This window comes from Aedes aegypti, chromosome 3, assembly GCF_002204515.2.
Source record: "Aedes aegypti strain LVP_AGWG chromosome 3, AaegL5.0 Primary Assembly, whole genome shotgun sequence".
Taxonomy (NCBI): domain Eukaryota; kingdom Metazoa; phylum Arthropoda; class Insecta; order Diptera; family Culicidae; genus Aedes; species Aedes aegypti.
Window position 1 is genome coordinate 348587361 of NC_035109.1, and position 288358 is coordinate 348875718.

The following is a 288358-nucleotide window of genomic DNA, read 5'->3' on the forward strand; positions in this document are numbered from 1 at the left end:
GATTTTCGGTTATCCTCCATCGTAACTCTAGGGAAAATAAGTGCGAGCGAAAAAAGATTTTCACGTGAGGAAGTGAAAAGCATTCTCCTCACGTGCGAAAAATCGTAGATTTCGCATCATTGATACGATAATTCAGAACCCTGGCTATCAATGTTACTTGGGTTTAGGGCAAGATCATAAGTTATGAGAGGAATATACTGCCGTGAATCGCAAGTCAGTCCCATCTGCATTTTCGTCAATATTGAGTTGAGTTCAGTTTTCAACATCTGTTCCAATCCTCTTTCAGCTGCACTAATAAAATAATATGATTTGTTCGGAAACATTAGGAAAAAAACAGCATCTCAAATTGTCCCATAATGAAAAGTAATCGCATATCAGTCTCACTACAGACTTTCGCACCGTGGAACACAAAAATGTAACTTGTTTCGATTATCTTTATATTTTTCTCGGAAAGATATCGTTGTGAAAAGCAAGTTGTGGAAGTTTCATTAAGACTAGAACATATTCAGATCCCCTGGAATTTTTTGAATATTCGTATGGAAAACGAGTTTGAAAACTTCACAGCCCATTTTCTCAATGCCTTCTTTTTACAGATGGGACTGACTTGCGATTCACGGCAGTCTGGGTACCTATAATTTTCAACCCCTCAAGTAACACTTTTTGTATGGGATACTCAGTGTTAATTATTTTTTGCTTCCAAAACTGGAAACAGCTTCCATCATGGTGAAGGTACTCAGAAACGCATCCTGGGGGTTTTACTGTGAAAATTGTAGATCGAAGGTCTATTCTTCATCTTAAACATAAGAAAGAAACCTGAAAAGTAGTATGGTAGGTATGAATGTACACGAAGTATCTTCCTTTCTATGGTACGTATCGTCATTTTCCCTCAAAATGGAAGGTACAGCAATCCCTCCATCTACGCGCATACCACCCACTAATCTCTTACCGCATTTTTGGAGTTGTTTTATACTCCAATTTTCTTGCTTGAGGGTTCCTCTCCTCTTCCAGCGTTACTTTATTTGTAAATGGCGCCTAAGAGTATTCATAGGGTTATTTATTGATGTCCAGTTATTTTTATTTTCAAAATCTACGCTGAAAATTGAAGCAGAAATTATAGAGCACTGGAACGATGTATTAAAACGTATTAGAGATTTACCTTTACGTTACCGACCTCCAACATGGCATTTTCAAATAACTGCCATTTCGTCAATTTCCATCCGATTTTTTTGAAACCACCGTCAGTTTACTTTAAAAAGTTTCAGTTATTTGTTTTAAATGGACAATGCTGCATTCGGAACCATACCGGAAATATTCCGGGTTGTACTGGGGTTACAAGGGTGCCAAATGTGATTATTTTTTTATTTATTGAATTAACAACACTGAAGTTTTATATAAAACGTGAGATAATGATCGATTGTTATAATTTCAACATAATTTTCATAAGTGGACGGTTCCGGAACATCGTAGCCGGTTTCGCCAGGTCCAGTTTGGCGACATTTCCGTTTCATGTCAAAACATACCGTGCAACGTCTCAATCTTCTTGAATTCAAAATAACATGTGAATCAACGAAGAATAAACCAAATATCAATAGATTTGGCACCCCAGAGCACCTGACACAGATTCCGCCAGGGCCTATTTGAGGACATTTCCGTTTTATGTTCAAAACATACCGTGCCACGTCTCAATCTTCAGCAATTCGAAAGAACATGTCAATAAAGACAGAACTAATCAAATATCAATAGATTTGGCCTGACACAAGTTCCGCCTGGGCCTCTTTGAGGACATTTCCGTTTTATGTCCAAAACATAGCGTGCGACGTCTCTATCTTCATGAGTTCGAGGGAATTTGTCAATAAACGGAGAAACAATTCATTATCAACTGATTTGGCCACTCCAGAGCAATACAATTTGAATTGAGGCGAATGAACTGGCTAACTAGGTTTCAAGCTACAAAACTAAAAAAAATGCTTGAAGAATTTGTAAGTAAAACCCTTGCGGATAGTGAGCATGAGCTAAAGCACAGATGATCACTTCGTAGTTGCACTCCGTGATTGACCAGAACAGTCGAAATTGCACAGATTTAATGAATGGGGTTTGGGATTAGCGAACCATTCTCAAAGAGCACGAATCGAGAGTTCAAAGACGAAATATACCTCTGCATCTCCACAGTTGTCTTGGAAAGGACATTGGGTTAATGGGAAAATGTGGTGATAATGACGATGTGGTTATCATGGTTATCACGGTATAATTCGATTAGGCGTTGCATGCCAAACGAGTGTGTTTCCGGTCCCAATGCTCGCTTCCGCTGGAGCAAGCGATACAATCGATGGGCCGAACATTTATGACTGGATTACACCACTTTTTCTTCGCACTGCGCGAACCGGACACGGAGTGTTTGATCCTTCGACCCTGACGCTTACTCCTGCGGGGGAGGGCGATGAGGGCAGGATCAAACATGTCGCGCGTCGGTCGAGTAATGGAATGAAAAAGCGCCGCGGTTCGTTAGTAGTGTTTCGTCTATTGATCCCGTCGCTTGCTCTTGTGTGGGCGAGCGATTAGCACTTATTCGGCGTACAGTGCGATTATCGAATTAAATCGCGAATCCGATTATATCATGGATCGCATCACCAACCGTTGGTGACTCCCAGATCTTTATCTTATCCCACTAACCCAATATCCTTTCCATGACAACTGTGGAGATGCAGAGGTATACACGGTCTCTAGTAACAATGGTTGTCTAACTAACATTCCTTCCCTTCCCCGATGACCGTAAGAACGTTGCCGGTGCCGTTATTGACTTTTAAAATTTGAGCTCTCGATTTGTGCACATTGAAGAATGGTAAGCTAAACCCAAGCCCCATTCATTAATTCCCTGTGCAACTTCTGGCTTCTAGCTTCTTGCTCTGCTTTCTAGAAAATATTTACACGTGGGTACGGGAGTGATCAACTTCTCCCCACTGATCAACCACATCCCGAATTACGGTACTTTTATTAATTAAAACGAGAAACTTTGCGAACAGTTATCATGGTTCTCTTTAATTTGAATCCTAATTTAAAAATACAAAATTTATTCCAAAACAGACACATGAGGATTTTGCAAAAATGTATCATTTTGGTATTTCATTTGTCCCGTTTATATTCTTACACGTTTTGGTTAGCCTAGCTTTAGGTCACCTGCGACGCATGAATATTATTTTAGTTAACATGATTACATAATGTTTCGACCAATTTCAAAAATCTGTCTTTTAGCGCACAGAACTGGTATGAGATTTCACTGAACAGTCGTGTTTAAAGTAAGTTCTAGTAGTGAAAGTTGTACTCCGAAGCACTTAAGCTTTCATTTCAATTTCTAAAGATATATTTCAATTGAATATGAAAATGTGAGGTGAAGCGTAGTAAAGAATTAGTTCCAAGTGCTGAGATTCACTTTAATGAAGATAATAAAGTAATAAAAGTCATGCTGTGTTTAATGTTGAAGAACGATTTGGTGAAGCTTCTCGTTAAACGTCGGTTCTCTAACATAACCGAGAACAAAATCCTATTGCACTATTTGTGTCTTAACAGGAATTAATTATTCCGTGAAACAAGCAATTGTCAATCAGCTTATCGGCACACTATCGATAACCGTAAAAAATCACCATTTCTATATGCGTATTGCCCCTTATCAGCTACCATACCGTTTTCCATCGGCCCAAAGCCAACAGATAACCGATTCAGGAAAATATATTGGCTCAGACACATTTCTCTGCCGACCGTGTGTGCCATTTTCGCACAACCCACCAATAAAGTCGGAATCATAAATTCAGCTTCACAAGCGAGGACGTCGATCCTTATTGCTAGTTACAAGTTTGCAATCAGTGGAAAAAAGATGAATTCGGGACAAGGTACTTAGGTCCTGTGGAATCATTTTATCGTGAAGAATCCTGCAAGGATATAGAAAACACCCACAATGGCATTCCAAATTAGTGAATCGGCGTTCCAGTATTTGTCATCGAACAACATCACTGCAGCAAACTTTCAGGATTTGGATGCCAGTCCGAGGGACCAGTTGATTGGATATTGGGAAAATTCGCTTAAGAATCTTAGCACGGAACAGAGGACGGTTTTTACGGTGCTGGTTATTCTGGTGATGGTACTGGCCATATTCGGCAATGTGGTGACGTTTATTACCAATATTCGGAGGTAGGGTAGATTTTTTTTATGGCGGATTGGTGAAGAATCTAATGTTTAATTTCACAATAGGGAACAACGGCATTTGTTTCGCGTGTGTCTACTCTCCCTGGCGTTGAGCGATATACTTTTCGTAACAATTACGTCAATAGTGTATTTGTCGCAGTTTAATACTGAATACAATTCATTGTGGGTAAGTATCAATATGTTTCTTTTGAGTTTTTTTCAATGTTCTCACTCCGTACAAATGTGTTCCCAAGTAGGTGATATATTCGCACTCAACTTTATTTTATCTCTCTGAATTCTTTAATCAATTAAGGCGACATGATTAACGTGCAGGTTATGACTAGAAGGTCTAGCTCGGGATTTCCTGGGACAAAAATACCAGGATTACCCGAGATCTTAAAAATCCAGGATCCTGGTATATATTGCGAAAATCCCAAGAATTCCAGAAACATCAAGTTAAACATAATAAGACAGAAAATTGTTTTAGGAATCGTAATTAATGAATAATTTTGTAAGGGCTGTTTTCTTTCCATTTCTTTAACAAGAAAATTTCACTGGACATGTTAATCTAGACTAGAAATGATGGATGTCATTTGAATTCTAACCTCCATGAGTTAATATTGTAGGGACTAATTAATCGAGTTACAGATTACACACACTTCAGAAATGTGTTTGTAGGGATCAGAACAGTGAGCCAGGAAGTGTGGTTGAAAATCCCGTATGGTCACATTAGTTCATATCAAGTTGAGTAACATAGATTCATGAAGTTATTACTGTAGTTCCCTAAAGTAGCGTTTATTTTCTTGTTGGAGATGGGATCATGTAATAAAAAAAAAAATGTTGATGAAACGAGAGGCACTAAATGGATAGAGGAATATTCTCAAACATATATGGTGCAGAGCTACTTGGGCACTTCCATGATTCACTTTGGCATGGGGGGCTTTTATCGGCAGAATTATCTGAAACTTTGCAAAAAGAAGCGTTCCAATACGACGCATATTGTGGCAAAATATATGCTTTGTAGGTTCCAAAAAACCCCACTGCCGAAGTGAATCAAAAATGCCAAGAATAGGATGTGGCTCCCTATCACAAAATTTTCATGAGAGTATTTAAAAAATTGTTTACAATATGTCTAATGAAAATTCTTATGAAAGAAGAATGTCTTGTAATTCAGTTCATAAACAAAGTGCGGAATGGATTTTTTTTTATTTTGAAGTAATCGGGCTCATATTTTGCAACAATTTGATCCGTGAAGTGCATCTTACTGCCAAGTTTCATACAATTCGCCCGATAGCAGCGCATGTGTCAGTGATCATGGGTGTACCTAGTTACCTAATGCTTGAAAATTTGTTTGGTAGTTATAAATACGGAAGAAATCATCTGAAAACAAAGTTCAAAATTCCACTCAATATAAAATAAAGACCTACATTAGCGCTTTCATGATTCACTACAGCATAGGTTTTTGTTTTCTTGGCAGAATTGTCTGAAATTTTGCAATAAGTCAAAAATCAAAATCACATATTAGAAAACAAAATTCTTTTTCAAAAATGTTGAAATACGGCTTATATCCTATATGTTCTTTAATGTATCAAAATTTCAAACTTCAGTTAAGCTTCGACAAGCTTTATACTTGTTTTTAGGGAAATCCCGGGATTTAAAAAATAAAAATCCTGGTTCGGATTTTTTAAGTCTGGGAAACAAAACATAAATTACGTAACGCTCTTGGGGAGTAGGCTCAAGCGTTACGGCTCATACAAAAATTTTAAATTTTTCATACAAAAAGCGTAACGTAATAAATAGACGCTGCCTTAAAAACGGCTAGAAACGACTTCGAACTGCTAAAAACGAGTTAAAACGGCTTAAAATGACTAAACCCAGCTTAAAATAGCTTAAAATTAATGAGCATTGCTTACAACGGCGCAAAAAGGTAACAACGACTAAAAATGGCTTAAAATGGCTAAAAGTTGCTAAAAATGGCTTATAACGGCGTAAAACTGCATAAAATAGCTTAAAACGATGTAAAATGGCTTAAAATAGCTTAAAATGGTCTGCAATGTGTTGAGGTGGCTTTAAATGGGTGAAAATTGTTTAAAATGGCTAAAAATAGTTTAAAATGATAATAAATCTTCGAGCTGTTTAGTAGAATACCTATAAGTAGATGAAAAAACCGAATTTGGACTATACCATTTAATTCCACTAGAGTTTGTATCCTTTGGCAGATACGCGTATTTCGACCACAACTGTAAGGCCGTCTTCAGTGTCGTGTTTCCACTAGAGTTTGTATCCTTTGATAGATACGCGTATTTCGACCTCAAGTGTAAGGCCATTTAATTCCACTAGAGTTTGTATCCTTTGACAGATACGCGTATTTCGACCTCACAGTTGAGGTCGAAATACGCGTATGTGTCAAAGGATACAAACTCTAATGGAATTAAATGGTATAGTACTAAATTCAGTTTAAAATGGCTGAAAACGGATTGATACGTCAGAAACGGTTTAAAACGGCTCAAAACAGCATATATGCCACATATGAGGACCACGTGATTATTGAGCTGGAATCGAATTCAGGTAAACTTCAGCATTCATGAGTCCTCTCGTGGTGTAGGGGTAACGCTTTCTATCTAGTGAACAGGGACCCAGTAAACACAAACTCGTATACAATAGCGCATAAGAGTACAAATGTGGAGGCGATATACGTACATGCGCCATAAGGCTGAATGCAAGATGTACGTATATCGCCTCCACATTTGTACTCTTATATCTCATCATAAACGATGGTGTGTTTACTGGGGAGTCGTGAGCTCTATTGCAAAACATATATAATGTTTAGTTTTTCGATTACCTTAAAATGGCTTAAGGACATATCCCCATGAGTACCAAAATGGCCTCTAATATGGCACCGTACTTCCCCCTTGCTTTCCGCTCCCTCCTCCCACACTTCTTACAGTGTTTTGGAGAGCGATCACAAAAAATGATTATTTTAAGTTACTACCTTATTGTAGAGCGGTGGTTTCTTAACTGAAAGCAATCCATAATATGTTTTTCACAAATCACCAGTTTTTGAATGCAAATACGTAGTTATTGCTGTGATTTGTGTTGTAAAATACCACGCACTTCCGAATCACTTCTTCTTCACGCACCGAGATATTGTTTGCTGGCTTTTCGGTGCCCGTTCTAAAACTCACTTGTAATCGTATTTCTACTCACCGTAGCAATTCAAAAATCTAATGCGATACTTGAAACACTTTGATTATTCACGCACAATGCTCCTGGGAGCAATAAATCACTTATATTAGTCAATTTGTGCTCGAAAACAGCACCGGAACGCGAATTCACTGAGCCAACATTGTTTATGATTCGGATTCGCCGCTCTCACTGATATTAAGTGATACCAGTTTTTATGTTTGCAATTAGAATGGTTTGGATATTCATACACTTGCTACAACCACGTATTTTACAATTTCATAATACTCAAAAGGTGTACAATGTCACAAGTGTTGCAAAACATTTTTATGCGTGAGTAAAACAATGTACAACGCAATTTAACAGCAAAAATGAATATAAGATATTATGCAGTACAATTGACTGTAGAATTCAAATGCATACTGATGGCAACTTTCTCCGTCCGTGAGAAGCGAGAGAAGAGAAAAGAAAACTGCCAAAAAATAGTAAACAACACACGCATGGTGTGAAAAATGCTTATAATTTTGGTCAAAAAACATGTTTTCACTACCAATTGAAATAAATTGTGATTTTGAGTTTTTATGAAGTTGTTGATGAATTCATATCGACAATAATACCATTGTATGAAACGTGTGCAAGTAACACTACCTACATGGTTTTGTTGGTGGAGGTATACATGAAACATGATGATTTATTTTTGGCCGACGCACATAACATTGTGCTCCGCCTTGTTGGGTGGCTCGAGAGGGTGCTTTAGCGGGTGGCTCGAGTGGGTGGCAACATTATGTTTACGAGCTCAATGAACCTTCACCTTAAAAAGCTTAGACGGCTTGATATGACATAAAATGGCTTAAAGTGGGTTAAAACTGCTTGAAGCGTCTTTAAGCTGCTGAAAAGGTTTAAAACGGTTAAAAAAATGCTTTAAATGGTTTTAAACCACGTTAAATAAAAAAGTTTTTTTTTCGGATTTCTTGAAGATGAATAATCGCCTCCAAAATATCTTATAGAAAATAAGGTTTTAAAAACATGTTTGAATCGACATAGCATATTGTCTGTTTGAAATGTCCACATTTTGTATTGATTAAGACAAAGGACATAAAGTGCTACGAACGGTTTAAAACAGCTAGAAAAGACCTTAAACTGTTAAAAACGAGTTAAAACGGCTTTAAACTGTATAAAAAGATTTGAAATGGCTAAAACCTACTTAAAATAGCTTAAAACGGATGAACAAGCCTAAAACAGCTCAAGACTACTTGAAATGGTTTAAGATGGATAAAATTGCATGAAATGTTTTGAAAATCTGACTGTGGTCTCATTAATTTCTTAGATATGATTGCCTCAATCCAATGGCTGTGATAGTAATAGCTAGCTTATTAATGTGACTTCCTTGTAAACTCGAACAAAAACAAATTCGACAAACAAGCTGAATTTCTGCTTACGGGCGCATATTACCCCGTGTTCTATTGTAGTGTTGAAGGAAATATAGTCAGAACAAAAATACAATACAACGAGATGAAGACAATATTATGTCAGTTTTTGGTTTTAACGATTGCGAATGAGTGTGGAACTATCAAGGGCAAATTGAAAGATATCGGCAGATACAGACTGTATAACCAAGATACATATACAAAGTAATCTACCCACGAACGGAGCCTGGGATTGAACAAATGACTCCGTGAAATATACATTCTATTGCAAGAAATTTTATATACATTTTTCAAGCTGATCCAAGTTCGTCACATGTGAATCTATTTTCTAAAATATAATTTATCTCAAATTAATTCATAGCACTTTCAGTAGACGAATTCCATGTCAAATCGGTCAGTCACAGAATTCGACCATCTTCGATTTGCAGAAAATTTTACACATGATTTTGGTATGATACAATAAATGTTATCCATAGAAAATAGACTCGAGAATAACTTTTGAAAATGGCCAAACCATTTTTGCATGAAACTTATATGAAAATCTCTAACTTCAAAACTATTGATTTTAGAGTAAAATTGTTGTGTGAGGAAGTTGTAGTGAACCGTTTGGCCTACAAAAAAAAAATACACACTAAAAAATATTTTATGTTTTTCCATGAAAAATTCAAACATAATAATTAAATTTTAAATTACACAAATTTTCCCATTTATAATATTTTTTAAATTTTTACCATAGACTCTTGATAGCAAGCAGATGTTTGGGACAAAGTTACATGATGGAGAAATTTTTAATAAAAAAAAGTTCTTCTAAGAACAACGTTTGGTTGATTTTCAAAATTATGTTTTTTTTGTCAAAATAAATACGTTCTGATGATACAATAAGATTTTTGAAATGATTCTAAACCAAAATGATTACAAGGATAATTTCTCTAGGAGCAGCCATTTTCGAATTATTCCGAGTTTAATGAAATTAAATACAATTAATTAATATTAAAATACTTAAACAGGCCATTTTCATTAGTTATTCGCGATTCTCCGTCAATAATAATACGTTTTCGAGAGTAAAGACCATATTTCTTTTCACTTTACTTATTTTCCTTGATGAAGAATCGCGAAAAGCTAATAAAAATGGCCAATTCCAATAATTAAATTATATTTTTGCACTAAACTCGATATAATTGGTAAATGGCTACTTTTAAGAAATTCTCCATACAATCATTATGGTTCACAATAATTTCAAGATTATTATTGTTATCATCAGAACGTATTTATTTTGACAAAAAAAAAATTGAAAATCGGCCAAAAGTTGTTCTTAGAAAAACTATTTTATTAAAAATTTCACCATCATGAAAATTTGTCCCAAACATCTGTTTGCTATCAAGATTCTATGGTGACAATTTAAAAAATATTAAAAATAGGATTTTTGAGTAATTTAAAATTTAAATTTTATTTTTGATTTTTTGATGAAAATAAACAAAATATTTTTTCAGCGTGTATTTTTTTCTTCTAGTCCAAACGGTTCACTATAACTCATTCATACAACATTTTTCTCTACTATCAACAGTTTCGGAGTTAGAAGTTTTCAAATAAGTTGCATGCAATAAGTTATAGGCCATTTTCAAAAGTTATTATTGAGGCAAAGTGATCAATTTTTCTATGGAAAACACTTATTCTACCATACCAAAAACAAAAAAATTGAAGATTATGTTTTTGAATAATGGCCACTTATGCTATTTTGGTTTTACATGGCCCATTAGGGTGGAGCTTGTTTCCAAAAATCTTCCGTAGGCAGGATTTACAAAGTGGAAAATGATCATCGGTCCCAAAATAACATCCTGTGAAAAAATGAGAATTTTCGGTGAAGGTTTATAGGTGGCGCAAAGGGCGTAAGTGCAATTTTCCCATTCTAGTGAACTTCGGGTTTACGGCATTCGGGGTGATGGGATTCGGGGTAATGGGGTAGAATCGAATTCTCCCCAGCTAATCATATGCTTATTCGGGTTCATAGTAATCAGTCAGTGTAACCTATACAAGGGCCAAAAATCGCATGTATAAATATATTTCGTCAAATATCATCTAAAGGAGTAGAAATATCGCAATTTTGAGGCGAATTTTTGCACTTAAAGGTCCTAAAATCACCAAAACAAGCTGAAAAGCATACCAAATTTTTTCAAAGTTCACTAGAATGGGAAAATTGCACTTACGCCCTTTGCGCCACCTCTAAACCTTCACCAAAAAATCTCATTTTTTCACAGGATGATATTTTGGGACCGGTGGTCATTTTCCACTTTGTAAATCCTGACTACGGAAGATTTTTGGAAATAAGCCCCACCCTAATGGCCCATACACACATATAGTACAGATGAAGCTTTCAAAACAATATTGCTAAAATGCAAGTGTTGAAAAATGTGTGAAACATAAATTATTTTTAATACTACGCATAATCCTGCGCTGGAGAAATCTGCTTCAATCGTGAGAGTGAGCGAGAATTCAGAATCTTGATAGAAAGCATGGAAGCTTTTTAGGCTTCATGTAGTTCACTTTGACATCATCTGAAACTCGACAGTTAAATGCACTTACATACAGCGCTTATAGTAACATAAAAATGGCTCAGAGCTTTGACAATTTTACTGCCTATAATTTTATGTATTTTTTATGGTTTTCGATTTCACAGACCCTCGGAGAGCTAATGTGCACGTTTGCCCCCTTCTTCCAAACGATGGCCGTGCTGGTGGATAGTATCACTTTGGTGGCGATCGCTCTGGACCGGTACATGGCTGTGGTGCGACTGACCAAGGGAGCTTGGGAACCCAGCGGCGTATTGTGCGTGGCCTGTGCCGTTCTGATATGGGGCCTTGCAGCCGGAGTATCCAGCCCAATGCTAACCTTGTACCAGATCTACCACGTTATCGTACTCATAGCCGATAGAACCCATTCAGACGTGATTACGGGTTACTTTTTAGCAGAAATATGCGCCACCGATAAGAGCAAAAATGGATACTACTTTGGAATTGTGTTCACTGTGATCTTTCTACCGCTGTTATTATCATTCCTTTGGCTCAACTCTATCATCGCTAAAGAAATCTGGATTCGAAGGAACCCACTTGACAATCGCAGCAAAGTGCATAAGAAATCCAAAACTGGCATGTTCACCGACAGCACAGGGGAACGCAAAACCACCTCAACCAACATCAGCTCGAGCAATGCTTCGGATCGTCGTCCTCCTTCATTTCCGGTACGTCACACCGCTTACTCCGTCTCTAAGTGTGTGTGCTCCAATTGCGTAGATCAACACTCGCCCCCACAGGTGCCTCCCCCACCACCTCCCACAGCTCCCAGCACCAGCCCGGCGTCCAACAATCGGAAAAAGCGCCAGCTGCGCATGTTCAAAGCCATCGTGTTTATCATGTCGGTGTTTTTCCTGTGTCGATTGCCGACCTGGATATTCCTGCTGATAAAGCTGCACGGCACTGCCAACACAAACACCTTCTGGATGCTGCACTACATTTTTGGGATAATGGCCATGCTGAACTGCGTGCTGAATCCGCTGATCTACACCTTCCTGGGGGAGACGATCAAGGTGACGGTGTTTCTCAAAACGATGTGCGAACGCTTTTGGGTGGATCCTTGCCGCCGAGGAGCTCAACGGGTGAGGACCAAGTTCTCTGAGCATGTACACAGTGGCAAAGGGGAAGTTACACTGCGGGTGGGGAAGAAGCGACCGCATCAACAGCAAAAGCAACGTGACGGAATGTTTAGTGGAGATTGAGGGTAACGATGGAGGTTAGTGTGAAAATGTAATGTGTATGTTGTTTGCAACAATTTTTGAAAATATAAATGTGAATTTGTTTTGTGCAGCTTTTGTGTTAGTAGTTATTTCTGAGTATTTTGAAAGAAACTTCCCATTCTATCGAAATATTCCATGTGATGTTTTTGGCTGAAATAAAACAAAAAGAGGAAGACGTTCTTCTCAGCTAGTAACCTGTATCACATGCATTATTTTAAATTTTTATTGAGTGTCTTCTTCTTTCTGGCGTTAAGTCCCCACCGGAACAGAGCCTGATTTTAGCTAAGTGTTCTTGTGAACACATTCACAATTATTATCATAGAGCTTTCTTTGCAAATTAATCATTTTTATATCGTGTGGTTGGTATGAAAATACTCTATACCCTGGGAAGCCGAGAAAAAAATTCAACCCGAAAAGATCCTCAACCACATTCGAACCTATGACCCTCAGCTTGGTCTTGCTGAATAGCTGCACATTTTTCACTATGGCTATATGGGCCCCTGAAAAGTATCTAATGCCTGTTTAAACAAGAGAATTAAATTTATGTTTTTTTATGATGATGTTAGAAAACTAACTTTTTTATGTTTAAGTTAGTTCGAAACTAAATCCTTTTTGAACCTGAACCTTTGTAGGTTCATGCAGTTAACCCAAATTTGAGTTAAAAGAACTCATTTTTTGGGTAGTCTGATTTCTCCGTATATCCGACATTTCGGAAGAGACACGGAAAACAAAATACACCAAAACAAAACAAAAACACAAAAATAAACAAATTTGAGTTTAAGCCAAAGGGTGTGACTAAAGTGTCCATCCCGGGACATACCGGGACAAAAATTCCTGGGATTTAAAGAATTTTGGGATTTCCCGTTTCCCGGGATATAAATTATACCATCTCTGGAATCCCGGGATTCCCGTGGTGACTGAAAAAATGTATAAAAACCGCTAAATTTACAAGCAAAACAATGACATACTTTCTCAGAATCAAATTTTATTCGAAAAAAACCTGAACTTCGTAATTTTCAAAACACCGTCAGCTGGTTTAAGCCGCAATGGACATGACGAGCATAGTTTCGTAAACTTTATTCGATAAAATAAAAAAACAAAATCATGAGTAAATGTTTTCATAAAAAAGCTAAATTACCAAAAAAGGAAAATTTTTTTCATTAGTCTCCTTATTATATTCATTATTTTTACGGCATTGGCCGTTTCCATAACCCTAGACTGATAAAACTAATCTGAAAGTAATCAAAATTCCTAATTACCTTGATCCACTACAGTACCTTCAATGGTTCAATCGTTCTCTTAGAAAGTGATGATGATGATGATTTTTCAAATTTTCTGGATAAAATTGTATTAATATTATTATGTTAAAATTTTATCATTCTTTCATTTATAATAGAGAATTTGTTAACTTTCCCAACATACCCGTACCTAATTATGAAGGATGAATTTTCTTTATTAGAGAGAATTTCAGCCCTTGGCTGGTTCGTCTCTGTACCTAATTATTCAAGGTAAGTTTTGATATTTATTAAGTAAGCAGAACTTTATAAGAATAAATTCGCTGTAATTAATTTATATATTTCAACTGTTTTTCTTGAAAAACAATCTCTATTTTAAATTAAAATTCCAATTTAATATGTAAAAACATTGTAAAATGGAAATTTTACTTCCATTTCAACAAAAATACAAGTTTTAATAAAAATCCCGGGATCCCGGGGTTTTCCCGGGACAAGCATCAATGTTTGTCCCAAATCCCGGGACAAGCAAAATGGCCGGGGAATGGACACTCTAGGTGTGACAAAATCTAAAAAAAAAAAAAGTTTTTTTGACTTAAACCAATGGAAAACATTAGAAAAATGAGTAAACATGTGTTTTTGTGAGTATCATCGTACCTGCCACACGATATCGAATGCAGAAATGACAACTCTGGCATAGAAAGCTCTCAGTGAATAACTGTGGAAGTGCTAATTGAACACTGAGCTGAGAAGCAGGCTCTGTCCCGGTGAGGTCGTAATGCCAAGAAGAAGAGTATTCAAAGTACGTGAATCAATACAAGAGCGTTTTGATTACCTATTTGTAAGAAACAAATTCAGTTATTCTTACTTGGGGAAATGAAGCGTTAAAACGTCGAGATTCTATTTCTTAACTGACTAATATATTTTAACGGGTGTTTATAGTTGATCTATGAATTATTACTCTTTTGTTTATAAAGAAGATATTGCTTGGAAAATTAAGTGTTGCAAGTCACCCCGCAATGGAACTATTAAAAAAAGTACTTTAATTTAAAAGTTGTTACAAAAATTACCTAAAATATAATGCGCTGTGTTTTCAAGCCATGCCTTTGAACGTTCATCAAGTATCAGTTTTCATGCCATTTAAAAGAATTATTTTTGACATATAAAAATAATGTGTTGCAAGTCATCCCGTTTGACGGGATGCTATTTTTGTCTCGCAAAATTCACAGTTTCAAATTCACGTTGAACTTTTTTCGGGTATGATAGAATCGAAATACCTTTGAACATATTTTGAATTGAATGCGCCAGCTGATAGCGCAACTAATTGAGTTAAAACATTAAGATGGCCTTTTTCTTACCTTAAGGCGCTGTTTAATCAAGGTGGTGCCCAATTGAATTTTATAACTTTTTTGTTTTAGTCTATTCTACATCCTTGCGATCCCTCGTGGGATCGACCTCAGAATCACCTTCAAAGCGTCCCTAACAATTCATGCACGAATTATGTCACACCTCAAGGGGGGGAGGGGTCAAGTCAAGTGTGACAAGCCTTACAAAATTTTCGGAGGATTCATACAAAAAGTGTGATTTATCACAAGGGGAAAGGGGATCGAAAATGTTGAAATTTAGCGTGACATAATTTGTGTACCATCCCTAAGCCATAAAATTACCATATTAATATATTAACTACAAACGGACCCAAATTGGAAGTTATTAGACTTAGCGTGTTCTAACAGTCCACGGGTTAGATGTAAGAAGATCTTCAAACCCTTCACGGGCCGTTGAAAATGTACAATTCGCCTGCACATATGTAGCAGTAATAGCAGGGAACACCTAGCATGTGCTAGAGATGTTCAATACAAAATTAATTTCGATTTGTTTTGATAAAATCGTTAAAACAATTATCTCTGAAAGAAGAAACAGCTGATCTGTTTTGTTACAAATTTTGTATGAAAACTTTAAAAACAGTTTTTAAATAGCCACACCCATGGCCACACCTAACTGAACGCTCTCTTTTTCCCGATGTGTTAATTCATGTACGGTTCATTATAAACTTACACACAATGTTGTAATTATAATTCATCTATGACATCATTTGACAAAAATAAAAAGTTTGTCTAAAAATATTTTATTGCCTTCTTTTTATTTTTCTTCTTCTTCTTCTTCTTCGTCTTATTATTCATATTATGTCCTCAATGTGACAGAGCCTGCTTATCAGCTTAGTATTCTATGAGCACTTCCACAGTTATTAACTGAGAGCTTTGTTTGCCAAAGTTGCTATTTTTGCATTCGTGTATCGTACGCCAGGCATAGGTGTAAATGGCCATCAGACTTGAAGGAAGACACAGTCCCTTCTCATTACAGGACCAACATAACTTTACAATGATTGTTTCGATAATAGTTATGAACTGAATATAGTGGCGTACTTCCATGCAGACGTGTAGCACAACTTCAAAAGTGTCTCAAATCGAATTATCAACCTTATGTACAGTTGTGTTCATAGTAATAGTTTTGAAAGCCAATTTTCATACAAATGCTCAATATTGGCATGTTGTAACTTTGTTTCCCTATGAGTAATCGGCATGAAGTTTTGGCAGAGAACTATAAATATCCTCAATTTCATTATCACTTAAAAGTTATTTCATTAGTATTTGAAAATTACCCCATATCATTACCAAGCTATACATCATCGATATTTCGTCATCGATTTAGAAGTAAAAATTAACTATTTTTCTCACAAGTAAAGTCTCGTCTGCTAACCTGATAGAGAGAAGAGACAGCTTAGATTGCGAGTTTCTAAAATTCAAAGGAATCGGTCATCAACTGTCACTGGAAAACCCGCACATTCGAAGGGTAGAGCGTGCAAAGCCGTCAAAATTCAAGTAAAAGTAATTAAAATTTCTAGGTGTTTTTTGATGATTCCACATTTAAAAAATGCGTATTTCGATTCGATCGACAATTTCCTAGGAAATCGAAACATCAACAAAGCTGTTGCGGTTTAGTTTAGGCTCTTTGTTCGACAAGTTGATACTGATCGCTCTAGGATGCATGTAGCTACCCAACTAGAGGCACATAACAAAAATATAATAAATTTTTATCAGATTATGACATGCATATCTCGTTATGATATAATTTGTTAGGCTCCGTTATTCAAAGAAAATATTAAAACAAAAAAATACGTAATATGGTTTATTTATTTAATATATTTCTATTTGTTTATTCTTAACATTTTATAATAATATTTAATACTCACATATGGGGGAGTATGAAAGAAAAGTCTCTTGGGTTTCTTAAACCATCCAAGCGGTAACGAACTGTTATTATCTTAATCTAATAATTGACTAAATTGCAAGTGATTGAAAATTGACTTGTTGTGCTATAATTCAATTTCAAATTGTTTGATTTTATATAAAAATATACATTCTTTAGTCTATTGCTTCAAATATAGTTTTGTTAGAATTTTCATATAATTGATCAAAACACTCGTAACTGAATGTGTTATCCCGTTTATCAGACCGTACTATAGTTTTGATACTTTGTATCAAAAATTATAATTAAGTTTGATATGTTCTTGATAGTTATACAACATATTTTGTTATATGTATGTCACAATTCATACAACTTTTTGGTATGTTTTAGTTATTTTAACAACATCCTGCATCAAGTTTGTAACAACCTATGTTCGATAAAATCTTTATATCATTATAACATACGCTGATATAATTTTGATATGTACCCATAGTCGGGTAGCGACGACAACAACGGCATTATTCAATCATCTCTGAATGCGAGACAAACCGGGATTCTTCATTCAAGTACAGTCCGCAATTTATCCGACTTATGCACACACTGTCGACGATTACCCGCGCGCACGCACAGTGTGAAATTTATTTCTTGGTACTGAGATTCTCGAAAAGCATTATTTAGCCGTGATAAGTGATTGCATGCAAATGACTGACCAAAATCTGAATCAATCGCATCCAATCACCAGTAATGTCGCTCTTCACGGTGGAAAATTCTAGTGACTTTCAAAATTTAATTGTCATCCTGAAAAGGACGATTGGGGCTAGTCACCGTTGAGCGAACTGGGTTTTCATTCCATTGTTAGACAGAAACACACCAAAAGATTACCGAAGACGATTAAATGTGATTTTCTAGGGAAAATAAGACATGCCTCGATATTTACCCATTTTTCATAAGTTTAGTCATGGACATCAAAAGATTTCATTATTGGAGTCGGTTTATAGAAAGATTTCCAATCGGTTGGTACAAAAGTCTTGAAAATCTATCCGGGCTTTAGTAAGTTATTAACAGTCAAAATCTAACCACTTTTCGTGACGTGAGAGATCTCCGTTTTTCGAAATTGTACCCCAGTATGTTACCGTAAGACGTTATCTAACGTCAAAAATCCACGTGCTCGGCTAGGTTTTTTTCATAATTTAACCCATAATTAATCCATCTTTACCACGCGTAATGAGTTAATAAATTTAACAATCACTTACCCATCGTACAATGCGATTATCGATTTAAAATGAGAATTCAGTTAGGTTGAATATATCATGGATCGCATCACCAACCATAGGTGACTCCCAGATCCTTACCTTATCCCACAAACCCAATATCCTTTCCATGACAACTGTGGAGATGCAGAAGATTCTTCGGTCTCTAGTAACATTTGTTGTCTAACTAACATTTCTACCCTTCCCGATGACCATAAGGACGATATAAACTTTAGAACTTTGAGCTCTCGAGTAAGTTAATCCCAAGCCCCATTCATTGAATCTCTGTGGTGCAACTTCGATTGCTCTGGTCAATCACGGAGTAACAACTATAAATTGAACGGTCATCTATGCTTATACCCAATTAAAGAAGAAACTACGCTGTTATAGGAAAAAAGAAGATGGCTAATCAAAGGACCACGGCGGACCATATGGTAAAGTGAGAATTTCTTAAGGTGATTATAAAGCGAAGCCAATCTTTTAATTTTGAAGAGCACAAGACTTGAGAATCAAACAGCACTCGGCGTTGAAAATTTATCCGATTGGTTACCACCCGCAAGCAAGAAATTTGATAGATTTTCAACGCAAACGGTCGTCCGATTCTTCAGACTTGTGCACTTGTAAATTCAAAGATTGGCTTCGCTTTCTAATCACCTTAATCTGACCAGAATTTCAAAATCAGATCACGTGGTTTGTAAACAACTCCAAAAGAAGGGTTAAGATAGTTATTCATGCTAACTTTCCAAAAATCTGGTCAAAACGCTCATAAACTTGAAATACAATCAGAAAAACTCGATGCATATAGTTTTATGAGCATCCCCACATTTGCTCCAAGTTGGGTGACTTTTACATTCTCTCCCCCACAATCAACTCTCAGCCGGAGCGTGCTCGTGCGTCACCTCACCATAGCAGCACATGGTTGAGATAAAAGCTCCAACTGAACAGCGAGAGTTCAGCACCGGCTCCCGCGCGCTGCCGCCAATATTCCAACCGTTGGTTGTGATTGTCCAGCGCTCCCCGTAGTCGCCAAATGAAACTGGTTAGCTTTTGGAATCGAACTCGGGCAGACCCTTGCGAAGAGAAGACTCTTTTCGTTTTCGCTTCTTGGGCTCGATTTCGCGGTCGCAGCGATCAGTTGAGTGTTGACCGCGGATCCAAGCGGACGACGTCTCTCCCGTTCCGTCTCTCGATCAGTAACAGACCCATCATAAGTTGCAACAACGTGTTGATCGTGCGCGTGCGAGCTTTAGCTTTTATTCATTTCACTCTCGAAAGTTGTGCTGTGCTGGAGATAGTGTGCTATTTTCGGCTTTCTGTGTCGTGTAGGTATGTGGATTAACATGTCGTTACATCTATCGTGTAGCTGTTATCAAAGCCAGAAGATTTTGGCGAGAAGACAGCTGTTAAAAGATGATGAAGGAGTGTGTAATCAAAACTTGATCTACAACCTCTCGGTAGTTGAGCGATAGAGCTATACGCAAAGGAGATCACTGGTGCTCGAAAGCGGACTAGGTTAATGGTTCGGTCTAGTTTTTGAAGTTGATAAGGCCTGCCGTTAACGCCAATTTTTATCTGAATGGTATATTTGTGTCAACGGCTGATACAGGTCGTTGAATCGCCATTACGGGAGCTTCGACCTCCTTGATTAGGGTATGGGAGACTGTGTTTGTTGCTCCTGTCGTTGTCTAGTGATAATTATGAGGTTTCAGAGCGATTCCTGGTGCCGTTCAAGAAGTTTTTGCAGTTGTGTTGAAGTGTGCGAACAAAGAAAACTGGCTCGCCTCATCTTGCCAGCGTGTCTTGAGTGATTATCTCTAAGTGTCGATTCACGAGTGGTGCCAATGATCTTTCCTCAGTCGGTCTGATATAATCTGTCCAAGTGCGTAACCACTCTTCAACGGTTCCATACTACTTGACGCAACAGGTATAAAAAGGTATCCGCTCCGGAGAAGGGAGTGATTCGATTTTCCCACAACGAAATGTGAATTAATCCAGCGGATAATTGGATATGCACAAAAAGGCGTGAGAGTGCACAACAGCTTTGCAAAGGAAAATGAAAATTAACAACTTCGCATGATCGGAAAGAAAAGGAAAATATAAAAACCGTGTTGCAACAACTGCTCGCCGTCCAAGGTAAACCGGCATCCGCCAAGAAGAAGTCGAAGAAGATCAAAAGTGAATGATGGAAAACGGTTTCCAATAGGCTCGTATGTACGAAAAATGCTTTTTATCATCAAAACCCCGTGCAAGTGTAGTGTGTGCGAAACGAAATCCTAAGTAGAGAGTTGAATAACTAAACGAGCTTATCGAAGCCGAGAGTTTGGTGAAAGAAAACAACAACAACAACGGTCAAAAGCAGGCGAAACATAAGAAAAATGAAGCAGGAATTTCTCCACCATTTCTCCGCGGACCGCACAATGGGTGGCGATCGTTTTGTATAAACGGTTATTCCATTTATCGTCATTTCGAACAGTGTTGAGCTAGATAAAGCTATTGTTGAGACCTGCGAAATATTAATTCGTATCAAACAAAAAACACAACATTGACCGAAATAAAAGTGCTTCAGCCCAGTTGATCTTGTAGTGAAGTGTTATGTCTGGCAGTGCAGCAGTTTATAACGCTACTATTGTTGAATGCTAATTGACGATATCATCTGGCTTTTACCGAGCCATTCTTCGCATTTTTTTCTATTTCGAAAGAACTGACTTCAATGGAGTTGCTGTGAAGTGTTTAGCTAAATAGTGTGTCACGAGTGGTGATTCTTGTATCGGTTGAACTAACGGGTCAATGTGGAGCCTTCAGGTGGTTAACAAAAAAGATGTTGATGATCCTGCTTCTGTTTTGCATGACAGACAGCTTTTGAACTAGTTTCGACAAGGTGTTATCGAATGTGCAAAAAAAAAACAAACAGCAGAATGATTATCGATTTAGTTTTCATTGCAATGAATTGCGTGGCTGTTTTCATGCAGAGGTTTTAATAATTTGGTAAAGAATCTTTTTCCAGTAAATCCTATCGACGTTATAAGATTTGCTAGGAGTCCAGATTATAGTTCATGAATGTGTGCAGAAACCCTAGAAGTGTGTAGATGTCTCTAGAAAATATATTTGCGATCTTAAGGCGAAACATGTAGGAATTTAAGCAAGGCTGTCACAATGACCGCCTTGTGTCCCTACTCACGATTTGAAAGAAGCGTACGAAGTCAATTTTCTTATTTTAAACTTTTTGCTAGTACGCAATGCCAAACTAGATATCACACTGACGTTTTATGCTTCTTTTGCGTGATTTTTATTTCAGCGCATTATTGTATTCTAGGCTGTTTCACATTTTCACATTTCACTTGGTGGATGTTTTCTGAGGAGCTGCTAATTACGGTGATTCTAAATTCAGGAAAAAAGGGTTTAAAAATTCAACTTTCATACCTTTCTTACCATCCTCACGATAGGCCCAACTCTAGAAACAGTTTTGACAAAATTCCTGAAGAAACTTTTCAAACTAAGAAAACATATCTTAAGAAATTTCTTATTCTTCGTGCAATATTGATATGCGATATTTCATTCCAGTCATTCATGGCAAAATGTTGTTTCCGCATACGTCAATCATCTGAACGCAAATCCTTCGAATATTCCTTTTCTTAGAATGACCCATTTCGGGACATCTTATATTCACTATTATTTTTTGATTGGCGGTTCTTCCGAGTTCCACCGGCATTTTTGGCAATATGTGTTAAGCCGAAAATGACCAAATATTTTACTCTTATGATTGCTTATTATTCTGTCTAGTTTTTGACCCTGGCACTGAATTCGAAGTACAGACATTCGGAGAAAAAAAAAACACAATTAACCAAATTCAAGGAAGAAGTAGATCTAGTGAGGTGCAATATCTCGAAATCCAAAGATGGACGTCACAATGACGAATTGTGTCCCTACTCTCGATTATCGAGGCACTAGATAAAATAAGAATTGCACTGTTGTATGTCGCTTCCTTCGCAAGATTAGTGTTTTTTTATATTTCAATACAATGCTGAAATTAGATTCCAAACTATTTCAACTTAAAGCGAAGTATGCACTTCAACAGAAAAGTAATCGCCTATCTCGATGCGTGGGAAATTTCTTGCAAGAAATGCTCATGAAAAGCAGTTTTCTTTGATCACAGTACGCAGTCGAAAAGAAATGTCATTTCAAATGGAGCTCGCTGTACAAAATTTCTTGACCATTTCTTCCGCAGAAATTTTTACTTTTCTTGAGCAAAACAGCATACTTAGCTTAAGAGAATAAGACAACCATTATATAACTCCAAACATTTTTAAATACTGAGATGTTCCATTTACTCAAATGCACCATACCTTATTTGGTAGGTGATTTTTTCGATTTATATTGACCTCGTTGTTATTCAGCATCAAATATTTATAATTAAAAAAATATTTTCATTATTCCTATCCCTGTAATATTTCGTTTTAAAGCCTAAGTTTGAAGACATAGTTTTCCGATCTGCGTGTGCGGCAAAGTGAAACTATTTATAAATATCAAATTGTGATTGGTCGAATTGAATACCACCGGTTCAAAATTATTTCTGGTTGGCAAAATTGATGACTTTCCAGAGCTAGAGTACTTACATACTTGTCAAACTATATTCGAATGCAAAAATAATCAGTTGACATAGGCTCTTAGCTAATAACTGTAGAAATGCTCCTCGAACAGCTGAGAAGCAGACTTTGTCCCAGTTGAGTCGTAACGCCGTCAAGAAGAACAACATGTTTGGTCCATAGCAGTTTGGAGATGTCTTTTGACGACGGAAACAGAAGGAGTCGAGAATGTCCATGGTTAGCGTGACATAATTTGTGCTAAGCATCAATAAAAGACAATACCAATTGTATACAAATGTACTGATAAAGTTTGTAAAAAAAGAAAGATTTTATTTTCCGGGTAATGGTTTTTCAGGGTAATGGTACATTCCGGCAAGTGGTCTGCCGGTTAACTGCTTTCCGGCTGATGGTATAGAATCACAATTTACTCCTTCTTCAACCAATAGCTGCATAGATTGAACATTACTAACACTAGACAACAGCTTCTTCTGGATTCGAATCCTTACCTCGTCACACTCATAATACGTCTAAATGAATAACGTACCGCTACGAAGCCCTCTACGCTTTCTGGAAGATAAAATCCTGTGCAAAAGTTTAAATTCTTTCCCAAAACAATATAGAATGGTTATTAAGGTGGTTCAAAGATCGTTTTTCCTCCACACCACTCATTCTATTCTATACGAATTCTGAGTTACCTCCCAAAATTTGAGCTCAATTGGATGAAAACTGAGACTGCACAAGCCCTTCAAAGTTTGTATGGGAATTACTATGGGAAAAGCAAGTAATTCATTCAATCGGTAGATACATTAGTCAGCTACAATTTTACCTAAACCGTTTTCAAATCGGAAGTCTCAGTAATTAGTTATTGGCAAAGCTGTTAGATGGTCAAGGTAATCCGAAAGGCAAACAGTTTAGCTCGAAATTTTGCCACTAGGTGGCGGTAGTGGACATGTTGAATGAAAAATTTTAAGCTTGTTTTGTATTGTGATCCTATTGAAATAGCAAATTCGAGTCTTCGACAAAGCTGTTCAGACAGCCAAGGAAATCCGGACGCTACTGAGTTCCAAAGTTGCTAAGAAAGCCTACTTCTAATCTGGTTCTTCAACACTTTGTCGAGATATGGAACATCAAGTTATGGAGGGTTGACTGTTATTAAATATCATGATTTAATAAGATAGAATGTCCATAATGTTGTTCAGATAGTCTTTGGCATTTGGAAGTGGAAGAGATTAAGATCATATTCAAATGTATCAGGTCTGATGCATTTTTTAAGGATTCGGGAATGTTTTACTCGCACATGAGAGTAATTCATGCCATGTCAGAAACTCTTCATACCCAAGTGATTCAGGATTGATTGTCTTTATATTCAAATGATTCATGTTGATTTACCCGAGGGTTAGAGTCCACGGCTACAAAGCAAAGCCATGCTGAAAGTGTCTGGGTTCGATTCCCGGTCGGTCCAGATTCTGTTCGTAATTGAAATTTCCTTGACTTCCCTGGGCATAGAGTATAATCATACCTGTCACCAGTGTTGATAGACTCACACTCAAATCTCAATCAACACGCTCTCCCGTGAGAGCAAACTAATTAGAGATCTGCTTCGCAAATCTCACGCTCAAATCAACTCAAACCGTAAAAAAATGATTCAGTCGCAATACCCGTCAAAAAGTCGTGAAATCCGAATGTTGTTGTTTATGTTAGAACGGATTACTGTAATTTTACCATGCTAACTAGAAATTATTGCCGTGTGTGAGTAAGCTATGGATATACGGGACAATGAGTCAAAAAGGTGATCCAACTCATCCATGATTTTTTGACTGCTGAGTTGCGTGATTGAGAACATACGCATGAAAAATCTCAAGCGTGAGTTATGAGATATTGAGTTTTTCACAACACTGCCTGCCACACGATATACGAAAAAAATCTCTCAGTTGATAACTGTGGAAGTGCTCATAAGAACACTAAGCTGAGAAGCAGGCTCTGTCCCAGTGAGGACGTCAATGCCAAGAAGAAGATGTTGATTCACCCATACCCTAGTGATTAATGTCTGATCCTCTTTATATTCATGTGTTTCAGGTTCGATTCACTTCATAATTAAGTAATTCAGGTTTTATTTTCTCTATATTCAATAAATCATGTCAAGTTCAAGTGACTCATGACCAGGGCCGTGCATTTTCGAAAGCATTTTGTGAAACACGAAGGCATAGTTGTGTCGTATCGATGGTGACGAACAACTGCATCGCTTCGTGTTTCGTTCCACACTCAGCAACCAACAAGAAAATGAAATGAAAGAGTACGATTTTCGTTTTATTTGATTTTATTGAAATCCATCAAAATTTTAGAAAATGGATTTTACCTACTTTTTGCAGTAGTAATATATGTAACTTGTTAGGTAATAGATTAAGATAGAAAAACTATGCGGGCCACCAGGTCGTTCATTTGAATTTATCAGCTCCTAAAGAATGGGGCGAAACAGTAAAGTTTCAATTTGAAGGCAAGCTGGAGTCAGTCATTTGAGGATTGAAAATGCGTTTAAATTAAATGAAAATATACGGCCCTGCTTATGACTGATTCACTTCATATTCTAGTGATTCAGGTTTGGTTCATATACAAGTGATTGACATCAGATTCACCTAATTTTCAAGTGATTTAGGATTGCTTCACTTCATATTCAAATGATTTATTTCCAAATGATTCAATTCGCTCCGGATTCAAGTGATTCATACATGATTCACTTGATATTCAACTGTTTCAGGTTGGATTCACTTAAAGTTCCATTGATTTCAAGTGATTCATGTCTGTTTCATTTATTTACAAGTGTTTCAAGCTTGATTCACTTTATGTTAAAGTGATTCATACCTTATTCACTTCACATTCAAGTGATTCAGGATTGAATAACTTCATATTCAAGTGATTTAAGATTGATTAACTTCATATTTCAATGATTCATGTCGGATTCACTGCAAAGTCAAGTCGTTCAGATCGGATTCACTTTATATTCAAATTGTTCAGGTCTGATTCACCTAAAATTTAGGTAATTTAGTTTTGGTTTACTGCATTATCCACTTAATCAGGTATGATTCACTTCATGTTCAAGCAGTTTACGGCTGATTCACTTCATTTTCAAATGAGTCATGCCTAATTCACTTTATATTCAAGTGTTCCACGTACGATTGACTGCATTTTCTAGAGATTCAGAGCTGATTTATTTCACATTTGAGGACATCATTACTGATTCACTCCATCTTTGAGCGATTCAGGTCTTATCCATTCATTTACAAGTGATTCATGTCTGATTTACCTTATACTCAAGTGTTTAAAATTTGATTTAATTTATATTATAGTTTTTCTGGTCTGGTTTGCTTCACAAAGTTGTTCAATTTCAGAAGTCACACAAATTTGCAGAACACACCAACTTTCCACGACTGACCGTTTTCGAATTAAATTAAAAAGTCTCTCGATTACTTACTTTTGTCTTTGAACAACCCTCTGAAACTCTATGTAAAATGACTGCAATGTAATAATTCCCTTAAGGCAAAACTTCAAGTTATTTGTAGTTCGTCATCCAAATTTCAGCCACTTCAGACTACTAGAAGCTGAGATACAGCACCCCAAACTTGGGCATATTGAAATCCTTAGTTTTATTTGCTTACTAGTGGCACCGATTGGATTTTTAAAAGGGTCTGCATTCCGGATGTCCAAGACAACAACAACTTTCCCGAAGACACAAGCTTTTTATCTCTTGTGGATCACAAGATAGAAAATGCCTAAAATGCTCACTAGTCACCTAACGGCAGAATTGCGAACCACACTATTTGCTTTCCGAATGTTCTTGACCTGTTGAACAACATTTCCGAAAACTCGAAATCTCTATCTCATGTAGATCACAAGATAGAACTTGCTTAAAGTGCATGATTGAACATGCTCACTACCCGAGCAAAGTCCAACATCAAAATGAAAGCAAGTCGAAAACATATTCTGTTTTCAGCATCAAATTGATATCATAATTTGATATGTGATTTGTCATTGAAATATTCGATATCATGTTTTGTTTTCGTTCTGCTATCATTTTAACTTTTTGGGAATATTTTCATTTCATTTAATTATAAATCTATTCGTGTTACATGTATAAACACTATGTTAATATAAAAATGAAGCATTTATTTTCTCGCAAACTCGTTTCAATATCAATCGAAAATATGTACATCTAAATGAGTTCTCAATTTGCCCTCCATGATAGCAGAAACAGTTTTCAACTTGCTGTAACTGACAGCAAACATAGTTTTCAATTTGATTTCATGGGAACATTTTTCTGCTCTCAGTTTTGATATTTTAACCGTTAAAACGACCAAAATGACAGCTAACTGAGTTATCAAAATTCACGACATCACAACATCAAAATTAGTTTCCAATATGATCTCAAGCTTTGCTCGGGTAGCGCCACCTAGCGGTAAAATTGCGAACCAAACTGTCTGTCTTCCGAATATCCTTGACCTTCTGAACAATTTTGCCAAAGACACGAACTTTCTAACTCATGTAGATCGCAAAATAGAACATGCTTAAAATGTTCAATTTTATATGCTCACTAGCGCCACCTAGCAGCAAAATTGCGAACCAAACTGTTTGTCTTCCGGATGTCCTTGATCTGCTGAACAACTATGCTGAAGGTTGGTTCTTCGCATATCATAAGGATCTCGAGATGTAGCAATGTAAATTTACCTATTTTGAGGTGATGCTAAACTTTTTGGAAGCTGATTAAATTTTCAACTGAGTGTTGCAATACTTATTTTAGTGAGTCCATATTCAGTAGTGTATGTTTTACTTTTGAAGAGTCCCAAACTTTTGTAGTATATTTATTGGAATATATTATTAAAAACTTGAATACTGAATTTCTGGTGCGTTCGTAATTGCTGAATAAATTTATGAATTAGTTTCTAGAGAAATTCATAAAATAGGACAGAACGAATATCTCTGACGCATTATTTTAAATAATTTTCGGTTAAAATTCCGGAGAAATCGTTGACAAAAAAAAGTTTGCTGAAATGTCTTCAAAATGTGGATCGTAAATCCTTCCTGGCGGAAACAGACAATGTGAGTTTGAATGTTTAATTTACTAGCAATATACAAGAGACTGCAACAAACCGGAAGTCTTTTCGATAAGGAACTAAAAAATTATACTAAGGGAAACTGGAAATCGGTTTTCCCTCAGAGTGAACGGGCAACTCCGATAATTTTTCCGATAAATGAAAGATAATTTTTCAAACGGGCTGTGATGTTGTTCAAATAATGTTTAGACCAACGCATTATTTTTTCACCCCACGAAAAACTGAATTTCAGTTTCCCTAGGTATTACTTGTTATTTATAAACGGATAGACAATCTTGCAGTGTTTTTTTTTTTATTTATAAGGGCATCTTCATAGCACTAACGAAAGAATTTAATCGAAAACAACGCAGCTTATTGTCAAAAATGTAGATGCATTTTTTCATGTATTTTGTCGATTTTCTCCATAAATATTTCAAGTTCGTTAAGCCCCTTAGAGTTGATGGAGTCCGCTGACACTTTCACGATAGCTTTTGAATAAATTTGGGTGTATAAGATTTTTAGGGGCCTTCCTTAGCCGAGTAGTTGGAGTCCGCGGCTACAAAGCATAGCCATGCGAAGGTGTCTGCTAAATGATTTTTCCTTACATACATTTAAATTTTGTTAAGCAAAAATTTTGTAATAAATCGAATCTTTTCGTAACATAAATTTTCCCAAATTCCCAAGGCATAGAGCATCTTCGTACTTGCCACACGATATACACATGCAAAAATGGTTAAGTGGCAAAGAAATTTCTCAGTTAATAACTGTGAAAGTGCTCATAAGAACATTAAGCAGAGAAGCAGGCTCTATCCCAGTTGAAATGTAACTTCAGAAAGAAGAAGAAGTTTTGAACGGGGTCTAAATAGCCGCAGTGGTACACGCCCAGCTACCCACCAAGACCATATCAGGATAAAATCCCGCCTGTTCTTCATTGGATGGATTTTTTCTTGACTCTCCAGGATACATCTTCTTGCGTAAATGATCCATTAGCAAGGAAAGCGCTAAGTAAATAATGATGAATGTGTTCATAGACAAATAAGCTGAACATCAGACTTTATTCTACCTAACGCCAGAAAACAAAGAATTAATAAATTTTATTGTACCAAAATCATATGAATCTCGTTTTACGGCGTATTTTGAACACTACACATGTTTCAGCAAGATTTTCTTCAATAGCGCTCGAGCCAAGTGAGCTATTAAAAGTCTCAATAATCTATACCGTTCAAAAGCAATGATTACCTCATTTAAAATATTCCCATTCCGAGCAGCCAACGACTGGCTAGACAATGTGTGAAATCAGACAAACGGTACCTTATTCCGTTAACCCTGGGTAACTGCAGCCAATCCCAAATTTATCGGCCCATCAATCGCCGGCATCATGCAACATCACTGCCCGGAAGCGTACAAATACGTATCCAACAGAGCCATCACCGACCATTTAATTTCAAACGACCGTGTCTAATGAACATATTCCACCATGTCATCCCATCAGCAGCCAAAACCCACTCTCTGATGATGGGCTGGCTGACTCAATGATGTTTGTTGTGACTAGGTATACACTCCTGTGCAAAAGTATGAAGTCCCTCCCTAAATAACATACAAAGTTGTTTCGTCCATACCTCTGTGATTACACGACTTATTCGAAAGGCGATGAGTTAATCTTAATTCGTAGGTATTTTGATTATTCTCAGAATTGAGAAAATGTTTAATTCAATGCGACATTACATCCGCCATAGAGAGTTTCAATTAGATGTGTAATCACAGAGACATGGACAACACACTTTTGTATATTTTTAGGGGGTGAACCCAAACTTTTGCACGGGAGTGTAATTTAAAAAAAGTCAAACTATTGAAATTGATCGAAAAATGGTAGAGATAAAAACGAAAATGAGTTGTAGTTGACGTTGACCCCAAGCTTTTGCACGATGACTTGAATGATTGTTTCATTGATTTTGAATAGTCTTCAGAATTTTCCGCCAAAAATTTGACGAGTGCTCTTCATAGAATGTAACATTACGGTTCTAATGACGCATCAATTGGTTGATCATCAACTCCCCATCAAAATTTTAAATGGCGTTTTTTTTGCATTTTGCGCAAACTGTGCTTATTGTTTTAAATTTTATTCAGCAAGCGGTTTCATTTGAAGTACGAATACCAGTTGAAATATTAACAACCTATCGATGATTATAAAAGCTACAGTCTGACGGACACTCCCGATAGGTAAATAGATGCCTGCTAAACCTGAGAGCAATCAACAGACGGCCTCGATCAAGCTGCCATCGGCCCCATTTGTAGTCTCGTAATTATGCATATTCACCTACTCTCAGCCCCAAAACGGAACGCTAAAACGCTCTTAAAATCAACGTCTTTGGCCCAAAGAAATTCGCGCATACATTTCGCCCACTTTTGCCACTTGTGTCACTCCCCCTCCACCACTGCCACAGCAATGGAATGAAAGAGAAATGTATCCAGTCTCCCCCAATAATCCCCGACAGCCCCAATCGATAATGATGATCACACAATGACGATGATGGCGGCGCGATGACGTCGCCGTGTCCGACGCCTTTGCTTGCGCATACCGCCCCAATAGCGAGCGGGGCTGAGTGGAGTATGGAGTACTTTCACTTTAACGCGTGATTTTCTGCCAAGTCCCAGCTTGGAGTTCCCCAAATAATACAGTTTACATGCATGTAGGTGTAAGGTAGGGTGCCCCAAAATTTCACTTTGTTGGAAACCTTGGGGCTCAACCTCCGAATGGTAGCTAAGGATGTTGCAAACAAAAATTGTGCATGGGGAAACTATGAGAAATCACGTTCAGAACATTTTTGAAATAGTTTTCTAACAAAGTAAAATTTTGAGACACCCTAGTGTGTAGCTATGTAGCGAATAAATATCCGACGTGTGGCATACATGCGCCAAACAGGGGAGGCTCGTCCGCATGATCACCGTCGATCGTCGTTTGGTTGGTCGTGGCGTTTTGATTTAAATTGCGATAAATTTAAGCATCAGATGCTTGCGCACATGTAATAGCCGTGTAAATCCTGCGGTAGTCGTCGTCGTCGGAGATGGTGTTTGATTGCATGATGCACACACTTGCTTTTGGGTAGTGCAAGCAAATTGTTGTAGCTGCCCACTACCGCAGTTACGACGTCAGCTATGCATTTTTCCTCCACCGCCACTTTGGTGCGCTGATTCACTTTTGTCCAGGGAGGTAAATTGCAGTTTTGTAGCACAGAGATGCAAGAGACACAGCGGGGGTTTTCACACTTGGAGTATGGAGTGCATATTGCGAAGAGGTGTTCAACCTTTCGCAAAGAGCTCTGGTGTCCTAACGATTAGGCATGCTAAGTGGTGTTGTTCACATACAAATAACAGTGTTTGGGTGTTATGTAATTACATGGAAACTTCTGTGAAATATTTACATGAGTACGTACAATTGAGATGCACAATACTTTTTTGATAATCTAGTGAATTTTACTAATTTTACCACTCCTTATAACACAGCGTAACAAAAATGACATTTTTGCGTGTCTCAAGAATCAAATTATGTATCTCTAGTAGATTTGGGGTTGCTGAATCTGATGCCATTGTCAGAAATGTTCCAGCAAGTCACAATTATACATAAAATTTAAACAATGATTTTTCAAAAAATATTATGATCTAATCTACCAAGTATGCAAAATACGACTTTAACTTTCATTTCAGATGAAATTTTATTGAAATTGCACGATTAAATTGAGGTTAAATCAATTTTTTCAACATGATTGCAGTCTTCACACGAAGTTCTTCGTTTCTCTTATATGGCAAAATACAACACTTTTCTAAACCAACAAAAAAAAAAATTTTGAGCATCGGAAGTATGATGAACATTGATGATAAGTATTGTTATACACATGAAGTTTGAGTTCTGAGGCAAATTAAGCAAGTAAATTGCCATACAAGCTGGGTAACTTGCATGCAAGTTGGTTAAAATAGTCAAATTTAGCATTTTCAACAGCCAATATCTCAAAAACTAGACGTGCTATGATATTTCTGTAAATGGCAATGGATTCAGCAACCCTTAATTAAGTAAATAGCGGTATTTTGGTACTTGAGACAAAATCGTGTTCCGCAGTGTAACTGAATTGTCCTTCAGTTCAATGAGCACTTGCACAGCTATAACTTGAGAGCTTTTTTTTTGCCAAAGATGCATTTTTTCGCATTTGTATATTGTGTGGCAGGTACGATGATATTCTATGCCCAGAGAAGTCAATGAAATTTCCATTACGAAAAGATCCTGGACCGATCGGGAATCCAACCCAAACACCTTCAGTATGGCTTTGGTTTGTAGCCGCGAACTCTAACCATTCGACCAAGGCAAGACCATTTCAAATTTTAACGGTGAATTAGACTAATTTCAAAAGCCATTTCAATGAAGACAATAACAATAATGGTGAGTAAGACAGGTAGTACATGTACTTCGCACAAAAAAAAAAACATTCTAAAGATTTGTCCTACACATAATTTAACAAAAAAATAAAACAGGATCAGCAGAAAGCATGAAAAATAAATTAACCTATTTATCATCTGTACATACACTACCTGTCATAAATACGGACTCGCTTGAAAAAGTATTGCAACACTCAGCTGAACATTGAATCATCCTGGAAAGTTTAGCATCACCTGAAAAAAGGAACATTCATGATGCTATATCTCGTGATGCTGATGATCTATAATGGTGCGGTCTTCAGCAAAATTGTTCAACAGATCAAGGACATTCGAAAAGCAAATAGTTTGGTTCGCAATTTTGCCGCTAGATGGCACTAGTGAGCATGTAAAGTTGAGCATTTTAAGCATGTTCTATCTCGTGATCCATATTAGATAGAAAGTTCGAGTCTTCGGAAAAGTTATTTAGAATGTCAAGGACATCCGGAAAACAGGTGATTTGGGTCAAACCTTAGTCACTAGGCAGCGCTAGTGTGCAGATAAAAATGAGCATCTATCTCATCATCCAGATAAGATAGAAATTCGAGTTTTTGACAAACTTTATCATACGTTCAAGGACATCCGAATTGCAAACAGTTTGGCTCTAAATTTTGCTGCTAGGTGGCGCTAATGAGCATGTCGAATTGAGCATCCTCAACTAGTTTTATCTTCTGATCCAAATAAGATAGAAAGATCGAAGTCAAGGGCATCCGGAAAACAGATTGATTTATATGCAACTGCATACAAGTCCTATCTCATAATTTTAATAAGGAAGAATATTCAAGTTTTTAACAAAATTGTTACAAGGACAAGGTAATCCGAAAGGCAAATGGTTTAGCTCGAAATTTTGTCACTAGGTGGCGGGAGTAAGCATGTTGAATGAAGAATTTCAAGCAACTTCTGTATTGTGTTCCTAATGAAATAGCAAGTTCAAGTCTTCGACAAAACTGTTCAGACAGTCAACGAATTCCGGACGTCACTGACGTTGCTGAGTTCCAAATCGCCATGAAACCCATCTTTTATTCTGGTTCTTCAAGACTTTGTCGAGATATTGAACATCAAGTTACGGAGGGTTGACTGTCATTAAACCTCACGATTTAATAAGATAGAATGTCCATAATGTTGTTCAGATAGCCTTTGGCATTTGGAAGAGGAAGTGATTAAGATCAGAATCATATCATATTCAAGTGATTCAGGTCTGATCCATTGCATATTCAAGTGTTTTAGATATGATGCATCTTTTAAGAATTTGGGTATGTTTTACTTCATGTGCGAGTGATTTATGCTTGAAGCTCATCATATTCAAATTATCCAAGTCAAAAACACTTTATTATATTATATTCAAGTGATTCATGATTGATTGTCATTATATTCAAGTGATTTATGTTGATTCACTCCATACCCTCCATACCTCTATATACTGTCTGATCCTTTTTATTCTCATGTGATTCAGATTTGATTCACTTCATAATCTCTTTATAATTCAGGTTTGATTTTTTCCATATCAAATCAATCATGTCAGATTCACTCCAAGTTCAAGTCGCTCATGACTGATTCACTTCATATTCAAGGGTTGATTCACTTCTTATTCAAATAATTCATTTACAAGTTATTCAATTCGCTCCGTATTCAAGTGATTCATACCATGTTCACTTCATTTTAAACTGTTTCAGGTGATATTCACTTAAGGTTCAATAGATTTTTTTCTAACGATGCTTAGAACAATTTCTCGAGAATTTGCTCCAGGAAATGCTTGAGAACTCCAATAATTTTCTCAGGTATTGCTTTGATTTTGTTTTTTCAAAACTATCCTAGAATTTCATCCAGATACTTTATTACTAATTCTTGAACCGAATTCTCCAGTTGTTAGTCTACTATATCTTGCAAAGATTTCTACAGAATTTCTCCCGAGGAAATCCACAAAGGTTTGTTTCAAGCCGTTTGGAAAAAAATAGCTTAAGTTTTTTTTTTCATGGAATCCTGCAAGAATTCCTCCGCCTGTTCATGTGGATTCCTTGAATAATTCAAACACGTTCCTTCCCTGAAATCCAGAATTCTTCAATTTCTATTAATTTTTCCATCATTTCGTTCACTCCTGCAGTTTTACCAAACAATTTCCATAAAATATTCAATAGCTTATTTAAGTTTTCACACCAGTTTATACAACAGCTTTTATTCTAATAATTCCGTCGATCATTCATTTCTACAAATTTCTATAAAGATTCTTTCCAATGTTTTTCGAGAAATTTATTTTGAGAATCATGCAGAATACTATCTCTAGAAACGATTGAGTTCGATTATATTGCCAAATTATCCAGGATATCTTCTAAAATTTCCTCATGGGAATAAAATCCACGAGTTATTTCTGAGATCCTTATTCATTAAGGGTGACTTTAAATCTTACCCCAGTTTATTCAGAGGTTACTCTAGGATTTTCTTCAAAAATACCACACGGATTTATTTTTCAGTAAAGCTTCCTTGGAGACATTCCTCAAATCCCTAGTTGAAATCTTATATAGTAATATCTGAACACTTAGGCAAATACCTGCATAAACTTCTGATGAAAATTAGAAAAAAAAGTCTTAGATCTTGAAAAATTGGTTTGCTCTGATGATATGAAGAATCAAACCCTTACTTCTGACTCCTATTAGTTTTTTGTTTTATTTCTTAATTCCTGTTTGGTCTCTTTCGGCCTCTTTTTGGTCCCTTCTTGTTTTTTTTTGCAAGGGGCTTCAATCTTCTATTTTCAAGGCACTTAGTCACTAAATAAATTTAAATAATTTCTTAGTTTCACTGCGCACAACATTTTTGCCAACGCTTGTTCTATTCATGGTTTCGGATGTAGACGCGCCTCTGACAAAAATCAAACAAACCCAAACTTTCTATAATACACAAAACTTAAAAGCAACCTCAGACGCTAGAAGTAATAATTGATCGAATAAACCATATTTAAATTTAAGTGTGCTGAAAAGTGTAAGTTCCGAAAAAAATAAAATTTTACTACATAAATAGACTTACTAAAACTTAAATATCAATTGTTTTAAGAAACTATGAAGGGTTTTGGTTTAGCTTATTTTTCGATAAGCTCAAAAAAATGAATTCCTTCGGAAACAACATAACTTAACCAATTTTACTCAAATCACAACAATAACTCTATAATTGCATGCCAATGTAAGGTTTTTCAATAGAAGAGACACAATTTTAACAATTTTATTAATATAAATAAATTCTTAGTTTAAAGTATATTGTCCCAATCGCACAAGTCTGGTCCCACAAACTGCTGTATGTCACTTTATTTATTTTACTCAGGAGGAGATTCTCTAATAACGGACACCTACATAAACTTCAAAATTCATAGCTTCAAAAGTATTGATTATGTACTGCCGAGCAAAAGTTTGCGGTCGTCCCATAAAATCATATAAAAGTGTTTTGTCTGTATAATTGTGAACACAATTTCTATTGAAACTCTCTAAGGTGAAGATGCATCGAAGCCGAACCTTGAATTTTCAAGAGCACAAATCTAGAGAATCTGTCTGTATGCAAGTGAGCAAGGCAAATTAGTTGTTTGGCTGTGTATGCTGAAAGTGCAGAGCTGCGAAAAACTGTGTTTGCATGTGTGCCGTGGCGCGCAAAGCAAGGTACGTGTCAAGCGTTATCATAGAGCAGAGAAACGAACGAAAGGGACGAATGATCTTCGGGTTAAAGTCCCTCACAAACAGCACCAACAACAACAACGAGCGAAGGAGAATAGGGGAAAAGAATCGGCTCGTTCTTTTTCCGGGTCACTTTTTGTCTCTCACTTTTGTCTTTTTGTCCGTACTAGTCAAATGAACCGACTCTCGCCAAAACAGAGCCACGGATCACTCGTTGTTTTGAGTGATCCGGATCTTTTGAATGGCTCCATTTTTTTGCCCTTCTGTAGTACTGATGGCTACGGCTAGGAAGTTCTACAATATTGAAGGATAAACATGAATGAGAAATAATAAAACATCAAATACCAATTTCATAAAAAAAAATGTTTCACTTAGCTGAAATGGTTTCCGTTCAGTTTTACAAAACAATTGATTTTAAGATGGAACAGCTTGGAATCTAAATTGAATGTTAAGCCGAAATTTTATGAGCAAAAAATCTCATGAAGCAAGCAACAAGCAACAGTTCAATAATTATTTCCGCTTTGTACACTAGTAAAACGACGTTCATGATTTTCGAATTCTACAATCATGAACGTCGTTTTACTATTTCTTCAGCTCAGTGTTTTGAAAACGTGAGTAAAAGTACCAATTGGCCATTTTGACTGTTTAAGAAAGAATCAAATAAAAAAGAGTTTAAACCATATTTTTAGAATAAAAATAAATGCCTGCTGGCTGTTATATATACCTTTTGGTCCTTATCGCCAGTTGTATTTCTCAACTATTTGATTCATACTGATCCTGGACTTTGTTGGTAGTCAAACTTGACCTCGAAACAACATTTAAATGTCACGAACTTCACCATTGTAACACACAAGTGCAACGACGCGAATCGCGAAACAAGACAAAACTAAACAAATTTAGCCTAATTGGGTCAATTATGGAAAATATCATCCACAGCATAAAGCATGCAAGCGACTACCAATGCGTGGCAAAACGAGCAAAATCATAACAATCATGGTAAATAACATGCTGTGACTGATACGCACTAAGTCTCTGACGCATGCACTTCCTGACAATTTGCGCTGTCGCTGGTTAACGATTACAATCCGAGGTCACGCAGGGCAGTCAACCACAGCCAGATATGTACACAGTTCAAGAATAACCAGTTGTTCCATGAAGAAGTTGGAAACATGACACAATTTTCACAAATTGCGCATTCTAAAAGGCATAGCTTCTTTACTGTTGGCTCAGAAGAGAATTCATGCCCAGACGACTCATTCCTTTGTAGGCCCTTGGAACCAAGTACCTCGGACTTGAAGTCTATTTTTGCAAGCTTTCATTGTGATAAGAAGCGCACAGTTGATTAGAGAGTAAACATTTCATTCGTCTCAAAGTAGATCAGTGTCTTGAATGCTTGATATTTAACACGAGCAAATGTTTGTAACGAAGTCAACAAAAAACAGGGTCGTAGGCGACGACAACAAGTCAAGATTATGCGCATTTCTCCAATCGCGCAATCACTTACTCTTGACTGGAAGGCTCAACTGAAACGTTTAGATACACGGACGTCTCATGTAAGCAGGGTGGCCAGGCCTATCGATTTGATTCACAGGCCTGAGTCAATAAACTACCGGTATTCCAATTTTTCTACTAAGAACCACCAATTTACCGATTTTTTTGGGCTGTCCTTAGCCGAGCGGTTATAGTCCGTGACTACAAAGCAAAGCCATGCTGAACATGTCTGGGTTCGATTCCCGGTTGGACAAGGATGTTTTCGTAAAGCAAATTTCCTTGGCTTCCCTGGGCATAAAGTATCGTCGTACCTTCCACACGATATACGAATGCGAAAATGGCAACTTTGCAAAGAAAGCTCCCAGTTATAATAACTGTGGAAGTGTGCATTGAACACTAAGCTGAGAAGCAAGCTCTTTCCCAGTACAACTTGGCCACCTTGCTTGTAAGGTCTTGTCCCGCCATTGACGTTGCCTTTCAGACATTTCAAGTATAATATATGCATCATTTTATCCACTCGAAAAAGTGTTATGAAATGCAAACTAAATTTCTCCGAAGTCTGTGAGTTTTCAGCTGCTTTCTTCGGAGGTTTATGCAACCGGTATCTGCATTGGTCCAAACTATCTGTTGACCTTTTTTCGCCCAATCCAATGAATCACTGCGCGGCATTGTTGAGGCTGCGAGGATCCGAATGCGTCATTATGACAATGAGATCGGTTGATCGCAAATCTCGACAGACGAGACGACAGACAGCACACATTTCACTTTCGCTTTTGCTACACTCCACGGGGTTCCACATATCAGCGTAAACTACTGGGGGGAGCTATGTGTAAAATGCTCCTTGGGGGTAAAACGCGCCACCGCAATATAAATCGATGTCTCTATAAAATTTAAGAGACGTCTCATGGAATAAAAAATAACACACACAAAAATCATAAAATCAACACAATTTTGCCAACCTTGAGATGGCGCATTATACAACGCTGTTTTAAGAATTAGTACCGTAATCCGGGGTATCATTGATCAGCGGGGTAACATTGATCGGAATGACTCATCTCGAAATAAGTTGGTATCATCATTTATTAATGAAACATTAATAAAGCATGAATGTTGCTTCTCTTTCTTATATTTATGAGCTATTGAAAATTAAGATTTTTGCAAAAATTGCGTTAACTTTATGCGTAAATTTGTCAAGTTTTCGAACCAATGATTTCAATGGTTAAGGATGACACTACCGAAGATTCATGCCTCACATAGGTTCTGCAAGCGATATGAGCAAGGAAAATACGGTTCTCACTAAAAATGGCATCGCCAAAAACGATTCCGCTGTCAAAACTTTTATAAGTATGTTCAATTAGGCAGCATTAATGAATTACTGTTAAGAATGTAGAATTCCCTAAGGAAATTGCCTACCTTTAGGCGTATTCCGCTGTTCGAGGTGTTTTTAATTTTAAAATAACTCAAAAAGTAAAAGAGATGTAAGCGTTTGGACATCATATTCGGCTTCAGGGGCCATTATTTAAGTAAGTAACGACATTTTCAATATTACCGAACGTTGTTTACATGGATGGTCAATGTTACCCCATATCAGCTAAATGCAAAAATCACATAACACATTTTTGTAAACATGCTTAAATCATTCAAAAAACAAAATACAGTATATAGTCACGAGATATGGGTGGCAGTACTTGTTTTAAAAATATAAAACTCAGAACATTTGCATTTTTGAATTAAATATTTAAGAAATATTCCAAAATCTGATCAATGTTACCCCGGATTACGGTAACTATAATTTGATTTATCTTATGTTTAACTTCTAAGATATGATTTACTCAATCCAGTGAATGTTTTCAGTGATTGCGAGTATACCTGTAAATCCAATATGAATAACGTTTTTGACGAAATTCACAGTTAAAACTGGGTTTTTCCTCAGGGGGGCGCATATTACCCACTCATCCTTTACAACCGAATCGAATCTCGAGCACCTCTAGATATCAGATCACACAGGACAGCAACTTCATTGTCACGGACGGCATTCTGTCGTTTTTTTTTCTTCTTTAATATGGTTGAAATGTAACCGACCCCGGCAATGGCGGAAACGTGTCTTAAGGTAAATGTCGTTGTTTTGCTCCGTTGCAGAAAACTAAAGGGGGAAGCAACGCACACCGCCGACGAATGAGGTGAGCACCAGAATAAGTAATACCGGAGAGTTAGAAAAACCTGAACAAAGCACAACATCGTCAACGAAGAAAACGAACCGCCGATCCCCGCCGAACGGAATGATTCCAACCAAGGACAGCGAGTAATAGGATTTGAAGAGTTCATACATTATCGGCGGTTGGCGGTGGGTGGCTTCTGGAAATAATTTATCAGGTGAGTAAATTTAGATTTAAGTGTTGACATTGAAACAAGAATGAGGAACTATTTTCATATAAATAAATGCAGTTAAGATGGACTAAATATTCTTACCTGCCTTCGATTTTTCGTTGGACCCGTTAGCAAATGCTAGCAGTGGTAATCCTTCTTGGACATTGTCTTGAAAAAAAAATCTCTTAGAGACCTTTTCTTCTTTAGTTTATTAACTGAATATGGTTGCAACCACGAACAAAACGAAGCGTTAATCTAAATTCACAACTTCCTTCAAAAAAAAAAATGGGGCTTAAAACCGTCACTAAACGTGGCAAGAATGGAAGAAAGGACGTTTCTCCGGAATGCGCGGTTTATTCCAATGGTTAAATGGCTAACGTTGATAATTGCATCGAAATGAGCAATGCTCTGGACAACTTTTCTGAACATCAAATAGAAGCAGTCAAGGTTCTTTGATGTAAGTGAGGAAACAAAGCGTGATGCCAATCGTGCTCAGTTGTTCCAAATTTTGGGGATTTTGGCAGGAGATGTTGAACTCAATTAGGGGAATCAAGGTTTCCTTACAAATCGCAAAGAAAAGAGACTGTCACGTTTTGCCGGAAACTCTTAAAGATCGCGAACATCTTCTTAAACATCTTGAAGAGAAGAAGTACATTTTTTTTACCTATGATGACAAAACTGAACGTTTGTTCAAAGTCGTCTTGAAAAGTAAATATAAGTCATCTGAAGAGCTCAAAAACATAATAAATGATTTTCCCCAGTCCAAGTAATCATTATGAAAAAGAGAATCCGATCTAGCATGCTTCGGAAAGGGCTATCTCAACAATATTATTTAGTTCACTTTAACAAAACTGATTTTAATAATATTAAAGCTTTAGATAAAGCAAGACTTATGTTAGATGTTCGTGTGACATGGGAACATTTCCAGAAAACTGTAGGAAATTTTCAGAACCCCACTCAGTGCCGTCGGTGCCAAAAGTGGGGTCACGGCACGAAACATTGCCGCATGGATGCTAAATTCATGATTTGGAGGTTCTTCTCACGCTAAAGACGCCTGTCCTGTGAAGGATGATATCACAAAGTATGTATGCGCAAATTGCGGGGGCCCTCATAAGTCTATCTTTTGGGCTTGCCCTTCGCGTTGGAGAGTCGTCGAGGCTCATGCCAGGCAGATGAACGGTAATGTCCGTTACGATAACGGTCGTTTCCGGAATTTGCCTGGTAGAGTATCGAACAATGCTCATTTTTCAGCTAACGATCGCATGATTAATTATTATACCCATCAGGAAGATCATAAACATGCTCATTCACAATCTAATTTTAATCCGTCGGGTAGCCGTTCGAGTCTTTTAATTTCGAATGTATCTACCCAAGGAAAAGCAGTTAATTTGAACTCCTCCCCTTTACATACTATGAGTACCCGTTCTAATTGTTTCAAATCAAATGGAAGAAACCCTGCCGCCACAGGAAAGTTCTACTCTGCCGTTTCGTCTATCGAAAATTCTAACGGAAAATCTTCAAATGTACCCATTTCAAGTGATATATCTGCCTCTGATTTTAATTTTCGAACTGAACAATTGAATCAAATTCTTGATGCAATGTTTAAAGCCACCACTATGACTGAAGCAGCCCAAGTTGGTGTGAAATTTACCAATCAAATTGTTATGGGATTACGTTTTTCTAATGGATCCAATAAAAAATAATTTAAATATTTGAAATTGGAATGCTCGTTCTTTTAATGGTAAATGGGACAAGCTGTTTAATTTTCTTACAGCTAATAACGTGCATATAGCAGTTATTACTGAAACTAATTCAAAACTTGGATCCATATTAAAAAAGATCCTAACTTTTTTGTAAGTCGTAATGATCGAAGTTATGGGGCATGTGGGGGAGTTGCAGTCATCATTCATAGGCGTATAAAACATCAACTGTTTTCGTCATTTGAAACTAAAGTTTTTGAAACTATAGGTGTTTCGGTCGAGCTTGGTAAATATACTTTCATAGCTGCCTATTTGCCTTTTCAATGCTATGGACAGCAAGTTAATTTGCTCCAAACTGACGAAAATTGATTCGTAATAAGCCATTTTTTTTGTTATTAGTGACTTTAATGCCAACCATCGGTCATGGAATAATTCACAAAAAAAATCCAATGGCAGAATTTTCATCTTCTAGAGACCCATCAACGATTGATTTTTTCTTAACCGACTGTAGTCACCTTTTAAACAACTGATTACTTACGCTGATATTGATTCTGACCATGCCCCTGTTACATTTCCAATATCCCATGAAGCGAATCTTAATCCTATCAGCTCCGCATTCAATTATTTTCGAGCCGACTGGAATTAATATGAAACATATATTGATAGCAATCTTGATGTTCACATTTACATCTACAAACAAAACTTGATATTGAAAATGTTCTTGAAACTTTAACAAATTCTATTGTTGAAGCCAAAGGCATTGCAATTTCAAAATTTGAATCCGTGATTATAGACGATGATCTTAAACTCTTGATCCGTATTTAAAACGTGAGGAGAAGGCAAATTCAACGCACTCGCGATCCGGCAACAAAAATTATATGGCAGGATCTGCAGAAAGAAATTGAAAAACGATTTTCACAATTGAGAAACAAAAATTTTGAAAATAAAATTTCTCGATTGGACCCTGACTCTAAGCCCTTTTGAAAATTATCTGAAATTTTGAAAAAAAAAAATCCTCAGAAGCCAGTTCCGGCATTGAAAGAGGAAAACAAATCATTACTAACTAATTGCGAAAAAGCTCACAAACTTGCAATGCAGTTTGAAAGCACGCACAATTTTAATTTAGGATTTACTAGTTCAATAGAAAATCAAGTTACTCAGGATTTTGAAAACATTCTCAATCAAGAGAACGTTTCCAAAAATTCCTGGAAGACTGATTTGAAAGAAGAGAGAACTATTATTAAAAAAAATCAAAATATGAAAGCTCCTGGCGATGATGAAATTTTCTACATCCTCATCAAGAAACTTCCAGAAAGTAGTTTGTCATTCGTAGTTGATATATTTAACAAATGTTTTTAATTGACACATTTTCCTGACAAATGGAAAAATGCTAAGGTTGTTCCAATTTTAAAACCAGACAAAAATCCTGTAGAAGCTTCTAGCTATCATCCAATCAGTTTGCTTTCCTCCATCAGTAAACATTTTAAGAAGGTAATTTTGAACAAAATGGTGGTCCATATCAACGAAAATTCAAATTTTGCCAATGAACAGTTCGGATTCCGCCATGGACATTCGACACTCATCATCTTTTACGTGTACCAACTTTGATCCGTTCCAACAAATCTGAAGGCTATCCAACGTTATCTGTAACATTGTACACCTCAACTTAATTATCAGAACTCCGAGTCTGAAACACTTCTTGTAAGAGCTGGTGTTCCTCAAGGCAGCATTTTGGGACCAATATTGTGCAATATTTTCACATCTGACTTACCTGAATTGCCTCAAGGATATATAAAATCCTTGTTTGCGGCCACACATATCTCCCGCAAAAGTACGAGGCCTGCGTGTGATCTGTTGTAGATTGCAAAAAAGTTTGGATATTTTTTCTTCACTTGCAAAAATAAAAGATTTCTCCTAATGCTTCCAAAATTCAACTAATAATATTCCCACATAAATCAAAAGTTCTTTATTTGAAACCTTCATGTAGATATTTTGTCACCTTGAGAGGGGTTCCAAAAAATTGGTCAGATGAAGGTAAGTATCTAGTATGAAGTTAAGTGCTAGATAAGAATTTGACTTTCAAAAATCACATTGAGAGCATTCAAGCCAAATGTTACAAATATATAATATGTCTTTATCCCCTTATTTTGTGAAAATCGAAACTATGTCTTAAGAATAAGCTTTTGATCTTCAAACGAATTTTCAGGCCAGCCATGTTTTATGTTGTACCAATATGAACTATCTATTGTAATACCAGGAAAAAAGGATTCAAAATAATATTTTGAAAATGATTTTGAGGCTCCCTCTCTAGAACAGTCCTAATAAATTATAAGGAATATCCAATATTGATATATTGGAACAAATGTCGAATAAAATTATTGATAATTCTTAACAAAAATCGTTACAACTTTCTATTGCCACGATAAATGCGTTTAGGCCAAGTTAGGTTAATTTAAAAAATTCACAAAAGAATGAATTATTTCACATGGTTTTGGAAACGCTATAGACAATGACTAAACATATGATCACAAATGACACAAAGTTTATTCTTGAAATTCTCCTTCTGAAAATTCTGTTTCAGACGAAAGTCACACCTTTCTCCACCCACATTTCTCCATCCTTATCGTGTCTACCGGTTCGCAGTGTTCGCCTAGGTCAGTAACAAGTTGAACGGACAGTTTGGCATCTTTTTCTAAATAGGACAGCGCGCTTTCGCTTGACGAAGTCGCGTCACCTCACCCGTAAGCGATAATTTCTTCCAACAACGCAAAAACGTAGTCATTGTATTGTCATCCAACCCAAGGGAGAACATATGGCCCATAAATATGGGTCAGGCATTATCCATTTATTGCAAAGACGCGTTGCGCTTCGGAGGCAGAGATATGGCCCCCAATATAAAAGTTGAATCAACTTTCCCTTTCAATAGAGCCACATAGATCTACCAGTCGTTGGCCACGTGTCAATATATGTTCTTCCGTTGCACAGCAGTTCCAGACTATATAGTTATAACCATCAAGCCGCCAAGTGCCAAACCGGTATCGGAATGGAGAGCAGATTCCTGCAGGCGGCTAGTATGAGGCTAGTCAATGGATAGCTACTCGTAGCCGTCAGTTCAGCAGCGAGAATAAGTCGTCGAGGTGAAAGAACTTTGCGGTCACGTGAAAGTTGACGCCAGCCAGAACACAACGCGGATGCCTTGGAAAGAATCGAAAGTTTGTTTGGCGGGAGCAAAGGTGAAACTGAGAAGACGGAAAAAAGACACATAAATCACCGAAGTCGTGAAAGCACGTGGCCCAGCGATGGAAGGGAGTGGGACGTGGGAGATGAACTTCGACGAACTTTTCTGTTTACTAGTTCTTCCGTTTTGGAATCCGAAGAGCTTTGAGTTGATGAATGATGCCATAGAGCAGGCAATGAACTTACTTAGCCGCAGGTGTAGATTTTTGTTTACACAATCGAGTCGAGTGTTTGAATGAGCACTAAATCGATTTAGTATAACGGTTCGAAGGGATGCTTAGCACATTTGGTCTCAGGGTTGACAACAAGGTGTGAGATGTTCGTTACATAAAACGATGAAATCATCAATAATCGATGATGTGTGTTGATGGAATCGTAAACATATCAGAAAGCCAAGTCGGTAAATCTACGACACTAACAGAATGTACACTAAAACTTCGTTTTACGATGTCTTTTTGAACGTAAATTCAAATAACGTAACTATTCTCCGAAGTTAATCTTTTGTTTTTACATTTGTTTTTTGTTTTAAATTGTTTTGCACTTCAAACTGTTCGAATTTGGGCTGAAAATAAACAAATCATCCTTTTTGTCAGATTGCAAAAATACCAACCATTTGTGGTCCATGACATGCCAAAGTCTTTGTTGACGATTTAATTTTCAAGCTGGCGCGGTGAAAGTTTTGCCGACCGGATTCATCAGCTACCAGGCTCTCGGGCCGGTAATTATCGAAAGGTTAAAGCATTTGTCAAGTTGCATATATGCTTGACCTAGTCCGATTGCACAACGCAGTCAAAACAGCCAATCAACCAATCACCGTTATGCAACCGGGTCCAATTTCCTGTTTGTGAGAGCACAAAGCTGGTCGATCGTCTGACCGCCTATCAATGGCACGTGAGTGGTTTAATGTTTGATTAGGCCGAGAGTTGAGTTTAAACAAGCAATCAATCGATGAAAATCGAACGAAGTGTAGCTAATTCTGCTAACTCAGCTGACTTATTCTTATCAGCATAAAATACCATATGATTCCACAACTTTTCCAAGCAAAACTGATTTTTTTTTGTTGGTATTATAAATATCTCCTATACGTATCCCTTTCATAGTATGAGAGCTTTTTTTTTTTGTCTTTGGAAAGTGTGTACCATGAATCGTAAAGAAAATATTACATTCGAATACTTGTAAAAAATAAATTTCTAGCAAAGTAAAGATTTTCGAATCAACTTGCAGCACATCAAGTAATGTTTTTTTTTTAATTTTCTTTATCTTAGCTATTTTTTAGTTGGCCTTGGTTTTCTAGGTCAGCCACAAACTCCATGGGAAACAATAATGATATTCTGTCAAGTTTTGAGTTCAACGGTCGTTCAAATTTATACAAGAGTTCCTTTGAGTACCTATAGGATTTTGAATCTACAAGCGGCTTTGAGGTGAACCGGCCGTTGGAAGCCTCTTTAATAAAGACAAATAATAATAATAATAATAATAATAATCTACAAGCCTGACCAGTGATCCTCCGAAGGATTATGAACAAGATCAATACTCATGCGGATTCTAGTTTACCAAGATTTTAGTAGAACGACTGTTTAAGGTTATCCAAAATCTACTTCGAATACAGGTCATTAGATACGTAACGAGTGACCTTCCAGAACATTGCGTACAAAGAAAATATCTGAACAGGCTGATATAGTTTCTACGAAGGTGTAGGATTTAGGTTATTATTAAAAGCTTTCTTTGCCAAAAATACCATTTTCACATTCGTAAATCGTGTGACAGACACTAAATACTCTATGCCCAGGGAAGCCAAAAAAATTCAGATAACGAAAATGTCATTGATCGACTGGAAATCAAAACCAGACACCTTCTGCATGTCATTGCTTTGTAGCCGCAAACTTCACCACTAGGCTAAAGAGGGCCTCATATGGCCTGAATTTAGGTTTGTAACTGTGAAATTTTATCCTAACAAAAACTGCATATTGCATTCGACCTAACTTATGTAAAATATAACGGAATTGGCTGGCTCCCAATTGGCGGAGAACGGGCCGACCTTCTAATACAGCAGCTAGTAAGATCATAGATACTTAGCCAAAGTAAAGTAAGGTTAAAAAATACACTACACGTTAATGCTTCCAGTGGACGGTTTGCCCTTTGAAGGAAGCATTAGACAACGGACTAGCATGCAACGCCCAGTGGCACATTCGAAATACATTCCTGACGAAAAGTTTCCCGGATTTAAGCGGAAATCGAACCCACACTCCTTGACTCGATGCAGTCAAATGCTTGGTAACACAAACCGCACGGCCACGAAGCTCAAGGTTAGGTTTTCGATAAAACTTAAGGGTGATCCTTTCGGTTTACTCAAATTGGACCCCTCGTACGCCAGCTTGCAAACAGTTAGCGAAAAAGCCCATTTTTTGACAAATCTTGGGTATTTCTTCACGTGGTATGTCACATATTTTCCTCGGAACACATAGCAAACTTGGTGACATCACCCAAGTAACATTAGTAGCTGAACAATAGTTTATTAAACTGAAATAAGCTTAAGAGTGATTTGTTCAGCTCTAGTTCAGCAAAAATGTTTGTTGGGCAAAAACAAAAAAAAATATATATAAAAATAATAAAATATATAAATATATAAAAGATTATAGCTTTCATTTAAAGTTAAAAAAAATTTGGTGACCATTTTGAATTTGGCTGCCATCTTCATTTTGTTGGAAAAATCGTTTTTTCACCATTAGCACACCGCTCGTTTTGAATTCTGAGATTGCGTAAGATAGTCTACAAAAACTAGGTGAGCAATGGTATTTACGGTATTTACGTATATGGCGAGTGCAATCAATGCAAACATTATTTTTTGTACAACAAAGAAACAAGTATTCAATCGTTGGTGTTTTATTCGAGTCAAGTGAAGAATAAGAGTATCATTTTGAGTGATAAAATCTGGCGGTCTTCTTTGATTTTGACGCCATCTTGATTTTAAGTAGTAGAATGAATTTTTCACCTTGATAGCACTCAACATGTCGAATTTCGAGGCTACCAAGAAAAACAAGGTTACGTATATTCTTCTTATTTTTATTCTTCATTTTCCTGACGTAGGAACGTAGGAACGTAGCTACCAGAATCGAGCCTGCAACTCAGCTTTATTAGTTATAAATATAGGGTCTAAAAAGGGATTTTCTTAGGTATATCGTTTGTTTCTTTAGATTATATTGCGCATTTCTTTCACCACTGGACTATTGCTGAAGTTTTTACAAGTGCGGAAACGTTGATAAAAGTGCGCAATTGCATCAAATCGGGTAGGTATCTTCAGGGGACTTATTCTTCGTAAATCAAAGAATATGTGCTCTGAAAACACCGACAGGATTATATGCAATCCCGCACTTTTATTCACACTTTCGCACTTATAAGGCCGCACTTCGCAGTCCAGTATTGAAAAAAATACACAATATCTAATAGCATAATATAGCAGCAAACCCGATATTGAATAAACTTTAAACATCAGCAGATGAATTACTCACCTTTGTAGACGTATATCTTAAACTTTCCTTCATAAAAACTGTGAACATTTCATGTTGAAATTAAAAGGGGGATTCGGGCTCAGCGAAGTAGAAAAATATGTTAGGATCACTCGCAGAAGGACGAACTTCGTAGACGTATTTCTTAAACCTTCCCTTCTAAAAATTTCAATTTTTTATGCCGAACGTAAAAAAGGCAAATCAAAATTGCCACCTAAATAGTTTTTTTATGGAGCACAGTAGTTTAAATTTAACTCATACTTAATATTTTACATGTTTTGATTATGACGAATTTTTTTTTTGTTTTGTTTTTCATACATTGAGGAGTTATTCCGGTGGTCTCCTGGGTCAGTTCGGGTAAAAATTCGATAAAATTTCATATTCTGAACATGATTAAACATAGTAAGTGGTGTATAAACACCTCAAATTTAACAGAAAACTGAAACTATGTATCGTGGGGTAATATTGTAATATCGTGAGGCAACCAATTGCAGTCAATGTCACGTTATGGTTCTCCGGAAGATCCGCAACATCCGTAAGAGTTGGGATTTTTTTTTCAAAAAACTTGCAGTGGTGAGCTTTTAATTAGTATACCGTCGTTGCCTCGGTATGATCTCGAATGACCATTTCTTGGTCCTCCGGAAGATCCGGAACATCCGTAAGAGTGGACGTATCCTGAAAGTAGATCTAGAGAACTGGGAGTACTTTCAAACAACTTGTAGTGATGAGCTTCAAATTAGTATACCATCGTTGGCTCGGTATGATTTCGTATGGCAATTTTTTGGCCCTCCGTAAGATCCGGGAAATCCGTAAGAATGAACACATCCAGAAGTTGACATAGAGAGCCGGATTTTTTTTTTCAACAGCTTACAGTGAAGAACTTCAAATTAGTATACCACCGCTGCCTAAGTATGATCTCGAATGGACATTTCTTGGTCCTTCGGCAGATCCGGAACATCCGTAAGCGCAAACGTATTCTGAAAGTTGACCTTAGGAGCTGTTTTTTTTTTTAACGACGCACGCTACCGTGCTGCATCAATACCCGGACACCTAAGCAGTTACAAACGTTTGAACCCTATTTAAAATATAATTTATTGCGGTTCAATTAATATTTCATTGTTTTACAAACAATGTCATACAAGATCATTATGGAAGTAATTAATAATCCTTTAAAAAATACGGTTTTATTGTGAAAATCGTCAAAATAGTTGGGCATGTCTTGTTTTCAAATCCGGACATCTGAAGCGGATCTTGTCTTTAAATCCGGACACTCTTGAATCGAAAGACAGACAAGTCAAATGCTCATGAATTATTTATGAACATTTCACAAAAACCCGGATAGTTTCTTCTTTCAGCACTAAATACACATTTGCACCATATTCCTTGGTTGGCGAGTCACTGGAATGTTCAATTCTTATTCAGGGTACAGTTATATTCAAATGAATTCACTTATGATTGATGAAAAAATCACTATTTACTTATAAATGAAACACATCATTACAAGTCAAACGTTGAAGCTGGGTTTTACCGAAAGAACTTTCGTGGTGAAAAAATGATTGTCATATGTGTTACTACCGATGACGCCCACGCGTCTATGACATGGACGTCCTCACGTCCCGGGCTAGCTCATCTGTAGATTTCCACACAGGGTCGGCACACGTGCTTAGAGATACTCACCATAACGAACCTAACGTTCTCAACCTGAAACAACTTTCTTTCAGTGCACGCGCAAAACTATGGCAAAATTGAAATTTATACACCAAACCAACGAACTTTATTCAAACTACTAAATATTCCAATTTTTTGACTAAAGGGCTCTCACGCCATACTCTTTACGGCTACTGTAGTTGATGCATTCGACGCCAATCTATGGCGCCACGTGCCACGTGACTGCTTTGTTGCTGGATCGCTTCACCCTTGCTAGAGCTCGTTGTATCGTTCCGCGGGTACTGTTCGGTTCACTACACACACTCGATCCGGATCTCTAAACCAAAAGACCACCAAGACCAGAATTTCCGATGTGGCCACTAAAGCACTTCCACTCTTAAGCGAACTAATTTAAACATCACTGGGTGATAAAATCGCTACCAGATGATCTAGACTAGCACTTTTGGTTGGCACTTTCACTTTCTAGAGGCACTGATGCACTACGCTTCCCAGGATACAAGAGAGCGGTCTGTGGAAATGGGCTGCTTATTAGAGATGGTCGGGTTTCGCATTTTTCAAACCCGAACCCGACCCGTACCCGACTTATTTTATTTCTTCAAACCCGGACCCGACCCGAACCCGAGGCAACAATTGAAAAGCAAACCCGGACCCGACCCGAACCCGAGAAATTGTTGCTGTGTAATCCCGAACCCGACCCGGAACCCGAAAAAAAAATTGTAAGAAAAACCCGAATAAAACCCGAGTTTGAAAAGATCGTAAATTCATCGTTTCTGATGCGTATGGAAGCTTTTCGGTTGTTACTCTGTTCACAATTCTCACCAAACCCGACCTAAACCCGACTCAAACCCGACTTTTTGTAAGCCCGAACCCGACCCGTACCCGATAATTTTGTAGCCTTCAAACCCGACCCGAACCCGAACCCGAAATATTTCAAATTTTCAAACCCGAACCCGACCCGAACCCGTCGGGTTCGGGTTCGGGTCGGGTTTCGGGTTTGAAAACCCGAGACCCGACCATCTCTACTGCTTATATAGCCCCTAGGAAGATTTCTGGAGTCGTGACGTGAACAAAGTCCTTCGAACATCTAGCCGTTTTATCTAGAGCAGTCGGGTCTATTTGCATGAAAGTTTCGAATCGCCCTATCTGCAACTCCCAATCCACTACTTCGTTCTATTACCTTATAATTAGGGTATAGGTATATTGTTGACATAAAACTACCTTTAAATACATTCCAATAATAATAATCCAATAAACAAAACTGACACTAAAATAAAGATATTTAGGTTGAAACATTTTTCAAATGTTACGTATGTCACAAGTGCTCGAAGATTAACAAAGTCTTTAACAACTTCAAACAAATCCCCAATGAGTACTATTTAAGTATCAACATCACTAGGACTTCAACTCTATACTATTTACTTCGTTTTATTTTTTCGGGATTCATCGTCAATCTGTTTATTGATTTCTTGGTTGCATTCGACTCAGTAAAAACACAAATTGAAGCTGATTAAGCTGACAAATACAATCAAGAGTATGAATTGTAGACGAGGAGCCTATTTTGTTTTTGTTAAATTACATAGAATGAAAAGAGGTGAGTTTCCGAATTACTGCTCAATATTGCGTTTTGTCGCATATACTCCTTGATTTTGCAGACGATTACTTTATTGGAAGCGATCGCAGTGCAGTAAAACAGGGTTTCACTATTTTAAAGATCGACAACTAGGATAAGCTTGTAAAGCCATTTACTCTTCCCAAACGTATATGGTTGCAGGTTCAAAAGTGTTGGTGCTGAAGCAGTGCTTGATGTAGATGAATTTGTTGAAGAGCCATATATTACTTGTGATATATGATGATAATGTTGCCCCCTTTTACGGATTACGTAACCAGCTAAGGGACCCGCAACTTCCAAAGGAAAACGACATTTATACACTGTTTCTTGATAAAGGCTTATAGATCCATTATTTCGTTGAAAAATTCGCCAAAACATCTCGTGATCCTTTATCGTAAAAAACTGAAAAGTGTTTCGAAAACTAAATCAGTTTTCAATTATATCTCCTATGATTGTAAACCAAATTGTCCACTTATTCAATGCTATAATTAAAACATGTTATTTTCCATCAGCATGGAAAGAAGCTAAAATTATTCCTGTGAAGAAGAAGTCCTGATTAAATACTGTTGAAAATTTACGCCCTATAAGTATACTTTGTGCACTTTCTAAAGTTTTTGAAAAAATTATCAAAAATCAACTTTGCAGCTATATTAATGATAATAATCTACTTTCGTGCTTTCAATCTGGTTACCGAACTAAACATAGCACAAAAACAGCCATGCTTAAGGTGTTTGATGACATCGGGATTATTTTAGACAACGGCAAACCTGTTTTACTTATTCTGCTGGATTTTTCGAAGGCCTTCGACAGAGTTTCACACAATATTATGTGTAGAAAGCTTCAGTCAAATTATGGTTTTTCGCTTAATGCTGTTAATCTCATTAAATCATACCTACACAATAGATTCCAAACAGTATTTAATAATGGCGAATTCTCCAGTTTGTTGCATGTGGCTTCAGGTGTACCTCAAGGGTCTATCTTAGGACCAATATTATTCTCTTTGTACATTAATGACCTTTCTTAAATCGTAAAGCATAGTTGTATACACATTTTTGCAGATGATGTACAAATATATATTGAACATTCTGAGGCAGCTGGTTGGAAAATCAATGGAGATCTCAACGCAATATTCAAATGGGCCACTAAGAATAAACTCATGTTGAATCCAAACAAATCCAACGCTATGTTTATCAACACTGGAAATTTCAATTCTGTGAAACCGGAAATCAAGCTCAACAATGTTGTTCTTAACTATGTTGAATGTGCTATGAGCCTTGGTTTCAACATTCAATCAAACTTTGAATGGGATACTTTTGTTATGTATCAGTGTGGTAAAATATATGGTAAATTACGAAATCTTCAGTTAACTGCAGCAATCCTGAATACGGATATTAAACTTAAGCTCTTCAAGAGTTTAATTTTGCCTCACTTCGTTACATGTGATCTATGGCTTATGCAATCTTCGTCTCGTACTATTCAAAAAATGCGTGTAGCTCTCAATTCATGCGTAAGATTTGTCTATGGATTGAATAGACTTTCACATGTATCTCATTTACAGGTAAACCTGCTTGGATGCTCTTTTGACAATTTTTCCAAATTAAGATGTTGTCATTTCATGTTTAATCTTGTCAACAATAAAACTCCAGGTTATTTATACGACAAATAGTCTGCTTTTCGAGGAAGTCGATCAAGAAAATTTGCAATTCAACGTCATCGCACTGCCAAGTATGGTGGAACTTTTTTCGTGAGAGGTGTTGCCTTCTAGAATTCACTCCCTAATGATCTCACTATTATTCAATCTAGAGGACTGGCAAGCTTTAGAAGGAAGATTTTTGAGCATTTTAATCGTAGTAGTAATTAGTTTTTAATTGTCTGTTTATACTTAAATATCCAATTCAATCCAGTTTCAAGTCAAACTAAACGCTAATTCCACCATGATAAATCATGTAACATAAAAGATGTGTGTCTTAAGTTACGAATTTCAATAAATAATAATAATAATAATAATAATAATGCAAAGAGAGCAACGATGAATGCAAGCATGCCTAAGTAAAACATCATTGTCAATTTGCCTTCTTGGCTCTAATTTGAGAACAGGAACGAACAAAATAGAGCAACCATTCATTATAGATTTGAAACAAACGGTTGATACTAGCTCTAATTGACTATGAAACTATTTACATGGCTTGTCTTATAATTATTAATGTGCTACATTTATTCTTGTTTATTTGTGAAACGAATGTCGAAAATGTAGTGATTCTTTATCTTACAGCACCAAAAATGCGACGAAAATTAAATCAGTTTTCTGCAAAGAGAGCGTCGATGAAGAGAAATCGATCTAAGCAAATAAGCCCTTATGAAGAATCAATGTCGATATCATTGGTACACACTTTTAAAAAACGGAGCACCAAGTGCTCCGCGGAGCACGGTATGAAAACCGCTGATCTACTCTCTACGTTGAAACTTTAAGCACAAGTTTAATTAATCATGGTTTGGAATTAATAATTCATATTAAACTATTACACTGCGGAACATGTTTTGTATCGAGCATAAAAATAACACTTAAGTTAGAGATGCATCGAAGCCAAACCTCAAATTTGAGCTGAAAACTTAATCGATTGGTCACCACCAGCAAGTGACCAATCGATTTAGTTTTCAGCTTAAACGGACGTCTGGTTCTCCAGATTTGTGTTCTTAAAAATTTCAGGTCTTGCTTCGAATCATTTTCACCTTAATTTAGAGATGTTGAGTCCATGTTCGTTTTCAAAAATATCAGAGTAAATATATCTAGCATTTTGAGATATTGGCTGATGAAAATGCATTATTTAACGATTTCAGTCAATTTGCATGCTAGTTTACCAACTTATATGACGATTTATTTGCCGAATTCACCACAAAATTGCCTACATCTTTCTGTGTTGAAAATTACTTATCAACAAAGTTCAAAAAACTTTCGATTCTCAAAAGAAATTTTTTGATGATTAAAAATGTATTGTACCTTGCCATATATAATGAACATAGAATTTTGAATGGAATTCTGCAGCAATTTTAAAAAAATAGACATTGAAATGGAAGATATCACAAAAAATTTTGATAAATCATAGTTTAAATTTCACGTGAATATTATTAAAACAAGTATTTATTAAATTTTGGCGACCTCTAGCTCAAAATTGTGACGTGCTGAAACATGTCTGAAAGCAGCGTCAAATTTAGCAAATCAAAATTTACTAAATACACATGATTTTATCGTTGACACACGCAAAAAGGATATCTTTGTTAGGCTGTGTTGTCAGACAAGATACCGCACTGTTGGCATCCTAGCAAAAACAACTGTTTTAAATGTTAATATTTATGAACCGCATATGTCAGTTCTCCCACGCACATAAATCAGTCCAATCAAAACCCCTAGCATTAATTTTTCCGCAATCTTACCCCTCAGTTATCAGTACAAAGCCCCCGACAAATCGATATACGCACCGAACGAAGGTTGTTTATGCGATTAATAAACAATTTCACGGAACGCTCCTCCTATTTGAGCCATCGCTCGTGTTTACAACCGCGCTACCTACCGAAGTAATGCGACGTCTTTGTAGTCTGAGTATGAAGAAATGCATTGAGGAAGCACCCGGCATGCAGTTATAGCATAGCCAAACAAAGCGGCAGTTATAAACGCTATTTAAGACACGAACCTCCCATTAGTAATAGTGGAATGCCGTTGTTGTTGGTTTGGTGCACCCGCCCACGCTGTGCTGCTAACGACTTCGATTAGGTGTAAAGCTATTTCTTCATTTATCAAGCTGATTTTTGTACGATTTTTTTTTCGATTCGTTCGACTATGAATACTTTGATGATTGTAGCCTAAGCTTTTGGTACAATCGAAGACAAGGTTGGTTAAGGCATAACGATTAACCTTGTTTGAAGCTTCGCACTTATCGTGTGGCAAATCGTTAATCTATGTGAATTTATTTAATTAAGTCAATTTATAAACATTGTGAGTCTATGTCAAATCATCAAGGTCAATATTAAATGATTGTAGACGCCAAAAGCCTCAAATTGGACACGTCTCCTTTAAGTGTTTTTCCAAATCAAAATCAGAAGAACCGACTGTGCCATTTCGGCCAAATTTGGTCTGTTGGTGTCGGTCACTCTTCACGTTCCATGCGGAGCCCAGCGTATCCAGTCTGTTTCACAATTCGCAGACTTAAGCCGAGCAGCACTAGTTGCCACACCAATTGCAATCCTTGAGTACCGTAATTTGGGGTCAAATTGATCATTGGGGCGAGTTTGATCAGGTCCAAACAGCATTTCCTTCCAAGAATGCTGAATGTTTCGTTGGCATCACAGTCTTCCAGTGATTCTAGGTCAAACCATCGAGTTATAACATGATTACCTTTATTTTTATATTTTAAATTATTGTATTTAATTTTATTACATAACAATCATTTTATTGAATCATATAACATGGGTGATATTGGGAGGATGCATCAGGGCATCAATGAAGTTACAGCTGGACAATGGAGTGGAGTGCCAGCCGGAGTCAAGGGTTGAAGTAACCGTAACATCCTTGTAGATGGGTTCTTCTATCCCAACAGTTGTAATGGATTTGATGCGCCCTTCTTATAACAAACCATCCCGTGGATAACTTGACAGGTATTGCAAATTTCATTATATTTTCTGTTGGATCATATTATTGGAAGGAGATTCGTGGGTTTCGCGTAAGTGTTTCTGCTTACGGGTCCGCCACACCCCATTTTGGCCCTTTATACAATGGTATGTTGAATTCAGATTGATAATGAAAATTTAGTGCACTGTTAAGTGGAACCGCATGCAGAGCAAGACTCAAGCTAGGATGGTGGCTACCTACATACATACATACATCACAGTCTTCCAGTGTTCTATAGTTTATAGTTGCTAATGATAGTTTTAAGCTATTTTATTTTAAAAAGGCTAGTTTTTGAGTTGAAATTGAGAGATTTTGGATTTCGGACTTTAGAAATTGGGAATTTCATGGAGGTCGGTCTTGCTGTGAAGTTGGACACTAGCTAGCTGTAGTTCTTGCTAGATGACTCTGCTGTTATCCAAAGTTTATTTTTAAAATAAAATAGTCAGATACACGAGCTTACATTTTTACTTTGACATCATTTTCTGATTCACTTATGATCAAAATTTAGTATATAAGGGAATGTTTTATTCTTAAACCTGTTTTGTTATCAATTTGGAACTCGTTTGCCAATTCCATTTTCTAATATTCAAGTCAATTTTATCAAATGTTAAATGTTATTTCATAAAAAGTCAAACACGTAAACTGATAGAGATCAACAAAGTACTGATCTTGTCGAAATTAGTTTGTCAGTATCTTAACCTTTCGGTCGTCGCGCGAATTTTTGTAACGCGAGTAGTCGCGCGTTGTACTTTGTACAACACCCTTGGTAGCTCAAGGGCGATCATTATTTGAGCCATGAAATTCGGGATTTTGCCGCTAGGCGGCGCTAGTGAGCATAAAACTTTTGTTTCGCAGATCTCAGGATCCTGACCAATTAGAAAGATGGCGTCTTCGGCAAAGTTATTCGGTAACTCAAGGACTATAATTGTTTGAGCTAATTGATTCAAAATGTCGCCACCAGGCAGCGCTAGTGAGTATAAACTATTTGTTTCGCAAGTATCTCAGGAGCCTGATCACTTAGAAAGAAGGCGTCTTCGGCAGAGTTGTTCAGTAGCTCAAATTCTTTCTTTGTTTAATCCTTATAGTTCGATATTTTGTAAAATAATGATAATCCCTGAGCTTCTGAACAACTTTGCCGAAGGTGCCTGTCTAAAAAGTCAAGATCCTGCAGTATGCGTAAAACAAAAATTTCATGCTCACTTGCGCCGCCTGGTGGCAAAAAATCCTATTTTTTGGTTCAAATAATGATAGCCCTTGAGCCACTGAACTACTTTGCCGAAGACACTATCTTTCTAAGTGGTCAGGTTCCTGAGATATCTGCAAACAAATTTTCATGCTCACTAGTGCCGCCTAGTGGCAACATTTTGAATTAACTAGCTTGAACAATGATAGTCCTTAACATACTTAACAACTGTGCCGAAGACACCATCTTTCTAAATGGACTGGCTCCTGAGATATATGCAAAACAAAAGTAAAACTTCCATGCCCTCTAGTGCCACCTAGCGGTCAAATTCCGAATTAAATGAGGTACCATCAGATAGCGCTTCAACTTCAGAACAACTTTACTAAAGACCCCAAGTTTCTATATTATCTGGATTTTGAGATATAACAATGTGAAACTGTGGTTTCCTTGAACCGTATATAGTGCGTTCATTATTATGCGTCTTCCATGTACATTTGTTGATTTTACCGTATTATGAACGGCCATACTGTAAATAAAAACGGTCGAGAATTGTTCTTAAGAAGATTCTTGAGGAATACATTTTGGTTTGGTGTAGATAGATATCTTTGTTGCAAAATGATAGCATATAAATCACAACTGTTGTACAAAGTACAACAGCGCGACAGCCCGAAGGTTAATTACTTAGGAAAAATTCGACAAAAAGTTGTAAAACAAAGATCAATTTGCCCCCGGCTTACGGTACTAAACTGCACCGGGCGGTGGTGGCGAGGCGTCGCGACGTGGAACTCTTGGCGCATCGAAGCGTGCTGCGCATAAATTTCACACGAGCGAAACTAACTGGTGTGTGTTGGCGAACACTCACCGCGGCCTGTGGCCAAGGGAAATGAGAAGTAAAAGTATGAATAATCGATGTTGCAAGCGGTTTTTACTTTTCGATGTAATAATGTCTTGCGACGACGCTGGCGACGTTTAGCCCTGATGTAAAGTCACGAAGAAACGTTGATAAGATGGGTGGATACCTTGGATAGTGACTCCTTTTCGAGACGCAGTTTTAAAAATTGCATGTCAATCAGCGTTGTAGCGTAGAGAAAAGGACGGAGAGACAAAAACCAAAAAGACAGATGGAAAAAAATCCAGACAGATAATAGATGGACAGATTATCCGTCAAGGAGACAGACTAAATGGTAACATGTACACTCCCGTGCATAAGTTTGGGTTCACCCTCGCATAAAAACATACAAAAATGTTCAGACCATATCTCTGTGATGAACACACTGAAAAATCATATCTAATTTCTTCAGCATTGGATCGACCAAAATTTTAAATCAAAGTGTCATTAGAATCGTAATCTTATATTCTTTGCAGAACACTTACGATTTTTGCGATAAAATCTGAAAGCTATTCAAAATTGATAAATCAGTCATTCAAGTCATCGTGCAAAAGTTTGGGTTCATCCCTCAGTATGGTGTATCGTGCAAAAGTTTGGGTTCACCTGAACTTACTTAAAACATGAACAATTTGTGAAATCCCAAACCAATCATGTACGCGCCATTATTTGCATTTGAAAAAGGTATGAATTATTAAAATCGGTTAGAAAATGGTAGTTCAAAGAGGATTTATTTCTTCAGCAACATCCTTCATGTTGGTTTGTAAAATAAGTTATCACTATGGGGTGATAAGCTTGTACGTACATTACAGCACTAACGTGTTTGGAACATTTTATAAAATTTCTCCATAGTAATTCCCATAAAAACCTATATCGTCTTTGGGTCACCTATAAATCACCACCTAGAAAGCTGAAAATTTCACAGACCATCATTTTTATGGTAAGGATGGTATAAAAAATATGGGAGATTGGATTTTCAAACATTTTTAAAACTTGAATCGCCCTAGTGTACATAGTTCCTTCATATTTTGAAAATATTCATGCATTTGCCATTTAAAATGTTGGTTTTGAACTACTGATTATTTTTTTTCTATATGATGCTTGTATGAAGCTAACAGCTTGATTCATACCCCCTCTACTGATAATTCAACATTAAATTCACCCATTAACGCTCAAGGTACATCACAATTGGATTTAAGCTCCCTTTTTTATTCTTAAATGTATTCCTATATATTAAACCTTATTTCACCGAAACTGCCATGTCTATGGTAGGGTTCAGAATCTATATCTAGTTGTATCAAATACAATTTCATGGTAGTTGACCATTAGAGTAAGGTGGGGCAAAAGTTCGACCTGAGTGGTATAATCAATATTTATAGATAAACTATACTGCCCATAACTGCATATTTGTAACATTCGACAAAAGTGGGTATTGAGTAAATGGACTTCCAAGTGTATATATATGGCAGTATGGGAAGAAACTACAATTTCTAAAAATTACCAAGAACTCAAAAATGCTTCTATAAGGCTGAAATTTTGTACAGCTAATCTTGCATACTAGTCGAATAGTCAGAAAATAATTCTGATAAAAAATTTCATTGCTACTTAATTACGAGACTCATTTATAACTTCAATGTGTCTGTTATGCGATTACAATTACCAGTGTGACAAAACAACTTGGTATTGTTTTCGAATTTTCTAGAACAATCTCACAGATTTTAGTAAGTTTATCGAAAGTATTTATAATTTGATGACTCTCTACGGTATTAACTCGATATTGACAAAAATGTCGAATGTGACAAATATGCAGTTATGAGCAGTATAACTCTTAAAAGAAATGAATACCGTACAGTGTACCTTCAACGTATTGTCTACAATGTTGCCTAACAAACTTGTGTCGAAATGTTTACCCATTTTTAGTTATAGCAGTTTCGAAAAGTTTGAGTAAAGTGAGGCGCGAAACTTCGCTGACTAAAATACAAAATATCAATATTTTTGAGCCCAAAACACCATTGGTTCATCGTAAAATTATGCTTGCATAAAAATACACACTAAATTTTGGTCATATATTTGCCCGAAATAAAGTTAATCGTAAGATAGGGTAATTGGAGGCAAAACGCGCCGTCTAAGGAAGGTAGCATTTTAGCTATGAAGTACATTATTATCATTATCCCATGGACAAACATGTTTTCTATCAAATAGTAGAAACCCTGAGCCTATGCATGCTATAAAACGTTTGACTTTTACTGTGCACCCTGTTTTCAAGTTTCCCGTGAGAGAGAGAGGAGACAGTACCAACACACGGCGCACAGTAAAAGTCAAAAGAACAAAAGTATTTATGGCACGTACAGAGGCTCATACTCACGTTGTACTTCCTTCTAACAATTGTGACAGATACTGTTGAAATAACTAACTACACAAAAACAACCAGGCTGTCATTCCAATCGCAGGCTACTGACTGATATTGCTACCACGTCAGCAGTTCTCTTTTATTCAATGTTTGGGTATATATTATATTTTCATTCGCTTATCTAACTTACAATAAGTTTACCTTCAGACATCTTCACTACAGGGTGTGTGATGTACCTGCTCTTCAACACTCCTCCTCATTACACAACCTCCAAATCGCATACTGCCACCAAGCTCTTCCTGTCCTCTAAGCTCCTTCTGACATCAAGCTCCTTCTGACATCAAGCTCCTCCAAGCTGCTGAACTCCTCCTAGGTCAGCTGCACCATGATTGTCTTGGTCAACTACACCATAATCCAAGCTCCTTGTTGCTACCGAGTTCCTCCGGCTCTTCCAAACTCGTCCTTCGATCAGCCAGCGTCTGCACCAACCTTGTTCTCAGCATCTTGCCCTCTGACTCTAGGACACCTCGTCCAAGCTACCTCCCGTTCAGAGTTTACCTCCCATCCAGGCTCTACCTCCTCAGCGAGATTTTATCTCCTCATCCAGTTGTCCTGATCCCTTATTGGAGTCACCTCAGCGTCCTCCAGGCATTCCTGGGCCCATAACCTGTTGGAAACAAAACTGCCAGTGAATCAATTGTCATCAAAATAGACGAAAAACAATCAACAAAGCAAGCTTGCTCACAACTGTTTATCTCAACTTTTGAGGGATAGGGGAACTGTGGGTTAAATGAACCCCCCCCCCCCCCCTGTTGAAATGAACAGGTTTGTGTTTTACGGTAATTATGTCGTAAATCTATGCAAAACATAGCACTATCCTTAATCCAACTTTAGGACGATCTAGAACTGTCAAAAGCTGGAAAAGTAAACAAATGCAAAGTATGCCTCTCCGTTTTCTCATATGATGTAAGTTTTCACTCGTGGAATTTATGGTTTTTGTGACTGAAACCATAAAAAATTGACTGTGAGCTGCGTACTATACCATATCTTTCAAGTATAAGCATAAGCATAAGCATAGATGACCGTACAATTCGTAGTTGCTACTCCGTGATTGACCAGAACAATCGAAGTTGCATTGAGATTTAATGAATGGGGCTTGGGATTAGCTTACCATTCTGTAATGTGCACAAATCAAGAGCTCAAAATTTAAAAGTCAATAACGGCGCTGGTCACGTCCTTACGGTCATCGGGGAAGGGAAGGAATGTTAGTTAGACAACTATTGGTTTTAGAGACCGAAGAATCTTCTGCATCTTCACGGTTGTCATGGAAAGGGTTAGTGGGATAAGGTAGAGATCTGGGAGTCACCAATGTTTGGGGATGCGATCCATGATATAATCATGCCTAACCGGATTCGCGATATTATTCGATATTCGCATGTACGTCAAACAAGTGTTCATCACTCGCCCCGCAAGAGCAAGCGAAGCGATCAATAGATCAAACACTACTAACGATCCGCGGCGCTTTTTCATTTCCCTACGCGAACGACGCGCGGCATGTTCGATCCTACCCTCTTCGCCCGCCCCCGCAGGAGCAAGCAACCAGGTGGAAGGATCAAACACTACTCACTATACCATATCTTTCAAGTATTTATAATAAGTAGACGGAAATTGAAAATATTTTTATCTTCTAAATGTTCAAAACAAATGATTTAAAGATGTCTATTCCTTGGGGGCAAAATGAACCATTCCATTCGAGATGGGGGTAATATAAACACCGGGGCAGGGCGAATACTACCGGATTTTATTTCTGATGTTTAGAGTTTACTGGAGAAAAAAAACAGACATGGATAGCCATCTGAAAGGCCGAGGCTAAACGTTCCATAGATTCTGGAATGTCTGTGAGATCTGCATTGATCATGTACCAAATTCCGAGAATCATACCATAACCCATTCAATTTGATTGGTTCATTTTACCCCTCAGCATCTGGTTATTTTACCTCCTTTATATGTTCATTCTACCCCTAAGTGTATGTCCATTTTACCCCCGTTACATGTTCATTTTACCCACATGTTTGTAACATTGACTCTGTGGAAATAAGTTTTCGAAATTACAATAATGCAGATAAAATTCTATTTCCATCACAATATTTCAACTTGTTTCATTGCATAAACATTCTTCTTCAATTGTGAGCAATTTTGAAAGAATCTGACACGTTCATAAGCAAGAAAACATGAAAATTGCTTAGGGTGTTCATTTTATCCTCAATTCCCCTACAATAAAAAGCAAAATTGTCATGACAATCACAGGGCGAAACATTGTTTGCGATTCATCAGTTATTTTAAACACAATACCCAATTTGTTTTAGGGATGCTGTTCGATAATGTGTCAATGTTTACCAAAACGGAGAAAGTTCTCGAAAATTGCAATGCGAATCCCAGAAAATCGCTGCGCCCGTGGTGATCGATCATTGTCGTACTTGTCGTATACCTGCTTTACCGACTGGGTAATTTTAAACGTCTTTTCGCACATTTCACTGTGCAGTGTTATTCTTCTATATACTTTCTGTCAAATCCAATTCCGTTATATTGATGTGTGCATTTGAAATGCAAATATCAAATGCGGGAACACCAAACGCGGTAAGATTTTCCACAAGAAATGCGATGTCAAAGATACATTTTGCTTGCTAGGTCGGCGGTGATTTAGAATATCGTTGCTAGGTGTTCTTTGATTGTTTTGTGGTATCGCATTTGGAGCATGTTTAGTCAAGTTGTGCAGCTCAAATGCAAACAGCAATACACGCTTTTATTTACATTCTGTGTTTCTCCTGATTCAACAGTGTTTGCTTGGTTTGCTCAGTTTTTCGCGTTCTTCGTATACCGTTAGGCTATTTACTACAGTACTCTGCTCAAAATTGGTGATAAACTGATGTTGCGGAATAAATTGGTTGCAACAAGAATAGGAGATAACAATGTCTTTGTTGCTGCGTGTTGGGTGTCAATTGATTCACTGAAAACTACACAACGCAACAAGGCTGCCGTTTCAAACGCAGGCTATTGACTGATATTGCTACCACGTCAGCACCCCTCTTTTATTAGTTTGCATACATATTACAACTTCATCTAACTTACAATATGGGACTGCACTGTTTTGATTATGTATGAAATTTTGACATTTACTGGCCTTGTTGTTTACTATTTTCATGGTAGAGTGAAATAGCGAGCATGATTTTTGTGCAGAAATGCATATGATTACCTGGTTGTGCTACTTTTTCCCGAATGTCGATTCTCCGAATGTCTTTTCCCCGAATGTCAGTTCCCCGAATATCTCATTTCCCCGAATAGCCCACTTCCCCCCAAAAATTTTTGGCACTCATAATTGTCATATCCTTATACATTTCAGTGGGGTGAACGTCTGATATGCACCCTTCTATATTTGATTGGTGGTTCCAGGGCCGTATTTACGGGGGGGGAGCACAAAATACTTCTTAATTAAGCATTATTAAATACTTGAGAATTATTATAGAAACGGATAAAATGGTGCCATGTTTTTGAATGACATCCAAAGATTGGTTAACTTGAGGATTCTAATTTAAAATTTGAGGATATTTTTTTGGTTTCAAATCTAAATGATTCTTAGGCTGTTCTATAGTGTGCAGCACATTTGACCTATTGTTTTGTATCTGACAGTTTCAGTTTTTGTTGATTTCTGGGTTTGTTTAGTACTCTTTTACATAAATATGGAAATGAAAAAATAGTGTTGGACCACTGCGGTGAACACATTTCTAGAATTTTAAGGCAAAAATAAAACATCAAAAAGCAAGGAAATCCAACATTAGTTTGATATATTTTAAATAAGTTATATTAATTTGCTACTGAGGGGTCTAAAGTAAATGAAAGTGACATTCTGGTCGATTTTAAGTTTGGTGCACTGTAATATTGAACTGTTTTCAAGCTTTCCAATTGTATTTTCAATCTAAAAATATCATATTTTGGAGAAGATTGGCTCGTTGTTTTAGCTCTCACACAATTTGTACGGAGTAAAATATTGCTGAAAAAGTTAAAACTCTTTTTGCTCAAAAGAAGGTGTTTGTCACTTAGACCCATTGATCCCAACTTGCGCTTCTGAGGGTTCAAAGCTAACTTCTGGTAATTAAAATCATATATATAAACTTCGTACGGGCCAAGATTTTTACAGTAAACTAACAACAGAATAATGAAAACAATGTGGCAAGCTTCAAGAAAATTAATAAAAATAAAAAAAAATCTGCATTTTCAACAGCCAATATCTCAAAAAATAGACATGCTATGATATTTTTTCGAAAGCGTCAATAAATTAGCAATCCTAAATTAGGTAAAGAGTGGTATTTTGGTTCTTGAGACAAAACCGTGTGCCGTAGTGTTATCTGAACCATCATAGTAAAAATTTAAAGATTGGAATAAATAATTAAAACATACATTTAATATTAACCAAGGACCGTATTATATGCTGGACTTCAAGAACCTGAATGCTCATTCAACATGACTGTAGAAAAGGACGGAAGTCACAATGCCTAGTAATTTCGCTTTCTCGCCGAGCATCCCGTCATGAGAAAAAAAAATCTATGCCATTTCCCATACGAGCCTCCGCTGATCAAGCATTCCACCGCAACAATATATGTCACTAATGATTGCTAATGACGCGATCACCTTCCGAGCACATCGCGCAGGCTGGAAAGTATACTTATCTTTCTTCCCTTCGAGTCACTAAAATGAGAGAGGAAATTGTTGATGTTGACCCTCCTTCGTCTGTCCCACCGGCCGTTCAAAAAAAAGGCGATCGTCGCCATCGATCTGGGTCTCGTTGACCCACTTGGCTGTGGACAGGTTTTTCGTGCGAAAAAAAATGGTGACAAACATAGGATCGAGATGTTATGCTTCCAGATAGCGTTGATTGAATAACTGCCTAAACATTTAAATTAAAGTTAGGTTAGTGAGTAATAAGAGTTAATTGAACTACTTTCAAACCAAAACCACCTCGTTATGCAATATAATGGAGATTTCATTATCCATGCACATTAGGGTGCGGCTTAAATCTCGAAAGATCTCAAAACCCAAATATCGTATGCTTCGGAGTTCAAATCACATACTTAGTGAAGTTTTAAAGTTTTAAATTAACGAAAGACTGAATTTGGCACTATACCATTTAATTCCGCTAGAGTTTGAATCCTTTGACAGATACTCGTATTTCGACCTCAAATGTAAGGCCGTCGTCAGGGTCGTGTACTAGACTCGAGTAGAACACGACACTGAAGACGGCCTTACAGTTGAGGTCAAAATATGCGAATCTGTCAAAGGATCCAAACTCTAGCGGATTTAAATGGTATTGTATTAAATTTGGGTTTTATTTTAATTATAGGTATGCCACTAAATGGCTCGAAGAATAATACTTTGATAATAAAAATAGATAGACAAAAACATTAAGAGGTGGCGCAAGCGAGTTGAAGATGAGTTTTTAAGTCGTAAAAAGTGACCATCATAAAAGTAAAAGTTAAACCACAAACATATAGAATAAAATGCGATCAACATCATAGTCACGAGAATATTTATGCCCAATGCTAAAATCACTATGTTTGGTCGATGGCACTACATGTGGCGGTAGTGTGTAAACGTCAAACACTAACAAAAACGATGAGTGTGCAGCGGGTGTTGGATTGGCCACTTACTTTTGAAAAATAAGCCGCACCCTAGAGTACATCTTAAGTCCAATTAGTCATTACGCGCGTGCTTCCCGAGATAATTGCCAAGAATTCAACGGTTTTGTTTTGTAAAATCTTAGCAAAGCTCAATGAAATTGTTGTCACAGTTGGGCTGGCCTCCTCGACAGCTAACAAAGCAACTATCAGCATGACGACAACACGCGACTTGACCGGCACTCGGTTGACAATGGAATTGTTCACAATCTCTCACTGGGAGTGCAATAAATAATGACGTCTTTTCTCTATATGCTTGTTTATAGTTACTCACCTGATGCATAGGAAACGGATTGAAAACTATTTGCTTTTGCCTCATATTCACTGGTATCAATCATATGTAATTGCTGACGCCATCTTTTTCTGCAAGTAGAATGAATAATAACCATGTAGGAATGTTCTAAGTCCATTTGTCTGTGGCACAGTCCGTTTATCAGTTACATCCAAATCTGCCTTGAATGACACACTTCGAAAACATTATGCAAGCTCCGATGTAGCGAAAAAAAAATGTCACAAGCTAAGAAATCGAAACGATCTAAAATCGGCGAGCGCGTGGCGGCTCAATTGGCTAAGCACTTTCAAGCGAACAGAGAGGTGTGCAAGAAACCGTCCCATCAACTGGCGAGACCGGTTAAGGCACATTAAGGTCAACCCTACATTTATCTCGTCTGCTATCAGTTTAGTGGAAAACCACTTTTCCCGTTTCTCGTAAACCTTCGCAATTATTCCCCGGCACGTTCCCCCGAGTTGACATTCAGCGACAATGATTGTTTGATCGATTAATAGGAGCAAGCTGACTTCCGCGATTTTGCCACTTTCTTCGGAACTCTCGCTGCTGATGCATCACATTCCGTAGATAGTGATCAATCTGATAGAGCTGGTTTGATTCAACAAGGGCATAATCAGACTGTGGCTCTGTTACGGTATTCTTGCGCTTCCTGATTTGTGACGATGATCATCATCTTTCTCCATTTTTAGCGATCAAGTTTGTTGGGTTTCACTTTCAAGCTTACCGAGCCTCTGAGCTCTGCTCACTCACACAACATGCGCGCACATATGATGATGGGTAACTGAAGTAAGTTTCCTGTTTTCTTTATTCCAGACTCTAGCTGTGGACGGGGTTGGTGTCGCAGCAGCCGTCGAACGCCCATCAATCAAGTACCAGCACACACTCGAGGTCGTCCTGTTTCGCTACACATGCTTCCAACCGATTCGGAGACACCATGAGTCAGTACTACTTCCCGATCTTTCTGGTGTTTCTGCTGGAACTCTTTCGACTCTCTCAATGTAAGATATTAACCTTTATTCGTATCCTTTATCTGACTTATAACATTCAATCTGTTTAATTATAGCTCATCCATTTGTGTTCACTGCATCCAGTGGTCAACGGAAAGCACAAGTCGAATGGCACCAGCCGGACGATGATTGGAACATTCAAACCGTACCACGAAGCGTACATCCACTGCTCGAAAATCAACACAACACGCATCGGTTACCTCCCACCAGCTACCACGTGATAGATTCTGAAAACCACGATGATAAGGTTCTGAAACGACTTATGGAAATTAAGGAGAATGCCACCGCTCGAACGCTGTTCTCCTACAATAAAGAAGAATCGCATCTACCACCACTCCTCACTAAAACGATCAAGTACTTCAACCTACAACAGGTGGCCTTCGAGCTGGAGACCAGTGTTATGTCCCAGGTGTCTTGTACAGCTTGCAAAGCTGGCGCTGGACTACTACAGCACTACATCCGCACTGGCAAGAGCAAAGAAGAGATCATCAAAACCATCTACCAGTACTGCGTGAACCTCAAAATCCAGTCTCCTCGGGTATGCGAAGGTGTTAGTCAACTGTTTGGCGTCGAAGTCATCTACGTTCTGAAGCGTGTCACCATTGGCCCGGATGAAATCTGTAGTTTCATCATAGGAGACGCTTGTGAAGATATCTACAATCCATACCACGAATGGGAAGTAGACTTTCCACCTGTTCCCAAACCAGAAATTCGTGAAGTACCACTACCGCAAGAAGGCGCTCCAGTGTTCAAAGTTCTGCACCTCTCGGATACCCACTTTGATCCGTACTACGCCGAGGGCTCCAACGCAGACTGCAATGAACCACTGTGCTGCCGACTGACAAACGGTCGTCCTACCACTCCAAATGGGGCTGCTGGAAAGTGGGGTGACTACCGGAAGTGCGACACACCTCAACGGACTGTCGATCACATGTTGAGTCACATTGCCGAAACCCATTCGGATATCGATTTCATCATCTGGACCGGTGATCTACCGCCACATGACGTCTGGAACCAGACCAAGGAGGAAAACTTGAAGGTGCTCAAAGAAACAGTCAAGCAGATGTCAGAGAAATTCCCCGGAATTCCGATTTTCCCCGCACTAGGTAACCACGAAAGTGCCCCGGTCAACAGTTTTCCTCCGCCGTACGTTCAACAGGTGGACAGCTCGATCTCCTGGCTATACGACGAACTGGATATTCAGTGGCGACGGTGGCTACCGGCTAGCGTTTCGCACACGGTTCGTCGGGGTGCCTTCTACTCCGTACTAGTTCGCCCCGGTTATCGAATCATCTCGATGAACATGAACTACTGCAACAACAAGAACTGGTGGCTGTTGCTCAACTCGACAGATCCCGCCACCGAGTTATCGTGGTTCATCTACGAACTGCAGAGTGCGGAGTTTGCCAACGAAAAGGTTCACGTGATTGGACACATTCCACCGGGTCATTCGGATTGTTTGAAAGTTTGGAGTAGGAACTACTACAAGATAGTGTCCCGATACGAGAACACGATCGTGGCGCAATTCTTCGGTCATACACACTTCGACGAGTTCGAGGTGTTCTACGATCCACACGACTTAAGTAAGTATATGCACAGACGGTGGTTGAAAGGAGTGAATTTATTGTTTCGAATTTACAGGTCGAGCCACAAGCATAGCGTACATTGGACCTTCAGTGACCCCCTACTACGATCTGAACCCTGGCTATCGAATCTATTACATCGATGGGGATCACGATCATACCACACGGGTAAGACTATCGTTTTACACACCAAAAGGAAAAAATGTTACGTAAATTATATCCATTTCTTACAGCTAGTGGTAGACCACGAATCGTGGATTATGAACCTCAAGGAAGCCAACCTGTACGACTATCCTATTTGGTACAAACTGTATTCTACGCGGGCAGCGTACACCATGCGTAGTCTGCGGCCCGTTGATTGGGACATATTGATCAACAACATGACTGATAACAAAGAACTATTCGATCTTTATTACAAGTAAGTAGACTCTCACTAATCTTCTGCGAATTCACTCAAACAACCATGCGTATTTGCAGACACTACTGGAAAAACTCGCCCGTTCGGCCGGAGTGTGACTTCGAATGCCGCAAGCGGATATTGTGCGACGCCAAGAGCGGGCGCAGTCACGATCGCAAGTACTTCTGTGAAGGTGTGGAGGCTAAGATTGATGAAAACAACAAAGGCTGGAAAGACTGGCTGCTCAGTTCGATTTCCTCTTCGTACGTAGCATATAAAAATTTATTCTAGAAAGAATTATGTTTCGCAACGAAGATTTTCTTTTTCTTACATCTCACGCATACACTCACGTGCATACTAACGCAAATTTAACCGCTAAATTTGTACATGATCAATCACACACCCATACCAATTCATAATTTCAGCTTACAATTGGTGGCGGTTGGAAGTTTCACTTAACGCTAGACATAGTCGCGCCTAATCACATGTGTAAATATCTCCTGTCTCCATTTCAAACGTATTTTGTGTTATCAAATTGGCTTTTGGTTTTGGAAAACGATCTAAATTCATGGTGATGGTTTGATATTTACAGCGGAAGTCACGACCGCAATGATAACAACAGCGATGATCGCGATCGTCAAGGTGATAATGGGAAGGTTGATGCCGACTCCGCTTACCACCAGCAACTGGTTGCAAAAGCATTGGAAGATAACCTATCCAATCCGAGCGTTCAATTGGCCAAAGGGTGAACATGACCGTCATTAACTCAAATTGAATATGTTTAAGCTTATTTGTAATGTAAATACAGAAACTGCTAAATGTCAATAAAATATCTAACCTCAAACTGTCTCAAGCAAGCCTTTAGTCTGTATCTGCTAGGTTATGGCCAATTAAGCAAGGGCGTGGTAAATATGGCAGTTTCCAAGCCATCAAACCAGACATGAACTAACGATCTTATATTGTAGATTATCCTATGCCCTTTCGGGCTTGACGAGGATCTTCTGGCGCAAGCGATGATCCAATACTACATTTCGGAGAATAGCAGCACACCCACAAACCGATTATCGACAACTACTAAACCGATAGGAAGACGCCAGCATTACCTCCTTATTGATATTAGACCAAGAAGTGATTGTGCACCTCTCACAATAGAATCTTGACGCAATCAACATTCGACCTTGCGATCGAAAATCAACGCGACGAGAAAACAAACAGAGAATCGATAATAACAACAATACAGCATGCCATTGATAGAAAGAAAACAAAAGTGTTCATCGAGTCTCGAACGTAAACTTCGGAAGGGAGTCAGACTACATATATACAAGGATTGTGATAAGCGTAATGAAAACCGAACGACAGTTACTGTTGAACAAATCCCTTGGAACCAGTGTTTTAAACGTACGACAATACAAGTCAACTCAAGCAATGCATCTATCCAGTATGATTGTACATAAATCATCTACATTTTACCAAAATAAATTATTTATATTATAAATGTGACGATTAGTGTAAAATGTATTTGCCCGAAGTCCAACCCTCGATTACTGCTCCAGCCACGTTTCACAAATTGATTCTTGTAGACGATCTACCGGTGACACTCTTGCGACCAGTACAAATGATTCGTGTGGAAGCAACAGGATGTCATTTGTTGCAACAGCTCCCCTGAAATAGAGGCATTGCGTGCATAAGAATACACCTCATCAATGTTATATTATTTGTCAACTTACCCACGGATATGATGTGAATTGACACCCACTACTTCGAAACTCAACTTGGACGGCAAATGACTGGCTAGCGCAATTCCGTCGATCACCTCGATCGAGCTGCCCAGGTTCACCAACGTAATGTACGTATTGTAGTTTTGCAGTTCTCGCACGATTGCAAACACATTTTCTTTCACTGCTCTGGCCTTGACCGATCCATGTTGAAACGTTTTACTCTCCCGCAGCCGCATCATTGCTTTGTACACTTTCAGATGACTCTTCTCCAAACCATTTTCAATCTTAACGTTGACTGAACGATAGTCCGGTCCCACAGGCAGCCACGTTGTACTTCCATTGGTAAACCCAGCCAACGTCGAATCATCCCACTGGAACGGCGTTCGACACGGGTCCCTTGACTTCTCTGCATACAAACTTTCTCCAGCGTTACAGGCCGCAGGATCTTTTGTTTCTTCCCAAGAAATCTGCACATCGGTCATGCCGATTTCTTCGCCCTGGTACGTTACCGTAGCTCCCGGGAGACTCAGAATGATCATATTCATAGCGTCGATGCGCTCCTTACCAAATCGCGTGCCAACTCTCGGGCGATCATGATTTCCCATCTGTTCAAACGTATTCACTGTTCAGAACTAGTTGCTGACATAGTCACTTTTCATCTCAGATAATACTCACCACCCAGTTCGCTGCATGTCTCGCTGGAACAATATCCATCCACGACTGAACCACATTCACAAAGTCCTCAGCCTTCGAGTCAATCTTCAAATCATTGATCATCCCAAAATTGAAGGGCATGTGTGACCCCAAACGACCTCCGGCACTGACGTAGTACTTTCTTAGCTCTTGCAGGCTTGTATACCCTTCCGTCATAAGAACCCTCGTCTCACCGCCATGATCCTTCTGATAATTATCCACCAACTCTCTCCATTGATACACCATATCTAGAGTCTCTGGTTGGTTCTGCGTGTATATGTGTTCCAAGAAGTCGAAATCGTCCGGATCATTCGTTAATCCACTGCGGGGTTCATCTGGAAATGAGCCATTTGTTGGCAGGACCTCGTACAAAAACGGCACAGCGTCAACCCTAAACCCATCCACTCCTTTGTCCAACCAAAAAGTCAATACATCTTTCATCTCCTGTACCACCGTTGGATTTCGGTAGTTCAGATCCGGCTGCTCAACCGTAAACTGATGCAGATAGTATTGCTGCCTTTTCTCACTCCATTGCCATGCGCTCTTCCTAAACGCCTGCAACCAATTCGACGGAGGCAACTTTCGTCCACCCTGAGGATTCTCCACTCCATCATGCCACACATAGTAATCTTCATAGCCCGAAACACGATCCTCCGATTTAACGAACCACTCGTGCTTATCACTGGAGTGATTCGGTACAAAGTCCATAATCACCTTCAACCCCACTCGTTTCGCTTCCTTCACCAGATTCTCGAAATCCGCCATTGTTCCGTACTCCGGTTGAATTTCACGGTAGTCCGAGATGTCGTAACCGAAATCAACCATCGGTGACGTGTTAATCGGGGACATCCAGAACGCCCGAACGCCAATCTCCTTCAGATAGGACAACTTAGAAGTTATCCCGTTCAGGTCACCGATCCCATCGCCGTCGCTATCCTTGAACGAACGCGGATAGATTTGATAGAATCCCGCCTTTTCCCACCAGTCCAAGGTTCTAAGATCTACGCACGATACGACTGCTAGGGTTAGTAGCAGTATTCCTGGGACCACACGCAGCGTTAATACCATTTCGAAGTATGTTATTACGAAAACTGTCGGCCGGAGTGCAACGAGGAAGCTTTTATTTTATAGCTGACCAGAGTAGTACGATAAGAATCCACTTGAGGGGGCATTAGATATTTGACGATATCGATAAGACCTTTGCTAAACTTTTATAAGTGTGAATGAGGAACTACAGGAACTGATAGATGGTCAGCTGCTTGTAATCTGTTTGAATTAAGTGTTCTATAAGACGACGTTGGAAATTTACCGTGAATGAACGAAGATTAGAGTAGAATTGTTGGTTTTATGAATTCGTGACATGCTTCAACATTTACAAAGTGTTACTTCATTTTTCGTTGGACCCGTTAGCGAAAACTAGCGGTGGTAATCCTTCTAGGACAAAACCTCTTAGGGAAGAAATCTCTTAGAAGGTCTCGTCTTCTTTCGTTTATTCAATAAATATTAGACTGATGCAAGTTTTGATGATTTGTTCCCCTATGCCTAAACGGTGTTAATTATGATGAAAATCATTCTCCCAAAATTTGAAGTGATTTGGATGAAATTTGGTTATGTGCGCGCCATTTAAAGTTTATATGGAAATTACTATGGAAAAGGCAAACTTTTTGTGTACAACTCACTAACTGCTTGCCATAATAATCTATGGAAAAGTGAATATTAAGTATTTCTTCTCATGTGAAATATTTCCAGTTACAACTTTGCCAAAGACCACATTTTGATAGGACGTAAGGATAATTTGTAATTATTGATAACAAAGTCTGAATCATACTGAGATGATCATTCAAATACTTTCACTTTTTTGCTGTAGAACATAGTAGCCTGGTTTACTTTGATCTATTATTCCCGCCAGGAGCACCACTGTTGCCTGCCCTGCCGAACAGTTGATGAAGCATGCTGGATGCAAACCCACTTTATGATGATGAATAACAATTTATTCTGACATCCAATCAAAATGTGGTCTTCGGCAAAGTTGTAGCTGAAAGGATTTCACATGAGAAGAGTTTGTTTATTTTTCCATAAAATATTATGATGTAGAGATAGAGGATTGAGCACAAAAGGTTTGCGTTTCCCATAGTAATACCCATATAAACTTCAAAAGGCGTGTGCACAGTCAAATTTTTTGCGAATCATTTCAAACTCTGGGAGGATGCTATTTACAATAATAATAATCGTATAGTATAAGGAAGCCAAAATTTTAAAATTTGCATCGCTCTACTAAACATGGTTGCAACAACGAACAACAGGAAGGGTGAATCAATGAATTCACAACATCCTTCCGAAAAAGTGGGGCTTAAAACTTTCACTAAACGTAGCAAGTATGGAAGAAAGGTCGTTTCTCTGGAATGCGCGCTTTCTTCTAAAGGTGAAATGGGTAATGTTGATAATTGCTTCGAAATGAGCAATCAGCTCGATGCTCCAGAAAAATTTTCCGAACACCAAATCGAAGCAGTCTAGCCCAGGATCTTTGAATCAAGTGAGGATGCAAATACAGTCATCTCTCCCTTACTCGATATTGAAGGGACCATCGAGTTAGGGAGCGCTCGAGTTACAGAACACAAAACCAGTGCAACTGCCATCCAAGGAACCATTGAGTTAGCCATGAAAACCAACTTTTAATATGGTTTTCTAACTCGTTATCGAGGTACAGAATATCGAGTGAGGGAGAGTTAACTGTAGTGCCGCCTATCGTTGTAAGTTGTTCCGAATTTGGGGGGTTTAGGCAGGAGATCTTGAACTGCATTAGGGGAATCAAAGTTTCTTTTAACTTCGAATGGATTTACCCAAGGACAATCCGATGCCGATACCGTAACAGGTAATTCAAACTGCTCCCCTTTTCATACTAAGAGTAGCGGTTCAAATTGTTTCAAATCAAATGGAAGAACCCTGCCACCGCAAGAAACTTCTATTTCACCTCTTCGTCTACCAAAAATCCTAACGGAAAATCATCAAACAATGTACCTACCTACTTCAAGTAATATGTCTCCCTCTGATTTTAATTTTCTAACTGAACAATTGAATCAATTGATTGATGCAATGTTCAAAACCACCACTATGACTGCATGACTGCTTGGTGTAAATTTTACTAAACAAATTGTAATTGGATTACGTTTCTCTAATGGATCCAAATAATAATTTAACTTTTTCAAATTGCAATTCTCGTTCTTAGAATTTTAAAGAGGACGAGCTGTATAATTTTCTTACAGCTCATAACATACATATAGCAGTTGAAACCTGGATCCAAACTCAAAAGCAGGACTGCATTGACAGGTGGGGGGGGGGTCGAGTGGGCCATGGCCACATTTTAGGGCCCATCACAAATCTCGACAAAATATTTATAGTTAAACTTTCACGAATAATTAGAATCAATGCAATATGTAGTACAATATTTGGAAATAAACTCTAATATGTAAAATGGATCATTAAAATACCCAAAACGGCCGCTATGAAAAGCATAGATAGCGCCATCGTAGTCTTGTGTCACCTTGTGTGTTTGAATGCTGTCACAATGTCAAATCCCATATATGGTGGCGCCGCTTTTTTATGCGGTGAGTGCCAAAAGAGTTACAATCAATGATCCATTACTTTTAGATGAACCAGCCAAGGGCTGAAAATCTCCCTAATAAAGATAAAGATCCATTACTGGAACAAAATATTATGGGATTTTGTTGACTTTACGAGAAACAAGAAGATCAAGAAAGATTCAAAAACGATTTGGATAAACAAAAGGAGTGCCATCCTTTCGCTTAAATTCTTAACGATTTTCTAACATGACTTTTCCAAGTTCAACGAAAGCTTTCTTAACGAAGTTTAAGATTAGGTTCGAATGCAATTAATATATCTGCAGATCAAGTAATAGGACTTAATTATTTAACTATTTATTTTGAGATTTTTTCTATCGATCGCATTGCAGACCTGATAGCGCTTCTTCTTCTTTCTGGCGTAACGTCCCAACTGGAACAAAGCCTGCTTCTCAGCTTAGTGTTCTTACGAGCACTTCCACAGTTATTAACTGAGAGCTTTCTTTGCAATAATGTTCGATATTTCTGGGAACGCTTTTTTTATCCAATCTAAAAACACTTAAAAAAATATGGAAATCCAGAATGGGTTTCAACTTATTTTTCAATGATGCAATATATTTAAACCTTCAGGGCGGTTTAAATCCGACGCCATCTCTGATATTTCTTCAATTTTTTAAAGTGGTTATTCAAGTGTTATTCGTCTTCGGCATCAAACGGTTTTGTCGTTGGAACCCGATTTTTGTCAGCTAAATTTTTCAAAATCGTATCTAAAATGATTTGTGCCATTAGAAATGATAAGAATGAGTGCAACCGAAACTTCAAAATGGGTACTGTAGATTATTTTCTGTGAAAACTGGATGCCAATAAAAGAAATATTAGCTTCCTAACCTCAAAGTTCTCACACAAAAAAATCATTGTATGAAATATTCGATATTGGCAAAAAATTCTAAAACTTCTCAGATACATGTTTTGTACATCTAAAATATGTTGTGTATTAAATGTTATCTGTGACTTACCATCCAGCCTTGTGAAAATCTCAAATAACAACCATTCTAAAAAACTAACATGATATTAAAAAACCTGAATGCATAACACAAACATTTTGTGTTTGACAATTATCAAGTGTTGTTCATCATAATTTTAAAATGACCACGATTAGATATACATCGATCTACGGTAAAAATTCCTGGAATTGATCAAGTTTGGAATTCATTAATTTTCAGATCCAAAGGTTATGCGTAATTATTTTCAAATGATCCCGTGTTAGCCTTTTCGCCCCCTTTCTGGATTTTTTGCACCCCGAATTCTGTTTTACAAATTTTCGCCCCCTTGAGCCTGAAAATCGCCCCCAGGGGGCGAATTCGCCCTTTTTGGGAATCACTAGTCTAAAACATACTGAAGAGAAGTGTTCCAGTGTTTCCAGTATGCACTTAGTGCCCGACGAGGTCGCCAAGTTTCTCAAAAAGTGCTCAGTAATATTGTTATTGTTTACCACTTCATAAAGAATAATTGGCTTCAAGGCTTTTTTCAAATAAAAGAATCATTCCAACTTTACAAAAAAAAAAAAATTGGCATTGTGATCGAATAAGTTTTGAAAATAGTATCAATAAAATCCCATATTTACGTTGTTATCAAGATTTTCCTACAAGTTTTACCGATTTTAGAGATTAGACAATTTTGGTAATATTCAATAACAAACAAACTATACCCCTTAACTTTTACAATGCAGTTTCACTGCACGGAATAAACCAAAAGTATATTAGAATATATTACAGCATAAACAGAATGCGTTCAGTACCCTGGAAAAAGTTGAAAAGATAATCCCTTAATAACCCACTTATTTTCAAAAAGAGACTTTTTCCAAAAAGTTACCAAATGTCGAAATCTAGATAAAAATTTTAAAAGATTTTGTCTGCGTTGTGATCTTAATTAAATATACTTTTCTTCTAAGTAACTCACATATTTTTCTTAATATTGTTTCATAGTTTTGTAGGTATAAATGCATATAAAATTCGAACAACAATGTTTTGAAACGTTTTCAACATTTAGACTTCACAATACTTTATTTTAAAAGACATCACCTATCACATAATGCAGCTCACAATCCTCCGAACAATTGGGGCTTGCAGATGACTGATATTATATCGACTTTCGACTTGTTTGTGACTTGTCAAACTTGATGGAGAAGTTCAATCCCTTACACCCCACGAGTCCTTAACACCCCATTTTACGGTATATTTTTAGGTTTAGTTAGTTTTTCTTTTTCTCTTATAAACAGGTGAGATAACCTCACCAGTAAAAGTTCAGATTTGCTTCGGCAAATGAAATGTAATATGTTGTTAACAAAATGTTAATAAATGCCTTTTTTAGTTTTACCAAATTAGGATGAACAACACAAAATCCTATATATAAGAATGTAATGTTTGGAATGATACTAATAAAAAACTGAAAAAAGTTATTGATCCTTCCGCATTAGCTATTAGTACGCTATGGCAAATTTATTCAGAGCCAAACAAATGTTGGACATGGCAACGATTTTGTCTGTTTTGAATCCGATGTTTGTCTGTTGGTTTATGCCTCGCCAAATTTGTTAAAGCGTGTACTGAAAGCTTGCTCAAATGCGGGAGCAGTGTTTATACGAGTCCCGACTGTATTCAACATAAAAAGCTCAACCTGCTCGAATTTTCCTCTTACGGTTGCAGCAGCAGTCAGTGTGGTGAAACCGTTACCTCCCAAGTCGGCTGTCACATTCGTACACATCGAGCAGATTCGATAGTTGTGTTTGTGAAACCTTTTGACGGCCGCTCTCTCACATCGCCGTGTTTTGGTTCATCGATGTGTGAATGAAAATTGCTGACACGTTCGTTCAATTCTACTCAAAAGTGAGTCGAATTCGATTCACATCGGAACAAAGTAGAACCTGCTCAGAGTTGAATAACTATATTTTCACTCTCTTAAGAGTAATGTTTAATTTTGTCATAAAGGGAGTAGAAAGTGAGTAACTTAAGATTAAAAAACCGATGCATACAAATTTTTCGTGTCAGTGTTGCGCACTTCACCCCAAATTGGATTATCACAAAAATTGTAGAGTTCAGAAAAAGCGTGATAAAAGTGCACGTTTGCATCGGATCATCTCAACGTATTCGGTGCGCTTGTTTCTTGAAGTACAAGTAATAAGTGCACTGAAGACAGCATCCTGATTCGACGCTGCTGAGTAATACAGTTAACTCTCCCTAACTCGATATTCCATATCTCGATATCGAGTTAGAGAACCATAGTAAAAATAGGTTTTCATGGATAACTCGATGGTCCCTTGGATCGAAGTTGCACTGGTTTTGTGTTCTGTAAGTCGATACCTCCCTAACTCGATGGTCCCTTCAATATCGAGTTATGGAGAGTTAACTGTATCATGCTTTTATCGTAGATGAAAAGCCAAACAAGTAAAGATATTAGCGCATTTGCCCAAATTTTACCTCATTTTCAATGCGAGATAATTTTACGGTGTTTCATCAAACGCGATTCGATTTCCGGAACGATTCGCTGTGTGGTATTTGGGGCAAATACGCTTTGTGAAAACTTAACTGCCGCTCGGTGTATCATATCCAGCAGACCAGACAAAAATAAAAGTAATAATAATTGTCGTTTTCAACAAAATTTAATCCAAAATATCACTTGCACTTGAACCCATTTTGACCAGCATCCGACTATCATTTTTGCTCGCTGTGCATGATAGAGAGACCCATTCCTGTTGGTGTACGTGTGAGCGATTCAAAAACCGAGAGAAAAGAGAGTCGTTACCCGACGAAAAAGAAGAGGAGGTAACGAACGAAACCTTATTTCGAGCAGTTTCATCGTCCGACCCGACTTGACTGACTAGGCGTGGGTTTTTTCTTCAGATCTGTACTTGAACGCGGCGGCGGTGGTGTGTCATTACTTTTGCTTGTGCTCGTCGGAAATCTTATCGAAGCCGAATCGAAAATTCTGGTGAAATTTTGTCCGCTTTCGGAAGGAAGTAAACAGTGCGTTTGGTTTCTGTTTTGTTGTGGTAAAATTTCGTGTAGATCTCCGTTTTTTTACGGTGAAAATATTGATTTCCATCGGAAGCGCGGTGGCAGACAGGAAAATACGGGAACCTAAACGGTCAAGAAGAAGAAACCCGGCAGTGTATTTTTGTGTGGCGGCCCCCCGGTTTCGAAACGACCACAGAAAGAGTCGTGTGTGTCTCTAACTTGCGGTTGTGTTTGTGCAGGGAAGAAAACAGTGTTTCACCCGAGGATTTGAAATGTCTCAGAAAACGAAGAGATCCGGCGTTTCGACGCCCATCCCGGTGACGGCCAGCACTCCGGTCCAGGGAACTACTCCCGGAATTGGAGCGCGCCCTTCGAGCCCTCTGAGCCCAACCCGGCTCACCCGGATGCAGGAGAAGGTGGATCTGATGAACCTGAATGACCGTCTGGCTTGCTATATCGACCGGGTGCGTTTCCTGGAGCAGGAGAATTCCCGCCTAACGATGGAAGTACGCAGCTCACAGGAAACCGTCACCCGGGAAGTGTCCAACATCAAGCAGATGTACGACCACGAGCTGAACGATGCTCGCAAGCTGCTGGATGAAACGGCCCGCGAAAAGGCCAAGCTTGAAATCGATGCCAAGCGGATATGGGAGGAGAACGAGGACCTCAAGAAGAGGTAAGTGTTGTTCCGGGTGATCTTTTGTAGGGATTCATGGGATGGGTAAATAGACGGCAAAGGCGAGTCCACAGGTGGAGATTTCTTTTTTCGGACAGGTGACGTCATGCACTTTTACTTACCCCTTCGTCAGCTTTGCTTCTATTTACTCTACCTACAGTTACAGTGACCCAAATTTATATTCGTACAGGGAAATATTTTCAAAAAAGGTTGATAAACAACCTGCCAAATTTGATCTAATGATTTATCGAATTTCAATTTCTTTCTACTGTTCTTTTTCACTCCATTATTTGAATCTATTGTGGCATTACCCATAGTGTATAGTCTCGTGTCTCATGAGTCCATTTCCAAAAGCATAGATATATGTACAGTTATTGTTTATATTTTGATTCCCGGAAATACGTGGAAAAGTTGAATATGAATAAAAAGTCTCGCTATTCACATCCTTTATAGAGACTAACATCTCAATGAAAGCGAATCCCTATTCAAACATAATCAATTTGACCTTGTATAAAGTTTTAAACTAATCGTCAAAACTAAACATACAAATACAAAAATACGAAATTAATTTCTGATCGGTTGTACAGATACACATATCAAAATTCTAAAATAGCTATACAAGGTGTCGACTACCTGGGAAGTCAGGGAATGTCAGGGATTTCAATTATCGATCAGGCTCAATCAGCAATACTATAGTTAATAATCGTGATGTTTGCATTCAATACGATACATAAAAAGAAAAATGGGTAATTAATCTTTCAAAATAGCAGTACACCATTGAGAAAATGCTCTAATGCATAATGGAGTAAACTATATACTCTACTGTTTCCTCAGAATTTAAATTTTCTAAAATAAAAAGCATCAACAGTGCTCTTCGAACAACTTCTTCTAAGTTGGTGGCTCACTCCACCAAATCATGTAAAACTTTACAAGTTTGCTCAAAATATTCAAATAAAACTGGTTAAGCTATGTGTATAGAAAAACTAATAAGGATTCTCGTATTTAAGTGAAGATGTATTAAAGCCGTATCTCAAAATTTAAAGACCATAAATAAGATGAATCAAACAATCATTAATTAAAAAAAATAAACAAGATAGATTGATTACTCGCTGGTGGTGATCAATCGATCAATTTGTCATCTCTGAACACTGTTTAGTTTTCTAGATTTGTGCTCCTGATCATAGTACATGGAAAAGTTCACTCTTATTATATATGATGTAAAAATGCAGCATGAGAAGCATGAGAAAATAAATGAAAAATCTTAAATTGCGTAGAAAATACGAGTGTTTTTGACATGAGATTGTGTTTGAAAACAGTTTATACAGATAATACTCTGCCCATACTCGCATAACAGTCCCATATTATATGGGATTTCATATATAAATGGGACTGTTATGCGAGTATGGGCAGTACTGTCTTACTTTAGGATTTTTGTCATGAGCTTTCTTTTAGATAAGCCCTGTTTTTTAGAATATACCCAGAAAATTCTCCATAAATGTCTTTTAGAATTCTTCGATCTTTTTAATTCCAGAACATTATTGAAAAGCAGAAATTTCAGGAATGTTCTTTGAAATAATCTGCTCGATAATCTATTGACATTTTATGAGATTACTTGGAGACAATCATTAAAGAATTCTTAGAGGAGATCCTCGGACCATTGCTGCAGGCACGACAAATTCCAGAGGAACATCAAAAAACTTACTATTTGCGCATTTTTGAATCCCTGAATGCATTCCGTTAAGATGATTATAAAACGAATCATCATCAAGTCTAAGGAACCAATCAGCGCTCTGAGCTGAAAATTTGATTGTTTGATCATCACCAAAATGCAACCAATTCATCAAATTTTCAACGCAAACGGTCAAGTTCTCTAGATCTGTGAACTAAATTCCTCGGAGAGAAAACCTAGGCGTAATTCATCAGAATACTAAAATATCAACTAAAAGAATTTACCTGTAACAAATCATCATGAAGAATTATTGAAAATATTCCAAGAAAAAATGAAAACATTTTGCGAAACAATTTATGTGATTCCTGGAAAACATCTTTAGAAGTATTCCTGAAATACAAAGCTATTTGTGGAAAAATTCAAAACTGAAAGAAATTCTCTAACAATTTTAAGAGAATCCTGGAGGTGAGGAGCTTCTAGAAGAGTTCATAGAGAAGTATTGGAAAAGTTTGTTGAACTATTTCAAGAGAAAACTATGTGGAATTCCTTGAAGCAATTCTCCAAGAAAGTCCTTTGGCAATGGGTAGAAATTTACTTGGAAAAAGAAATATCTAAATTTCAGGATAACTAGCTTCCACTAAAAAGCATGGTGGATGATCATAATCAAGGTATATTTCTGAATACCTTGATCATAATAGTGTTTTAATGAAAAAACAATGGTCTATGTATTGTGCATTCGGATAAAAATCGAAGAGAGAGCTTCGATCAATTTCTCTTCATTACCAACGAACTTAAGGTAACATACGATGAACTCACTGTGACATCCATAAACATTTTTTTTTTTCAAACTATCGTTGAAAAGAAAATCTATTGATCTATCGGATCATTTGCTTGCTAAAACAAGCATGTTGATGCACTTTCAGCTCATCTATGTGTGATAAAACTGTATTCATATCCCAAAACTATAATATTCATCCTATTTTATGAAAAGCAAGCAGTTGCACATTAAGCACCCCCAATACATTTTCAATCGGAAGGATTTTGGCGAGCTCGAACTGACAATTCTTCCGTTGTGGTGAAATTACTTCCTCCGACGTGATGTCGGACTGTTTGCAAAAAACAGCCGAGATAAAAGTCGAGCCAACAGAGCAATGACAGTTTATTCGCTTGAAACTTCGCCTCAGAAGTTCAATCGGCGAACTCAAGACAGGGTGTCTACTACCTGTTAAAACCTGGAATTATCAGGGAATTGTATTCAACCTGGAAAAAACATGGAATTCTCAGGGAAATTATTTTGAGGTAGTAATTCAAGACAGAATATGTTCACGACAAAGGGTTTTTGCGTCATAACTCAGAGCTACCATTATTTGCCAGAAAACTCTTCATTCGAAAAAAATTCGGCGGCGCCGCTCTGAAAATACTATATGAGCTGTTCAGTGAGGATCCTTTCAAGTATCATATTTTATCAGCTTACCAAAACATGATGATGTTTTTAATGTCTCTATTTTTATTTAGTAAAGGATTAACATATCTAGGGCTGTTAGCAGGTTTTTTAGATAAAATTTTTATGGAAGTCTCTGAAAAGCCTCTATTTTTGATAAAAGGTGTCTGAAGCCTCTATTTTAATCAAAATAGTCTCCAAATTGTTTTTCCCTTGTCTTGCTTGCAGATAATTAGGATGCAAAATTTCTTCTCATATTCCTCGAGAACAGTTTCAGAAATTATCCTTGTGATTGCTCCAGAGGTTTTATCAAGAATTCTTCAAGAAATTCCTTCAGCAATTTTTCATAGGATTCTTGCCGGAATTCCTCCAGAATAACTTTGAACAAAGTCTATCCCAGGACTTCTTCTAGATATTTTTTCACTGAGTTTTCAACCGAGTTCCACAGACGTTAATCCAAGAAATATTCGAAGTTTGCCACAGAATTTCTTTCAAGAAAATTCGACAAGAATTTCAACGCCATTTTATCTACGATTATTCCAAAGAATAGCTCCAAAAGTTCATCGAGGGGTTACTCGAGTAAATCTATTAAGAACATTACAAATAATTCCTTAAATTCGATCTGTCAATATTAAGTTCTTTTAGATTTTTTTTAGAAATTTCTCCAGCGTTTTGCCCAAGGAGTTTTGGAGTTCATCCAAACGTTTTTTGATCAATTTCTCAAAAAATCCCCATGGAATATTGAAAAGTTCAATAAGGTTCCACACCAGCATTTTTTATGAGATCCTACGATTACAGTAATAATTATTCCTGCACATTTTTTTTAGGAATTTCGTCCTGTTTTTCCAGGAGTTCCTTCACAGTATCCCGCGAGATATGATTTTTTTTCTTTTATATTTTTCAATTATCTTAATAATAATTTAGCAATAATCTTGGAAACCTTCTAAGAGTTCTTCAAGAGTGAGTCTTGCTGAAAATCCTCTTTCATCAATGGTGACTTAAGAAATTATAAAAGTAACTGAACTGAAGGTACCCTGAAATTTGCTTCAGGAATACGTAACGAATTTTTCTGAACAATTTCTCAGCTTACTGGAGAATTTCATTCAATTTCTTTGAAGAAAACTTGCTTACACTTGCTTACTTGCTAATACATCGATAAACTTAGTATTTATTTTAAAATATTGCCACAAATCCAAATAAAGTTCAAATAAACCCGAAAATTGTCTTACGTAATTATTGGACCGCCCCATATCAACTTGATGTGGAAACATTGCCCTGTACGAATACGAATTTGAGTCACTGTAGCTCTGCAGCATTTGTGATGAAATTTCTACAACACACAGTCACACGTCTCAAGACAGTCCCCAATCCGGTGTATGTTTGTGTTTGAATTAATTTATTAGAAGCAGAAGAAGCAAACAAAACGCCGTGAGGAATGTGCGAGGCGTGAAGAAAAATCTTTGAAAGATAGGCACAAATCGCAGCTCGCCGGACGGGGACATTGTCGTTATGGTTGTTGAATCGAAAAAAAAAATCCAAAATGCAAACAAACGGTGATGTCACCCGCGCCTTAACCCGGTGGAAGGCAGAAACCGACCGGGCAGGCGGTCTGTGACGTTCGCCTTGAACGGGGTTGCGAGTTCTGATGACTAGCGAGAATGACGCAAGCAGGTCAGGAAAATGAGATTGACAAGTAGGATTATCGTGTTTATCAGGTGCCCATGTTCATTGAATCTTCGGACTGCATTTTGATCTGGTGGAACTGATAAAGACAATATTTCGTTTCAAACTTTCAAAACACAATCACAGAGATCCCTCCAAAAGTTCCTCCCACAAGTCTACCAGTGATTTATACAGCATTCCATCCAGTGATTTTGCAAGGAATTTTAAAAAGTACCGTAAAACGCGGTAACTTTGATAGTTTTTTCGAAGAAAACTTGAATATTTATGCATGCTGTTTCAAAGAATTTTAACATATATTTTTAAAACAAGTACTGGTATCCTAACTATCGATTCCAGTTGATAGATTTCCAAAAGATTTATTCTTAATGGATATACAATTTTTCATATAATCGAAAGTCGGTTTTCTGTTTTGGGGTAACTTTGATAATGGAGCATCACTCGAACAAAATTGAATGGATTACAGAACATTTGTAGGGCGTTGCATATCTTTAGGCGTTTAACGCTATATGGAAATTTCTGACTTAGATTACAAAAATGGTCCCAGTTTGTAAAAATAGTATTCGCTTTCAAGTATAAGTGACGAATTCATTATGACTTCATCAAATAGTGATCGTAGAACAGATTGTTTGAGAGCATTTCAAAATTGCTAAAATCTCATAAATTTTCCATATTTGCATATAAATCCTCAAATGTACTTGATTCCAACGGAAATAGCTTTAACATGAAGTGTCATACTAATACTCTTTACTTTTGCATTCGTTTTGCTTAACAGATTAACAGAAACTTTGTTATTTCGTTTAGTATGTTGAGAGCCTCGCATTATCAAAGTTACCCGCATTATCAAAGTTACCCCGTTTTACGGTAATCAAACAGAATTTTTGTTAGGAAATCCTTGATCAGTCCAACGATGATACTTCTATATGCATTGTTGTAAAAATTCCCCCTGGGATTTTTCCAAGATTTCCTCCACAGATTCTTGCGGTATTTATCCTTTGATATTCTCCATATGATTCTTATAGGAGTTTTTACCAGAGAAACCTATGCAGATTTTAAGTAATTCTTCCAGAAATTTTCATAGTGATTCCATCTAAAATTCCACTGGATTCACCCAGGAATCGTTCTAGAAATTCCCCAAGAGATTAATTCGAGAAATCCTCCAAGAATTTTTCATCTATTCTTTCTGTAATTAGTCTTATGAAATCATCCAGGACTTTCTACAGATTTTTTTTTTCAAAAAAAGTCTCAATACACTTGTCATGAAAATCCCCTTGTAATTTCGTACAGAGATTTATCTAGCATTTTCATCCATTTCATTCAAAAAGCTTATATGAGGTTTCCAACTGGGAAATATCTGGAATATATTTTTTTAAATACCATCAAATGATAGTATTCTGGAACTCCTGTGAACCTCAAACCAACCTCCAGAATATTATCGTTTGATATTTTCTAAATAATTATTTCAGCTCTATATTAAGATATATATATTAATCCTCCTAGACTTCAATAATCGGGAGGATTCTTCAGGGATCCTAGCAGGAGTTCATCAGCTATTTTTCGAGATATTCTATCAGAGATTACTCATAAGAACATTTCCCTCCCCTTGGTTATGCGACCTTGCCGCGATGGGAGGGCATAATCCATTAGCCCATATGATGGAAACCAAAGGCGTAACCTGTAGTGGTGGTATCACATTTTGGCACTTTTTGCTTAAAGCCGCGTCATAATTCATATGGCATAGACGCAATAGTATCTCGGATGTGATCCAACGGACATTCTGCGTCATTGATAGAATTGATGCCCATTTCAAATAATTAATCTATTCGAAGTGGACATTAATACTATTGGTGACGTTCAGTTTGCCTTTTGCTAACCAGAATGATCCGTAGCCACTCTTACTATTAGCTAGCTAGATACATCGTTATCATATACGACGTAGGGAATACATAGGAACTCTTAGGAAAATGACTAGTAGATTCACTGAGTAGAAATAAGTGGCGATAATCTTATTTTAATATGGTTTTTACATTGCCATAATAAGAAATACCTCTTTTGTAACAGCGGTATAAATAATCTAATTCCAGCTTCATTTTCGCAAAATTTGCAAGTAGAAAGTAGGCGTTGTGAAGCATTGCATTTGCCACCGAAAAGTGAATCTTGTAGAAGACTGTAATAGAAGCCTAAGGTAACTTTACTCTTCAATATTCACTATAAAAATGACTATGGAAACTAAGACGCTGAGATCGATCATTAGGGTACACTTGCTAGTTTCGAAAAATTGTTGAACAGACAAGGAAAGCGACTTTTTTCTTTAAGGATATATGAACGTAATGACCAATAAATACTTTTAACAACAAAAATGAAATTAACTAGAACTACTACTAAACAGCCTAATTTTGTTAAGACTTGACGACACTTGACATTTAAGACTCTAATCTTACGTAAAAGACAATAGTAATCAGAATAGCACTTGTATGACAAATTATTCAAAACCATTTCGACTAGACAGTATTAGTAATGCACTACTATTTCAAACAAATTCTAATGGAGCTGCTGATTTTCATAATGCTTCCTTTTCTCAGAAGCAAGGGAATATGGGTACTTTTCAAAAACTACCACGTCACAATACTAATAAAAAACAGTGTTCATGTGGGCGCCATTGCCTAGTCCGTCTGAGTATTGGTCCTGGTAGAGGGGAAACTTGGCAAAAGCCAGACCGAGGGTTCAGCCTTGACAAGTTAAGCTGTCAGGCAGCTCCAACTGAATACCACAAAAAAAAAAAAAAAAAAAAAAAAAAAAAAAAAAAAAAAAAAAAAAAAAAAAAAAAAAAAAAAAAAAAAGAGATTACTCATAAGAACATTACGCTGTTCTTAAAAGTTCTAAAAAGAAGAAGATTGTCTCAATTTTGTGCTTGCAATAGGATATACGAATGCCTAAATGTTAAATGCCGCAAAGAAAGCTTTCAGATAATAACTGTGGAAGTGCTGATAGCAACAAGTTTGTAGCAGGCTCTGTTTAAATTGCGAAGTAATGCCAGAAAACGGAAGCAGATATTTGGAAGAACGGAAGTGCACGAATAAATGATACACATGTGTTTAAGAAAGCTTTCGACAATAATAATAAAATGCCCCGAAATAATTCAACGATAAGAATAAAATACCTCAAGCAAAAATCAATTTGAAAAAAGATAAATAATAAATAAAATTATTTTTGATCAAAATATAAAATACTTTTGTATAAGACACTTTCTCCGAAAGGCAACATGGATGAATTTTTGAGTAATTTAGTCTATCCAGAATTATAGATGATAAGATCAAAAGATTACTATGCTTGTTGATTACAAAATTAATTTGCATCAGCAAATTTATTGGCGTTGGTGATCTTGAAAATGATAGGATAATTGCTTCATCAAGTGCATTGCTGAACGAGTGAGTGCAGTAATAATTTGAATTTGCTTCCCTATACGCATGCTTGCATTCATTTCTCGTGGCTGTTACCTTACATCGACAACTAACCGGTAGATTCCCAAGCTTGCACACAACCATTCATGCTCAGATCCCTCCACAAGTTGCAACCATTGACGCTCGTAATCTCGTGCTGGATCGGATGATATCATACCTCCTAACCTTCACAACACGTTGTTTACGATGTTGGCTGATGTTTAACTTAACAATTCCGTAGGAACCTTTCAAACCTCGCACACCGTCCGTTAGTTTGCACAATGCCCAAATGTTGTCTCCAAAGCCAAAAGTCCGTATCAACTTCACTGCCATTAACGATCGTTTGGGACTGGAGGTGAAGTGAAGCGAACCGTTTACAGAGAACGGTTCGAACGTGACGCGATCTGATGTCATCTGGATATTTTCAGCCATTGATCTTATCCACAAACGGTGGATTTCACAAACGCCTAGCTTTCGATTGTGACGTCATGCTGTGGTCAACATCAGTTAGCTAGATCGGTGACGATGTTTGTTGAATTTTTATTCAATAATGAGAAATCATTTTGGGGTAATCGCTCCCTTCAGTGAAGAATACGTCACTCGAAAAGGCACTTAAATAAAGATGAATAATAATAATAATAATAATAATAGTAATCGCTCCAACATTAATCAATGACTATGCGATAATTATTATAGATTCTTGTAGATTGGAATGGAAGAAGTAGGTACTTAAAATTTATTAAACGATTAACGAAAATGACATATAACTTGATATTATCAGCACATTATGGCCGTTTTTTCTTAATTGTTTCACTATACCCAATCTAATATATGGAAAATAAACTAGTAACTCTTTTGCAGCATCTTTCTATTTTATTGTAACTCTGGAAACTGTTGAGGCCATTACTTACACCAATAAGAGTAACTTTTAAAAGGAGAAAAATATTCATGAACTAGAGGAGGTTCAAATTTTTGACTGATTCAAAATCCAAATATTTCAGAAATTATCCAGTGGTAAAACAAATGCATTCCTACTAGCTGTGAATCAATCCACGTTCTTCAATACCATCATAGCCTCCAAAGCCATTCCGCTCATCGAGTGAAAACACGCGAACACAAGATTTTATCACCTCAGGTAGCGCCATTATCGGTTGAGGCTTTGCTTTTTATAACGTTTGAAGGGGTGGGAAATTGCACTTCCAAGGCTAAACCCTGCGCCTCTATACCATTTCTCTTCTTACCTTTCGCGGTATGATATTGTGGATGACCTCATTCGAAGGAATCGTCCGTCCCAAGTAGGTATGTGTAGTTACACATTGTATACGTTATTCAAATTCATCTGAACACGACGCTGATTAATAGCGGTCTGATAACAAACGCATCACGGTGTTTTTCTCACAAACCCGACTTGACTAAGCGCTAGGCCATGGCAATCGCCAATACTCAGGGTGGCCACCGAACCGGGAAAACCGGGAAAAGCGGGAAAAAGACGGGAATTTGAATTCATCGGGAAAAAGACGGGAAAAACCGGGAATGTGAGACGATCACCGGGAAAATAATTTCGAACGAAGATCCTTAAGGTGATTGTAAAACGAAGCCACACCTCAAATTTTCAAGAGCTCAATACTTGAGAACCAAACAGCGCTCCGCCTTGAAAATTTATCCCATTAGTCACCACCAGCAAGCAAGTAATTTGATTGATTTTCAACGCGAACTGTTGACAAATTCTCCAGTCTTGTGCACTTGAAAATTCAAAGTTTGGCTTCGTTTTATACTCATAAGCTCTGAATCTACAAAATCACCACAATTAGTCGTAGAAAGTTGTTACGATTGATGATAGTGCCGTTAAGCATGTGTAATTATGCACAAACAACTTTTAAACAATAATTATTCAATTTCTTGTAGAAACAATCTACTTTGATACACTATAACACTTTACTCATTGGTTTCGAAGTTTCGAAATATTTTATGATTTATTCATCTTACTATTGACTTGAAGTTTTGAATCTGAGTTTCAAGACTTCTGACAGCTTAAACACTCAAAACTTTCTTTAGTTGCTTCAAATAAATAAAAAAATCCAAATGTTCTCGAAAACTTGAAAACATGTTTTGTTGATTTTCATTCATTCATTCGTTGTCTAATTGACCAAAAGTTGTATAAATAAGGTGTGATACATTATTCAAACCGTTGGCTTTGTTTGATTTATTTCATCCTTACCTTGAACTTATTTGCTCTAGTAAACTCTTCATTTATATGAAGATAAAACAAATTATTGTAAATTGAAATACTTTTATATATTGTAGGAAGATGCACAAAAGGGGCATATCTATATAAATGAAAATGGAATGGTGTTTTTATGTCATGAGTTGGCTTGAGAACAAGACGATCGATTTGAACAATTCTTTCACTTTTGTTTTCCTCAAGGGCTCCGACGTGTTTTTGTGGAATAATATTTCTCAAAATCCTCCGAGAAAAATGAGAAAACGAATAATATAAATTTGACACAAATTTAGGGTTTTTTTTGAACGCTTGCTGTACGGCCTACTGCACAATACAACGTTTGCCGGGACAACTAGTTGTTGGTAAACATGGGCTTGGAAGCTTTTAAAACAAATCCCTGTCAAAGTGAATTTAAAGTGCCAAGAATAGAATAGCACAATTGAGCTAAATGAGGGTATAAGTGCCAGAAGCCTAGTTTTGAGAAAATAGACTTATAAAAATTTTCAGTAATTTTTCATTCTATATTAATTGTGTAGAAGCCAAAAACCAGCCAATTTTCTACGAATAATATTATTTTTCAGATTAGTCGTAAAAATCTCCTTAAAATGCCATTGAAAAGCTTGAAGTAGATTTCTATATTCTCCTCAAAAACTGACCCCGTTTATGTTTGGGCCCCTTAATAAAAAAAAACCGGGAAAATATTGAAATTTGTACCGGGAAAACCGGGAAAAAAGCGGGAATTTCAAAATGAATATTTGGTGGCCACCCTGCAATACCTTAGTGTGGAAGCCTCTTGTTTCAGCCATAAACAAATTTAACATTCATTCAACCGTTTCATGCTACTCTCCAGTTGACTGCGTAACGCATCTTTAATCAAATTGATTATGGCGGGCGATTCTTTTCCCCCTTCATGCTCAACGATAGTGTTTTCTGGCACGCGTTTCCAGCACGGAAATCAATTCCGGAGCAGCTTCTCAATCAGAAGCATTGATTCATGTTGGTGGAATATGCTGGTTTTAGCTGGTTTAGGTAGTTAAAATAGGGCCATTAATGCCATATGCCGACTGTCGTCATCACAAACTGCTTTCCGCGGATAAACTTGCTATCGACCACCACATGGCCACATGCGGACACCGTGGAGGGTCTTTCTATCACGATACACTCGTCCTATATGGGACATGGGTGGAGGGAATGGTGCAACATGATCGTTCCTGAACGTGTGCGATGTGCATATTATTCTAATCTTAGTTGACTGTATAAGTATTTCGCAAACGTGCTAAATGTTTTTGAGCGATGGTGTTGTAGAGGGTTATCCATAAACTATGTGGTTCTGTTTTACAATGCTGGTGGCCAGTCATTGTAAACTTTCTGTTCTAGGTGAGCTAGCTGCAAAGCCGTTTTTTGGGCAAATATACCTTTTGAAGAGCGTTGATATGGTTCCAAGTTTATAATTCTTAGAACAAAATCATCGTCAAAAAGTTATTATTCAGTGTTTAGCAGAATGTATTTGATCTAAAGAGATTTCGAATGTTTCTGGACGGTTTCACTTACTAATACAATACAATACAATACATACAATATTTTTACTTATTATCAGTATCATTTCTCATCAATTTGAACAACACATGACCTCTCATGAAAAAAAAAATGAACTAGTTAATTTCACACTGCATAGTTGAGTAAATTGAAGGACTTTCCTGAGCCGAATGGTTGGAGTACGCGGCTACAAAGCAATGTCATGCTGAAGGTGTCTGGGTTTGATTTTCGGTCGGTCCAGGATCTTTTCGTAATGGAAATTTCCTTGACTTCCCTGGGCATAGAGTATCATCGTATCTGCCACACGATATTCAAATGCGAAAATGGCAACATTTACAAAGAAAGTTCTCAGTTAATAACTGTGGAAGTGCTCATAAGGACACTAAGCTGAGAAGCAGGCTCTGTCCCATGTCCCTCTGTCCCCCCGCGCAAGATCTTTGACGGATTTCTGCCAAAATCTAAGCGAGATCCCATAGTAAAACATTCATGATGATATGCCCCATTCCTATTTCAAAATAACCTAGCTACAAAATCATTTTCTTTGGTTTGCATTTTTTTAAGGGGACTGGGTTTACTATTCTTTTTGAAGGATTTCGTTTAATAATCTTTCTGAGGAACAAAAACATTATCGAAAACTAATTTTCCAGTGTTCTTAATCTCGTTTTAATTGTCCAAGTCCAAGGCTGCATAGTTGAGTACTTTATTTGGTAAGATCTTTGACGAAAGCCTAGAATAATCGTATGAACACTCCTGGGTATATACAGATCAGTTACTTTTATGAATACCGTTAATTTGTTAGACAACATAGATGGCTGGTATCTTTGGCACAGTTGTGAAAGACCGCAAGGGCAGTCTAATGACAGGTTTTTTTTAATTCGGATTTCTCCCACTAGGTTGCTCTGTCAGCATCAGGCATTGCAAAATTCGCTCTCATTTGATTTTGAAACACGATCAAAGCAAGCGAAGAAAAGCATCCCATCTGATGCGGTCCATGATCGACAATGTATCGCAAGTTGTAACAAGTCTGATAAATAGGAGCAGCGAACGAGAGCTTCAAAGTGAGAGCGATGATAAAATCCATTTTTTCGCTTGTTTACCGTTGGGGGTAGGTGGTTTACTTTACTGACACGATCAACAATTCCCGATCTTTCGATAGCAATAGTGTCCCCCAGGTTTGGAGCTTGTTTAGAGGGGTTTGCACTACTGTCCTCCCGATCTGATCAAAGTTGTAGCAGTAGCTTAGCTTAGCTTAGCTTAGACTGACTACACATATCAATGGTTGCTATTCCGTGATTGACCGAAGTCAGTGAAAATGCACAAAGAATCAACTAGAAGTTCGGCTGGGATTGGCCATAATCTTCTTCAGTGTGCATAATTCAGTGCCTCTATTTATACAGGGTCAATAACGGCGCCGGCCACGTCCTTGCAGTCAAGTGGGATTGGGGGAAGGAATGTTAGTATGTAACCTTTGCTATTTGGAGACCGTGTTTGCCTCTGCATCTCCACAAAGGTTACTGGGAGGGATGTTTGTTAATGGGAAGGATCGTTGGGTCACAGGATTCACTTTGATAAGCGATTAGACCATAATAAATAATTATTTGTGAGATATAAACATGCTTATATGTAAATATAATATTTTCATTTGATATAAACAATATCTATGTAGAGAAAAATTATGCCGACACTTGAGGTGACGAACCTTTCAAAGTTTGTTGAATAAAGTGAACCTTTCGGAAGTCTACACTTGAAGTGTCGAACAATTCAAAGTTTTATTTTTGATTACAAAAATATAGGTAAAAAGAAGAAGGTGTATTGAATAAAACAAATTTAGATATAAATAATTTATGAATCAGAGTTTATGTCGACACTCACAGTGACGAACCATTCATATTTTTTTGAAACATCATATTTACATCTCACCGTTGTAACGATTAACGGTGAAGTCATACATATTTTATAGAATAGGAACAGTAGCATGAAACGAGCTCACCAATTGATCCGTCATCATTGAGCAGCAACAATCCTCTTTCAGCTTCAGTCCTTCAGTCCAGCACTGCCCAGGAGCAAGCGTCAATGTTGGAAGATCATAACGAACTAATCGAAAGCGGCACTTTTTCACTTTACTCGATCGACGCGCGACATGTTTGATCCTGCCCTCATCGCCGGCCCGCGCAGGTGCAAGCGTCAAGGTCGGAAGATCAAACACAACTCTCTGATCAAAGTTGTAGCAGTATACGATAAACAGTCTATCAAAATGTGTTGCATATTTTGATAGTTACAGGGAGTGATACGTGATAGATTCTCTCAATTTTCTCAGGATTCAATCCCTGGTCAGCATTAAATATTTCAATTGATTGGGCTGTTTTGTCAGCAACACTTGTTGGCATCACCACGCTCGTCTAATACTACAATAAGCGTGGTTTGCAAATCAGAGTTTCCTGAACAATTATATAATGGATCCTGGAATCCAGTGTGGTTTCTGGGAATCCGGTGTGAGTGCTGGGAAATTTGTGTGGATCCTGGGATTGCATACTGGTTTTTCCGTCTAGTTCCTAGGATTTCAGTGTGGATCTTAGAATTCTAGTGTAAATTGTGTTACTGCATTGTGGATCTCAGGCTTCTGATGTGGATATTCTGATTCCACTAGGTTTGGTGTATTTTTGTGTTGATCCTCGGACTGTTGTTCACGGACGGGGTTGGTGGTCTAATGGCTACCGCTTCTGCTTCATAAGCAGAAGGTCATGGGTTCAATCCCAGGCCCGTCCCTTTTCTCGTACATTGTAGTTGTATCTTTCACTTGCTTCTATCTACTACTCTTAATATATCACAGTTGATGTATCTATCATAGTTCATAGCATTTGCTAGAACCCGAGACGGACAGAAATAAACCGTTTCCCTACGCTTCCATTTGTTCATCATTATAGCATGCCTTCCTTTACGCCTGATACATAGGCAGTCTGCTAACCAAACCAGCAAGCCTCTCTGCCATAAAAATTATCGCTCCCTTTCACCCTTCCCGCATGAACTGGCGTTGACGCAGTGGTATATACGGTCAACCGTGGGAGCCTGTTCAATGCATCATCAATTCCTTCCCCTTCCCCTCATTGGTCTGCATTCTGACGTGGCAGGCACCATTGTTGTCTAAAAATAGAAGATCACCAGCACTTATACACTGAGGGTGTCTGTTAATCCCAAGCAGTCATCTGGTTGGTTCATCGTGTAAGTGCAGCTGATCTGGCGATACTGGAGTAGCAACCATGGGCGACCAATCAAGCTCAAGCTCAAGCGTCCTCGGACTGTTGTTCAGATCATATGGTTTCAGTGTGGATCTTGTTATTCCATTGTGCATATTGGCATTCCAGTGCGAATCCTGATATTCCAGTTTAGATCCTGGAATTGTAACGTGGGTCGTGGAGTTCTAATGTAAAACCTGAGATTTCAGTGAGAATCTTGAGAAACCAGTGTGGACCTTGGGATTTCAGTACATAGATATTATAGTGTGGGTCTTGTGACTTCAGTGTGAATCGCGGGATTGGAACATGGGTCCTTAGTATCATCCTGAGATTTCAGTGTGGATCGTAGGACTTCAGTGTAGTTAATGGATTACCTTTGGGGATTTTGGAATTCACTGTGGATCCTAGGAATGCAGTGTGGATGTTGAGATACCAGTTTGAGTTTCCAGTGTGGATCCTTGGATCAAAGTATAGATTATGCTTTTCCAGTGCGGATTTTGGGATTCCAGTGAGAATTCTAGCATTCCAGTGACAATTGTTAAATGGGAACCCAAGGATTCCTGTGAGAATCCTGGGTTTTCAATAGCAATACTGTGGGAATCCTGTGGGAGTTATGTTGAAAAAATGTGCAGATGTTGTTGAAATACTGTGGAAATAGTGAGCAAAAGGTATGAAACTACATTGGGAATCTTACGGGAATTCTGGGATTCTTGTGAATGCCCTGTGGAAATCTTATGCAAATGATGAGAGGATCCCGTGTGAGTTAGGAGAAAACCTGAGAGAGTTATATGGCAAACAATAATTATTTCTTAGAGAATCCCGTAAAAATACTTTGGGAATCAAGGAAAAATCCAAAAAGAGTCATGTGAGAATTCTCATGGAACTTTGTGCGAAATCTTTAGTAATTCCAGAGCAGACAATCGTCAGATTCGTCACAGTGCGGTGACGAAATAAAAAAAGACATCGTCATCCAGTGTAATAACTCTGGCAGATCGTCGTCTCGTCATCGACGAAAGAATGACGACGAACTTCAACAAGCAATTTTTTTTCATTCCGCTTGCTACCCTTACTCACAAGAAGAAGGTGTTTACTGTACACATTCCGAAAAAATCATGCGATTTTACGTCTTTTGGATGCACATAAAAGAAGCGAGCCAAATGACGTGAATTTGTTTCACATTTTAAATACGGTGGTGTCTGATTCGAGAAATGTCAATCATAGCGGCATCGTTTTCATGTCCTCCATCATGTAAAATTACATTTTTCTTTCAATACATCTTTCAGAATTCATTTTTACGTCATTTCATCACTTACATCATGTGTCATTCAGTCATAATGTGAATTACGTCCGCAGTGATTTTCATTATTTTTAAGAGTGCATATTCGCTTGCTTCGCACCAACCAACGAATGTCATAGCATAATTGCTTGTATAGGCAAATGAACCCGCTCTCCTCATGATTCTACAATAGCTCTGATGGTAAGCTCGTGGAGTTGACGATTCAGAGATCGTTTGTTCGATTCCAGACGTTTTGCTGTTTTGTTTTATTAAAAAAAATGCTTAATCTGTCGAAGACACGATTCATATTTTTAGTCGGCTCAGTGCTCCCGAACGAAGATTCGCCCATAACGAAGGAATCGTATTTGTTCATCTAGACGCCGAGCCTATGTGACTGGATCTCTGCGGCAAATCGTCATCTGACTCTGGTTGAGTGTCAATGACGATGCTTCTTTTAGTTTCGTCACTGACTTTTTTCCATTTGACGGTCACGAATGTCTAGTAATTCTTTAGGAATTGTGTTAAAATACTGTGGTAATTATGAACCTTATAGGAATCCCGTGTGTTTTTTATGAGGATTCTGGGAAAATGCCTATGGGAAGAAATTCTGTGGAAATCCGTTGGATATTCTTCGATAATCTTGTTAGAATTCCTTAGTAAACGTCAAGTTGGTGTGGTAGCATGGTTAGCGTGCACGCATCGCTAACGTGCAAAAAATCGTAGATTTTGCATCATTGATACGAAAATTCTGAACCTTGATTAGGGATTATTCTTGGACTTTCTTTATAAAATCCTTGCGGTTTCAATTTTTTTTTTAAATTTTTTTTAAGAATTTCCTTGACATTTCCCTGAAGCTTGATAATTTTTTGGAAAAAAAATATTTGAAGACTTCCTTGGGAAATTTTCATAAAAAAATTGGAGGACTTGTTCTAAACAGACATGTTGCAGAAAGTCATATGGAAATCAATGAAAGAATCAACGGATAAGTTTCTGAAGAACTTGGAACTTCCAAGTTCTCCAGAAACTTATCAATCTTTGGAGGGATTCTTAATCCTTAGAAAAGATTGAATACATGAAGGTATTCTAAAATAAAATTCCTGGGAGAATGAATCACCAAATTATTCTTGTCAATTTTACTATTAAACGAATACTCTGGTGACTCCATTGTCATCTATTGTTCACACCAATTGATCAGTATTTAAGAACTGTATAACTTCTTTTAGAATTAAGACCGTTCACTTTTAACACAACTTTTTTTTCGGACAGCGCTACACAACTTTTGGATTTCACTTCCACGAGTGGAATGGATATTTTTCCGTGTCATTTGATAATGTTTTTTTTATAAAGCACTGTTCGATCAATAAACAAGATTGGAACTGAAGCGTTTGCTATAAATGAAAACATATTAGTAACTTCCGTTGAAATTTTGTTCTTGTACCAGCCAATTTACAATAACGTAAGCCGCATTGAATTATCGGAGATGATCATAAAATAAACAAGTATGAAATCATAAGAAACTCTTCTAGGTAATCATACGCATTGATCATTAGCTTCCGTAAAACAATCAAACGGATTACGATTTTTGTAACAATTCCATACGAAAATGTATGAATTACGAGAATCGATATTAATAATTAATAATTAGTAATTATTACTCATCATTCACAATAGATATTCATAAGCGTTCGTATGACAAACATGTATTATCGGCGCGGTAAAAAGAAGTTGAAATTTTCTCCGAAGTTGAAATTTTTTCAGTATGTATGGAAGTTACTTAGTTTCGAAAGTGGTGTATTCGATTCGCATCCGGATGCGCTCTAATGCGCCCTACTTCCGAGAAAGCGTATCTTGCATTGAAACCAAAAAAAAATCGACGGATTTCATTTTCTAATGGTTGACCGAACTTGCAATAACACTTGCTAAAATGAGTCGCATGCATTACATTTAATTTCTAATGCAATAAAGATATAAGAAACATCTTATGAGACCCACAAGAAAAATTTGAACGCAATTTTCGAGCGTTCATAGTATGAATGGGTATAACTGTATTAGATACTCCAATAAAGAATCGTTAATTGATATTTACGATTTATCTGTATTTCTTTAGGGCCTTCCTTCACAAGAATCGCTCTATGAATTTGGGAAAATAAAGAATTTATAAGATCTTTAATAATAACGATTAGAATTACTTGTGAAAATCGGACGTTTTGTGTTTCATAAGAATCCTTTGACAAAGAGATACCCAGCCTCAGTGTAGGAATTAGGACTACAGTGCTTTAAATGTATATGTCTTTTGTATATATTATGTATGTTACAATTGCGCAAATGAATAGTAGACATGGAACTTGTTGCGAAGCTACATGAAATATATATTTCGGCCTAGAATACCATTACAAATAGAAAACAGCGAGAATGAAACTCAAGTACGAAAGGATCCATTACTAGCAATGAAATCCTATTGCATTTTTTCATCCAATCTTTCTGATAACAAACTATAATAATTCTTACATAGATCAGTCACACAAACCGCGTGTTTGACTAAGTCAGCTTCCTCGGAAACTATTTCTTACCCCCTTCGTCGTTGCGAAGCCATGCCAACACATTCAAGCATCAACCGGCCGGCATTTTACTGCGAGCCTTAGCCATCTACAAGTTATTTATTGCATATAAGTATACTACATTGATACACACCACTGTCCATTTTCGCGAATCGCGAACCACTTCAAGTGACGATCCTCGGGTGCCATACCCCTGAAAGACGATCCACAGTGGAAGACGACGCACAAATGGAGTTAGAAATACGCATGTCTACGTGCGTATAAACACCTATCACTTTCGATGCCGAAGAAAGCGAAGACAAAATGCGCGCGCATTTTCAAACAATTTTGAACTCCCAACGGCCGTATGTTTGACTCGCGTCGATTGTTGGGCAAGGCAGTGACTTGCTCAATATGATTTAAGAGTCATGTTCGTACCTTCGCTGTGGTGAAGCGAGGAATTCAAATATGATTTTCTCTGTGCGTTGGATCTGTTCTCGCTTTGACGGACAGCACAATCGATTTTGTGAAAAGGGTGACCTAAAAATAAGACAAAACTGGCAATTATCAGCACTGGCTTCTCGCGTTCCGCCAAATCTAGGCTAAGTTCGACGAACTTGAAGAATTGCTAAATTGGATTTGAGTCGAAGATGAGGCTATATTTCGAATGTTGAGGGGTCATCAGTTTTCTTATTCGATACTTCGCCTACAACGACGAATTCCCCTAGCCCAAAATGCACTCTACTGCATGGAATATTGAATTGAGCAAGTTTCTCCCACATAAACAAGTTTTACGACTTTGCGGAGGGAGAAGGGAACCCACACAAGTCAGTAACAAACACCACCAAGGTTTAAAAGTTGAAAAGATTTAATCTCCCGCTTTGCTGCACACGTGCTTGTTTTCCCGTATAAGCGGCAAACTGTGTGCACTCAGTATATGTAATTCCAACTCGACCCTAGCGTGAAAGAAAAATAGTGTTGATCATGAATCAGTGACCCCATGGTGCCGTCGTCGTCATCGATCGTGTTCCCCTTTCAAACATTTTCACGAAACGAGGTGTTCCCTCGCTCGTCTTCCGCTCAGAATACTATACACAAGAGGGGAATACTAATGCATTGCTTATGATGTCATTCGCTGCCATTCTCCCGCCGATTCAGCAGCGATCAATGGATTTCTTTACACATAACGCGCGAATGTTTTCAGTTAGAAACGCTCTCGTGATGACTCGTCGTCGGTTGATGTGTGATGGCGAGGAGAACAAAAAAAAAATCGCACGACGATAGTTGTCTGCCAGTAGTGCTTGGACCGCAAAATGATTTGATCATGATAATATGCGGAGTCCGTGACATTATGCCTTGCTGTGAACTTGAAAAAATTAGCGTAGAAACAGTGCGATCAAATTTCATATATGTACGCATAACATAAATGAATTCGCTGTTGTTCTGATCCTACATATTTGGAACATAGAAATGTTTCAGGATTTTAAAAAATTCTTGATGTTTTTATGTCTTTCTCTCGTTAAGGCTAAGTAGCCCGTCATTCGTTTTTCAAAGTGATAAAACTCAGTCTTGATAGTTTATATTAACTTGAAAAAGTATCACTGTAGTAGGCGCTAATATGCATAAAGTATGCTGATACTTTTTTAGCTGTGTCAGTGCAAATCCAACTGATTTTCTTTAAATTCGAAATCGTGAGATGAATTAGCAACAATCATCAACGACGCGTACAAATTTCAATGATGGCCTTCTTCGCCTTAAGTCCCAACTGTGGCAGAACCTGCTTCTCAGCTATGCGTTCTCATGAGCACGTTAACAGTTATTAACTGAGAACTTTTTTGCCAATAGACCATTTTTGCATGTGTATATCGTGTGGCAGGTACGAAGATGTTCTATGCCCTGGGAAGTCGAGAAAATTTCTTTTACGGAAAGATCCTCGACCGGTGGGATTCGAACCCAGAACTCTCAAAAGCTTGTGGTCTGACTTCGATTTATCTTGAAATGTAAATTTTTGGCATCACTGCATCCAATTGACCGTTAGTAATTTGCATTTCTTCGGACCAGCTCTTCTGTTTATATTGTGGATGATTTGGCATTCTAAATTGGATGATGCGCACACCAGTTCATGCAAATTTCTTCGTTCGATCAGTCCAAGTCTGCTTTGGACGATAGAAATATTAACAGAATGGTCACATAGGGTATTTTATGTATTTTGAACAGAGCATCACGCGTATATGATGTGGCCACTTTCAATTGATAATGACACAATCAATGGCCAAAATATATACGCGTAACGGTCTGTTCAAAATACTTTGATCACCCTACACTACAGTCAAGATTCTCGAGAAGTAGATCTCCTCCCCAACAAATCTATATAAATAAAAATGGAGTGGTGTTTGTATGTCACGAAATGGCTTTAGAATGGATAGGCTGATTGACGTAAAATTTTCACAGTTGCACTTGACAAGGGATGCAACGTGATAGTGCTATGAACAAGTTTGGGAAAGTCCCCGTAATAATCAGAAAAACGAGAGAAGACTAATGTGTTATTTTGTATGAGGGATTTCGCGACGTTTAACAACAGCCTACTTGATGACAGGACGAAGTTTGTCGGGACCACTAGTACTTAATAAACTTAATATATAGTTATTTTTGACAATATTTAGACTTTAAGACGATGTTATCGAAGGTTTTTGTAAACATAAATAATATTTTTGAGCATGAAACATTTTGAAAATTCTGATAGATCTTCTAAAAAAATTTGTTGTGTGTTTTTCGCTAAGATCTAGTATTGTAGCACCACCGACAAGTTTAAAATCACTATAACAGCAAATGATGGTCTCCTTCACCTAATATGCGAAACATTTTTTATTAAAATTTAACCAGAATTGGCCAAGAAATGTTATTACATGTTTCCTAATTCCTTCAGAAAAGTCTCACAAATGACATTTGAGTTGTTAGCGGTGGTCAATCGATAAGATTCCCATCTTAAACGGTTGTTTGGTTCTCCAGACTTGTGCTGTTGAATTTTGAGGTTTGGATTGGGTTAATCCTCACCTCCATTACTTAAAAAAATATTCTCCGCAAATATATTGCCTAAATACGGATGCAATTTCAGAAGTTCTTCAGACATTTGTTCAGGAATAAATTCAGAGACTTTTGAAACTTCTCACGGAATTTCTCAATTCTTTAAAGTATAATGCCAATTTTTTTCATATTTGCTTTGGGTATCAATCCAGGATTGGTGGCTGGTCTCTTTTAGAGACTTGGTCACTATTTTAATGAAAGCATAAGCATTGATGACCGTACAATTCGCAGTGATTGACAGGAATAATCAAAATTGCACAGGGAATCAACAGAAGTAGCTTGGGAGTAGCATACCATCTTCAATGTACAATTTCGAGGACTCCAAACTTAGTAATATCAATAACGGTGACTGTCGCGTCCTTACGGTCATCGGGGAAGGGAAGGAATGTAAGTGTGACGTCCATTGCTACTAGAGACCGAGATCACCTTTTCATCTCCATGGTTTTCACAGGAAGAAGTTTTGTTAGTGGGAGGGATCAAAAGCTACATGCTCAGGATTCACCTTAATAAGTGATGCGATTCATGTAGCCTCGATTTATATAAGTTATCTACTGGTGCGTCGACAATTTTAAGCCTGATTCGCTGCTGACAAGTAATTTCTCGGCCTATCTTGATGCATGGGAAATTTCTGCAAGGAATCGATCAAGAAAGCGCTTTTTTCTGATCGCAGTACGCAGTTGAAAAGAAATGTCAGTTCAAACGGGAGTTGCTGTAGAAAATTTCTGCAAGGAATCGGCGAAAAATTTCTTTAGCTATTCCTGTTCAGCAGCAAATCAGGCTTTAATGTCGAAATGTTCAAAGGTTATTTTTGGTAATTGCGATAAATATATACAAGAATATGTACGAGTAGCTCATTTTTTTAAATAGGAATAAAGGCTTATGCCGACACTCACAGTGACGAACCATCGATAGTTTAAACAATTGTTTAACAATTAAATAAATGAAACATTGCCATGATACAGAATTGTATTTGCACAAGCATGAAACGAACTCACCAGTTGGTAATCCATCCTCAACTGAAGTCACAATTTCGGCATCAACACGCAAAAGCTGGGAACCAGAAAAAAACGCATTTCACGCGAAAAACGAATCCGCTTGCTTGGGCTTCACAAATTCCACTGCAAAGAGCAACTTTAACGGTGCGCGACTAAACTAAATTACATTGCGCAGCATCATTACGCTGATCCGTACCGGGCGCTGCAAATCGGGGTAGCAAAACGACAGCGCTGCTTTCGGGAAGCATCGGGAGAGCAAATTTAGTTGCGCGATAGTAGCGCTGCTATTCGATTTTAATTTAAGCATACAGTGGGAGTTCTGAGATTCTAGTGGGAATTTTGAAAATTTGATGCGCATAAAGTGGAAATTATGAAATTTTGGGAATTCGGGTAAAATTTCAAGGTTTTTTAAGAAGACTAGGAATCTGATGTGATTATTGGAAATCCGGGAGAAATTTTTGATATATTCGATTCCTCGAAAAGATTTATTTTTCAGGAACAAGAATTCTTGGTATTCCAACCGGAATCTTTGGGATTCCAACCAGATTTCAACTGGAATCCTCGGGATTCCGACTGGAATCCTCGGGATTCCGACTGGAATCCTCGGGATTCCAGTTGGAATCCTAAGGATTCGGGTTGGAATTCTCAGGATTCCGGTTGGAATTCTCAGGATTCCGGTTGGAATTTTTAGGATTCCGGTTGGAATCCTCAGGATTCCGGTTGGAATCCTCAGGATTCCGGTTGGAATCCTCAAGAATTCCAGTCGGAATCCCAAGGATTCCAGTTGGAATCCCAAGAATTCCAGTCGGAATCCTTGGGACTCTGACTGGAATTCCAAGAAAAGGATCAAGGATTCACGTCGGAATCCCAAGAATCCCGGTTGGAATCCTCAAGATTCCAGTTGGAATCCCAAGCATTCAAGTCGGAATCCCAAGGATTCCAGTCGGAATCCCGCACCACGATGTTATAGATATTCCAGTAGAGTTCCAAAAAAATTCCCAACCTGAAATAATCACCATTATTTTCACAACCCAATATGTTGACCCAAAAGGCAACGACCGGTACGGAAACGAGTTACTAAATATAGTAACGACCGGTGTGAGAATGAGTGACCAAACTAAAATGACAGCTCTGTGGGTGATCATTTTACTCACCGGAATAGTCGCCCCCGTTAAAGATGCTCTAAGCAAAAGCGGAACCGAAAAAAAACAAAAGAACACATTTCACTCCGGGGCCCAGATAGCCGTAGCGGTAAACGCGCAGCTATTCAGCATGACCATGCTGAGGGTTCGAGTCCCGCTGGTCGAGGATCTTTTCGGGTTGGAAATTTCTCGATTCCCAGGGCATAGAGTATCTTCGTACCTGCCACACGATATACCAGAGGCGTCGCGTCCACATGTGCAACATGTGCACTGCACAGGTAACAAATCGTTCCTACCTACAACCTACAATTTCTACAAATTATTGAAGTACGATTCTTTAATTCTCTCAATAAAATTTAGCCTTTTTCAATTATCTTTATCCCTGATCATCGCAATTTTCACCTTTCAAAATATTTCTTGTTATATTTTTGCTATTCAAATTAAATGCAAAAGCTGTTTGGTGCGGCGCGAGATCTGTGCCCTAATTTTCCCTACGCGCTCAGTGCGATGCATGCTACGCAACACTTTATTCCACGCTACACGTTGCTGCTGTGACGATGAAACCCAACGTGTGCACTCTCATCAGGAGACGCGTTGCCTTTCGTCGTACACACAATTCTGTATATGTGGTAGAATGTTTTTTGCTCTACAAATGCCAGTGTGTAAGTAGCCAAAGCGTCAACTCTGGCCGGTGCACAGTCTTGCCACATCAATCTGTGCGAGCGTGCGGTGGGGAGACAAGAGACAAATCAATCCACGAGAGAGATCCGTTTTGCTTGCTCTCTTTTTTCCTTCGCGCTTTCAACATCACCACGCTTGTGGTGTGGAGTACTGGCTTGATTTTGACGTAGGACTACGTCTTTGTTTTCTATATTGGGGTGCACTTTAAAAGTACGGAAAATGAGACATGTAACGAAATTAGGGGAGATTTTGAACGTTAATAACTCAGTTGTTTATGAACCAATTATTACGATTTTAGTATCATTCGATCAGAAATGTATCTACGCATGATTAGTAATATATCCGATAAGTGAATTTTGTTCTTTAACTATTGAAAATTTGATAAATGTTGACCCCTTTCTTATCCAACCAATCACGTTCGAGCACTTTTCGACGGTGTCGCTTCCCACTATAAAAGCAAACGGGTCCCTGCTTCTTCCCTCAGTCTTCTTTTTGCGGTCGGACTGTGAACACGGTCGGGCGAGTCATTCTCGCTTTGCTTTTGCACCCGCGTCACAGTCCAATTTGTGTCGTCGGAAGAGGAAGACGCAAGATTGATTTGTGGCGGCGATGACGATGGCTTGGGCGCTTCTCCGAGCGGCAAACTACTGCTGCTCGGAGAAGCGTCCAAGCCATCGTCATCGCCGCTGCAAATTCATCCGCGCTCCCAGATTTCGACTCGTGATCGGTGGTCCAGAAGCAAGCCCGTTAGGAACCAGAAACCAGAAGCCCCCAGAGTTGCTGATCCGAGGAGATGCTGCTAATCGAGCGTCGGACTGGTAAAATCGCTCAAGCTTTCAAGAGTGAGCATCGTTTCCTGATTTCGACTTGTGCCCGGGGATCCAATACCCGTTGCTGTTGTGCGCCATCCACGTCACGAACCATTCAGCTGGTTCGTCGTATAAGCAAATTCCCCGTTTGACCATGGCAATCAACTGATAACATCCCGTAGTGTTATTTATCTGTAACCGTATCGAGGCTAAGAAAGCCATCGGCCCTTGTCAGGGCCATAATATTTGTGGAAAAGAGTTGAAGGAATAATATTTCCAACCTTATTACATCTTATATTCCTCAATCAATCTCGCAGCTTCGTACAAAATTTAATTTGTTATGAATAATTGATGGCACGTCAATTTGAGACTATTCGTGGACGCTGCTGCAGTGCCGTCGGGGTGAGTGCTCAAAATTTCATAACGATTGTAAACTAGAGTGGAATTTCCGACAGTGTCTTTGATTTGCCATATTTTATGAGAACACTTCGATTACGAAAATGATCACATGTAACAAAATTGCGACATGTTTAGAATGCTTTTGAAAAGAAATTCCCATTGAACAATTTTCATAATTTTGGCACCATGGATCAGAAATTTACCTTCATATAAAAGAAAACTATTGATTATCAATAGCGAACTATTGAATATTTAGTAATTGTCAACCCTTTCATTCATGTTCGACCAATTTCTCACGCATTATCATTTTTCGCAATTATCAAGTAATTCTAAGTCCAACTCATTATTGGCACATATGCATTTCCCAGATTGGTCGATTAGAAAGAGAAGAGCACGAAGGGGAGGAGCATAATCTGCTAATCTAAGGGTATATAGCATGCTCCCTTCGTTGGATTCGGTTTCATTCCGTTTCGACTTCCGAGCTGGCACGAGCTCCTCCGATCCTGTGCAGCGACGTCCGCACCTGCTAACCTCCAAGCTGGGTATCCAGCGTCTGGTGGTCGGTGGTCAAGAAGCAAGCCCGTTAGGAGTTAAATTCCAGAAGCTGATCCGAAGAGAAAAGAGCAGCGAATCAAGCGTCGGACTTATGAAATCGCTCAAGATTTCAAGAGTGAGCATCGTTTCCAGATTTCGCCTTGTGCCCGGTAATCCACTACCCGTTGCTGTTGTGCGCCATCCACGGACCATGGCAATCAACTGATCAATCCCACAGTGCTATTTATCTGTGACCGCATCGAGGCTAAGAAAGCCATCGGCTCTTGTCAGGGCCATTAAATTTGTGGAAAAGAGTTGAAAGAATAATATTCCCGACCTTATTACATCTTATATTCCTCAATCAATCTCACAGTTTCGTACAAAATTTAATTTGTCATGAATAATTGATGGCACGACAATTTGAGACTATTCTTGGACGCCTTGCTGTGCCGTCGAGGTGAGTGCTCAACATTCCACAACGATTGTAAACTAGAGTGGCATTTCCATCAGTGTCTTTGATTTGCCATATTTTATGGGAGCATTTCGATTATGACAATTATCACATGTAACAAAATTGCGTCATATTTAGAATGGTTTTGAAGAGAAATTCTGATAGAACAATTTTCATCATTTTGGCACGCATTAATCAGAAATTCACCTTCATACTAAGGAAAACTATTGATTATCAATAGCTATCTATAGAATATTTAGTCAATGTCAAGCATTCCAACTATTCATGTTTGATCATCAATTTCTCACGCATTATCATTTTTCGCAATTTTCAAGTAATTCTAAGCCCAACACATTATTGGCACATACCCATTTTCCAGATTGGTCGACTAGAAAGAAAAGAGCACGAATGGGAGGAGCATCATCTGCTAATCTAAGGTTTTAAAGCATGCTTCCTTCGCCGGATCCGGTTTCATTCCATTTTCGCTTTCAAGCTGGTAAGAGCTCCTCCGATCCTGCTTAGCGAGGAGCACCTCGTAGTCAGAAACCTGCTGAGCTGTTGATCAGCATCTGGTTTATGATATTTCGGCTCGTGATAAACTCATCTGTGGTGCAGTCAAGAATCAAGCCCGTTAGGCATCATTACTACTATTATTAGACAACTCGAGCGTCCGGCTTGTGGTGTCGCTCAAGATTTCAAACTTAAGCTACGTTTTCAGATTTCGACTTCAGCCGTGTGATCTAATACCTGTTGCTGATGTGTGCCATCCACACCACGAAACATTCAACTGGTTCGTCTTATAAGCAGAGAACTTATACAAATTGCTACACTTGCGTTGGGTTTCTTCGTTTAACCATGGCAATCAACTGATAACATCCTGTAGTGCGATTCATCTATGACATCATCCGAGCTAACAAAGCCTTTGGCTCTTTTCAGTGCCACCAAATGTGTGTAAGAGAGTTAACAGAGTAATATTTCCGACTTTATTTATCACATTGCCAAGCAATGAACAATATTTCTCTCAAACCATAAGATCAACAAAGCGATGACTGAAGCTTTCATTATAATCCTCGAATAACTTCTTTCCAATGCTATCATATATTTCATAGGAGGTTACTAATATAATTTCAAAATGATCATACAACCTGAAGTGAAATTTCACATTTTCATAGATAAATATGATGAATTCATCAGATAAAGATAATGTATATTTGGGACATGATTAAACGTACACTTGATGGAAAACGTTATATGCATAAATATTCACGAAAGTATCGAGCACTGAAAACAATATGAAGTCAAAACGAGCAACAAGAACGACATCAAATTCAGTTAAATTAACCATCGTGGTCCTACGTCACCAGTTCGTACAACCCCATAGGGATGTACCCTTATAGTTTTTTGGACGGCTGACGGTTAGAAGTTTCGGTAAGTTTAAGACTCAGGGCCCGCGCGTTTTTTTTTTGTACAACCTCGCTTTCAGCATACAGTATTAGCGCGGTGGTACTTGTGATGGTCAATCAGAAGACAATCAGAAAATGAATTCAAAAGCGATCGTGCCCTCCGTACCGTCATCGTCAGTATAACGCTTGTGGTGTGGTTTAAAAGCGAGCAATTTTCTTGATGCGTGCACCAAGTACACGAAGCGAACGATCTTGTTTTAATTCTATGTAAAAATATGTGGGTTATGATCACTAACTCTATATTGCAATATTAGTTAGAATCCAGTGCTTTATAAATCGAAACTGATGACCCGCATAATTTGAATTATTTTCATATGCAATTTTACAATTTCCCCATAATGATGACTAATCGTTAAAATTGAAAAAGTGAAAAAATAAAACTAAACAACCCGATTAGCATCTGCAATCATAAATGTTTTTAAAAAACTGAAAGACTAGAAAAAAAAATTATATTTGAAAACGAAGGTTAGTAAAGATTGATTATACATTTTATTATCTTAGAAAAAAAATTGTTTGAATCCAAGGTGTACCTAATAATGACATATATAAAATGACACTAATGTTGTTTCCGTTTTTAGGAACTGGGTTGGTTATCAACACATAAATAAATCAACGTTGTAGTTCGGTCGAACTTGAATCGGGTTGGGGTTTTAACTGTGGTTCAGAACAGGTTGCGCCAGTTCCAACCTAGGTTCAAAAACGAATTCGACATAAATTAGAAGTGCACAGGTTGATAATTAGGCCACGCGACGCCTCTGCGATATACACATGCAAAAATGGTCAATCGACAAAGAAAGCTCTCAGTTAATAACTGTAAAAGTGCTCATAAGAACACTAATCTGAGAAGCAGGCTCTGTCCCAGTTGGGACGTAACGCCACAAAGAAGAAGAATACATTTCACTCCGGCGACGCGAAAAACTTGGTCACTATTTTAATGAAAGGTCTCAAAATCTTTTTTGAGCACAAAGGTTTCACGAGTCACTTTTTCCCTTTTGCTTCCTGATGTAAATTCTTGAAGCTCTGAGACTTCTACAAGACTATTCCATAGTTTCTACAGGATTGTCTTTGAAAACCTTGTTGAGAAGCTTTAGGAATTCTTCGCAGATTAGTCCAGGAATACATACTCCTCCAGGGATCCCTCCAGAAATTTATCTAAATATTTTTCTAAAAATTTGTCCAGAAAGTGGTTAGCTAATCTTAGCTTAAATAGATGCATCCAGAATTTGTTTCTTCAGCAGTCCAACGCTGATACCTCCAATAAATTTCACATAATTTCTAAACAAAAATCTCAGCGGTTTCCTTTAGAGATTCTTCAGGCACTTTCTTCTTCTTCTTTCTGGCGTTATGTCCCCACTGGGACAGAGCCTGCTTCTCAGCTTAGTGTTCTTATGAGCACTTCCACAGTTATTAACTGAGAGCTTACTATGCCAATGACCAATTTTGCATGTGTATATCGTGTGGCAGGTACGAAGATACTCTATGCCCTGGGAAGTCGAGAAAATTTCCAACCCGAAAAGATCCTCGACCGGTGGGATTCGAACCCACGACCCTCAGCTTGGTCATGCTGAATAGCTGCGCGTTTACCGCTACGGCTATATGGGCCCCGGGGGGCACTTTCTATTCCCGGAAAAGGCACAAAATTTGTCCTAGGGTTGAGGAAATTCGCTTAGGAACTATTCCAGAATTTCGCTAGAAAATATCTTGCAGCAGGCCTAGCCTGATATGAGATTATGGTACAGTTAAACCTCCATGAGTCGTTGTTCCATTACTCAATATCGACTCATGGAACCATATTAAAAATCAAATTTTATGGTTACTATGATGGTCCCCTCAAATGGCTTTCCATAGCATTGCTGTTCCATGACTCGATATTTCCATGAGTCGATGGTCCCTTCAATATCGACTCATGGAGGGTTGACTGTAGTACACTTTGCCTGTCAATTAAAAATAGAATTTTCATAAGTTAGCCAACCACCAGCCAAGCAAGTTTTAAAAATTATTAGCTCTTAATATAGCATCTTTTTTTCCTTGGTTACGATTTTTGGCCTTGGTTACGGCTGTAACAGCTGGGGACGAAAAAAGTTTGAAAGAAACTCGAAAACTTTTCACTCAAACGCCAATCAAGAAAATGACAGACGCAAATCCAAAGAACGCAATCCTGAAACAGATTGAGAACAAAGGAGCACGCAATGTCAACATTTTCTCTCGCAACCTGAAAATCCTGTAAAAAACAAGAAAGAACTCAAAATGGCCCAGAGAGAACATCAAGACGAGAAGCATCCACACAGTTCGCAACGTTGGAAGCAAGCGGAAGTTCATCCTGGTCAAGCTCAACGGCGTAGCAGTCAAGCTTCAGCACGACTCAGCGTCGAAAGATACTTGGATCTGCATCGGACAGCTACCTTCTCAACCGACAGATGAATCTGGCAACCTCAACCTTCTCGTCGAGTTCCAAGTCGAGATCACCAACAAGAATGTTACCAAAACCGGTCGCGTTTACATCTCGGATAGCGCAGAACTCAACGATCTTGGAATCGAAACTATGGATCCATCTACATCTCGCAGTCTGATATGAAATTATTGTAGTAGGCAGGGATTGAATCCTGAGAAAATTGAGAGAATCGCTCACGTATCGCTCTCTGTAACTATCATAACATGCTGCACATTATGAGAGACTGTTTATCGTATACTGCTACAACTTTGATCAGATTGGAGGGATAGTAGTGTATGATAAAACCCCTCTAAACATGCTCCAAGCCTGGGGGACACTATTGCTATTGGAAGTTCGTGGATTGTTTATCGTGCCAGTAAAGAAAAATACCTATCCCCAACGGTAAACAAGCGAGTAAAATGGGTTTTATCATTGCTCTCTCTTTGGGGCTCTCGCTCGCTGCTTCCATTTATCAGACTTGTTACACCTTGCGATACAATGACGATCGTGGACCGCAACAGATGGGATGTTTTTCTTTGCTTGCTTTGATCGTGCTTCATACTCAAATGAGAGCGAATTCTGCAAAGCCTGGTAGTAGGTTTTGCTTGTCAATTAGTTAGCCAACCACCAATCAAACAAGTTTCAATAAATAGCAGCTTGCACCAAATCACCGTCTTTTCCTTAATTATGACTTAAGGCCTTTGTTACGGGTATATCTGAAAGAATCTGCTGATAAATCTCTAGAGTAATTCTAAAAAAATATGCTTCGAGAAAATTCTGGTTGAAATTCTAATAAAACCTGAGCGAAAATTGTAGAGGCAATCTGAAGAAATCTAAGGAGCAATTTCTAAAAATATCCTTAGGCGGCGTCCATTTATTACGTAACGCTAAAATTGGAAAGCTCATATTTGACAACAACATGCATCGTATTGAATTGCTCCTTATTTCAAAGTTTCAGACAATTCAGACGAGAAATATCCCCCATGCTAAAGGGAATCATAAAAGTGTCCAAATAATTGTTTTTTCTTTCTGAATTACATTGAAATCCAGAGAAAATCATGGAAAACAGATAAAGTGATACAGGGTTTCCCAACCAGTGGTCCCTAGAATGCCGTGAAAGCTTCCCTGGGGTGCGCGAAACTATTATAAATAAGGGTACTTTTTCTTGATTTTTGAAAATTAAAATAACATTGCTCTTAGAGGTAACTTCTTTGAGAGATTTTTTGATGGGATTGAATAATTTCAAAATTCTTCACTGTTTCCGCTAAAACCATCGGCGGGATCTTCTCTTATTCAGTAGTATGGATGAGATTTTTGGCTGATGTCTGTAGAAGTAATCCTTGAAAGATTAATGTGTAAATTATTGGTGGATATCTGACAAGGTTTTTGAAAAAATCTTACAAAGTTTCGAACAAATTCTTCAAATGACAGTTTGTTTGCTCCTAAGAAGCCCATTCCCCCGCTTCGTAAAATAATCACAGCAGCTTGCAGAGGTGATGCTTGGTGGGTACTTAACTATCCCTGGAAAATTTCTTGGCGAGAAATTCGCGGAGGCCTTCCTTAGCCGAGTGGTTAGAGTCCGCGGCTACAAAACAAAGCCATGCTGAAGGTGCCTGGGTTCGATTCCCGATCGGTCCAGGATCTTTTCGTAATGGAAATTTCCTTGACTTCCCTGGCTCTATGGCTCTATACCATCGTACCTGCCACACAATATACGAATGCGAATATGGCAACTTTGGCAAAGAAAGCTCTCAGTTAATAACTGTGGAAGTGCTTATAAGAACACTAAGCTGAGAAGCCGGCTCTGTCCCAGTGAGGACGTTAATGCCAAGAAAAAGAAATTCGCGGATTTTAGTAAAACTTTGAGGAATACATACCGGAATAAATTTTTCAAATCTTGTGAAAATATTTTGGGATGGTTTTCAAAGAATTCAAAATTCATCGTACTTCTGGGATTGATGGCGGGAGTTTTTGTTGGAATCTTCTGAATTTATTGAATGTTGGCAAAATTCTTTTCAGATGTTTCTTGTCGTTAAGAGGTTAAGAGGTCCTTTGTGTACTCAGTTGGCATCAGTCATCATGGATAACTCTCAATTGATTATGGGATACTTGGAAGGCTTTCATAAGCTTACACTTTGAGCACATCCATTTCAGGGGTCCGTACGATGTTTGTACAACTTCAGGGGGGGTCGCAGCTCCAAAAAAGTTGGGAACCACTGGAGTAATACTTAGCGTAATGTAACGAGGAATATCCAAAGAAAATCTTGGAAATTATCTGGCCACTTTTTGGTATCTGTTTGTTTCCTGTTTAGGTATCTAAAGTTCCTATTTTTAGTCATTTAGTCGCTAACTGTCAACTGTTGTAAATATTCTTATAAGCACTAAGTTATTAACTGAAAGCTTTCTTTATCAAATAGACCATTTTTGCATATATAGGAGTGTGGAAAGCTCAAATATACTCTAGGCTCTAAGAAGTCGGAAAATTGTCAACATGAAAAGATCCTCGACCCAAAAACCTCAACATGGTCATCTGAATAGCTTCCAGGAATATTTGCAATATGTTCTCAGTCTGTCATCAAAGACCTAAATATCTTACAAGAAATCAGAATCATTCAATAGTGTAGACCACCACCTTCCCATACGAATCTTTACAATATAAACAGCAGACACATGAAATGGACGAATTCCAGATCATTCTCGATCATTTCATTCCATGTCGGCGATAAGTTTTTGTCATTTAATAATGTATGAACAACAAGCAGTTTAATGTCTTACGACGACAAAGACGCCTGGTTATGATGAAATCACGCACATTACAACCATATAAAACCGTCACCGAAGAGCAAATCCAATAGCTATAAAATTAAATCGATGATGTAAGCGACAATACCCAAACTTTCACATACCACACCGCGATGGTGCGATCTCCACTTCAAACAGATACCTACCTGGAAATATGCAAATGAGCGTTAGTCTGCGCCATGAATTTCAATACCGTACGCAATCACGCATCCCATTACAGTAATCTCTTCTCCATCTTCTTTCCTTCAGATTGGAGCGGAAGGCCAAGGAAGCCGCAGACTACGAACGCAATGCCCGCGCCCAGGAATCCCGCGCCAACGAACTGTCCGCCAAGTACAACACAGTCCTGTCCGAGCGCAAGAAGGCCCAGGATGAACTTAAGGAACTGGAAAAGGAAGTCGCTCGCCTGAAGAAGCAGGTCGAAACGCTCCGGAAGAACCTGGAAGAGGAAACGCTGGCCCGAGTTGATCTGGAGAATGCCGTCCAGAGTCTGCGCGAGGAGCTCACCTTCAAGGACCAAATCCACCAGCAGGAACTGACGGAAACCAAATCTCGCCGGCAGGTCGAAATCAGCGAAATCGATGGCATGCTCTCCGAGCAGTACGAAGCCAAATTGCAACAGACTCTGCAGGACCTGCGCGACCAGTACGATGGCCAGATGCGCGCCAATCGGGATGAGATCTCCGAGCTGTATGAAGTAAGCGTTTTCCCGAGTTCTATCCATACAATTTTACTAACTTTACTTCCCCTCGTTTCAGTCTCGTCTGCGTGATTTGGAACTGCAGCTGAACGCCGAACGTCAGCGCCACGCCGAAGAAAAGAGCAAGCTGCAGGATGAAATCGAGCGCCTCCGTAACCAGATTTCGCAGCAACTCCAAGAATATCAGGATCTCATGGACATCAAAATTTCCCTGGATATGGAAATTGCCGCCTACGACAAGTTGCTTTCCTCCGAGGAAGTTCGTCTCAACATTACCCCCGGAAGCCAGACCACCATCTTTCAGACGTCGTCCAGCAGCTCCAGCACGGCCCGTTCCGGAGCGATGCGTCGTACTCCTCAGCGTGCCGCGGCCAAACGCAAGCGTACCGTGCTGGAGGAATCGGACGAGCGCAGTGTGTCGGACTTCTCGGTCACTTCGTCCGCCAAGGGAGACATCGAGATCTTCGAAGTCGATCCGGAGGGCAAGTTCGTCAAGCTGCACAACAAGTCTGCTAAGGTATGATGATCTATTGCTCATTATTCGTGCAAAATGCTGAATGGTTTCTTATTGCAGGAAGTACAAATTGGAGGCTGGACGCTAGTCCGCAAGGTCGGCACCAACGAAACCGTGTTCAAGTTCCACCGAACCCTGAAGGTCGATGGCGGTTCCTTCGTGACGGTGTGGTCTTCGGATCTCGGACAGACGCACGAACCTCCGAGCACGATCGTGATGAAGGGTCAGAAGTGGTTCGCCGGCGATAACATGACCACTCAGCTGGTGAACGGCGAAGGAGAGGTACGTAACAGTCGGAGGAATGTCGTTTGCTTTTGGACTGTGGTGTTAATTGTTCTTTTATCTGTGCCCATTTTAGGAAGTAGCAGCGTCGGAACGTGTCAAGCGTATTGTTTCCACCGCCGCTTCACGCCATCGGGAGTACCTCGGTTCTTACAGCGGAGAAGAGCTGTATCACCAACAGGTAAGTGTTTTACTATACATGACTCAATGGGAGTCGAAAATATGAATTTCATTTCGGAAAGTGTGAACTTATCTCAGATATCCATTTGATACGGGGGTTACTGTATACGAAAATGGCCTCCGAATGTACGTGTATGAACTGTCTTCAAATATGCATGTGCATTTCTAGGGCCAACTGCTTTTTAATTAGGCTCTCTTTTTGTATTAAACTTTACACCATGGCTGGTGTCTTCTTTTTTCTTTGTACAGTGAACAAACTAATGTCGACTTCTTTGTTGAACCTAGGTTGGAACTGGCGAAACCCGTTTTGAATCGCAGTTTCAACCCCAACCCGATTCAAGTTCGACCGAACTACAATTTTCTTGACGTTGGTTGGTTTGTTTATGTATTAATCACCGACCCAGTTTCTAAAAACGAAAACGTCATTAGGCGGCATCCACAAATTAGGGGGAGGGGGGGAGTAGGCTAAAGCGTTACGACTCATACAAAAATTTGAAAATTTTCATACAAAAAGCGTTACGGAGGGGGGGGGGAGGCGGTCGAAAATTTCCAATTTTAGCGTTACGTAATAAATGGACGCCGCCTTAAGTGCATGGTTCGGCTGAACAATGGGACTTGTTGTCGGATTGGATCTGCTCTCAACTGCTGAATCGATTGATGTCCAACACGCAGTGAACTGGACTATCGAATTTCATACATTTTGCCTTATGAAAGGTGGAACGAATAGTGCATGAATTATATATCTCAACTAATAATTCATTCCAATAACCTAAAATTTATTAATTTTCATAAATTATTCCATATATAACTGTCTTGATCGAAATTATTAAATATCCAGACCGCATAACCAAAGTGAATAGGGGCGATCCATTAATTACGTAAGACAATTTTCGGGGTTTTTCAACCCCCCCTCCCCCCATGGTAAGATTTTTTGTATGAAAATTAAAAATAAATTGTATGGCGCATAAGAAATCTCAAACCCCCCCTCCCCCCATAAACCCTTACATAATTAATGGACAGCCCCATACCTAAAGTTTTCAGCATTTCTTACTCATTGGCATTGTTTTATATTTTTAGACGGTACTGTCATCTATGTCAATTAATTCAACACATAAAATCTTGAGTGGTTATAAAATATTTATAAAAAACTTATACCATACGTTAATACATCATAAAAGCATGTCTACAAGCTATTCTCAAATGAGTTATTGTTTTGTTTTGAGATAGTTATTATAACACTTTACAACTCAATTACAACTTCCTCTTCAGTGAATCATAAACAAACAAACGTCAAAACTTTAATTTATTGGTAAATAATGCAGCAATAATTACGAACGCAATGAGTAAAACGGCTCGAGTTTTATCAAATTAATTTGCATTTAGAACGCGGAAACACTAACTACGGCCATTCAATCGAATTTTAGGATGTGAAGTAAATAGTAATTTTGAGGTTCTAATTTGCCACTTTTTCGATTTTCCATTCAAAATCATCAACTTTGGTGGACTAGATCTCAGTTTTTTATGGACCGATTTGAATATGTTCACATTGTTGAATAACTTTTCAATTGAAAGTTCGAAAGTATATGTTTTATTGAAAGTTTTGACGGAAAATTATAAACAAATTATCTGAAAACATGAAAGCCTTACATAAAAACTGACTTTAGAAAACTTGTTTATCTCGTCTATTTCTACAACTATGCTAAAGATACTATAAAGCATTTCTTAATTTTTAAAGCAGTGGCAATTATGAAATGTATGCAGAAAAATCACTTTAGTCAAATCCTCATTACTTTCTTGAACTCACTCGAAAAATAAATGTTAAATTTCAAGTTGTGTTAGGAGAAGTGGAATAAATGTAGAAGAAACATTTGACAAAGCAAAATCGCCACTAAATTGGCCGCCACCTATCAAACCTTCAGATTTTTTCCAATAAAATGAGTAGGGTTCCCTCCACATTGTTACTTATCATTGAACAACTTGAGAATAAGGAACAAAAGATGTGGAAGGTTTAGAAATTTTGGTGGAATGTTGATTTAGGGTTTCCATTTCCGAGACTTCCTCAAGAGACCAAATTACCAACAGAGATCCTTGCAGGAGGGTCCATCCAAAATATCCCGGACCGACCGGCTACGCACTTTGTATATAAATTATTAAGGTGGGAAATCGTGATAATTTCTTCAGATCAAGTTTTTTCGGATCTATTTAGTGTGATTTTCAGTGGGTTGCATATTTGTCTGAAGGATACAAATTTCAAGATGGATGTGTTACAGTACTAAATTCGGTTTATCTTCTCTTACAAGTATTTATTATCACTAAATTCATGTTTTCTTACATTTCCTATTTTCATTCCAGGGGGAACCCAAGGGCGAGGAGAAATGTCGCATCATGTGAAACTAAGGCGTTAGTGCATGTGCCCCCATCCTAAATGAAAAATGAGGTAGTGTTGAATCCCGTAATACATAAACCTACACACGGTACGGACAGTCTCGTGTGACACTCTGTTGTATTACCCTGACCGTTAGGAGTAATACAAAGAAGCGAGCGTACGAGAGAGAGACTAGCGTGAACAAATAATAGATGTAGTAAGTAAGAATGGATGAGTCCAATTTACCAATCACTACTAAAATCATATGAACAAAATTCTTCACCACTGATGGTACTGATGATACTAACTATCGTATCTGGCAAGAAAAGCAGTTAACAAGATGAAACTAATCAATAATGCAAACTTGAAAATAACGGAAGCAGCACAACGACTACTATCCTACACTTATCAGAAAATGACGTACTTCGTCTAATTGAAAGTTAAAAACTCGATCACTTATAATAGCATTTTTAAATTTATACCTTGCAAAGCTGATGAAGCCTCTCAAATAAAAGAATCAATAACTAAAATGCCATAATTGTAAAGAACAAGAGGATGAAATTTCTTTTTTAAATTTTAACATATTGGTTCACCGAAATATTTGTTCATCATACATATGAAAGCAGAGCAACATCGAACTAATGCACCGATTCCAATCGGTGGCTTTATTGATGCTTTAATTTTAAGAAAGTAACCTTTTTCAGTGTTCTGTCCGTTCGTAGCTTATTTATGATTGTTTTCAGTGTTCCACAGTGAAAATCAAAACTCTGAAAGTCGCGAGTAACCTTGCAGTGCTGCGCGTTCGTTGCCTTTTGTAATCATCCTAATATACAGTGTACTACTAGCGTGAGGAAACAGAGAACTGCATTTTTGATTTTGCCGTTTTTTCTTTTTATTATTGTAAAGAAGATAGGTAAAAGAGATATATTTTTAAAAGATAAGAGTAGAACACGTTCAATCGTATAGCTTCCGATGAAAATGTCCCATCAATGTTATTCAAACAAACTCACAAATCCATTTAGTTTGTAAAAACGACTTAACCCCAAAACAAATGTCACGACTATCCCCTATCAGTAATTTACTTTCATTTATATTTGGTAGAATGGTTTTCTATTGATTTGAACAAGTAATACATCGATAAATTTATTTCTGTTGTACCGACATAAATACGAATTATTCAATCATTAAGCAGAGAATTTTAAATAAACACAAACATCCAAAAACACTGCTGTGTATAATCAGTCGATCCGAAATCATTGAAACGTCATCAATAAACATCATCTTGAAAGCGAATGTATATGTGATTCATGGTTTATGGACAAAAGGTCGAAAGACAAAACGTCGAAAGGACAAAAGGTCGAAGGGACAAAAGGTCGAAAATGTTTTGCTTGGTGGAAAATATTTTCTTCTTTGAAAAAAGATTTTCGACCTTTTGTCCCTTCTTTTTTGTTCTTCGACCTTTTGTCCTTTCGACCTTTTGTCTTTCGACCTTTTGTCTTTCGACTTTCTGTCCTTTCGACCTTTTGTCTTTCGACTTTCTGTCCTTTCGACCTTTTGTCTTTCGACCTTTTGTCACAGATTCGTGATTCATTACTGTTTCTTTAAATTTTATAAATAGTATGTACAAACAAATTTACATTACTGCGCAGCAGTCGGCCGCGTCCATTTTTTTCTAACGAGACTTTAGTTCTACCACAGACGTTCTACCCTACGGCAATTTGCTTCGAATGGCAATCATATTGTTGCATATAAAATGATGTTATACAGTCGACTCTCCACTTCTCGATGTTCTATATCTCGATATCTCTCCCTATGTCGATGATATCTTAGGTCCCTTCATTCTGCATACAATTTCTCTCTCCACATCTCGATAACCTCCTTATCTCGATATCTCCGTATCTCGATGTGTGCCTGTTTATTTTTCGTTCCCAATTTTCTCTCTGTATGTCGATATGATCATTACCAAAGGATACTAGACCAAATTTTTGGGGTTCAAAACAAATTAGGAACGCGCAATTACGTTTTTTTTTAATTATTTGGCTTTACATCAATTATCTTGATAAAGCCTCGCCAACAACATTTCGCCAATTCACTCGGTTCATGGCCGCTTCTCTCCATCCTCGACTGTGACCCACGCTCTCCAGGTCCTGGTGCACCTGGTCAATCCACCTAGCTCGCTGCGCCCCACGCCTTCTTGTTCCGATCGGATTCGTAGCGAACACCATCTTTACAGAGTTGTTGTCCGGCATTCTTACAACATGCCCTGCCCAGCGTATCCTTCCAGCTTTAGCTACCTTCACGATACTGGGTTCGCCGTAGAGTTGAGCGAGCTCGTGGTTCATCCTTCGCCGCCACACGTTGTTCTTCTGCACGCCGCCGAAGATCGTCCTTAGCACTCGGCGTTCGAAAAACCTCAAGAGCTTGCAAGTCTTCCTCAAGCATAGTCCACGCCTCATGCCCATAGAGGACTACCGCTCTTATGAGCGTTTTGTACATCGTACATTTGGTGCGAGGGTGAATCTTTCTTAACCGCAGTTTCTTCTGGAGCCCATAATAGGCACGACTTCCGCTGATGATGCGCCTTCGTATTTCCCGACTAACATTGTTGTCAGCTGTCAGCAAGGATCCGAGGAAGGTATCCCCGTCTATCGTAACACTGCTTCCTAGGCGGGCCCTGTCGCGCTCAGTTCCGCCAACCAGCATGTACTTTGTTTTCGACGCATTCACCATTAGCCCGACTCTTGTTGCTTCGCGTTTCAGGCGGGTGAACAAATCTGCCACCGTTTCAAATTTTCTTCCAATAATATCCATGCCGTCCGCGAAGCAAACATGTTGTCCGGATCTCGTGAAAATCGTGCCTCGACTGTTAAGTCCGGCTCTCCGCATGACACCTTCTAGCGCAATATTGAACAACAGGCATGAAAGCCCGTCGCCCTGTCGTAGTCCCCGCCGAAACTCGAACGAACTGGAGTGTTCGCCCGAGATCTTCACGCAGTTTTGCACACCGTCCATCGTTTTTTTTTTCTCTCTCGATTTGATGGCTCAGACCTTTTGATCCATAAAGCCAAGGGTTGTGAAGATAGTAGTGGTGTTGAAACTTTAATCGAATAGGTCGCCCGAAACTGAAGCCCCTCTGGTATTTTTACTGTTTCATACTCTTGACATAATTACATCCTTTATTTAATTTTTCTCAAACATACTTGTTGATCCTTTTCAGGTATTTCACTATTTGTATGTACTCCCCGGGATTATTATTGATTAATATATTTACTATAGGTGTTTTATTATTAAGTATAGATATGTTTTTACGGACTGATTCATATTTGGGACAATAATGTAGAATGTGTGTTAAGTCTTCATTATCACCACAATGATCGCATCGAGAATTAGCGACAAGATTCCAATTCGCTAGTTTGTTTTTAGTCACTACATGACCAGTTCTTATTCGTCCAATTTGTATTGTCTCTATAGTTGATAAATTCAGTCCTCTAAACCATGGTTTATTGTCGATAATTTTTGAGTGCTCGTAATGGAATTTTCCTTTGTCTATGGATATTTGTTCATATTGGTCCTGCCATTGTTTATTGACTTCATTCTTAAATAAGTTAAACATATCTTCTAGTGTATAGCCTATAGTTTCTTCTACATTCCTTGTTGTGCCCATTTTGGCTGCGTGGTCCGCTCTATCGTTTCCTATCAATCCTATATGGCTTGGGATCCATTGTACATAAATTTTTTGTATATCAGATTGATTGATATCGTTCAACAATTTTATTATTAAGCTGTTTTCTGTTTGGAATGGTTTTGAAAGAAGTGTGCATGTGTTTTTAGAGTCTGTAAATATTACTAATTCATTTACATTTTTTCTATTCGCATAGTCTATTGCTTTGATAATGGCCACTATTTCTGCACTCAAAATTGTAAATCCAGTTTTTAATTTGCAACTATATGATAATTTCTCTTGAGCATCATAGTACCCGCACCCTACTAAAGAATTTAAAATAGAACCGTCTGTGTATATTTGATAAACTCCCTTATACTTTTCTTCTATTAATTGTAATACCATTTGTTTTTGTGTAATACTGCTTAAATTTTTCTTTTTGAGATCTTTTATTTCATTTGATATTGTAATTTTATTGTGAATAGTAGTGTTGTAATTTTGACTTGATCTTGGGATGAGTTGAAAAAATAAGTAATTATTCAATGAAGCTGTTCTTTCTAAACTCATAATGTTCTGCAAACTATTTTCTATCAAGCTATTATTGTAAAAAAAGGTTTTTGCAATTTCTTTCAAAGTTAATAATTCAGCCCTACATTTGAGTGGGATTTCTCCGGATTCATATAATACAACATGATTGGGTGTGGAATTTAATTGCCTAAGACAGGTTCTGATAGCTAGATGCTGCACTGTTTCTAGTTTTTTAAATGTTGTTTTTGGTACTGAGCCTATAATTGTTAAGCCATATTCTAGATGGGGCCTTACTATTGCTTTGTAAATTTTTATCATTTGGTTTGGATGAGCTCCACTACGTTTTCTACTAATCATTTTGAGTAAATTTATTTTTTTCTTTGCTTTAGTTATACTATTGTTAATATGTGATTTAAACGATAACTTGTGATCTACTTGAACCCCTAAAATTTTATGGTTTGCTACTACTGGAATACGTGAATTGTCTAACTTTATCGAAATGGTAGGATCATACTTATTTTTAAATATTATTGTTGCTGATTTATTTGGGTTGATTTGCATACCTAAATGTTTAAACTGTAATGACAACCTTGTAAGAAAGTTGTTCATTTTTTCTGCTACCGTTGCTGTACTAAAACCTATTACAATTGCTGTAAAATCGTCGGCAAACTGTATGAGGATTTCACCTTCTTTAGCTATATTGTGGATCAAACTTGTATAAATGTTAAAAAGAACTGGAGATAATGGACATCCTTGTGGTAGGCCTTTATTTGAAATTTGAATTATTTTAGTGCCATCATTTAGTTCTAAGATCATTTTTCTTTCTTTTAAGTATAAAAAAAAACCCAATTTATAATTTCTGTCGGAATTTTTAGTTGCTCCATTATTTTCAAAAGTTTGTTGATGTCAACATTATCGAAAGCTTTGGTTAAATCTAGAAAAGTGGCTGCTAATACCATACCTTCTCTTTTTGCTTCATTTACCTTTACTATGAGAGTGTTTACACAATTTATTGCGGATGTGTGTTTTTTAAAACCATATGAATTTATAGGAATTATTTCATGTTCGTGTATATAATTATTCAGTCTATTTTTGATTACATTGTTAATTAGTTTGATCAAAACATTTAACATAGCTAATGGCCTGTAAGATTGTACATTATCTGGATCTTTGTTTGGTTTGAGCAATGGTATTATTCTAATTGATCTCCATTCGTTGGGTATTTGTCCTGTGTTAAGAACTTCGTTCATTAGTTCTGTGAATCGGATGATCAGATTTAAATTTAGGTGTTTTAATATATAAAATGATAAATTATCTATTCCAGGAGTTGAATGATCTTTTTTAGACTTGATAATCTTAATAATTTCTAAGTGATCAATTTTTATTAAATTGTCTGATATGGGGGGGTTAATAATAATGTCTGTGATTGGTGGAAAATTCTGGTTGATGAACTGCTGAGCTAATGGTTTATTATTCAAAAGGTTCAAATTATTTTTCGCTGGACGACCTCCACTGACCATTTTAACTGTGTTCCAAAGTGTTTTAGCATTCATATTTTCATCGATTGAATCTATTAGTTCCTTCCAAGAATTTCTTTTTTCTCTTCGTATTTCTCTTTTCAAAACGGCTCTACTTCGCTTAAAGTCTGTGTAATTTTCATCTGTTTGGTTTCTAAGAAATTCCTTTAATTTATCGTTTTTTATTTTCAATAATTCTTTGATTTTCTCCGTCCACCATTTCTTTGGGCTCCTGTTTTTATTATTGTTGATGGTGTACGTACATTCGTTGAATTTCTCTTTAATTATTTCCGTTATATCATCTGTTGTATGGAAAGCATGTGGTTGTAGCATATTCAGTTTATTTATGGCTTGTTTTTTATTGAAATAAACTTTATTGTAATCGTATTTACGTGCTGTGTTATCTATATCAAATTCAATTACTCTATGGTTACTAAAGAAATCTTCATCAAGTACCTTCCAATTTATTTTACTAGCTATTTCTGGTGATGCGAATGTTAGATCTATGGCAGACGGAGTAGTGTTCGGTGATTTTATCAGAGTACTTGTACCATCGTTCAATAGTACTAGTTCCTGATTGTCTAGTAAGTGCTCTATCAGTTCTCCTCGTGAACAATTCTCATGAAAAGGATTCCAGAGTCGATTGTGGGCGTTGAAATCTCCTGCTAATATTACTGATCCGTGAAAAGTGTCTATTGTTTCAAATAATTTCTTCAAAGGTTCTCTGATATCGTTATTATTAACCGGTAGAGGTGGAATATAAATTGATATGAACAATATTTTAGGTAGAGTGTTTTGTGTGACTATAGCTATTGATTCTATTGGCTGTAAGTTAGGTAGTTTAAAATGTTTGAATTCTATTTCATTCTTGACCAGAAACCCTACTCCTCCATAACCAGCGGATCTGGTTTCTGTCAACAATTTATATCCTGTAAAGTTGTAAGTTTCTTCCGGTTTTAGCCAAATTTCGCTTAGCATTACTATATCAGTGTTGTGCCTTAAGAGGAAGTTTTGAATGGACTCTCTTGTATCTATTGGTCGTAAGCTTGTGACATTGTTTTGTAATATTGTAAGTTTCCTGAAATTGTCTTGCATTTCAACAGTTTTTGGTATTACTTTAATTCTGTGGTAGCTACTTCCGGGTTAACTATTTTATTTAATTCTTCGCTGATGTTTATAAGTAACAAATCTTGTTCTATTGTATCTGTTTTATTTGTGCTTTGGATTATGGTTTTTTGTATAGCTTTGATTTTTTCGAACATATTGTTAAGGTTGAACTGGCGAATTAGGTCTTCTTTGATCATTTGTGTGATTTTTTCTATTTCAGAGGTTTTGTATGGATTTGTTAGAAATTCGTGTTTTGTGTCTTGTCTGTTAAATTCATTTTGGGGTGTTGTGAAATATGGTGTTTGGTTAATCGGTCGTTTGGTTTTTTGTCTCACGTTCGTCGTACTGTTTTGACTGTTGTCTTCGAGTCGTGGAAAATCGCGCAATGAATCCAGTCTAGTTTGTAAGTTACTTTTGGTCTGTTTTGGGTATTTGTCAGATGCTTCAAAATATGATGATTTATTTACTGCCATGTCTTGTCTGATTAAGTCCTGTCGCAGTCTTTCCGGGCATTCCTTATTCGAAGCCTTGTGGTTTCCTGAGCAATTTACACATTTAGGTTCGGGTGTATCGCAATTCTGTTCGTTATGGAATTGTCCACAATTGCAACATCTGGTTTCCTTCGATTTACAAAATTTTTCTCGATGACCAAATCGCCAACACTTAAAACAAATTTTCAATGGAAAAACGTATGGTTCGACAAATCGATGAGTACCGTAGATCTCAATGGACTTTGGTAGAGTCTCGCCTTTGAAAAAAATTTTGATCGAATATGTGGGCTGAAACTTATTTTCTCCTACTCTCTTCTTAATCCTTTCCACTTTGTAAATTTTTAGATTGTTTTCACAACTGCTGTTTTCAATTATTTCATCATCTGTTATGGATGGAGGTACATCCCCTACCACCCCTATGCTCTCCTTGAACCTAGTAGGTACGAAAATTGAGAAACCAAAACTGTCTGTCAGAAGTTTGGAGTTCAACAATTGCTCTGCATCTCTTGGTTTTTCGAAGCTAATCTGGAATTTGCCTCTACCTACACTTTTCATTGTGTTGTATTTCGTCACGCCTATGTTTTTCAGCATTTTTGCCACTTCCATCGGGTGCGGGTACTTTACATTGTTGTTCTGTTCCTTGTCCTTTATTTCTTTGTGGATAATAAATGTCTTGTAGTTTTGATTTTTAATCCAGCCGTCATTGTAATTTCCATCGGTGTTGTCCTTGTTTTGTCTTTTTGTTGTGAATTGGTCAGTTTTGCGTTTAGTACCGGTGTTCGATTGGGATTTGTGTGCGTTATTGTCTTGATTTTCGTTGTTTGTGTTTGAGTCTCCATTTTGTATTCTGTTTTCGTCATTTAGATTGTCGTCGTCGTCGTCAGTCAAAACCCGAGTCGCATGGTATTTGTCTTTTTTCGGTTTCGTTTCATTGTGTTTGTTCCGTTTCGTTTTCCTGTCGTAGTCACTGTCATTCTCGTCGTCTCTGTCTTTGTGCTTAGCCTTCGACTTCCGTGCCAGCACGTGTGTCCAATCATTGTCCTCCATCTTGTCACTAATTCCCTCCGCCATCATGTTCCCATAATCGGTTTCCCTTCCCTTCCCTCTTTTGTACAAAATATCCCCGAAAAGCACACCAAATAATAAACACCCTATAAAATCAACTTAATGGAGAATACTTACAACAACTTAGATGTAATCTTATCACTAATATATACAGTAACACTAGAGGTTAGTCAGTTTATTTTACACTTTTCTGAAACGTTCGCGGAAAATTAAAATTAAAATTCACAACACTCGTCAAGGATCGTCTTGCTTCCACTCCTCCGGTAGCTGTTCCGTTTCCCAGATTCTGACTATCAGCCGATACAGACAAGCGGCCAACGCAATTACGTCTGATTGTTTATTATTTTCTTGGTAACGGAGCGTTTTTCAATCTAGTATTCATTAAAAAATTGTTCTTTGTCTCGATATCTCCAGTAGAAGCATTAACCTAAGAATGCTAATGTCGCTGCTGTTCGTGTTACCAACATCTAGTTTGCCACGAACTGACAGCGTGATTACCGGGCATCAAAGTGTCAAATTAATTATAAAAATCAAAACAACGACATGGTATTGAACAAACAATGAAAAACCATAATTTAAGGTAATAATAATTAAAATCAATTTTGTGAGAACAGCGCTTCTAGCGTTCTACTACTAATATTTCTATTATATCTCCCTATCTCGATGGTCCCTTCGATATCGAGATGTGGAAAGGCGACTGTATAATGATATTTTGAAAAAAACAATTATTAAAAAATTAAATAGAAAAAGGGTTCCCATTTTGGCACGGTACTAAAAAATAAGAAAATATGATGTTTCGCTCAAGTAAGATTTCTGAATAAAAAAATACCGCTAATGAGATCAATTCAGTATCGGTATTGCTGTGTGCGTTTGAAATGCAAATAGCAAATGCGGGAACACCAAACGGGGTAAGATTTTTAACAAGGAAGGCGAAGTCAAAGATTGGTTTTCTTTGCTAGGTCGGCGGAATAGAAATATTAGTAGTAGAACGCTAATGGCGATGTTATCACAAAACTGAATTAGTTTATTATCACCTTTAACTGTATCTTTTCATTGTTTGTGCGATGCTGTGTTGTAGTGGATGATTTTAAAATTTGTTTGACACTTTGAGGACCGGTACTCAAGCTGTCAGAGCGTGGCAAACTAGATGTTGGTAACACGAACAGCAGCGACATTAGCATTCTTAGGTTAATGCTTCTACTGTCGGCGGTGATATCGACCATGGTTGCTAAGTATCCTTTGGTTACTTTGTGTTACCGCATTTGAAGCCCAGTGGAACTGGATTTGCACGTCAAACGCAAACAGCAATATTTATCCCCGGTACTGACACTGCAACCCTAGTCCAAGTATGCCGTCTCAATTTCAAATCTAAGCAACCAATAAACTGGTGTATGTGTGACATTTTCAAATCATAAATTTGATGAAAAAAAGCAAGTGATCAAGTTTTGAAATGGAAAATCAGAAATCGGAGCATCTAGTTGATCTGGGAGCTGGCGATGGTTCCCTGTCCCCCAAAAATAACGATTCCGACCAAGTAAACACGTGAGTTCCAAAGTAGTCGATTTTAGTCCTGTGCATTAGAATCCTTCTGATTCCTTATAGACCGCTCCAAGATGTCCCAGATCAATCCACTGTTGATCAAGAAACTACTGAAAATGCTTCCCCACTAATTGCAAGTGATTCTGGCTTCGCCGAAGAAACCCTCTCCACTCCACTGATTTTCTTGCATCTATGCGGTCAGTGTCCATCGCTGCCGAGCTTCCAGTCGGATTGCCTAAAAGTGCTAACTTGGCTGCGCGCCTCGGACATTCCCTTCCGGCACTTCAACCACAAGCTAAACCTAGATGGCCGCTTTCCAACAATCGAAATCGGCAATGACGAAATCACAAACTCTGATCACATCCTTACCGATCTTTCACGTCATCTGAATCGTGCCCTCGATACTCCCCTATCCGTTGAACAGCAAATTCTGGCTTTCAGCTTGGGATCCCTTATCGAGCATACCCTGGTCCGCGAGCACCGCGAATGGTTCCGTGCTAACCGATCAGAACTTCTCCAAGCGTACTCCATCGATTTGAAGAAGTCATGGAAAAAGATGCTCCCCACTTCGCTGCTACAGTTCCTGTTCAAGCGTTCCTCATCCAAGACCCTCAACACGTCCCATGCCATGGCCGCCGATACAACCACCGTTATGACCATGCTCTCCAAATTGCTAGGAACGCAGAACTTCTTCTTCGGCGAGGACACCGTGTGCAGTCTGGATGTGGTGGCCTTTGCCATCCTTGCTCCGATTTTGGCCATTTCCCAGGAGGTTCAGTACGGTTCCCGGGACAAGATCAAGGTGAACTGCGAGAATTTGGTGTGGTTTGTCGAGCGGATGAAGCAACGGCTCTATCCGGATTGGGACAAGCTGTGCGACGGACAAAAGGTATGCTGAGGACGTCATGTATTAGAAGGGGTCATTTTTGAGTTTTGGTTTCTTTCAGGAGGATACGCAAGAAACTGCAGAAAAGTTAACGGATATAGATTTGAACGAAGAAAATGAGATTCCCCCAAACAAAATGGAACAATCTACGATGGAAACCGCAATTTAGCTTTCATAAATCAATGTTCATATTTATTATACATTATTCATACAAAATGATATACAGGTCGGACTCGATTATCCGGAGACTCGATTATCCGGGGTTTCGATTATCCGGGATTCGATTATCCGGAATTTTAGACTCGATTATCCGGAATTTGATTTTTGATGTTCTTGTTTTTCAATTTTTATGTATAAATCTGAGATAATTTGGTATTGCAATAAACAACATGAATGGTTGTGCAGTTTTGAACGTATTTAAGAACAGGGGGGTTTGAAAAAGTGTTTTTTGTGTATGCTGGTCTAAACATTTTTTTTTTCTTGTAAAGACCCCTACTGTTCCTAGAAATAATTTCTGGCTACGCCACCGCATCATATAAATAAAACAACAAAAAAAGATAATATTTAAGTTCTTTTATCGAAGATTTCAATTTTTTTCTCAATGATTTGATTATCCGGAGGATTCGATTATCCGGAGTGAAAAAAAAATCGATGCTCCGGATAATCGAGTCCGACCTGTACTTAAAATAAAATTTCGTTATATATTATTTACAACCCTTTCAAGAAATTCTTTGACAAAATCTTACAGGATATTATGCTGCATAAAGAATAACTATTTGTGCAATAAATATCTTACGAATTTATCTATTTTTTCCGGAGATCCTCAAAGAAGTTTATCAAAATTTTCTTCAAAAGTTTATATTGAGATTACTTTAAGACTTCCTTTAGAAATATTGCCCAGATTTTTTTTAAGGTCTCCTTGAAAATTGATAGTTCGCCCATGACGACTTCATCACTAATTTGGAGAGGAAGTTCTAGAAAAGTTCATGAAATAATTAATCAATTAGTACCTGAACTATTCATAAAAGCATCACTGTCCCATATGGAATGGCTATCGATCTAGAAATGCGTCGATGAAGTTGAATATCTGATCGTTTGATTATCGCCTTTTCAACGTCGATAATGTCAGCATAAATGTCTAGCAGAGCAATATCGTATATGATACCGTAAAGTGTCGTAATTCAGCGCAGTTAAGGAATAAAAAGATTCAAATGGTTAATTAAAAATGAGTATTGCATCGACAAAACAGCTTTATGAGTGGATCGCTAGCAAATCTGTTGTAGATTATGGGAAAAATATAAACTAGACTGTATTTACAATTGTGATTTTATTGAAAAAGTTCACTTGTCGAAATTGCCTAATTCCGCGCATTTTTGAAGCGTTTATCCATATTCCGCGCAGAAGAATGCCTAACTCCGCGCACTGGCGAAGGAATCAAATTCATATTAATTTGCATGTAAGGTAGTATCTATTTATTACGTAACGCTGAAGTTGAACATTTTCAATCTCCTACCCCCTCTGTAACGTTTTTTGTATGAACAAAGGTAAAGTTTTGTATGAGCCGTAACGATGCAGTCTACGTTTAGTTTTTTCATATTTTTTTCACTATCACATGAAATAAAGATAAACATTTGTTATGGTCTTTTCGTGTGAATTTCGTATAGGGGAAAGTGGGGCAGCTTGATCACCTTAAAGAAAAGTCGATAGAGCGCATAAAATAAATTGGAATTTTCAGATCTGCTTATGATTTTCAACAACTTTAAGATCAATGCACTAGATCCGTACGATCGTAAACTTTAACATATGAATAATTTTTCAAAATTTGTAATTTTTTGTGTCGATTTTCTATCGATGGGGTGATATGATCGCCCTATTTTAGGTTGAGAAATTATCTCATAGAATCTAAAAAAAATAATATTTTGTTCACTAAACAAAAAAGTTATTAGTAGGTAGGGTGGGTGTACCAGTTATGGCCATAGTGGTTCCCTATTTCGCCATACGAGATAACTTTAATGTCCCCACATTTTGAAAAGTTTTGTGTGTTTTAGCAATAAGATATAGGATATATCTTGATGTTAAACAAACGAAAAGATTAAAAATGTGAAAGCCACTGAAATTTCTCATATGGCCAAATAGGGAACCACTATGGCCATAACTGGTACACTTTTCATATTTAGAATCAATCTGTACAAAAATATTAAATTGTAAAGAACATTGTAACAGTCAAACCTCAACATTCTACAATAATTAAATTTGTAAGAGCCATCCGGGGCAATATGGACAGTTTTTTCGAACATAATTTATTCCGTTTTCCTTAAGTTCAAAGCACTGACTTATAACATGGGTTGATATTTCAGATGAAATTTCAAGTGTTTATGCAGTTTACAAGGGGTGCTCATTCCATCTCATTGGTGAAATCTCCCCGACTACCCCTTAATCTGTATTCTACACTGTATTGTATACAAGGAATTTTATTCGCATTATCACGTTTCCGTGAATGTGCGTCGTAATTTATAGAAGACCTTTATTTGTTGTTTTTTCAATAAGATTATCAGGATTGCATAATATAATTAATATTATTTTTTTCGGATTTTCAGAATTGTTCACACAACAATTTTTAAATTTTTAGGAACTTTGGTCTTTGGACAAAATGTTCCTTCCACTAGAATGACCACGTGGTTTCTGGAGGGCCGCTTTTAATTTCCCTGTAAGTGGGCTTTCCAGATATTCCGCTTTGTACGTGAAACGTACTTATTTATGCATGAAGATACTTTTCAGAGAAATAGTCAGATGTGAAGACGAATATAGCATGTTTAACTTGTTTGTTGTTCAACGAACAACAGTGCGCGGAATTAGGGCATTATGGAAAAAAGCCGTGACCTAATTCCGCGCAATACTTTTTTGGATGAAACTCCTACAGTCTTAGCATAGACGCTAAGGAAATTAGAACAATGGCGTCTACTTAGACGGGCCTTCACTGATTATTTTTTTACGCCACGAAAAAGTGTCTTATTTGCTTTTATTTGTGATTCAAACTTATTCTAAATGAAAGAAGCATCAAATGGTATGACAAGTTGCTGAAATATTAATCTCTATTCCCATATATAAATAATTTTGTATGAAATGCGCGGAATTAGGCAATGCGCTGAATTAGGGCATTTTACGGTACTAAGCGCCTAGATGTATTTTGATTAGTTCTTTACGGAACAAGTTGCAGCACGAATCGTAAATTTATCCTACAAGGCTTGTCGAGTAGGATAATTATGACGAGTGCTGTAGAAATCGAGTTCTGCAACGAGTTACGTACAACATTTTTTGCAATTTTGTAGAAAATCACTTGAGGGTATCAGAAGTTATATCGGAATGCCATTATTTTAAAATTTCTGAAAAATTGTTGTGTAATGATTCATTACGCAACTCAAAACAGTTGCGTAATGAGGAAGCGTTGTGTAATGAATCAATACAGAACTGGTTTCAGTTGCGTAATGACGCAACTGAAACCAGCGCTGTGATGATTTATTAGAGATAGAGGCAAGCCTTGCGGTGTTGATGGTGAGGTAGTGTTTGGTGGGGATATATTTACTGCCCATAAACGCATGTCAGTCCCATGTTTGCTGGATTTCCTATTCACATGGGACAATTATGCGTTTATGGGCAGTTTAGGACGATGTTTATCCTAAAATATGTGGGACCCTAGCGCCCAGGTCATCTCCATGATTCACATTGGCTTGGGTTTCTTGAAGGTAAACTGGACAGGAAGATGTACCTACACTCAGGCAAATGGACTATCGATAAACATAGAAACCCCTTATGAAAATTCGCCACAAGAAATCGGATTGAAATTCATAAATTTGCCTCATGAAATCAGAATTTGAAAACATAAAACGTTTTCGCGGCAACCTGGAATCGAACCAAGAACCTTGCGATCGATCGAGCGTACACCACGCGCGTATCGCCGCCTTGATGTGGAGTGATGCTAAAACGATACATAAGGCGATCGTATTGCAATATTCGTTCCACCTTTCATAAGGCAAAATGTATGAAATTTGATAGTCCAGTTCGCTGCGTGTACATAAGGAGCATATTGTTGCAAAATATGAGACCAGGAACTTTAAAAATTCCTGCCAAAGAAGTAGGATCTGCTTCCTATATGACACTAAAATTAGTCAAATCGCCATCGTGTTTTATATACCGATCTGACGTGAGGAATAATATTCTAAAACCCGCAATTTTGTGCAAATAGTGCAAGAATTTACCTACGTATGATAAAGGTTTCGCGCCCTAATATTCTCTAGGATTTTGTTTTGTTATTATCATGAATGTTCTTTTATTAGTTCTTCATTGATCCAACACGTCCAAACAGTAGTCTTACAATTCTATTCGAAAATTTTGCTCAAACACGAAAATTAAATCGAAAAATTTTGTACCTCTCCTCGTTTTGCCAAATATTTCAAGCCTCGCCTCGCAACTCAATCACCGTCCGGCAGCTTTCGCCTTGGCGTGGGCAACATTGACCGTCCTCGTCACACCGGACATTCCGTCGATGAACTTGGTTCGGAACAGCACGTTAGCATTGTTGAACATACCGTCCTTGAGAGACACGATTACGAACTGGGAGTTGGTGAAGTGAGCTTTCAGCATGTTACCGATGTTTTGCGTATGCGAAAGATCCAACGCGGCATCCACCTCGTCCAGGATGTAGAGAGGGGCCGGTTTGTACTTCAACATAGCCAAGATGAGAGATAAGGCAACTAGAGACCGTTGTCCACCGCTAAGTTCCGTCAGAGATTCCTTCCACATGCCGTTGAAGCCAACTTTTACTTCGAGACCTTTCATGAAGTCAACTCCATCTGGTGGTTTCAGCTGGGCTTGGGTTCCCGGGAGTAACGTGCTGAAAATACTTCCGAAGTTTTCGTTGACTTCGGTCCATGCGACTTTGAGCTGTTTCTTTTTCTCTTCGTCTAGATCGGTGATGATCTTCTGAATCTTCTTCTTGTCGTCTTCAACTACTTGCTTACGTCGCATTACTTCCTTGTACTGTTCCTCTTCCCGTTCGAGCAGAACCATCGCCTTCTGGTTTATGTTTCTGCTCATCTTTTCTTTCGAGTCCTGTAGTTTGTTAAGTTTCCGACCAGCTTCCTGAGGGTCTTCTTTATTGTAATCGTAGCGCGTGTTCTTAACTCCAAAGAATTCTTTGTCCTCACTGATCCAGGGATACTTCTCTTCCAGTGCGCTGATTTTATTGTACCCATCTTTGTTCTCATTGCGAACCTTCTGAATTTCGTTTTCCTTCTTCTTGATATCCAACTCCATTTCTTCATTTTGCTTCAACAGTTTATCCCTGTGATGATACTTTGCTTTCAATTCCTTGTTTTGACTGTTGATCTTGTCCTTGTGTTCCTTGATTTTCTGCTTAACGGCGGCCACCGCTTTGTTCATTTCGGCGCTGTTCTCACTTGCCGCCTGTAATTTCCGCTGTAGCTCTGCAATCGTTTCCTCTAACTTGGCAGCTTGCTCTTTCGCAGTTGCGATACCTTTCTGCAGCTCTTCAATTTCCAACCGAAGCGTTTCGAAACTTTGTTCGTGTTTCTTCCAATTCTTGCGACTTTCTTCGCTCTTCTTTTTAGCTCGCTTCAGCTCGTCTTCGGCGGCTTTCAGTTCGCGCTCGCGATGCCCTTTGCTGTCTGCGATTTTTGCCGTTAGATCCTTTACTTTGGCGTTTGCCTGGGTTTGCGCCTGCCGGGCGTCCACCATGGTTTGCTTCAGCGTTTCTGGAATTTAGAATATTACTTCTTAGATATATTTTTAAATGAAAGTTTGGTCCTGCTTACCGATCTTCGTTTTCAGCTCTTCAATTTCCTGTTGCGCCTGTTGATAGGAGGTCTGGGCCAAACGCTGTTGCAGGGTCTTCAGCTCGTAGTTCATCATATCCTGCTGCTCTTTCAGCTGATTGTATCGATGGGCAATGCGTTCCAATTTGCTGAAATTCAAAAATAGATTCAATATAGAATTGCAATCATACTGTTATACCGTCATATTCCTTAGACGATCAGGACTAGTTGCACAGAAGACAACAAAACGTTTCGAAGTAATTGCTACGATTTAGAAAAAAAAAATGAAATCTACTGACCAAATCTTCTTCTTCTTCTTCTTCTTCTTTCTGGCATTACGTCTCCACTGGGACAGAGCCAGCTTCTCAGCTTAGTGTTCTTATGAGCACTTCCACAGTTATTAACTGAGAGCTTTCTATGCCAATGACCATTTTTGCATGTGTATATCGTGTGGCAGGTACGAAGATACTGTATGCCCTGGGAAGTCGAGAAAATTTCCAACCCGAAAAGATCCTCGTCCGGTGGGATTCGAACCCACGACCCTCAGCTTGGTCTTGCTGAATAGCTGCGCGTTTACCGCTACGGCTATCTGGGCCCCTTACTGACCTAATCTAATACATTTGGAAAAAAAAACTTAGAATAGCAACATGAGAGATAATAAAATCAAAACATCTTCTTATGTAGTGAAACAAGTAGTAAAACAGTTGTTGAATATCGTTGTTGTAGTCTGTCATGTCATTTGTAGGAATATCTAAAAAAAATAGATGATATCTTAATTGTTATTTGTCGTCAAGATCATCATAGGAGATTTGAACGATCAGGTTGGCCAGGAGGAGGATTTCAGACCAACGATTGGAAAGTTCAGCGCCCACCGGCTGATGAACGAGAACCGCCTACGCCAAATAGGTTTTGTCGCCTTCAAGAATATAGCCATTCGTAGCACCTATTTCCAGCACAACTGGAGATCACCTCAGCGACTGAAACAACCGGATGTCGCCAATGCGTACGCGCAGCATATTGAGGCTGCGTTGCCGGATAAGGGCGAGCTCGATAGGGCCCCTCTTGAGGACTGCTGGAGGAAAGTCAAAGCAGCCATTAACGACGCTACCGAAAGCACTGTCGGATATGTGAAAAAGAGGTCAAGAAACCATTGGTGCGACGAGGAGTGCCAGGAGGTTTTGATGGAGAAGAATGCAGTGCGATTATCTTCGAAAATCGCTTCTGAAATTCGATCCGCGCCTGGAAGCACCAATCCGCGCCAAAACAAAAAATCATGAAGACTTCATGTCACAATCCCCAAACAATTTTTTGTGAAAAATCTTAACATTGTTGTGAAAACTTAATGGTCTATTAATTTCTTAATTTCTATCCGTCAGATCTAACCCCAATTTTTGTATTTTTCTTCGAAAGACAATTTTTAATTGATATTAACCCTTTCCGATTTTGTTTATATGCACTCCTAATTTTCTTATGAATTTTTGAAAACATGGATACTCACCACATTTTGAAAAATAATTCGAGATGCGACACAGTTGGTTCAACCCTATGGGTATCAGCGTGGTGATTTTTCAACAGTTTTTCGATTCCACCCCTGCATCGGGATGCTTGTTTACATTTGGAAACGTCAGATCAGGTGCGCGCTCGAACGGACCGTGATCCCGGTCAGGGCGCCCCAAACAGGAGCGCCAACGAAACTAACCTCAAATTACTCAAACAAACGTTTTTGAACCAGGTTAGAACTGAATCGCAGTTTCAACCCCAACCCGATTCAGGTCTTCCAGTAGGAAAATATATTTTGCTCCACAGATTCAAAACTTCTATTAGAGACAATTTTTGCTATTCATGCCGATAAATGCCTAACTCTATCTGTTGGCTGTTGATCCGGAAGATTCCCGCCTAGAGGCTGCAACAGCCGCGCAAGGAAATTTTGAGCGGTTGTTGTTGCCCCAAGTCGGGAATCTTCCTGCTTATTCAATCCTCGTCGGCACAAAACAGATAGATCAGGCATCTTTTGACTACAATCTTTGCGTTACAGAACTATGTAGTTCACGGGGGGAAATAATCATCCAAAGCGGTGAAGGTGGTTTCCGGAGATTTCAGGAACCGTGAAGGAAGGAGGTAGCGAAACCAGCGGAGCCCATTATGATGAATGAAAACATAAACAAAAATCATCTGGTCACGCCAGCTAAATTCATCACAACGTGGTGGCAAAACCATAGGGGAAAAAGGGGTCTGCATTTTTTCGAGGTGAAACAAATTGTAGGGGACCAAGGGGTGAACTAACATGCCGCAAGTTTTTCATTGTTTTCTAATAGTTAAAGGCTCCAAAACATATCGGTTCCTTAGGAAAGTTTGTTCAGTAAATTGACAGAAAGCATATAAGCTAATAAAAAAATTCACGGAAATGGTCTATTATTAGGGTATAGATGAAGTTTTATCAAATATAATATTCACAGAAGGATACTTTCTATTAATGTAACTAGATCAAGATTACGGAAAATGTAATATTTGGCCATCAATCGATATCTATCTATCTATATAAATAAAAAAGGGAGTAGTGTTTGTATGTCACGAAATGGCTTGAGAACGGGTCAACATACTAACGCAAGTTTTTCACTGTTGCACTCCCCAAGGGATGCGACGTGTTCGTGCGAGGAAAAAGTTCGGGAAAGCCTCCAGAATAATCGGGAGGATGGGAGAAGACTAAGGGGTCATTTTGTATGGGGGATTTCTTGACGTTTTCCAACAGCCTACTTGATGGCAAGACGAAGTTTGCCGGGACCACTAGTTTTAAACAAAAATTATGATAGAAGATCGAATATGATTCTTAAGCCAATATATCATAGACGCGTCCTTTGAACGCCGAGTTGTTGACTTAAGCCTGAGTGAAATTGAAATTTTTCATCAGCAAGTTAAATGGGAGGTACGTTTGGCCGAATAGGCATTTATCATAAAGACGATAGGCTTGATAGGCTGTTCATCTGAGTTATGGTTTTAAGGTAGTTATTAGCACAAAGCTTCTAATATTTTAATCAAAACTACTATGATTCACTTGGTATTGGGGGTTATAGTCAGTCAAATAGACCATTTCCGTGAAAAAAAAAATTGCTCATAAGTTTTCTTTTGATTTACTGAACACACTTTCCCAAGGAACCCATATGTTTTGAAGCCTCTAACCAGTGTTGGGAATGGTAATAGTAGTAGGCTTGAATTTCGCGAAAATCACGTCGCTCTCTCACTACAGTAGTTTAAAATCGTGAATCTCATCAAGTAGCCTATGGACCTATGCACGAGTTCACTATTTGACGTTTGAGCGGTGCCGTGTTATTTATGTGACATTGGCAACGAGTGAATACGGCACCGCTTAAACGTCAAATTAGTAAACTCGTGCATCGGTCCATATTGGGTACATGAATATCTCTAAATCAGTAGTGTCATTGAAGGCTCTAAATGCGGGAAATGCAGCGGGAAATAGAACATTTTTCTACAGTAATTTTGGGTTGCCCTTAGCAACGGGTGTTTTGCAATTTTCAAGGCTCTTTGCCTACAGCAGCGATGGGCGTGATTTTCACTGGCTTCGCTGACTGTGATTAGCTTTGTTTGACTACTGTAGAGTGAATTTCAGATTTTTTCCCAACCCTGCCTCTAACTATAGACAAACAAAGAAAAACTGGCGGCACACTAGTTCACCCCACGGTCCCCTACATTTTATTTCTCTCCAATGTTTTTGGGAACCCCTTTTTCCCCTATGATTTTATCTCCACGCTGTGGTGAATTTTGATCAGCTGTTCCTCCGTGGTCTCCGCTTTGGTTTGCGAATAAAGACTGACCTAAGAAGAATAATAAATGTTTATTCTCAAATAGAATACTAAATAATTATTCTTTGTTTTGCGTTTTATAGGATGTTGCAAAATTTTAAAGATTTAATGTGCCTACACTAGGAAGTTTTGGTTAATAAAACAAATTTTGAAGACAAAGCGAATAATTATGATGCATATTTTAAAAGTGTTCGACATTAGAAAACAAACATCTAATAATACACCAAAAGATATAAAAAATCCTATTAAATGAGAATGCACGGTTTTACAAAAAGAATACTAAACCACAGATAACGTTGAAGTCCGATTGTAAAACTGTGTAAGCCAATTAATGGTCCGAATGGTTTTGGAGGTTTGAAAAAGTGTTTTTTTGTGTATGCTGGTCATTTTTTTTTGTGAAGGCCGCTACTGTTCATAGAAAAAAATTCTGGCTACGCCACCGCATCATATAATTAAATAACGAAAAAAGATAATATTTAAGTTCTTTTATTGAAGATTTCAATATTTTTCTTAGTGATTCGATTATCCGGAAGATTCGATTATCCGGAGTGAAAAAAATCGATACTTCGGATAATCGAGTCCGACGTGTATTGTATCTAGTATCTAGTATACACAATGAATACTACCCATCTTCAAAAAGTGCCTTCAGATCTCATATTCTCTAAGGTCCGATTTCTTCACCTTCGCTTAAGCAGTAAGCCATTTTCTTCCATGTAAACTATCTTGATTTTGAACGAAACAAACCGCTATTTTTTCAAATCAATGACAGATTCTGACCCCTATACAGGGTGCAGAGCTACTTCGGCACTTCCAAGATTCACTTTGGCATGGGGGGGGTTTTCTAGGCCGAATTGCCTGAAACTTTGCAGTAAGATGCACTTCAATACGACGCATATTATGGCCAAATATGAGCTCAGTAGCTTTCAAAAAACCCCACTGCCGAAGTGAATCAAAAGTGACAAGAATAGGATTTAGTTTCCTATTCGAAATGTTTCAAATTATTGAAGGAAAAAAATACGTGCAAAAATTAATAACTAAACATCAAAACTGGGCCCTAGTGAATAAACTATAAAGTGCGCTTAAAAGCACTTAATGATATGAAGAGAGTTTACAGTTTGTTCGAGTTTCAGCAGGGACTACGACTATGAATGCGTCAAGAACTGAGCGCGACAGGGCCCGCCTGGGAAGCAGTGTCACGATAGACGGGGATACCTTCGAGGTGGTGGACGAATTCGTACCTTACTGACGGCTGACGGCGTGCCTACTATGGACTCCAGAAGAAACTGCGGTCATCAAAGATTCACCCCCACACCAAATGCATAATAACGGTAGTCCTCTACGGGCATGATTCTTGGGCTTTTCGAACGCCGAGTGCTGAAGACGATCTTTGGCGACGAGCATGAGAACGGTGTGTGGCGGCGATGAATAAACCACGAGCTCGCCCAACTGTACGGCGAACCCAGTATCCTGAAGGTGGAAAAAGCTGGAAGGATACGCTGTGCAGAGCATGCTGCAAGAATGCCGGACAACAGCCCTGTGAAGATGACGTTTGCCACCAATCCGGTTGGAACAAGAAGACGTGGGGCGCAGCGAACTAGGTGGATTGACTAGGTGCACAAGGACTTGGAGAGCGTGGGTCACAGTGGAGGATGGAGAGAAGCGGCCTTGAAATTAAATTTTCCTGGAGTGAAAATAATTTCAACTAATGATAACCGTATTATGCAGTAGTTGAATAGGATTACTAAATCAGAATACCCAAAAAATCTTATTGTAGTAAGAATTTTGCCATTGTTTATGCAACCTCTAATCAACTCTGCAAAAAACATCGATCAAATATCTAAAATCATAGCTCACTGGAAAATATAATTTCAAGCCCAGGGATTTAAACTTTTATTTAAAAAAGGGGGCAAAATTTGAACCTTGACACTTTTGATTATGTTTGACGTTCAGTTAGTCGACTAAAACGCCAACATTTTAACATTGGGGTTGTTCCTATCTGACATTTTGGAAGGGATACGGAATACAAAATACACTCAAAATTTGAGTTTAACTCCCTTAGCGGCTTTGGTGGTGTAGTGATAAGCGTGATTGCCTCTCACTCCAGTCCCGTCGACGCCGTTGGGATTTTCTGAGGCATAACATCTCTGATCATGTCTTCCTTCGGAAGGGAAGTAAAGCCGTTGGTCCTGGCCCATGTGTTGATGGGTTCGATATGTAGGGTCCCAGGTGTGTGTGGAGGCCTCACTGGGCGTCCGTGTTTAGGCTTAGTAGCAGAAATAGGCGGACGTAAAACTACAACCAATGCCAAAAGGTGTCGGATGGCCAGAAAAAAAAAGCAAAAGAAGAGTTTAACCCCTCTACCGGTAGCTTTACTTTTTCACCACAAACAAATATTCAAACAGCGATAACTTTTTTGTTTTTCTACGTTTTGGCTCCATTTTTTCACAAGCCTTAAAAAAATCTTCTATTTTAAGAATCTGGTCGATGTTGATCATTGGGCATCCGGAGATAGTCCAAAATTTCTTGGGGGACCTACGTGTTTCCATAATCCACGTGAATATCTCCTACTACAGAATCTTTCTCATGTTCGATCATTCGCTTTTCGAAACAATAATTCAATAAGAGTCTGCTGTGAAAAAATAATGCTATTGGTGCAACAGTTTTGGAGTAATGAACATTTTTGTTTCTGGTACCAATTTGTCCGTATGAAGATCTTGAAATCTTAAAAAAAAAACATAATTTTGTAGTTTTCAGATTTCTTGAAGACAACTCAACCGATTTTCATGATTTTTTCAAAGAAGCTCTGTACAGCCCACATTTTAGTTTTTTTTGAAAAATTGAATAAGAACAAAATAACGGCCAAAGAATTTGTAGTGGGGTTAAATCGATAGACCCCTTGTATTGAGTGTTCGCTAAGATACGAGAGAATAAATAAAATCAGTTCGTTTTTAACCTGAAAACCAATCGGTCGTTTTATGTTATTGCTTCGTCAAACTCTTGATATCACTAAGTCTCATCCCTAAATTGGTAACCCCGACGCGAGTTTCGACGCGATAATACTCGTTTTAAAGAAAATGCCGGATCAGTCAGACGAGATCGCCGCCGACCCCGGGACATCTAGCGTAGCCGTTCATGTAGCAGCTTTTTAGCCGTAAAGCTTCCTGATTTTTGGCGGTCGGATCCCACCATGTGGTTTGCTCAGGCAGAGGCTCAGTTTGCCTTAGCGAATGTGGTACAGGATCAAACCAAATTCTACCATATTATCGCAAAGGTAGATCAATCGATTCTTTGCCACATATCCGATCTCGTTGCTAATCCTCCGCCGAACGACAAGTATTTAACCGTGAAGACTCGCCTCATTAAACGGTTTGAGGTGTCGCCCCAAGGCAAATTGGAGCAGTTATCGGGATCCTGTGATATGGGAGATCTGCGACCCACACACTTATTAGCTAAAATGCAGGAGTTAGCAACAGGATTGAACGTTAACGACGAGTTGCTAAAGATGTTGTTTTTACAAAGAATGCCCGGCAATGTAAAAGCAATACTCGCGATAAGTGACGGAAGTTTGGCTAAATTAGCAGAGATGGCTGACAAGATGATGGAGTCATCGGCTAGTGTATCCATGGTATCAATACACTCAGAACAACAAAAGCCACTCGAAGTAGCAGCTACTTCGAAACACTCAGGCTGTGAACCGTTTCACCAGTTCGTTTAACTATTAGTTAAAATTTGACATTTCGATAGTTATTTTCCCCTCAAGTGGTTAAATTGAACATCGCAGTCGACCCATTTGAGCTTTGACAGTCGAGTAGTTATTTCAGAACGAAGTTGACAGATGGTTAGTTATTCTCAAATTCACGGGAGCAAAACATAACTTTCGAACTGTCAAGTTTAACCATGCTCCAGAGCAGGGTTATTTCTAACCGGAGGGGAAATAACTATCGAGCTGTCAAATTTTAACTAAAAGTTAAACGAACTGGTGAAACGGTTCACAGCCTCAGACGGTTTCTCACCAAGCGATCTACAGGAACAGATCGATTTTTTATCAGCTGAAATTAGTAGGCTGAGAACACGATCGGCATCGAGAAGTCGCTCTGCTTCGAGGTCATCTAGCGCTACAGAAATTTGTTGGTATCATAAGAAATTTGGACGAAATGCTAACACTTGTCGACAGCCTTGTCGATATTCGGATCAAAAAAACTAATTCCTCGTTCACCTGTATCGGCGGAGGTGAGCGGAGTAACAGAAAGTCGCCGTTTTCTGATCTTCGATCGTTCGAGTAACATCAAATTTTTAATAGACACTGGCTCAGATGTGTCTATTGTTCCTGCTACTAGTAAACAAAGACAACAGAAACCCTTTCCTATTCGACTTCACGCTGCTAATGGTAGCAGTATCAAAGTGGTTCACGATACATCGATACGGACTTTGCACTTCGACGAAAGTTTTGCTGGAATTTTCTGATTGCTGATGTTCAAATAGCTATCATCGGGGCCGATTTTTTAGCAAATTTTGGATTATTAGTCGATCTTAAGAATCGTCGTCTCGTTGATGAAAAAACGGGATTACATACGTGTGGAGGTTGAGCAACATCATCAATATTCGGCGTGACTGCGATTGGGCTTTGCCATCCGTTCCGCGATCTGCTGCAAGAATTTCGTGAGATAACAGTACCAACTACTATTGGAAGTGTTGCAAAACATGATGTGAAGCATTTCATTCAAACTAAGGGCCCTCCAGTTGCCTTTAAAGTTCGTCATATATCGCCGGATAAAGTGAATGCAGCCAAGAAGGAGTTTAAGTTGATGTGTGATCTTGGTGTGTGCCGTCCATCATCAAGCAGCTGGGCAAGCTCATTACACTGCGTGCCGAAAAAAGATGGGCAATGGCGTTTTGTTGGCGACTACCGTGCGTTAAACAAGGTATCCGTACCCGATCGTTATCCTGTACCGCACATACAAGATCTTTTGTATGCCTTTAAGGGGAAGTCTCGCGTAACATTACTAAAGGACCTATGTACAAATGAAAGATTCTCTCCTCTCTCGTTCTCTTTCGATTATAACAGTGGAACACTAAAGATTTTGGGAAGTTTTTCACTATAGTAATGTTACGCGAGAAGTCTGTTTTTACTACTCTTGACTTGGTTCGAGCATACCATCAAATTCCTGTGAATGAAGAAGACATCGAAAAAACCGCAGTAATCCCTCCATTCGGATTATTTGAGTTCCCTCGTATGCAGTTTGGCCTTTGCAATGCCGGACAAACGTTTCAGCGCTTCATGCACAAGGTTCTAGGCGACCTGGATTTTGTGGTAGTGTATATAGACGATATATGTATCGCTTCTTCTAGTCAAGAAGAGCACAGGCGGCACGTGCGAATTGTCTTCGAACGCCTGCATGATCACGGCCTGGTAATCAACCTAGAAAAAAGTAAATTCGCTCAAGAGAAGGTGGATTTCTTAGGTTATTCGGTGCTACGGTTATCCGGTACTACGGAGTTCTACCCTTACCGGAACGCGTGAGGGCCGTGACGAATTTCCCTCTCCCGGTTACTGTGAAGGATTTGCGCCGTTTCTTGGCACTCGTAAATGGCTATAAGCGGTTCATTCCGCACGCATCTGCCATCCAGATTGAACTCCAAGCGCTTATTCCGGGGAACAAAAAGAATGACATGAGAAAAATATGTTGGACGGACACAACACGGTTAGCTTTCCATGAGTGCAAAAAATCCCTCTCGGACGCAACACTGCTGCATTATCCGGACTCCGCTAAGGCCCTTGCTCTTATGGTTGATGCTTCGAATACTGCGATAGGAGCAACACTTCAGCAGCTCGATGGGGATAATTGGCAGCCACTTGGATTCTTTTCGGAAAAATTGTCCAAAGCACAACGGAATTACTCGACGTTCGGACGTGAATTGACTGCAGCAAAAAAAGCCGTCCAATATTTTCGTTACCTTGTGGAGGGTAGGAAGTTGGTCATATTCACCGACCACAAACCGCTTACGTTTGCTATGGGTTCCAGCACCGATAATCGATTGCCACATGAACAAAGGTATTTAAATTATATTTCTAACTTTACTACCGATATTCGACATATTAGTGGTAGTAAAAATACCGTTGCAGACGCTCTATCTCGTGTGGCAGCAATTTCGACTCCATCGCTTATCGATTACGAGCAGTTGGCTATTGATCAAGCTGGCGATAGTGAGTTAGCATCATTAATAGCATCGGCTACATCATTGAAATTGGAACTTCGGCAAACTCCACCTACTCCTTAAGCGCTTTACTGTGATGTCTCCATTCCCGGAAAGGTACGTCCTTATGTTCCTAAACAGTATCGTCATCAAATTTTGCAGTATTTTCATGGTGTTTCGCATCCTGGAATTAGATCCACTCGTCGTTTGTTATCGGACAGATTTGTATGGACTTCCATGAACAAAGACGTTAGGACTCACGTCAAAAGTTGTATCGAGTGCCAGAAATCAAAAATTCATCGACACACGAAAGCAGCAGTTCAAAGTTTCGAATTGCCTAAAGCACGATTCCGCCACGTACATATGAATTTAGTTGGCCCGTTACCACCTTCTAATGGTAATCGCTATTTGCTCACGATCGTTGACCGGTTCACTCGATGACCAGAAGCAATCCCTTTGGCTGATGACAGCGGACACCGTGGCACTCGCGTTTTGTTCAACGTGGATTTCTCGGTTTGGAGTTCCGGAGAAAATAACAACCGATCAGGGCAGGCAGTTCGAATCATTTTTATTCCGTGAATTGTCCCAGATTATGGGATTCAAACATCTTCGGACCACAGCATATCATCCGCAGGCGAACGGTTTAGTTGAGCGTTTCCATAGAACGTTGAAAGCTGCTATCATGGCAGTTGATTCAAAACATTGGAGCGATCGTTTGCCGTTGATTTTGTTGGGTCAGCGTACATTATATAGAGAAGATTTGGACTGTTCGGTGGCGGATTTAGTCTACGGTCAAGCATTGCGTTTACCTGGTGAATGTTTTGAATACTATCCGGCAGAAGTTCATCAAGCTGACTTCCTGGTACAATTACAAGAAACGGTGGATCATCTACAACCACGTTCCCCTAATCACCATTCTAAGCCGTCCGTGTTTGTTCATCAAGATTTGGCCAAATCTTCCCATGTTTTCGTGCGAATCGACTCTGTTAAAAAACCACTCCAACGACCATATGAAGGGCCGTTCAAAGTATGGCAGAAACATGACAAATTCATGGATGTTCAGATTAATGGGAAATCCCAACGAATTTCGATTGATCGCCTTAAACCAGTATTTGGTTTCAATGATTCTATTAGCAATTTTCCAATTCAAGACAAAAGTTTAAAAGTTACTCCATCAGGTCATAGGATTCGTTTTATGGTGTAACTGGGGAGAGTACTGTTAAATCGATAGACCCCTTGTATTGAGTGTGCGCTAAGATACGAGAGAATGAATAAAATCAGTTCGTTTTTAACCTGTAAACTAATCGGTCGTTTTATATTATTGCTTCGTCAAACTCTTGATATCACTAAGTCTAATTTTTATATAGAGAATGTCGGTCCCCCAAGGAGCAGCTAAATATCTTCAAAACCATATGAGCAATACCGCCGCAGTATTGTGTATTTCTTTCACTACTGGGCTGCGAAGTGCGGCATCATAAGTGCGAAAATGCGAATAAAAATGCGGGATTGCATCGAATCATGTTGGTGTTTTTAGAGCACTTATTCTTTGAATTGCGAAGAATAAGCCCGCTGAAGACACCGACTTGATTTGATGCAATCGCGCACTTTTATTAGCTTTTCCGCACTTGTAAAAACTTCTGCGATAGTCCAGTGGTGAAAGAAATGCGCATTTGCGGTAAGTAGAATATCAAAGGTTCAATTCCAGGCCTTATCCGAAGGCAGGATAGAGAATCGAACGAACGATCAGAAAATCGTCAATTCCACGCGCTTACCTACAGAGCTATTAAAGTAACATGAGGAGAACAGGTTCCATTGCGAATACAAGCAAATCTGTGATGGCATTCGGCGTTTGGTGCTTAGCAAGCGAATAGGGGAACTTTAGGTAAAATGAACAGGCTTGTGTTTTATGGTAATTATGCTATAAACCTATGTAAATCATAGCACAATCCTAAATTCTCAGACTAAGGGACTATTTCGACAACTATAGCGCGATCTAGAACTGACGAAAGCTGGAAAAGTAAACAATAACAAACAAGAAAATATGAAAACATTCATGTTCATGTTCATTTTACCCCCAGTTCTCTTATACAATTAACGGCTTCTTATTGTGAGCAAGAGGAGCAAACGTAATGAAGAAATATTTCTCGCGTTCAGTATCATAAGGGCGTAACTGCAATGATCGATTTCTCTTCATCGATTCTCTTATTAGCTAATTACTTGGCCGGGTGACTATTTTCGACGGCCATTTTTGATTTAGTAAAAAGAACTCATCGTATTTGATCATACTGCGTCGTGAAATGTAACGCAAATTGATTGAATTACGTGTACTAATTGAAAGAGAAAATCGACGAAGAGAAATCGATCACTGCAGATACGCCTGTATGATACTCAACGCAAGATTTGTTCTTTGACGATTCTAGATTGAGGTTGCATTCTTTCGTCGATTACGGGAAGACCTGCCAGAGGTTTCATACTGGATGACGATGTTTTGGACCGTTTGGTGACGAATCTGACGATTGTTAGACCTGGTTAGTACATTCTTCTTCTTCTTGGCATTACGTCTTCATTGGGACAGAGCCTGCTACTCAGCTTACTGTTCTTATGACCATTTCCAAAGTTATTAACTGAGAGCTTTCTTTGCCTTAATTGCCGGTTTTCTCAAGAAAATTTCCATTACGAAAAGATCCTGGATCGACCGGGAATCGAACCTAGATACCTCCAGCATGACTTTGCTTTGTAGCCGCGACCACGTAACCACTCGGCTAAGGAAGGCCCCGCCTATCTAGATTTTCGAATCTTCTAATTTCACTCGAAGCTGCATGTGCCTAGCTAGTTTAGATAATAGATAAAAGTACAATTTTTTCTCACCTTATCTCCGCACAAACTTGCTGATACTCGGCCTCCTTCTGCGCCAACAGCTTCTGGATCTGATTGATCTCTTCCACCTCCAGCAGCACAACCGCTCCTTTAGCTTTGGCTCCACCGGACAATGTTCCACTGGGGTCCACAACGTCACCATCCAGCGTTACCGAACGGGACATAATCTGTGGATGGTAGGTCACCTGCTTGGCCACATTCATATCATCGGCCAGGAAGGAATGACCGAAAACGAATTTCATCGCTGGTTCCAATTGCCGTTCGTAGTTGATGCAAGACAGAGCTGTCACAGCGCGACCCTTTCCAACGAGATTATCCGCCACTCGAACCGTATTGTTATCGATCATTCGGCTGGTGATTTTGTTCAGCGGGATCATAGTGGTACGGCTCTGCAACTGACCTTTCTGAAGCAGCTTCTTGCCGACCGTGTCCGAGTCGACAACCACACTGTACAGACTTCCTCCGGCTGCCGTGCCCAAACTGAGAGCGTACTTTTTGTCCCGAACCGCTACCAGTTTGGCAACCATTCCGTGAACCGACGAACGATCGAAATTCGGCTCCGGATCACGATACTGGAACTCCCATCGATAGGCGTTCTTACGGTCGAGTTCGCTTTTGAGGTTACGAATTTCATGGGACAATACTTGCTTACGCTCGTGCAGCTGCTCAATCGATCCCTCTTCGTAGTCGATCTTCTGCAGTTCTGCCGTAATGGATTGAATTTGAGATTCGGCCTTGGTCAGCTTCTTCTTGTCTTCGAGGTAAGCCGCGTCACTGGAGTTCATGTCACCTTGTTTCTCCTTCAGAAGCTGCTGACAATGCTTCAATTCCATCTCGCTTTGCTTGATGGATGTGGCTGACTCGGCAGCTTTCTGTTTCGCTGACATGAGTTGATCCTGCAGAGTGGCTGCTTCGCCGTCTTCATTGGTAGACAAACCGGCACTGACCGCTTCGAAACGCTTCTGAGCATCAGTAAATGCCTTGGCATCCGCTTCGTCCGCATCTTTTAAACTTTGGAACATATCACCCGTCCGTTGCATCTCCGCTTCCTTTTTTTGTAAGGCATTTTCATCGTCTCTAATACTCTTCTGTAGATTCTTGAGCTTTCTCTGTTCAGCCCCAATGTTCTCCTTTGTGCTATCCCGCTCAGCCGAAGCCGTAGCCTCCTTTTTACTCTCGGCGCTCAGTTCTGCTTCTAATTCTGCCAAGGCGCCACCTCCTTCCGTATCGATCAGCTCCTGTAAAGCTTTCGCACTTTGCTCAATCTCTTTGCTCTCCGTAATGTGAGCCTCAATCTTGTTTCGATGTCCGCTAATCACATCGTTCAAAGCGGCAATCGCCTTCTCGGAATTCTCGACAGATTTCACGTGCTGAAGGTACTTATGAGAGATGTACAACCTCGTGAGATACTCAATGTCTCGACAGATCTTCTGATACTCGATATAGTGGGCTCGTTCTTTCCGTAGCTTCTCCAGCTTAGGTTCAATTTCTTCCCGTAAAACCGTGTAAAGCTCATTCAACTTGGCATCCTTCTTCTCGATCAGTTTAATTGAATGCTCTCGCTTGGCTTCATAGACGCTAGTTCCAGCCGCTTCCTCAATCATGGAAAGAATTTCCTGCGGTTTCATATTCAATACCTTCGTAATACGTCCCTGCATAATCAAGAAGTTCGGGTTGTTCACGTTGAGCTGCACCGAGCAGAACAAATCCTGCACTTTCTTATTCTGGACCGTTTTGCCATTGATAAGATACTTGTTCTTCCCGCCCACGACGATTTGGCGCGTGATTGAAATTTCATTGCATTTCTCGTACCCCAGCGGACACTGGTCCTTGTCGGTGTTGTCGAACACTAGCGTAACCGTGGCCTTCGTCACACCCGCCTGGCCACTTTTGTAGACCAGTTCCTGGAGGGACGTTGCTCGTACCTAAAATCAAAAATCCCACTTCAGTCAATCAACTTCCAACCACTCAACCAAAACACTTACGTGAACCAAATTTGAAATGCCCAGCACGAAGCAGATCGAGTCCAGAATATTACTCTTTCCGGTTCCGTTCAGTCCGGTGATGGCGTTAAACTCCGGATCGAAGCCATGGATCTCCGTGCGCTTGCCGTACGACTTGAAGCCGTCGATGATGATCGATTTGATGTACATTTTCGGCCCACCAGACTTACTCGTCGTTCATTGTCCTAAAATTTTCACTAAACACAACCGGATCGTCACAAATTTGCGCAAAAAACTTCGCCAAAAACTTTGGAACAAATCCAAGCGTCGTTCGCTCGGTACGAATGGGATTTTTGTTTGAGAGGAAATTGACAGCAACGACGGTTGGGAAAACAATCAACTGTGCGTGTGTGTTGGTGAGAGCGCTTTGAAACGGAACTGTCAAAAATGGTAAACCCACTTGCACACTGGCGGTGCAGCGTGGTGACATTTCATTAGGTCTACTACATTAGGTCAATGTGTTTAAAATGACAGTTGAAAAGTTGTCTTTACATTACTTTGATCCTGGAACAATTTAAGGGTCACAAATTTCATAACGCAGAAGGAGGCGAGTGGACGTCTCTTAGTTGTTAAGCGAAGTATGCACTTCAACATAAAAGTAATCGCCGTGGGAAATTTATTGCAAGAAATGCTCAAGAAAAGCATTTTTCTTTGATCGCAACGCAGTTGAAAAGTTGAAAATTTTCCAAATCATTTCTATTCCATATCTCGATGGTTCGATGAATCGATGATTTCCTTCAATATCAACTTATGGAGTGTTGCTTGTATGTTGAAAATAACGTTTTATATCTACTGCGCATAGTAAGGAACATGGTTGGAAAATGGATTCTTACTATGCGCACTTAGAAGAATAACGCCTCAAGCACAATGTGAACGGCAACGCGGTACAACGGCAAAACGGCATGCCCATCTTGATCTATACTCTACTTATAAATCCAGTGTTGACTAAATCCTTTTCAACATTGACTTGACAAGTAGAGTGTAGCTCAAGATGGGCTTGCCGTTTTGCCGCTGTAACGCGCTGCCGCTCACATTGTGCTTGGGGCTTAAGAAAGTGAAGAGAAAATAAGTTGCACTTTACCAGTTAAGATTCATCGATAAATAAACTAGTGCATACGTACTAAAAATCTAAAATATATTATTTTTAATTTGCTTCAAAAGCTAAAGTGATGAGGTATTCCTTTAGCATTTTAGCTAACGGGCAGTCAATTTGGACGTTTTTCACTATTCTCAAAGCTATTTTATTTCTTATTAAAGTAATAAACGTAAATTTGTCGAACATATTCTTCGCGTACTTTTTGATTACTATTGTAACAATATATGAAAAATATATTTTGAACGAAAATTTAAGTATTTTACCAAATTTCGATGGATTTAGGTGAAAGTGCGCAGAGTTAGGGGCCTTCACGGTACTCAAAAAATGTTTGGAATACTAACAGTTCCTAGAATGAAATTCTGGAGGAATAAATGATAAATGTTTTGACTTTTGGAGTTCTTCTTGCCTAATCGTATGTTGGGGATCCTTGCTCTCAATCCCTGGTGACAAATCGTTCCCAATTGTGGTATCCTACTAGTATCCAAGTTAGCCATGATTTATGTTAAGAACTAGAGGAGGCAGTTAGAGTTTGGTGTGTGAAACGAACAGGTGAATATATTTATCGTGCGTGCTAATTGTGTGTACAATCTACTGAGCATCCGAATCCGTTTTCCTGAATCTCCGGAAACACCAGATATTACATTGGCGACGAGTATAAATGTGAGTAAAGTGATATAAAAGTCAAAAAGTAGCGAGATTTTAATGATAACCCACGCACCATTCACAATTTTCTTCTCCGCTCGAGCCGAGTCACGTGCTCAGAGGTGAAAAAAAAATCAAATTTGCGTTTCCCTTAGTAACCGATGACTGTTCATTTAATGATCAGTGATGATGGTTATGAATCAAGAGAGAAAAAAAAATGAAATGAATTCTCGATTACTTTTTCAAATCGACGTAAGTAACTTCCATACAGTTTTGAGAAAATTAATTCAGAAGAATCACAACCTGTCTTCTAAAACTGTTTTAAAATGAATCATCTTTTTCACATTTTTTCGCCGTGTACATTGCTTAAATTTTGCATACAATAAGCTCGCATTCAAAAACTAGGGAGTTCCTGTTATTTCCCACAAAAAATTTATTACAAAATGATAAGCCGATTTATTCAGTTACTTTCGACGTTTTTGTACCAGTGTAAAATCGGCTCAAGTAGTGTTTTGTTTTGATTCGTGGTTAAGTCACTTTGTCTCTCCATACAGCGGAGCGGCGAAAGTAGTGGTTAGGTAGCGAAAGTTGAAAATCTTACTTTCGTCGTTTTGTAATTCCGGAAAGCAAACGTTCTAAAAGTGAAAAATCGAGTTGGTTTAGAGCAAAATGTGTAGAATTTCGTCTGCGAAACACGTAGAATCGATAAAGTAAGTTTGTATACTTTTTTGACTTGAGTCTGTTTGAATAATTTTTCGAGAATTTGTGTTTATTATGCTGAAAAGCATTGTTACACGGAGAAATATTTTAACCTAATTTTTGAGTTTACTTTACCCAAAATTAAGTATATCGATTATAGTTTCAACCCAAAATCTCTCGGTTTTCTCTTTCTCCCACACGAATGTTGTCAAAAATAGAGAAAGCTGCATCTACCCAATGGGGGTACTTTGGCCCAATAAGCCAAATTTGGGTAAATGCAACTTTTCTTATGTTTGGGTCGAAAGAACTCAATTTTGCGTTAAATCAACCCAAAATTGAGTATATTTTTCTAATGGAACTAAAGCCAAACTACCTAGTGGGGACCTTGGAAATTTAGCCAAAATTGAGTTATTGGGCTCAACTACGGAATTGCGTTGAAACAACCCAAAATTGAGTTGAATTCCGTCTCCGTGTATGTATAGTGGTCAGTCGAAAAATGTTCGTAAACAGTGAAATCGGTCCGGGTTCTTCATGTGCGCTGTGCTAGTGAGTAGTGTATAGTTTGTTTTTCTACATTGCGGGAAAAATATGAAACGTGTGTTAAATTTAACTGGAATAGGGAATCAAGCATCCAGCGCCGCAAGAAAGTCAACGAGTGCAACCCAAGTAACCATGGAGCATTATATCATTGCATATATAATGCAGCTGCATTGCCGTAAGCCTACCATTAAAGTAGTTTAAAAGTGGAAAAGGGCCCTTTTACAGTTGCACTAATGCAAAAACGACGATAAAGCAATGAAGCAATTCATAGAGTAACATTAGTGCAGCTGTGCTATTTATAAAGTGATGTTAGTGCATTGATATATTTGTAATGTAGAGTTAATGCTTTATTGCTTGACAGCTCTTGAAATATGTCGAATAAAAGCAATGTTACATCAATGTTGTTGATATGCAGTAGAATACGTGCAATGTTATAATGCTTGTGGTTACTTGGGAACATACTGTGCGCCGCATTGTTAAAGAATTTTCACCGACGTGAAAAAGGAGTTTTTTTTTGTATTTGAGCGGCGATACATATGTGAATTTCACTACGATTCTCTTTCCAAAAAGGTAAGTGTAATGGTTGCACAATGTTATGAACAAATAAAGCTGCAATAAAAAAAAAAGTGTTTTCTTATGAATGGAATCAGCTGGTGTGAGTTGCGGTTTGTTTTGCTATTTTTTCTGTTTACTGTTATGCAATAAGGTGTTCATTCTAATACACTGGATGAAATTCGGAGATGGAAATGTCAATAGTTTTGTTCACATTTCATCTTGATCATATGGTTGGATTGAAAATTGGCTTGTTTAGGGGTATCCAGTTTCTTACATATTCTGAATCTACGTTAAAAAATGAACTAGAATCCAAAGTTTCATAATTTTCCGTGATCTGGAACTATTTTTAAAACACGTTTGAAATTAGTATGGAAATCCCTTCTGAATCACCCCTCAGCAAATTTTACTTCGGGACGAGCTGTCATTATGTAAAATGAAATGTCATTAAGTCGACGGAATGGAATCTTTTTTAATAGTTTATAATACCAACATTAAGATATTGAAGTGCAATAAAATCGTGTTATATTTAGAAAAATGTGCTCTTTCGATCAAGCTACAAAAAACTGTGAATTCTTCTTCACTAAACAACCCAATTATGAAATAAGCGGATATCGTTAAATACTTATTATTGTGCTCTGCAAGATAAATCCACGTAATGCGATTATCTGAAATCGTCGATATACCGTCGCATTGGTAATGAAAATAACCAAATGTTTCAGATTTAGCAAATTTGAAACATTTGCGTCCTTGAAGGACGAAAAAATCCAAGCCTACTTGAATTTTGACGTTGCGTTTGAATTGCGCGCATATCTTCTGCGCGTTACCGCCGCCGCTGGATGTGGATTTAATATAAGCGCCGCAATACCAGCGAACTGAAGAAGGATTCCGTCATGTGTTGGATAAGGAGGCTCTCCTCACAATGAGTTTCCGTCACAGTTGTATGTCAACGAATACTGATAAAATTTGAATAAATTGGATTTTGTTGTAATATTGATTAGACGAATTTCGTCAAAATTTGGAACGGCAGTTTCGTCATAAAAAATGGAAGACGAATTTCGTCACGTTGAATGAGGCGGTTTTCGTCATAAACGAGGAAAGGCGGTTTTCGTCATTAACGAGGAAAGGCGGTTTTCGTCATTAACGAGGAAAGGCGGTTTTCGTCAAAAGTTGGAAAAGGCGGTATTCGTCATAATATATAGAAGGCGGGATTCGTCAAAATCTGGAAAGGCGGTATTCGTCAAAATCTTGAAAGGCGGTTTTCGTCAAAACTTGGAAAAGGCGGTATTCGTCATAATATATAGAAGGCGGGATTCGTCAAAATCTGGAAAGGCGGTTTTCGTCAAAATATCGAAAGGCGGTTTTCGTTAAAATATCGAAAGACGGTTTTCGTCAAAATATGGAAAGGCGGTTTTCGTCAAAATATTGAAAGCCGGTTTCGTCAGAATATCGAAAGGCGGTTTTCGTCAAAATCTTGAAAGGCGGTTTTCGTCAAAATACGGAAAGGCTGTTTTCGTCAAAGTTACGAAAGGCGGTCTTTCCTCACAAGTAAGAAACAGATGATTACGTCTTATTTCAAATGTGTTTTTATCATAAGTAGAGTATGTTTCCAAACAAGAAAATTTGCTTCAAGTTTTAAGTAAAGGTTTATGTCAAACACTTGACTGTTTTCTTAATTTACAGTTACTTTCTTTTGAACAAATGATTATGATACTTATTTTATATATAAAACAATGGTGCGTTGGAGTTATTATTAAATCTAGTGTTGATTATTGCTAAAAATGAATATATCAGGTTTAGTTTTTTTCCTTCTTTCTTTTTGGTTTTATAACCAAACTTGATATATTATATCAGGAGCATCATGGATACTCGCATCAAACCATTCCAAACTACGTTGGAATCTTCGCAATTGCAATTGGCATGGGCCAAATGGAAACGTGACATTGAATGCTATTTTGAATCAGAAAAGATCGAAGGGCAGTATGAAAAGCGTTCAAAACTGCTCTACCTGGGAGGTTCAGATATGAGAGATATTTTCGATAATCTTCCGGAAGTCAAAACAGTGTCAATGGTTTTGATCGATCCTCCTTATTACGATGCAGCAATCGCAAAATTAGATGCGCATTTCGAGCCATATCGTAGAAGGACCTACGAACGTCATCTATTTCGTCAGATTACTCAGAAATCGTCCGAACGTTTTGCGGATTTCGTGCTGAGGTTGAGAACACAAGTAAAGAGATGTGAATACGACAAACCAGAGGAGATGATTCTTGATCAGATAGTAGAGAAGTGCTATTCTGACAAGCTCCGACAGAAATTGTTGAAACGCGACATGTTGTTGACTGAAGTTGAAGGCCTAGGTACAAGTTTGGAGGAAAGTGAGCGGAAGATGAAGGAATTCGGAAAACATTGTGAGCCTAGCGACCCGATCAGTAAGGTAACTAAATGGAAACCTGAACATACAAAACGTGACTCAGCGGGTACAAGCTTCAGCACAGGCAGAACACAACAATCATTTCAAGGAAAATTTCGATCCATTCCAGTATGTTACGCATGTGGAAAACGTGGTCATGTAAGAGGATCTGACTTTTGTCCCGCTAGATCAGCAGCGTGTCTTAAATGTAAGGGCACCGGTCATTTTGCCAAACAGTGTCTAAAGCGAGTAAATGATAGCAACCGAAATCCGATTCCGACAAAACGTATAAGAGTAGTTCAAGACGATAATCCTGATAAGAAAGACAGCGAGTACATATTCTACGCCATGGGAGAGAATATTTTCATGTTTAACGTAGGCGGGATTGAAATACCGATGGTTATCGATTCTGGCGCGGCTGCAAACATCATCAGTCAGAAAACGTGGGAGGAGATGAAATGCATGAAGGCATCTGTGTGGGACATGTCTACTGATGTTGATAGAAACTTTACATGTTACGCTTCGAACGAACCGATGCACATCTCCGGTAGCTTCATGACAATGATCCAAGCTGGAGAGAGAAAATGTGATGCAAAGTTCTATGTTGCAAGAAGTGGACAACAAAACTTGTTGGGCGACGAAACTGCAAAGGCATTGCATGTTTTAAAAGTTGGTTTCGACATTGGTAGTGTTTCTAAATCCCCGCAAGCCGAGTTTCCGAAATTCAAAGGCGTTACGGTAGAAATACCAATTGATGAAACGATTCAACCCGTGCAACAAGCTTTCCGTCGTGCTCCATATGCTCTTGAAGACAAGGTAAACGAGAAGCTAAAGACGTTCCAAGAACAAGGAATAATCGAACGAGTAACTGGTCCATCGTCCTGGGTTTCACCAATGGTTCCAGTGTTGAAAACATCAGGAGACATCCGGCTATGTATCGACATGCGTCGAGCAAATCAGGCGGTCATAAGAGAAACACACCCTCTACCTTTAGTAGATGAGATCCTAGGATCAGTAACCGGGGCGAAACGTTTCTCCAAAATTGACGTTAAAGACGCGTACCATCAGTTAGAAATATCCGAAAGATCTCGCCCTATTACAACTTTTATCACGAAAAACGGTCTTTTCAGGTAAATTTTAGGAAATAGATGAAATGATAATTATACAAATTAAAATATATATATATATATATATATATATATAAATATAAACATTTTGTTCAAAATATTTCCTTTAGATATAAAAGATTGATGTTTGGTATCAGTTGTGCTCCAGAAATCTTCCAAAAGACGATGGAATCGATTTTAGCAGGTTTGGAAGGCGTTATCATATATCTTGATGACGTAGTAGTGTTTGGATCGACAGAAGAAGAACATTATAATCGTCTTCAAGCACTTTTGAAACGTTTACAAGAGTATAACGTCCTTTTGAATAAGGATAAATGCATATTCGGAGCGAACGAAATCGAATTCCTAGGTCATGTGCTGAGTGAAAAGGGTGTTAGTCCGACGGAGAGCCGCATTGAAGCAATTAGGAAATTCAGAGAACCTAAGACCGTAGCAGAGCTAGGCTGACCATAAGCCAACCAGATAAAAACGGGACAATTTTAAAAGACATAGATTATGCTATTTTGCTACTTTTCTCCGAATTCCAGTTCTCTGAATGGCCCGTTTCTCCGAAGCCATGTCACCGAATGACCCGTTCCATTGTAAAGCATTGCAGCTCAAAAAAGTGCAATAATAGTCTTTACCCGAGCAGGCGAAAAAAGCTAAGTAATAGCAAATTTTGATATGGACATATCTAAAATTTACTCCTGGAATACTATTAGCATATCATATTTAGCTTTTATAAGATCTCACCAATATCAGCGAGCTATTTCTTAGATCTTCCAACATCAAATTTAGCTATGGCTCAGAAGTTCTAGGAATAAAATTTTGATATTATCTTCAGATCTTTTATCTCTTATGTCAATAAAATCAATATCTCGATTTAATGGTCAGAACTTTGCTTCTGCTCGGGTAGTTAGATAGTGTTGAGTTAGAAAGATCGATAAGCTATCAAAGAAGGAAATATTTGATCATTTTCGACTAAATACATATTGCCAAAAATACATATTGTTCACCACCTTGAAATGCGAAAGGTTATGACAATTATGAGTGTTATAACTTTTCGAAGAACTGAGCTATTCGGAGAAACGGGGTTTTCGGGGCACTACCATTCTCATAGTTGTTCTTTTTCAATTTAGGTATTATATGAATAATTATCTTATAAAGATCCGTATTTTGGAAATCCACCCAAATTTGGCATAAATATGAGTAAAGAAACGTAAAGCAGAAGCATGTACAGATCAAGTTTAACTCTGTTTGAGAAGCTAATAATTGCATGGAAAATAGATGAGTAAGACAATTAACTCTGAAATATTTCTAGAAACTGTTTGTTATTTTTATTGTTTTACTGGTGTTGAAAATTATGTGCCAATTCTCCATTTCCTAAAATACGGGACAATTCGAGCATTTTCCATAAAACGACGGGACATCCCGTCGAGGGGATGAAAACGGTACTGTCCAGTTAAATACGGTACGTATGGTCAGCCTAAGCAGAGCTGAGAAGTTTTCTAGGTTTAATCACGTATGTTGGACGTTTCATTCCAAACCTGGCAGCTAAAACAGAGCCTTTGAGAATGCTCCTGCGAAAAAGTGCAGCATTTTCCTGGAAAGCCGAACAGAGCAAGGCGTTTAACATGATTAAAGAGGCAGTCTGTGATATTAGATATCTGGGATTCTTTGACCGAAGAGATCGAACGAAACTGATAGTTGACGCAAGTCCGGAGGGGTTAGGAGCAATACTACTCCAAGAAAATAAGGATGGCCAAAATCGGATTATTTCTTTTGCCAGCAAAGCCCTTACTGATTTAGAACGGAAATACTTCCAAACTGAAAGGGAAGCACTAGCAATTGTTTGGGGAGTTGAAAGGTTCAGTCTATATCTGCTTGGCACCAAATTTGTTCTTATCACGGATTGCAAAGCTCTAAAGTATTTGTTTAGTCCTCGATCCCGACCATGCCCAAGAATTGAGCGCTGGGTACTACGGATCCAATCGTACAATTATGAGGTTAAGTACGAACCTGGAGTAACTAATTTGGCCGATGCTTTATCTAGATTGTCAATCGATAACAAAAAACCATTAGATACAACAGCCGAGTGTTACATTAATTATCTTTTGGACAACTCGGTTCCGAAAGCAGTCACTCTTACACAGGTGGCTGATGCGACAAGAAATGATAAAACTCTTCAAGAGCTATTGAAAGCACTACGATCAGGATCTTGGTCGGATGAAATACAAATGTTCAAGTGTTTCAAATCTGAAATACATTCGGCAAAAGGAGTACTATTGAGAGGGGATAGACTGATAATTCCAGAAGCACTTCGTCTTCAGGTACTGAAATGTGCACATGACGGTCATCCTGGAATGACCGTGATGAAGCGTCGTTTGAGGCAAAAAGTATGGTGGCCAAAATTAGACGATTCTGTCGATAAATTTGTAAAACAATGCGGATCATGCACACTTGTTTCAGCGATCGGACCTCCAGAACCAATGCTTCGTACTAGAATGCCTGACAAACCTTGGGGTGAAGTGGCCGTTGATTTTCTAGGTCCTTTGCCGTCAGGACATTCGTTACTTGTACTAATCGACTATTTCAGCAGATTCACAGAAGTTATCGTGATGAAGCAAACAACGACAGACCTTACAATTCAAGCTTTATTCGAAACATTCAGCCGTTTTGGAGTTCCAGAAGCATTAAGATCAGACAATGGGCCACAGTTTGTCAGCGATTCATTCAAAGCTTTTTGTCGTGAATTCGGTATAGAACATCAAAAAACTACGCCATACTGGCCCCAAGCCAATGGGAAAGTAGAAAGAATGAATAAAACGATTCTTAAGCGATTGAAAATAAGTCAGGCGGAGAATCCAGCAAAGTGGAAATGGGATTTACGAAGTTTTCTTCTTATGTATAATTCCACCCCACACTCTACGACAGGCGAAGCTCCATCAGCTTTAATGTTTGGTAGAATACTTCGGGATAAAATACCAAGCATTCTTAATTCAAATAGGCCATGGGTTGAAGACATTAGGGATCGAGATTGGGAACGAAAAGTAAGTACTGCAGAATCAGCTGACCACGACAGAAACGCATTACCAAATCAACTTGAGGAAGGTGACATAGTTGTGGCGAAAAGAATAACAAAGGAGAACAAATTATCTACAAACTACAACAAGGAGAGATTCAAAATAGTTAATAGACATGGATCGGAAGCTGAGATCCGATCACTGGACACTGGTAAAATATACCGCCGAAATGTAACACATCTTAAAAAGATACATGAGCCAACATCTGAATCAAATACGACACCAATTGGAAGCCCAACATCTACGATGACAATAGAAAAGGAACAGTCAATTTCGGAAGATCCTGCTGAAGCACCCATGAACACTCGTCGTAGTACTCGACCATCGAAGCGCCCAGAACATCTAAGAAATTATGTACCGTTTTGACTCATATTCCGAACACTTAAGGCCAACAGTGATTTCAAATGCATCTGATTGGCATAAATTGGCTGACATTTGTGTAAATTTTAAATTCTTCGCTAAGTCTAACTGTTAGCTGTTGGGTGTAACAATAATAATGTTCATTTAATAGGTTTAGTATTGTATTTAGGTAAAAGTATGAAACAACATTTTGATTCAAATGCCGAACACTGTGTTCATTCTGTCTCATATTCCGAACACCTTGATTCAAATTCCGAACAGCACGAATTAATCGTATTCAAATGAATAATTTCGTGAATAAATGCATCTGAGCTTGTTCTACTGGCTTCAAACTAGAGAATCCTCACTACTCCCGAGGTATAAATTATATTGGAGACGTTAAAATTGAATTGCAATTGACTGCCATTTCCTTGTTATTTGGTGACATATTTCAGCGAAACATTTCAACCGAATCGCCATACAAAAACCGAGTGTTCGGAATATGAGTCTGTTCGGAATTTGAGACAAAACGGTACAAGCATTAGTAAACTAAAATTATTTGTAAGGGAGGAGTGTGGTATCCTACTAGTATCCAAGTTAGCCATGATTTATGTTAAGAACTAGAGGAGGCAGTTAGAGTTTGGTGTGTGAAACGAACAGGTGAATATATTTATCGTGCGTGCTAATTGTGTGCTAATCCGTTTTCCTGAATCTCCGGAAACACCAGATATTACACCAATTACTTCACAAATGACCTAAAGAAGCAGCATGGGTAATTTTTCCTCAAGGGTGCATATTACCCCTGATACTTTCACAGTATTTTTTCAAGCCTTCAACATGGCTTGCTGGGCCATACAAAATTTGGAAGAAGTGAGAGTTTTCATTCACAAATTTCAGAACGCTGAAGGGTGGCAAATGGTTCCAGAAGGCAATAGGGTACTAAAGACCTGTCCCGATTTTAATGCCAAACGCTTAAGTTTAGGCTAAAACACATGTTTACTCAATTTTGTATAAGTCCAAAAACATTTTTTTTAATTTTGTCACGTTCCTTGGCTTAAACTCAAATTTTGGGTATATTTTGCTTTCCGTGTCCCTTCCAAAATGTCAGATAGAAACAACCCCGGTATTAAAACTGAAAGCCCTGTGGTTTTTTGTCGATTAAGCGAACGTCAAACATGATCAAAAGTGTCAAGGTCCCAATTTTAAAAATAAAATTTAAATATGATATAGCCGTTATTTGAGCGGGAAAAATTGCTAAAATAGTTGCAGTAACATGCTCTTTCGTGTCATTAAATAAAAACAAGATTTCATTAAACATTTTAGGACCCAATACCTCATTCCTGTATGGAAGCAAAAATACAAAACCAATCTTTGATTCAACTGGGATATCGAATCTTGTTGTCTGAATTCTGATTGAAATGGGTGTAGGAAATGTACTCAGATTCAAAGGCAGAAATTTGCGTTTTCAACAGTTTTTCGAAAACTTTAGAAAGCCCATGAAACATTTGCCTATGTTATAACCATTTATTAAGCAATTTTCATCAATTTCATACTGAATAGCTGCTTTCTTATATTAGTTTGCAGCTGCTACGCACACATTGTTCTAGCAAATCTGTAGAAACATCGTGATGATTTTTATTCAATTTTCACTTAAGTTGAATAAGAACTGCGGTTAATTTTTAAAGTTAGGCCGGAACAAATATTAAAATCTTCTTTTGTCACCCTCCATCAAAATGTGTCGAGGGGGGGGGGGACAAAAAATAATAAAATGGAAATTCAGGGAAATTCATCATTTTTTATTCTATACTAGAGGTCCCGGCAAACTTCGTCTTGCCATCAAGTAGGCTATTGGAAAACGTCAAGAAATCCCCCATACAAAATGGCCGCTTAGTCTTTTCCCATTCCCCTGATTATTCCGGAGACTTTCCCGAACTTTTTCCTCACACGAACACGTCGCATCCCTTGTGGAGTGAAAAGTGAAAAACTTGCGTTAATCCGTTGACCCGTTCTCAAGCTATTTCGTGACATACAAACACCACTCCATTTTTATTTATATAGATATTATTTTATACCATGTTTTGCCACATATATCCGACAAATTAAAATGTTTGAATAATTAACACGACATTTTTTTTATTGTTTGTAACATCGATCGCATAACATTTGTCATAAAACGGCTTTCAAAATCTACTCAAGCTTTTAACAATTTCAAGAAGACTGCAAAAATGTTGCACTTATATGCAACTTGAAATCATATTTAGGTTGTATCAATTTGGTCCAACATGTATGTAACATTAGGGCGATTCAAATTTTAAAAAAATGTTTGAAAATCCAATTTCCCATATCTTCCTTATAACCTTCACCAAAAAATAGTGTTCTGTAAAATTTTCAGCTTTCTAGGTGGTGGCCCAAAGACGATGTAGGATTATATGAAAATTGGGAAATTCTGAAAAATGTTCCTAATATGTTAGTACTGTAAGTACAAACATATCATCCCATAGGGAAAACTTATTCTTCAAGTCTTAATGAAGGAAGTTGCTGAAGAAACAAATCCGTTTAGAGCAAATATTGCTTGGGATTTTTGTAGATGTTTGCAGGGCTATGATGCTAAATAATTTCTAACAAACTCATGAATATCTTTTCTCCTATCGGTCGGATTGAATTATTTCTCTCTTTAGCAAACTTCTTTATTATGGTTTGAAGAATTAGTTTTTACTACGGGATGATAAATGTGTACTTACATTCCAGTACTAACGTGCATAGAACATTTTTCAACATTTCACCATAGTAATTTCCATATAAATAAACATCGTCTTTGGGCCACTTTTAAATCACCATCTATAAAGCTGAAAATTTTAACGAACACTATTTTTATGGGGGCGGGACGTTTCGCATAAAGACGATTCGCATAAGGACGTTTCGCATAATTTTTTGGGTGGACGTTTCGCATAATGGACATTTGGCATAAAGAGAATTATATGCCTTCTTTAAAATGCTACCTGTTCTTATATGAAACTGCTTTATGCGAAACGTTCATTATGCCAAACGTCCTTATGCAAAACGTCCTTATGCGAAACGTCTTTATGCGAAATGGGTCACCCCCATTTTTATGGTAAGGATTGTAAGAAAGATATGGGAGATTGAATTTTCAGCAGGCTCTGTCCCAGTGGGGACGTAATGCCAAGAAAAAAAATAATTCATGTAAATCATAAAAAAATCTATTTTCATAGGCCACACTGTTACAGTAAAACAAACAGATTGAGTACTTGTAATCCAATAACACCTGTTATCTCATATAATACAGTAAAGATGAATTACAAAACTTGCAAAAAAAAAAAAACAAGAAGAATAATAAAAATCAACACTGAAAATAAGATTTTTTATTTATTTTCCCCTTCTGACTTTTTGAAAATTTTGAAAGGGGGGGGGAGACAAAAGTAAAATTTGAAATTTGTTCCGGCCTTATTTAATCGATGAAATAGTAGTAAGAAATTACTTTCTTAGACTCATGTTCAATTCAAGACTCTTGAAGAAAAGCTGCATTATCGTTGTATAATAATGATTATAAGTCTTTTGAAATTGTGTATTCCTGTCGTTGAAGCCACACACAAACAGACGTAACATTCAGAACAAATTTCTTTAAAATCCATCGCCCTGTTTACACCATCATCATTTGGTGAGCATGTTGCACGAAAAGGTGTTTCGTGCAACAAGGCCGGCAGATGGCGGTAGTGTGAAACGTCAAACGCAAAGAAAAACGATGCACGCTCCTCTGGTTGTGAGATTTGTAACATAACGAATTTAAAATGATCGTTAAATGAGTGTTCGATGGAAATTTCGTCAGTGTTACGTCTGTTTGTTTGTGTTAAAGCTTTATTTTCAAATGCTATAGAGGCATCTTCGGGTATATAATTACATCAAATCATCCCAACAAAAAACCGCTCATTTAACAAACACTATTATGCAAATCTCTCAACTTCATTGGAAGTACTCGCATACTCTCCGATGTACTGAAGACCCGCGGTTTCGACATCGTAGCGCTGCAGGAGGTGTGCTGGACAGGAGCATTGGTGCGAACGTTTAGAGGTAATCATACCATCTACCAGAGCTGCGGCAACACACGCGAGCTGGGAACAGCTTTTATAGTGATGGGTGATATGCAAAGGCGCGTGATCGGGTGGTGGCCGATCAATGAACGAATGTGCAAGTGAGGAATCAAAGGCCGATTCTTTAACTTCAGCATAATCAACGTGCATAGCCCACACTCCGGAAGCACTGATGATGACAAGGACGCATTTTACGCGCAGCTCGAACGCGAGTACGACCGCTGCCCAAGCCACGACGTCAAGATCATCATAGGAGATTTGAATGCTCAAGTTGGCCAGGAGGAGGAGTTCAGACCGACGATTGGAAAGTTCAGCGCCCACCGGCTGACGAACGAGAACGGCCTACGACTGATAGATTTTGCCGCCTCCAAGAACATGGCCATTCGTAGCACCTATTTCCAGCACAGCCTCCCGTATCGGTACACCTGGAGATCACCTCAGCAGACAGAATCGCAAATCGACCACGTTTTGATCGATGGATGGCACTTCTCCGACATAACCGACGTCAGAACCTATCGTGGCGCCAACATTGACTCCGACCACTACCTGGTGATGGTGAAACTGCGCCCAAAACTATCCGTCATCAACAATGTACGGTACCGACGCCCGCCCCGGTACAATCTCGAGCGGCTGAATCAACCGGATGTTGCCAATGCGTACGCGCAGCATCTTGAGGCAGCGTTGCCGGATGAGGGCGAGCTCGATAGGGCCCCTCTTGAGGACTGCTGGAGGACAGTCAAAGCAGCCATTAACGACGCTGCCGAAAGCGTTGTCGGATATGTGGAACGGAGCTCAAGAAACGATTGGTTCGACGAGGAGTGCCAAGAGGTTTTAGAGGAGAAGAATGCAGCGCGGGCTGCAATGCTGCAGCATGGTACGCGGCAAAACGTGGAACGATACAGACTGAAGCGGAAACAGCAAACCCGCCTATTCCGGGACAAAAAGCGCCGCCTGGAAGAGGTGGAATGCCAAGAGATGGAGTTGCTGTACCGTTCTCAAGAAACGCGGAAGTTCTATCAGAAGCTCAACACATCCCGCAAAGGCTTCGTGCCGCGAGCCGAGATGTGCCGGGATAAGGATGGGAGCATCTTGACGGACGGACGCGAGGTGATCGAAAGGTGGAAGCAGCACTACGATGAACACCTGAATGGCGCAGAGAACACAGGCACAGAAGGTCAGGACAGCGAAGGCGATGGCTACGTCAGCACAGCGGATAGCGGAAATCAACCAGCTCCCACGATGGGGGAAGTTAAGGATGCCATTCAACAGCTCAAGAACAACAAAGCCGCTGGCAAGGATGGTATCGGAGCCGAACTCATCAAGATGGGCCCGGACAGGTTGGCCGCTTGTCTGCATCGGCTGATAGTCATAATCTGGGAAACGGAACAGCTACCGGAGGAGTGGAAGCAAGGCGTTATATGCCCTATCTACAAAAAGGGCGACAAACTGGAGTGTGAAAATTATCGTGCATTCACCATCCTAAACGCCACCTATAAAGTGCTATCCCAGATTGTCTTCCGTCGTCTATCACCTATAGCAAACGAGTTCGTGGGAAGTTATCAAGCAGGTTTCATCGACGGCCGCTCGACAACGGACCAGATCTTTTCCGTGCGGCAAATCCTCCAGAAATGCCGTGAGTACCAGGTCCCTACGCACCATTTGTTCATCGATTTCAAGGCGGCATACGATAGTATCGACCGCATAGAGCTATGGAAAATCATGGACGAGAACAGCTTTCCCGGGAGGCTCACAAGATTGATCAGAGCAACGATGGACGGTGTGCAAAACTGCGTGAAGATCTCGGGCGAACACTCCAGTTCGTTCGAGTCTCGGCGGGGACTACGACAGGGCGATGGACTTTCGTGCCTGTTGTTCAATATTGCGCTTGAAGGTGTCATGCGGAGAGCCGGACTTAACAGTCGAGGCACGATTTTCACGAGATCCGGACAATTTAATGGCAGATTTGTTCACCCGCCTGAAACGCGAAGCAACAAGAGTCGGGCTAATGGTGAATGCGTCGAAAACAAAGTACATGCTGGTTGGCGGAACTGAGCGCGACAGGACCCGCCTAGGAAGCAGTGTTACGATAGACGGGGATACCTTCGAGGTGGTGGACGAGTTCGTCTACCTCGGATCCTTGTTGACGGCTGACAACAATGTTAGTCGGGTAATACGAAGGCGCATCATCAGCGGAAGTCGTGCCTACTATGGGCTCCAGAAGAAACTGCGGTCAAGAAAGATTCACCCCCGCACCAAATGCACGATGTACAAAACGCTCATAAGACCGGTAGTCCTCTATGGGCATGAGGCGTGGACTATGCTCGAGGAGGACTTGCAAGCTCTTGGGGTTTTCGAACGCCGAGTGCTAAGGACGATCTTCGGCGGCGTGCAGGAGAACGGTGGTGGCGGCGAAGGATGAACCACGAGCTCGCTCAACTCTACGGCGAACCCAGTATCGTGAAGGTAGCTAAAGCTGGAAGGATACGCTGGGCAGGGCATGTTGCAAGAATGCCGGACAACAACCCTGTAAAGATGGTGTTCGCCACGAATCCGGTCGGAACAAGAAGGCGTGGGGCGCAGCGAGCTAGGTGGATTGATCAGATACACCAGGACCTGGAGAGCGTGGGTCACAGTCGAGGATGGAGAGAAGCGGCCATGAACCAAGGGAATTGGCGAAATATTGTTGGCGAGGCTTTATCAAGATAATTGATGTAAAGCCAAATAAGTAAGTAGTATTATGGCAGTTTAATTCATCATCATGTTCAACAACATTTTAATTGTTTTCAAATGAAGCCTCCAGGCATTGTTCACACACATTTGGAGAAATTATACAGCGTATCGTTTAATATCTACTTTGTTTACAACTTTAGAATTGCTTCATAAGCATTTAGTTCAGATTTAATTCAACTGGTACAAAAATAATTGAAAATAAATAAATAACTAAAGTTATTTATAAATAACTAAAGTTTACATTGCACTTCAACTGCAGTGTTATACACTACTACTACTGAACAAGCGCATTTTTAGCTGTTGTTCAGTGCTGATGCAAGCTGAGTTCTGTCGGCTATTTATAGCACACAGTGAGATTTTTTTGTCAATTCTGGTCAAAAATAAAGTTTATGAGCATGAGCATGAGCATAAACATAGATGACCGTACAATTCGTAGTTGCTACTCCGTGATTGATAAGAACAATCGAAGTTGCACATGGAATTTGTGAATGAGACTTGGGATTAGCTTACTATTCTTCATTGTGCACAAATCGAGAGCTCAAATTTCAAAACTCAATAACGGCGCCGGCCACGTCCTTACTCCTTACGGTCATCGGGGAAGGGAAGGAATGTTAGTTAGACAATCGTTGTTACTAGAGACCGCCCAAGTAACCACGAAGCTATATATGAATACTTTATGTTTGCTCTATAGTATGCTATCAGATTTTGTTTTAAAGTGACATAACCTTTAAGAGCTTTATAAAGCATAATTAAAGTGGGAAAGGGCCCCACAACAACCAAATTAATGCAATACTTGGTAAAGCAGTTTTAATGCACAAGCCCTACTAAAGCATTTATGCTTGTATATTTAGGGTTCATGATGTATATTAGCTTAAAATAATGTATGTTTAGGGCTTGCGTTCAAAATAAACAAAACAATGAATCCATTGGCTACCTTCCAATGGTTTTCTTTACCATCTGAATGATTTTATTTTGTTGGAATCAGGATTCGAACCCACAACTAGGATGATGGTGTGCTGGATGCCTGGCGCGTTGGTGTCCTGTGCTAAAGCTGCTGATGTAATAAGGTAGGATAAAAGTTCCTTATAAACGAAGCCACTGTGTGTGTTAACATTACTATTCGCCCAGTTATTACGAATAGAAAGAATTCCCTTCGGCGATTGATTTCCTTTCCTCACCAAATGAAACATCAATAGAAATAATTTGATCACCATTCTTTCTCGTAGAGGAAATAACAGAACGTAACCGACAAAACAAAGCCCTAGCGTATAAAACAGATTTCGGGGGGAGAGAAATTGATCGACATTTCCTCTCACTCCTTATGAATAAAAGAGTCTCATAGATAAAATACAACAATTTTGAATGAATACATATATCCTTAGATCATGAAATGGGGGTTTGAGATGAAAGAAAGTCATTTCATTATTCTTCCATATCCCACAAAACGCAATGAGCGAGTGCGAACGTGCTCGATCGTCTTACTTATTTATTACAGATTCGAGTGCGTTTAATGAGGTTATGTAATCTTGTATGACAGCATAACTGGGCTTCGTAGCCGTGCGGTTAGTGTCACCGAGGCATTTAGCCGCATCGTGCTAAGGAGTGTGGGTTCGATTCCCGCCTCAGGCCGAAAAACTTTTCGAGAGGAATGTTTTCCGACTGTGCCACTGGGCGTTGCATGCTAGTCCGTTGTCTAGTGTGGTGCTTCCTTCAAAGGGCAACTAGCCCACTGGAAGCATTAACGTGTAGTGTCTTATAACTGTATATTCACTCTAAACGCTTAGCATAATGCTATATTAAAATAATGCTACAAAGCATTTACAATGTTAATCAAATGCATCATTGCTTGACAGTTATTGAATAAATGCATGATAACATTATTAATGCAAAAAATGTTGACTTTCGACCAAATTAATGCAATGGTATAATGCTTGTGGTTACTTGGGAAGATACTGGGCGATAGTTGTTAAGATATTTGTTGTTGCCTGATTTTAATATGGGCACCACCCGAGCAATTTTAAGACAATCAGGATACTGACCAGTAGATATTATTTCGTTAAACACATCCGTTAACAAACTAGCGAAAAACGAATGATGGGTTTTGATAAAGTTTGCTGCTATATTGTCCGGGCCAGCTGATTTTTTTTGAGTCCAAGTTATGAATCATGATTGTAATTTCACTGATCGTCGTGGGATTTATGTGTAGAGAATTTCTTTGGGGAACGAGCGTACCAAACTTGCGGATGTTTCTGTAATCGGAAACTAATCGATCGTTTACAGATATCTCAGATATTTTGTTGTTATTAGGCTGCTTTCCTAAATTTGAAGGAAATTTAAATTAAGTAAAAAGGAAGCAAACCCACAGTTGCTTCTTTCTTCCGGGTTAGGGCTTATTCACAAATTTCATAACGCTGAAGGGGGTGGGTGGGTGTCCTCACGGTGTTACGGCCCATACAAAATTTGTAGAATATGCATACAAAAAGCGTTACGAAGGGGTGGGTGGGTGTCAAAAATGGCCATTTTCAGCGTTATGAAATAAATGAATGAGCCCTTAGGCCACGTGTACTTCTGAAAAAATATCCACTGAAGCTCTGAGGCGCGAACACCTCTGGACCTAGATGTCGAATAGCAGGCTGTAGGAATATCACGATCATGTGATGCTTCCAAGCCGAAAGAAACCCCTCCTAGAGACTCCTAGTCTCCTAGGAGACTTCCTCTTGGGGCGCCATCATTTCGTCTTTGATGCTATTGCACATCTAGTCTTAGTACTTAAGTGGGGGAAAGTGGGGTAGTTTGGCCACCTTAAGAAAAAGGTGATGAAAGTGCTGGAATTATTATGAAAACTTCGGATTTTTACATGGTTTCACATGATTTCCAACAATTTTTAGATCAATACATTAGATTTGAATGTCTTCCGTTGTCCAATAAAGTTCGCGAATGAATGAATGATTTTTCTAAATTTGTCTTTTTTCGAATCGATTTTCTACAGATGGGGTGAAATGAGCACCCTATTTTTGGTTGAAAAATTTTTCTCATATAATCAAAAAAATACAGAAAAACAGACGTAACACATAGAATAAATCGCGATCAAAATCATAGTCTCGAAAACATGTACGCCCAATGCTAAAAACACTATAGGTGGCCGATTGACCAACAGGTGGCGGTAGTGTTTAAACGTCAAACACGAACAAAAACGATGCGAGCGCTGTGGGTGGACGATTGACCCCCTACCAGATATTCAAATCGATCGTTAAAAAGTTGGTTAATGAACAGCGATGAGAGTGCGACGTCTGTTTGTCTGTGCTTGAAAGTTTTCAATATTTATGAACAAACCGTGCAAAAAGATTGAATTTTAAGAACCTTTTTTTCTAAAATGATGAAATTTGAAAGAGCCATTCGGGGCAATATGGGCAATTTTTTCGAACATCATTTATTTCTTTTTCTTTGAGTTTTGAACACTGACTTTTAACATGCCTATTGCTTCATTTCTGTGTCAGCTGTGGGATTGCATTTTGTTTTAAATTAAATTTGAAGAATTAATGTAGTTTTCAAGAGGTGCTCATTCCACCCCATTGGCCAAACCGCCCCGACTACCCCTAACCACAGAGAACAGACATGGAGGCTCGAACAAAATTTCATCTAAACCATGTGTAAAGGTTCGAATCAACCATCAGCGCCGCCAACGCAGACAGCCCGACATACAAACTCGTTTCGACAACACGATGTCAATTTTTGATATCGACACTAGCGCCAAAGTGTAAAAAGCGGCAAATTTGTAGCGTTCTCAATATGACGACAGCGCCGCGTAACAGGAGCATAACGACATACTTTGAAATGACCAGTATAATGCTTTACACACGCTGACAAGAAAAGATGAACGTCTGTTCTCTGTGCCCTAACTAACTTCCTGTAGGCGTCACTCAGTGGAAAAAGTGTCGAGCGTTGATTGAAAGCGGTAGTCAACGCGCATCCACACATGTTCAGAACCGTGATACAAAGCTTCATTGATCATTGAATCTTCCCGGATATATGGAAGCGACAGAAGTTGGTACTTTTACCATAGAGAACAGACGTTCATCTTTGAACGTCAGCGTGTGTAAAGCTTTTTACCGGACATTTCAAAGTATGTCGTTAAGCTCCTGTTACGCGGCGCTGTCATCAGAATAAAGGAGCTTTAATTTTGCCGCTTTTTACACTTTGGCGCTAGTGTCACCATCAAAAATTGCCACTTGTCGTTAGCGTTGCTTTGTGTGCCAATGTATGTTGACGTTCACTAGTGCCATCGTGTGGTCGAAACGAGTTTGTATGTCGCGCTGTCTGCGTTGGCGGCGCTGATGATTGACTCTTACCTTTACACATGATTTTAATGGAATTTTGTTCGAGCCTCCATGTCTGTTCTCTGTGCTTTTACCAAAGGCGGGAAAGCTACCAGGTGGGAATGGTTGATCCTCATCAGGCTAGTACCGTATACGCAAGGTGCGGACGACCTGTCTTACAACCAGTTTGGTTTCAGGAGAAGTAAATCTTATCTGACCACTATCCAGTCGGTTGTTCAGGTAGCTGAGGTGGTAATCGAGCATAAAAAGAACATAGCATCCGTTACTGCGCGGTTGTCACTCTGGATGTGAAGAGTGCCTTCAACAGCGCAAGCTTAGAAGCGATCACGCACTTTACCGCCTCAAGGTATAGGTGCAGTCGTGTAAGCTTATAGAAAGTTATTTTGTTTGTAGCATTCTACTATATGATACAGAGGAGGGGAATTGCGGGAGTACCTCAAGATTCAAACCTAGGCCCGATGTTATGGAATGCGATGTACGATGACGTACTGAGGCTGCCCCTTCCGACGGTGTTAAGATTGTTGGCTTCGCCGACAACATCATCCTAGTGGTCTATGGCGAATCAATGGAAAAAGTAGAGTTTAAAGTCCAAGCGCTCCCGTAGGCATCTTGTACTACAGATCGATGAAAAATTCAGATTCGCTAGCCCCGTTGTTAGGTCTGTAGAAGGGCATCTTCGACTATAGTGGCGCTTTCGAGATTGATGTTTATCAGTTCTGCAGTAATTTCCAACAAACGTATGGACTCCTGGCAAGCGTTGATCATCGCTAGATGATTTGCCAAATGGAAAAGATTATGACTGACGAACATGGAACAAATTTCTTCAACCAATATACATACATGTGATCATAACAACACTAAATTATGAGAAACAAAAAGAAGATGAACAGACATTTTTACGCAAATATACTGCTTTATTGAACAAAGCTCATCGCGCTAATACTGCACCAATCGGATCCTTACTATTGTTATCACCATCATCGGTAAGCTCTGCGGTTACCGCTTCCTGAACAAACTCAGCAGCTTCCCGTTCTTTCTCTAACATGGCCTGCTCCACGTCCAGCTTCAAGCTAACCAACTCGCGCGCATCTTGGGCGTCCTCGTTGGCGCCAGTATTCCACGGTTGCAGCGTGGCGTCCGCAAACAGTGTGTAGAGGATGCCGCACACGATGAGCATTCCAGCGGTGATGAGGAATACATACTCCCACTGTTTGACTGTTTGCTAAATGTTCAAAAAGAATAGAATATGACTAAGGAACATAGGTGTTGAAAGAATTGATGCTTACATTGCCCAGAGTAAGAATTCCCACCAAAATCGGTGAGACGAATCCTGGAACGACGGTAATCATTCCGCTGATACCCAGCAGGATGCCGGCGTATTTGGGACTCATGTCGATGATATTTGCGAGTGGTCCGGTGGACACAGCTCCGTGTACCATCGTGGCCAAGGTGAGGAATACGATGGCCGACATTGAGTCACATCCACTATAGGCCAAAGCTAGCACAAACATTCCGTTGACTAAACAACAGACGGCGCCACCCATTTTGCGAACGTTAGTTCGAGACATAAGGTTATGGCGCAGAAGATAATCTCCAACCATGGAGAAGAAGTACGCGAAGATCATTCGACAGAGATGGGGAATTCCGGACAAGATTCCCGTCTGTAATGAAGTAAGCCTTATGAAAAACTACAATAGAGGTCATAAGAGAAGTAGAAAAATTACCATTTTAACATCCCAGCCATGGATGTAATTGAAGTAGCTCGGAGCTTGCGTCATCACCGTGAACAGCCCCCAGATGCCGGCCCATTGAGCAATCACCGTCATCCACATCGCCTTGGAGAAGATCATTTTCATCCACGGTGTTCGTTCTTCACGTTCCTGTTCCTTGGATTTCTCCGTAATGCCCAAAGAACTTTCAATGTACTCTCGCTCCTTGGGATGGATTCGTGGGTGTTCCGCTGGTGAGTCGTACACAAAGTATAGCCATGCGACATACCAAACTGTACCGAAGATTCCACAAAAGTGGAATACGTACTCCCATGAAGTCCAGGAGATGATGTACCCGAATAGAGGGAAGAACAAAGCAACTCCCACGGAGCTACCCAAGTAGGCGGTGACGAATTTGCTACGCTCGTTTGGTGGAATCCACTGGCCTGCCATGTGATGCATTGCCGGCCACGATACTCCCTGCAATGAATTTTAGAATCGTTAGATATGTTTTTCTACTAAGTTCATCGAAGAATTGATCGTTCATTATCACTCACACATATCAAACCCTGAAGGGCGCGCAGGAAAATCAGTAACCTGTAGTCCAGATAGGACGCGAGCGGCATCAGGAAGCATAACCAACATCCGACGGCATTGGCAACTCCGAACACCATCTTGGTACCGTATTTGCGCGCCAGTACACCTCCAGGCACCTGGGTCAACCAGTGAAGCCAGAAGAAAGCTCCCAACACCAATCCTTGCTCGTATTCATCCCATTCGAAGCCGTCGTCTTTGGTGTCAAGCTGAAATGAAGAAGTAAGAACTTAACGTAAGCTCCTCAAGTAACCACCAAGCATCAAACGCTTCAAATCGGAGTGCTAGTGCAGCGCTTCAATAGTTCTATATTAGCACTAAATGTCCGATTTGGTGAAATATTGGCCTCCGCGTCCCAGACAACCAGAAATCGCATGAAAGTTCACGTTACAACTCGTTTATTTATACTAATTACATCAAACTCGCTAAACAACGTGGATAAACTGGTCAGATTGATAAGTTTCCTCGCATAAAACACTTCTTTTCTGAGTTCATTTGTACATTTTGTTTCGTCCCGTACACACGTACAAAGTAAGTCGAATCAATTCGTAGCAGCTGTCAAATCATCATTTGTTATCATAAGTTAAGTCGCATAATATTGCAGGTTAGTTCGGTAGAATATTTATACACTCGCATTGTATGTTATTATTCATCACATAATATATGCACGCATATCGCCTCCACTTTTGTACGTAGAAGGCCGTTTCACAACATCTTATAAGTGAAATCTTGCACATATAGAGCCTCCAGGTGATTTCGTTATACGTACATTTTGGTTGTCTGGGGTGCTTATTGGTTAACTATTCTGTTTTCCTCATGATGTCCGCGTGGAAAGATTCGAAGATCGAATCGAAATAGTTTGTGGAAATAATCAATATATTTACTTAAGCTCCACGCAATTAGTAAAATTTCAAATGAGCGTAAATTCATCATTTTCAACCATAGATATTTTGTAAATATTTCATAGATATAATAGAAAGTCTAGAAAAAATGTTACTCAAAAGTTCAAACGCATGTGGTTTGTCAACAGGTGAAAATAGTACCTGTTGCGAATATTCACGACTGCCCATTTATCATCAGCATTTATTGTAGCCAAGGGGCGATTTTTACTGTTTACCCAACCCACGAAAACAATGCTTCTTAAAATTTTACAAGCCTCGTTCCTATTTACTCAAGATTTGCTAAATCCACCGAGTTTGCAAATCGCAACCCAAATAATAGGGTATAAAGGCCGTTCCATTGCCGGAGAAGAACAACAGCAACGCAGCAGGCCAAGCCGTTATCTTACAGCTGATGTGCCCGCGTCAACCTTATCGTTTTGGTGTGAATTGTAAGCATGGCCGCTGTGATTTATTTCCCAGTGTTGTCTTTGGACAACAGTTGCCTTGGCGAAAGAATCAAAACAACCGGCGCGGCGACGACGATGACAACGGGACAAATGTCAGGGAGCAATCGTTTTAAAACGCCTAATATTTTAGGAAATGGGCCCATACATCTGTCACGTGCGTTCGGCCACTTTCGCTATCAGCGCTGGCTGCTCGGGAACGTTTCAATTATACGGTTCATGAATTAACGGTCCAATTATGATGAGTTTGAAGGTTGAGTAAAATTCTAGCTAAATGTTTATTTATTGATTGCTAGAAGCAGTTGGCGCTTGTAAACGTTTCATAGCAAAATTGCATTTTGATTCAAATTTTGAAGTGTTTTGCTCCCCCGTGCTTCGATTTTGTCAATTCTCGCGGAACATTACTAAAGGACCTATCTAACATTGAGAGGCTCTCTTTGTTTACTTTCTCTTTCATTAATAACTGAGTCACATTAACATCTTCTGTTGCGTTTTTTGTATGAAACGCTAGTCAAGGAAATTGATTTTCGATCTATAGTGAAAAACTTCCCAAAATCTTTAATATTCCACTGTTATAATCGAAAGAGAACGAGAGAGGAGAGAATCTCTCATTTGTACATAGGTCCTTTAGTAATGTTCCGCGAGAATTATGCTAAAGTTTCGAAATGATTAGGAAGAAGTTTGACTGAGCACATACGATTTGCAGTTTGTATGGAAATTACCTGAGAGAGACACGCGAAGATGAAACATATCAACGTCATATGCAGCCCAGATTCCGCTGTCACGAAATGACAAATGCAGCCCGTCGATTTTATGGCTGAAAAAGTGTCAAGTATTGTATTCGAAATAAACTATTATTAAAAATCTCAGTCAGCGAAGCAAAGATACTAATAAACCTTAACACAAGACTAGTTATTGATATTGTCTGCTAAGTTGGCTGGCATTAAATTTCACTCAAAAGGCCGTTTATGCTTCGGTGTGATGCAAACGCAATAGTTTTTTGCTGAGATGTTCATGTGCAAGTATGAGCGGCTTGTGTATGGTTGATGTAAACACTGAGTGGAATAATAAATAAAACTCTGCAATCGCAGAAAAAGAAGACCGTCTTCGCGAGTCTCGTCTCAGGAATTTACTATAGGAAAGGTCAACCTTGTATTCGGCCATCTGACACTTCATCAAAATACTTTATAAATAATTTTCCTGTAAAAAAAAATGTCATTTTTCTAGTAATTTCCATACATACTTCAAATGGTATGTACTTAGTCCTAATAATTTCGAATCTTTACCATAATTGACAACGTCAAAGCAAAAACATCAGAATTTGAATGAAAACTGATTTATTAGTTTTTTTTTAAATCAGCAATAGTCTAATCATCATAGTAGGCTGCTCCAAAAATATAAGAATCACAAAATCGATACCTTACACCTTCATATGGTAACTTCGATGCAAAATATCACTTCCAGAAAATTTCAACTCAGGGTTTATATTTAAAAATCTGACAAAATATATGAGGAAAAGCATTCGTTCACTTCTAAAATATCCCGTGAACACCATAAACAAATGTATACAGTGTGGGCCCGATTTTGTGTGCCCACTTTTCAAACACATTTTTATCCTCCTCCATTGGATGGGTGGACCTTTAGTAGACTAGTAGCTTTTTACGATGAAGGCTATACCCAAAAATGTTATGAGGCCATTTCCATATACTTAGCTCAGATTTTCATTCGCAGGAAGTTGCTGTTGATCATGAGAAACAAGCTAGTGAAAAGCGCAATATATTCTATCTTTGATTTTTTGAGAAATCGGGTTTTCCGATTTTCCATAGAAGCTTAAATACGGAGAAAAACGGATATTTGAGCTGTTGAGTAATTAAACTGCATTTAGTTGGTCGAATTCATGGATCTCTCGGTAGTTATAATTAAAACAGTTTTTAATTTTTGAGTACTTTTAACATAACTTACACCTTGTCCATACAAATCCGAGGTACAATTATTTCGTATTAGTCTATCTGACATAAAAAATAATTATATTTATTGAAAGGCGTTATAATACTGATTCCCCAGTGAACACAAACTCGTATACAATAGCGCATACAAGTACGAAAGTGGAGGCGATATACGTACCTACATGTACCATTAGACTGCATGTAAAATGAACGTATATCGCCTCCTCATTTGTACTCTTATATACTCTCATGTACGATCGTGTGTTCACTGGGTCACCACAGAACATATTTTGGAATTATTTTAATTGTAAGCCTATTTTGTAAACTCAAGACTTTTCGAAATTTGTTTCATGCGGCATGCTGAAATAGTGACAATATCGTATCTAAACTTTAATTTTAAAAATTGATTCAAATATGAACTTTGAAACTTTTGATCGTGTTTGACGTTCACTTAGTCGGGGGTTCATCTTATTAGCACTGGTTATTTTTTCCTATATGACATTTCGGAGGGGACACGGAAATCAAAATACACTCAAAATTTGTGTTCAAACCAAGTTGACAAAATTAAAAACAAAACCGTAAATGTAAATGTTGTTTGGACTTAAACCAACGACAAACATTGATGAATTGAGTAAAATGTAATTCTGGCCTAAACTTAAGCGTATGATACTAAAATTGATACAGGGCTTTGGGACACTATTAACATTTCATAACATTGCTATTAATTTTTCTACTTCATCAACCAAGCTATTCGCTTCCAATACGACAATTCGTCCAGTGGGGTGTGCTGCTGTCGTCATGATGATGGCTGACGAGAGCAATGTCAAACTCATTCATGGTTTCAAAACATTCGGAACAAAATATTTATTTTCACCGCTTACTTCACTTATGTATGAAATTGAATGAGATCCAATGGTAGAGAGTTCATTTATCTACCCAATGGTATTTTTAGGGGTAGCGGAGAATGTCCCGAAGCGTGTTTTATTCAAGCGCAAAAATCGCTCAGGCGAAAGTTCCAATGAAACTAACTGTTTCACTGTGAACCGTCTTATATCATGAAAATAAACATTTTTCTCCACAGCGGCATGTGATGGATGCGTGAAAAATCAAATCTTTCATCATCTGACTAGTTGCGCTACCAAAGTATAGATGACTAACAGTATGTTGCGTTTTGCGATTAGAAGCGTATTCTACATTAGCCTTACACTACTAGAGTACAATGAACTACTGAAATATATCATTATCATACACTCAGTAAAATTATACCAGAAGAAAGAAAAAGTGTATGAGAATAAATTAACCACGGTGGCTAGACCACATTGAAATGCGGGATCTTGCACAACATGTTTACTTAGGGCTCATTCACAAATTTCATAACGCTGAAGGGGGGTGGGTGGGTGTCTTGGCGATGTTACAGCTCATACAAAATTTGGAAAATGGTCATACAAATAGCGTTACGAGGGGGTGGGTGGGTGTCAAAAATGACCATTTTTGGCGTTATGAAATTTGTGAATAAACCCTTAAGAGCCTGTGCGGAAATGTCATAAAATTATGATTTCCCTGCAGAGGTTCAGCTGCATAAAAAAAGAAAACAAATTTCCGTTAATGTTCCTTCCACAGCGTAAAATAGTGGTATCTTTAAAGCACAGTTAAGGCCCAAGTAAAATGGAGCACATGTCATCACTGTTTACTGCTTCAACATCGACTAATCGAAAAAATGAAAATACACAGCTATAGGCCTTTTCATGTGACAGGTCCGTCTATGCATTTGTTTACATCGATGGAGGACCGCTGTTAACACGGGACTGTCATCTCCATGGAAGAACTATCAAAGAGCTTCTCGATCAGTGGATTTGAAACGTCATGTGAATAGGCCTATATTATTTCAAAAATAAGACAGCTGTGTGTTTTTATTTTTATCGATTTTGAAGCAGTTTTCACATTTGCTCCATGATTCAGATTCGGTCCAAGCTGTGGAAACTTTCAACATTTGATTTGAAAGTTTTCCCAGCTATTGCCTTTTTGAGCTTTTGACTGAAAGCTGTCCAGGCTTCCGGTTTGAAGCTTTCCAAGCTTTTTCTAGCATCTGACTCCTGAGCTCCAGGCTAAAAACTTTTCACGCAACTGGCTGTAAGCTTTCCAAGCTTCTGGCTGGACGCTTTCCAGGCTTCCAGCTGGAAGCTTTCTGTGCTTCTGGCTGAAAGCTTTCCAAGCTTCTGGCTGGAAGCTTTCCAGGCTTCAGGTTGGAAGCTTTCCAGGCTTCAGGTTGGAAGCTTTCCAAGCGTTTGTCATAACGATTTGCAAGCGCTCTACCTGGAAGCTTTTAAGATTCTATTGTAGAGATTTCCAAGCTTTTGTCTTAAAGCTTAACAAGCTATAGTCGGAATGCTTTTCAAGCTTCAGTCTGGAGTCTTCCCAAACTTCTATTTATAAGCTTTCTAAGCTTCTGTTTAAAAGCTGTCCAAGCTTCTGAAGGTTTTTTTTTCTGGAGGTTACCTAAGCTCCGTTTTAGAAGTTTCTGTCTAGAAGCTTTTTCTGTTTTCAGTTTTTTGTTAGGTTTTCTAAGAGCCTTTGACGGAAAGCTTTCCAAGCTGTTAAATGGAAGCTCTCCTTGCTTCTTACTGGAAGCTCTTTAAGCTGCTTACTATAAGAATTTTAAGCTTCTGGCTGTATGTTCTTTATGCTTTTGACTCAAGGTTTAAACCATGTCTGTGAATTTGTCTAGCATCTGACTGGAAGTTTTTGTAGCTTCCTACTGGTGGATTTCAAGCCTCTAATTGGAAGTTGTTAAAGCTTCTAACTGAAAACTTTCCAAGATTTTGTTTAGAAGCTTTCTAAGCTATTGTGTGCATGGTTCACAGGCTTCTGAAAATATAAAAAGCTTCAAACAAGAAGAATTTTAAACTTTTGACCAGCAGCTTTTCAAATTTCTAGTTGAATGTTTGGAGCTTCTTTGTGAAATTTCTTTAAGTTTTGACTAAAAGCTTTTTAAGCTTCCAAACAGAAGATTAGAAGGCTTCCAAACAAAAGCTTGGAAAGTTTCAAAACAAAAGCGCTCCAACTTCCAAGCAGAAGATTAGAAAGCTTCTAAATAGCTTTTGAAATTTTTCTTTGGAAGCTGTCCAAGATTCTGTTTATAAGGTTTATAAGTTTCCGTTTTGAAGCAATTCGAGGTTCTGTTTGGAAGCTTCTCAAGCTTCTTTCTGGAAACTGTCGAAGCTTCTGGCAATAGCTTTCCAAACTCTTTTCTAAAAGTAGCTAAAGCTTCTGTCTTTTTTTTTGGCTGGTTTCCTACACTTATTTCCAGAAAAAAGTTAAACTTATTTATTTAAAAAAAAAAATAAAATTTTAGTTTGAAGTTTGAGAGCTCTCTGAGCTTATGTTTGGATTTTTTTGTGACAACGCGTGTAAATAGATACTATAATTCTGACAAAAGTCGTCATGTATGATTTTTTCTTCTTATATTAAATAGTTTTGATATTTTTTCAAATCAATTGTCTTCAATTTCCTTCAAATATTTCAAAGCAAGACGATTACAAAGGACTGCTATGCTGTTGTTTGGAAATTTTATGACTTTGATTGTAATATGGACAACTCAGCAAATATTTTGTAGCAAAATATTCCTGAGTTTGTCCGAATCTCGGGAAAACAGGATTTTATCATTAACCATATCGTCGATAAAATCCTAAGATGAAGATTAATGATGAATGAAGCCTCCTCTAAAATTAGGAAACAAATCTAAAAAAAATGTGCTATGACTTGACGAAGCGATCGATTGATTAGGATGATGAACGGATCAAATTTTCAGTGTGAACTGTTACTTTGTGATCTAGATTTATGATCTGGAAACCTCAAAGCGTCATAGTGTATTTTTAAGCAAAAATTTGATAATTAATCTTTGAGTTTGTTTTCACTACAAATACCAGTCAGAAACACATAAGAGCATCTGTACGAATTTCTATTATTGTATCGAAGCATCTGCCAAAGGTTTTTGGAAACTTTGGCAAATACTTTAATTAACTGCTGTGAAAATGTGCATAGAACCACTAAGCTGAGAAGCAATGGGGATACAATACAGTGATGGAGAAGAGGAATTATAAAATTAAAAATATCAATAATAAAAAAGAAGTAGGAAAAGAAGAAGAGAGATTAGAAGAAGAAAAAGGTTTTTAAATTTGTTTTACCAAATTAGAATGATATTGTTGTCTAATAACACAGAACACCTAGATATAAGAAATGAATGTAATGTTTGGAATGATACTAATAAAGAAATTAAAAAAATGTGAAACAAGGAATAATAATAAAAAGAAGCAAAGAAAACAAAGAAGTAGATAGAGCGTGCTCCACATTTACAAAAAACACGTGTTTTTTTTAATTCATCTTAGCGTCATGCCACAGAACAAACGTCAATAACCTAAAGTACAATAAACATCTATACGTTAGAACACTTAAACATGTTCCAAATGTTCTTAAAAAAATCCAGCTACTGAATTGAAACTTTGAACTCTTGATGGCCCTTTGAGATATTTTGAGATATGTTGAACTTAAATTTTGAAGTCATGATATTCAAGACTTTTCTTATAGTCTACACCTCTTTGAATATCTCGACGTTCAGAATATTCTATGTACCTGCAATGCATTCAGTAACCATTTCTCCGGTGACACCCAATTAGGTTCACTTCGCATTCTCCCTGCTGGACGATTCCCACCCGTCGAACTTGCTCCCGTTGAAACATCGGATTCGTTCCTCTCCACATAGCAAGCATACATCCTCGGTTGATTCTGCTTCAAAGTCATCGCCGAACTCAACTCCGGTCCTTCTTCAACTTGCGCTTTTTTCGCACCACCTGACCTGACCATGGTAACGATCGTGATATTGGAGTTGATTCGTATCATGTAGTTCACCGCAAACCCAACGAACACCAAGTACCATAATACTGAACGCGCACTAGAACCCGTCTCGTTACCCATTTTGAGTACAATTTCTTCCCGATCCTCTTGACTACCGCGAATACTATCTCTCACTAAACTATCATCCGTCACTAATTAGACCACTCCAGCGCTGCCACTATCATCCTCTTTCGGAGAACTGTTGATACCGAACCGGATTGATCTGAGCGTACGTGGAATGTTCTGACCGAATTTTCGGCCAACTCTACTGGACCTAATGATCGGTGCCTATAGCACTTGGAACTTCTGCCAAACTCGACGACGCTCTCGGCAGCATTCGCCGGCTGACTGATGAGCCTGGATCTTATCAACGAGTGAGCTACTAAAGCTGAACGCGGACTAACCTACAATACTACAGAATTAGCCGGCGCAGAGTGCGCCACTTCAACGCCGGGTGATAGTGGCTTTGCGCGAGAGAACTCTTAAACGTTACAATTAAATAACGTGATAATACCGCGTCGTAAATCATCTCTTCCTTTTGCGGACCGCGCATTCGAATCAGTGCTAGCGGAATTTGGTCGGTTTCGGAGGACTATTAAAAGAAAGCGGTGTGAAGCAGGTCGCACGTGAGGAATAAAGTGTGGATTTATTATCAGCATATTGTCTAAAGAGACGTACAACCTTAATTGATACTAACGATCATTCACAAATTGCTTCCCACCAAATTGAAGCATCCAGGCTGGCAACACTTAATTTTGAATTTGAAACATTTCAGCTGGACTACAGCGCGGATTGCTCACTACAGTTAAATAGACAGTCAGTAAACAGAAAACGTGCCAACCTCGGATGCCTCCTTCTTCTAATCTGTTTACTGCTGCTAGATGCTGTTCATCAAACAGTGAAGCTGTATAAATCTCTCTAGTTGAATGAGAAAAGTTAGGTTGTAGAGATAATTATTAAATGTGTGACCAATCGTGTCTTTTGCTTGAATTTGTTTAACTCTGCGTAGGCTGCTGAATTTTGTATTTTGAACCAGAGTTCTTCTTCTTCTTTTCTGGCGTTACGTCCCCACTGGGACAGAGCCTGCTTCTCAGCTTAGTGTTCTTATGAGCACTTCCACAGTTATTAACTGAGAGCTTACTATGCCAATGACCATTTTTGCATGCGTATATCGTGTGGCAGGTACGAAGATACTCTATGCCCTGGGAAGTCGAGAAAATTTCCAACCCGAAAAGATCCTCGACCGGTGGGATTCGAACCCACGACCCTCACAGCTTGGTCTTGCTGAATAGCTGCGCGTTTACCGCTACGGCTATCTGGGTCCCTGAACCAGAGTTGCTTAATATCAATCATATCAGCTGATGGCTGATAGTCTAAAACTATCAATATCACTTGCGAGCTATCAATATCACTTTGATTTGACAACCAACAGCAGTGATGCGACATCGCACTCTAGATCAAAATCACTGCAGAATGAGTGATCACGTGGTCATTATCCATGCTATTAATGTTTTTCAGTGAACAACACATAGTTTCAATCTATCCGCAACACTGTCGAAAATATCGTACTGATAAATTGCCATTTTATCTGCTCAATTTAAAGCTAAACTTAACCCATCAGTGATATCCATAATCTATCGCCATCAATGCACTGGTGATGGAGTAGACAGCATGATGTTGATGTGATATGGAATGATCCGATTTGTATCGCAGTCGGCCTGTACCATGGTGAATCAAAATCCGGACGGTACCAATATCCGGACAGTCTGAATAAATTCATTAAAATGATGTGAAATTGAATATTTAAGTGTCCACATTTGATTGAAATTGTTAATTTAAAGTATTTCGAACATGTTAATACTATTTTCGATCTAGTAACCATTTCCATATGGTTAATAAAAACAAAACAAAAACCTTGCTCCAGTCAGCCGTCATATTTTCACCACGAAAGTTCTTTTGGTAAAACCCAGCTTCAATGTTTGACTTCTTATAATGTGTTTGATTAATAAGTCATTAGTGATGTTTTCATTAGTCATAAGTGAATTCATTTGAATATAATTGTACCCTGAATGAGAATTGAACATTCCAGTGACTCGCAAACCAAGGAATATGGTGCAAATGTGTATTAAGTGTTGAAAGAAGAAACTTTCCGGGATTATGATCAAGTGTTTGAAATCCGGACATTGTACTTTAACTATTTTTTTTACGTCAAATGAGTCAATTTAGGGGCCCAGATAGCCGTAGCGGTAAACGCGCAGCTATTCAGCAAGACCATGCTGAGGGTCGTGGGTTCGAATCCCGCTGGTCGAGGATCTTTTCGTAAAGGAAATTTTCTCGATTCCCAGGGCATAGAGTATCTTCGTACCTGCCACACGATATACACATGCAAAAATGGTCAATCGGCAAAGAAAGCTCTCAGTTAATAACTGTGGAAGTGCTCATAAGAACACTAATCTGAGAACAGGCTCTGTCCCAGTGGGGACGTAACGCCAGAAAGAAGAAGAGTCAATTTAAAAATGTGAAACATGAAGAAATATGTATAAACACAGCGACTATTCATAAAGAAGTCATTATGAGTGAAACAAGCATCAAATTATGTGGAAAAATTGCGTGAATCTGATGTTGCTGACGCTCAAGCCACAAGCTTTATAGTGCAGGTAATCGAAGTGCATGTTTAAGTTATTTTCTTCTCTTCGAAGCATTATAAGACACATCAATCACTTAAATCCTTTAATGTGTGCTATGGAATTGAACTGCAGTATGATTTTAGTGAAATGATCGTGAATAATTCATGAGAATTTAGACTTGTCCGGATTTCGATTCAAGAGTGTCCGGATTTAATGACAAGATCCCCTTCAGATGTCCGGATTTAAAACCAAGACGTGTCTCATTATTTTGACGATTTTCATAATAAAATCGTAATTTTTAAAGGAAGATTAATTTCTTCCATAATGATCTTGTATGATTTTGTTTGTAAAACAATAAAATATTAATGGAACCGCAATAAATCATATTTTAAATAGGGTTCAAGCGTTTGTAACTGCTTAGGTGTCCGGGTATTGATGCAGCACGGTACAAATCAGCAAATTTTAAGCATTGATGGTGACATCGAACAACTCTGTTTTGAACGGCATTGATAGTATTTAGAGTATTTCTCAAATTAGATCGCATTTCAAATTTGAGTTATGTTTAGATTACATAAGTCAAGAAGAAAAAGAATGGGAAGAAGAAAAATACCAACAAAAATTATAATGAAAGGAAAATTAAATTAAATGAAGTAAATATAATGAATCTGTCCGTAAAACGAGAGAATTTAATACGTTAAACGATAAATTCAATTATTATTGATTTTTATAGGCTACAATGTGTGCAAGTTAAGGTAAAACGGGGTGCAAATTTCCTTTCCTTTTGCCTCATTCTGACGATTATACCTACCTTGATACCTTGATGGCTACAGCGTAGCGTCATGCCATTGCCGGGCGTATTGTAGAGCTCCATCTTCGTCAGTCCTGGGCGAAACTTCTCCAGTTGCCCCGAACGTTTAGGGTCGCCAGGTCCTCTTCCACTGCGTACAGCCAGCGTATTTGTGGTCTTCCCCGAAGCCGCTGACCTCTACCCGGTTCCCTGCTGAATATTATTTTCGCATAGTTATACTCCCGGAATTTATCTAGAATCATTCGCAAGCTAAACATCTGGTCCGTTGTTGAACGGCCCTCACGAAAACCAGCTTGGTATTCGCCGACGAAGGACTCCTCGAGCGGTCTCAGTCTGTTAAACAGGATGCGTGACAGAATTTTGTACGCCGAATTCAGCAGGGTAATTCCTCTGTAATTGGCACACTCCAGTCTGTGCCCTTTCTTGTAGATAGGGCGGATGAGGTCATCCAACCTGCCGGTGGGCAATTCTTCGTCCTCCCATACCTTCAGAAGTACTCGGTGGATCGACTGGTAAAGCTGCTCGCTTCCGTGCTTGAGAAGCTCGACCGGGATCTCGTCCTTCCCAGCAGCCTTACAGTTCTTCAGCTCGCTGATAACCTCTCCTATGGTCGGTGGGTCCACAGCTTGATCGTCATCATCAATACTCATCCTGTTCCTTGCTACATTTCCATTTTCACCGTTCAACAATTGCTGAAAGTACTCCTTCCACCTGGCAGCCACCACCGTTTTATCGGTCAGCAAATTCTCTTCTCGATCATTGCACATGGCGGGCACTGATACGGTATTGTGCCGCGCACCATTGACCGTTGCATAGAATCTCCGCATATCATTCCGGTTCATGCTTTCTTGAGCTTCAGCTACCACACTTTCTTCGTACTGCCTTTTCTTTCTGCGGTGGATTTGCTTTTCTTCGGCTCTTGCTGCCCTGTACAGCTCTCTGTTCTGTCGGGTACCGGCCACAAGCATACGGATTCTGGCGACATTCTCCATGTCTGTCACTCTCTGGTACGCTTCATCGAACCAGTCGTTTCGTCTCCATCGTTGATCAGTGCCAATCACTTCCCGCGCCGTTGTTGTCACAGCTTCGTGGAATGGTCCCACAGGCTGTCGACGTCTCCAGCAACGTTGATTCTTCCCAACTGCTCGTCTAGTTGCTGACGGTTGTGCAGCTACTCCATCAGTCGACAAGCGTTGTATATTGAAGCGTAGCGTTCTGCTTGTTGTGGAACTAGCGTTGGACAAATTTGACCAGAACATCGATGTTACTGAATCGATTCAAATTCAATGTGTCGAATCGATTCACCGATTAAATCGAATAATTTGGATCGATATTTTTGAATCGATTCGAATGTCAAGCTCAAATGAAAATATACAGAAAACAAGCTTTCAAAAAAAAAAGACCAAATGAAATTGCATATGGTTGTTCAATTCCTTCGATTGAATAACGATTCAAAATCGCCCATTGCTATTTGGAACTCGTGACGCTGGATAACCGCTCTCAAATTTCAACTACAACGAGATAATGATCCGAGTCGATATTAGGGCCTCGGAAGGTCCTGACATCCATGTCATCTGAAAAATGTCGCCCATCAACCAGCACGTGTTTGAGAGCAGTCAGCGCCACTCGGGTGTCGCCAGGTGTGTTTGCGGATATTCTTACGTGCGAAGTAGGTACTGCTGATTGCCAACCTTCTAGCAGCAGCGAAGGTTACTAGTCGCAGACCATTATCATTGGTAATGGAATGAAGGCTTTCCGTTCCAATGACGGATCGGAGGAAATCTTCTTTCCCGATCTATGTTTTGGGCACTCCCCGTAGGCCTTATCCAGGCTCTCATAGAACTCATCCTTCATGTCATCGGGCTCATCGTTCGTTGGCGCATATGTGCTGATCAGGCTGTAGTTGAAGAACTTGCCCTTCATTCTCAACACACAGATTCGGTCGCTTACCGGTTTCCACCGAATAATTCGCTTCATCTGCTTCACTATGAAGCCAACTCCACGTTCTGCTCTCTCGCCTCTCGCTGTAGTAGATGTGGTACTTGAATGAAGTGTTGGCAGTGGGGTCCACCGCTCGGAATTCGTGTTCTCCGGTTCTCGGACAGCGTATTTCCTGGATAGCTGCCACGTTCACGCCGACATTCCGCAGTTCACGAGCCAGGAGCCCAACACGCACGGGTTCATTCAAAGTTCTCACGTTCCAAGATCCAGCTTTCCAATCGTTGTCCTTTATTCGTTGCTGGGTCTGTTGCCGTAAATTCAATCCGTTTGCTCTACTTTTGCCTTTCTTGGTTCTTGTTCTTGGAGTCTTCAATAGGCCACCTAACCAGGGATGCGCTACCTACATCGTGCTAGAGGGGCTGCCTCCTCGGCACTGACACGATACAGCATTGTCCGTTTGTTCTTTAGATGATGACCACGATCATAGCCATCACAACCATCCACCTTTGTCAGGGCTTTTATCAGCACCTGTGGTTCTCAATAGTTTCAAGTTCTTTCGGACATGCTACTATTGTGAGCCGTCATGCGCTAGCGGTGTTATCCATGACGATTATCATAAGAACTCAATTCTCGATTTTTAGTGAATCGATGAAGCTGAAAATTTAATAGGTTGTGCAGTACATAATAAGGTTTAGAGTGATACATTTTAAATCCAACATGTGAAATGGGACTTGAGATTTGCTTCTTCCAATGGGTAATGATTTATGAATACCGTGAGTTCCCGTGCGGCCTTAAAGTATTTCAATTTTTTTGGAGTTAAGGAATATAATTGTGTATGCGCAAATAAACAGATCCAAGTGTGCTGTGATAGCAAACAGACGGGAAAATGTTGTCTCTGCCTCCAGAAATTTGTATAATTTTGCTTATTTCTATCTTTAGACTGTGTTTAATTCAATTGTTATGTACAAGAAGAATACAGTGAACAAAAGTGAAAGTGCAGTGAGTGATTTGATGTGTGTTCTTGGTACGGTGATTTAGCTAGATTTTAGCCATCAATCCGGTTAGTTTGTTCCGATTACCTTAAAATGGGGTGACGTTGATCACTTTTGAGCGATTCTGTTCTATAATTCCTAGTAGGATGCATGTATTCTCATCCAAATATTTTTAAAACCTGTACTGGTAGGATGTTTATCGAATTATACAAACGAATTTTTTACGAATTGTTATCATAATAACAAAAACATTTTTTAGAAATCAAAAAATGGGTTTTTTGATTCTGGGGTGTAGTTGATCAATTACTGTAACACGTTTCCTTCAGGTGAAGATGAATCGAAGCCAAGCCTCAAATTTTCAAGAGCACGAATCTGGAGAACCAAACATACGTTTAAGCTGAAAACTTGATCGATTGGTCGCTCGCTGTTGGTGACCAATCGATTAAGTTTTCAGCTCAAACGGGTGTTCGGTTCTCCAGATTTGTGCTCTTGAAAATCTGATGACTCTAGAGGGATTGGTTCTGCTTTGTATTTTACTGAGCAGAAAACTAATTATCATCACAGTTAATTGAGCATTGTTTTCTCTTTTGATTGCCGGCTTTTAATTGTAAAAACATAAACAACAAACGCCCTGGATTTTTAGCTTGCTTTTCAGGCGAACCATGGCCTAATATCTTTTCCAACTTCCTCCGCCGTAGCACTTATGAGGGCGTCGCTGAGTCGGTGGCTGCTCATTAAGTAAGTGCTACATCAACATTTCCTTACCCTATCCCAAGTTACGGTACAGATGGGCGAGGCCAGGAATAGCAATATTCATGCGCTTGGTAATATTGTCCAAGTTTGGGTCAAGGTTTTTTCCGCAGCCTTGTCCCTGAAAGCAGTCTGGATGAAATTATCAAACGAAATAAAGAAGTATTGGGAGAAAAATAATAAAAAAGTAAAAAAAAAATAGTTTTGAAAATTTAGTGATTTTAACTGTGATTTTTAAAAGTACGAATGCAACAATATTGAAGATCTATACCTCTATATAATGGGGGCCTTCCTTAGCCGTGTGGTTAGAGTCCGCGGCTACAAAGCAAAGCCACGCTGAAGGTGTCTGGGTTCGATTCCCGGTCGATCCAGGATATTTTCGTAATGGAAATTTTCTTTGACTTTCCTGGGCATAGAGTATCATCGTACCTGCCACACGATATACGAATGCGAAAATGGTAACTTAAGACAAAGAATGCTCTCAGTTAATAAGTGTGTTTCGATAGTCTAGTTTACAGTATGTAGTTTTTAAATTTCGAGGTTTGGCTTCGATGCATCTTTACCTTAACGTTCAACGCTCCGTCATCGTAATCATCGTCATCATCAAAACTTCAAAAGCAGTTTTTCTGTTCAAAACTAAAAATTATTCGATGAAAATGTGTTCACTGTGTTTTGGTTTGAGCATAGAATACAGTGAAGACATTTTTCTGTAAACCGTCTTGATTTTGAACGAAAAAACTGCTTTTGAAAATTCCGAAATAAATGACGGATCCTGCCCCCTTAATAACCATTAGTGCGAACTAAGTGCAGAAGCAGATTTTCTCGCTTTTCAGATGAAATGCCAACAAGAAAATGGATAAAAAATCACGTAAATGAAATTTGATGATTTTTCTGGAAGTAGTACATTCTAACCATGGGATGGTTTCATCAAGTAGCTATGTTTACTATGAAAATGGGACGAAAAACAAGTACCCTGAACCAACGGAAACTTTATCTATTGCGGGCTGATAACACAAATACTGAAATATTCACACAGCACATCCCTACACGTGCGGTGTATCTTTCTAAACTTTGTCCTTTTTTTGCTTTTTTGGTAAACCCTTTCTCTGGATACCTATACATTTGGCTTAGAAAACAACGGTTCAGTGGAATGGGTTTTCGTCGGTGACCGTCGTCGTTGTCGGTGGCGATGATCCGGGAAACAACATTTACTTACATTATAAGCAAATAAATGCCCCTCCCGGGAGTTTTGAAAAATGTCCTTTTTACCGTGTCAGTATGAGATGTATACATTTAAAATAAAAGTTTTGCTTGCGGGTTTGGAGGAGGTTGTGTGTCATATGCAAGCGAACCTGTTTACTGTGGATCAGACGTGCTCAATTTAAAACTCAAAACTCGTGGTGAATTTCGTTTGTAGTGATACTAAAGTAGTTTTTTTCGGATCATTAGCTCTAAACTGATATTATTACTAGCAACTTCGATCGCACAACCATTCGATTAATTATCTTTATGCCAAACGTCCATTCGGCCAAACGTACATACGCCTACGTACATATACTAAACAACGTATAATTTATTTTTGAATTTCATCAGATTTATTCATTCATTTTATTTGTAGTTATTTTTTCATTTATTGAAATACCTCTGGTCAGGCAAACAACCTTTTCTGCTTATCAAAGTGGATGACAAAGTTATCTTTTTCACTTTTTCGCCTGATGGTGAAACAGGTAGATAGCGGAAAAAGTTTCTGAGTACCCGGAGTAGCAAACAGTCCCATTTTATCTAGAATTGGGCTGGGAGAAGTGCAATGTCCGGCTGCTATCTACAGGAAGGAGTTTAGATGAATGTTTCTCTAGCATTTTCAATTCGATTCATAAAATATTGACGCAAACGCAATGCAAAATCCACAATCCGTTCTCCTAGAGTGTATTTACAGAGCAATTCGCCGTGCAAATAAAGCACCCATTTGTGCTGATCGCATTGCAATCGTCAATTTAAGGCACGATAAAAGCTCCATTCGACAGCCAATCAAACTGACATTGCGGAATCCTTTTATTCCTTTACCGCAGGTACTTCTCGGTTTTATGCTTCAGTTTTCGCTAGAAGCTGTGAAAACGCGGGAAAGTTCTTGCACGTTTGTTGTAGCTACTCGGTGGGGCATACGTGATAATACCTTTTCCCATTTCGCCTTCCAAGTTTCTGGTGGGCGCACATAAAGACACTTTTATCGTGTTGATCCAATTTCAATTTTATCGCTTCTTGTGACTTTTTCGACACATGTTCTTTCAGTGGTGCGTTGGAAGCGATGATGCTGATTGGCAATGGCGTATTGAATTTCGATGAAGGTACGAGCGGAAAAGTATTGATTTTGCTTATCTAATATCATAGCCCAATTATCAAACGTATACTTATCTTGATACTTGGGTGATATCTAACATATCACATACTAAAAACCATACAAAAATATTTTGTCAATATCTCTGTGATTACACGTCCAATTAAAACTCTCTATGGCGCATTCAAAGGACAATTAGTTATTCTTTCTTCGTAGGTATTTTGAAGTAAACATTTTTTGAACTTTGTTTCTAAATTTTTACTTAAAGTTGTGAAATTTTCCAAGAAACATAGAAAAACATGGCTAATTTCCTTAGCATTGGATTGACCAAAATTTTAAATCAATGTGTCATTAGAATCGTAATCTTATATTCTTTCAAGAGCACTCACGAAATTTTGGCGGAAAAACTGAAAACTATTTACAAACAAATAAACAGTCATTCAAGACATCATGCAAAAGTTTGGTGAACTTCAGTATGATGCATCATGCAAAATTTGGGTTCATCTGAACTGGATATTTTCGTAATGGAAATTTCCTTGACTTTCCTGGGCATTAGGTACAATGACCCCACAGTTATGGATCAAGTAGTGTAGAGTCCAACCTATGAAATGCAATAAAATAACATGGAAAACGTAAAATTGTAATTTAAATGCACGAATTGAATCGTTTCAAATCGGAATTTCGGTTAGTAAACTATTTTGAGTGTAATATCAACAAAGGATTGCATAAACATTAAAAATTGTATCATATTATGGATCAATGTTCTCAATATTATTATGGATCAAATTTTGATATATTACGGATCAGTGTGCAAAATCAAGATATTTTCAACTTAACGCATCTGTAGTGTTATTGTCTGAAAATGTCGAATCCAATGCTTAAAATGGCAGAAATCTTCATTCTTTGGAATTGATCCATAACCGTGGTAAACAATCATTTCCTGGCTCATATTATGGATCACTAGTTAGAAGTGTTAATATTCGGTATATACAATCAACAATCAAGAAAAATGTTTTCCAAAGATGAATGTATACTAAATTGAAGCGAACGAGCATGTTTTATGCTATAACATTTGAATTTTACCACCTGTGGGAGCTTATGAATGCAGACGGCACTTCTTACAGAAAACGACCATTAATGATAGCTGTGTCAAAACACCGTTATTTAGCTTTTGAATGTTGTGCTTAACATTACAAATGGTAGAAAACAAATAGTATGACATGGTAAAAATATGTTTAACGTCAACGTTTATGTTTTGAGTGAGTAATCCGATGTTGAACGCCAAAGTGATCCGTAACTGTGTGGGCATGGTATCATCGTACCTCCACACGATATACGAATGCGAAAATGGCAACTTTGGCAAAAAAAGCTCTCAGTTAATAACTTTGGAAGAGTTCATAAGAACACTAAGCTGAGAAGCAGGCTCTGTCCCAGTGAGGACGTGCCAAGTAGACGAATTAGTAGTGATTACTTAATCTGTTACCTTTCCCATAAGGTTTTGTGTGATAAGTATTGCATATTATTCTCTATTTTATTCAGTGATCCAGTTTTAGTTTAATGAACAATCTTTTTTCAGATAATGGACAATTCATGACAGCCTACCAATTGGCTATTCTGAAATGCTTGATCAATGTGCTTACGGCTGAAAAACACAGGTTCTGAAGATTTTCGCCCAATCTTCCACATTACACACTATGTAAAAATGGCAAAAAAATTGCAGAGTCGATGAAATGCTTTGTAATTATAGTCGGATGATGTGCTAGAATCCATCGTATTAAGCTTTGATCAGTGAGAACCTGCAATTTTCGCAGTATTGCAGTGAATGGCTGATAGAAACCGATGCCAAACAATTCTTTCCCAAAACGATTTTTGCATTATGCAATAAGATATTGATAAATCTTGATCGTTTATTGGAAATAATGCAATGAAATTATTACTTGCCATTTTCTCTATTCGTCGTATCGTTTTCATTTCTGTCGCAATCAGTTTCCAGATTCGCCTTGCAACTAACGGCTCACTGTGATATTGTGACTTGTGAGTGGTCAAAATACAACATATCAACGCTATAATAAAATGTTTTACTAGAATACAGGGGATAGGCAAAATGATTGAGATAGGCAAAATTTTGCCTAAATTCAAATGCTTATAACATTATGAAAAATGGATGAAATTAGATGCATCCGGAAGAAGTCGACGGCAAATTTGGTCTAATTTCAGGAACTTTCTTGGTCATGCATATTGCCCACTGGACACCGAAGATGTTCCGAATTTTCCGAGGCCATGTCCAAATGTTATTTGTTTTGTCGCTTGTATTTTTGTGCGGTGTAAAGTTGAACAGATGTTTACAATTTTCCTAGAAACTAGATCTAAGAGGAAGTTGAATGCCACCGGACTTAATGCGTCCTTCAGAAATATGACCATTTCCGTAAAACTGGTTCCGGAAAACATGATCAGTCACGTTTGTATTTCCAATAATGTAAATTTTATCCGGAGCTATATCCAAACGGGCATCAACATTCAAAATGATGTTTCCAGCAGCATATTCAGAAATATTAGATACACAGACCACACTATAGTAGGTTACAGATGCCCTGGGGGAAGTGGCCAATTAGGAACATATCTGGAACCATATCAATACGGGCATCAAACTTCATGATTTTCAAAGGTTATGCTTTCCGAAGCATTTCCAGCACCACTGGCGACAATAACCACTTTATACAGGTATGTTCCGTTTTTATCAACACGATCAGCATTTTTCAGTTGACAAAAACGGAACCGTGACAAAAACGGATATTTTTTTTTATTCAAAATATTTTACAAATTTGAAAAGGGAATTGCAATTTTGCCAGGATAACACACATTTTCATCATACAAATGCACATAATTGATGTTTGGGAGCTGTAAGGAGCATTTGGATAGTTCATTCTTATAGGTCCGTAATGAAAGTTGATTGCAAACTCCTATCAATCAACATGATTTTGTGATAAATCATTATTAGTTTTAGTCTCTTGGTTAGTATTTCAATAAATGTAATAAAGAATATTAAAACGAAAATCACACAAGTCTCCTTTGCATCATAAGGTGTGTCATATTTGTAAAAATATCTATTAGGAAGTGGATCAAGCTGATGATTGTTTTGTTAAAGAATGATTGAATAAGAAACAACTTTTTTCCTCTGTTCGTCTAATCCTTCTGCTTCTTCTTCTTCTTTGTGGCCTTACATCCCAACCCAGAAAAAGCCTTCTTATCAGCTTAGTGTTCTTATAAACACTTCCGCAGTTTTCAACTGAGACCTTTTTTGCCAAGGCTTTTTTTATTGCATTTTTGGCCACACACGATTGTTAGAGCTATGTTGCGAAAGTTTTGCAAACTGAAATGAATATATATGGTTTCCTGTGCTTTGAATTGCCAATATCTTATCAGTACAATTTTTGGGGTGATCTTTCTTTTAAAGTTAGTATTACCAACTTCGACAGGGATGCTCTAATCGCCAATCCAGAAGAGCGCCACCATCGACTTTTAGCTCACGAATAGACTGACAATAAACTATTTCACCTTAATTTCTAGATTTTTGTTAAGGTGATTATAGAACGAAGCCAAACCTCAAATTTTGAGGAGCACAAGACTTGAGAACCAAAAATAATATATAATACTAGTGGTCCCATCAAACTTCGTTTTGCCATCAAGTAGGCTGCTTAAAAACGGCATGCAAGCTCCCATACAGAACGCCAGATTAGTTTCAGTTGTATTTCATGTTATTCCAGAGAATTTCCCAAATCGTTTCCTACACTCAAGCACATCGGAACACTTGACCAATGCCCACAGTGACAACAGCCCGTTCTCATGCCTTTTCGTGACATACAAACACCATTCCATTTTTATTCATATAGAAGATCATCAAAAACACAAAAGTGTACAAATTCTAGAACAAGCTTCACCAAATTAGAACTTCTTGTTAAGAAACTTTTTTGTAAAGTTTTATGAATAAGCGTATAGCTGTTGGTATAAGATTCCTAATTAACATTTTAGTCCCCATGTGGGGAAGGGGTTCATGTCTGCTCAAAGATCAAGATCCCAGCAAATTTGGGATGGCAACGTGCGTAACGTGCGAACGTCCGCATTTTACCGTCTTCCTCGATGCCTTTTTTTATTTGGAGATTCCAAAATTGTCTATAGATTGCTTAGATTTGCTGGGCCTCTTCCCCTATCCCTTGGAACAGGATCTAATCAATGACTGTTTGCTATAATTTGTGCAAGTTTGAGAGATTCGCAAACATTCATGGGTTTATTCCCAAGTGCATCCCTTATAAAAAAAGAATTGAACATATATGGGATCGTCAATTATTCACGTAAGGGGTTATGGGGGGAAGGGTTATTTGAGATGTTTTACGTGCCAAACAAATTATTTTTTTTACTTTCATACAAAAAATCATACCTAGGGGGAGGAGGGTCGAAAAACCGCCAAAATTGTCTTACACTCTTAAAAATAATGAAAATCACTCCGGACGTAATTCACATTATGACTGAAATGACGTAAAAATGGGCTCTGAAAGATGTATTGAAATAAAAATGTTTTTTTACATGAAAACGATGCCGCTATGATTGACATTTCCCGAATCAGATACCATCGTATTTAAAAAGTGACACAAATTCACGTCATTTAGCTTGCTTTTTTATGTGCATCCAAAAGACGTAAAATCGCATGATTTTTTCGGAGTGTGTACTAAATTAATGGACAGCCCCTATGTCTACAAAATTAACACAAGAAATTCTTTGATGCCATGTTATATACGGAAAAGGAGAGATCTCTGCAACTCTCTTAGGTACGTATTCAACTAATCAAAAATTCCAGTTGTTGCTAGGACGTGGCCAGAGCAACTCTCGATTGTTGAAGGATATATTCATCTTATCCAACAAACCATGCTCAGTTTGAAAACTCCAATTGATTAGTTTACAGGAAGAAGTCAAACCTTATTGAATCGTATATGACTTGACACCTACCATGTATCGTAGGTGCTCAACAATGTCGAAAATTCAACTCTAAGGCTATTGAAAAGAATTTAAATTGCTTCAAAATACGTATTTAGTTTGAATTCTAAACATTTTGAAAATTAAAAATAAAATATTTTTTGTGTATTGATAAAAACGGAATAATTTGTTGACGAAATCGGAACGTGATAAAAACGGAATATAGCTGTAGTAGGTAGCAGGTGCCCCGGGGGTCTGATCAATTCAAAACATGTCTGTTCACCTGTTTAGAATCACCTTCTATCATGAACAATAGGATCTATGTGACTTGAAGGATGTGGAGCATTTACAAAATCACGAGATGTTATAACCACTCTATAGCTCCTAGAGATGTGGCCAATTCAGAACATGACCACATCCCCCAAGGCACATGGAACCTACTATACAGTAGTCATATAAACAACTTGCTCTGTAAATGCTTCTAGTAGCATCACCTTCAAAAATCTTGATGTTTATACCCATATTAATGTGTTTCCGGGCATGTTTTGAATTTGCCACATTCCTGGGGGCACCTGGAACCCACTATAAAGTAGTCATGGCAGCCGGTTGTGCTAGAAATGCTTCGGAGATAATAACCTTTGAAAATCATGAAGTTCGATGCCCATATTGATTTGGTTCCAGATATGTTCCTAATTGGCCACTTCCCCCAGGGCATCTGGAACCTTATAGAAGGTGTGGTCTGTGCATCTTATAGTTCTGAATATGCTGCTGGAAACATTATTTTGAAGGTTGGATATAGCTCCGGATAAAATTTACATTATTGGAAATACAAACATGACTGACCATGTTTTCCGGAACCAGTTTAACTTTTTTCAAATTTATGATCTAAAAGCGTAAAATTCCTTCAGTTTTCCATTGCTAATCGATTGATTTGACTATGCGGAATCATATAATTCAAACAGTATGTTATGATTTTTCATCATTCGAAGTTCCAAAATATATACTTTGAGGGTCCAAAATGTATCGGTGTGTCTGATATAAAGAAGCACAATGCTTTACAATTAAATTGTTTGCGACATGTTTTAGACTATGCATGAGTACTTAAGCATTCTAATCTCATAATGGAAGTTTTTCCTTTACATTTTAGCATATTCATTGACATGGTTACGCAGTGCAACTAATATGTAGAGTGGAACAAAAACCCCGAATCACTTCCTTTGAGAGTACAAAATACGACCTATATAATGATTTAAGTGAACCCCGGAGAGCGGTAGATCAGTTGAATTGAGACAAATTTTGAAGAAACAAATACGATTGATTAGTTGGTCTAACCCCCCTTTTCTGGGTAACGGAAAATGCGTAGACAAGAAATGCGTAGACGTTGCCAAATTCAATTTTTTCAGCACTCATGTAATTATTTAACTCGGCGAGCTTCGTTGGATCTATGTACGACTGTGCTGAAAAAAAAATTATTTTGCTTGTTGCATAAATAACTATTTGAGTTGTTTTTACATGAATAATTATTGAATACTTTATTATGCTATCACAACAGAACAAGCTACTGGTAAGCTATTTTTTTCAGAATTTTTACGATAAAATACGATTGAGGGCCAATTTTTTCACTTTCGCTCAAGCCGTAAACTACGTTTATCCATATGGTTAAACTAGGTTTAAGACCTAAGCGGTGGTGAAGAAACCGCTTATTACAATGTTTATTGCGTAAGAAATGAGCAGTTTGGTTTGTTATTATACACCAGTTAATAAATGTAGAAAATTTTGAAATTTTGTAAACGTTTTCCTGTATTTTGTAATGCATTAAGTATTGGAATACTTAAGTTTGTTATTACCCTGATGTTATTCATATAAATTTATGGAATTGGTTTTTGTTATTTTACCTCCTTATTTATCCGCCTTATCAAGAGCATTCTATATTTTTATGCTATTTATATTTTATACCAACTGAAATCAAAAGTTTGCTAGGGAGTTTCTGCTCGGGAAAAAACCTGTCGATATGATTGATGGTAACAGAGGCCTGAAATCAACTAGAGGAAATGTGCAGCAGAAATTTCTCTTACGAATTATACGTTAATAATTTTCAGGAACCCGTGAAAAAATTCCTAAGGATTACATTTCGAGACCTTCGTTGGATCATGAAAAGATTGAGGGTTTTCTCCGAGTTATATCTGGATGAATTTTTCGATACGCAATTTTGCAGGCAAGTAATCTTTGGAGATATTCTAGAGGGAGTTTATGAAGTCATTCAACTTGAAACCCAGAAGAATCATACGTGGAATTATTCACGATGTCAAAAGCAAAAAAATTGATGTATTCTTATGGAAGTTATTAAATATTTCATGAAGTAATCACAAAAACCTTAATAAATTTCTTAGGAAATTCTAATTGCAATTGACGATTTCAAATAAAACTGCCTTTAGAAATTTAATAGAGGATATGTAATGCCTAGACGTGTCATTCGTAGAGTTGCTTAACAAATACCTTCAGGAATCTTGAAGAAACATACCACATTTTTAAGAAATCTTTGCACACACTACTGGAAAGCTTCATGAGGGGCTTTCTTTGTCTTTTAATAGAGTTAGGACGTAATGCCAAGAAGAAAAATAAAAAAAGAAGAAGAAGAAGTAAAAGAAGAATAAGAAGGAAGTAGAGAGGAAATCATGGAAATGCTCAAGACAAAGTCCCAGAGAAATGTCTAGGCGATACGAATGGTTCAATCACACCGAAGAGAAATCAATCTGAGACTTTTTAAGCTTGGCAGAATCGTGCAAGAAACATCGCGAATCGAGGAGGCACTCGAGCAACGGAAGATCCTCGACTCGATATGCCATCGGCTTTATTTATTCACCGGAAATGCGGTAATTTCAAAGATGTCAAACTGTGTTGGGATTTAGTCGTCATCGTCTTCGGCATCACCTCAATGCATGAAGGGGGAGGCAGCAGTGGAGGTGATCAGATAACTCGCTGGGAAATGTATTGAAATCAAATAAACATAAATTTCCGCAATGTATGATAGGTATAAAAGTGTCTTTTACTGCATTTGAATATTTTATCAGCCGTATGCGGACGACGGAACATTTGCAACCGCTCGCTCAGTCAGTGGAACGCAAGGTAAGTACGGAAGCATCTTTGTTTGAAAGATGAGGGAAAAGGAGTTTTCCTTCTACTTGCGGTGGTTTCCGGTAAAATTATGGACATACACTTACGGAACATTTATTATGCATGGAGGTTGGTACGTATATCAGTTTCGTTGCATATGCATGGAAGGGTGATATTCATGGGTGTGTTTCAGATCTGATGCATTTACTTGTTTCTCTGACTGATAGAGTTTCTTGATCCCAATCTTACACTTGACTGGTGTGCCCCATCCACAGAAATGTAAAAGCCTTGATTTTTGTTTTTGATCTCATGAATACCATTTTTTACTATTTTAACAAACGTTAAAATTGTCTATCGGTATAATTCGTACATCGTTAGTCAATTGTCAACTTATGTAATGTCTGCTTGCTGAACCCAAAGAACCCTATATGCTACATCCACAGACAAACAGACGTCACACTCTCATCATTGTCCATCGGCCACCTTTTTAACGGTCGATTCAAAAATATGGTAGATGGACAATCCGCCACCCGCAGCGCCCACATCATTTTTGTTCGCGTTTGACGTTTACACACTACCGCCATCTGTTGGCCTGTCGGCCAAACACACTAATTTTAGCATTGGGCGTACATGTCCTCGTGACTATGATTTTGATCGAGATTTGTTCTATGTGTTACGTCTGTTTGTCTGTGCTACATCTGTTCTTCTAAGCTCCGTTGACAGCATCCTTTCATCTTCGTTCAAAATATATTTCCGAATTGAAATCCACCTTCCTTCCACCGAACCGTATCCGGAAGTGTCTTAACAATAACTCAAGGAATTGTATACTTGTGGGGTTTTCAAGTTTTCCCATAATCGAACACATCCTCCCCTTTTTTACTCGGATTCCATATTACGATCTACTGAATAGAACCTCCAGCAGCCAGGCAAGCACACCAGGGAGGATGAAAGGAAACAAAGCCAAACACCATTCATGCAAATCTATAAACCACACACATGTAGGCAAACAAGCAGACATGAGTTGCAAACAAACATATACCGTAAACGGGGTAACTTTGATACGAAAGTAAATATTTATATTTCTGGAAATACGGAACAATGAGTCAAACAGATGAGGCAATTCATGATATTTTGACTGCTGAGTTGAGTGATTCGCAACTCACGCATGAAAAATTTTAACCGTGAGTTATGAGAATTAAACACTGAGTCTTTGTTAAAATACTTATGAAAAAACATTCAAAATCGATAATCATTGCTAAAGAACTACTCTTGATGGTAAGTACTTTAACCCGCATTCGTTAACGTTCAGTTTAAGGTGAATTGAAGCCAAACCTCAAATTTTCAAGACCACAGATCTGGAGAACCAAACATCCGTTTAAGCAGATAACTTAATCGATTGGTCAGCACCAGCTAGAGACCAATCGATTAAGTTTTCAGCTTAAACGGATGTTTGGTTCTCCAGATCTGTGCTCTTGAAAATTTGAGGTTTGGCTTCGATTCATCTTCACCTTAAGTTTGTTTTGTTATTTTTGAAATGGTTGTAAAAATAAAAGAAGTTATTTAGGTAGTGGTTTCGCGAAACTGATTGAAGAAAGATGAGCTATTTTGCCAAGTGTTGAATTCGACCCAAACTATCACAGTCACCCGCATTTTCAAAGTTACCTCATTTTACGGTAGAAGAGTCGCGCCGAGTCCGTTCTGCGAATTGGAGGATAGGGCCACCGGATTTTTTTTATTCACTTAAAATACACAAAATTTGGAGTTCCTCTGGGATATTTACGTCCGCAGCGTAGAGCCAGTGTGTGGAGCCGAGTATGACACTGTAACAATGTAGAGGAACGTTGCAATATGGCATGCCAGCGAAATTGGGGGAGTGGTGACTGCGGATGCGAATTATGGCTGAAATAAAATTTAATATGGTTACAAATTTGGTTGATAGTCATTCGTATTCATAACCTCCGGAACCTTTGTGGACCGGGTTTCCATTTTTTGGCGGTATGCGTGTCCCTTCCGTTTTCGGGGTTCCCAGTTTGGGGTTATTTTTTTGCGTTTTCCTCCGGCGAGATCTGCCCGGACGATACTGCACGTATGAATAATGTAGACTCATCGAGGTATAAATCAAATATCAAACAGTATAATTGATTTGTTTGTGTTGTTGAGTATGCTCTCTCAGTGTAGGGATTTAAACGAAATTTTAGATAACTGGGTTTTGGCGGCGATTCCCACAGAGTAATTGTCGCTTGGAGATTTGGGTTTAGCTCATATTGAGTTAAATGGTGTGATTTGATGCAAACGCAATTGATACGGGAATAGAAAAACTGTTTCAGCAAGGTTTTATTTTTATTGTTCTTGGCACTATACTTTAAATGGATCTAAACAAGCTTCTTAGCCCCATTTCCTACGAAACATCTTCTGAAGCGTAGGAAAACATCATTTTAAATAGAATAAAGGATATTTTAAAAAGGATGACAACTTGTAAAAGTGTTTCAGAAAAAACGGAATATCAACTCTAAATCTGCGAAATTATGACAAAATTTTAAATAATAATTTTTGAAACGGGCTCACGAATTATTTTTTATTTGCTCTAACCTTTACTAACGTTTGATTCATTTGTAACTATAAGCAATGTACAATCATTTCTGAGACAACAGTATTCATCCAACAGTAGCACAGATTGAATTTACCGAAATATCCTTAAAATTGGTTTGAAAAATCATTATCAGTGTACCTATTATGTACTAGAACACGGCACTGATGACGGCCTTACAGTTGAGGTCTAAATACGCGTATATATCAAAAGATACAAACTCTAGAGCCACGTGTCTCAACAGAGGGTCCGTGGACCCCCGATCAAGTTGAAAGCACGCTGAAATGAACACCTCACAGCGAGTTGTTTTTTGCTATTGACAAGGTTGAAAAACAGTGCTCTAGAGGAATATAATGTTATAGTACAAAATTCGGGTTTAAATTTTTTTTAGATATTCGACTAAACAGAAGATTTATTATCATATTGTTTTACTACCGTACAATTAAAACAAAGGCCAATTCAGAAAGACTTCTTATTCTTGGTATTACATCCCCACTGGGACAGAGCATGCTTGTCAGCTTAGTGTTCTTATGAGCACTTCCATTGTTATCAACTGAGAGCTTTTTTTGCCAATGTTACCATTTTCGCATTCGTATATCGTGTGGCAGGTACGATGATACTCTATGCCCAGGGAAGTCAAGGAAATTTCCATTACGAAAAGACCCTGGATCGACCGGGATTCGAACTCAGACACCTATGGCAAAGGAAGGCCCCATTCAGAAGGAATTCAGGAAGGATTCAGAAAGACTGTAGACATTTTTCTAGATTCTGTGAACGATTCCCATCAGCAGTGTGCATGAAAATAAAACTAGTCTTGGATAAATGACACTGCTGTCCAATGGTTGAAATTCATCGTAACATTGAAACTGTCGTTGCATCATTCTCAAAAGTGAAGAAAACGAAAAAAAAACATCTCTTTACCACACGAAAAAAAGAATCAATTTACACTTGCACACATCGGTCCTCATTGAGAAGGGGAAAGTGTTACAGAACGCAACTATCATGCTCTTATGACAATTTTTCATCTTTCACAGTTGGAATTGGAGCTGAAAGGGTGCAGAACCACTTGGGCACTTCCATGATTCACTTTAGCATGGGGTTTTTTTCTCGGCTGAATTGTTCGAAACTTTGCAATAAGAAGCGCATGAACTGCTGAAAAACGACCTATTCCAGCACATTTCTAAAGTTCGCGCATTTCATCTAAAATTTATCGAACCTAAACAAATAAATAAATTTGTTTATTTTATATGCTGCATATGATGGTTTAAAAAAATTGTTTTAGAAAATAATTTCATTATGTATTGTCTATGTCTTTAAAAGAAATTGAAGATGGTTGGTTTGACTTTATTAACGAGATTTTTAGCCCTGGGCTAGTTCATCTCGGGACCAACGGCTTTACTTCCCTTCCGAAGAAAGTCGTCACTTTAACTTTTTACGTCACAAGTGACTATGTCGGGGATGGGATACGATCCCAGGTCCTCGGCGTGAGAGGCGAGTGTTCTAACCACTACACCAGGTCCGTCCCCCTCAATTGAAGAAAATCAGTGGAATAGGAGTAATTTAAGTTATTTATTGACAATGTGACTATTCTGCACATGCTCGTATGATCGACGTAATTACCAGCAGTATCGTTGCTGAGAAAATGCCTTATTGTGTTCCTGGCTGTATTCTTACATCTATTAATAATTTAAACAAAAATAATATGTGCATTTGCCAAAGATTGAAAATCTAAAGTTGACTGGGGATATTGAAGTCTCCCTTTATCCTATTCAATTCAAACATTTTCGGACAAATATGTACTGTTCACATGTCCACTGAGTGTATTATTAGGTAAGGAATGCTTGTCAATGAAAACATGCATTCCGACCACATTGGGGGCTGGAAGTCTCTCTAATACATACAATAATAACGCATAAGCCTATGCATAAGCATTGATGACCGTACAATTCGTAGTTGCTACTCCGTGATTGACCGGAATAATCAAAATTGTACAGATGCAGCTCGGGAGTAGTATGCAATTTTCAATGTACAAATTTGAGAACTCCATATGTCAATAACGACGTCGGCCACGTCCTTACGGTCATCGGGGAAGGGAAGGAACGTTAGTGTGACGTCCATTGCTACTAGAGACCGAGATCACCATTCTGTTTCTGTTCGGGATGAACCACTGCGACCAGTTTTCTTTGATCTTTTGTGGTATACCCGTGTCCTTGTTTAGTGCATGTCGTTCTACTCCATCACTTTTGAGAAATAATAAAGTAGTCGTTTTTTATACAAATATCATTCTTTACCATTTTGCATAGAGCCTCTTTAGAAAAAGATACCGCTATTTATACCTTTTGGAGAAAACAGTTTATCGCCATTAAACTCTCAAAAGCGCGCACCTATGGTTTGAATAAAGAGAGTTGCAGCTGCTAGCCTTTCAACAATTTTGACCATGCATCGGTACTCTAGCGTATCAAATTATTGCTTCTACTTATAAGGTTCAAAGTCGTTTTTTGAAACTGTGAACAGGTTTCATCGCATGAGACATTTAGATTCCTTGAAACAAGAAGCTTATTTTAGAAGTTAGGAGGCCTGCTACTTCACTGATTCGGAATCGTTTCCCTCCTAGATATCTAAAGATAAATTCTTGAAGTCGGAAAGTATTTGTCTCGAGAGTTACCTACTCAGAGTTGCTCTGAAATTCACTCGAGAGTTTGCTCAAAATCAAAAGCTGTCCAGCCCCTAGCTTTTTGTCTAACCCATGTTGATCAAATAAACTGACTCTCGCCAAAAAGAGACACGGATCACTCGGTCTTTTGAGTGATCCAAATCTCCGTGATCCGGCTCCGGCCCATCTGTATCGTTCAGTGTCTTCGACGCGTACATGATTGGTCGCTCTGTACCGTCCGACATGATGTGGCTGAGCACTGCACCGACCCCATATGGAGACGCATCGGTCGCCAAAACCAATGGTAACTCCGTATTGTAGTGTACCAAGAACCGGTCAGATTGCATCTCGTTCGTCACCTTCGAAAAGGCGTCCTCGCATTCCTTCGCCCACAGGTACGCCATATCGTTCCGTAGTAAACGGTGTAACGGGTAAATGGTCGTACTCAAATGCGGGAAGAAGCGACCGTTATAATTGACCAATCCAACAAATGAACGGACGTGCTCCTTGTTCCTCAGCCCGGGCATGTTCTGAATAGCGTCGATCCTTTTTCTTCACCTTATGGATTCCGTTGTGTAGCCACAGTATCAGATTAGATCAGCAAATAACTGACACTTATCCAGGTTGATCCGCATGTAGGCTTACCAGATGGTATACTTTGGGAGGACATGTCCTCCTTTTCGATCATATGTCCTCCCGTCCTCCTTTGTGTTGAAAATGTCCTCCTTTTCCAAAGTAATCGAATATTGAATTTTCGAACCAGTTTTTGTTAGAATCCCTTGGATTAGGATGAAAAAGTTCACTTCAAATTAAATGTTGGGGGGTCCGTAGCCTTGAGGCTACGCTTTCGCTTCATAAGCGGAAGGTCATGGGTTCGATTCCCAGCCCCTCCACAAAAAACTCGTCCAGCCATCAGAAGACGCCGTGCTTTGGGGAGCACATCCATCCTCCGTCAGTATCAGATGGTGACTGAGACAAACTGCCTCAACAACAGCTAGCCTCAAACGACTTGCAAAATCGCTAGTGTTTGGAGGTGATTTTAACCTCCAAATTGCCAAATAACTTCCAAAACATCACCTCCAAGTTAGTTCTAATAACTTCCGTTATATGAAAAATGGTGGCGCGTCGATCTTCGCAAGTTTATCGTTAAACAGTCAATTTGAAGTAATTGCAGGTTGTTTTTGTATGCGGACATTTGTTTGCAAAGTGTGCGGGGCTCAGATAGCCGTAGCGGTAAACGCGCAGCTATTCAGCAAGATCAAGCTGAGGGTCGTGGGTTTGAATCCCACCGGTCGAGGATCTTTTCGGATTGGAAATTTTCTCGACTTCCCAGGGCATAGAGTATCTTCGTACCTGCCACACGATATACACATGCAAAAATGGTCATTGGCATAGAAAGCTCTCAGTTAATAACTGTGGAACTGCCCATAAGAACACTAAGCTGAGAAGCAGGATCTGTCCCAGTGGGGACGTAATGCCAGAAAGAAGAAGAAGTGCGCGGGGCTCCCACAGCGAAAACTCTCCCTCTGTTTCGCATCACTGTGCGCTTGTGTACTCACATTCTGTAATCTGTAATCTCACAGGCACGGTCCAGTGTGAGTTCACGCACTTCCAGCAGGCTCGCCTATATTCCTCGGACCTTGATTCCACAAACAAACTGGTCCCACAGCGTCCCACAGCGTCCCAAATTGTAGGATATGGCCAACTCTCTTAATGAGATAATCGTCGATTGTTTCCTCAGCACGTTCGGCGCCTTGCTTGCGACATTTGAATCGGAAATATTCCAAGATCTCGAGCGGTTCTGTATTGAAGAGCTTGTCCAGAATCTGCACCACCTCATCGTAGGTTGTCGTCTGTGGTTTTTAGGGTGCCATTCTGTTCAAAACTACGTCATATGTTTCGGCTCCCGTGTAATGCAGAGCATCGGCAGCTCTGCCTCAACTCATGCTCCGAAAAGCCACAAGTATGTGGCATTTAAGGTGAATGTAGAACAGTTGTAGACGGAAACGGCAAAAGTACACCCGCCTCTTTTGGGAGAAAAAACGTCGCCTGGATGAGATAGGGTGCGAGGAGATGGAACAGCTGTGTCGGTCTAAAGATACACGTAAGTTCACGGCTTCGTGCCCCGTGAGCCGAGATGTGCAGGTATACGATAGTATCGACCGCGCAGAGCTGTTGAAAACCATGGATGAGAACAGCTTTCCCGGGAAGCTCACGAGACTGATAAGATCAACGATAGAAGGTGTACAAAGCTGTGTAAAGGTTTCAGGCGAACATTCCAATTCGTTCGAATTCCGCTGGGGACTACTACAAGGTGATGGACTCTCGTGTCTGTTGTTTAATAAAATTGCGTTAGGTGTTATGCAGAGAGCCGGGCTCAACAGCTGGGGTACGATTTTTACGAGATCCAGTCTGCTTCGCGGATGATTTGGACATTGTCAGCCGAACATTTGAAAAGATGGCAGACCTGTACACCCGCGTAGAATTTTTGAATCAGTGTTATCTGTTTAGACGTTGACTAAATAAATGAATGATTATTCAATGAATATGATATTCTGACGTTCTGCGAAATGCTTTAAGAGTAACAAATAGTCAAAATTGTTTCATATAAAGTATTAAGATGTTCAAGATCATCAAACATCAAAATTGTTCCACAAAAATATCGGTAAGCATAATTTTTGTGTTTTTATTAAAAAAATACGCAGGATTGGGTCCTCATTTAAGCCATATCATGTAGAACAAAACAAAAAGTTTACCGATCACATCTTACGCATGAAATCTGAATGTTGGAATAATTCAGTTGTCAAAGTCACATGATGTTAATGACATTAAAAAAAAAACTGTTTACAATGCATTATTCAAAAATTCAATGTGGATTGCGTTTGAAGGTTCAGCTTGAACTGTTCTCCTCTACACGTTTCCCACTAAACTGCAAAGCATTACCATTTAGCGATGCTGGCGACATTTGTTTATGGTTTTCCATTTTACTTACGGTTACGAGTCCATATGCAGCTTGCTCGATAGACAAAAACCAGGGCTCTCCCCTCACGTGGGGATGGATTTGCACCTTGTTTTGTTGGTTTGCTGCGCCACCAATTCATAGAAACACGCGGGGAGTGTTTTGCAGCTTGTGAATTTCCTCACGGATCCTATACTTTTTTTTTTTGCTTTGTTCGTTTGCAATTCTACACACCATTTCTCTGGAGATTAGAAATTTATGTGTACACTTGCATTAAACATGGAATCTGCGGGGATGTACTGCCTGGAACTGTGTAGCTCAATGGCAATATTTTTTCACTCTCATCTCGCGCGACAGAATTATGGATTGAGTTGTAAAAATGCTACCGGGGAAAAACGCCAGAATGGATCGCAAATTAAAATTCCACCGGCTTCGTGGGTGGAACTGGCGGCAGTGTAAGCAATACATTTGGCCTCGAAGAGACTTCTTTACAACCGTTGATAATCGTAAGAGATTGAAATGAGCCACTGGATTTGGTGGGCCTTGAAATATTTAAGGTGCTTCTGTAGAATGCCATTTCGGCTCGTTTTCAAAAACAGTAAATATCTGCTTCGCATCACCTGAGTGAAATCACTCATACCACTCCTGTCAAATCAATGGTGGGAAGCAAATTTTTTTCCTCGTGAATAATAAATGATTGCTGAATAATGTAATTGCGGCTTGCTTGTGCGATGCTCGATAGAATCGCGAGCGAGCGTATAATTGAATATTTGCTGAGGTGAATCGCAGGGACAAGGTGGAATTTTCACGGAAATTTTCGGATCGTTTTGGAAGTTGCAAGTTCCGGAGCCTTGTGCCACCATTGTTCCGGGCAGATTTTTTTTTATAGAGACGTATCAACCTTAATGTCTGTACCGGTGATGGTGTTTCGGCTTTCTGATTACGAATGGTTTTGCTCCTTTATGATTCACTCACCTGTAGAAAATGTTAAATAGATTTTAGGAATGAATTACATTATTTATTGATGTTTCGCTATTTGTCATAGGTTGGTTAAATTGTATAATGAAAAAAATATCCAGACAAAGATTTCACATAGGCTTATGCACAAAATTTACATTTAACATGGTTTAACGCATCTTTACAATAATGTAAATTCAAGTTGTTTTTTACTTGTTCGTTTATTTTACAGGCTCATTGTAGGCATAACAAATCAAATTCACTTTTGTTTCTTAAATTTTTATGTTAGTTTTGAGGAATTGTAAAACTCGCGGTTCGGTCAGGAGAATACAATTATTTTCGAGGAAGGATATGATTTATGAGATGTTAGTTAACGTTCAGCATCGTAGTGTTTAGTAAAGAGCCGAATCCTATTCTTGGCACTTTTGATTCACTTCGGCAGTGGGGTTTTTTTTTTGAAGCTACTGAGCGCATGTTTGGCCACAATATGCGTTATACCGAAGTGCTTATTTTTGCAAAGCTTCAGACAACTTGGAAGAGAAAAACACCTCATGCCAAAGTGAATCATGGAAGTGCCCAAGTAGTTCTGCATCCTATTGATGCTGCAGATCATTAGCAGAGTAGACAATACTACCAGTATACAGATTCTCTATATGTTTTCGATGTTTTAGTTCCCTATCGATCGTATATCCCAGGTATTTGTGAATGCAACATAACTGATACAGAACTGGATAGCCTGGTCATTTAGTTTTATTCTCAGGTGGTCCGTCGATTTCCTTATTCGTTGTACAAGCTTGTGGTGTACAGATTGAAGAGAATCGGTGACAATGGACATACTTGGGGTTATCCTTGATTGACATTTATCTCGACATCTTCTATTTGCGTATTCAAGATAAGCGTCATTTCTTTCAGGTATGTGTAGATCCATTCAATGATTTTGCTTGGTATTTTTTGACTTGCCATAGTGTTTAGTAGTACCATAAAATGGAGTAACTTTCATAGTTTTTTCGAAGAAAACTTGAATATTTATGCATTTTCTTTCAATTTTTTTTTTTTTTTAATAAGTACTGGCATCCCAGCTATCGATTGCAGTTGATAGATTGATTCATTTTGAATGGATATATAATTTTGAATTTTGAATGGATATATAATTTTTTATATAATCGAAAGTCGGTTTTCTGTTTTGGGGTACCGTAAAACGGGGTAACTTTGATAATGCGGGTAACTTTGATAGTGCGAGACCCACAACATATTAAACGAAATAACGAAGTTTCTGTTAATCAGTTAAGCAAAACAAATGCAAAAGTAAAGAGTATTAGTATGACACTTCATGTCAAAGCTATTTTCATTGGAATCAAGTGCATTTAAGGCTTTTTATACAAATATTAAAAATTGACACAATTTTAGCATTTTCGAAACGCCTACAAACAATCTGTTCTACGATCACTATTTGATGTAGTTTTGAATAGTTGGCCACTTATCTTTGACAGCCTAGTTATCATAGAACTTGAATACGGTCTCAAATCTCTTAGCTAATAGCATTTTCACAAACTGGGACCATTTTTGTAATCTAAGTCAGAAATTTCAATATAACGTTAAACGCCTAGAGGTATGCAATGCCCTACAAATGTTCGTTATTCATTCAATTTTGTTCGATTCATACTCCATTATCAAAGTTAAAAACAGAAAACCAACTTTCGATTATATGAAAAATTATACATCCATTCATAATAAATCTTTTGGAAATCTATCGACTGCAATCGATAGCTAGGATGCCAGTACTTGTTTTAAAAATATAAATTATAATTCTTTGAAACAGCATGCATAAATATTCAAGTTTTCTTCGAAAAAAAACTATCAAAGTTACCCCGTTTTACGGTACCGTAATTCGGGGTGTAGTTGATCAGTGGGGAGAATTTGATCATTCCCGAACCACCATGTCAAGACTGTCAAGATAGCTTTTATCTGATTTCAATTATCACAATTTCCATGATGTCGCATTACCTGATAGCTACTCTTGATATTCTTAAAATCGGTTTTACATTTGAAATAATTATACCATGGAAAAACACATTTTTTAGGAAATGTTCGATGAACTGTTGAAGGTTTCTTCTCCAAACAATCGACTATTGCCAAGGCTATATAAAGACACTATTTAAATGAACTGTTTCCACTGTGTGTGTTAACATTACTATTCGCCCAGTTATAACGAATAGAAAGAATTCTTTTCGGCGATTGTTTTCCTTTCCTCACCAAATGAAACATCAATAGAATCAATTTGGTCACCATTCTTTCTCGTAGAGGAAAAGTTCTGTTATTTCATCAAATAAAAATCGCCGAAGAGAATTCTTTCTATTCGTTATAACTGGGCGAATAGTAATGTAACCCACAGCAATGTAACAAAGCCCTAGCGCATTAAAAAGATTTAAGGGGAGAGAAATTGATCGACATTTCCTATCGCTCCTTATGAATAAAAGAGTCTCATAGATAAAATACAACAATTCTGAATGAATATATATATCCTTAGATCATGAAATGGGGGTTTGAGATGAAAGAAAGTCATTTCATTATTCTTCCATATCCCACAAAACGTAATTAGCGAGTGCGAACGTGCTCGACCGTCTTACTTATTTATTACAGATTCGAGTGCGTTTAATGAGGTTATGTAATCTTGTTTGATAGCATAACCGTATTAGAGTGATAAACGCTTAGTATAATGCTATATTAAAATAATGCTACAAAGCATTTACAATGTTAATCAAATGCATCATTGCTTGACAGTTATTGAATAAATGCATAATAACATTATTAATGCAAAAAATGTTGACTTTTGACCAAATTAATGCAATGGTATAATGCTTGTGGTTACTTGGGTCATTTTAACAAACTGGGACCATTTTTGTGATCTTAGTCAGAAATTTGCATACAACGTTAAACGCCTATAGGTATGTAATGCTCTATTAATATTATGTAATTCATTCAATTTTGTTCGATTTATAATCCATTATCGAAGTTACTTGAAACAGCATGCATAAATATTCAAGTTTTCTTCGTAAAAACTATCAAAGTTACCCCGTTTTACGGTATTATCTCATTTTGTTTTGTATGTGGTGGTTCCCGCACTAGCTAAGTTACCCGCATTATCAAAGTTACCCCGTTTTACGGTACATAGTTCAGTTTTTACGGAGTCGAAGGCATTGATACATCAAGGAATACCACAAGGCATTTGAGGTGGTTTTTTTTAGCTTCCACTACTTTGTAATTACCACAGGTGCATGTTTATGTTCAACGTTCAACCACAATGAGAATATATACTAAGGTGTGGAAGAAGCAAGAAAGAAGCATTAGTAACAAGAAAAAAAAAACGTAAACAAAAATTGAATACGTCACTATTTTACACGGCTTCTTATGCTAGCTCGCTTGTTTATAATTGTTGCAACGTACACGGATGTCACTCACATCAAATGTCGTCTTCCTCACCTCGGAATATATTCTCATTTGTTCAACCCCAAGAATGTATTAGGACAACCTATCTTCTCCTGTCACCGAGTGATTTTTCTTCTTGTTTAGGTTCCTAAGAATTTCATCCTCTATAAATGCTTGAAATAGCATGAAATAGTCATCTAGATTCCTCTTCGTCTGGATCTTTGAACAGCTCACCGAAAACAGTTTGTTGCCGAAGTAGTGATTCATGAATTCGGCCCCTTTGTCGTAGCTTAGCTCTGTTAATTTTCTGTGATTCCCTTTGAGGTTGGTATCTCTTCCCTTAACGACGTTCCAAACTTGTTTTGGAGATGTATTATCGTCGACTTGTCCGATAGATACTTAATGCACGTTCGTTGGGTCTTCCGGAACTCCTTTTTGAATACGGCCCTTCGTTTTTGTAACTCTACATAGTTGTTTTGAGTCTTGTTTCGATTGTATCTTCTTAGCGCCTCTCTTTTGTCATTGTTCAGGAGTGCCAGCTCGTCGTTCCACCATCTTTTGAGGTAATTTTCCCTCTTTGTTTTTAGCTATTTAGGAAACCTTTTCTAGAGTTTCCCCGAAGATTCCTGCATCTCCTCTGGGTTGTATATGAATAGTGGTCACATTTCGTTGAGTGATTTAATCACTTTATTCTGGTTGACCTAGTGCTCTTCTCTATAAGCGGGATCTCGTCTCGCATTCTTATCCGGATCGTGAGATGAGCGCTTCCGAACTTCTCGTCTAGTACTTCCCACTTAGTTGTCTTGGTATATATTCTGTTATCCAATCGCTGATCAGTGGTCAGCTGGTGCCAGGCACAGTAGAGCTACCATCATGTAGAAGGATCATTTTCGAGTTCATATTGATTTGACTGATAAGTTTTTCTCTTGGGCATTCTGGAAACTCCGGGCTCCAACTGTCGTGATGGGCATTCAGATCCGCTCCTAGAATGATTTCACCATCAACGTACGTCAACTTCTCCGTCCTCATTGTGTTGAGAATTCTTTCACTGCTTATTCTCTCCTTGCAGAGTTTGTCGCTGGCTTGGTGTCTCCCTCCGCAGTTAGCACATTTGCTGTCTTGAGGGTGCTCCCCTGCGCATGTTCGGCATCCAATTCTTCCTCTGCAGAATTTCAGCGTGTGCCTGATTCTCCAGTGATTTTGACACTGTTTGACAGGGAAGACATGTAGCTCCGCATTCACTGGATAGTCGTACATCTTGATGAAGTCTAGGACCTTTCCACCAATTACGGTTACCTTTACGTTGTTCGTAGGAATCAGCTTCTCTCCCGTTTCTCGTTGCACTTTGCAAATGATCCTTTCGACCTTAACGATCGGCGCGTTTGCCGCTAAGCTCTTCAGTATCTCCTGCTCGTCTTAATCATTCGCTACTCCTTTCACGAAGCAGATTGTTTGTATTGCTGAAGACGGTGCAAACAAACGCATATTGTACTTCTCAAACTCAATTTTCTCCAGTTGCGATTAATGCTCCTTCCTTTCCAGGTGAATCGCAACCGGCCCAACTTGGTGATATCCTTCCAACGTCAGGAACTTCCCGATTGCGAATGGATGTTTAGGCGTTTCTTTATCGTTATCGTGGGGCTCCAGGAAAGCTACTTCCGGAAGCGTTTGGAAATTCGCATCTCTGTTTCTCGTCGTCGTTGCGAGTGGCTCCCATTATACTCGCGAGCAGGTTTGCGGCTGCTGCCAAAGCACAACCAACTCTTCAGCATTTTTCTTTGCCTGTTCGTTTACACTAGTGCACTTTTCTATTCAGATTTTTTTTTTTTTTTTTCGATTTTTATTTTCTTTACCACCATCTTTATATTATCACTTAACTGGGTATTTATTTTAGCTCTTCCGCCGGTTTCGTATGTAATCTGGATTTCTCTTCGAGTGAATATCACAGCTCTTAAACTTGTTTTCTTTTTCTCTTCTTATTTTGCCTCCGGTTTTGGCCGATTGCCATTTGCAAAAAAGCCCACGGCTTCCATTTCTGGTTTTCCCTTGGATTTTAACTTCCTCGTCACTGAAACCGTATCCGGCGTGGTTCTGCCCACTATAGTACTATCTTCCTTCTTCAATTCGGCCCCAAAGTTGAAAAAAGCCACAATTTTGTATCTCCACTTGTCACTACAGACCTCTTCGATCCGACATTCGTGCTTTATCTCCCGGCTGCGGTTTTGCAAAAAGAAACGTGTCTATCGAACAGTCATCCTCACTGTAAGCTGTCAAATTTGACGTCTGTCATTCCTGACGTTTCATTTTGAGGCGTTGTTTCAACGCAATGTGATGGATTCTGCGCCACCTTAGTAAAATCCATCACATTGGTTTCAACGCACCGTTTTTAAGTGCGGGTTCGACGCATTTGCGCTACTTTCACCGATGAACAGGGTTGCCAATTCGACCGTTTATGCGTCGACACCATAAATTACCAGAAAAATTACCCTAGGGACAAAATAGAAAGAATGATGCTAGGGTTCGGTTCGGTATATCTTACCTCGTAACGCTCTACATAAAGGTGAGCTTCTAGCGTTACGGAAACTTACAAAACTTAATAAAAGCAAATGGTTACGAATCTATGACATTTAGTCGAAAGACATTTGGTCGAATGACGTTTGGTCGAATGACATTTGGTCGAAAGTACATTTGGCCGAATGGACATTTCGTCGAATGGACATTTGGTCGAAAAGAATTTAATTGCTTTATAAACATATGGCATTTGGACGGAAAGACATTCAGTACAAAATTTAGTCGAATAGGGATATTTCAGCTTGTCGTACAGAGTGCTATTTTTATATTAATACACAGTGATAGGGGCAGTGAAAAAAAAGAGTGCACATATGGTCCATGCTATTACTGGTTGCATATTCTAGATCAACAGGATAGAGTTCAAGAAATCTGCTTTGGTGAATCTGCTTTGATGAAATTCATTGAACAAACATCAACTCTACAATATGCGATGAATGATATTTTGGGGTTCCAGTTGCTCACTCTGACTTCCTCACAAAATCGATTGAATCCTTCACAGTTTGAAAAAACGTGTAAATTTCTGAGACATACAATGCACATAATTGGAGCGTGGAATATCATGGATATTTACATGATATGTCATGTAAATTTCAATTATATGTCATGTAATCCAGCAGAATCCTGAGTGGTTACATGACATATAACACATTTTTACATGATTTCAGACTTAAATTTACATGACGTCATGTTTACATGGCAAAAATGAAGTTTACATGACATGTAATCTTCATTATTTTTAACATTGTTGCATTTTCGACTTAACTTAATGTCATTTTTCTCATTCAGGCTTATTCTTCGAATCAGATGAATCACGACGAGCTGATTTCAAATAAAAGAAAGTAAACTTTTGTTACCTCTGTCGACTCGTCTCCCGTCACGCGATCACGGGATAAAAGCTCTTCTCTTGTGTGATTATTTCGGATGGAATTGATGATCAGTCGAAGTTATCGACAGCGTCATCAAAGCTACATGCCCAAGGAATGTAATTTAGATAGAAGTCACATTAAATGATTCACTTTGATAAGCAAAATGTATCTTTCTTGCCGAACTTTTGATGCCCTTCGTCGGAGCGTTTTCTTAATGGCTTGGCCATCAAAACTGGCACCTCATATTCTACATATGGAAGCATATGCTATGCCCAACCGTACAAAGTCTGATTCCACATATCAAATTATTTTCCACGGTCGTTCACTCTAATACTTGATACTTAATAAAAGTTCCACGCACTCACACTGAAAGTGTGTTAGCAGTTTAATATAGAGAACGATGAAATTTTCAAAGAATAAAAAAATTTACGATGCTTAATATTTCAATAACTGAATAACAAAAATATTAAGAATGATGATATTTTGAAAGAATAATAAATTCAACAGATCATTACGCTTCCAACATTTAGCAATAAATAGAGTACTATTTGTAATAAAATTAGAAAATGATTAATAATACGATAATCATGAAAATAATAGATTTATGGCATTTTACACAATTACCTTTGAACTACTACAAAATGAACATACAGACACTATTACATATGCTAACTTCGTTGTAAAACGTGAATAATAATTATCAAATAGAAAGATTCGTTATTCACTTCTGATGAAAAGTTTGTCTACTCATCTACCCAAAACAAACGTAAGTCCCAATGTTCATTCATTGTGCACCAAGTTAAGTTCGTTTTCAAATCTTTTAAACCAAACGATTTTCCAGTCAAGCTATTCGACCAAAAGTCCATTCGACCAAATGTCCCTTCGACCAAATGTACTTTCGACCAAATGTCATTCGACTAAACGTCATTCGACCAAATGTCATTCGACCAAATGTCCTAAAGCCAATGGTTACACCGTTACAGGGTAAAGCTTCAAAACTGGAACGCGCAAAAAATTGTCAACTTCAAATTGAAAATGCGTTTAAAAACTGATATGCTGCATTTGAAAGTTGTGTATATATACAATGGTTGCTATGATGAGTTTTTTTTCTTTCGCCCTCCAGTTTAGAAAATGACTTTCAAGTAAGAGGAGCAGCATTTCAAAATTTTGCTCGCGCAGTAAAAAAATCCAACATTCTTGCACGAAGCTTATGTGAAGGCGGATCTCAAGCAGCTTCCGGGACAGGAGTTTTATATCGCATCAGGAAGTAGGCCGAACTTTTTAAAACCAACAAACTATCGAAATTTCCGAAACAGTAACTCTTCCGGCATGTCATGTGCACGTGTGGACTAAGAAATGACGTGTTCTTCACTGCGGAATCCTTCAATCAAAAGATCTACGTCTAGGGGTGCCTTGAAAAGTGGCTGCTACCATTCCTTGAGCAACATAATAGACCTGTGCTGTTTTGGCCAGATTTGTGCGAGCTGTCACTATGGGAAAATGGCAACCGAGTGGTACGATGCAAAAACGTGATACCTAGTGATCCTTTATAAGATAAAGGATTACTAGCGGTACTCAAAGACCTCAATCCTCCCAACAGCCCAGAACTCCGCCCTATCGAACGGTATTGGGTTTTGGTGAGATGGAATATAAAAAAAAACCTATAAATCCGTTGAAAATGAGCAGCATTTTAAATCAAACTGGCGTTCGGCGGTGAATAAGGTCGATGAGATCACTGTGCAAAATTTCATGGAAGAAATATTAGAAATATTAGTAGTAGAACGCTAACGGCGCTGTTCTCACAAAACTGAATAAGTTCATTATCACCTTTAACTGTATCTTTTCATTGTTTGTTTCATGTCATGTTGTAGTGGATGATTTTAAAATTTATTTGACACTTTGAGGACCGGTACTCAAGCTGTCAGCGCGTGGCAAACTAGATGTTGGTAACACGAACAGTAGCGACATTAGCATTCTTAGGTTAATGCTTCTACTGGTTAACCTGAAGAGTAGAAGCATTAACCTAAGAATGCTAATGTCGCTACTGTTCTTGTTACCAACATCAAGTTTGCCACGCGCTGACACCCTGAGTACCGGGTCTCAAAGTGTCAAACCAATTTTTAAAAACATAACAAATCATCCAGTGAATAAACAATAAAAAACTACAGTGAAAGGTATTTATAAATTAATTCAGTTTTGTGACAACAGCGCCACTAGCGTTCTACTACTTATATTTCTATTACCTGAAGGCACGGCAGTTCGCATTTGGCAAACCAGAATAATAAACGAACATTTTTTCTTTTAAAAATATGAATTGAGCTACCAATACCAAACGAAAAAAAAATGGTTATTGTATCATGAATTTTGATTGAAAGATACGATTTTTTTGTCGACCAATTTTTGCGGGTTCCAGTCTTTAAACAGAGTTAGTTGTCTAATGAACATCGCTTATTGTTCTAAGGAGAAGGTTTAATCCCTATATCTTTTTTCTATCTGGGAATCGAGAATATTTCTTTTACGAAAGGATCCTCGACCGGTAGGATTCGAACCCAACACCGTCAGCTTGGTCTTGCTGGATAGCTGCGCTGTCTGGGCCCCATAATCGTCCACTATGCACCTTATTACGTATGTAGATTATTAGACCTACTTTTCAATAAGATCTTTACCTATATCAGTAATCCCTGAACAAAGTCCAAAAATAGTTCGTGGAAGGATCCTTGGATGAAATCATAGAAGAATTAGAAGAAATCTTGCGAGGAATTTAAGAGGTGCAACTTCCTGTAAGAATTCTTGTAGGACATTTAAAAAATTTCATTATCGTATTTTAAAGAAATTCAAAAAACACCTTGACAAATTCTAACAGGAACATGAGGGTAAATCTCCTACAGGCTTAAAAGAGCGTCTAGTGTAACCTTTAGAGAGATGAAATTCCTGGAAAGCTCATCTCGATCATTACCAGAAATATGAATAAAGAAGTTCTGGAATATAGCCTAAGAGCATAGCTACGAGTTCCTCGTGGTGGAATCTAAAGATAGTTATATTTTTATCAATTCAACATAGGCAATATTTTTCTAATGCATTTGGATCTTTGGAAAAAAAAAAAAATAATGCAGAAATTCTGGAAACGCACTGGAGGAACTCCAAAGAAAAGTTCCTACAGGAACTCATAGTATATATTTTCAAACGCCATTTGAAAATCTTCTTTCTTTTTTTTGAGAGAATCGTAAATGCCCTGTAGATATTTTTGGATGAATTCGGGGAAGAAATCAATGTTAAGGAATTTAAGTTTTGTAAATAAAACTATATTTTGCCAACAGCAAAAAAATAAAATAAAAAAATATTTTGCCAAATTAATTCATAATCTTATAATAATACTTGAAGGATTTTTCTTTGAAAAGTTCTTGGATTCATAACTGATGCAAGTGGTTCTTGGAGGAATCCATTTGAGAAATCCTGAAGAAAGTCTTAAAATTATTCATTAAGGGTTCCGTAAAATGGGGTGTTAAGGGATGAAAAAAAAATTCTACTCAAATTTCGAGCAACTTCTAGTATGCCAATAACTGAAAAAATACAGTTCTACCATTCTTCCGACGTGTATACCAAAAGTCAATTACAATGAAGACGATCCAATGACAGATTTCTAAAATAATTATTAAAATGTGTGATTTTTGACAAAAATGCAAAATGGGGTGTTAAGGAATTTAAGTTTTGTAAATAAAACTATATTTTGCCAACAGCAAAAAAATAAAATAAAAAAATATTTTGCCAAATATCAACTCTAATGGTCTTGATCAACCTAAAGATGATATTACCTCAATATAATTCAAGTTGGATTTCCTTAACACGTTAACCGTTTTATTTTAACTGCCAAATCTCTTATACATATTGCTTATATTTTCAAGCAAGCTATCGGTGCATCACACAATTGTCTTGAAAAGATTTTTAATACTTATATACAGTATTCGTATTCTAGAACAATTCAGAGCAATCTTGTCATGACTTGTCAGAAGAAGGATAATTTCAACAAGCTTTAAGTTTGAACAGGGCAATTGTCCAATTTGCCTTTAAAATAAAACAACACACCAAATAACGGATTTGCATGTAACACCCAGTGGAATGATCGGCAAAATCCTAATGATATGTTTCCAATATAGGGCGGAAATCGCACATACTATATCACAATATGCTCAATGCTCGACAACACTCAGAGGCCGTCCATTGATCACGTAAGACCATTTTGACGGTTTCGACTCCCCCTTCCCCCATTGTAAGATTTTTTTGTATGAAAACTAAAAATATTTTTTATGACGTGTAAGATTTCGCGATACACCCTCCTCTCCCAACATAATCCCTTACGTAGATAACCGCATCTTAAAATATGCCCACGAAGCCTAAAAAGTTGTCTAAAATGGCCCTAGGTAGTGCTTAAAAGAATCAATAGCTCCAAAACCATATCAAATAAGATAATCCTTCCTATTTCCAAACTTTTCATCAATTTTATGAAACAACTTTTGAAAATATTATCATAAAAACACATGAATCAGTTTTGATCTACATTTTCCTACCAATTTCACCAAATTTTGAGAAAAATCCTTTTTGGTGATATTCAGTGAGTTACATTGCAGGTTATCTTCCCGGAACGTCCACTTAACACGTGTCCTTAACACCCCATTTACGGTTCTCCGAAAGTTTTTGCTATAGGATTCCAAATAGGTTGCTTGAAGAAATTTAAGTGGCGATGTAGCCTACCAAATAAATGACTTAGTAAAAAAGACACTAAAGATCATAAAAACACTTAGCTGATTCGCAGCGCAAAAAAAAGAGATAATTAGTGATCTTTGGACAAATCCCTTGAAAAAGTCTAGAAGGAGTCCCTGAAATATCTTTTTTACAGAATCACTGTAGGATGAGTCATTGGAGATATCCTTATAATAATTTCTGGGCGAATCTCCAAAGGTATAGAACAGTTCTTGCAAGATTATTTTCTAAAGTATGGCTGGAAGAATTTTGGTGGGATTCTCCAAATTATACATTCTTTCATAATCCTATGAACGAATTATTGCCGAAGTTCCTATAAACATCTCTGTAATCATTCAGAACGACATCACACGAACAATTCTTCAAGAAAGATATCGAAAAAATCCTAGAAATGCCTGACCATCCTTGGTAAGCTTTTGGTGGAACCTCGGGAGGAAATTTTAATGACTTTTCTCGAAAAATGCTTTGGGGAATCCGCAGCGAATCTTTGAAGAAATTACTGTTGAAATCCCTGGAATCATTTCTAAAGAATTATTATTCTTAGAGGAATTACTGTAGGAATCCACGGTGAAATTCTGTAGAAACCTAGCCAAATACTTAGATATATTTCCGGGCGGTGCGCAACTAATGAAGAAATTCTTATTATAAGAATTCCTGTAGAAATTTCTAAGGGAGCTCTCGCATTAACTCCTGGGTGGGGAAGTTAATAGATAAATACTTGTGGGTATTGTAGGATTACTCCCAGTGGGAGTTATTGCAGGAATTCATAATTAAAACAAGTATTTATCGAGCAACGGACTCATGTTCCGTAACCGGTCGTTTGAGAACGTCGCGACCCATTGGTAGCCCACAGTGTGCTATTTCAATACCTAAAAAAATAATGCGCTCTCGGGCTAGGCATTGGATATATATAGAAAGCGTTGTGTTTGGATGGGCATCTAATTCTTCCGAAAGAGGTGCACTTTGCGAAAAAGGACCACGTGATTATTGAGCTGAAATCGAATTCAGGTTAACTTCTGCGTCCATGAGTCCTCTCATGGAGTAGGGGTAACGCGCCCTAACTAGAGATCAGGGAGTCGTGAGTCGTGTAACTTTGTCAAAATCTATTTCTTCCTCACGAATGTTGTCAAAAATAGAGAAAGCTGAATCTTTCCAATATCCGCATTTGAGCAATTCTCACTGAAACCAGGCCGCCATCGGCACCCATCGTTTGAACTCCAATCTCATGTCACTGATCGCTAGTTTTTGGTAAAACTTAAGGGTGGTCCTTTCAGTTTTCTCCAATTGATGAACCCCTCGTACGCCAGCAAGCTAAACAGTTCGCGAAAATGCCCATTTTTCGATAAATCTTAGGTGTTTCTTCGCGTGATATGTCTCATATTTCCCTTGGAACATTTAGCAACCTTAGTGGCATCGTATAGAGAAAGGATATAGCTTTCGTTTGAAGCTGAAAAAAATTTGGTGACCATTTTGAATTTGGCCACCACCGTACGTGGGTTCCATCAATTTGAGGAAACCGAAGCCAAATTAGGGTAAATGCAACTTTTCTTATGTTTTGATTGAAAGAACTCAATTTTTCGTGATATCAACCCAAATTTGAGTATATTTTTCCAATGAAATTAAAGGCAAATTACCTAGTGGGAACTTTGGAAATTTAGGCAAAATTGAGAACACGCTCAAAAAAGAGTTCCGGAAAACGTGAACTATCAAAAGTACACCATGAACTACCATCATGTTTACGCATAAACATGATCTAGTTCATGGTGTACTTTTGCTTGTTGACGAGTTCACGGATACGAGAACGGATTTTTTTCTGTGTAACTAGGCTTAACTATAGGGTAACGGTCGTATTTTGGACCCCTTAAGGAAGTGATTTTTGTTTTGTGTCCCAATTAATCAACTGCACAGCGTAACCAAGTTAAAGAACATGTCAAAATGTAGAGAAAAACTTCCTCTACGAGATAAAAATGCCCAACCGGTCATGTAGGATCCAAAAAACGTCGAAAATAATTGAATTGTGAAGCACTGTTTTTCATTATTTTGGACACACCAATACATTTTGGACCCTCACAGTATATATTTTGGACACACTGGATGTATAACATGCTTTCCCATAGTCTAATCAATCGATCGACAATGGAAAACCAAACCAATTCTACGCTTTTTGTGCAGAAATTTGAAAATAGTTTTTGTTTACTTTTGAAAAATTTCTGAAGGCTTCAATTTCTGTATGTAATGTGTTGTAACGGTTGCATGGATGCACCGGTGAAATTAAATTAACTTCAGATAAAATAAACTCATTTTCTTTGTACAAATGGTTGATGCAAGTGCGGAATAGTCCTATCTTTCCAAATGACATGCAAATTAAGTTGGTCTTTCGATTTAAACTGGGAAATTTGCAGGAAAATGGCCAAGGGGGTCCAAAATATATAGAGGTCCAAAATATATTGGTTACCCTAGAGTATTTCTGAACGGTAGACCTCCAAACTTAACCATGTTGTATGAAGAACGGCAATGCGCGGGTTGGCTGGAGAAATTCAGGAAAATGTTTCAAATACAATAGAATTTGTATGTGATATATATCTTGATTCCTTGCAGTCATTCAACTCAGAATGCTCAAATAAGTTACTCAACTCGCAAATCATTGACTAGAAGTCGTGATTCTCCGGCATCCAACCAAAAACTCTCGGTATTAGTATTCAGCAAGTGTTGAACTTGGTTTTGCACGTTGAGACTACTAAATTATTCCTGGCATAATTCAACACCGTGTGTGTCTGGCTAATACACTCTACCGAACTAAGTCTAGGATTTAACATCCACCACAGCCAGCAATGGCGAAGTGCATCAACTCGCTCATACATAATTTGGCAGCAGCAGAACGTGTGGTTACCCGAACAGAAACGAATAACTTGCAGTTATCTATGTTACCATTTTTTGATATCATACAATAATGAGGTGTTGTTCAGTAGTTTAGGTATTGTCCAAACCTCAATTTGGTATCGTTATGGAATTAAAACTGTTATACTGTTTAAATAATTTGAAATACTTCATTGAGGGCTGTTTGAGGTATTGAACTAGGTACTACAAAAAAAAAAATCATTTCTGTACGCAAATTCATCATGTATTGCAATACATCATCCAATTATCAGCTTAATGTTTTATGCGTAATTATTTAGTACCATATTCAGTTGGTAAGTATTGAAAATTATCTTGATAATAGAGCTGTTTAGTGAATAAACGAACAACCAAAACGAACCGAAAATACCTATACATAAACGAAAAACGAAAAACACCATTAAATGGTGTAGTACTAAATTAGGTTTTTCGTCTATTTGAAAATTATCTAATATTTAATACCCTAGCTTGCTATTCTGCAACAATTTTCTTCTGCTCGGGTAGACAGGCACTAAATTGTCGTCGTCACCATTAGCTTCGTGCATTGCAATACCGCCGCTACATGTGAGCTACTCAAGCACGCACGATAACCCATCTGCAAATTGAGTGCACAGGAGTTAACCTACGCCGTGTCCTGGCCGGAGTTCATCAACGCATCACTCAACCTCGCAGCACAGAAACCATCCACCCACTCGAGCACCAAAACACTACTGCTGGCTCATTTGCATAATTAATAGACATTTAATTACAATAATAACAAAATTTATGGTAAATTCAAACCATTTTCACACCCTTTAATTCGTAATTTATTATCCGACTGAGTGACAGCTTGGTTGCCGGAATTTATGGGCCTGCGGTGGCGGTGTCGTCGTCGTCGTAGTTGTCGTGCCTAGAGCTGTTTGTCGGGATGTTTGGACGGAGTGTGAGTTGGTAAGATTTTCCTGGTGCAACTCACTGGCTTTCAGAAGCAATGTCTGTGTGTATGCAACCATTTGTCCTCGGAAGTGAAATTATTTATGCTATTGTGTCGATAATTTATGCTCATTGTCCGATGTGCAATATGGATGGCGGAAATTAGATCACCGATGTTCTCTTGATGATTGGGTCTTCTTGGACCTAGAACTTGGTGGAGGATACACCATGTGTACCCAAAGTTTTGCACGATACACCATGCTGAGAGGTGAACCCAAACTTTTGCACAATGACTTGAATGACTGTTTCATTGATTTTTAATAGTTTTCAGATTTTTCCGCAAAAATTTCGTGAGTGCTCTTCGGAGAATATAAGATTACGATTCTAATGACACCTTGTTTTAAAATTTTGGTCGATCCAATGCTGAGGAAATTACAAATGTTTTTTGAAAAATGTCACAACTTCAAGTAAAAATTTTGTACATAAAATTTGAAAAATGTTTTTGGAAAAATACATACGAAGTAAGAATAACTCTTTGCCTTTTGAATGAATGAACGCCCCTCAAGCCTGAGCTGAACGTCTCCATTCCCAACCATCGACTTGTGCGTCTAGATCGGACCGGCTTTGAAGGAGTCGCCATCGCCATCGCGCCACAACATCAACTATCGCCTGCTGCCGATCCTGCAGCTTAAACTCATCGAGGCCGTAGGAGTAGAAGTGCTAGCTTCTGACGGCCCGATCACCATCATCGCTGAATACTACAGAGCGCACGCGAACCACAACGACGGGTCGGCAATGGCCCTACGGAAGGACATCACCAAGGTTACTCGGCGGCGCGGGCCGTACATCATCACTGGCGATCTCAACGCGAACCACGAAGCCTGGGGAAACCCCCGAAGAAACCGAAATGGAGTCATCCTGCAGCAAGGCTTGGAGGAAGGTAATTTCAACATCTTGGGCCAGGATGCTCCAACCCGGTTGAGCAGATCTGGGGCCTATGCCATCAAGCATCTCCCAACCGGTCGTCCACCAGGAACTCAGCTCGGACCACTATTCGGTGGTGGCGGAAGTTGGGTCCTCAGTTAACCGGCATCTCATGACTCGGCGCAACTATCATCGTGTCAACTGAGACCAGTTCCGGCAGTGTGTCGACACCCACGTCGACTACGAGGTGCGACCCGACGATTGGCAGCTGCAGGCCATCGAAGAGGCGATCTCCCAGGCCAGAGAACGACACGTGCCGGCAACCAGTCAGGTGAGCAACAATGTACCAATTGAAAGACTTACTAAAGATTTGATCAAACTTCGTAACACCATCCGCAAGCAGTACCAGCGATCTGGGCTGCTTGCCTTTAAATCCGATATAAATCGGATGAACAACATTATCAAGGTCAGAATGTTGAACCTCAGAAACCAAAATTTTGCAAATAAGATCCGCGCTCTCCCAGACTGTGCTCAGCCGTTCTGGAATCTAACGAAAAATTTAAAATCCAAGCATAGACCCATTCCACCGCTGGTTCCACAAGATAACAATGGCCCCGTAGATCGCTTGATAACGCCTGCTGAGAAGGCAGCCGAAATAGGTCGACATTTCGTCAGCTCACACAAAAAGGTTCAATTGTCGCTGGGCTTCAAGTACGTTTGGCCTGGAAGAAATGGCAAGGTGCTCATTAGACGTCAGGATGGGGGCAAAGTAGAGCAAATTGGAACCAAGCAAGATCTTAAACTGCTTACAAGCACATCTTCAAAACGCCCGCTCGATGCTTCAATTGGCGGAGTGCACTCAATGGATTCTTCGCCATTGGCTTCACCTCGGACGTCGCCGCAGATTCAGCAATTAAATAAACGCACTCGTTAAAAGTGAATTTCTATTATTTGTATCCTGATTTATAATTAATGAAATGGAGAATTTATATGTTGATAACGTTGAATTTTTAAATAAAAACTATGGTCGAATGAATAATTATTGTTCCTTGCGAATATTGCAATTTAATATAAGGGGGATGAACAATCCCAACAAGTTCGATTCTTTGAAGGAATTTATTGATTTGTACACGGGGCCTATTGATGTGTTGGTAATTGGAGAAACTTGGTTGAAGGCGAATCGGATACAACTGTTTAGGCTAAAGGGGTACAGCGCAACGTTTTCCTGCCGTGATGACATGGCCGGCGGTGGATTGGCCGTATATGTTCGTAACGGGATCAACGCCGAAGTATTGACCAACATCAATGAATGCGGTTTCCATCATATTCATGTTTGTCTAAAGCTGCGGAGTTCTGCGTTTGATGTGCATGCTGTATACAGACCACCCTGTTTTCAACAATCTCTGTTCTACGAAAAGCTGGAAGGAATTTGCTCGTGTATAAAGAATGATAGTTCTTGCGTTATTGTAGGGGACGTAAACATTCCAGTCAATCAAACCGAATCCAGAGTCGTACGCGACGTGGACTTACTGAATTGTTATAACTTCGCAGTAACAAATACAATTCCAACGAGACCTGCTAGCGCTAACATTTTGGATCACGTAGTTTGCTCGGAAAATACAATGGGCTGTGTAGTCAACGAAACCATGCCGTGGGAAATCAGCGATCATTGTGCTATTCTTTCTACATTCCGACTCGACCATCCAATACAACTTATTCAGCTTCAGAAAACCATTGTGAATCACACAAGACTCAATGAGGCGTTCTTAATGGCCATGCAAAATCCTTTTGGTGATTCAGCTCGTGAAAAAATGAATTATGCTGTGGAATCATACCGTACGTATAAGCAACGTTTTTCTAAGGTCATATCAATCAATGCTCGGGTTAAAGGTTAATGTCCATGGATGAGCTTTGATCTCTGGAAGTTGATGCGAATAAAAAACAATGTCCTAAGGAGAAGCCGGAGAAGACCAGATGATGTACGATTAAGGGAACTGCTCGCACATATCTCACGTAAAGTTCAACTGGAGAAGCATCGTTCTAAAAGCTTCTATTACACTAGATTATTCGAGAACTCGAACCAAAAAAGCGTATGGCGAAACCTCGATCAAGTGTTGGGCCGTAAACAAGGAATTAATGACTGCATAAAACTGACTGTTGACGGCGATTTGACGAGTCACGGATCTACGGTTGCAGACAAGTTTAACGAATTCTTCAGTGCGATCGGACCCCAGCTTGCCTCCTCTATTTCCAGTAACCGCGATATCAACAAGTTTGGAACATTACAAACAGTCAGGCAGTCTATTTTTCTTCGGCCCGCCTCAATACAAGAAGTAATCGTCAAGATTAACAAATTAAATATCAATAAAAGTCCCGGCCATGACGAGATCCCAGCCTCCTTCATAAAGACGCACCACGTCATATTTGCTTCTTTAGTAGCAGACACGTTCAACGAATCTATTTCCTCAGGAATTTTTCCCGAAAATCTGAAGATTGCACGTGTTGTTCCAATTCACAAATCAGGCAATAAATCGGAAGTAAATAACTATCGACCGATATCGATCCTATCGGTTTTAAGTAAACTTCTCGAGCAACTCTTAGCCGACAGAGTTTCCAGTTTTTTGGACGAACAAAAGGTAATCTACGATCACCAATTCGGTTTTAAAGCTGGTTCAAGTACCTGGACGGCTGCGAGTGAGCTTGTTATCTATCGGGCAATGGATAATCGTTGTATTACCGGAGTCTTGTTCCTGGATTTGAAAAAAGCCTTCGATACCATTGACCATGACGTACTATTGAGAAAATTAGAGTACTATGGAATTCGTGGTACTGCTAACGCATTGTTCAGGAGCTATCTAACCGCAAGATCACAATACGTATCAGTCAATGGCGCAACTAGCTCTAAGAGAGAAATTACAGTTGGAGTTCCTCAGGGGAGTAATTTAGGACCCTTACTGTTTCTGCTTTATATAAATGATTTGGCAAAGCTACCATTGCACGGGAAACCGAGACTTTTCGCGGACGATACGTCTGTTACATATACCGCAACCGATCCTGCCTGCCTCATAAATCTGATGAAGGAAGATATCCTGAAGCTGCAAATGTTCTTTGCGGAAAATCTACTGTCGTTAAACCTCGGAAAGACGAACTATATGATATTCCACTCGCGGCGGAAAAAAATTGACCGCCATGCAGAACTAGTAGTCGGATCTACTGTTGTTGAGAATGTCGAGGTGTTTAAATACCTTGGGTTGATCTTCGACTCTACCTTGAGCTGGAGCTCCCACGTCGATAAACTGCGAAGCGATATCAGTTCGTATTGTGGTCTCTTCTGGAGAGTTTCCAAGTTTCTTCCATTGAAACAAGTCATTACTATGTATCAAGCGTTTGTTCATTCTAAACTTCAATACCTTGTTTCTATTTGGGCTGCTGCATCAAAAACTATTCTGAAACCACTGCAGAGTACACAAAATCGATGCCTCAAAATTGTATACGGCAAACCCCGACTATATTCAACAATAAATCTGTACACAAATGCAGCTCTTTCAATCAGTCCTATATTAGCATTAAAAGAGCTGCAAACCGTGGTTATGATGAAAAACATCCTCTACAACCCACGGATCCACCACAACTTCACTCTTCAGCGAGCTCATCACCCGCATGGAACGAGGAATCGAAATAACTTATTCGTTACTCGTCGTAATACGGAAGTTGGGAAGAAATCCTTCACGTACAATGGATTCCTGCGATATAACGCTTTACCCGCGGCGTTGAAATCGGAAATGAATCTAATGAAATTTAAGGCTGCTGCAAAACGATACGTTAAAAGCAATGTAAACCTGTACTTGATTTAGCTTGACTAAATTAGCTCCAACTTCATCAATACGTTTCCGTATCCACTTCTAAGACATGCACTTCGCCCAGAAGTTACTCCAGTTTTGCAGTAATGTCTCCAGCCTTTGGATAGCACTCAACAGCAATACCATTGCGCTGTTAGCTCTTAGTCTACAGCGACATAGTTTTTCGTTGTCCTTTATCCTGGTATCCTTGGTCAGCAGTAGCACCAGTTTCCCTGTCAGGTAACATAGACTGGTATATGTCTGGCCGAAGCCAGTGATACTACGCCCATAACGGAGTTCGTTACGCTTCCAGAACCACGCCTGCAATTCGCCCAGAAGTTACTCCAGTTTTGCAGTAATTTCTCCAGTACTTGGTCAGCAGTAGCACCAATTTCCCTGCCAGCAATGTCTCCAGCACTCAGCAGCAACAACATTTCGCCGTTAGCTCTTGGACTACAGCGACACCGTTTTTCGACGAATTTTATCCTGGTGTCCTTGGTCAGCAGCAGCACCAGTTTCCCTTTCAGGTAACATAGACTGGTATATGTCTGGCCGAAGCCAGTGATACTACGCTCATAACGGAGTTCGTTAACGCTTCCAGAACCACGCCTTCGCCCAGAAGTTACTTCAGATTTACATTGCTTCGATCAGCAGTAACATCAGTTCCCCTGTCAGCAATACCCGACCAGAACCACATAACAAGATTATAACACATTCCTATCAGCAGCAGTTAAAAATAACAGAAGTTGATATAATTGTGTTATCAAGATGGCTTTTTTCTCAACTTGTTATATTTTTAGTAACACATTTATAACAACATCCGTTATATTTTTAACATCGCATTTATAAGTTTTTTTGCGAATAACATCCGATGTAATAAACAGTAACATGGTTTGCAATTATTTTATTATTTTGTAACATCCTTGCAACACATTCTGTAATAATTTTGATATAATTATAACATGGTTTGTTATATTTTAGTTCAATTTGGTGCAAATTTTGTTAGATTTTTTGTTATTTTAACTACTAACGGTACATGTTTTATAACAACTGGTGATATAAAAAAAATCATATCAGAGGAACACATTCTGTTATAATCTTGTTTCTTCCGTCTGGTCGGGTATCTCCAGCACTCAGCAGCAACAACATTTCGCCGTTAGCTCTTGGACTACAGCGACACCGTTTTTCGACGTATTTTATCCTGGTGTCCTTGGTCAGCAGTAGAACCAGTTTCCCTGTCAGCCTACAGCAACACCGTTTTTCGTCGTAGTTTATCCTGGTGTCCTTGGTCAGCAGTAGCACCAGTTTCCCTTCCAGTAACACCAATTTCCCTGTCAGCAATGTCTCCAGCACTCAGCAGCAACAACATTTCGCCATTAGCTCTTGGACTACAACGACACCGTTTTTCGTCGTTTTTCATCCAGGTATCCTTGGTCAGCAGTAGCACCAGTTTCCCTGTCAGCGAGACATCATTTCAACGGCACATAGTCAACAGCTCATCCTACCTAATTCAATTTATATAAAGTTTATAATCTATCTAATTAGTAAGCTTGTATCCTGTAGTTATAGTAGGCGCTTCCTTAAAAGAGAACATATTCTCACTGGAAGTGCACATGATTTGTATATATATATCGAAAAGAAGAGTAGGTTTTATGCCTTTTGGAGAAGAGGATACACTTGATCTTCACTCCCAAGGGCTTTTCCCTGCTCCAAATAAATAAATAAAAAAAAAAATAATCTAGGACACAAGATCATAAGTCCGCATGAAGCTGCCACCAGATTCCCAACGACTTCTCGGTGGAGTTGGAAATTACAGCTGACGAACTCTCGACCTATTTAAAATCCTCCAAAAACATGAAGACCCCAGTCCCATCAGCCTATTCTCAGCGTTATCAAAGCTTTTTGAAAGGGCAGTTTATTGCCGACTTCTTGCTTCTGCTGAGAAAAACAACACCCTGTTCGAGGAACAGTTTGGTTTGCGACGCGGTCGTTCAACCGTGCACCAACTGTCCCGAGTCACCAACATCCTCAGACGGAACAAGTCCCTATCCAAACCTCTGCAATGGTACTGCTAGATGTCGAAAAAGCATTCGACAACGTTTGGCATGATGTCCTGGTGTTCAAGCTTCAACAATAAAATCTTCCCAGCTACCTGATGAAAATAGAGCATAACTATCTGTCAGCGAGGACATGCCGGGTCTCAATTTCCTCTAAACGGAGCAATTTCCGATGCGCACGACATCATCGTAGGCGTTTCCCAGTATCCTCGGGCCCTTGCTATTCAACCTGTTCACCTCCGATATGCCCGCCCTCCCAGGAGGCGGAGCGCTGTCTCTGTTCGCAGATGGCACCTTCATCGTCTATAGAGGTAGAGTGATCAGAGCGCTCCCGGCTAAACTCCAACGAGGTCTAGATGTCTTGACAGAATACCTCACCAGCTGGAAGATATGTATTAACGCGGCGAAGACCCAGATCATCCTCATCCCCCACTCCAAATCCCCCAGACTTGTTCCGGTTGAGGATTGCAAAATCACCCTAAACGGCACAGTCTTCCGACAACAAGTTGACAAAACGGCCACGAGGTACAGCATGATGCTGCGAATGTTGTATCTCCTCATAAACCGAAGGTCAACGCTGTCCCGAAAGAACAAGCTTGCTGTCTACAAACAAATCATTCGTCCCGTGATCGAGTACGGCATGCTGGTCTAGGAGAGTTGCGCCAAAACACATCACCTTAAGCTTCAGAGGGATCAGAACCAGGGATTGAATCCTGAGAAAATTGAGAGAATCTCTCACGTATCGCTCTCTGTAACTATCATAACATGCTGCATGTTATTAGAGACTGTTTATCGTATACTGCTACCACTTTGATCAGATTGGGGGGATAGTAGTGCATGATAAAACCCCTCTAAACGTGCTCCAAGCCTGGGGGACACTATTGCTATTGGAAGTTCGTGGATTGTTTATTGTGCCAGTAAAGAAAAACACCTATCCCCAACGGTAAACAAGCGAGAAAAATGGATTTTATCATCGCTCTCTCTTTGGGGCTCTCGCTCGCTGCTTCCATTTATCAGACTTGTTACACCTTGCGATACAATGACGATCGTGGACCGCAACAGATGGGATGTTTTTCTTTGCTTGCTTTGATCGTGCTTCATGCTCAAATGAGAGCGAATCCTGCAATGCCTGATCAGAACAAGTTTCTGAGAATGGCTCTGAACGCCCCATGGCGATTGCAAAATTCTGAGGTCCACAGTCTGGCCGAGATACAGACTCTCGAGGATCGTTTTAGTGAGTGTATCGAGAGGTACAGGACTCGTTGCCGCACGTCAGACCAGCAGGTCGTCCGCGCTATTATCACACCCCGCCCCCCCCTAGTGTCTTTGTTTTTGTAAATAGTAGTTAAGGTTAAGGTTATTAAATTTTTAAAAATACCGGCGCTCCAAAGAGTTGTACTGTAGAGCATCATCAAGTTATCAAAACCAAAGTAAACCATCATCAAAATTAAAGTAAATCAAGATTGAAAGGCCCTTGCCGACCATATTAGCTGTAAAAATAATTGAACCCCCCAAATCAAACATTAAAATAAACACGAATTAAACGAAACGATGGCAAGCACATTTTTTGCTTCTTTCTTTTGGTTCGGGTAGGGGAAATCGGCCGAGTGTATCGTGCGTGAGTTTCTGGGGAAGAACGTACGAATAATGAGAGAGAGAGAAAGATATGAAAAGAACGATGCATGTCGCGCAACAGGGATTGAACCGCTCTTTTTCCGTTCGGTTCAGTTCGCTCATCTATTGCGAGCCGTTGAGCCACTGAAACGAATTTCAGTAACAAATGCTATATGTATGTTATTTGCTGTATGGAAGTTGAAAGCTCTTTACCATCTAATAAACGAGTACTCCAATTCAAAATATAAAAAAAAATGGATCCATTATAGAAACGCAATCCAATAGCCATTTTATTAGTAAATTTTACACCAACTTGGACTGTTTCAGCCATAGTAGTGATTGTGAACATTGCATCAATCATTTGATTCAATTGTTCAGTTATAAAATCCAAATCAGAGGAGACATGTTACTAGGAGTAGATGCATTTCCTGAGGATTTTCGGTTGGGATTTTACGTTGATCAATAGACAGATTAAAAATTGCAGCGACAGGGATATTTCAATTTGATTTGAAACAATTAGAACGGTTATCCATAGGATGGCTATTTGAAGGGGTAGAACTGAAATTACCGGCAACAATATTGACATAGGAGTTTTTTTTTGGGAAAATCCATTAGGAATTAAAAGATTTGAACGGCTACCCGATGGAAAAAAAATAGTTTGTGAATGATCATTTTTATAATTTACCTGATGGGTTCGATTCTTAAGCAAGCGATCGTTAACTGAAAAAAGAACATTGTAGGAGATTCTGCCTGGGTAATTCTGGGATCGAAAAACGTTACTCTTCGTCTGCCTGGTTTTCGTTTGCGGAAAGAGCACTTCAAAAAGTGAGACTTATGGTTGCCCTCGCAATTTGCGCATTCAAACTGTTTGGTATCTTCCTTCACAGGGCAGACGTCGTTAGTATGAGAAGAACCTGCGCAAATCATGCTTTTAGCATCCATGCGGCAATGTTTGGTACCATGACCCAACCTTTGGTACCGACGGTACTGAGTGAGGTTCTGGAAATTTTTTCTAGCTTTCTGGAAATATTCTCGTGTCACACGGACATCAGATGTTATTCAGATCACTTTTGCTAAAGTGAATTGAATAATATTCTTGAGAGAATGCTCTTTCCGAAGAATACCAGATTGGGTTCTTTTATTCATAATGATTACTTGGAAGAAAGCGCGCATTCCGAAGAAACGTCCTTTCTTCCATTTTTACTACGTTTAGTGACAGTTTTGTAACCCAATTTTTTGGAAGGCAGTTGTGTATTCAGAGATTCACCCTTCCGTTTGTTCGTGGTCCAAAAATAAGATTATAACTCATGATATCATAATTTCAGAGTGTTTTCAGCTTATGAAAATACACCATGATTTCGACTCATGATATCATGAGTCAAATTGACGTAACGCAACACACGCGTTATGTTTTTGTTGCGGATTGTTCGTAATCATGCATCACATGCCTAAAATCATGAGTCGCGCATCCGTTTATGATCCACAACATAAAAAAATGAAAAGCTAGAGCGAGATTCAAACCAAGAACCTTCTGATTTTGAGTCCTGTATCATACTACACTACCACTTTACCATATTAAAATGAGAGTGATCGGAACGAATGAAATTATGCAATGCACCCCGTTTAGTGTTGTCACTCTGGATGTTACGCTTATAAGGGAATCATGATTATGACTCCAGGAACCATGATTTTTGGTCCTGGTATCATGGCCCAACCTTGTTATGACTTGTAAATCATGATTTGGGAATCAGATTTTTTTCCGTGTATAATTCGATACCTGCCTAACTTGATGATCCTTTCAATATTCAGTTATGAAAAATTGACTGTATTTACAATATAGCTTAAAATTACTTGAGAAGCTAAAAAAATAAAAATAAAATTAATACAATATTTACCATTTTCTAATAATAAAGCACAGAGTTTAATACATTTCATTTCATATTTTCTCGAAATACTTTTCGCCCTCATCGTATCCCATCTGCTCTACTGCTCAAATCTTTTCTTCTCAGAAATCAGCACCGAAACGGAACGGTTTCGCTGTCAATCTATCTATCTATATGCAGCCGGGAGTTGGTGGCCACAACACATATATACTAAACACCGCTCGAGAAAATGCCGCATACTGCACAGGGCGTTGAAATGTGGGAGGAGCTCCCGGAATACGCCCCAACGTTTCACTTATTTATATGTGCTCCGGCTAGTCAGGTCAGCTGAGGACGGATTGCTTGTTGCTTGTTAGCGACGGATTTTTTTGCTTAGATGTTGTTTCTTTGGAATGTTGCTGGGCGTTGTTCGGGTCCAACTTTGAGGAGAGGAAATAAACGAGCAATGTGGTGGAAAAGGGCGTTCTTTTGTTGAAAAATCGCGTTGTAAGCCGAAAGTACTATAACTGAAGAAATTGAAGAAATCACAAAATGAATGAAACTACATTACCTGATTCAATATTCAACATACAACTTCGATAGAACAAAGTCAAACTTTGAATAAGCTACGAAAAATATTGCTTCATCGGAACATCTGTGTTCATAAACTTCAATAATGTTTCAGTTACTGATACTACTGATTAAGCCAACTGAAAGGTTCAATTTCACTCATCTTCCTGTGTGAAACTTAAACAACCGACTAATGGATATCCGCACCCTTATGATAGTTTTAATACCCCAAATGTGAAACTATCTGAACGTGCTTTGCTCGCACTTCAGTAATAGCCAATCTTCAGAATCCCAGTCCAACTTAAACCACATCATGAAACCAAGCAGGGCAAACAAGAGTAGTGAGGGCAAACTCAAATAGCCGCAGCACTTTTGCAACAAGATTTCCTCGGATCCTTGGTGTCCGCTTGTACGAAGGAATGTGAGATGAGGCGATATGGTTGGCCTTCCCTAAGTATAAGGTGATGGTGGCCAACTCAGGTTGGAAGCTGCTATGAATCGGAAAACAAGCTTATTCAATTAGATTCTGGGGCATACATATAACATGCATAATATTGTGAGAGGTGGGTGTGTTCCAAGAAGTTTTCCGGGATGTATTCCGACACTCTAACTTAATTATAAGTTTTTCATGCGAATTTATGAATATGAGAGAAGAGGGGATGCGGTGAGGGTTGGATTGGAGGTGCTCGGCACAGTGAGTACAAATCTTTCTAAATGGTTGAATAAATGTTTTTAATGCATAATTTACTAAATGGTTGTTGGAACCAGATGGTTGAGTATTGCTTATGTGACATATGTATCACCAAAATTCTTTCCCCACCAAGCATATTTCAATTATATCTTGGGCCATTTATTTTCCCGACATTCACATTTCCTGTACTCTTTGTTATAAATAATGTTCCAAATTTCTTGAGTTAGATGTCACAGAAAAAATAAAACTATTGAATAATCGCTTACAAAAAAAAAACAATTCCAGTTTTCTGTTGAATTTTCAGTTCCAAGCTTCTTAATTCGTTGATACAACCGTCATCATTAATGATAATATGATTCTACGATTTTCATTGGGAACTGGAAAGATAAAAGTATATTTAATGTTTCAAGAAAAGTTTTTGTTTGTGATCTTTTTTCTCAAAATGCTACTTCGAATAGAGTTTTCAAGGTTCAAAACATCAGAACTATTTCAAAAGATCAGCACTTTTAAAATTTATCGGAGTACAAAACTTCTAATATTTTTCATAATTGTACTAGACCTAGGCTCTTTTTAACAATCTCTTTCGAAATGGGACTTCTAAGATGAGAATTTTTTATAAAGTTATTATTAAAAATATAAAACTTGAATGTTTTAAGGTGATTATAGAACGAAGCCACATCTCAAAATTTCAAGAGCACAAGACTTGAGAACCAAACAGCGCTCCGCGTTGAAAATTTATCTCATTGCTCACCACCAGCAAGCAAGCAGTATGATTAATTTTCTACGCGAACTGTTGACAGATTCTCTAGTCTTGTGCACTTGAAAATTCAATGTTTGGCTTTGTTTTATAATCACCTTAAGGGAACAAACACGTAATTTTTATTAACTTTTCAGTATTGCTTACCTCTGCTTTCAGGAAGCTACTTTAATGTTAACCTTTCCAAGCTCACAATATCAAAGTTAATGTCGATTGTTGATAACACTAAAACTTTACTCTCAAAATGCTTCTTCGGATAGAATTTTCCAAATTTAGATCATCGAAATATGTATTAGAGGCCATAGTCTGTAAAAGTTTCAACAACATTTTTTTAACCCTATGATATTGATAAATATTTTTTAACGTGATATTTCGGAATGAGTCTAAAGGCACACAATCAGAACATCAGAATCAGAAAAATACAAGGGAATATGTATACAGTATAATCAGAAGTTTTAAAACATAGTCCTTGATATGATAAACCACTTTGCTGAAGACTTCAACATTGTAGCGTATAGAGATCTTAAGATACAGAGGTTTGAAATGGTTTACTAGCGCAACTTAGCGGGTGAAGTCCCAAACATATTTTTCACCGACAGATAACCCTTGTTTAGCTGAAGACTTTTCCGAACACACCAACTTTCTAGTACATCAGGATCTGACGATATCAAGGATTGAAGAATATTTGTTACTAACGCCACCTAGTGGACAAATTCCTAAACATATTTCCCATTGCCAGATAGCCCTCGTTCTACTCAACAACTTTGCCGAAAACACCAACCTTTTAGCTCGTCACAATCCTGTAATATCCGTTGAAGAGATGATGTGGCCAATTTTGGTACTCCAAGGCAGTCCGGAACAACTCCGGAACCACCCAGACTATATTTCCAATTTTCAGATCTTGAACTAAAAGAGTTTTTCGTGAACTTCTGAAACTTTCAGCAAAATCCATAAAAAAAAACAGAAAAGTTATGCAGATTTTAGTGTGTTTTTCAGCATGCAAAAGTATGTTGGCTGGATGAAGGTTAATATCTGTGGAAGTGCTCATAAAACACTAAGCTGAGAAGCAAACTCTGCTCTAGTCTGAACGTAACGCCAGAAAAAAAAGTAGTTGACGAATTCTATAAAGCACACATCGAGAATATTTTTAATGTCCTCTTAAAGTTTGTTTTCTGGCTTTTTGCGTACATTTAAACATTCTTAAGAAGATTCCTTAAAAAATTCCTTCAAATAAATCTTACAAAAGATTTATTTCTGGATTTTTGTTGCTATTGAAAATTATTCCACAAATTTGAAACAAAAATTATCATAATTGTTTTTTTTTCCTCAGAGCACTTCTAGTAATATAAACGTTAGATTAACTTCAGGTTGACAATCTACGATTCAGCCAAGAATTTGACCAATAACATCGCCAATTTTTTTTTATACGGAGAATTTCTCTGGATGTTCCTGATCACTAAATACACCTCAAAATATCTCTTAATATTAGGGAGAGATCCCCCAGTACCGGACAGCACCCAATACCGGACAAAGTCGAAAAATTGAGAAATCATGGTCCAATCAAGATGGTGTATTAGTAGAAAAGGAAGCAATTATGGAGAATAATATTTGCGTAGAATAACACATCCTTGAAATATGCATGCCTTTGAAAAAAGTAGAAAAGTGTGAAAATCTTAAAAAAAAAAATGTATCGCCTTAATTTTGAGCCTATTTAGTAATTATTTTGAATATGAAAAAATACTTTGGATCACGCAAGCATGTTCGAACATAATCCTAATTTGATAGTATGAATGTATTTGTATTTCAAACTGAACGCGAGCCAATTTTGCACGGGAACACAACAAACATTGAACTCTCGTGCAATATTCTGACACTGCTCATGAACGGCCCGTTCAATTCAATATGCACAATGGAGCATAAAGCTCGAATGAACTACAACTACTGAATTCAACTCACTTTGAAACGTAATACATTCCATAATCTTTCTTGAATTCTTTCTTGAATCTTCCACATTAAAATATGTTTTGCATCTGTCATAATATCAATTCATTGCGCGTTCATTTTTGAGCTCCTACGGGTTCAAATTTTTGAACTAATCAATGTTCAAGCCTACTTGAACCCTCGTTCAAAAATTTGAACTGGAACGTAAACTGAACGCGTTCAAATGCAACACTGCCTCGAATAACTAAACGAGCCCGTCGATCCGTTTAGCTCCATATTAATCGAATTGCTGGAGGACAAGTTGAACGACGCTTCTCTCACTGTTTGGGAGGAATTCACCACAATGGAAGCCCAGCCAACTAACACCATGATTCTGTAGAAGCGAGCCCGTGTTCTGGAAAATATTCCGATCAACCGTTCTCAGCATTCATCTTCCAAGCCAACCAGCCAAATCCCCGCCCAGGAGAAGCACAATCCGCCACGATTGACTGAAGCCCCAGCGAAGGCCTTCCCGACCTGTCCTGCTTGCAGAAACATTCACTTTTCGACTGCTCCGTGTTCAACGGACTGGACGCGAAAAGGCGTATGAAGAAGGGTATTAGACAAGAAGCTCTGCAGTAACTGTTTCAGCAGTGAACACTTTGCTCGCAAATGTCGTTTGAAGTACAACTGCAAGCACTGTTCGAGACGACATCATTCTATGATGCGCCCAGGACCGTCTGAAATTGATAAGCCCACCCCCAGCGCTGAAATTGGACCTTCCAGTGTGGTAACCGCTGTTGCCGCTACCCCGATAGCGGAAGTTGTTTCAATTGCCAAGTTGTCCAACACCAGCGTGCTCTTGACAACGGTTGTGCTCATCGTCGTCGACGTTTACGGCCAAGAACACATCGCCCATGCTTTGCTGGATACAGGATCCCAGCCTAACGCAATCATCGAGCGACTGTGCCAGTTACTCCTCGCAAAGTTGTCAATATCCCGATAACAGGTATCGATAGCACACTTACGAACGCAAAGCATGAAGTCCGAGCTGAAATACGTTCCCGAGTGGCGTACTTCAGTGTATTCTTGGAGTTTCTGGTACTGCACAAAGTCACCAGTGACACACCCGCAGCGTCGTTCCCGATGGAGCATTGCCGAAAACTTCCCTCTCGCCGATCCCGACTTCAACACGGCTAGAAGAGTTGACATGATTATCGGAAGTGCTCACTTTTATTCGTTCTTCAGAGATGGACGATTCCGTTTCCCGAACAAAGTCCCTTGTTATTCAGGCAACCCGCCGTAACAGTTGTGGCGACAGTTACTTCGTTATCTGAGCAGCTAGAGCGATTTTGGCGCATCGAGGAACTTCATGGCCAGAATTAGTCTTAGATGCCTCCTCGTTTCTTGCCACCCGAACGCTTCTACAGCTCGTAGATGACGAAGGCAGCCCTTTCCCGAAAGCGAGCACGGTCATCAAGAAGAATGTGTATGTAGACGATCTCTGGAGACAGGAGCATCAAGGAAACCATCCAACTTCGTGAAGAACTGAAAAGCCTTCTATAGAAGAGTGGATTTCGTTTCCGCAAGTAGTGCTCAAATTCGCTTCCAGCACTCGCTGGCCTTCAACCCGATTTACTCGGGACGCCATCATCACTGAAGTTAGATCCCGAAGAGAGCATCAAAATTCTCGGAATACTATGGGGACCCGAGGCTGATGTCTTTCTTTTCGACGTTTCTGTGATCGTGAAAGCTTTACGACCCTCTCGGCATAATATCTCCTGTCATCGTGCAGGCGAAAATTCTAATGCATCCCCTTTGCTTGGTGGCCTTGGGTTGGGACGATCTTCAGCGCAAGTGGGCCGACTTCTGCAAGCAACTTCCCGGCCTTGTTAAGTTCCGCATCGAACGATTTGCGTTTGCCCCAGGTTTCAATTTCGCGGAGTTGCATTGCTTTTCCGATTCTTCTGAAGTCGCATACGGCGAATGTATATATGTACGCTCCCATGCCGCCAGTGGACACGTTTTAGTGAGTCTCCTGGCCTCAAAATCCAAAGTGGCCCTTCTGAAGCCACTGAGTATCCCGCGTATTGAGTTGTGCGCGGCACTCCTCGCCGCTCGCTTATTCAAAAAGACCGTTGGTTCCTTCGAAATGAAATTCTTCGAATGTTTTTTCTGGTCTGACTCGACAATTGTCCTTCAGTGGATGAAAGAACCAAGCCAAGCATTTCTCTGTACCGGAGTTGATTACTGCGGTCCTGTCTTTCTCAAGCCCGTTCATCGCAAAGTGCTACATCTGTATCTTCATCTGACTGAGTACGAAGGCAGTTCACCTAGAGCTCGTCAGTGATTTGAGTACCGCTGCTTTTCTGATGGCTCTCGAACGGTTCATGTGGAGAAGAAATAAGCCTCACCATCTGTACTCTGAAAACGGTACTAACTTCATCGGGGCGAAGAACGCCCTGCACAAGGTGTACCAGATGTTTCAGGATGGACCAGACAACGATCAAATCAGCAAGCGAAGATGGCATTCAGTGGCATCTGATCCCACCACGTGCCCCCAACTTTTGTGGCCTATGGGAGGCCGCTGTCAAGGTTGCCAAGATGTACCTCGTTCGTCAGTTTAGATCATCTTTGCTCTCCTTCGAAAAATTGACGACAGTGCTCATAAAAATAGAAGGTTGCATGAATTTTCGTCTATTGGTGCCGCTTTCAACTGACCCGAATAATTTGGGAGCTCTTACTAACATTTCCTCGCGCAGAATATGATGACGACGTGCGGAACATACCCATGAATCGCCTGACCCAGTACGAAGACATCGTCGGAGACAACGTCATCCTCAAGGATGAGTCCCTTGCACCAGCACGCTGGCCTCTAGCCCGCGATATTGATACGCATCCCGGCCTTGACGGTGTAACACGAGTTGTCACGCTTCGTACACCCTCTGGAAACCTGAAGAAAGCTGTGTCAAGGATCTGCATGTTCCAATCATGTGCAACAGAATCATAAACTAAGTATTTGTAGTTTAAACCTTAAAGGTATATTTTTTCCATACTTTGTTTGAATATTTCTTTTCAAAGGTGGCCGGTAATGATTAGGCTTACCTTAGCTTCCATAATTTTTCATTTAGCCATCCCGCTACAAATGAGACGCACTGTTGCCCACTTAATCGTATTATCAATCTCTTCTTTGTATTTGCCCAGTTTGAGTGCGATAAATGCAACGATCCCATGATCGCCTTGGATGTTGATGTTCTTTTCAATTGCCAAAATAGTATCAAAAAAGTGAAAGTGCGTACACGTCGTTGTTACTAACAGTCCCGAAAAAAGTTTTTTTGCACTGATTTATTGTTCGGTTGCCCTGTTCAATTCTGACCGCCAGTTGATAGACGTGTGATCGATAAGGTCTGTGCCGCTTAGCAAGGTTTTCAACCTTAAATCAAAACTGCTACACTGAGTTACGTGCTCGGAGCCCGTATTGACGCCGTCAATTCACCTGTAGTAAGCCTCCGCAAACTAGCCTGTGAGTAGCCCATCAACCGTCAATGTCAATTCACCATAATATGAAACATCATAAAATCAAGCCATCATATGGCAACAGCGGAAGAAGTTTTAAAATCAGTCATATGAAGGCCTATTAGAACCTGGCATCGAGTGTCCGAAAATCAGAACCACTTCGTAACTCATGGCACGATATTTAATAACATCTGAGTGAAAAAACATGAATTTTGAACCGTCGAAAGATATCAGTGTATGATATTCGGGAAGTTGCCCCTTAGGGTCCATACCGTAACAGATATCCGGTGACCATGTTCCCTAAATGATCACAATAGTTTCCAAATAGAAACATATGATATGTTCTATCAAAAAAATCAACGTTCCATTGATTTTTGAATTTTTTTAATGAATTTTCTTGCATTTTCTCTATGGTTTTCATATTGGGATACCCTAGGTACCCCAACAAATTCGGACCTAAATCCGAAATCAAAGTGTTAAATGCATGAAAAATATAGCCCATTTGTGATTTTTCCTGAAAATATCATCAAAATCGATTGAACGATGGCGAAAATACAGAATTTTGAAACTTTCATGTCGGCGTCCAGCACTGTAATGGTAAAAATCAAACTGGACTTACGTTAAGGAGTGTATCGAAAAGTAGCCGCAAACATTCAAAACGGTATATCTCAGAGCATAGTTCATCTTTTTAAAAGCTATTTTCACGCAAACTTTCATCGTGTCATCAAATATTGAAGCAGCTTAAAAATATTGAATGATATGCAGTCTTAATATAAATACAACAAGGTTTATAAAGCATGGAAAATAAAATCTTGCACAAAATTACATTTTTGAAGTGTCTTCTGAAGATTCGATGATTTGTATTGAACAAAATGTATATCAAACAAAATAGGATGAAAAGCTTATTCTATCGGAAAATATGTTAACTTCACACAGCACGTAAAAAAAAAAAAAAAAAATAAATTATTGCTTTAAAAAAGCTCAATTATTGGAACCAGGTCGGTTTTAGAAAGTCACTTTTGTTTAATCAACTTTTGAAGCTCTGTCATATACAGCGGTAATTATATAGTGTAACATTTTTTGCTTACGTTACTTCATAAATATGCAAAGAAACTTTTCCAAACAAAAAACAATTTTTTATTCATTACAATCGTTCGATATTACCATTAACGTGTAGAACGAAAAAATCAAGAAACGAGGTCCTTAAAAATCGACTTTTTTCGATTTTTGTATTTGCTCTCAAATGCTTGTTAATGAATTTTCTAAAATATTTTTTACACTATGTCATGAGAGTTGTGGCACAGAATATATTAGCATTAACAAACACCATTTTTTCTTAAAATTTAACACATTTATTAACATATCAATTTTTTCAGAGATATGCAAGATTTTCATCGACATCTGTTAGTAATTTGCAAAATAATCATGCAAAATGTTACTTTATTGAAACAATATCACCGCATCATCATTTTTAAATACATTGTAAAGCATTTCTGATCGAAAAATTGTTTGTAGGTTCAACCCATTATTTTTGAGACTGTTTTGAATGTTTGCGACTACTTTTCGATACACTCCTTACATAGGCACATATCAAACCATATTAAAACAATCAACAATTGATTTGAAGTTTGATTTAAAAATGTGTGTACTACATTACAAAATCATTACATGTGAGAACTTTCTCTAAGATTTCGTTTTAAAAATCAATCTACAAATAAATCCTAAAAAAATAAGTGAATATTATTCAAAACATTTCGATTTAACGGGTATATGTGGCAAACAAAAATCTTAGACTTGTTCCGGCCTTAACCTTCGGGCTGTCGCGCTGTTGTACTTTGTACAACAGTTGTGATTTATATGCTATAATTTTGCAACAAAGATATCTATCGACACCTAACCAAAATGTATTCCTCATGAACAATAATCGACAGTTTTTATTTACAGGCCGCCTAGTGGCAAAATCCCGAATCTCTTTTCTAAAATAATGATAGCTTTTGTGATACTGAACAATTTTGCCGAAGACGTCATCTTTCTAAGTGGTCAGACTCCTGGGATATTCGTAAAACGAAGAGTGTTGTACAAAGTACAACGCGCGACTACTTGCGTTACAAAAATTCGCGCGACGACTGAAAGGTTAAATATTGCCTAAAATAATTTCTTCAGTGGGTTTCTATTTCAAGAGATGATCAAGAAATTCCTCTATGGATTCTGAGATTTGTTGTTCAGTAGAAGTCTATAGCTAAATTTTCAACACTTTTTCTATTTTTATTTTCTGGCGTTACGTCCAGTTTCTTTGCCAAATTATTATTTTTGCATGTATATATCGTGTCGAAAGCATCAAGATACTCGCCTTGAGAATCCTGGAAAATTTCATTAATAAAAAAATCGTTGACCACGGTATAAAAATTAACAGTGCAGGCTCTTTACTGATGTAAATATCAAGTTTGATTGTAAACAAGTGACGTCACTCCTATCGTACCATATACCTTCCGGGCCACTAGATCATTTTTTTCGCAAATTTGTTCGAGGTGGATAGGGATGACGTCGTCAAGTAGCTGTCAGTTTTCGGAATATATCACCTTTTCAATATAGTACACCGTGTCGTTGATTAGTGTAATTTGAACACATGATCCTTGGACTTAGCGGTCATGTACAAATTACTTCACACTCCAAGGGGAGGGGAGTGGGTGAATGCAAGCGTGACAAGTCATACAAAATTTTCGAAGAGCTCATACAAAAAAACGTGACAAACGGGGAGGGTCGAAAAGCGTGACATAATTTGTGTACCATCCCTTACTGAATAGCTGATCGTTCATCGCTGCGGTTAGCTGATCTCCCGCCAAGGCTTTTTATATGAAACTAGTGGTACCGGCAAACTTCGTCTTGCCATCAAGTAGGCTGTTGAAAAACGCTAAGGATCGTCCCATACAAAATGACAGTTCCGTGCACTCTCGTTTTAATACGCACGAACACGTCGGAACCCTTGACGAACAAAACGGAGAAAGAATCATTCAAATGCGTTGACCCGTTCGTAAGCCATTTCGTGACATACAAACACCACTCCATTTTTATTTATATAGATAAATCAGACATTTTTCAATAATATGTCATGACATTTCACTTGAATGATTGCTGCTCCATTCTTAGATCTTTCGCATAAGTTTTCCTTCAAGCACTTTTTGTTCACAGAAAATTTCGGAGAAATTTTTCAAATTACCTTGTCCGAATTTCGGAATTGCAACTTTCAAAAATTTATCCACTATGAAGTTACATAAACTTCATTACCAATATTCCTGCGGAAAAGTGTGGGAGCTCGCTGTGGATTGACGAAAAACCCGCAGAAACTTGGCAGCGAAAATACTTTTCCACGTTCTCATCTGTGGACCATGCCCTCATGTTGTTTTCCTTTGAGATACACATACGTCGCAACAAACACACGTTCTAGAAGTTATGCAATGTGCGTACCAATTTAGTCGGTACACAGATTCAAATTCGGTGAGTGAGAGAACTTCGAAGTAGCTTCGTATGATTCATTTCATAATTTATCATTACACGCTACGGAACGGACCACCGGCTGGCTGTCCAACTAGACCATAATGATGGAGGAGGGTTTCATTACGTGACCCCGATGATGTTCGGAAGCCGTATGGGATTAATGAAGCGCGGAAGAGAGTAGGGAAACGTAGCCCAAGATGCATCGATGGCGTAAAATGGCCTGACTTATTGATTCATTCCTAGAAGGATTCGATTTGTATATGAGCTGCCACTACATGCCCTGTCATGAATTTTCCTTTAATTTGCCAGTCAAATTCAACAATTTTTCACTTTTTTGCCAAAGTCGTAAACTTTTCCGATAATCTTACAAACGAACAAGCGTTTCCATACCACAGAGCAAACTCATGGAGAAGCATGGTTGTTGACTCTAAGTTCTCTATACTATTTATTTCCTTTATTAACGAGATTTTCGGCCAAAGGCCGGTTCATCTCGGAAACAGTTCTCTATACTAAATGACGTTCTACCACACCCATTTAGCAATTTTGAACTAGGCCCTGTTTTCGAACAACTTTTCAACACGATTTAAAACCGTGAAGAAACTTAAACTTGGAAAATGTTTTCCAAATGGTATCTATCAATTATTGTATAGCTACTGTCAGCACTTTTAGTGGCTTTTAATTAGAGTTTTATTGTCGATTTTAATTTTGGCATTTTGGGCCACCTCACCCTAAACATCACAAGCTGGAACAAACTTTACGATTATGACGATAATGTCCGTGGTTTGAGGGTGCAAGTAGAGAGAGGGTTTTCACGGAAAGATAAACAGACACCGACCCGGTTGGTTTTCCGCTGAAGGACTTTGATTTTCCGTCGGGAAGGAATCAACTAGCTAGCTCTGCACTTAATTTGGGATTCATATCACTGGATTAATTATTTACGAATTAAATCTGATGGGTTGTCGGGTCGGATTTTCGGTCAGATGTGGTGGGTCAATTTATCGACTGAAGGGTTTCGGTAGAGTGAGAGCTAATAGACTGATTAAAGGGATAATCTTTGGAGTTATCCAATGAACACAATATATGGATCGTCGCACCTTCGAATGCAAACAATGTCGTCATTTTGTTCATTTTAACCTCAACAAGGACGACGGTGAGTCGTGTCATTCGGTATTCCAGCCATGGCAGCATTTGCTAATGTGCTGTAATAAAATTTACATAAATTGATAACATCAACTCATCAATCAACGGTGGGTTAAACAAACCATAAAATGTCATTCATGCCGTGGTCTGTCCTCGGGTAAGCATTGAACAACTGTGACTGTGAGAAATAAATTGAATGAAAGTGGCAAATGGAACGCCGGGAAAATGCGAAGCACGCGATTTGGATAGAGTTTTTTTTTTCACAGTGAACAATTTAGTGACTTGACGCTTTTGAATGGCTGTTTCGTGATGAATATCTTGTCCATGATCATAACCTCAATTACAATAAAAGCAAGTGTGAAAAAGGATGGCCAACTAAAGGTGATAATAATGCTAATCAGGTGAAATAAACCAGGCATGCAAAATAATCATTTACGGAATGTTTGGTTGCAGGGTGTCGGAAAACATATAGGGATTGTTTCATGGTGACGTTTTCTTGTTAGTAATGTGAAATATCCCAATCAGGATAGATGTTAGTATAAAGTTAATCGATGTTAGTGAACTTGATTGTTTCCTAGACGAGTCTTTCTTTGAATGTCCATTGTATGTCCATATCCAAAATTAACAAGGATTCCATTCACATAATATCAAGGAAAGGGAGTTAGCATACATTTAAAGCGTAGCCAGACTTGAATCGAAGTGGACACACATATACCAAACATTTTGGAGGCCTCCATAAGCGTACAAACTGAGATTAGTTTCTAGTGGTCAGTAAAATTTTACTGGGTTTTTAGACTACCGAAAAAGTAGTTTTGAGATTTCTAACAATTTTTCTTAGTTTACTGCCTTTTTTGATAGTTATTCTTCTTCTTTTTGGCGTTACGTCTTTACTGAGACAGAGCCTGTTTCTCAGCTTAGTGTTCTTATGAGCACTTCCACAGTTATTAACTGAGAGCTTTCTTTACCAATTGACCATGTTTGCATTCGCATATTGTGTGACAAGCACGAAGGTACTCTTCGCCCAGGGAAATCAAGAAACTTTCCTTTAATAAAAGGTCCTCTTCCCTTTCTGAATAGCTGCTCGTTTACCGCTACGGCTGTTTGGACCTCTCAAACATAAAAATATAGACCTATGCACGAGTTCACTATTTGACGTTTTAGCGGTGCCGTGTTATTTATGTGACCATGGAAACCAGTGAATTCGGCACCGCTTAAACGTCAAATTAGTGAACTCGTGCATCGGTCCATGGACCTTTACACGAGTTCATTAATTTGACGTTTGAGCGGTGCCGAATTCACTTGTTACCATGGTCACGTAAATAACACGGCACCGCTCAAAAGTCAAATAGTGAACTCGTGCACCGGTCCATTATAGCCCGGAACCAAGGTATCAAAAGGAAGGTAGTCCAATGTGTCAGAATGTGGAATCCATCATTTTGAATACCAGGTGACAGATTTGAATTGGAGGTTTGTTTTGGCTTGTAGATGCTGGAAAAAGCTATGACCCACAAATATTTGTACACTTCGCCTGTATATTTAGATTGAGTAAAACACATGGATTGACTCCATTGAACTAGATTTCAAGATCAAAATCGCCAAAACCACTAAATTTGTTTCAGAAACGTCAGACGTACCTCCAAACATTTTTTCATAGTCACACTCCATCTCGATTCGTTCGTTTGATTCATTCAACCATGTCACTGACTGACACTTGCATTTTACATCCTCTGAAACACACAAAAAAAAGTAAGCGTTACTCAGAAGTGCGACAGAAAATTTTCAGTTCACCAGTTGGATTTTTTGGCAAACAACGCTTAACAACCCCATAGAAACGATACATGCTAGCATGGCATACACAGACAAGGCTCTTTGCTTTAGTTTATGGAAAACGGCATTACTTTAGAAGCCATAATTCATGTTTTTTACCTATATATATATATAAAAGACGTTTTATCGATCAACAAGTTCTGCTTTCGCAGATATGCGTAACAATCGGTCGAGTTATTTGCTGGATATAAGAAGTCGTCCAAACAATTATTATTAGCTTTCGCAAGGACGTTACCAGGGTAATTTTCGACTGTTAGAGGATGCGTCACTTTTTTCCAAGAGGCAAAGATTTGTCTCTAAAATCCGCCGGACGGGAAAAAGGCAACACTCACATAGCGTTCTAGGGTTGTACCACCTTAGAATTTGTGCGAATTGTCTAATCACAATTTTAGGAATAATTCGAATACTGCTCCAGGAAATCATCCAAGAATTTCTTCAAGAAAACCTTTAAGAATTCTCCCTAAGTATTTCCAGGATTTTTAGGCAGAAATTTCTCCATTCTTTCGAAGATTCCTCCAGGGATTTCACCAGAAATTCATCCTTGATAATCTCTACCGTAGTCCCTACAGCGATTTTTCCAGGGATTCCACTAGGGCTTTTGCCATAGATTCCTTCGATTGGGCTCCAGGAATTTTTTCAGTAATTCTTCCAGGAATTATGGCAGTCGTTTTTTTGGGATTCTACCAGAAATTCCTCCAAGGATTATTCAAGGGATTTCTGTAGGGAAATCTCTACAGGGATTTCTTTAAAAATAATTTGGTACTATTTTCTAGCTGATTCCTCCATTCTCCAAGAATTTCTCTATGCATTTATCCCGGAACTTCCCCAAGAGTTTTTCCAGGGATTGCTTCAGGGATGGCTCCAGGGGTTCCTCTACAGATTACTCCAATAATTCTTCAAGTAATTACTTCTGATGTTCTTTCAAAGATTCATCCAGAAATTCTTCGAGACTCTCCTCCAAGGATTCCTCGAAGAAAATCTCTACAGGGTTCTTGCAGAAATGTCTGATGACTTAATAATAACTCAGTCAGCTGATTTATGACCTAATCATCTGAAAAATGGTATGTCCAGGTCTTATTGCGCGAAAATGTTTGTTGGGTCTATAGTGGATTTCTCCAAGGATATTTACAGAGATTTTCTCAGGTTCCTGCATCGAAGGATCGATTTAAGGTTTTTATCATGAATTCCTCCAGGGATTATTCAAGAAATTACGTCACGAATCCTTCAAGGAATTCGTGAAGGAATCAAGATTTTACCCAGAAAAACTATTCCAAAAACTATGCCCATCGTATCCTTCCAGCTTTGGCCACCTTCTGGATACTTGGTTCGCCGTAGAGTTGGGCGGGCTCGTGGTTCATCCTTCGCCGCCACACACCGTTTTCCTGCACACCGCCAAAGATCGTCCTAAGCATCCGACGTTCGAAGACTCCAAGTGCTTGCAGGTCCTCCTCGAGCATCGTCCACGTTTCATGCCCATAGAGGACTACCGGCCTTATGAGCGTTTTGTACATGGTACATATGGTGCGGGCGTGAATCTTTTTTGACCGCAGCTTCTTCTGGAGGCCATCCCTGTCTATCGTAACACTGCTACCTAGGCGAGCTTTGTCACGCTCGGCTCCACCAGCTAGCATGTACTTTGTCATGACCGCATTCACCACCAGTCCAACTTTTGCTGCCTCGCGTTTCAGGCGAGTGTACAGGTCTGCCACCTTTTCAAATGTTCGGCCGACGATGTCCATATCATCCGCGAAGCAAACAAATTAACTGGATCTTTTAAAAATCGTACCCCGGCTGTTGAACCCGGCTCTCCGCTTAACACCTTCTAGTGCAATATTGAACAACAGGCACGAAAGTCCATCACCTTGTCGTAGTCCCCGGCGGGATCTAAACGAACTGGAATGTTCGCCTGAAACTTTTACACAATTTTGCACACCCTTCATCGTCGCTCTTATCAGTCTCGTGAGCTTCCCGGGAAAGCTGTTCTCGTCTATGATTTTCCATAGCTCTACGCGGTCGATACTATCGTATGCCGCCTTGAAATCGATGAAAAGGTGATGCGTTGGGATCTGGTATTCACGACATTTTTGGATGATTTGCCGTACAGTAAAGATCTGGTCCGTTGTCAATCGGCCATCAATGAAGCCGGCTTGATAATTTCCCACTACAGTTTACTACAGGTGACAGACAGGAAGATGATCTGGGATAATACTTTGTAGGCTGCATTTAGAATGGTGATCACTCGAAAGTTCTCACAATTTAACTTGTCGCCTTTCTTGTAGATGGGGCATATTACCTCTTCCTTCCACTCCTCCGGTAGCTGTTCTGTTTCCCCGATTGAGCCTATCAGCCGGTGCAGACAAATGGCCAGCCTCTCAGGGCCCATCTTCATGAGTTCAGTTCCGATACAATCCTTACCAGCAGCTTTATTGTTCTTGAGCTAATGAATGGCATCCTTAACCTCCCTCAAAGTGGGGGCTGGTTGGTTTCCATCCTCCGCAGTACTGACGAAGGCATTTCCTGCGTTGTCTCGACCTTCATTGCCTGTGCTTTCAGCGCCATTCAGATGCTCGTCGAAGTGCTGCTTCCACCTTTCGATCACCTCACGCTCGTCCGTCAAAATGCTCCTATCCTTATCCTTGCGGGATACGTTGAGCTTCTGATAGAACTTGCGTGTTTCTTGAGACCGGCACAGCTGTTCCATCTCCTCGCACTCCATCTCCTCTATGCGGCGTTTTTCTCCCAAAAAAGAGGCGGGTCTGCTGTTGCCGTTACCGGCTATAACGCTCCACGTTCTGCCGGGTCCCTTGCTGCAGCATGACCGCCCGCGCTGCGTTCTTCTCCTCCAAAATCTGCCTATATTTCTCGTCGAACGAATCGTTCCGTCGACTCCTTCCTACATACCCGACGTTGCTCTCAGCTGCATTGTTGATGGCTGCCTTCACTGTTCTCCAGCAGTCCTCAAGAGGGGCTTCATCCAGCTCATCCTCTTCCGGTAATGCAACCTCGAGGTGCTGCGCGTATGCCGTTGCGACTTCCGGTTGCTTGAGCCGCTCTAGGTCATACCGGGGCGGCCGTCGGTACCGTACGTTGTTAACGACGGAGAGTTTTGGGCGCAGATAGTGGTCAGAGTCGATGTTAACGCCACGATAGGTCCTTCTCCTGTCGGAGGAGTGCCTACCATCAATCAGAACGTGGTCGATTTGTGATTCTGTCTGCTGTGGTGATCTCCAGGTGTATCGGTATGGAAGGCTGTGCTGGAAGTAGATGCTACGAATGGCCATATTCTTGGAGGCGGCGAAATAAATTAGTCGTAAGCCGTTTTCGTTCGTCAGCCGGTGGGCGCTTTCAGCCTTTCAGCCCAATTAGAAATTTCAACAATGGTGCGGATCATAAATTACATTCTATTTTCTAGATAAATGATGAGCGTGTTCATTCAATAAATGTTAAAAAATGTGACTCGGATTTGTTCATCAGACTACAATTGTAAATGAATCGGATTACAAAGTCATCCAAAAACAAAGTTTAATGGTTGTTTTGAAATTTTGAGGATAGTTCATACATATTTGGTCACATAAACTTCACAATGAAAGCAAAACTCATATTTGACATTTGGACTCGGTTTTTGGATTACCAATTCTGTAAGATATGACAATAAGTCTTTATCCGGCAGTTGAGTTTTGTTGAGGTAAATGCGGAGCTATTCAGCCAGATCTTGCTGCAGGTTCAAATCCCTCAGGTCTGCATGTTAGAAATTTAGTAGATTTTCCAGCACATTGAGTATCTTTGGGTTACTTGCGATATAAAAATGATAAAATTTCTTTTTTATTGCATGTAGGTAAGCTTGAGCTTGATTGGCCGCCCGTGGTTGCTACTGCAGTATCGCCATATTATATCAACCAGATGACTGCTTAATGGGGACGGACCTGGTGTAGTGGTTAGAACACTCGCCTCTCACGCCGAGGACCTGGGATCGAATCCCATCCCCGACATAGTCACTTATGACGTAAAAAGTTATAGTGACGACTTCCTTCGGAAGGGAAGTAAAGCCGTTGGTCCCGAGATGAACTAGCCCAGGGCTAAAAATCTCGTTAATAAAGTCAAATCAATCAATGACTGCTTAAGACTAACAGACACCCTTAGTGTATGAGCGCTGGCGATATTCTATTTTTAGGCAACAATGGCGCCTGCTACATCAAATTGAAGACCAATGAGGGGAAGAGGAGAAATTGATAATGCATTTAAACTGGCTCCCACAATACAACGGTTATACCCCTGTTTCTACGCCAGTTCATGCAGGAAGGTATAGGAGTAAGGTCATTTTATGTCAGAAAGGCTTGTTGTTTGGTTAGCAGACTGCCTATTTTTCAGGCGTAAGGAAAGACGTGCTATAATGATGGAGGAATAAAAGCGTAGGGAAACGGTTTTTTTTGTCGGTCGCTGGTTCTAGCAAATGCAATGAACTGTGATAGATTAACTGTGGTGTATTAAGAATGGAATATAGAAGCAAGTGAAATATACAACTACAAAGTACGATGAAAGGGACGGGCCTGCGATTGAACCCATTAGGGTTCATTCATAAATTTCATAACGCCAAGAATGGGTCCACCCCCTCTTAACGCTTTTTGTATGAATGTTTTTCAAATTTCCCTTCCGCTTTATGAAATTTGTTAACAGGCCCTTATCTTCTGCTTATGAAGCGGATGGGGTAGCAATTGGACCACCGATCCATCCCCTTATTTTTGTATGTAGCTAAAACATATAAAGAAGCTCCGAAATACTAAGTATCTCTGCACGACGTGAAGAAAATCAGCACTTGTTATAAACATCTAGATTTTGAGATTATATCAATTCTGAACCATGACTCCTAATCCTACAGATCCCAACACAACAAAGTTCAACATTTATTTCATTGCATTCCAGATTGTAGTAGGTACAAATTCTTCTCGCTGAAATATTATCATGACATCATATTCATCCATTCCGCATGATGCATCCTCATCAATCCTAGCGTGTAATGTAGATGGAAAATTGTAATGAAAATGATTCCTCACTCTTGATTATGGACAACCACACCACATCAACCCACCCATATCCGTCCCATCTCGTGGCTTTTCCAAACTCATCTTAACACACTCGTACCATACATACCTCCACATCTGAAGGTTGGTTCTTTGCTCACACAACTCATCACGATCCGGGTGACTCCCGATGGACCAACTTATCATAAAAACCGAGGATGGATACAACGGCAGTCAGCTCTGCTCCACGGTGTTAGTCCCTTCGAAGTGCGGTAAACAAACGCATTCACCAGAGCAAAGTGTATGGATTTATGATAACTTTGCAGACTCGACCTAAATACGGCGCAGGATTCTTCACCGCATGAAAATTTACCAACAGCGAGCTAGAATTTCGTAAGACGGAAGCTTTGTCTATACGTCTTATTCGACCCCCTCCCCGACTACTCTTAAGGTCGAAATCATACGTCACCGCAGTTACGACATACGGCATCGAAATACGCTCGAGGGGTGCAAATATGGTGAACCCGGTGATACCCAGAATGTTATTATCAGAAAAACATTTCATCAAATCTTTGCTCATCACTCGTTTTCTATGTCTAAGCTGTACATCTGGGCATTTAACTACGGAAGTCAGCGATATTTATACGGTTTTTCATTTTTCGTGAATGTCAGAAGAAATACAACTGCTATCAGAACATCAAAGTTCAAAGTTGGTTCGACTAGTTATTGATAATCTCTTGGCGGAACTATGATTCAAAATAAAAAGATCGACAAAATTTTTAGTTACGCTCTTTCTGAGGAGATAATTTTAAAAAGATTAAAGAGTTTAAATGTTGTCAATGCTAAGTTGTAACAAAATGTTATTTGAGTTTTTCTAAATTTTATGAGTTTTTGTAAGCTAAAGCGCTTTAAGACATTACGGAGTTAGTATGATGATGTAACTATCTTGTAGTTAGTTAAAAAGTTATATATGAGTGCCTAAGTGCACCTAGTTATCAAGATTAGTCTGCTGTAAAACATATAAAATAATTCATAATAATTCAAAAATAGCTCCGTAATGTATTCTGGCACTTGAGCTTAAGGAGAATGAGTTGATTTTTTACTTTAAAAAGGCGGTACTTCAAATCGGGCCCTATGATTTTTTTTTTTAAATTTTGCCCAGACATGCAGCATAGCCATAGAAAACGACTGGTGGGCTCAGATATGATAGAGATTTATTCTGATAATGATAGTCTGGCGAGCACCGTGGTGAAGATTCCTCCCCTACCTTGTTGGCTTCGCAGTGCCGAGTAGCATGTTTGACTTAATCAACCATACAGGTCAAGTGAGACTTCACATAATTTTTCATCGCTTTGAGGCGATTTTTTCCATGGCAGATTCTTTTCCTCTCGAAACGCGTTTGTTTCAAATTGTTCCAAAAAATAACGGTGACGGTTCTCCCTTTCTGCCCGAAGATTTACCTCTTCTGACTTTTTCGATTGGCCAGGAATTGAATTGGATTGGATTAAACGGTCGTTATGGACATCAATTTATCAACTTTAACTTTTGACGTTTTCAAAAGTTGGGATGTCTTCTGGTGCCCCGGGTTGGGCTGTGCAAAATGATTCCTGCAGTAGACCAATCAAAGAAACTGACGGCGAAGAAGACAGGTTTTTAAATTTAGAGGATGACCGTAAATTGGTCCCTTGTCAATTATGGTGGACAGATGAAGTGAGGGCGTTTGTTTGATATACGCTGTAAATTAAAAGTTGTCAGCTGAAGCTGGAAAGGCAAGAGGAATTGAAGGAGATTGATTGAATGAATATCGTTGACGTCCAATTTGCAGATTCTGTCTAAGAAGCCCAATGTTGAGTATCCTTCATACATAATAAGTTGATAGAAAAAGAGTTTCGATAGTTCTCACAGTTTTTGCAGCAAAAGTTCAAGTGCCACTAGAATTTTTTTTTTATCGAACCAACTCCATGAGTTATGGGCATTTGAAGATTTCATAGTTTTTCATTTTCAGCAAAAATGTGTATCTTTACTTCCTCTGCAACTCTTTTAGAGACCACATTCACGTAAAACTAAAAATAAAAAAATTAGACCAAAATAACTGATTTTTTGGGTCCACCCTTAGTTAAAACTTTCAAAATCAATTTGCTTAGCTCAAATGAAGAGTTAGATCAAAAGTGTCTTAGACCAAGTTGTTCAAAATAACATTTTCCAAAAGTTTGCAGAAGAGCGCAGCCACAAATTTCATCAAACAAAAAAGTTGAGCCAAAATTTTAAATTAAATAAGGGCCACCCTTAACAACTTTTTTCTTAAAAGATGCAAAACTCATTTACGAATAACTTCTCTGAAGACATCGAACGTCTAAAGTCGACGAGAACAGAGAAACCACTTTTTTCCGGCTAATTTGTCGATTCGGTCCATTGTGCATTGTTTTTGCCTATTTTAATTCGACTTAACCCTCAAACACAGTTTCGGTTATTTTGAAACCGCTCTATAAAACTAAACATTGCTTCAATACCCGCTCCGGTCGTTCTTTAGTCGTTTTGGAAGCATGTAATTCTTGTCCCGGGATCCCGGGAAATCCTGGGATTAAAAAAAAATAAAATCCCGAATCCCGGGAAACAAAACCCTCTAGCTAAGATACGGTGCGCCAGCCTGGAACGCAGGAGAAGTTAAACCGCGCGTTCAAACTCATCATCATGCAAGTGGTTAGCGCCTATAGGACTATATCATCAGAGACGGCATGCGTAATCGCTGGGATGATCCCGATCTGCAAATCCTGACCGAAGATATCGTCTGCTATCAGCGAACAGAAACCAGGCAGGCGAGGAAGTTGGCAAGAATTCGTTCTCGTTTTCAATTATGAATCGTGGTTTACGGCTAACCAGCTGAGTGGAAGTTAAACAACTACCGAAAAGCTAAACATTACATATAATTTGCATTTGGATTAAAATGGACAAATTGATGAAAAGATTTGCGAAAAAGTTACACGTCTTCTCAGTGAGAAGCGAACTCACGACTCCCTGATCTCTAGTTAGGGCGCGTTACCCCTATGCCATGAGAGGACTCATGAACGCAGAAGTTAACCTGAATTCGATTTCAGCTCAATAATCACGTGGTCCTTTTTCGCAAAGTGCACGTCTTTCGGAAGAATTAGATGCCCATCCAAACACAACGTACTTCAGCATAGAAGGTGTGGTACACGGAATGATAAACGATCCCGATCTTTGGAATATGATGCCCAACATGATGGTGCAAAAAATGACAGCCTAACAGCGCAACTGGCAAGTAGAGTAGCGAAACGAGACGCAGAGAGCAGCCCGTGACGTTGGGTTATCAGGGCGCTGATGTACCGAAAGCTAGGCCCCTACCGGAATTGTCGGACCGATCTCGGCAATCCACAAATCAGTCTGTTGATGAGAGGAGACCATCGGGCGCGATCGGAGCAGACTAGATCCTGCGTCGGGAGCTAGACCGAGTAGAGCGAGCGTAACGTAGTATCGGTAATAAGTCGTCGAGGCACTTGCGACCCGGAAGACACTCTTCAACCGGAATTGCCGAACCGACGCTGACACTTAGCCGACCACCATCGAGTCGAAGTAGGTAAGATTCTTCGCCGGGGATTAGATGAGTAGATCGCATAACAGCACCGGTAAATTACCGTCGGGGCGCCTTTGAACCAGGCCGGATAGCATCGGTTCAGAAATCTTAGTCGGATTAGCATAATCCACCGTCGGGGACAATCCTGAGTAGTACAAGCGTATCATCGGCTGAGTCATCGGAGCGCCAGTGAACCGGTTCCGCTGGGCCGACTTCGGCACGCTACCGGCCAACAACGCGTAACGTTACCGGTTTCGGGAGATATTCCTACGTCGGGGTACTCTCCATGGGGGGCTAGCTTCACCATCGGGAATTACGCCGAGTTGTATCGATTACGACGTACCGCCGGCTTTGTGTCGTTGGGGTGCTTGCGAATCGGAATTCACCCCTCAACCGGAATCGCAAGGCCGACCTCAGCATCCAACCGGTCCGCCCGTAGAGCATGACGAGCAGAGTAATGGGATTAAGCGCACCAACAAACACATTAGCATCAAACGAAAAAAGTCTCAAATGACCCAGGCGGACTGATTTCTCATTTATTAACCATTTTCCCTTTGGAAGAAAGCGCGCATTCTGGAGAAACGTCTTTTCTTCAATTTTTGCCACATGTAGTGACAGTTTTAAATCCTCTTTGGATGGAATTTGAAAAATTCAGAGATTCACCCTTCCTTTTGTTTGTGGATGAATAAACGAAAGAAAACGATACATTCTAAGAGTTTTTTTTTAAATGGCGTCCAAATCGCTAACGTGTCCAATGAAAAATTGAAGGCACGGGTCCAAATAAGAATCGTAAAGAGATCAATAGATAGAAAAAAGTATCATTGAAAAGTATTGTTGTAATTTGTAGCAATTTGAAGTAATGATTTATTACTTTATGTAGTTTCAAAACTTCTGAGAGCAGAAAGAATCTGTGTACGCCACAGCACGAGGGTACGATGCGCGTTGATGAAAGAAAACCTTGATTCCCGTAGTCCAAGATCGCCTGCTTAAATTCAGCGAATTCGGAAATACTGACCACGATTGGTGACACCCTTTGCTTCTTCTTTGAATCAAAGAGCATGTGCCTGAGCCTGCTTCGATTTCTTGCTCAAGGAGTTTTCACCGATTTAAATTATTTTTATTGTTATCGTGAATATCATTGAATTCCCCTCTTTCTTATGATGGCAGCATGCCTGATGAAGATGTAGCTTAGATCACACCCTAGTTTCTAGTAGTCCACAAAAAAAACTACCATTTTCCTTTTACAGTTTCGCTCCAGCTTCAAATTTATATGAAGCGCATCGGATGCCATATTTTGTTGTCTGTGCCTTCCACACCGATACTCTTGCCCAGTAGATTCCCATTTTTTCTCATCAGTAATCCAATTTAAAAATTATAAATCTCACATTCCTTTCGGACTGAACCATTGTATTTGCTAGAAGCCCTACATCCAGCATATTTTATTTCACTCCGGTGATGATTTGAACGATACGGCCAATAAAAAACAATTCTCCTTTGAGATTTTCCAGTACACTGGACTCATTGATGTTCAAATTGCTACACCATCCTCCAGTCACAGTACTTGGCGTCTATTGCTATGTTGTGTGATTATTTTAAATTGTATTCGTGCCCTTCATGTTGGCAAAGAAAAACCAACCAACAGCTCTGTCTCCGTTGTGACAAATTTTTAATGCATAACTAATGATTATATGAGAGGCAACCATCTTGGCAGCAGTAAGCACCGCGATTGTTTGCCAGCTCGTTAAATTAAAGTGGCCTTTGCTTTCCTGCAGCCATCGGATTCGCCGAATAGGTCGCCTACTATGCCATGCTGAACGTCTTTTTATTTCCTTCGTTTGTAATTTGACTCGCTCTCGCTCGCCTATTGCCACGGAGAAAAAATGTTAGAAAAGTCAACCAAACTTGAGTTTGTTTTAACAAAATTTCTCTTTAAAATTTGCGCAAACCAAATATTAGTTTGTTCCTGCTACCAGTGTTTGTTACACAATATAAAATGGTGTAAATAGCTTTTAGTAAAATCCAACTAATATTTATTTGCAACAAACATTGCATTTGTTGTTTCACATGGACAGTTATTAACACGAACCAACACAGTGTTTATTTTGAGTTAAGAGGCAGGAACCGTCATTGATTTCGGAGTTTTCAAAGCAGTTTTTTTCAAAATCGAGAAAACGTTCTGCAAAAAATGAACACTTTTTACACTTATTCGTTTCTCCATCCGAAAGACAGTATGTGTTGACTTTCATCGAATAATTTTTAGATTTGACCAGAAAAACTGCTTTTTAAGTTTTGGTGATGACGATGATTACGATGACGGAGCGTTGAACGTTAAACCAGAATCGTAGTTTAAATCTAATAGCTCTCAACAGCATTCAATAAAATTAGATTTGGTTGAAAGTATCAGAGTTTAAGTAGAGAAAAAAAATAACTCTTCTAAATATCAATAAATTTTTGACATTGTAAATATTCTATTTGAAATAGGGTAAAAGCACCGGTTTTGGCCAGCCTAAGAGAGATTGCCAAAAAAATTATATGGAAAGCCGTATTTATGCTATAAATATGTCAAATGCAAGCTTTCAATCCATATTATGTATGCAAAATATCGAAACTGAGTTCGAACGATTTTTTCACTTTGAAAACCTCGTTAGTCAATATAGGCCATTAGAACCAGTTTTGGCCAGAGATTTAACTTTGATTCCCAAATTGACCAATCACATTGATTTCTTATGTGAGTGACGAATTTAGGTGGCCAAATTAGGTGTGTGGGAGTTAAAATTATAAGGAAAATAAATAGTTTTATGTTTTTAATCAATTTGGACGAGTAAATGAATGTAGCTCTATCATGTGAACGTGATCTACTGAATACAAAAGGTTTCGAGCTGATTGGCTATGTAAAACAGTGTATAATTTACTATGGCTACTGTGCTGTTATATCAAAGACAAATTAAAGACCTCCATGTGCCTTGCAGTTGCCCAAAATTTTATGGCTCATAAGGTAATCTAGAATGCCGTGAAAAGTGTACTGCGATCTGTCAAACTTGGGTACCTTTTGCATTACCGAGGGATGAAATGCAGTACTAGAAGTGGTACCCAATCTGAGCCCGAGTGTGACGGACCTGGTTATATTATGTCAGTAGGCTATGGAAATGTGTTAAGAATAATAAATCAGATTATTGTATGCATTCAAAGAACACGGAAGTATTTACTACAAGGTATCACATCGGACAAAAATTGGAGGAGTATTAATACAAGTCCTAATTGATTCAGGAAGTTCCAAGAATATTATCGATGATAAACGTGGCAATATATGAAGCAGCATGGTGTTAGGAGTTGTCCATCTAACGTCTCCAATATGGTTTTGAGAGGATATGGTCCTGAAGCAAAACCATTAGAGATTGTTCACGCATTTGAAGCAAACATAGAAGTGGAGAATACGAACAGCAAGCATGGAATGAACGCATTGTTCTATGTCATCAAAGGTGGACAACAATCGCTACTCGGAAAAGAAACTGCTAAGCGCCTTGGAGTATTGAAAATTGGTTTGCCGAATCAAATCAACTCGCTGACAGTCTTGGAGAAACGCTCATTCCCAAAAATGAAAAATGTTCAAGTAAAAATCCCTATTAATCAAAATGTGACACCAGTTGCTCAACAAGTTCGTCGACCTCCAATAGCATTACTTAGCAAAATTGAAGACAAACTGGATCATCTTTTGGCTATGGACATCATCGAGCCAGTATCCGGTCCAGCAGAATGGGTATCACCAATTGTTACGATTGTGAAGGATAACGGTGATTTACGTCTCTGTGTGGACATGCGACGTGCAAATCAAGCGATTCAGAGAGAACGTCATATGATGCCCACTTTTGAAGATTTTTTTTGCCTCGTTTCAAGTCAGCACGTTTCTTCAGCTATTAAGACATTAAGGATGCTTTTCATCAGGTAAATTCTGGAAGAAATAATCCTATGTAATATTTTTTTTAAGGATACTAATATTGTTGGTTGTTATTTTACTTCGATTTGATTACATTAGATTGAATTAGAAGAATCGTCTAGATACATAACAACATTTATATGTCATAAGGGCTTATTCAGATATAAAATATTAATGTTTGGTATTTAATGCGCCCCGGAAATGTTCCAAAAAGTTATGGAGCATATTTTAGCGGAATGCGAAAATGTTGTGAATTTCATAGACGATATTATGGTTTTTGGTGAAACAGAAGAAGAGCATGACGAAGCGTTAAACAAAGTCCTTAAAGTACTTAGTACGGGCCCAGATAGCCGTAGCGGTAAACGCGCAGCTATTCAGCAAGACCAAGCTGAGGGTCTTGGGTTCGAATCCCACCGGTCGAGGATCTTTTCGGGTTGGAAATTTTCTCGACTTTCCAGGGCATAGAGTATCTTCGTACCTGCCACACGATATACGCATGCAAAAATGGTCATTGGCATAGTAAGCTCTCAGTTAATAACTGTGGAAGTGCTCATAAGAACACTAAGCTGAGAAGCTGGCTCTGTCCCAGTGGGGACGTAACGCCAAAAAAGAAGAAAGTACTTAAAATTCGCAATATTTTACTGAACCAAGAAAAATGTATTTTCAAAGTTAGCAAAGTTGAATTTCTTGGGCATGCAATGTCACCTGAAGGAATCCGCCCAACAGTTAGCAAAGTGGAAGCGATACAAAAATTTCGAGAACCAAGAACATCTGAAGAGGTTAGAAGTTTTCTTGGCCTTGTTACATATGTGGAAAAATTAATTCCTGATTTAGCTACAATCACGGAACCACTTCGACAGTTAATATGTAAGGACAACAAGTTTTGTTGGTTGCAAAAACACAAAGAAAGCTTTGAACATTTGAAAACACTCATAGTCAATGTAAAGACCTTCTCCTTTTTTGATAATACATTAAGGACTAGAGTAATTGCGGATGCTTCTCCTGTAGCTTTAGGTGCAGTACTTGTACAATTTGATGGAGAATCTAATTCTGATCCTCGTATCATCAGTTATGCGAGTAAAAGCTTGACAGTAACAGAGAAAAGGTATTGCCAAACAGAAAAAGAGGCTTTAGCGCTAGTATGGTCCGTGGAAAAAATTTCAACGTACTTAATTGGTCGAGATTTTGAGTTGGAAACCGACCACAAGCCATTAGAAGTTATATTTGCTCCCACATCTAAACCCTGTGCCAGAATTGAACGGTGGGTACTCCGACTTCAGTCATTCAAGTTCACGGTAAAATATCGGAAAGGATCAGGTAATATAGCGGATTCGTTGTCACGCCTAGTATTTGAAGATAATTCAGCTGAATTTGAATCCGATAATCATTTCTTTGTACTTGCTGTTCAAGAATCTGTTGCGATTGATGTGAGCGAAATTGAAAAAGTGTCCCAAGTGGACCCATAGCTGAAGGCGGTAAGAGACTGCTTGGAATCAGGAAATTGGAATAATTCGACAGCAAAATTATTCGAACCATTCAAAAATGAGCTGGGCATGATAGAGGACACTATAGTACGAGGAAACAAACTAGTTGTACCACAAGAATTACGATCAAGGATGCTTCAGCTTGCACATGAAGGTCATCCAAGAGAATCAATTATGAAAAAACGTTTAAGGGACCGAGCTTGGTGGCCAGGAATGGATCGTGAAGCCAAAGATTTTGTAGCAAAGTGTGAAGGATGCCAACTGATAGGTTTACCAAGTAAGCCTCTTCCTATGTGTAGACGAGAACTTCCTTCAAAACCATAGATTGATGTGGCTATAGATTTTATGGGGCCTTTGCCTTCTAGAGAGTATTTATTGGTAATAGTTGATTATTTTTGATTTATTTTAGAGAGACTGGAAAGAAGATTTGAACGATTACCTCCTAATGTATTATACGACTCCGCATTCAACTACCGGAAAAACTCCTACAGAATTGTGCTACGGACGCACAATAAGATCAAAGTTGCCCTCCATTGACGACATTGAGACTATTCCGGAAACGTCGGATTATCGCGATCAAGATAAACTACATAAACAAAAGGAGAAAGAAAGAGAGGATAGACGAAGACATGCTCAAGAATCGGACATCTGTAGCGGAGATATGGTGTTGATGCAAAACCTTCTACCAGCAAACAAACTAGCAACTACATTTGGTAAAACGAAGTATAAGGTGTTGGAACGTAGAGGTCATCGAGCTATCGTAGGAAACCAAGACACGGGTGTAAAATACGAACGAAACATTGCACACTTGAAGAAAATGAACATTCCACAAACGTCGACTTCTCCGATGCCTAGTCATACAATAAGAACGGAAACTAGCCAAAAGATAATTGAAGCACCAGCAATTGAAGATGCAGTAGCAACAAGGTTTCAAGAAGATGAGCCACCCTTTCGAGGATTTGAAGAAGTAGAAGAAGAATTTATTGGAATTTGAAAAAAAATTAACTTATAATAATATAATTAATTTATGCCAAATAATACTTGAGAATTTAGAGAGCTTACGAGATTTGAACTTTAAATTATATGAAAAAGGAGATGTGCTGTTATATTATGTCAGTAGGCTATGGAAATGTGTTAAGAATAATAAATCAGATTATTGTATGCATTCAAAGAACATGGAAGTATTTACTACAAGGTATCACAGCTACAATAGGCGTATGGCCAAAACCGGTGCTTCTACCCTACACATGAGTATTTACTTTGTTCCAAACTTAAGACATAACTTCGAAACAACAAATCATTATTTAGAAACAACTGAAATGCAGCTTCGAAACTTTTGGTTGTTTCAAACTGTACTGATTTTTCTCCGTGACGTTGATGTTCCCCACAAGACGGCGATGATGCTCCGGAAAAAGTCCTTCGCCAACGCGAGCGAAACTTTCCGAATAAATAAATATAAAATTTAACCTCCGCGCGTGTCAACTTTGCCGAAGAAATGTGCACTGAAAAGTGTCTCCTGTGGGCGATTGTAATTAAAATTTTAATTTTATGACACTTTTGCTGATTAAAAGGTAATTAATGTGATGAGACGTCTTCGGTTGGCTTGGAGCTCCATTAAGGAGGTGCGAAAAACGGTTTCGGTTGCGGAATTTTTAAATATGCATCTTGGTATCGCAAGCGGCGAAAAGCTCCTCCCGAGCTCATTACTAGGAATGGGATAAACTCTCCGCGAGGGTAAATTTAATCAGGAAAGAATAAATAACCCCCGGGTCATGTAGCTGAAAACTTTGCGTGGGGGAGAGGTTGAAATGATGAAATTAATTTGTTCCCAGTTTGTAAGTCGTAAAAAAATAATGCATCTTGTGTATCACTTCGAGAGTGTTTTTTTGTTTTATTTTTTCCTTCGGAGTTATTGTTTGAATTTCTGAAACAAAGTCATATTTCATGCCATGCCAACACAAACATAAATTGCACCAGCAGGTTGGAGTGGCCACCAGGTTTGAGTTCAGCAAACTGATAAATCATGTTGACCAGTAGTTGGATAGATTTACAAGGGAGGATTTATGTGGGATCCAAGGTAAAATTGTAGGCACATGAAGGGGAATTGTTTTCATTCGTAATCCTCAACGCGTATTTCATTTTTTTCTCTTTGTGAACTTTCATCACAAAAACACAAATCTCGATAACTGCATTGTTTTTCAATATTTTGCTTAATTTTTCCACAAGTTCCTAAAACTCTTAAACTTTCAAAATCTGTGCTAATTTTGATGTTATTGGATAGTGATTAGACTAATGCAAATTTAATTTTTTTGCTCCCCTTAAACGGTGCCAATTATGATGAAAATCAATCTCCCAAGGTAAGTAATTTGGAAGAAACTTGGTTGTCCATACGCCATTTGCAGTAGTTTGCGTTGGAACGCTGATTGATTGATTGATTTGACTTTATTAACGAGATTTTTAGCCCTGGGCTAGTTCATCTCGGGACCAACGGCTTTACTTCCCTTCCGAAGGAAGTCGTCACTATAACTTTTAACGTCATAAGTGACTATGTCGGGGATGGGATTCGATCCCAGGTCCTCGGCGTGAGAGGCGAGTGTTCTAACCACTACACCAGGTCCGTCCCCTTAGGAACGCTGAGATTATCGGACGTGAGTGTTATAATCTCAAGTATTTTCACGTGGTCAAATAAAGTTAGTGCTCTGAACCGTATTCTTTTGGTTAGGGAATCTGACGACACAAAATCAAAGGCATTTTTCAATGCACAATTAACGATGCCATCGCCAAAATCGTGGGAAACATCTTCCGGGTGGATTATTATAATCTGCCCAAACGAATGTCGTATGAAGAAACGCACAATTTTGTGGACAATAACAGAGTCTCAGCTTGGACGCTGTAGTACGACTAAAAGGAAGCCACGCTCTCAACTGTGCTCAAATGAAATGCAAAGATCTCAAAACTTCACAACGGTGCAAAATGATTCACAACTACAAGCGAGTGAGCTCCCATAAGAAGCCGTGTAAATTAGTGACGTAGTTATTTTTGTATACGTTTTTTCTCTTCGCTCTTTTCCCACACCTTGGTAAATATTCTCATTGGTCACCTCTCTCCTGAGTTCCAAATTGGTCGTTCAGTGAGACAAGGAGACCCTGTAAGCATGTATCTGTTTGTGATTTACTTACATCCGTTGCTCGCAAAATTACACATGATCTGTAATGATCCGCTTGAGTTAGTGGTGGCCTACGCCGACGATGTTACGGTAGTGATAGTGGTTGATTCAAAACTTGAACAGATCAAACGAACTTTCCACGAATTTGGACAGTAGGGTCGGTGTTCCTTTAGTAGACAGTTCCCTATAGTCGCACTAATGGCTTTTTACGGCCGTTTCGCTAGTAATCGTAGTGAAATATTTTTTGACATGAAGGTCAGTAGCTTTTTATCTAAGTACCATTGATACACAATTTTGTTCAAAAAATGATAGAAATAAATAGTTTTGCTTAAAATTTTAGCTCCCTTGCACCTATAGTTAACCTAATGGTTCTATAGCAGCACTACTAAGAGAAACTTTTTTTTTTTGATAAATTAAGAACTTTTTTACATCAATCGAAAGCGTTTGATCCACACTTAAGGGAAAAATATAAAATTTTTGTAAAAATACGGTTTTGATTTGTGTATTGCCTACTCCGTGAGGCTAATGCTACTATAGGAACAAAAATTAGAAATAGTGCTACTATAGGCACAAGCGTTTTTGTATTTAAAACATGAGTTTTCGTTTGTTTCATATTTTTCCATAAAGCCAAGATAAAAAGCTTTCAGTTGATGTAAAAATAATGCCGCTGGCTTTATTTTTCGATTTTATACGAATATTTGTTCTTAGCTATGCGGCTATTGGTACATCGACCCTACTCAGGAGCGGTATTGAGTCTCTCGAAAACGATTGCACTTAACATCGGAGATTTATCACGAGCCACTTAACTATAAACACAAGATTCTGAACCTTCATAAAACTACGTTATGCAAAATTTGACCTCTTTCAATCGCCTCCCTCCGTTTGCAACACATTTTTAGAATTAAATATGACTATTGGAATCAATTTACCAACTGAAGTTCCTCCACCTAAGGACGTGACGTAGTTTTCGGATGACTCTCCAGAGTATGATTTAGAAAAGATATGAATAATAATGTTGTTTTTGGTTTAAATTTGTTTTGATAGCAAACACGAACAAATAACGGCTTAACAACGTAAGCCTTTTTTTTCATATGCCTAAGATTTCAATATCATTGAATCCGAAGTAGAATCGAAGGAATCACGATTTTTACATTACAGTTTTACAATCCAATGTTAGAATGACATTTTCTATTAAATTTGAATAAATTTGTCATTACCGGTACATAAATATGCATCAACTTCTATCTTATCCCAAACACTTTCCGTCATTCGCCGGTTATCTAAACAAAATCACTATGGACATTTCGAAACTCTACATGTCCATACCTCAACTCCCATCGCATACGAATGAGCAAAACAAACGTTTACTTTTGGAGATTGCTTTAATCGTTTTCGTTCACTCCCCCACCATTCCTGACCAGTCACAGACCGAAAAGAACTCCACTGCCAATCGGGACTTCTCCGGTTGCGTCCAATCCAAGCTAAAAGTTGATTGCAATTTACTTCCACCTCGTCGGTTAGCACATATTCTCGCACACTTCCTTGAACAAATCGTCTTTTCCGTCGCCAGAATCGTCGTTGTTGCCGGCCAATGCCTGGTTTGAAGTCTCTTGAGAAAGGTTTCTCAGTATGCTCATTCGAAGTGGTTACTATTTCTATCGGTCAAAGCTGGGTTGGTCAGATCCAGAATAGCTGTCGCACAGTGGAGAGCCTTCATACAAAGGTAGGACAAAACCTGCTTGAAATCGATTGAATAGTATAGGAATCTAAAAAAAATGTTAACAGGTAATCTTAAGAAGTTCAATTACCGAGATTTTTCCTGGCCATGCGCCATTGTACGTCGTCTGGTAGTCCGGTTATAAATGGTAGAAACGATATTAAATTTGAGCATGACCTTCCGACATGTCCTGCCTCTCGTCATGCTATTTCCAGACGAAGAAATGTGATCACACATTTCCAAAAATATAATTTATAATGAACAGCATTCGGGTAGTTGGGTTTGGCATTCGGACGATAGATCCAACTGCCCGTAGACTAAAGATAGACAAACAAGTTAATTTCATCTGTGAATGATTTCCGAGTAAGCAGGAGCGGGTTAACGAGAAACATCTCAGTTGCATGCCGTTGGAAGATGAGATGATATGGTTGACCTTCCGTGTCGAATCGAAAAAAGAAGCCTTATTTTGGTGGGATGTTCCCTAGAGGACAGGACAGAGCAGTCCAAAAGAGTTTTTAGGCCAGACCAACATATGGAGCCGAAGCTTCTGCATTTACATCCTCCACTCTCGAGCACGTGTAGACCTATAAACGGGTTCACTAAATTAAGATTTATGGGGTGCCCGTTTCTTGTCGCACTCCCGATCCGAGAAGCAGGTTTTGCGGTGGGCCAAAAAAGGATATAAAATTATTTATTATCCTTATTACTTTTATGTGTCCACATGAACAGTCACCCACCCGTTCCGGTCACACAAACCCCCGCTTGGTTGGTCAAATTCTCTCACATGAACCTGGTAGCTGGTCCGGAGGAAGTGGAATATGTTGTTTTATTTTAAAATATATTTGATGTTGAAGGGTTATTCACTTTCCCTTCCTCGAGTGGCTAACGAGGAAATGAGGTTATTTCCACCCCCAAACCTGTGCTGGCTTCTTTAAATATTTGGCAATTCGTCCCTTTCTAAATGAAGACGCCTGTCGGTTTATTGGGATAAGTACACGGGTAGGAAGGGTTTATCACTACCGTATGTGGTTGTGGTACTTTGTGAGACGGTAAAATCAGCTTTTATTTGGTGAGTAATATGACGGTCATTAGCCGTTTTGATTAACTCATTAGCTTATCGGACATATTAGAAGATGGGCGTTCAGGGTATCTATCTTTGTTGGCTTGACGGTTAACTGCTCTCTGAAACAAATTTAAGTTATATTTATATTACAGAAAAACCAAATCAATGAATGAATGAAAATTATACCTCAAACAAAAAAAAATTGAGAAATTTATTACAAATGAACAAAACCAAATTAGTGCACTCAATCTTAAATGGAAATCCCGAACTCATCAGAAAAGAAAAAGGAAATACTTCTAAATCTTTATTTAAACATATAAAAAAGTGTATGGATTGCTGGAATCTTGAGAATCACTTGTAAATAAGTTATCAGGTTTTTACTGAAACTGCGATCACAGACAAACAGACGGAACATTTAATACAAATTTGTTTAAAATCCATCGACCGGTTAACACCATTATCATCTGGTTAGCATGATGCATGCAATACTGTTTTGTGTAACAATACCGCCAGAATGTGCTAGTGTGGAACGACGAATACGAATACCAATACAATGCATGCGCCTCTAATTGTGAGGTTTGTAACAGAGCGAAATTGAAATGATAGTCAGTGTTACGTCTGTTTATCTAAGCTTTGCCGGTCTTTGAAAGTAGTTTTGAATCCCTGAACTAGGGTTAGTGTTAGCCAATGCTCGGCTGTATTTATCAATAAAACTCATAAACATCCTTGTAGATTTGTAGTGCTTCCTATACGTTTTTATACTTTTACTTGGGACGATTCAAATACATAGTTTTTCGGGATTCCTAGACTCACCTCCCCCCTTACCACTCTGTCACGATTTTTCCAATACCTCATACATGTACTGTTACACTTCATTAAGCCCCCCTCCCCCAAATGATGGACGTCATTTTTGAATGATCAATAGAACTTATTAATAAATGTTCTTAAACTCAAGATTTTTTTATTTCAACTTTTCATGTACTTGAATTTAAAGTATGTCCATTATATATAAACGCCTTTTTATGCAATGTTAGTATAACGAAGTTCAGGTGAAAAATAATCACACTTTCATGTGATTTGGGACGACTGTTGTCTCTGGCTCAAACCCTTATTGTTTGGTTAGAGTTCCATAACATTATGATGATGATTTTTGAGTAAAATAATAATAATAATAATGAAAATTTTTGATTTGCTTTTTATGAAATTCATAGAATTTAAACAATATATCGCACCATATTACTATCACAGCATTACGCTATGCACTTTTCAATGGATGACAACAATGCCGCTGAAATTCAATAAGAAGTAGAAGAACAACATGAAATACCTACATGAATATCACCAAATTTATTGCCTGCTATCATTTCGTCGAAGAGTCTGTATGAATATTCTTTTGTTAATCATTTTGCGGCTCGCCGTACCTAGCACAATCTACAAAGCTGCTATAAAACTGCCATAAATAAATTTCCTATAAACTTTAAGGCATAGACAAACAGTCCTCATACTATCATAAATGTCCATCCAACGGTTGATTCAAAAATATGATAGGTGGTCAATCCGCCAATCGCAGCACTTGCATCGTTTTATTTAAAGCTTGACGTTCACATAATAACGCAACCTGTTGGTTCTTCTTCTTCTTCTTGGCATTTACGTCCTCACTGGGACAGAACCTGCTTCTCAGTTTAGTATTCTTATGAGCACTTCCACAGTTATTAACTGAGAGCTTTCTATGCCAAAGTTGCCATTTTCGCATTCGTATATCGTGTGACAGGTACGATTATACTCTATGCCCAGTGAAGTCAAGGAAATTTCCATTACGAAAAGGTCCTGGACCGACCGGGAATCAAACCCAGACACGTTCAGCATGGCTTTGCTTTGTAGCCGTGGACTCTAACCACTCGACTAAGGAAGGCCACAGCCTAAGGAAGAAGCAACCATCGGCCAAACATCGTGATTTTAGCATTGGGCGTACATGTCTTCGCGACTATCATTTTTCATCTCGATTTGTGCTTAAGTGGTAAGTCGGTTTGTCTCTGGTTAAGATGTTCATTATAAGATTACCTCTAAGCATTTTGATCTAATAATAATCTGTTTTAAAAATTGCTGGTAATTATTATTTACCAAAGCTAGCATGCTTTATTTGGATTTGCTTTCTTCCCATGGTTTTTATGAAATTCTCACTACGGTATAAAGCAGTGGCTCCCAACCTTGAAGCAGCAGCGCACTTTGAAGTTCTACAAACATCTCGTGGACCCCTAAAAATGGATAATCTCAGAATCAATGATTATAGAAACTGCTATAGATTTCAGAACAAGTTTACAGATGATTTGGGCAGTCTGGGCGTGTCTGCACAAAAATTACATCTGTACTCAGATAACGGAGCCCACAGACAACTCAGACCGTTTGACCAATATCGACTCCGCCCCAGAGTTGATGCTCATGTTTGTGCTATGGTTGACGAATCGGTCGACCAAAATCAAACACTGGTGAACGAAGCCAAGTGTTTGATAAACTGATCGTACTATCTGTAGTGCAGTTGTACGAACACTGGCGCCAGCTTGTCAAGTTGTAGCATTGGCGTCTGATCAATTACCGATGCACATGGGAGGTAAGTCACATTGAGTTAATTTAGTGTATTCCACCAAATATTTCTTCCAAATATAGACCATCATCAAACGATTTCATTTGAAAATCTGTCAGGATTTTTTTCCAGATATATAATTTCCAGTATTTCCTCCAGGGATTCGTGCAACGATTTCATCTGGAAATTCGGAACGGATTCCATCAGGATTTTTTTAGGTTTTGAAATAAATCATTTCGAAGATTTCACAAGGAATTTCACTAGGGGTTACTCCAGGGATTCAACCATGAATTGCACAAAGAAAACTTCGATGATTTCCACCAGGAAATTTTTCAATATTCTCACCAGAAGCCCATTCAAATATTTAATAGGAAAACAGTTCTCCAGGGATTCCATATGGAAGCCCACCAGACATTTTCACCTGAAATACGAAAAGATTGCACAAATAAATTAACAGGGAATACACCCCAAGTAACCAACTAGCACTTTAATTTGTCCTGCGTGCTAACATAGTGCTATTATACAGCTGACATGCCTTATATTAGCCGTATAGTGGCCTTAGAAGCTAAACAAGGCAAATTAGCGTGCTAGTTATTACTTGGGACCAATACTAGTTTCAGGGATTGCCTAAGGAATTTGACGGGGGATTCCCAACAAATTCTACCATACACACCACCAGAGATTTCACCGGAATTTACACAAGAAAGTATTCCATGGATTCTACGAGGATTTTCTCTATGGATTCTATCAGGAATTGCTCCAGAGATTCAAGCAATAATTCTTCCAGGGAATCCTTTAAGGAATTCATCAGTAATTCCTCAAGACATTCCACCAATATTTTTGCAGGGCAACCTGGAGTGTCTCCAGAAATTTTTGCTAGAAAATCCAAAATCCAATATTTTCTTTAGGTATTACACATTGATTTTTTCAAGGAATTTCACCAGGGATACTACTACAAATTCCAACAGGGTTTTCACCTGAAATACCTACAGAGAGTAGACCAAAAACTCCTCCAGGGATTCTCTCCAGGATTCGACTAGGAAATCTCCCAAGAATATCATCAAAAGTTCCTCCTTGGATTAGATCAGGAATTCCTCCATGTAAACAACCTGAAGTTTCTCCAAAAAATTCACCCTGGATTTAAAAAGTACTCTACTATGAATTCTCTCAAAGATTACTCTAGAAATTCCTGGTGAAGTTCCACCAACGATTGCACTACGAAGGTGTTACTTCCATATATCTTCATACTCTTACTGAATTTTCTCCAGTTTTTCCACTAAGAATAATCTTAGGGATTTCATTTGGAAATCCTTCAACGATTTCACCAGGATTTTTTTTCACACATTCTACCAGTATTTTTTAAGAACTTTCACCAAGAATTCTTCCGGAAATTCTATCAGGAATTTTCCTTAAAATTCCACCATGAATTTCATCAGGGGCCAAAGATTTTCTTCGGTTTTTTAACCAGGAAGTTTGTCAAAATATTCCACCAGAATTTTCACAAGAAATTCCTCCAAGGATTTCACCAACATTTCCTCTGGAGAAATTTGTAGAGTATATCATTATTTATTTTCATTCGTTCCACTATGGAATTTCTGCAGCAGTTCCCGGTGGATGCTAAAATTCCTGGTGTTATCCCATGAAATGTGATTTATGATGGAATCCTCAATGAAAACATTTGTGAAATCCCTGGCAAAACTATTTATGCAATTCCTGTCAGTACCTTCATGGTAAGATCACTGGTGGAACCTCTGGTAGAATCTCTAAAGGAAATACTAGTGTAACCCTTGGAGAAAGTTCAAGCGTTATACATGAATAAATTTTTGGCGAAATCTCTTTAAGAATTCCTAGTAGGAATGTTGGAGAAATCTCTTAAAGTGTAATCTTTGGAGGATTTTTGGGCTATTCTTTGGTTGAACTTCTGAAAATTAATTAAAAAGAAGTCTCGAGGAATTTCTTCGTGAATTCCATATGGAATTCCTATACAGATTCGACATGAAATTTCTCAGGAGAGATCTTTCAAGTATTTTACTTTGAATTTCTCCAGAAGTTCCACCTAGAATTCCTTCAGATTTCGCTAGCAATGCCACCATAATTGTCTCACAGTATTCCCTTAGTCATTCCACCGGGTATTCTTCCAGGAATTCATCCAGGGTTTCTACAAGGTATCTCACAGGGATTCTATTTGTATTTTTGTTTGTTTAAGAATTTCAAATAAATATCAAATATATATCCTCAAAGGATTTCATCAAGAATTTCTGTAGGTAATCCACCAAGATTTTTTTTTCCAAAGACTTTTTCCGGAGAATAAATTATGAACTTCTTTGGTGATCCCATCAGGAATTCCTCCAGGGATAGGCATTACCTCATGGATTCCAATAGGATTTTCTCCAAGCAATCCACTAAGAATTTAAACAGTCATTTTTAAAAGGATTCCACCTGAAATTCTTCGAAGACTTTGGAATTTATCCAAGAATTCAATGTGGAACTCCTACAAAGATTCGATATATAACTCTGTAGAAATTTCATCAAGAATTCTACCAGAACTTATTCATAGATTTATCCCGAGGGTTCTTCAAGGATTTTGTTCAGTTATTCCTTCAGGGATTTTTATATGGACTTCATCGGGAATCATTCCAATAATTTCTTAAAAGTTTTGATTTGATTTATTTTTCTGGTGTGAATTTCAGAGAAATAACTAGTGGAATCTCTAGGGACATATCTAGTGGAATTCCTGTAGAGATTCCTAGATGAATCTCATCAGAGCCTTAGGGTAGAATCCCTGTAAAATTTCTGCTAGAATCTATGGAGGAATTCTAGATGGGCTTTGTGGAGAATTCCTGATGAAATTTCTTGTGGGATTCATGGAGAAACTCTTGGAGAAATCTGTGAAAAGAATTCCTTTACAAATATCTTAGAGGAGAATCCCTAGAAGTATACCTGAAGGAATTCTTGGCAAAACTTCAAAATAAGTGTTCACCACTTTCCAGTTATATCACTAGGGTTTTTTTTTTTGTAGGAATTCTTGAAGGAATTTTGGAAGGATTTTTTAGAAAATCCCTGTTGAACTGGTGGAATACCTGGAGAAACTCTTGAAGAATATTTGGAGTAATCCCTGGAAAAATTCCTGAAATAATCTCTTGGGAGAATGTTTACTCTACTCTTGTCTCGAAATCTCTGGTAAATAATAACTCTTCGAGCTGTTTAATGGGACACATATAGCACTAAATAAGGTTTTTATTAACTCTCTGGTAAAGCTTTATACAAAATTATTACGAGTTATTAGTTTTTAAATTATTAGTGGAGTTATTAGCGATGGAGTATCTGGAGGATACTCTGGAATTGTTGTAAAAGTTCCGGGAGAGTTCCTGGAACAATTCCTGAAGGAATTAATCAATGAAATATATAAGGCACCCCGGGGCAAGTGAGAATCCGAGGTAAGTGGGACATTCCGTAATAGCTCGTTTAGGAAAAGTTTTTCAAGGGGGTATTCTTCTAGAAAGTTGAAGATACAATGATAAGGAAAGTATTTAGTACAAAAATTATTGTTATTTTTAATACCATGTGCTCCATGTAACAGTTGTCAGCTCAGCACCATTTTCAACTTGCATGATAAATTGTGACACCTTTCACGTTCTGCATCGACTCGCAAAAAATAATTGTGGTATAAATCGAATTACCATTGATAAGCTACACTTTCAAGTATTGTTACAAGCTGCTTACGATAAACAGGTATTTTGTTTCCATTTCATATGAACATTTTTATAGTCTAACTTACCCCAAAATTTCTTTATACCCGGGTTAAGTGGGACCTATCGAAACAAGCACCAGAATCAAAACTTTTCCTACACGTTTCAAACATTTTCCTAGAGAGAAGCACTAAAACATTCAAACGAATGATTTTTATTAAAAAAAAATAATCTTACACATAATTGTTGAATAGGGAGAAAAAATGACTTTTTTTTTCTAAATATTTTTTTCTATTTTTATTTTTGAAATATGAATTTAGAATTGAACGAAGACAGAGATAAAATTTAATATATGTCATAAGAACGATTACTATACCATGTTTATTGAATTAATTTGATATTTTTTTTTTCCAAATTCAGTAGTTTCGGAATACAGTTCCATCCCATCAAGTGGTTTTCCGTCATGCATAACAGTAATAACAAATAATAATAAAATATTTGAAAATTCGTCAATTATTCAAAGTTTGCGTACAGCATTACGATTAATCACTCATAAATGATATATTTCGAATATGTTTTATTAATCTCTTTTCGCTTTAAGTGAGGAATTTCCAGTTAAAACTGAATGCGGTGTGACATAACCTTACATTTACGTTTTCTTCCAAAAACGTTACATATTTTATGGTTGATCCCTTATTTACATCAAATATGTACTCAAAATTGAAAATCTATGATTTTTCAATCCCATTATGGTAATGGTTGACTTACTGATGTGGTTTGACGCATGAAACTGGATGTGTCCCACTTGCCCCGTTCAGCGAGGTAACTGCGTCTAATGGCTCATTGTCCATCTTTTTCTAAGGTTTTCACAATTTCGAAATTATTCGAATAAATTCATGCACACACCAGCAAATATGTTGCCAAAATGTGACCGTGTTGTTGGATTTACAAATTATTGACATTTTCAAATTATATTGAACAATCTGTTTGAACTATCGTTTTTCTATGTCCCACTTGCCCCGCGGTACCTTAGGTGAGTCCCTAAAGAAATTCCTGTTAAAATCTTTGAAGGCGTTTTGATGAAATCCCTGGAGGAATCCTTGAATGTAAAATCAAACAGAAATTTCTAGTTGAATTCCTGGAGAGATGAATAAAAAAATCTTTGGAGGACACTAGGAAATATTTCTGGAAAATATCATTGAGACAAGCACGGCCATATTTCTGAAAGAATACCTGAAATAATAAGTGAATATCTAGAAAACAATCCTGAATCAATCCGTTAAGTGATTTATGGAGAAATTTCTGAAGAATCTTTCGAGAATCTCTGATGAAACTAAAAGAACATTTTCGAAAAGGAATTCATGTAAAATTCTCTGTAGATATTCTTGTGTTGAAATTCCTGAATGAAACTTTGAAGAAGTTTCTGTAGAAATATTGTTGGAGAAATTCGGGAAGGAATTTTAGATATATCCCTAGATTGCAGATATATCACAAATCTTAGTTAAAATCCTGAAGGAGTTTCTAGAGAAATGCTTGAAGAAGCTGAAGAATAACTGGAAACATTCCTTGAAGAATTTGTGAAAATAAACCCTGGATACAAACTTTAGCATGAGTTTTGGAGTAATACCTTGAAGAATTTCTGGAAAAATTCTAGGCAGAATCTCTGGAGAAATTTCTTTACGTATCCTTGAAGGAATAATAAAAGGAATATCGGGACGAATTCTGGGAGAATTGAGAATTAGTTTTAATCTTTACTAATGATCTCTTTACGATATTCAAAATCTGAATGAGTATGTACATAGAAAAAATCCTGTAGAAATTTCTCATAAGAGAACAAATAAAAAAAAATCCATTAAATTTCAATTCGACTCCTTGCAGGGTATTATGTAGGAATCCCTCCTTCTCTTCATGCCGTGCCATTGGACACATAAGGTTCCGCACTAATAACATTCTTGATTCTTCATAAATATTTTCTCGCCTCTGGAACGCGACATATTCAAAATTATTTATTGATATTTTTATCCGGTTGAAATCGAGCGCAATTTCTTTGTTTTTTTTCGGATTCACGAGAACAACTATCAATCAAGAAACCAGCGGTCGAAAATATTCTTCATCCCAGTTACTTTAATTTTGGTGCAACAAGATTAGACAATTTGTCAAGCGATTGTAGGAACGTAAATTAGTTTGACTAACTTGGGGATGGAGTCAATGCTGGTCAACCGGTCTGAGCGTGTGGAGGGGTGCATTATGTTTCGGTGTTATAGTTAGAAAACGTTCTCGCGATGTTTTAAAACATCATATCTATTCGGTAAACTCAGAAACCGTATTAGTGTTACATTCCTCATTAAAAATGCGTATATTACTTCGATCCGAATCGAAGCACTCCCCACAACTAAAATTCAGTCTATGTAAATTTAGTTATGAAGTAGCTTTTGAACAAATAGTTCGTAAATATTTGTCTTTTGTTTTGATTGAGATGAAATTGTTTTTTTTCTGACAATTGAATTTTTTTTTTAGCATTTGTCTCTTTGACATCTCAACATCTCAGTTTCTCTTCGAATATGCATAAAGAAATTTGTAGCAAAACAAAATCTGTAGCGAACAATTGAGCAAAGTGGAGGAAACTCGACTCGAAGCTCGAGTCTAGTACAAGACCCTGACGACCTTACAGTTGAGGTTGAAATACGCGTATCTGTCAAAGGATACACACTCTAGTGGAATTAAATGTTATAATACTACATTCAAGGGGCCCAGATAGCCGTAGCGGTAAACGCGCAGCTATTCAGCAAGACTAAGCTGAGGGTCGTGGGTTCGAATCCCACCGGTCGAGGATCTTTTCGGGTTGGAAATTTTCCCGACTTCCCAGGGCATAGAGTATCTTCGTACCTGCCACACGATATACACATGCAAAAAATGGTCATTGGCATAGTAAGCTCTCAGTTAATAACTGTGGAAGTGCTCATTAGAACACTAAGCTGAGAAGCAGGCTCTGTCCCAGTGGGGACGTAACGCCAGAAAGAAGAAGAAGAAGAAGAATACTACATCCAGTTTTCATTAGCTTATCTTTATACAGGCTTGAAACTTGACATGGATGTATGTTCTCTGTGCTTATTCTATATTCAGAGTTTTAGTCTGTTATTCGTTATTCATTTATGTACATTTCTGTTCAGATTAAAACAAAAAATCGGAAGCTCGATAAAATTCACCAAAAAATTCTGATTACGTTTTATTTGCGTGTTTCATCCTTTGAATCCGCAACAAATTGCCTTTAAGAATAACGAACAGATTGTTGTTCATAAAATTTATTGTTTTATTACTACCTCATAAAATTGCAACGATTTGTTGCTTCCAATATGAACCAAGAGCAAACACCTTCTATATTTCCCCCCTCTGTTTCTTGTATATTTATCATGCCTGACCTCTATTTGTTCTGTGCAAATATGTACATTTCGATGTCTCACTCCTATGGTTTGACTACCGCTTGGATCCCCAAGCCCAAGGAGTCTATATTGAATTGTTGATTTTCGCCTAAACTCTGTTGGGCTTTATGACCGACTTTGGTGGCAAGTGCGCCAAGGAAGGAACAAAGTATTGTTCCCTAGAGGTTAAAGGTTGATGCTGCAGCTTCAAACGGGAATACTTTACTAACGAGTATTACTTCCGTTTGCCACAAACTGCTCGGTTTCAATGGAATTCTTTGAATGCACAAACATAATTTAAATACAATGCATTTTGTTTTCTTCAAGAAATGAAAACTATTTTAATGGATTCTATTTTTTTTTTCTTAAAAAATATGTAGTAAATTCTGAGAAAAATGAAAATATCTCTCAATATCAGTGCATGATAAAACCCATCTAAATAAGCTCCAAAGCTAGAAGGCACTATAGAATGGAAGTAAAATAGCTGACTCCCAATCAATGTCGAATTTTGGACCTCCATGTTCTTTACAGTTGCCAAAAATTATATGGTACATGAGGTAATAGAGCAAAATCTAGAATGCCGTGAAAGGTGTACTGCGATGTGTCAAACTTGGGTACCTTTTTTTCAGTACCAAGGGACCAAATGCAGTACTAGAAGTGGTACGCAACTGAAACCAATTACTATCTATTACTATGTATCTATGTGTCTGCGTCCCAATGGTAAATGAGTGAAAAAAAAAACGGATTTCATCGTTGCTTTCTCTTTGCAGCCCTTGTTCGCTGCACGTATTTATCAAGCTTTTTACATTTTACGAAACATTGCCGATTACGGACCGATACAGATAGGATGTTTTTCTCCGATTGCTTTGATCGTGCTTCAAAATCAAATTAGAACGAATTCTGCATGCCTGCTTATGAAACTCCTTAGCAAAAACGTCGATATTTTGACATTTTTGTAACTCCAACGTTTGTCAAACACACCATTATTTTTCGGTTGAATGTTATGCTTATGGTTACAGTAACATACCGACCCTGCAACACAGTTCAGGGTTCTCATGTAACTGAGTTAGCTTTCCGGGTTGGAAGCCACTGTAGCTGGCTGTAAGAGGCATGAGCGTCTTCATTTCGTTTATGATAAGGATATTCAAATGAGTAAACTTAGATATAATAAAATGCGCCCTGTAAATTTTTTGTTTGAAATTCTATGTCTGATTCATTGCTGGTTGTTTTCAAAACCACCCATGGTTTTCCACAATGATGAACCGTGGTTTACCTATCACTTTGAAATTCATGAATTTCTGTACAAACGCGCACCGCTGGTATTCTACATCGTGAAACGAAACCACCGAATAGAGGAAAAGTTCATGAATAATAAAATAAATTTTAAATTGTCTTCGCCGGGGTAAAGCACCTCCCCTGGGATATCGTCATTCCTACACCGTCAAACACCTTTGCCAACGCTCAAGCATCGTGGATTCGTAACGATGTGGGCGCTATGAAAAAAAAATGAGGTTAGAATTTGTCATGGCTTACTAGGAGTCAAATTTTATACCGTGGTTATTTCATTTCACTGATCCGTTCCGCTAAATTGAGTCATTCATATTTTAGCTCTGCCCAACCGTCAACTAATTCGATTAAATTGCTCTCCAATGGAAAAAAAGAAGTCCAAGTCGAGCTCTGGAAGTCAATCAAAGTGTCAAACTAGTGTGCAGCTGTCAAGCTGAAGAGCTAGAACGTATAGTAGTGGAATGCTGTCTACTAGACGGTAGTCATCGTAAACTCAAATTGGACAACACAATATGCTGTAAAGGGAAGGCAGACATGGGCATGTAGATTCCGGCACTTGATTTGAATTTTCGACTCAGATTCTGGCTGTGCCGGTACGAAACAGGCCGCAATAATTGAATCAGGACGCGAATTGGATTAACCTCGTACTTGATGAGCGTGATTTCCCGCAACGTTGCGGTGCTTCACGGCTCGTTGGATGCTGCAGCAATCAAATGGTGAGGGAAATTCGCCAAGTTCTCTATTTGCCTATGTGTAGGCGAACGATGCAATTTAGCTGAATTTCAAATTGAGTCAAATTGGCAAGGAGAGGAGATATCAGTTAAGGTCTTTTTAGATTGAAATTATCTTCAAAATGCTAATGCAATTCAGAGCAATAGCATTGCACTAGGCCTTCACGCCCTCAAACTAAGCTGAAATGAAACTCGGCCAGGTCGATTAGTGGACAACATTTGTACTTGTCAATTACTATGTCAACTGTCAATAGAGCTGTCAAGCGTGCGTGATATATTTTGCCTCACCTCAATGCTGATGCAGCTTTCTTTACCCTCCCATCGATTATTGCATTACGACGCCTGGCCATAAAACCATAAATTATTTGCCATTTGTGGTGCAAGATTTAAAATACGGACTAGCCAACCAGCAGCGAATGCAAATCGGAATGTGAAACGTAACCCAATCACGTGCACGCTTGAATCGTTTCTACAGGACTCCCGATAAAGGGGTTGATTCAGTCAGTACATTACCCAGTCGAAGTCAGTCCGTGGCGAGAGGGGTTAGTTTAAATTTATTAACAGACCAAAACTCGTACTCTTACAGCTAGGCTTTGGTAGGTTTTGCGTGTTATTTCGAACGATTGGTGATTATCGAAACATGTCAGTCTTAATTACTGCAACCATTGTAAACTATCGTTCTCTTCCAGTGGTTATTTGGCCTCGGCGTTATTGGTTGCAGATCATACTGGATTATTGGAATGTTACAGAGAAGGTAACTCATGTTTGACTTTCAATATGTTGAGAATGTTGACGGTTCAGTACAGTTCAGTGTATACGATTCGAAGTCAGGTCTTATTAGTTATAGTCGGGGTGCGTTTAGGAGTTTTCTATTAAGGACATACTCAGAAGCAAAAGTGGTCTTTGGAAAAATGATTGAATGGAAAAATGGCAGAACAGTATCGGTTTAGCTAAGGAAACCAGTGTATTCTGGTTTTGGTGATGCGGTAATAACGATTTTCACAAACTGAGTATAAATTTTCAATATTTTTTTTTTTTTGCGATTTCCATATATTCCTACAGTTGCCCGTTTGATTTTAGCGACACGCCAAAAATTTTCATGTTGACGAAATCGGACAGTGCCAAAATCGAGTGGTTGTTTTTATTAGAAGTTTTATCGCCTTCAAAATAATCACGAATTAAATTTACCTATTTTGAACATGGAAAACTTCAAAAAGGCCTATAGGAACATTGAGAATTACAGGATTGATGACTTACCATGATCTTCTTTTATATATGGATTTACGTTTTGTCAAAATCGAACGAGCACTATATTTTTATTATTATTATTTATTAACGACACTTTGCCCTCGTCAGGGCATCCGTGTCGGAAACGGGCACTAAGTTAACAAAATAGTTTATATAATTTTCAATGACTTAATACTGAAAACCTTCAACATAAATTTGTAGATAATCCTTCGAAGTGAAAACATTGCCCTACGAATACGCTAGCTGGTACGCAGTGGAAGAGATCATGGAAATATGAAACGGAGTAACTGGAGAAGTATCACTTAAGACCGACGAAGATAGAGCTCGAAAATATTGCAGCTAACTGGATATCAAGGTAGGTAAGGCCTACTTTTGACGCGTTCAAGAATATGACTATTCGTAGCACCTATACCTCCAGCATCGGTACACGTTAGGGCACACAGGAGGTTATGAGTGCCCGAACCTATGCAGGTACTGCCTATAGCAACCTTGTCCTGACAGAAACTGCTTGAGGTGGAAGTTCACTTCCGCATGGTTTCTTTTATACCAATCTGACACATTTGACATTAGCCGATGAGCCATTTATCTTTAGTGGAGTTATCCAATTCCTGCAGCCAACCTCTGAGCGTTGCCTCTTTACACGCGATGCGGATTCTTCTGGTACCTTTTTGGTTGAAGCATTGAACATCTTCCGTGAAGATGAGCCCGATAGGCGTCATCCCAGATCGATGCACACGGCCTCTTTCGAAACCGTTCGGTATGCACTTGCAACTCTTGAGCACATGATCCTATAAGTGCTTTCCAACACAGTTAAAAATATGTTGTAAATTTCAGGTTATTTTCATGCACATATTTGGAGCATCAAAATAAACTGAAATGATTGAAGGATTGAACTTTGAAATACTCCCATGGTAATTCGAACATTTTTCTGCCCCTCTTCTGTATCGCACAGCAGAATCCTACCATCAAAATTGCTTTCTAGAAGCTTAGACAACTGCACCGGTACCTTGAGGCGATGAAGTGCGTGGGCTATCGCTTCCTAGCTTGCGCTGTTGAACGCATTCTTCACATCCAGAGTGACAACCGCGCAGTAACGGAGGCCGCTTTTTTGTGTTCGATTGCCACCACAGCTGTTTAGTTCTGAAGGACTCTGTGTGTTCTAGGATGGTCATTGTAGGTTGTGTGACTCCCCCTGATCGACTGTGGTAGACACTAGGTAGAGCAGGTGGGACACGTCACAGGATTGACCCAATTCGCTGTGGTAATCGGTGTCGATGATCCCAGACGGTTTACTCCTCCTCCAGGCTGGAAGTCGTGCATAAAGCTGGTAGCTTGTCCCATCAGATAAGTGCTTGTACACTCAGAAACACGGGTAGTCACAGAATGACTAAATTTTAGTAATTTATGACTATTTTCTATCTGCCTCTCTTTCATTCTGCAGTGAATTCTACTCCTACTTGTCAATTCGCCTGGGGCATCGCTAAATGACATTTAGTGTAGAAATTCACAGTAGAATGAAAGAGAGGCAGATAGAAAATAGTCATTAATGCATAAGCTTTAGTATATCTGTGACCATTTTTATTTCTGAGGGTAGATTGATGGTTTGTTTGCAGGTTCGCTAGTGTCGAAATACCACTGGGAGTTGGCTGGGAAACTTGACCTTGGTCGTGGGTAGCGACGAGCTTGTTTGCGTGGCTGATGGCATTCCTCCAGTGACTTGATTAAGAGTGCTCTTACACTATTGCCCTAGCTTGGGTTCCTTCCCATTGCTCCATTCCGGGCAATTAGAAAGCGGACTCTCTGGCTGAGGTAGGCACCTGAGAGAGAGGAGACAGCTGGCTTAGATTGCGAGCTCCGAAAAGTCACGGGAACCTGTCACCAACTGTCACTGGAAAACCGGCACATTCGAAGGGCAAAGCGTAAAAAACCGTCAAAATTCAAGTAAAAGTAATCAAAATTTCTAGGTGATTTTCGATAATTTCACATTTCAAAAATTTGAAAACCTAAATATAGTTGTGTTTTGGAAAACTGCTGTTGATTTTATTATAATCATATCCTTTTTCATGGTGAACAACAAGAAGTGAATATAATTTTGTTCATCTGACCGTTGTGTACAACCCAAGAATTTAAAAAAAAGTCAAAGAAGGTAAGAAAACATGCCAACTGTCAGTGAGCTGTCTCCTCTCTCTCAGGTAGGCACTAAGGAAGGCGATGTTTACGAGCGTCTCATCGTCTTCGATGATTTTTTTTTGCATTGGCCCGTCGGGAGACCTGGATCAACAATTATTATTATTAAAATGAATGAACTATTATTATTATCAACTTGTAACAGAAATGGAGAGACGGAGAAATGGGTAGATGGCTGTATTCCATATTTCTACAGGTGTTGAAAAAACCATGGTTCAAGGGGTTGGGCATGAGCCGTGATTTCATTCGTGTCATGTGTCGGCTTATTTCTAATCACTAAAATCCCGTTAAACGCGCATTGCCACCATATTGGGATCTCTGAAAGGAATCTCTGTGCTTTCGGCGTGGCTTACCAAGATATCGCACAGGTCGTATGGTGATGCGGTGAGCATCGTGGTATCAGATCTGAACTGACTAAAACTCTCCGGATCCGAGAAAAGCAGCAACCTGTTAGGGAAGTGTTAGCGAGCCTTGATTTGGAATATGTATATGAATTTTATCTACCTGTTTTTTAAGCGTATCAATATCCGAGTTTGATTGTCGTTTGTTCTCTGTCTTTCGTTTCCCCTTCAAATTGTCCTCTTCTCGTCGTGTTTCCCAAAAACCGTTTCTGTATAGTTTCGTTACAGATCTTCATCAGTTTAGTAGTCTAAGTAGCTTAATAAACCCCGAAAAAAAAATTAAAATGTAAACAATGCAAAAAAGAAATCATTTCGGCTGTATTATGCCCTACGGCGCCCGAGCCTGCCAAATAAATGAGATAAGGAGAAAAAATAAGAAAACAAATAGTTGAATTGTACACCATTGTTTTGTCTCAAGATTATTCTAGGCAACTGAGAAACCGATACTTGGCCCTTTTAACAAGGTTTAAAACAGTGGTCACCAAACTGCGACCCGCGGGCCGCATGCGGCCCTCAGGAAGGTTTTGTGCGGCCCGCGGAGTGATTTTGAATATTGGAGTTGTGCGGCCCGCATCTTGTGATTTCAGAAGCTATCTTAGATAACTAGATATCTTCTGCAATATTTGGCAAAGTAAGCCATTCGATAATTTTCCAGATTTTCTCTTTCTTATGGAATGGTTATCAAGAAACGAAGGAAAACAATTTCAATTTCTTATTCCTTTGTTTGTTTGATAACCCAAAGTTTCTTTAAGTCTGATATCATAGTTTCTTTAAAACACCAAAGTTTTCAACGTTCTTGTAGCGCAGTTTTCAAAGTTCAAGTAAGAAAGCGATTTTTCTAAGTATTTATTATTTTAATTCCAAAATAACGCTGAAGTCATAGTTTTTATTCGGCTAAGGTTCTAATCTAATCTAATGTTACAATTATTGTATTAAAAATGTTTATAATATTGAAGATTTATCAAATCCATCCTCATCTATAAAGAAATAATACACTCGCCTTATTTTTCATTTTCGGAAATCCTATAATTTTTGACATTTATCTTTGCACGAAGGATGAACTCTTGAGAATCCAGGGACATCAGTGTTATTTGGAAAGATAATTGAAATCGCTAGTAACTGCCAGACATAATAACCACGCAAATTCCAGAAATCACCTGCCGACCCCTAAAACAAGATGTGACACCTGGCTTCTTATTAGTTCTCTTCTTCTCTTGTATGATTTTTGTGTTGCCAGAAAACTGGTACACATCATTGAAAATTGAAAAGGAGAGAAAAAAAGCTGAACACAGAAGCCCGAGTAACACACATGTTATAATTGATGCATATTAACTCTTATATGACAAAATCTAGTCATATAAGAGTTAATATGCATCAATTATGACATGTGTGTTCCTTGGGAGGTGCTGAAGCTATCGTACAATAATCATTGATGGTAACGCTGTCTGGCGGACCAATCAGAGGCTGGTTCATTTTGGCACGAAATTTATGTAAGTGTTGTCGAGTCTCGTTTCAAATCGACCCCAATCGTTCAAGTTAAGTAACAAATGTCGAAAAACTTGTTTGAATGAGTCGTGCCAATCGAATTTTGTTGGTCGAAAGTAATTCTAATCGAGTCGTTTTGGTCGAACTTATATGTTCACATCTAGTAACCCGCGACGTGTTTTAAGAGCAAAAGGGTGGCCCGCACAACCAGTTAGGCTGAGGACCGCTGGTTTAAAATGTAACAAGGACTTATACGTGTTCCTTTGATTACCATAATATCCTATTACCTTCGTTTGAAGCAGTTAGGACTAAGGTTTACTGGTAGATCTTTACCCCGTAACGCACCACGAAAAGGTGATCTACCCGCGTTGTGGGTCAAACGGATATTACGTCAACACTTCAGGGAATGACAGCTGTCATATTGAAAGGTGTTCGTTTCGATATATAGGCTTGTGCGCTATAAAGTCAGTGGTTAACTCAGACATCCTACTTTCCCACTCGTGATATTTTGACATTTTTTTAAAAATTTGTGTGGACCGTGGTCGTTGGCCAGAGCCCCTCTCTCCTCCCCCTAAATAATCACATGGTTAATGGACGACCCCATATAGAATGTTGTCTGTGGAATACGATGAATAGATAATTCAATTTATTTTAACTTTTCTGGATTAAGTCTGTTTGGCCACTTTATGGAGATATATTTTTCGACCAGTTGTCATAAGAGGTTTAAGGACAAAAGGTCGAAAGACAAAATGTCGAAAGAATAAATGGTCCACGCTTCTTGTGGAATTCTTCTTTGAAACTGGTGTTTGACATTTTGTTTTAATTTTTCCTTTTTGATATTTTGTCTTTCGACCTTTTGTCCTTTCGACGTTTTGTCTTTCAAACTTATGTAATAGATTCGTTATCAGGCCAAGGTGCATGGCCGTCGCAAGAGAAAATGTTCACATGGTATAATCAATATTAATCTATATTAATAAAATTGGAATGGTGTTTGTATGTCCCGAATTGGCTTGAGAACGGGCTACCAGATTTAAATTATACGCTCTTAGTTATGTTCCTGAAGTGTTCCGACGTGATTGTGAGTAAAAAAAAGCTTAGGATATTCCGCGGGACTGTTGAAAAAACGGGAGTGAACGAAACTGTCATTTTTTATGGGACGTGCATAGCGTTTTCCAGTAGCTTATTTGATGGCAGGACGAAGTTTGCCGGGACCACTAGTAAATAATATTTTTTATTATTATTACTTAATATTACAATTACTGAACGCACCTCAACTTCACCGTTACACAGAAATGCACACCCAAGCAGAACTCAACATCGCTGCTCAATTGAACGGAAAATTGCAAACTTGTGAGAAGGCACACCTATCACTTCTCTAGACACTGACTGTGACGATGCTGTTCGTACGTTGGACATTCTGCCAAGCAAATGATGGGTCAAACATATCTGCTGCCAACGACACCATACGAAGAGCAAATTTATATCCTTGCAGAATTATTTATTCAACACCGTGCTGTTCATTCCAGCACTTAGGGTAAAGTGGTCCCAAATGCCAATATGAGGATTTGTGTTGTTTTCTGGTAACAAAAGGCCGCTCAAAGTGCTAACAGTAACTGTAGAATATTTGCTAGCTATCACTATGAAAACATTTACCATATTTGAGGTTTTTCATGGTTTTAAATCGCGTCGAAAAGAAAAATAACTAAGGTTTGAAGTCACCAACCAAGTTCCTCCATGAGTTTGCTTCGTTGCATGTAAACGCTTATTCGTTAAAAAAAAACATCGTTAAAGTTTACGACTTAGCTAAAAATCACTCTTTTGTTGAATTTGTACCGTAATGTGATCTTGATATGTTGAAATGTTTGGCATAGAATACAAATTGAATCCTCCTAGAAATGATTCAATGATTCGGCTCATTTTACCCCATTGGTGCATATTGGGCCATTGTACCCTACTGCAGAAATTTGAGTTCTCTCAGACATGCAGGCATCATCTTCTTCGCAAGAACGGGTACAATTCATACCATCAATGTGGGAAGAATGGTTTTCGATTGGAATTGTTGTTCGGAATTCCGTGCGGCAAAATGGTATGCATTTGAATATTAATTCAATTACGATGCTGAATAAGTCGAATTTGACGGTGGTATACAAGCACCGAGAACGAGGCGCACTTGTTTCAATTTCATCCAACCCTTAGTTCCGATAACAATCGTCAATTTGGGGTTTGGAAAACCTCCCTTGAAATCGTAAATGATGGAAATCGCACGGTTTACAGAAGAGTGCGTTGTTTTGCTGATTAATAATTGACGATTGGAGGGTGTGTTGTCAATCGCGGTGATTAAATTACACATTTTCCGGTTGATTGCCAGTGAATTTGGGTCATTTGAGTGGAATAATCGATAATTTGCATATTTGTCGAATGAACGAATGATAGGGATGGGGTTGTTTTTCAACCCAAACGAGTCAAAGAAAGGACCATCTTTCAGATTTCCTCCACAGCACATATGGGCTATCAACTGGAACCCAAAGTGCTAGTAGCAGCAGTGTAGATTTTCCCGTTGGGACTTGATAATTTTCCGCTTTCTTCCGACATAAAGGAAGCTCATTTCGTTTTATTTTTATTTAGTTTTCTTCGCCACTATCTTGGACCGAATCGTTTGGCTGGAAGAAAAGACGAGGGATAGCAAATCAGTGCCATTTCACAACAGTATCACCGTGTGAGGATTCCGTCTTTGTTTAAATAACGCCCTGGAACTGATATGAGAAACGAAGAAGCTGGTACAGTGAGCCGTTTATATGTGTAAGGTGTCATTATTTTTCACATCATTACAATTGCGACCCATGTTCTAATGGCTACTGCCGTATGAAGTGAGTGCCTTGGCCAACCCCCCTTACGTTTTATATTGGTTAGATAGACAAGAGATTGCACGTATACAGTGTTTCTACTAATTGCGGGGGATGTATCTCTGTTGTCTACTCCGGAAGGCGTTCTTATTGGGCGATGAATTGTTACTCGTTGTACGTGACTTGATTGAGATAGAATCGGAATCTTTTACGGAATTGGTTGAAGTCTGGCATATTTTCTTCAAAC

The 288358-nt window shown here is 38.7% G+C and overlaps 7 protein-coding genes across 17 annotated transcripts; 4 read left to right on the top strand and 3 right to left on the bottom strand.

Moving 5' to 3' along the window:
• Positions 1-3693: 3693 nt before the first annotated feature.
• LOC110678930 (neuropeptide Y receptor type 5) lies at positions 3694-12643 on the top strand. The gene is made up of 3 exons (XM_021852598.1): positions 3694-4182; positions 4243-4363; positions 11461-12643. The coding sequence occupies exons 1-3, from the start codon at positions 3950-3952 to the stop codon at positions 12553-12555; spliced, it is 1449 nt and encodes a 482-aa protein (XP_021708290.1). The 5' UTR covers positions 3694-3949; the 3' UTR covers positions 12556-12643.
• Positions 12644-19421: 6778 nt separating this feature from the next.
• LOC5578088 (sphingomyelin phosphodiesterase) lies at positions 19422-71250 on the top strand. Of its 10 annotated transcripts, XM_021855118.1 has the most exons (9): positions 19422-19627; positions 39716-39949; positions 67577-67761; positions 67827-69353; positions 69412-69521; positions 69587-69771; positions 69831-70013; positions 70176-70239; positions 70343-70443. In XM_021855118.1, the coding sequence occupies exons 3-8, from the start codon at positions 67698-67700 to the stop codon at positions 70207-70209; spliced, it is 2103 nt and encodes a 700-aa protein (XP_021710810.1). In that variant the 5' UTR covers positions 19422-19627; positions 39716-39949; positions 67577-67697; the 3' UTR covers positions 70210-70239; positions 70343-70443. The 10 variants fall into 10 exon arrangements, with proteins under 10 accessions (XP_021710810.1, XP_021710808.1, XP_021710809.1 ...); XM_021855116.1 differs by lacking the exons at positions 70176-70239; positions 70343-70443 and adding an exon at positions 70716-71250; XM_021855117.1 differs by having other exon boundaries at positions 70176-70603.
• Positions 71110-73283, bottom strand: LOC5578089 (maltase A3). Its single transcript, XM_001656735.2, has 3 exons — positions 72144-73283; positions 71478-72073; positions 71110-71412 (listed from the first exon to the last, which is right to left on the bottom strand). Exons 1-3 carry the CDS (start codon positions 73227-73229, stop codon positions 71292-71294), a joined length of 1803 nt encoding a protein of 600 aa, XP_001656785.2. The 5' UTR covers positions 73230-73283; the 3' UTR covers positions 71110-71291.
• Positions 73284-79616: 6333 nt separating this feature from the next.
• LOC5578090 (lamin Dm0) lies at positions 79617-119513 on the top strand. The gene is given in 6 exon segments (XM_021854382.1): positions 79617-80425; positions 114499-114993; positions 114995-115466; positions 115524-115745; positions 115822-115926; positions 118278-119513. Coding segments are annotated over 6 exon segments (1737 nt in total). The 5' UTR covers positions 79617-80021; the 3' UTR covers positions 118317-119513.
• An 8458-nt stretch (positions 119514-127971) lies between these two features.
• On the top strand, positions 127972-129282 carry LOC5578091 (failed axon connections). Of its 2 annotated transcripts, none has more exons than XM_021852814.1 (3): positions 127972-128201; positions 128262-129087; positions 129149-129282. In XM_021852814.1, exons 1-3 carry the CDS (start codon positions 128110-128112, stop codon positions 129251-129253), a joined length of 1023 nt encoding a protein of 340 aa, XP_021708506.1. In that variant the 5' UTR covers positions 127972-128109; the 3' UTR covers positions 129254-129282. The 2 variants fall into 2 exon arrangements, with proteins under 2 accessions (XP_021708506.1, XP_021708505.1); XM_021852813.1 differs by having other exon boundaries at positions 127974-128201; positions 129146-129282.
• A 4104-nt stretch (positions 129283-133386) lies between these two features.
• Positions 133387-150133, bottom strand: LOC5578093 (structural maintenance of chromosomes protein 2). The gene is made up of 4 exons (XM_001656739.2): positions 149791-150133; positions 147797-149730; positions 134916-135064; positions 133387-134855 (listed from the first exon to the last, which is right to left on the bottom strand). The coding sequence occupies exons 1-4, from the start codon at positions 149956-149958 to the stop codon at positions 133558-133560; spliced, it is 3549 nt and encodes a 1182-aa protein (XP_001656789.2). The 5' UTR covers positions 149959-150133; the 3' UTR covers positions 133387-133557.
• A 22207-nt stretch (positions 150134-172340) lies between these two features.
• Positions 172341-182360, bottom strand: LOC5578094 (sialin). The gene is made up of 5 exons (XM_021851771.1): positions 181675-182360; positions 173718-173963; positions 173176-173640; positions 172738-173112; positions 172341-172673 (listed from the first exon to the last, which is right to left on the bottom strand). The coding sequence occupies exons 1-5, from the start codon at positions 182014-182016 to the stop codon at positions 172380-172382; spliced, it is 1722 nt and encodes a 573-aa protein (XP_021707463.1). The 5' UTR covers positions 182017-182360; the 3' UTR covers positions 172341-172379.
• Positions 182361-288358: the final 105998 nt, after the last annotated feature.

What these genes read in the sequence shown, in the direction of transcription:
- LOC5578088 (XM_021855108.1), top strand. Translation starts at nt 67,698, where the DNA reads ATGAGTCAGTACTACTTCCCGATCTTTCTGGTGTTTCTGCTGGAACTC. An exon ending in CTATTCGATCTTTATTACAA is followed by an intron (nt 69,772 to 69,830) that starts GTAAGTAGACTC and finishes GCGTATTTGCAG; the next exon opens with ACACTACTGGAAAAACTCGC. An exon ending in CTCAGTTCGATTTCCTCTTC is followed by an intron (nt 70,014 to 70,342) that starts GTACGTAGCATA and finishes TGATATTTACAG; the next exon opens with CGGAAGTCACGACCGCAATG.
- LOC5578093 (XM_001656739.2), bottom strand. Translation starts at nt 149,958, where the DNA reads ATGTACATCAAATCGATCATCATCGACGGCTTCAAGTCGTACGGCAAG. An exon ending in GCATTTCAAATTTGGTTCAC is followed by an intron (nt 149,731 to 149,790) that starts GTAAGTGTTTTG and finishes TTTTGATTTTAG; the next exon opens with GTACGAGCAACGTCCCTCCA. An exon ending in CAAGTTTGTGCGGAGATAAG is followed by an intron (nt 135,065 to 147,796) that starts GTGAGAAAAAAT and finishes TTTGAATTTCAG; the next exon opens with CAAATTGGAACGCATTGCCC.
- LOC110678930 (XM_021852598.1), top strand. Translation starts at nt 3,950, where the DNA reads ATGGCATTCCAAATTAGTGAATCGGCGTTCCAGTATTTGTCATCGAAC. An exon ending in TTTATTACCAATATTCGGAG is followed by an intron (nt 4,183 to 4,242) that starts GTAGGGTAGATT and finishes ATTTCACAATAG; the next exon opens with GGAACAACGGCATTTGTTTC. An exon ending in CTGAATACAATTCATTGTGG is followed by an intron (nt 4,364 to 11,460) that starts GTAAGTATCAAT and finishes TCGATTTCACAG; the next exon opens with ACCCTCGGAGAGCTAATGTG.
- LOC5578089 (XM_001656735.2), bottom strand. Translation starts at nt 73,229, where the DNA reads ATGGTATTAACGCTGCGTGTGGTCCCAGGAATACTGCTACTAACCCTA. An exon ending in GACATGCAGCGAACTGGGTG is followed by an intron (nt 72,074 to 72,143) that starts GTGAGTATTATC and finishes ACGTTTGAACAG; the next exon opens with ATGGGAAATCATGATCGCCC. An exon ending in AATTCACATCATATCCGTGG is followed by an intron (nt 71,413 to 71,477) that starts GTAAGTTGACAA and finishes CCTCTATTTCAG; the next exon opens with GGGAGCTGTTGCAACAAATG.
- LOC5578094 (XM_021851771.1), bottom strand. Translation starts at nt 182,016, where the DNA reads ATGGGTAACGAGACGGGTTCTAGTGCGCGTTCAGTATTATGGTACTTG. An exon ending in ATGGCTGGGATGTTAAAATG is followed by an intron (nt 173,113 to 173,175) that starts GTAATTTTTCTA and finishes ACTTCATTACAG; the next exon opens with ACGGGAATCTTGTCCGGAAT. An exon ending in GAATTCTTACTCTGGGCAAT is followed by an intron (nt 172,674 to 172,737) that starts GTAAGCATCAAT and finishes TTGAACATTTAG; the next exon opens with CAAACAGTCAAACAGTGGGA.
- LOC5578091 (XM_021852813.1), top strand. Translation starts at nt 128,110, where the DNA reads ATGGAAAATCAGAAATCGGAGCATCTAGTTGATCTGGGAGCTGGCGAT. An exon ending in GATTCCGACCAAGTAAACAC is followed by an intron (nt 128,202 to 128,261) that starts GTGAGTTCCAAA and finishes GATTCCTTATAG; the next exon opens with ACCGCTCCAAGATGTCCCAG. An exon ending in AGCTGTGCGACGGACAAAAG is followed by an intron (nt 129,088 to 129,145) that starts GTATGCTGAGGA and finishes GGTTTCTTTCAG; the next exon opens with GAGGATACGCAAGAAACTGC.